This window comes from Ciconia boyciana, chromosome 4, assembly GCF_034638445.1.
Source record: "Ciconia boyciana chromosome 4, ASM3463844v1, whole genome shotgun sequence".
NCBI classification, from domain to species: Eukaryota; Metazoa; Chordata; class Aves; order Ciconiiformes; family Ciconiidae; genus Ciconia; species Ciconia boyciana.
In genome coordinates this window covers 95,318,276-95,606,633 of record NC_132937.1, presented here as the reverse complement: position 1 = coordinate 95,606,633, position 288,358 = coordinate 95,318,276, and the positions used below count along the sequence as shown (strand labels likewise).

At 40.6% G+C, this 288,358-nt stretch overlaps 3 protein-coding genes across 9 annotated transcripts; 1 reads left to right on the top strand and 2 right to left on the bottom strand.

Annotated features, from left to right (window-relative positions):
• Nucleotides 1-156,377: 156,377 nt before the first annotated feature.
• LOC140651343 (V-type proton ATPase subunit S1-like protein) lies at nucleotides 156,378-179,125 on the bottom strand. Of its 3 annotated transcripts, none has more exons than XM_072860682.1 (9): nucleotides 178,916-179,125; nucleotides 177,320-177,446; nucleotides 173,864-174,252; nucleotides 166,386-166,426; nucleotides 165,496-165,557; nucleotides 163,496-163,737; nucleotides 159,172-159,222; nucleotides 158,209-158,452; nucleotides 156,378-156,988 (listed from the first exon to the last, which is right to left on the bottom strand). In XM_072860682.1, the coding sequence occupies exons 3-9, from the start codon at nucleotides 173,956-173,958 to the stop codon at nucleotides 156,686-156,688; spliced, it is 1,038 nt and encodes a 345-aa protein (XP_072716783.1). In that variant the 5' UTR covers nucleotides 173,959-174,252; nucleotides 177,320-177,446; nucleotides 178,916-179,125; the 3' UTR covers nucleotides 156,378-156,685. The 3 variants fall into 3 exon arrangements, with proteins under 3 accessions (XP_072716783.1, XP_072716782.1, XP_072716784.1); XM_072860681.1 differs by having other exon boundaries at nucleotides 177,320-177,558; nucleotides 178,920-179,125; XM_072860683.1 differs by lacking the exon at nucleotides 177,320-177,446 and adding an exon at nucleotides 177,451-177,558 and having other exon boundaries at nucleotides 178,920-179,125.
• A 2,970-nt stretch (nucleotides 179,126-182,095) lies between these two features.
• RPS23 (ribosomal protein S23) lies at nucleotides 182,096-184,220 on the top strand. Its single transcript, XM_072860680.1, has 4 exons — nucleotides 182,096-182,255; nucleotides 182,553-182,712; nucleotides 183,491-183,611; nucleotides 184,025-184,220. The coding sequence occupies exons 1-4, from the start codon at nucleotides 182,252-182,254 to the stop codon at nucleotides 184,169-184,171; spliced, it is 432 nt and encodes a 143-aa protein (XP_072716781.1). The 5' UTR covers nucleotides 182,096-182,251; the 3' UTR covers nucleotides 184,172-184,220.
• A 3,611-nt stretch (nucleotides 184,221-187,831) lies between these two features.
• ATG10 (autophagy related 10) lies at nucleotides 187,832-276,959 on the bottom strand. Of its 5 annotated transcripts, none has more exons than XR_012042354.1 (9): nucleotides 276,916-276,959; nucleotides 274,806-274,931; nucleotides 269,654-269,773; nucleotides 224,068-224,194; nucleotides 215,628-215,725; nucleotides 195,549-195,646; nucleotides 195,148-195,267; nucleotides 194,659-194,753; nucleotides 187,832-191,415 (listed from the first exon to the last, which is right to left on the bottom strand). XR_012042354.1 is itself a non-coding variant. In XM_072860684.1 (8 exons), exons 2-8 carry the CDS (start codon nucleotides 274,929-274,931, stop codon nucleotides 194,741-194,743), a joined length of 702 nt encoding a protein of 233 aa, XP_072716785.1. In that variant the 5' UTR covers nucleotides 276,916-276,959; the 3' UTR covers nucleotides 187,832-194,740. The 5 variants fall into 5 exon arrangements, 3 of the variants coding, with proteins under 3 accessions (XP_072716785.1, XP_072716787.1, XP_072716786.1); XR_012042355.1 differs by having other exon boundaries at nucleotides 187,832-190,427; XM_072860684.1 differs by having other exon boundaries at nucleotides 187,832-194,753.
• Between the last annotated feature and the right edge of the window lie 11,399 nt (nucleotides 276,960-288,358).

Sequence of the window (288,358 nt, the reverse complement as noted above, 5' to 3'; positions counted from 1 at the left end):
GGGCTGTGGCACTGTAGACAGGTAGCGTTAAGACACAGAAAAAGTATGTTACAGTGCTTGCAGGCAGCGCAGGCTGGCAAAGTTACATCAAACAATGCTCTGGGCCCAAGTATGAATAACGCTAGGGTGAATTAAGATTGTTCAGCACTACCGAAATGCCCTTTGAGGCACAACACATGTGCTCCTTCCTCCCTCTGCTAACATTTTTATAGGCTTTGCTTTTTATTGGCTTGGTGAATTGTGTGTGCACCATTGGTAAACATTCTAAATCATAGGAAAAGCTGGTCAAAGTGCTTTTCCCCACAATTAATAATGCCTTTGGTAATTATATTTGTTCTTGAAGTTCTTTATAGAAGACTTTCCCACCATTATTTGTGACTCTTCTTTATCCTCTATCATGTGATTGTTTTATTGCAGGAACATGGGATTACCCCATTATGCATAGCACCTCCCACCAACACTTGGCTTAAGATGGTTATTTTGTTCATATTTTCCTTTTATGTTTCTCAGTCTTCTCTGGCTTTTTTCCCTTGAACTCTGGGAACAATGATGGAACTGAAATGTGGAGAAGCCTAATGAAATACGAAATCTGGTGACAGAATAAGATGTGATAAAAAACAGTTTTAAGACTTTCAATAATCCATTCTTCTAAAACTTCACAATCCCACAAATGGGATACAACATAGATCAGCCAAAATACATCAGTCAAAAGAGCAACTGGATTGCTTTTGGTACCCTGCAAATGGAAGTAGATTAGAGCCTTACCTGTTTACATTCCACGGTAGAACATGGATCAAACACCACGAAATGTTGAGTTTACCAGTTTTTCAGTGCCTCTCAAAGAAATTCATGAGAAAGACTATATACATGGACAGATAGAATACAGAAAAGATTCTTAAACTGGTAGGTGTGATGTTCTTAGGTTATAAATGAGACAACCTTTGTAGGGAAGAGAAGTATCATTTCTTAAATTAGCTAAGACAGCCAGTTAACTTACATATCTAAAAGCTTGGGCCTTTTTTTCTGACTGAAACGGTTAATATTACCTCTTCACACAGACCCACTGCAGATTTAAATTCATCTCAGTCAGCAAAAGAGCTTACCAGAAGAATAGAGGGGCAGGCTAGCTTAGCAACATGATTTACTTGTTTCTCACATCTAGACAACTTCATTCAGATGAAAACTGCCATACCATACCCATAAATGCAGCAGAGTCAGTCTGCTTCCACTGAAATATATCTGTTCAGGAGAAGCAAGAGACACTTTGAAGGGCAAATAGACAAATATTCTGTTTCTATGACCAAGCATTGAACCTTTTTTTCCTGCTTTTCTAGAAGCGCTGTATCCCCAATGTAAGAAAGAATGTGAAGGTGATGCAAGACATGCCCACCTGTGACTTTTCTCACTCAGTGGTATTATCCAGGCTTAAAACATAAGACATGCTGAAAACCTTACAATCTGAGAACACTGTAGAGATTATGAACCTGGGAGTCTCCTACCGTGAAGGTATTTCCAAAATAGGAGCTAAAAGATGCAGGGAGTTCTAGTCTGAGACTATTTAAAAAAAATAAAAAACAAAACCCACAACCAAACAAACAATAAACTCCAGGAAGAATAGATCTCCAACACTAAATGAAGTCTGTGTCTATCTGTCTGTGTGCTGCCGATACCAAGCACTGACATATAACAGTCTTTGCCTCTGCCTAGAAGCACAATGGAGAGACAATAATGAATTTGGCATTTCACAGATTTCAATTAAAAATTGAGGGGCCTGTGAAGAGTTCCAGAAAAGAGACAAAGGGACTTGTGCTGTTGCATGGGCCACATCCTTGGGTTTTGTTTGTTTGTGTTTGAGTCCTATTGATAGGAACCTCTTGGAGCACTTACCCTGCGTACGGGTGGCTGAAGTTTCCTGACTCAGTTGCCAAAGCACAAGAGTGGTGAGGTCTAGAGTTTCTAGACGAGCACCGTCTCTCACTGCAGCTGAAACCTGACTCTTGGCTCCATCGAAGGGAATGGGATTTCTGCCACTGGCTTTAACAGGCCAGGACTTAGCCCAAAGCGTTTTCACAGTTCCCAGCACAGTGGTGTTCCTGTCTCAGGTAAGTCCTTCACACAGTAATTCAATAAAAAGTAGTGCATTTCACCAGAAGTGTCTCCACTCCTGTGTTCAAAATTTAAGTGCTAAAATAAGAATTTGAATCACTTCAAAAACTGTAAAACATTAAAAAATTTGAGCAGGATTTCTTCTGAGAACTTTCTGGTAAAAAGTTTCTTTATATATCATTTTGAGAACCAAGGCTATTCCTAGAATACAGCAAAAATAACTAAGAGAATTAAAAGATGGTACAGTTTACTTATGATAATAATGATAACTGTATATTTTTCCACCCAGGGATACCAACACATCAAGGAGCTGAACCTTAGAAATACTAGCCCCCATAGCATGACCTGTGGAAAGGAAGTCTTGTAGTTGCTCTTTTCTTGGGAAAAAAATATTTCCATTCTTTCTGTTACGAAACAATATGAAAAAAATGTTGTCGCTTCCTGTAAAACTTAAATTATAAAACATGATTCAATATTAAAAATGACACACCATTCTGATTCTTTAAAATTTTTACAGATATTTTTGGTTTAAAATTATGGCAACAAAATGTTAACCCTTCCTTTCAGGAGAACATTATAAATGCAGCTTTACTTAATTTTAAAACTGTTGTTTACTGTGAAAACAATATTTTTCATGAAAGACCATTTTTGATGAAATGATGCAGGCAAGTCTCTTCAGCACTATAAGACTGTTTTATTACCATTAACCTCTTTTTAGGAGTGAAAGCAAGGCTCAGAAAGATTAAGACTGAATTATCTTCAAGATGGTTGCACTTCTGATCCTCTCCAATGTTATCTTGGAGAGGTCTGGGGCACTGCTATAGTCTTATATAGAAAGTATGCAAATTGCCTTGCCTAATCGGTGCTTGAAACTTGATATTGGCCAAGTTATGGATGGCAAGGGTTCCATTTAATTGCAGTTCTTAGTTAAATCACTCATCTCTTAGCTTTTTCAGGTGGCACCATAGAGCGTGTCCCTCCTGGGGTGCATTGCTGTCCCCAGGCAGGTCCCTGAGATGGTGGCTTTGGGGCAGGCTTTAACTCATTAACAACAGGCTTCATCTTTATCAGGAGGTCTCCATGGTCTTCCTGCCTGGCTGATGAGCTCCAACTCACTCAGAGGGTGAACAGCAAAAATCTATCATAAAACCATCAAACACGCTTTCCTCATCAGCGATCACTCATCTTCTTTGTGACATCTCTGTTGGGACTAGACCTTACTGTGGGGTTCCCTTTTCTGTGTATTTTACTGAGGGCGAGTAATTTCTTTTTTTTAACGTCAACACCATCAATTTCCAGGGTTGCTTCTGAATCAATCAACATTTCAGCAGTGTGGGGGAACATGAAAAGTCAGCTGCTCTGCTTTAGCTTTGAGTTAACTCCTACCCTGACTGTGTTTCCTCGAGGGAATCATCCTTATAAATACAGAAAACATTTTAAATATTTATACAAGATTATATTCCATTTACCCAACATGCTTCAAATTGTTCAGTTACATAGTTCCTACTTGTTTCTGAGAACAAGGATCAAACTTACAATTCAATAGCAAGAACATTATCTGGTTTTCCTATATGGAAATGTACACAAAACAGAGACCATATAATAGAAATAGACTATGTAATATAAATGTTATGTAAATAAATTTTTTAAGGAATGGGATTAAAAGGCCTCTAGTTTGACTTCAAGACTAGTTTTGACTTCAAAAATATATTTTTTACTCCATTAATAGAGAAATCAGGCTCTAGATAGCAAAATAAATTGCTATGCATATAATTCACATATAATTTGTGTACATTATTTTAAATTTCTTGGATGGGAGATGTTTCTTCATCCAGAACGTTTATATTCAGATTAAAAAGAAAAATCAGGAAATCGATTAACTACACAGTAACTAGAGCCCACCAGACCTATTCACCACAACCCCACTCACAATATTTTTCCCTTATTACTATGTTGCACCTTCTTCCTGAGAGAGGGAGAATATTGACTCAGTGTTCTAAATATGCAAAAGGTGTATTTTAGTGAACTCTTTATATGCACTTAACTAGAGAACAGTTGGAAAACTAATCTGAAGATATAATGTTCACAGTGTCAAATTCAGGGGGTGAAATGCAGATAACACATAATTTATACTGCATTGTAATAAATTATGTATATAGTATATTGTATATACTATACTGTATACTAATATTGTATGCTAAATGCTATAAACTATAGTATGTAATATTATACTTTATATATTACATGTAAAATAAATATTAATAAACTATTAAATATAGAAGTACAATGGCTTAGCTATAAATATTATGTATAATATATAACTGCATAATATTGTACTATAATATTAGTACTATAATAGTGCTAATTAATATATAATACCTAATATGTAACATGTAATATATAATTTATAATATGGTACTATATAGTACTAATTGTAGTACTATATGGTGCTATACTATATACTATATACTACTCTATATATTATATTATATATTATACATTATATAAGTAATGGGCTTGTTCAATACAACACGGAGGTTGTAAACTCTCTAACAATCTATGGAACCCATGCTGTAGGGAATATAATCGAGGTTTCAATTCAGCAATGCAAGGATGAGGTGAAATCTCATCAAACATGTCAAGTTAAGCATATGCTTAAATGTTGTGTTGAAATTTGACCTTTAAGAGGAATATTGCCTTTAAATTTGAATGTGGGGTTCTGCAGAGGAATGTCAGAATGACTGGACAATAACATAAGAAAGCATCACCATATACTAATCAAACAATCCAGCTCTAGGATTTTTTATTTTAAGAAGCAGCCTATAACTATGCTGGAGTATCTGTTCGTTTTGAGAAAGGCTACAATTCAAGGTAAGAGGAGAAAACTCAACTGAGGATAAAATACACACTGCCTTTTGAGTCCTTCAGCCTTTCAGCTGCAGGTGTGCCCATTGCTAGGACCCTCAAATGTCTTAACTAAGTCTTTCTTGAGTCCTGTTCAGTGCTAGGGAAACCCTCCAAATGGAAACCCCAGTGCCCTGCTCATAAATCCAGCCTGTTCTTTTGCAATTGTATACGACGACAGTGAGAGCTGCATCCCTGTCAACTGAAACGACAAAGTGCATACCGTTCTGGACACAAAGGAAATCATACAGATTAGCGGTGTTAGTACAAAATTTCAATACATTATCACAAGTCTACCGTAAGAGCCAGGAGGCAGCTGGCTTACAAAAGACCTCTCTTTCTGGTACTCCATGGAGCTGTGTAACACAGAAAATAAATGTATTCTGATCATGTTAGATTCTTTAATCCAAACCTTAGCTGTGTGGCTGAGTAGGTCTGGGCAGGTGTAGCTCATGAGTAAGCGAGTGATCCTGCTCTTGCACCTTTGAGGCTGGACTCAAAAGCAGTGGGGATCTGTCTACCATCTCCAATGGACTTCAGTATGTGCTCTCTGCTCTTCCTCTGCCTTTGCACCCTCACTTCTACAACCAATGCTTTGTGGATCATGCACAGCAGGTCAGTGCTGATAGTAGGTAAATTTTACATGGAAAAGGGAAACTTTCTGACACTTTCACCTCGACCTCTGCTTAACCAAGGAAAGCCATTTCCCTGTGTTCTAACTATCTCTCAGAGGGCACACCTCAGCTCAGGTTGTGAGCAACTTAACCACCAGCTCAGGGTGTCACATATAAACCCATGCTATGGTATACAGAGGAGTCGGCACTGGAGCAATTCAGCTCCCCCAAAATCAATATCAAACCTCCTTCAGTTCCCATGACACGAGGTCAGGCAAAAGCAGAAAGCTTCAGAAAACTCCCTCCAGGATGTTTGTTCAGACAGGGCACAATCCTAAGGTGTTAAGAGAGTTTTTATTTGGCTGGTGCTCAGCCAAATTTCTGTTTATACTCGGAACTCAGGATTTTTTCTACTCAGAAAGAAAAATCTTAAGAACTAAAACAGAAGCAGAGACTGATAATTCCTTTCATCTCCTTCAATCCATCACTACTGTGTCAGAAAAGACAATGTAGACCAATGCACTTCTCAGAATATGAGTCCTTAATAGCCTTTAAGCAAGTTTGTTAATTTTTTTTGTCATCCAGGTAAATTATTGCAGTTTGATATTAGAAAAGTGAAAGAGGAATTGAAAGCCTAGTTATGCTGAGTAGCACTAGGAAATTCTGTGAAGGAAACCATAAGAAATCAGGGAATATACCTTAAAGCTAATAATAATCTTAATGCAGAGCACTTCTACTCTGATCAAGGATCAGACAGTTTCAATAATTTGTGTTATACCAGGGATAAACTTGGTCTCAGAAATCCTGGAAGAAATTCGTAAATGAAATGCACTTTCAAACTGGACAAAGTGGTAAGAAACATGTTATAAAAAATAATCTATCTTGACTAAAGAATGGACAAAATTACCTAAGACATCTCCTTCGCAGTTAATGTACATTGTTTTTACAGTACACTTCAGGCGTATCATTAACAGGCTTACAGTTTCCTTGGCAATTTGGGGTGGATGGTTAATCTAAATGGAAGTGATAAGCGGTGAAGATGAAATGCAGGAGAGCTAACAAAAAATACATATAACTACTAAAACTCAAACTCTGTGCTTCTTGTGTGAACTGATTTATTCACACCAGTATTTTATCACAGTTAATGGCTCCGTGCCACCAAGCCAGGCCGCTTCACCCTGATCAGCTCAGAGCCCACCAATAACTGAATGCCATGGAAAGGAAAGGAATCAAATCACGACCTCAGGAGTGACATCAGGATGCGTCAGTGCAATTTGGGTTCTGCAGAACTGAGAAACTAGCAGCGGGTCCTTGCAGAGGAGGGATCAGAGGGATCAGGTCTGCATCCTGACAGGCTGAACCGTCACCTATCTTGTTCTGCTCCAGTGCACGGATGAGCAAATACAACTCTCCAATTAGGAAAGCTTGCAGAATTGGGCCATTAATAGCACAAAAGTCAGTTACTTGCTCTACAGGCCAACAAAGAGGCAAGACCATTCAGCCGACCACCACAGCAGGGCCAGGGTGCAGGGAGGATGCGGGGTGCTGCATCTTCTGAAGGAGCTGAGGATCACAGCTCTCAGCATCAGCGCTGGTGGGATGGGGAAAGCAGATCCCCCACAGGAACTGTGGGGTCTGGCTTTCCCCTCAGCAGCTCAGGGCTGCACCTAACTGTGATTCATGTCTGCTTCCTTGCCAAACTTCTTGTCGCTTGTGCTTGGAAATAAAGCCTCCCAATAAGAGCAAAAAATATTCCTTGTGAAGTGGCCCAATTCCTGTTAAAGGCTTTAGGTGTGATGCGTGGCTTTCTTTCTAGCTTTAAGTTGTATTTCTGAGTAGAGTTGTGAACTTACTTTCTCTTATTCCCCATTTGGGGGGGGAACTCTAGTCTAGCCTGCCCTCTAGTGCTTTGTGGAGCCAGGGCTCTGGCTCCTAGTGTGAACACTAGAAGAAATCTTGGCACGCCAATGGGTATGTGGTGCTATAGCCAGAATGTTTTGAATGTTGTACAAGCAGCAGTCTGTCACAGATGCCCTAACCAATGCTTTGCAATGTCAATTCATTATCTAAAGACAAGCAAAAGCAAGTTTTTTTCTACCTGGAATCGTAGAGACATTGCATGTAAATACAACAGGATCATGATTTAGAGGAACCAGGCTCTCCTTTTTTATTAAGGCATCATTTTGCAAGTCCCAGATGTGGCCCCTGTTGGCTTAATGCAAACACAAATACATAATTTTTCCCCTGCCCTTATGTCAATCATGCCTAAACATTTGTGAACATCTAACCCGAAAATGATAGTGCTAAAAATCTGACATATAATTGAGCTGGTATACGTATCAGTGAAAGGAGGATCTTGATTTACGATAACGTGAGGTTTCAGTGCCAAGACTGTGGGTGTTCGTAGCAGCACACAGATCTGCAGCTATGGTGATAAGAAGAGTGATAATGAAACTAGCTAATTGGGGGAGGAAATTTTTAAAACCTGGAGACACAAATGCACACATTAATACATTAATCTGTCAAATTTTCAGGTGGGAAGCTCGGGTGAAAAATACTTTCCCCAAAAAAGGCCCTCTATTTCTGTTTTGTGAAAGCATTTACACTGAGTTATGGACATTTTTCTTTTTCTCTTTCCTTATCAGTATTTTTAGAAATTATTTGAATCAAAAGATTGTTGCCAGTTTCTGATTGTTGATCTTTTTAGTATAATGAAAAATGTACTTTCAGTAAAATAATGAACTCTGTGATCAGGTCAGTGATGGTTTCACTAGTGTTTTTATGTAATATTTAATATAAAACCATATATATATGTATATAGGCATCAAATACTTTTGAAAATATAAACTGGATCCACTTCAAATAATTTGGACTAAAATCAGCTTCAATATTTGATTCTTTAAGCAGGTTTTTGGACCATCTAAAGAAGGACAGATTGTTTCCAGTTTTTGCCAGGGAAGCAAACTAGCACACGTAGTCGCTCATTCAGGGGACTCTGCCTGCTCCAGCTCTTCTGCTCCTGTTTCAAGATCTATAACAATTATTTATCCTTTTTACCAGTCAGACCAATGAAACCCACACTAAAAACCTCTATCTGACCTTCTTTTCATAGAAGAAAAGAAATCATTTAAAATACATAGAACTGATCATCCTCAGTCTTTCCCCTGTGTCTTTGGCAGATGGTGGTCTGTGGGCAGGACCTGAGCCGGGGCAGCCATGGGTCCCAGGCACAGGTCCTCTCCCAGCAGGACCCATTGCGACCTCAGACCACCCACAGCTTCCCAGCACCATCCACCTCGGTGAGTCCCAGCCTGCTTCCACACTGCATGTGCAAATCAGCTCATGCACCCCCTAAAAATGCCTTTCAGGCAAGCAAAGTTGAGTTAGAAATTTTTTTGCAAACTCATTTTGACTGCAATGGGTTTAGGGGGCAGTCATAGATGCAAATCTCAGGAGGAGAGCAGCCCCAGCAGCGGAGCAGCACAGCCTTCGCTCAACACAACCACAACAGGAGAAGGCAGCATGCCTGTAGCAGGGAGTGCAGTCAACAGGGGGGATCCAGCCCTCCAGGCATCACCAAAAAAAAAAATCTACATCTGACCACATCACCCGAACTCTCTTGCTCATCCATGGGGAGAAGTAAGTTCTTGTAACATGCCATTCATCATACCTGTTTTAGAGAAATGAATCTCACCTCACCGTGTCTGTACTTGCACAGGTCTACTGCTGGCCAGAGGAATCCCCTTCTTCTGCCACGGTGAGGCAGGGAGAAAAATATCAGGAGGTGGGAGCTGTGTGTAACCCTGTGTTTAAGAGTTTTCCTGTGGAAAAGGATTTGTCATATTTTTCATTAAGGACAGCAAGCCAGATAAATGAGCCTTCAGTAGATGAGATTTAGGTTTTCCGAGTACTTAAGTTGTTGCAGCTCTTCCATAGGAAACATTAATTTTCTCAGTCACTTTTCCATTTACAGCAGCCAAGATACAGTACTTGAGATATAACGTGTACTAGACATAATATGTAATTTGGTGTTCCCATTGTGTCTGAGCAGCACAAGAATAAGGTTTTTCATCCTTCGTGTAAAACATCTCCTTGAGTGTAAGTAAAAGTCAGAGCTCGGTGCCTCTTGAGGAAGGATTATACATATGTGGAAAATGTATGTAACAGCCCCTCGCCCCCTCTGCACGCACACGCAGGGCTTGTGCCGTTGGCCCTCCTGGAGAGGTACCAAGTCCCTCGTAGTCACTGACACGGCTGTGCAAAATACTACAGGGAGCTGGCAAACCTGAGGGTGGCCCAATCCATTACCTGCAAACTTCTTTCTCCCAGAACGGACACTGACAGCCCACTGATTCTTACGGTTTCTTTCCCTTAGATGTTTCTTTACTGCATGGTGGGGTTTTTTTGGCCCCATAGAAACTCCTACCCGCTTCCTTTTAAGGCCTGCACACACGTATCATTGAGTGCTTCTGAGCTCTGGGGATCTGAAGCCGCTTGCAGGAGGGAAGATGTTGAAAACCCCAGCTGGTTGAAAATCCAATCATCTAGTGATACAAGTTGATTCCGGCTAGCACTTATCACTAATTCTGACCAAAATAACACTAAAATAATCATTTGCTCAGTATCAATCCTAGGCATTTAAAAATCATGACTTTGGGACCTCAGTATATTGGCTGAAGCTCCATGAGACTTTTTAAAATAGCATTTTCTTTTTGTCATAGCCCTGAACATACATACTTTCACTGTTTTTTCTACAACCAAGAGGGTCAGGAACGTACCCTTGCTTTAACGCAAGCCGAGTTTCTCCCCTTAGCATATAATCTGGGAGCGGAGTCTTTAATCCTCAAACTGATAATAATTTTGGAAACACTGACAAAACTGCTGTATTTTTCTGCCTTTTTATGGTTCATACATCCTACAGAGAGTATTAAGGCCACTGTCTTGAGAGATACTTTGAAAAATTTTCGGAGCATGTTGTTGACTGCTTCTCTCTTCCTGAAAGTTTCTGTAAGACGCACCTCTGTGACTCCTTGTCACTATCCTTCTACTCCTCCTTTCCAGAAGACATTTTCAAAGCAGACTTTTCTACTTCTCTGCCTATTTGTTTTCTTGAATCTTAGATCATTATTTGCATTCTCCTACTTTTCTTGGACAATAGGCAGATCTGAAGTCAGATTTTAAATAGTGGAAGATAACACCAAGATAAAATTTCCACATCTATGTTGCATACTGTGTTGAAATAACTACAGGTTAATAGGAGCCTTATAAATGAACTAATGAAAATCAGCCAAAAGACAGAAGAGATAGAGGAAAAAAAGAGTCTATTAGCATTATCTTGAAATTTAATCTTGAATTTTGGCTGCCCTTTTGTCAGGTTAATATAATCAGATAAGGCTGTGAAAATACTGATAGTAATTAGCATCTTTAACTTGGAATAAATGAAGAAGTAATTCAATACTGGAAATGTATTCAGTTTTGTCTCTATTTGTGCAGAATATGACAAAAGATTAACTATCTCCTAGGTTTCACAGTTGTAACTGAGAACTATTTGTAATAATGGAAAGACTGCAGTATTTTATCTGACAGAAAATAATTATGTGATTTCTCCTGTGCCCCGGTACAGTGGTATTTCATGTATAAAGAGTCCCCATTTGATAAACCATGAAGTAAAACAGACACATGATATCATTTGCTCATTTATTCAAAAGCAGACATGCTCATTGAGGCAGTTTAGCATACCTGACTACAAAATTCCTTTACACCTTGAATAAATCTCCATCATGGCAACTACAGTGTCATAGCACTCATTTTTATGTGCTTTGGAAAAAGAGAGGAGCTTTGCAATGAGAACATTATACAATTTATATTATATATTTCCTGCATTAAAAATCCTCACTTGCAGCTCAGGAACCTCTGTGCCCCTCTTGAACATCCATCATTCACATGAATTCGACTGCTGTCTCCATGCAGGCTCCTTCTAGATCTTCTCTGCTCTGATCTGTCTCCTTTTGCCTAACTGGACAAATCTAAAATGTTTTGTCTCATCTCAGGCTACCTTTTTGATACGTCCTTGCGCAGCACCACTTCCCAGCTTCAACATAGCTACAACAAAGCTATATCTTCTCCCTCAGCCCTCCTCAACTCTCCAGCCTCCCCGTCATCCTGGCCTGTCTTTCAGGCTCATGGCTGGGATATTGAAGTCAGACATCCTTCTACATCCTCTGTTGCTGAGGTGCTTGTTATGTCTGGCAAAGCATTTCTCCATTTACCTAAACTTTTTTTTTCTCAGTCTTGGCTATTGCAACATGATGTTCTCCTAGCACGTGAGACTTCTGCATTCTTGCTTCCCCATCAGATATGTGCATACTGACCCATGGGAATCATTCCCGCACCCCATTGCTTTCACATCCTTTACAAGATGCTGTTGCTCTTCCTTCTCCTCCATTTGTGGTCTCTTGCAACAAAATTCATTCTTTTAAGCTGATTTCAGGGATGGACTGTCTTATCCTTCTGTGGCTGTACGGCACCTAGCACAGTGGGCTTCAGGTCCTTGGCCAAACCTGTCCAGCATCATGATGGCACCAAATAGAAATAGCAGCAGCAACAAACCCCTGGCAGGATGGCTTTCAAATTTCTCATCTGCCAGTACAACTGACATGGGAAGATCCCTAAAGGCATGCAGAGTTTCAGCTGGCACGGGCTGGCACAGCTGCAGCCCTGCCCTCCCCTCAGTCCCTCGCAGGTCCTTAGGTCCTTCCTGCCCCCACACCACACTGGGACGTGGGAAGCCAGTCTGGGCAGAGGAGCCAACATGAGAGCTGGAGACAACACAGTTATGGATCCTTTCAGCCTGGGTCTACTCCTGCTTCATGACTACCTGGACAAGTTTGCTGGTAAGGAGTGGGACGAAGCTGCCAGGAGTGGGGAGAGGACAGGACTGCTTCCTCCAGCATCAGTGCCAGGTTACACCAGCTGCTGTTCGTAGGGTTGCTGTCTAAGTGATGCTGGAAGCACATGCAACACTGGAGTCCCTTCCTGTTTCTGTCTCACTTACATCTAGTACCATCACATGATGCTAAAAGCTGTTAATGCCTTAGCTGAGGCTCCAATTAACATCCACATTTAACTAACTTGACTGTGCGCAGAGTATAGAAAAGGAGATCTTTTCGGCTGTCAGTGACAAATAGACTGACTTCTACATTTGTGAAACAGTTGTTCTGATCTCTTTGCTCTCGGATCCTCTTCCTGAATGTAAACGTTAAAGGAAAACATTTGTTAAAGCAATTCAAATGAAGGTTTCCTGGTTCTTCAGCAAACACAACTTCAAAGTCACAATTCATCATTGATGAACCCTGTATCAGGGCTGGCTCTGCTCCGCTGTGCTTTCCTGACAAGATAGTCAAAGATCTGGGGGGAAGGGAGAGGATTGTTTTTTATTTTAATTTTTGAAATGAATGTTTCTTTTTGGGTAAATCTTTTCAGTCACCAGAAAGCACAGGAGTAGAAAGCTCATATCAAAACATCTAAAGAACTGTACATCTTGTTCTGCTTAATTCTCCTCTGCCCTTAAAGTTACTAGCATCATTTGTACCTTATAGAAAAGCACTGCATGTGTGGAAATGCGATCCATGGTGATAAATCAAGGGGATATTATGATATGCTAAAATCAAACTGCAAACCTAGAAAGTCCAGGTCTGATAACCATGGCCTGGACTGTCAGGATCTTAAAACCGCAGCATGACCTCATTGACAAGCTTCTTTGCTCCGAAGTGCTCAGCAGCAGTCACACCTCATTTATCTATCCAGTTCCTGGCAAATCAAACAGATGTTAGGAAAAGAGAAGCTGCAGAATAGCAGATGGTGGACATGAAGTTGACAGATCTCTGAGGAGGCAAGCTGGTAGGCAAAAAGCACAATATGCAAGCAAGCAGTTCAAGCAGAAACTGCCCTGGCACCTGCAAGCAGCTTGTCCATCAGGCATCACAGGAGTGTGAGCATCCTCTCACACATGACGAAGTTCGAAGGTCCTGGTGTAACAGTGCCATACAGGCTACTGTGCTCCACCAGTCACCTGTCACCATCTGCCTTTGCACATGTGCAATCCCACTCTGCCAAAGCCTGCTCTGAACGGTCTATAACAATGTAAGCAAGTGCATATTTGCTCACTGGTATCACTTACCTGAGCTGTTCAGCCCGTGGGCATCTCTTTATGCCACTAAAGTGTATATTTGATGCAATGTCATGTATGCTAACTCCCAGCGTGTGCTGACACCCCTGGGAGCGGCTGCCTCTGGGTAGGGTTGGTGAAGAACCATGGAACTGATCAAGAGGGTTGCATGGAAAGAAATTGTTTTGCTGAAGGGAAGGATCCTGAAAACTGCAATGATAGCGCTATCAGGGAAGAAATACATATTTTCTTAGTTTTGTCACCCTGAATGGAGCTCATTTTCTTCAACAACTTCACTTTTCCATATTTTCAGTGGTTAATAACACCATCTCTCCCTTAAGCAACTAAATAATTTTTAAGCAGCATAAAAAGGTGAAAAGAAAACACACAGTGTACAGCCCTAAGGTTTCAAGACACCTACCTGCTGAATTTAAAATTTGAGTCCAAAACCTCAAGGGCAGCTCTTTACCTGGTGTAAGTAAATACTGGTATAAATAGCTGGTATAAATAGCTAGTATAAGTAGACCTTCATTGATTGTGTCATCTAAGGAGCTCAGTAACCAAGGATGGCAAGTGGGATGCAACTGAGTCTCAAGAACATGACTTTGTGTGAGTACGAGAAGAAATTTTGCTATTTCCTTAGCTCCAGTACCCAGAAGTCTCTTCTAGAAGACATCAGTCTACTTCAAAGCAAAACTTACAGTTGATGTTTTTGATCCTGCTTTCCCACAACTTTGCTGTCCGGAATAAAACTCAAGAAGTAATTCCTTGGAAGCTTCAGCAGTTTGCAAAAGAAAGCTCTTTGGATGTATTCACAAAGCCTACTTGTAACAAAAGGAAAAGAAAGTTGGTCAATGCAAAACACAGAGAACATTTTCTCATAGCCCTCTTTAAAACAGTAACACAGATGAAATACATAAGTAGATTAACACCTGTGCATCTCTTTCCAAAAGGGAGCAGTTATGCAAAGATGTCATTAAAACCAGTGAAGGGTTCAGCATTACATTCAAATTTCCAGAAGTGACCGCTAGAAGACAGGAAACAATAATGTTTTAAGAGGTCTATGAAAGGATCATTGTGCTAGTGTTTCTCCACATTAAATCACACATTTGTCAGTGCATTTGTAGACTACAAACCATCCCAAACTTCTAAGAGTTGCAGCCTAGAGTCTGTATGGTAAAATTTCAGTTCCCCAGGAGTCCAATTCACAGGGTACTTTTTGTTAAAACAAACATACAATTACATATTTTTCCTTCACAAAACAAAAGCAATTGTTGTCTCCACAAGACCCACACCGTTCATCTCGGGCACCAGAAGGTACATGACAGTAGACTGGTTGTAAGAGCCCTTCACTACACCAAAACATGCATCCATACAGCTACAGAGTTAAATTTTTTTTTCAGCCTGTGCCATTCAATGGTTTACAGTTAATTTTGCTATAAAATTCATGTGCAAACCTTAATGTATGGAAGTGTTTTTTCCAGGGTAAGCTGAGTGCTGAAAACCCAGCCTGCTTAAAATAACGAATTGGAAATACAAGTAATCATTGAAACACCAAGCTATTCAATGAATTAGTTTTCTGTACAGTGGACCAGTGTACAAGGTTTCATTATTTATTTACCTGAATGTTCAGAGGCAAGAAAAAGAAAAAGAATCATCTCTCCTCAGCTCCAGGGACTCGGCACTCAAATTACAAGAATAAAATAAAGTGCAAGTAGCTGCATTCCTCCCCAAAGGCATCACAATCACACACCCCCTATGTTTTAAATATAGATGGCAAGGAGCCCATGCAGATGTAACCCCCTTCTGTCTACTCCCCTTAAAACACCTTCTGGTTTACTGACCATATTTAGACCCTTTGGCAGTCTATAAAAAGTGCTACATAATCTTAGTTGCACTAAAACCCGTAAGAGTTATACTCTGTTTCACACTTACGGTGAAAAAAGCCTCATTTCCTATCGAGGGATTTTCAAAGGTGCCTGAGGGCTGGATCTACAAAGTGATTTTAAGATCCTAAGTTAAATTTCCAAGCACAGCTGGCATCCACAAAGGGACTGGATTCACAACAGGGACTTAGGCTCAGCTTTGCAGCAGCTCACTTCTACCAGGACCCATAGATCTGGACCTGGTGCCCTCATGTAACACAGGAGGAGAGCTGTCAAAGAGAGAATGGGACCTACCAAGGCCAACGTGTCGAAAGGAGTCTCCAGACTAGGAGGATGCTAGGGAGAGGAGAACAGTTTAAGCTCTGACACTCTCAGGACATAGAGCCAGACCTGCACAAGAACATGACTGGGATGGCTAACCTCTGCAATAGCTGTGAGTCCAAACGCCAAGTTCCCCAAACCTGCTGCCTGAAGCTGAAGGTGCCTATGGTTCTTATGGATGCAACAGTGCTGAGCAGGCAGGGACTCCTCTGATGCCTCAACATTTCTGACCGTGCTTTTCCTTCCTGCTCACACTTGAAGCTCAGCGCATCAAATGCGCTCTGAGGACGGAAACCTTCAGTCTGTTCTGCTGATGCTTCCACTTCACGTAAATACAAAATTTCAGTGGCCCAGACAAGACCCACAATTTCAGTGTCCTTTCTACTTTTTGTTATCTTCTAGGTCTAGCTGGTAAGCATCACAAACAATGAGCAGAAACTTTAGTATTAGCTTGAGAAGAGTGCAGAGCATTATCCTTTTGCAATGCTAGGGTGGGAACTTGGAAGAACAGTGAAAATACCCATGTTATTCTCTTAGTGCCTTGACCATTACATACCACTAAACCTGTGGCTGTTGACAAATGAGCAACAGGAACCAGTGTGGCATGGCTAGGGCTGAGTTGTTTTCTCTCACTGTTCATAAAAGCTACATAGACAATTCCCTCACTATAAAAATGGGAGGGGAAAGCACACATATATTTTAATCTGTGCTTTTCACTAGAGATGCCAAAAGCAGAATTCCACACTCTTTCAAATGTAAAATACTCTTCAGAGGTAGTGTCACTGGAAATAAGCTTTCAAATTTACAATTGATGCAGTCCTCACAGTGCAGATTACATTTATTAATGTCTCCAAATTCATCAGTTTCATAGTCAGCTGACAATCTTTCCAAACCTTATAAATTAGGTTTAAAAACCCCCAAGATAAAACTAACTGTGCTGTGCAGAAAGGAAGTATTTCTTTCTATGCACTAATGAAAAGGAAAAAAAAGATAAAATTTACTTAGCACAATAGGATTCAACAATTTAATGCAAATAACTTGCAACACTTACTCTCTTAACATCCCCCAAGAATTATCTGTTTTAAAGAGACTCAGCGTTGCTTAACGGAGTTAATTGTCCCACAGAGAAACCATTTTAAAAACCCAGGTTCTATTAGCCTAAATTCATCCTAAGAAACTATCAGAATTTTATTGGAGGCTCTTAAGTTTAAACCCCAGTCAGTCCAGGATGGGATTCCTCAACACAAAGGGGACCTAAAGCATGGCCAGATGCCACAGTTCACCTCATATCCATATCACTCTGCAGGTGTGCATCCCACTGTCCCCTGGGAACACAGAAGAGAGGGATTTATCTTGCTATCTTTGGTCGTGAGATGAATGACAACCTGAAAGCACCTTTGTTTCTCTCCCTTAACTCCGGAGGATGTCTAGGGTGACTAGTCCAGACACAGAAGTCCATACTACAGACATGAAAATTTATCTGAGTTATCTAAAGTTATCACTTTATGTAAGTTTCCTGTGTCCTGGAGTATTCCAGCATCATTAACTTTACATCTAAATGGTGACACAGATCTTAGACAGGCTGAATAATCCTCTCCATATAATTTATTCTATACATCGTCTGAAGGAGGAGACCAGGGCAAGATGTAATGCTCTAATGGAAGCCCTTGGTTGAGGTCATTGTAACTAAATTCTGGCCTAACTGTTGTGTAAGGACCTGTAGAGAGGAGCCAAAATAAATGGGAGCCTTGCTATGGTTTTCATGAGGCAAGGAGGACCCCAAAGGCAGGAGGAGAATACTCAGGGCTTTGCAGACCCTGGTTAGCCTGGGTGTGTCTGGCAGTTTGGGCAGGGGAAGATACAATAAATGCTTTTTTGAAACATGAACAGTATTCCAGTGCCCTATTCTGGCAGAACTGAGCCAGCTGGCAATCCACAACAGGCAACCAAAAAGCATCAGGTTTGATGTGAAACAGTGTTGTGGAGAGGCACAGATTTTAGTCAGAATGATTACATTTCATGTTTTAATCCGCAGACACTGTAAAAACAAGAGATTGAGTTTTATACAAATCTGCTGAATAAGTCCTATTCCAAGCCATTTCCAAGAGCCACTGAGCAATATCTTATGGAACAGTTATTACTTTCATGTGGCTTAAAGCCACGAAGATGTGGGGCAGTTTGGAAGTGTGAGAGCTTCTCAGATAGGCTTCCTTTCCCTCAGGGGATGAGTAATCAGGGTTCACATGACACCGAATTTAAAGGGTCATGAATTTAAGGTGCAAGATTACAATTGCACTGAAAACTCACAGCTGTTTTCACCCAAAAGCTAGCCTATGTTTTTTCCCTATTTTCCTGGACCTGCCATTGAATGGAAGTGAGTCTTAAATAATAGTGCTGCTCTGAGGCATACTGACTATGTCGCAGATACAGTTCTCCTGTCTGATCATCTGAAGGTTTTTATCAGTCAGCCAGAAAGATGTCAGCCCTGCAGGGGATAAAATGTGTGCATTAATTTCTTTCATGCTTTGTCCATCGCTATATAAGGAAATGGAAGCAGCAATCAGGTCTGCGTTGGTGGATGGGCAATTCAGCTCATGTAGCATCTTGCAGCTACCAAAAGTTTAATAGGTTGAACCCTGACCTGTCTTCTGACCGGGCAACTCCAGAGCTGTCAGACACACAAAGCTTTCCTGTACTGGTGAAGGGTTTAAAAATGTTTTCTAAAAAGTCGCTTCATATAGTAATCACATCAGCTATACAAAATTAATTCAAAGAAGGAAAATTCACATAACAGAATAATCCTTGTTGTTTCATCTTGTGCATCAGTCAACAATAAAGCCACAAAAAGCATGAAAGATTGCGTGCAATCACTGGAGTGCACCCCAAGCTCTAAAAATGCCCCCTAGTTCACCTTTAATGTATGAATTCCCGAGCGGCCCCAGTTTGATTCTCAGCTGCAGATTTCCTTGACCTCTCAGTCACTTTGTCTCAGGCACTTTGTTTCCATTTGATGATGATGGAATTAATTTGGCCTGTGTGCTGGGACCCTTACTTACTGGCTGGAACTCCAATGGCTTGAGAAAAATCCAACCACTGTACACAGCCTTGAACTTGAGGTCTATTTTCACAAGGCACACAACAGAAGAACTAACAAAAATATATGTAAAAGAGAGAAAATCAAAGGGCAGTGACAACTGCAAATCTATCCAAGAGAGGGAAGGTTTGAAGGCTCCTAAAGCTTGGCCCATCATTTGTTTATAATATGCATGTCACCATACCACGATCCCCAGTGAAGGGATTTATTAATTTTTATGAAAGGATGTGGATCAGCTTCAAAGTAATTTTCTACCATAGCCACTTCAGGACCACTTTTACATCAAGCTCTTTCCATTTAAATTTTGCGTTCCTTTGACAGGTTGTCCAGTCAAACTGTGCTGAAGACCTGTCATGTGTGGTCCTTTTAATTTGTAGAATAGTAATCACTGGAGGTTTAGGTCCTCATTTAACATATTCAAACCTCTTGTGCCCAGTTGAGTTTTCTCAGTTACCTTCTACAGTTCCCTTCAGATATTGAACCCCAATGTCTATAGACCACAGAAAACCACTGTTCAGAGTAGCAGTCATGAAGCATGAATACATTGCTTTACATTTAGAGGAATTCCTCTTCAGATGTCCCGGCAATAAGGGTTGCCCAGCACACTGAACGCAGGCTAGTGCTGAGATCTGAGAAGTAATTTGTCTTAGCTTTTGCTATAGCAAACAAAAATAGCAAGCGATATGTGACTGACAATGAAGTGCAAATTAGCGTTCAAAGTGCGTTCAGTGTAAGAGCAGCTCTTCAGGAGCATGGGAAAGGACACACAGTGCTAGAGTTAGGGCAGTGTTTTGGTGTAATTGTTGTTGTTGTTTGGACAACCTGCTGCTTTGCAGTAAGCAAGTGGCACTGAAGTAAAGTTAATGCTAAAGCAAGGCTAGATTTGTATTTAAGACCAGTCAGATGAGGTAAATTTCTTCTATCCCATTGAGCATACCAGAGTATCGCCAGCAGACAAAGCTGTATGAAGCTCTGCTGTTTCCCACCGCAACAAGGACTGTATGCAGACATTTTCTACTGTCTGTCTCAGGTTTTGGATTTGTATAAAGTTAAAAAAACAAACTGCAACTGAATCAAAAATGGTGCATTTCACAGGGCTTCTAAGAAAGCTCTGGGGGATTATGGCTTCCTTACTATTTTGATACAGTACCATACCTCAGAGCAGCTTCTTTAAAAAGTAGTCTAAAGTTTGCTCAAAAAGTAACAAATGTTTTGATTAAACCAGTCTGAGCTTGAAACCAAAGTATAAACTCAAGAAGTGTATGTAGTTTCAGATCTCATATAAACATTTCAAATGGATTTTTAATTGAGCTCTCTTTATTCCCTCTCACTTACTTGAAAAACAGATTATTTCATATTCTAGAAAGACAAGTTAAAAAAATTAGTCACTTGGGGTGTTCACAGCCGTGCTTTCAAAGCTTAATATGACAAATGCATGTTTGTGTTCACATGTATACACTTGGTTTACATGCCTACAGCAAGGATTTTCATGCACAAAAGTGCACATTATATGTATGCAGTGTGACTTTCCTCATCGTGAAAGTGGTGGTGCATTTTGCTTCTGATGTTTTCTTTTTTGTCTCTGGGACAAAGAATAACATAAAAATGATTGCTTCCCCACCATCACCTTCTGTAAAAAGAGGGATTTGATTTCAGTGCCTGGTACATGGGGGCCTTGGAGAGTTCTGCTGTGATAGTGTGTGAGTTGGGTTTATTTGGTCATATATTATTCCTGTTTGATGTTTACATGCTGCTGTACTGTGGGAGAAATTAATCACACTACGTTTACCAGAGATAAGCTAATCCAACCAAAGTCAATGGTTTAGTAGGCACAGAGTTTCAGAGGACAGCAGTAAATTATAACTGGATTTGATTAAGAGGTAATTAGCTGAACCTGTTTACCTTAACCTTTGCTGCAACTATTGTTTTTACTAGAAGAAGAGTGTCATTAGATTGTGTCTGGGATACAAGTTATGGAGAGTACACCACTTTTCGCTGTCCAATTTTCATCTGTTATTCAAGAAAGAGGTAGAAAGGTCAGGATCAGATTGCTATTGTACAATTCTCCTGAGATGAGAGCAGAAAGTTTCCTTGACAGAGACAAAATAAGCCATGAAGAACAGTAGTTTATTTTTCAGTAGGATGGAGGGGGAGTCAAAAGAACACATGTCTACAGCCCTAGACAGATTTTTGCAATAATTCAACTGTCTCAGTAGATTTGAGAGTCATTTGAACTCATTGAGCATTTTACAGAAACAGGGAAGAGTAATACCAAGTTGCTGCAGACTACAAAATAGTGCAGTAGAGAAAAGAACTGGGTGAATTTTTTTTCAACTGTACTGCATTTTCATAAATTATTTTAAAATGTATTCATTCAAGAGAATTAAAAGAACCATAGGAAGCCAACTCTTAAATTGCTTTATAGCCATTTAATTGACCAGTTTAGATAACTTAGTTAAAATAAGGTCTTAGATCAGTCTGCGCTGTTGGCTTATTGATAGCATTCAGCCAAATTGTAAGCACATTTGAGAACGGTGTAGATTTCTGTTTCTTGCTTGAGGGAACTTCAGCTTCATAACAGAAGACAGATAAGTAGATGCCCAAGTAAACATGGTTGCTGAAGGACAAGAGATAAGCTGGTTTTACAGTTCTGCGGCTAAATGCATATAGATTTAATTCCCTAGTTTTGATTCCTAGAACTGTTCGAAAAGAGTACCCACCCACACAGACACATAATAGCTTTTACCTAGCTTGAAATACAAGGATGGTGATTTTGGATAGCTCACTGCTCGTTCCTGCATCTTCAGCGACAGTTTTCTCCCGTGAGTTCCCATCACACCTCAGAAAAACAGAGGAGTTTTCAAGCAAGCCCACAAGGTCTCACTTCAGTCAAGCTGTTTCTGGGTGAGGAGAGACTGTTTCAAAGCTTTAAAGCATTACCTACCCAGCAACTCTTCTTTTGCTTACCCCAACAGGGCTCAAGCTCAAAGATTCGGAGCTTATATTGCAAGAAAGGCAATTTCTCACATAGTTCAGACATTTAAGGGGGAAAAAAAGATACAACAGTTATACATATGCCCATGTAGGCTCAATAATAAAGCTGATAATTTAACTGCATTTTTCTATCTGAGAACATAGGTTATTGCTTATCTTTGTTTTAGCCTGTCCAGCTAAGAAGAAAGACCTGTACAGTGTAGCCTGATTCTTACTCAAAAGAATATCACATGTTTTGTCAGCTGAAAAGTGATATGGGAATACCTTGTCCCATCTGGTTTTCTGAAATCTTATTGGTACCGAAGAGAACTACTTGAAATACAGTAGACTCTTGCAAAACAAACGTTTGACTTACTGCTAGAAGAGTTACCTGTGTTGTTCAGTCTTTGTGTGGGCTGGGGAAAGCACTCCAGACCTCATATCTGCCAGTTTGTGCAGTTACTGATTATCCCATTGCGCTGAATGAGCAAAGGTTTATATCCCTTGGCAGCATGGGCAGCCCAGTTTACGTCTCCACTGGGTAATCATTTCAGCGGCTAACATTGATGTTCCACATAGGTATTGGAATGTCAGTATTTCAGGCCACAGGAAGAGGTTTATAGGCTAAAAATGGTCTATTAATGTCATATTGTTAAAGTTTATTTGGAATAGTGAAATAAGTGCTCTGTCTTTTTTGATCTATAGGGGTTTTGCCATATCACTAGTCAGATTTGCTCTTCAGCAGAGCCTTTGGATAGACAGAGTGGAAACCACTAGCTTTCCACTGGTGATTATAGGTTTAATGCTTTTTTAAAGGGTAGTATGGTCCTGTAAATCAAAATAATAGGCTAAAAGTGAGAGAGAAATTGTGTGTGTGTGCACATGCACAAGCGTGTCTTCTATGTAGACAGTAGCTTGATTTCCTCTCCAGGTAGAACTGTCTAAAACTGACAGTGAAAAGTGGTTGGAGATCAGGTTTTAGCATTATAAAGGATCCCAGTTCAGCTCACAAAGTAATGTTTTTTTCTAGAGTTAGGAATGGCACGTAACCTAGGAATTGTTTTTAACTTCAAAATGTCTTATTCTGAGCTTTCAGAAAGAACTAGAATTGTGCATGACTCTCACAGGAGACAAATAAATTGCTAATACCTCACAGGCAGTCTGTCCTTCTAAGGAAGTGACATAAAAGTCACTTGATAGGAGTGCAGTTGCTGAAACGCTGTGATTACAGTGATTCCTGCCAAATAATACAGGCTTATTGTTTCCTTGCTGCAAGCTTTTGGAGGGAGGCATCATCTTTTCATTCTTGCGTTGGAAAGCACCCAACTCAAAAGTGTTCTTGCTTAGGAGGAGGACTTCTGGCCACAACAGTTGCACAAATAAAAACAATGAAATAGTTATAATTATATTGAAACTGACTATTAAAGCTACACAGTGACTATCTCTTTGGTGTTTCATTTTGCTATGACCAGACATAAATAAATAACAGAGATAGGTGCAAAGACAATACTACTCTCTTCCAACCCAAGAGATTAAATGAAATGCTAGCTCCAATACTTTTTTTTCTTCATGAAGAAAAGCAATTAATTATGACATCAGTTGTGTTTGGATAAAATCCTGTGGTTTTATAAAGGCTTTCCTAAGTCCTGGCTTGTTTAGAAGAACAGAACAGAAGATCATCTCAGTGTGACAGTGTCAATAAAATCCAGTAAAGACAGTCAAAACTTGATATTCCTCTTCCATCATAAACATAAATGTTTAGAGGCTGGACTGTAGAACTTCTCAATTAGAAAAAGTAAGGGTTTAAATGTTTTTAAATAAAATCTAATAATTTACATTAGGAATTTACCATTAGTGTATTCGCATCATGGTTTTCATTGGTGGCTCCTGATTTTTTAGGCTATGTGGCTCAATAAAGAAGCATAGCATTTTTCACTCATTCTGAGAGAAAAATTCCTACCAGTTTCAATAAGATAAATATAACAAAAATCCAGTAATAAATACAAAAGTAGAAATAGATGTTGTGGGTTCAAGTCTGTGTGTGTCTTTTCACCCCATATGCAGGCAACTGAGCATTCAGAGCACCAAAAATTTTCTATTATGTCAGCAAAGTATTATAAGATGACATATTTTGGCTGTTAATGAATGAGGTTTGGATTTGAAGCAGTAAGATATTTCATGCTGGTGCCCATTTTTTAAGTGTCTTCAGCTTCCATTTTTCATTTAAGATTGTTAATTATTCCTCACACTGGATGCGTAAAGTGCATTTGCTGTTGTTCAGGGCCTTTGAATGTATGTCTTTACAGACTCATGCTGAAATTATTTTACATTTTCCCTTGCATCAGCAATTTTGTGCTGGGTTTCAAAATCCTTGGATGCTTTTATTAGACTTCTTTTTTTCTTTGTAACTCAGTCTTAGATCCTTTAAACAAGATTAGTCAAGGTTGGGTCTGTGCCACTGGCTTTTATTACCAGTTCATGGGTCTGTCTGGTTGCAGATTTGGTTTTCATATACATTTGCACTGTTGTTTTCCACCCAGGATTAGGAATTCATGAGCCTTACATCTTCTCTCATGTCTCCAGTTTGTATGTACCTTGTTAATGACAAGCCTCACTTTACAATTGCCACTGAATTATGATTTTCAGCAGCATTATACCACAGTTGGCACTGTTTATGGGACACCATTAGAAAACTCCTTCCTATATCAAGATACTTCGCCAAGTGCATTCTTTCTCTCACTATTTCTAGATCAGTGACTCCCACATTTTAAAGAACTTGAGGGTCTTAAAAAAAACACAGGACAAACAGTACTCGGAATAAGGCAATTTAATTTTAAAGCATTTGCATTACATCTGGCCAAAAGGGTTGTGATATTTCACACACAAAAATTCAGGCATATAAAAGCATGAGAAAGTGTCACGTTACTCTGGCTAGGCAAAATCTATCTATCTCCTTCACATGTTCACCAGTTAAGGACCCTTAAATCAAGGAAAATCAGTACTCTCATTTCAGAAAAATAAGAGGGTGGTGTTGAGCAAAGAAAAGTGATACTGGGTTGTGGATTTCCACACAGACACACCTGAAGTTTTCACATGCTATGGGTATGGCAGACAAAGTAGATTATCAGTTACAGTACTTCTTCAGCCTAAGTCTCCAGTTTGGTGTACTCCCTACCTGAGGCCCTGGTGACACTGGGGACCTGCTGTTGCAACTGATTGTACTGGTGGTGACTCCAGGGGTGAGAGGAGGTTGGTCCTGAGACACTGTAGGAGCATGCCCATTGAATTTGGGCAGAGTCTGAAAACACTTTTCAAGTCTGTGATAGCTGTGCTCAGGTCTCAGAGAACCGGTTGCAGTGACTCACGTGAATGCTATGGGAGAACAAGACGAGCTGCAAGTGGAATTACTTCCCGAAACAATAACTACTTTAGGCATTACTAAGCATTAAGAGAAATTCTGATTACTCTTGTGGCTTCCTGCCTTCCAGTTCAGGATGACACTACTGTAAATTTCCTATTTGCTATGGCAACTGTCATGCTAAGCTGAGTGTCCCCATGCATTTACTCTCTGAGGGCAAGTGTCATCCCACCCAATTTAAGCCACTGAAAATTCACAGGCTTACGTAAACCAGCAGCCTCTGCTCCCTCTGCAGTCACAGGGAAAAGACACCCACTCCTCATGACTGATTCACCCCGTCCTAAGCCTGGGCTCTAGAATGGGTGTGATAAATCACCTCCTGGAGGTGCTTGTTTCTCTTCACAGGGCGTGAAAGAAGCTTAAAGGAGGAGCATGGAGACAAGACACCCAGCTCTCAGCCACTGCAGCTCAGCTATATGACCTCCCCTTGCACGCTAGCAATGCCATATGTGAAGCATGAGGAAAGGGGATGAACCAGTGCACATGCCTAAGAGCTCAGGGAGAAGTATTTTCTCTCATGACCCTCCTCATCCCCAGAAATGGTCTTGCAAATGTAGCAAGGGTGAAGATATCTGTCCTGGGTTCCAGCTGCATGCAAGCAAAGGACAAATTGAATTTCTATTGTGGGGTCCTAATTAGACACCCTCTCTTAGCGTGTCCCTGCCTATCCCCTCCGTATCATCCTCCCACTGCCAATGCCCACTGCATGGCATGTGTTAGCTGCTAACTGGCCTCACCCCACAGCAGAACTCACAGCTAGGATATTCACACCAGCAAACCAGGTACAGCTGATCCTGGCTGATGCCAATTATTCCTTCCTTCTGTGCAAACCTGGATAATCGCATACTATGTTTTGCAATGGTCTGCTCTTGAAAATCACAATATTCTGCAGCAATACACTATGCAAGCTTCAGAAAATCACTCAGCAAGCAGAAAAGGATGTTTAAAAACTTCTCATTTGCTATCAAGGGGAGAGTGCAATTAATTCAAAGACTTGTCAGACTGCAGACTAGTTTTAGGCTTGGTTTTAAGACAGCTTGTTCACTGACTGGATTTTCCGGACTACTTTAAACTAATATGTTTTGCAATATTTCCCACTGTCTTTCCTAGATGGAGAATTCAGAAATAATAACAATAATAAAAAGACACATTTTTAATTAGTTTGACACATAGTGATTGGATCCAGGCTAAAACTTTGCTCAGGATTTGTACTTGGACACATTGCATAAATGGAGTGAAGTTCAGACTAGGTATTTATGTCCCTGAGTTTCAGAGGTGTTAGTCAGACTCCTTCTCTGATTTCAATTAAATTGCCATGAGAAATTTCAGGGAGGGGGTTGGGAGCCACTATTTAAAGAGCTGTTTTAATCTGTGTTTCCAAGACATTCTCTATCCTAGCCTGGTCTCATGCAGAGATAAAACCACTGAACTGCTAAATACAAATATTTGTGGGCTTTCAAGATTCTTTTCTTTTTACCCCAAACATAACAGGAGAGAAAGCTAAGCAATGAGTTTGCAAGATTTTTTTCTTCCCTTTTTTTTTTCACCCCAGAAAATGTAAAGGCTCATCTGTAAGCATCTACCCACAGCTAATGTTTCTGAAAACCAGATCTGAGTGAGTCATGCAGAAAAATTACTCCTAATGCCAAAATTAGGTAGCTGAGTTCCACAACACCCAGGTCTCCTAACCCAAATTTATTTCCCTTCAGCCCATTTCCCACCACGTCCCTCCGCATTCCTCTGAGCCACCAAAGTGCTCACTGCAGCTGCATGAGAACATCCCTTCCTATGGGAACATTCATGTCTCTAGGAATCACCGTAGCAGATTTCACGTCTCCCTCACACTGTCCCAACATAATGAGAAGGAAGAAAAGCAGTTGTTCACAGATCATTGTTGCCCACTGTCATCCTTACTCATCATGAGAGCCCCAGTGGTCAGCAGACAGCTGGATGTAAGTGAGAGCAGCTCTGGGGAGATTTGACTTCCATCCAAGACTGGGTTTGTCCCTGCCTTGCCAAAGAGAAAACATAGGCGTGATTTAAAGCACAACTCAGCTGGGCTCAAGAGCTGGCCAAAGGCTCCATTGGGGTTATGTGTGGGGAGCAAAGTGTCTAAACCAGGGTGTCTGCAAGCTCCTCTGCTCCAAAGCTCTTCATGGTGTAAGCAGAGCAAGCGCAAGGAGCGGATCTCACTTCTATGCACCAGTTTGCAGTGACCTCCCTGCTGTAATGTACACAGCCCCCTCGCCGCATGGAAAGGCAGTTCCTTGCGGGGCCTGTTAAATTTATCCATTCTCATGACGTTTTTCTGCTTTTTACAGAAGTCAGCTTTCAGACACTAAAATAAAGGGCATTTAAATTCTTCCCTATACTACTTGTTGGCTGTGCTAGCAACATCAGCTGATCATACATTCACGCTCAGGTTTGGGCCACAGTCAGTTTTCTTGTGGTATTTGTCTGCTAACAACCATTTAGTGAGACCGTGTGGCACTGTGGGGGGCTGGCACCAGGAAAAGGGCACACTGGGAGGGTGCTGGCCCATTGAATTTCTGTACACACCCAGTGCACAGGGAATTATGTGTAAAATAATTTCATGATCATAAAATACATGGAAATCAAGCAGGTTTCTTCAGTGTCATCCTTCAGGTCTGGTTCCCACCTCCTCTATCTCAGAACAGCTCCTTGCTATTTGTTCAGAGGATGTTCACAAGTCCATCTTTGAAAACGCTACACCTACTTCATAAAATCCTGTTCCCCACTGCCGGTTACGGCTCTCTTACCTCCATGACAGCATGTCCCTGTGCAGATCTAGCTGCCAACTTAAACTCCATAAAAATGAGCTTTGATCTTTTCCTTTCCAACCTTCCCATCCGCTCAATTTCCTCCATCATCGTGGGTGATTCCTCCACCTTCCCATCAAATGCTCAAGCCCATAACCTCAGCACAATCTCCAGTCCACTCTGCAGGTCATGTCCTTCACCTGTCACCTCCAGTTTCAGAAAATTTGAAGATTTAATCCTTCCTGCCTAGGTCTTATTTAAGACTGTATCATCTTGGGGAATGTCTACACAGAGGGGTAGTGTTAGGCAAGCATTGACTCTCCAAGGCAGATGGGCACAAGCCAGCTGTAGCCTGAAAACCATGTAATGGCATTAAAGGGATGCTATGCCCAAGCTAACATGGCCTCCTGAGGGGCCTGGGAAACACATGTTCACTCCTACCGAGACCCCCATTACAGCTTTTCCTCTGGCCTTGACACCAGTTGTGTCGCTGTAACTCACACTACCCACCTCTACTCAAAATACTCCTGGTGCAGATCCTGGCGTGGTCCTCAAGCTGCAGCATCATCTTCTACATCTGCCTCCTCCTCCTCTTCATCAGGCACGAACGCCCTCTTGCAGCTAACATGCCTGCCGCCTTGTCGCACAGAACGCAGGAAGGAGTCGTTTAAATTATAAGTCAGTCCCACCGCCCTCAGAAGAAAATAAGGGACTGACTTGGAAAGCATGAAATTAATCATCAGTTTTACAGCCGCCTTCTCGCTGCTTTGGCCCTCACAACCATGGAGAATTCAGGCTCATTCACTAAAGTGTGCCAGACAGTGGAGTTTGCAGCAGACTGCTGGTTCAAAGTTTTGCTACTTAAAACTAAGGTTTTGATTAATTTAGGAAGCAAACTTTTTAATTTTTTTTAATATTTTTAACCATAACACCAAAGTGTGTATGTAACATACAAGCAGCCAGTTTGACCCACTAGAAACTTGTTAAACTGCAGTTTCTGAGTCTTCTTAGGTTAAACAGTTCACTAGACCATCTCAGTAACCAGTACGGAAATAAAAATCAATGGGAAGTTTCAGTAGCCCCTCCATTTTCTTTTCGAAGAATTAATGGCAACTGCTTTATTTGCTTATGAAGAGCTGCCACATCTCTCAAAATTGTTAAGAAGAGTAGAGTTTCTTTTTCTTACTCCCACCTCCCACCCTTTTCTAGCAAGCGCACGCACACACCGGGCTAAGCAAGGGGCTATTGCCGGGTCTCTGTTGCAGTATCAAGTTGCAGTGAGTTTGCAGCTTGGCTGCAAGTTCAAGCTGGAACCAGATGACTTACTTCACTACAGTTTCTCATGACATCTCGGTAATTAATGTCCCAGATCTCACTCCATCTCCTCTCTGAGGAGAGCAGCTCTTATTTAATTGCCTCATAATGTATACTCAAAATGAATACTTGCCTAATTGTCCCTAGACAGATGCTTGGATGAAAGCCTGTGAGAAAGCATATAGGCTGTAGCACTGAATAAAGGTCCACAAAACACAATAAAGCAAAAATTTATAACTCTTTGTTACTCTCTAATCCCATCAAAACAACAAATTTATTTTTAAGATACTCAAGTAACAAATTCAGAATAAAATTTTGCTATATGCTCTGTTTCCTCACCCCTTCAGCTATATAGAATAAGATCTTGAGACAGATTTCCTTAATGCAACAGCTTAAACAGGAAGGGATAAATTTCCAAAGCACACAATGATGCTTGAACTGCGCTACTGCAGTTTGTGGGACAGCATTGTCATTTAAAGGTTTGTAATAAGCCAGTTAGAGAGCAAAAGATCTAAGTGAGGTGAGTTAGTAGAGATTTGATATCTGTAGCAACAGTGGTATTTTATCAATAACCTGCAGCCATTGTGCCACCAGTGTGGCCACAGTGTGCAAATAAAGAATACATCTGTGGAAATCACACTATAAATGAAAACCTTGTGAACACAAAAGGTGACATTCAATTATTCAATATTCGGTAGGGTTCAAAATTATTCAAAAGTGTACTTGACATCACTGGTTCTAAGCATTACCCAGGCTCAAAGATTCAAGACCTTCCTCTTCATCCAATCAATAGGTGCATCAGGGTTATAGGATTAGTTATTTCTAGCTATCTTAATTTATTCAAATTCATAATGTTGTTTCCATCGTTTCTGTGCTACAAAGGGTCCTTCCAGACTGACTTCTCTCTCTGCTTTAAGATAGGACCTTCTGTAAATCATATGCAAAACATGGACCCAAGTCCATCCCTGCACCCTGCTGTGTTATTTTTGCAGTTGTGGGCAGAAACTTGTGTTAAAACTCCTAATCTAAAATGCAGTATCAGGCTAAAGACCATGATTAACTGTCTTTTTAGCTAAGTAATAAAAAGAAAAATTCACATTTTCATTTCAATTCTTTGAATACTTTTTTCCTAAGAGAACAACTGAATTTTTCACTTTTAAATACTTGCTTGCTTACTTACTATTCTGGGGGAGAGGGGGTTACATTAAATACCAATAAAACTGGTGTCTAAGCTAAAACAAAATTTGATTTTTTATTTCACTGGAAATATTCAAGTATCTCCAGGCCAACTCGGGCCCCTCCCCAAAAAACTGGGTTTGCAACGTCTCAGCCCAGCTGCAGAAACAAAAGTCAGCCATTCTCATGGTTCTTCACAGCAAAACCCAGCCTGAATTGTCATCCCATCTCACAGCCATGTATCATATTGAGACTTCAGGACACACACAGAATTACAAGATTGCCCTAGCTGATTCCTTCAAATCATTAGATGGGTGATGTAGTTCAGCACAGCAGATGCTGAATCATAGAAATGGACAGAGTTTGGTTGTATTCTTTCAAGTCTGCAACTACGGACAAGTGCAGACAACAGGAAAACCCAGATTCAGAGCAAAGCTTGATACATGGTCCAGATTCTGATTTTGACTGCGCACTTGTAGACTGCTGACGTCGAGACACAACATGCCCAAACTGCCACAGGGCAGCAGCTCTGGGTACTGCTGCAGTGCAGAAATCAGACACTCTTAAACTGAATTCATTACAAATGTCTCATAATACTCTATATTCTAACAGGTTTGTTGGTTTTTTTCTGTTTAAACTGCATGAAGATCTTATGAATTCCCATATCATACAGTTGAAATAAATCTGCTAAAAGGTAAGGTTTTTTTAACGTGCCCTTGGTAACTTTTCAAGGAATAAACTGTGCATAATATTTAACAAGAAAACAAAACTACTTGGCCAAGCACTCTTTTAAAAACGGAGTAAAACTCATAAATTAAAAGATTTGTTGGTAATTCAAATGGCAGAAATATTATCCTGTCTGCAGTCTGTTATGAGATATTACATGTGTTGTGCTGGGAGTCAAATGAATTTAAAGAACAGAATGTGTAACTTCATTTACTTCAAAATGCAGTTCATGTAGAGTACACATGTATTATGCACTTATTGTGATATTAAATGCTAGAAATGAGCTGTTGCTGTAACTTGGAAAGGTATGGGGGCGGTCCTCCCCCAAAAAATAATTAGGATTTTGGCAGACATTTCTATTGTAGTTGTTTCTACATATCCTAGGAGCTCACAAGAAGACCCCAACCATTCCTTCAACAAGGAATTCAAAACAATATGTGAATACCTAAACTTTACTTCCTAAATAGTAACATCCTGATGTGAACAAAAAGACGCTGAGCAACATGGACAGAAGAACATAGATGTTTTTATTTCTGAATATGGAAGATATATCTGACTGTGACTCCATAACACTAATCTGTCTCTATACTACCTTTATGCCAGCAGCAGATCACTACTTCATCAGAAAATTGTTATTGAAAGGGGTTTTTTAAAAGAAAATGGCATGACCATGGAAAAGGCCCTTCCAGATCAAACCAGTTTAGACATTCTCTCTTTTGTCTCTGGAACAGTTTCGTTTTAGAGCTTTCCCTGAAAAGTCAATTCCTTAAAGGAATTTTCTATAGGAAAAAATATTTTGTGTTGTAAAGCATTAGAACAATGTGGAGTGAGAAAACCTAGATCCTTATATTGATAGTTTGTCAATGAAGATATTGCTAGCAATCATTAGAGAAAGAAAAGAGAAATTAAAATTAAAAAGTAGTGATGAAATCTTGTCTCTGCTGAAACGCACAGAAGTTGTACATGGTGTGCCAAAATGCTACCTTAGATCACCACAAAGACACATTAAATTTTTATGTCACTTTCCTGAACAGTAATTATGATTTTGGTTTTGATTTTGTTAAAATTTAATATGAAAATTTCAATTCTTCAAGAAAAAAAAAGGATTTTATTTCAAGCTAGCTGTCAACTTTTTCAGAAACAAAGAAAATTGAATTTTTACTCTCTTATCATGTAGCAACAGTTGTCGTGTTGTGTACATCGAAAAATTACTGCTGCATAGTAAATACTGCTACAAGCCCACTAACCTTGCAAATTAGGAAACGAAAGTGTCTTCTAGGCTGTGCTGGTTTTGGCTGAGATAGAGTTAATTTTCTTTATAGTAGCTAGTATGGGGCTATGTTTTGGATCTGTGCTGAAAACAGTGTTGATAATACAGGCATGTTTTAGTTGTTGCTAAGTAGTGCTTATACTAACTCAAGGGCTTTTCAGCTCCCCATGCTCTGCCAGGTGCACAAGGAGCTGGGAGGGGGCACAGCCAGGACAGCTGACCCCAACTGGCCAAAGGGCTATTCCATACCCCATAAAGAAGAGAGATTTTGCAAAGCTGCTGGCTTTTGGTCTACATCAGAACTAAGTTTCTTGGTCTTCTATGATGTTATTCTTATCACAGAGGGAGAGGTGGTGGAGAGGTGTGTTATTTTTTTAATTAGTTGCCCGGAAGCAGATAATCTAAATTAACTAAACTCTGATTTAAACTTTAATTCAGATTTGTCCATTCTGAAGTTATCTAAAATAACTGAGACAATTAAATTAAAGGCTTTTAACTAAAAAGACAGCTTAGATATGCTGGCCATTTCTAACTCTCTGTCTGCTGAAGCATGTAGGTTCTGCCAGCTTTCTTCTCCACAGCAAGAGTTCCTTCTCCCTTTTATTTGGTATGGGCTGCTGAAATCGCTTAGTTGTTAGGGACACAGTTGAGGAGTTCTGTACTCAGACCCTCAAATAAATCAGGAGAAAGTCCACAGCCACTATTTGAGATGCACCTCCAGTATAAAACCAGCAAGACAGTCCAGGAGTTGGGGGACTTCTGTAATATATCACAAGGTAAAATAAATGCAACCGGATCCTGAAGCAGTTTCAGCTCTCTGAAGAGGGCGGAACCAGAGATGTTAAAGTTGCAGTTGTTCTCGCACCACTTCTCTGTTAAACTAAACTAGTTACAGTGCACAGTAGTAAGGTGCAGACATTACAGATCCCTAAAGATCTTTCTTAAAATAAAATTCCATAGCAAACACAAATCATTTGTTTCACAACACACATGTTCCAACACACTTTAATCTGGAACATTCTATAACTTTTGCTTTATTTTCCACTTTAAAACATTCAGTTTGGAAATTCTTGCAGTCTTTCCCTGATTCCTTCCTCATTCAGCTCCAATTTTTATGCACGGTTGAGGAACCCCATCTTTTACCAGGAATCCATACATTCTGCCAAAAGAAAATGATGCCCCTGATATGCAGAGAATTTGCAACCAGCCTTTCTATGGGCCACCACGAACAACCAGGCGTTCTATGAGCCATCAACATACTACAAAACCCACATGCTGATTCCCTTCCAGACACGATGGGTTTTCATCATTACAGAGCTTTGAGTTAATTCTACCTAAAATAACTCTACGTGTCTTCTCACTACATTGAAAGTTAATATTTCATTTGGAAAGCAATCTGTTCTCTTCTCTCTTTAAAAATGCTTATGATGTTGTATATACCACAGCTTTCTGATGAACCCCAATACTGATGGCATAAAACAAAGAAACAAATACTTTGAGCAAAATTATTATCCTAATTTTTCCATGCAATATATATTTAGTGTTTCAATAGATACTTTTTCACAGGAAATACCAGACAAGGTCCAGGAATTACTATGAGAGAAGTAGACACTATGCTGCTAATGCACTATATTTGGCAGTAAAGAGCTTTTCAAGAACATCTTTGAAGAAGGAACTCAAGAATGGCAGAAAGAGCCAGAAGAAGAGAAAAAAACAATAATAAAGAGAGGCAAAATTATTTCAATTTGTTGAGATGGGAGAACAGTATGAAGAATTTCAGAGGATTTGAAAAAGCTACAGCTATACATCAACCTGGCAGATGAAAGACTTGCAAAACAATATGTATTGCAAGAAACAGTGTCTTCTACAGTAAGAAAACTATTCACAAAAAATTCTGGTGACACTATGGAGAGATCTGGGCAAGTATCTTTTGAAATGTGCAGGGATAGATGTGGGTTTTTAAGGATATATAAAGCGTATGTGCATAAAATAATAACAAAGGGATTATGGAGTCACTCAGTAAATCAGTGGGGTACTAGTCTACAACTCTGGCTACTGTAAATGACATGCTGTAACAATAGAAGGATCTCAAAAGAATGGCATAACAACATGAAAAGGCTTCAATAAGAAAAGAAACTGGAAATATCTGGCATAGTTATTTCACAGGGGATACTCAGAAGAAGAGAAATGATAGACACATTTCAAGACTACAGTGACTGAGAAAGTCATTGCTTTGCCATTTCTCAAAATAATTATAAAAACAAGAGACTATTCAATGACCTGGAAGCATCTAATTAAAGGCTAAAATACATTATTTTATACAAGATAATAATAAAGCTGTGAAGTCCATTGTCACAGGGTAGTATTGCAGCCCAAAACATACCACAGGTCCAAAATGCATAGGACTTCCTATAAATAATATAATCATCTCAGCTGATAAGCAGTTAAGCCACTGGCTCCACAAAGTCCCTACACGATCATAAGCAGCTTGAGTTAACTGAAGAAAAAATGCCATTACTGAAATTTCTCGCTGTTCTTTTGAGTCACCTGATAGCAACCACTGTCAGCAGCAGCAGCAGCAGCGATGTACAAGCTGCCGCCACCCCGCTGATTTGTGCTCGATGACACAGGTGAACCCATGATGTTACTCCTACAAAGCTGCTAATTGACTTCTCAGAGCATTCCCCATGTCCTCGCTTTTACAAGAAAAATTGTCAGCTGGTACCACGTAAGACCATCCAGCAAAGGGTGGTACACAGCATGTTTCCTCAGCTCTGCCCAGCCGCAGCCATTAGCTCCCACCACAGCCCACTCCATACTATGGACACTGCTCAGGGCAACCACCGCCACTCTTTCCGACTCCTCCTTTCCAATAAGTGCTGCAAGTTTTGAATTAAAATTTAAATATTTTCACTGTCTACATCCTTACTCCTGAAGCTAAAAACCACTTTTGCAACATCTTTAATTGGGCACACAGCTAATTGTGTATCCTTATGTGAACAATATAAGCACTTAAGGTTAGATGGATGGTTAAGAACACAGCTGAACCCCGGTCTTCTTCATTATAATTTTCCAGGCAAAATATTATCTTTTTATTACACCTTAGAATTAATATGATAACGAAAACATGTCTTCTGAGTTAGAATAAAGGTAATAAGTATTGATGCTCTACATTCACCACAGCCAAGTGAATAGTTTATAATGAGTGCTGTAGGTGGAAAGGAATTTGAGTAATGAAATTGTTAGATTAAGCAATTTATCCTCATTTTGTGTATATGAATTTGAAACTTCCCAGATCTTAAGATCTACAATTATATAATAAATTATAATTAGTCTTTCTTCTTTTTTTTAATATTGAAGTGAAGATTGTTTGCAAGCATTCTGTTTGACTCTTCGGAAAATCAGTACCAAAATCTACGCCAAATTTATTTTACTGGTCATGCATATCTCACAATATTACATATGTTTACTAGTGAAAAATTATTGTAAAAGTATATTCCAGCAATTTGGCACTAGAAAACTCTTCTTTATACATTCAAATGTTACTTTGCACGAACCTTCTCATAAGCAGATTTCAAATTCACTAGTTTGGCAAGATTACTTGCCAATGTATTTATTCAGCAGAAAAGTTGAGCAAATAGGTGCAATATATTCTCAAACAAAATTCATTTTCCACTAAAGCAAACATGCCAGAGAAAATGTTGCAGTATTCACCCATGTGATATTGAGCTGTCACCAAAATTGTACAACTGTACTAAGTCTTGTCCAAGTGACCTCCCATTGGGAAATGCATCTTTCCATACTAATGAAGTTCAACACAAAGTGTAACTTAGGCATTTGCATGTTAATGGAGCTTTGTACATGAGACTGTTTATTCAGCATTCAAGAAATACTGAAAAGAAGGTGTTAATGGAAACCTTTAGCCAGAATATGACAGGGTTAATTCGGACATATGGAATGGGATCTGAGTAACAAGAGACATTAAAATTAACCCTGTTTATCCAGCTGTAGCAGGACAAGGGAGGGGGTGGGGGAAATGCCTTCTTTGACCTACACAAAGGCCTTTTCTGCTATAAGATTCTGGGGCAATATTTTCCCACTGGCACAGCTCCACTGGTGGCTGGGGCATTTGCATGGATAAGGCCATGTGTATCCATCAGTCCTTTCATCCCGTGTCTAACTCCTCCCAAAAACTAAGAGAGCGCCGAAACGCTGCTGCTGGGCAGAAACACTTCTGGCAAGGTGAAACACCTCTATCTATAAAAGTAACAGCAAGATATTTTTGGCAAAACAGTACGAGGTTCAAGCCAAATCTATCAGTATATGCCCTGATCTGCACAATGTACAGACATGTTTAATGTTGAAGCACTTGAGTAGATCTCATGAACATCCAGGGACCCGAGTCTGCATCCATGCATAGGCCTGCCAGGAGACTGGGGACAAGATAGCTGGAGGGCTATTATGATTAACCTAATGCCAAAGTGAGAGGAAAAGGCAAAATAAAATGAAGAATAATATGTCTGAGTCTTGCAGCAGAGTGTATCAGCATGTGATAACTCCATATATGTTTTTCAGACTCCATGGTATATCTTTGTTTCAGGACAGGATGTAAAAAGAGCTTTTTCTTTCCTTTTAAACAGGCCATGCTTGGTGACTTTTTTCTTATTTGACTTTTTTTCCTAAGTATTTTAAATATATTGCTCCTTGCTAATTTCTGTGGATAATGATTTCACCCCAGGATCACAGAAGGAATATTTGTATTCCTTCCCAGTATTTCTGCTAGCTCATTTCTCAGATGTTGCTGCCCTCTTTTCTCACAAATTGATAACTGATTACTATAATCAAGGCAAGAACAGAGGAGTTGGTTTCTCCTTAGTTTGGTATTTCATACTTGCATTTCAGACCTGGAAGATGTTTTTTTCATGGCCTAAAGTTGTTTCTTTTAATACTCTGGCAGTTGGTGTAACAAAGGCTATAGCTCCTCCCTATAAACTTTTTAGTTCTAATCCTAGACCTTCACACCCACAGCACTATTATTACCATATTTCAACGCAGATTTTTTAAATGCAGGTTAAGTTCCTGTTTCTAACAGAATATGGATGCTTTGCTTATCACTCTGTGCGTCTGGAAAGGCTCTCTTTTTCAAAAATTAGGTTTTACTTTCTCTTGCCTTTTTATTCTGGTATGTGCCAATAAATATGTAGTTTATTAGGTGTAAGCAGAACTGCATTTGACTGATTGATATGAAGCCTCTGCTTGCTCAGTGGCAATATATCTGTCATCCTGAAGGAAGCAAAAAGACAGAAGTGACAGCCAGCATGTAGGACAGGGATATCAAGAGAGCTGCTGTCTTCTCTGAGCACAATGCCACTGAAACGTAAAAGCAGGAAAAAAAAATGATTGAACTGAAACATCAGTCACAAGCATCTCTCTACTCAGCATAGAAGCAATTGCTGCATAGTTACACTTCAAAAATTAAATATTCTGCAATGCAACAACGAAATCCTGTTAGGAATGAACAAAGCAGTGAACACATCGCTCCCGACACTGCGTTGCACAAAGAGAGGCTGTAAGGCACTGTGCTGTGATGCAAGGACTGACTGTGGTGCTGTCCGTCAGGAAGACTGCTATTATCATGGCACAGAATATTCTCTGGGCTCAGGTCTATTGAAACTTAACCATGCTGGACCAATTGGGATCACATTTACACTGGAGAAATCTACGTGACAATGAATTATTACCATGTTATTATTATAACTATTATATCAGTGTAGAGAATCAGTGGCTAAAATGTGGAAGAGTCTCTCCATTACTGAAAATTGCCTGTGTTTCATGGTGGGTAGGATGAAAGAGACAGAAATGGGATAGAATAACTAAAAGGAATAGAGATTAGCCAAACTCCCACGTACGCACTGCCACTTATGCAAAACAGACCGAAAACTGTCTTCAGCACAGCACTACCTACCAGTCACTATTTACATGACAGCTACTTCAGAGGAACCAGAAGCCCCACTCTTTTTAGAAAACCTTCTGTTCTTCTAAGAACGAAAGACATCTGTCATATGCTTCTCATGATGGTGGGTGCCTCAGCTTATTACCGGCAGGAGAACAAAGGAGGCATTTTGCCCCAAGAATGAAGCAACAATAAACTTGCTCCCGTTTCTTCCTCTGTGAGGGGGCACATTTCTTTTTGATCTAAAGAGCATAACACCAACACGAGCGAACCTCATTCAAAACTTTTGCAACCCTAAGGCGTGTGACTACTTGAACATCAAGAATTATGGCAACATTTGTGGGGAGCTCATAACTTTAGGACTGTGGTGATTTATTGGCAGCACTGACAGTTGCCTGGGTTGCTTGCCATGATACAGGCCAGTTGCGTTCATGATAGATTGAGGTCATTGAGGGGGAGTGGAATAGGTCCTGTCATATATCCTTCATCAGGTTTTCATTTGTCTGTGAGTTAGGGTTGTGGTAGCAGTGGGAAAAGGGTCTCATCTGAATGTTTATTTTTCTAGCCTGAAGGGCTCTGTTCATTAAACATGCATGTGTTTGATACCTGAAAAGAAGACATCAGCGTGAGGGATTTGTGACTCAACTCACTGACCTGTACTGCCAGTCAAATTTCAAAAGTAAAACTTAGAGCTTGGAAGTTTTTTTTTTAAAAAAAGCACAAAGAAAGAAAAAAACAAATACTAGATAGAGCACTACAGGTCTTTGAACAGTCACACGGACAAGTCTTTGAAATCGGTGTGCCCACCAGATGTGTATGCTACCCCACGTAGCGTACTTCTCCCAGCCCACTGTTGAGTCTGTGTGCTTTGTTCAGCAGTGCAAAAACAGCTAGAAATTCTACAAAGAACCGTTCCAGATTACACCTCCACAGAAAATGTCAACAATACTACTCAGGATTTGCAAAGTCGGGTCCTTCACTTGCATACTTCTGGTGGAAGGATTAATTGATTTGCTCCTCTACCTCACACTCACACACAATAGGTGTGTGATAGGTACAAATAGGTACCAGGGTCCTCACGGTCAAACATCTTGAATGCTAGATCATGCCCAAAACTCAGGACTCTTAATTTCTAAAACATCATTCCCTCCAGTGCTAACTAAATAAATTTTATCATCTAAAGAGCATTTTCTAAAAACAGATAACCTCAAAAGCTGTAATCTTTTAACTCATTCTGTTCTTTTGTCTCATTCAGCCAATCTGCCATCCCAGAAATGCATAAAGCAAGTGTGAAGATGGTACTTTTAGCTCTATATTCTCTAAACCAGCCTGGGAAAACCAAATAAATTCAGGAATCATGGAAATGGTGTACAATCACCAGAGGCTCCAGCACTGCAGCCCAGGACTTGGAAATATGCAGTAGATGCAAAATGTTTCACCGCAGTAGGCAGCATCGATTTTGCATTTCACACATTTATTAGTGTGCGTGTACATATACATGTGTGTGATGAACTTTTTGCAGCTGGAGCCAGTGGAGAGGTGCTGTTATCTCCTGGTGAGTGGCACGCTGTTGTTTTTGCTAAGACAAACCTTCAGTCCACACACTGCAGCTGCAATAACTGAGTGAAACCCTTCTGACGGCACATACAGCTGGAAAATAATCATTAAAATATCAGCCCACGTCTAACATTTATCCATGTGGCTTTTTTCCTTCTCGGGCTTCTGTCAAGATAACAAGAACTCATTAAAATCAGTCCCTTTTCCACACATCTCTAATAGCAACCCAGTGCTCCTCACAGCCCAGGTGTGTTTCCCCCAATATTAATGACTCGGACTGAGACTGAGTAGAGGGGATGGTGATCTCCTGTGAGCAACGTCTGATGCAGACACGAGGTGGGGAAGCTACTCCACTCTTTGCACTGGTAGTATCCGAACTTCCCTGTGCTTTCTCCGATGTGATGGCTGTTTTCCTCAAAGGACCTCACAGACGGTTGCTATCGCTGTTGTGTTAGTGGTTAGCACTCCCCCAAGAGCCTACTGAGACACCGGAGCCGCTGAGGAGCAGGTGGGTCTCCTCCTGCTTACACGGAAAGCTAGAGCACCTCCGCTGAAATCGACCGAGCTTCACCTGTGCCAGTGGAGATATCACCTATTTACACCCTAACTCAGGGGTTTCTTTTTGCTACATAATTAGGCAACCGGGGAAATATGAAAACCAAAGCAGTCAGGTATAAGTAGGAATCCTTTAGGTACTGAAGAAGCTAATAAGGCCTGAACCTGCTCTCATTTTAATTTTACCACATAAACAAAAAGGGAAAAAAATGACACACAGCTTAAACATATGTTTTCAATTTTCTCAGAACTAGTAAATGGAAAATAGTGCTCTGTCGTTAACCATTTTCATACTTATTCTGCAGTATTTAAGGTTAGAGGTGGGTCACATTTCTGTAGTAACTATTGTGGAAACAAAAATTCATTGTGCCATAGTCTTATGTTAATTAAAATCCATAGTATTAAAAAAAACCCAAATGACTATTTAAATACATTTTTAGGTATTTACCTCAGATTCAGGATTGAGTCAGTCATCCAAGTCAACTTAATCTGCAAAGCAAGAGAAAGACAAATAAGAAGTCCCTCAAAGAAAGTTACCTTTCTTAGTTTCCGTATTACATGAGAAACATGAGTTACAATACTCTTTTGTATTTAAAACTTCGCTGCTTTTAACCACAATGGATATCCAAGACTTGCCATGCAAGGCTTCAAGTTTGTTCTTTGTTAGGTAAAGAAATTAACTTATAATTATGTATTCACAAATCTGTTCCCCTTTGTTTTAGAGAAATCAGAATTGCTGTTAAGGAGTCTATTTTCTTTTGGCTTGTTGGTTTAGGGTTTTTTTTTTCTTTCTTGAAACAAATGAAAATCACATGCTACAATGCAAAATCACTGTGCTTTATCCAACATCTCTAACATTTTATGCCTTTTAACTGGTGGCCCAATTTCCAGGAGATGTAAAACACCCACACCTCTCAGCTGGTTCCCCAGCTACTTCTATTGTCTACTCATCTGCTCACAAAGTCATACTGTCCCTATCTCCACTTTCAAAACAGTCGGTGCTGGATGATAGATTTAAGCCTGATGTAACCCTATGGACTGCACTCTAATGGATACCAGAGATATTGGTGACAACAGAGCAGGGAGAATCTGACTATAATTAAAGCTAGTTATTAAGAATCTTTCCTGTTTCATTTTTACGAACCTATCCATTAAAGCAGATGGATTTTGTGAAATTATGTTGAAAACTTTATGTTTGTGTATTTTTGAGAATTTAGTACTCAGCAACAGATCCATATGAGCCTCGTTGCTCTCTTACACAAATTCCTTACTTTTAATTTGCCGTGCTAAGGAATTCTGGAAGCTGTTGTAGTTGATAGTTACAGGGAGCTGTATGATTTAATGTCTGTAATTCAGGTTACTCTAATCCTCATGCAATGGTATCAGCAGTAATTACACCAGCTTTAATCATTTTCATACACAGGGGTTTAGGAAGCCTCTTCTTGTTTTAGTCTGTCAGAGCAAGGAAAACTTTGGCTTCAGACTTTCCTAAGAAAGAGCTACACCCTACTAAGGGGAAAGTTTAACATGTCCTTCAGATTTTCACACAGACCTCTGAAAGGCATAAGCTTTTGTGGTTAAAACAACAGCCTAATTTTTAATATCTGTCTAATTTTTAACTCTCAATGCCACTATCAAGAAAAAGGGAACAGAGAACATGTCCTAAGAGTGAATTTTGTCTTTGATCTACTCTTCCTGGGGATCTTTTCCCCCTCCTTTGTAAATCTCCTTTGAGACAAGGAGATCTATTATGTATCATTTACCAAACAGTAAATTCAGTAGTGATGTCACTCAGGAAAAATCCAAACAGCAACTGGCAGCTAGGTTCAAGGAGCTACCCACTTTGCAATGCCAGACAGTGAGATGTCCACGTGTGGTTGCTTTGCATTGGATATTTCATGCATTTCTTATTTCCTAAAGTAGGTGATCATCAGTTTTCAATGACTTGTTTTGACCTTATTCAATGGAAAATGAGGTGCTATTTCTGGCATACTTATGAACCTACTGTTTAGTCCTAAAAGTTTTGAAAGAAAAGGGATAATAAATAGTTATTCACTTCCACTGAATAGCTTTGTAGATTATGTGCTGAGGGCAGTAACAGCTGCTTCTCATTACCAAAAAGGCCTCCTACCATGTGTACTGCTAACACACCGAGCTAAGGTCAAGCCGAGTAGCAGGTTTTTTTTCCCCAACATTGTTTAAAAGCTTTTAAATAAAACCATATTAGAAATACAGTCACCTTTGGTAACTGATTTTCAAAACTGAAGTTAGAAGAGCTGTAAGGTTTTCAAAAATCTTCTTTGTTTCTGATTTGGAAGGCTTTTTCTTTTCTGTGTTACAACACTGGGCTGCCTTTATGCTGCTAAACTCTGGAGATTTTTCTGAGCAGTTCTTGAAGCCTTTATTCATCTCCTGTTATTTTTTTCACTCTACTCCACATTTTCTTCACAAAAGCAGTATCATAATCTGGGTTGCTAATTGTTCTGAAAACTTACAGGTTGCTATTTTTTCCTGCAACGTGTACAGGAGGGTTTGCCCATTCCCACCCTGGCAAAGTGCACACTGAGTTCCCAGGTGTGCTCCTGCTCAGTGGAGGCTGGGTCCAGAAAGGAGGATGTGGACATCGTCAGAAAGCAGAGCTGACCCAAAATCAACACAGAGGGGAACAGAGGAGCACAACAGCTTCCTTCTAAAACCATCTTGATGCCAGCACGTCTCTCTTGCTGGATGGTTTGAGGAGGGATTAACACCTACATGAGCTTGCCTCCAACTGCAGCTGCTCATTAAGGGGTCACTGTGATTCATCGGTAATATTGTGCAACCAGTTGGCACTAAGAACCAAACTCCTGACAGAGGGTTCATCCTAAAAGATATAAAATCACCTCTGTCCTGGGGATAGTCTTTTTTTTTCCCCCTTTAATTTGAAAGGAATGCATGAAAATAAAGCAATCCATTGCACTAGCTATAACAGAGAGAAAGGCAAAGCTCTTTGTATAGATAGGAGAGAGAAAATCTGAAGCCAAGACTGCTGTGGTTTCTAATTATGAAAGGTCTTTTAGACCTGGTAAAGTGCATGTAAGCAAGTAGAGATTCTTAACAAAACTGCCAATTAGTACTACTGTAACCCATTATATATTTCTTCCTAGGTCAAAATGCACTTAGTACAGATACAGTACACAAAGGTGCATGGTTTTTTTCCCACTTGTTCCCAGTTGGATTTCAAATGGGAGTAAGAAATAACATTTTATATTGATAAATCAGCAAACATTTAGATATAATCACTACCTGATCCCACAATGATGTTGCATTTTTTCTGTGGAAAAAATAACCAGATATCATCACAAACTTTTTCACTCCTTATTTTTCTGCATTTCAGTTTCCAAATTGCCAGGCCTTCCATGCTGCCCCAAATCTACATAATTAGTGGCATAAAGCTGTAAAAAGTAGATGAGTTTTATGAAGTATATGCCACACTATTCCCTTTTAGATCACCAGATCTTATATATTTTCAAAGCTGACTTGGTGTTTACTCACAGAATTGGCTTCTGCTGCAAGAGATGACTATGGTAAAGAGACATGGATGGATTTGCCTCTGCCCATGGAGGCGTTTGAAAGAGAATCACTTTCACCTCTGGGCAGCTCCGTTCCCGGCAATACCATACATTTTGTGTTCAGTCTTAAGCAGCTCAGTGCTTTTGCTAAATACATTTTTTGGTTAAAAAAAAAATAAATACCATGAGCAACTTTCACACAGTGTAAAGAACTTTAACTAAGTTACGATAATGCCACAGCAGCTGGTACAAAGTCTCACTCCCAGCTGCCCGGCATCTGTCATGTGCTGAACTGTCATAGCATCCCGACACAACAGAAATAGAAAAGCAGAGAAGGTTCCTACTACATTACAGGGTTCTCAAGTCATTTGCAGCTCCAATAACTTATATAGGACTTTCAGCAGTTATCACCATGTTTTTTATTTGAGTCCAAATTGTTCTAAATACAGTTCCAAATGTTTTTGTTCACCCAGCTGTGACCAGGCAGGAAGATGATCATAAAGGGTTGGACACCCAACAAAGGAAAGAAATAGAGTAATATGTTCTACTAAAACAAATGAAACTTAGAAAAAAACTAAAACCTGCCATGTTAGGGAAGACCTATCAGAAAGTCAAAGTTTGGAGCCAATGTAGACAACAGAAAGAAAAGGTGACTTAGAGCATCCATGCTTTTTTAACAGTATGAAATATTTTTTAACAAGAACTGAACAAAGAAAAGTATCTTCCATTCTGGTCGACAAATCTTGTTTGTGATAACCCTCACGCTAATGAAAAAAATATGTGGTGTACTGTTTTTAATTGCAGAAGTCAAGACTGACTTTAAAGTTTTCTCATATTGGTTTGGTATTCATCACTGTGAATCCCTGTCATTCATCTCTGCCATCAACTTTAACATGAAAAAGTACCACAGACGGAAAGAGGCACCAAAGCCTCTGTCCTTCAAAGTAGCATGTAGCAAAGAACAGCCTCTTGTAGGGCTCTGAAGTGATCTCATTATATTCTTTGGCCTCTCCTCAGCTTTTGACACCGTTCATCTGTCTGTGCACCTCCTTCCTCAGCTTCACCAGTAAGCACGGTCCCATGGTGTGACTGTCTTCAAAGCAGTCACTCGGACTGCCGTCAGCAGCATGGGAGAAAGATCAGGAAAATGCAAAGGGTAACTGGGAATTCCTCAAGAACTTCACATTCATGAGTGAAGGTTTCTCCCAGTGAGAACTACCCTGGTTGATGAAGAAGATGAAAGTAAAATAAGGAGTTATACCAAACAGCAATGGCTATAAAGAGATAGCCATGTAATAGAGGTTCGTGATGGGAAAAACTAACAAATTAATTAATGAAAAGCAGATAGCCAGGAGGATTAAGCAAGAGGTACTTTAAATAAAATCTTACCTTATGACTATATCCAATCCCAAATAAGGATGACACCTTGTCTATTACGATGCAGGGAAAATAGATTTCATTTCATCTAATTGCAGAATTAGATATTGCAGAATATCTAATAGATATTCTGCCATCAGTAATGGAGGATGTTAAGGAACAACTGTTACTTTTAAAACAAAACATTAATAACATCATTGAGAGAATAACTGAGTTCTTTATGTGTAGAGAAAATGACTTTTAACAAAGTTCTGAATGATGATGAAATTTCAAAGGTCTAGGAAAAAAAGAATATTGTGCTAGAATTTAATAAGTATACATGACATACCATGGGAAATCATAGCCCGGTTAGCATGATTTTGATCTAAACAAAACATTTGAAAGGCTGATATGGGAGGTATTCACTTAGAAAGCAGCAGTATAGTTAATGTCAATGTCAATCAGCTTGATTTTATGGGAAATGCGTCTTGCCAGAAAAAATCTGTCTTTTTTACAATGAGATTATAAATCTGACTGATAGAGGTAAATATATTCGCACTATATAAACAGACGCACTAGAGCAGTTGACTTACTGCCCCATACTCAGGGCATGAAAACCTGTTATGTAGAGTGGTTTGTTTTGTAGTAGCCACAATTTTGCAGCAGCCACACCAATAGTTTTCAAGTGGTTCTGCTGCTTTTCTCTCAGCAGCTAGGTATCTTCCTTCATACCACGATTTAGCATTTTTCTCCATTCTGCAAGAGCATGTTGCAGAATTCATCACTCGCTATTTCTGATGGCAAAGGCTGGTGATTAATAAAATGCTCAGACCCTTCTGAATTCCTCCGTGTAATTTACACCCATTCTAAAACCTACTGTGTTACCAAAGTAGTGTAAAGGGTTCTGCACATCAAAGAGAACCAAAAACTGGTTATGTTTCACTGTTATTGATTTTAACACTCTTTAGTTGGAAGTTAAGCCTAGTATTTCTTTCTCCTAGCACTACAAGAAAAATTCTCAAGTTCTTGAACATAATTTGCATCTCTTCTGTATCAGCTATTTTTAACTGGAGCACCATTATCTCTGAGAGAGGAAGAACAATAACTTTTGTATTTGAAGAATGCTTCAGTAAAATGACCCATATCTCAACAGAGGAGGTTTGGAAATCTACGAAGAGAAAACGCTAAAAGAAAATTCTCCTTAAAACATATATGCACACATGATGTATTTGGTGGAACTCTGTAATCAGAAGCAATCTCATGCATTTACCTTATGATTCAATGGACTTCCTCACCCCTGCCTACCCTTGTATCCTACCCCAAAATTAAAGACCCATATATAATTTTCTGGAATCATGAAAAGCCGCTAAGAAAGAAAATAATGAAGCATAAAAATGCATGGAAATCCAAGCCACAAACCACAGAACATCTCTCGGTAAGTAGTAAGCATGTCAAAATCATTTAAAAAGTGAGGGAAAGTTTTGCAACCTTGTTAAGAATTTTCATGGTCTAAATCTTATTTTCTTTTTCCGCTGCGAAACTTCACCAGTAGGAAGGATTCTTCCAAAATTGGTAAGTACAGGCTGGAAAAATCAACTGCACTATGACAAACCAAGATACCATAAATGATCTATGTGGTTTGGAAATGTAATTTAGAAAGAGATTACTAATTAATAATTCTTGCATGCCACAAAGCAAAATTTATTTTTTCTCTAAATATCCCTACAGCACTCTTAATTTCCAGACATACCACAGCATTCAGTTCATGCAGCACGAGCTATATGACTTTATTCCTCTTGTATGAACTATATTGCACTCATGTTTCATGGACTCTCACCAGTCACTGAATGCCTCTGAATTTCTGTGAATTTATCATGGGGAAGTTAAATACTGAACATGTAAATATTTATCCAATGCATACAAGCAATTTTAAATTTTTGAATTTTACAGAACTATTAGACTTTTGGACAAATACTTTTATCAAGTACAATTTTTAGATGGAACAGTTCTAAAATCAAGAATCTTGTTGAAAAATACAGGGAGTTGCCATAGTAATTGTTATGTTAATTACTGGCATATTGTTACGGTCTTTATTCATGGTCAAGATGAATCTGAATTACATATTTTCTTGAAGATCTGCTGATTCCTTGTTTGAACCTGGAAATTGTTTTCCTTGAATATGATGTGGCTCTATTCTGCACCTGTCTTCACCATTACAAAACATATTCATAAGAAAATATTCTTTGTTGCTCATCTGGTAATTTCATTTTATTTATTCAATACTTTAATTAACTATCTTTTGAGGTTGCAAATAGGATTCATAACTCTGGAGATATGTATCATGCTGATTTATCTTGCCAAATTGAATTCCAGTGAGAGTTCTGTAGCAGGAAAATGTAGTTAAAGCAAGAAGAGTATCAGGAATTCAACTGAAACCAGGCAGAGAAAATAAGGTAAAACCTTGGGAAATGTCTGTCTCCCTCTCTTTACTTCTGATCTGAATTCATCATCTGTTCTCCTAAAAAAAAAAAAAAAAAAAAAAAAAAATAGAAAACACAGAGGGATGGACAGAATCCACCTTTAGTTTTTAATCCCATATTAGAAGAAGCAAAAGTCTTTCCTGCTGGTATTCACTAGTTATTTACTAGTCCAGTAAAACTGGACTCTGCAATTCGGCTGCACTAGGTGCAAGTCACGAAACAGCACTCCAAGGAGCTGCCAGAAGGTCCTTGAGTTGGGTCACCTTGTGTTTTTGCCTACTACTGGTTGTGTGCCAAGTTTGTCTCCCATGAACAAAGACAACAAATAGTGGCAGAGGTGGGGGAGTTTTTAGTTTTTGGTTGTATGCCACCACAAAGAGTACCGAAAACAACGATTTGCCCATGAACTACCAATTTAAAATCCCATTGCTGTTTTCCATGGCTAAGAATCACTTGCAGCTAGGCATTTAGTTTTGGCAAAAGCTGTGTCGTAGCAGTAGCTCTTCTGGCCTGGCATTCAATACACCAAACGGACCATTTCAAATGCAATTAAGCAGTTCACTTCGAAAGGGAAACCACACAGTTGCTGAGCAGAGACAGATAGGACTGTGGGAGGAAAATTAGAAAGCACTGTTTCTCCAAAGTGCATTCCATGGCCAAAAATAAATGTATTTTAAATTCCAAAAAATATTATGTAGAAGTAAGGAGTGGGCCACTGAGCTCAATGTTTGGCAAAGCATTCCCAGATCTGTATGCAAAGTATGCAACCTATCCCCTGGAAAGAAAATATGACCTTTCCCTGTTGCAGTGACTTTCCAGCTGGCATTTTAAACCTAGCTAGCATAGGTGATACCCACCACACTCCACTCCCCCTGTTAACAAACATGTCAGGAAGCACTTCTGGCTATATTTTACAATGGAGACAGTGATCAGTACCCTAAAATTGAATGGTCATCATCCAGAAAGTGACAAGGGCTGCTAAATTAGCCATAACCTATTGTACAGAAATGTATTTTCTCAAAAAAATTTGTTTGTCATGTTGTTAAACTTGGAGGGAATTTAAATGTGGATAAGTGAAGTTTTTTATCAATCAGGCATGTTATAATGTTTTGGATCCCTCCTTTCATAGATAGCTTACAATTATAAGATACATCCAGACATCATTGCTCAGTTTAACTGGCTTTCTTTCTGGTACAACTACTACAGAAACCAAATTTACTCTGAAAAATTTAAGCTGAAGGTGTCTGAGGCCAGAATACAAGTTGAACATAGGATAGCTTCCAGCTCCTACCATCTTGATGAAAAAAAGACTTTCTTCTGGATCTTCTAGAAGAACTAATGCCTCCATATGTAAACAGTTCCAGACAGAATTTGAACATGGAATTAGACCCACACAAAATAAAACTACCCAACAGCACCATGGGCTCTTCCTCCGTTAGTTGATCAAGGCTACAGCTGCAGCCCTTCAGATCCATTCCCCATAGATGCAGACGATTTTCACAGGAGACATTGGTGTTGGCTAACTTGCCCTGCGCAGGCCCTCTCCCCACCTTAGGAGGTAGATTTATAGTAGGATATGCACAACCATCTGCCCTTTGGATGCACTCTTTCCTTCTAAGGAACGTAACAAAAGTCTTAAATCCTGTTTAGGGATGGGGAGGTTGAAGCTAGGCACAGTTCTTGTCCCAGTTATCTGCACTTGAAGAACACACTCCTGGAAGATAGAGGTGCTGACTGTGACATTTCTCCTCAGGGGAACAAGAGGGCTTGGAAGAGAAGACACTGCAGTCTCACAATGTGTAACACTGAGCATCCACCACCACAACGTAAGTACATTTATCCTTAAGATTCCCTGCTGAATATGCCTGTGGCAGACACAACACTTCCAGCAGAGTATGGAAATATCACTTGCACACCAAGTGATGAATCAACAGCTGAGGAAAAAAAAAGACCAAATACTTTTGGAATGAATAAACCACGTTCAAACCATACTACCATTGTCTGTTTTTTCTAGCAGCCATACAACTAAACCTCCAGTTTCTTGAGCATTTCTGATCATCCCTGAATTCCGCAGGGCTTAGGATAATCATTAACAGCCAGAATGGATGAATGCTGCAAAGTCCAGAGCTTGCAATCCTCTTAGACAATTGTTTGGGTTTTCAAACTAGCATGAGTCTATAAATTTCATTCCTTTAATTTAAACCATTTTTGTCTCCCAAGAGCGATTCGGTTTAAAAACAGAGATTTTTTCTATCTAAGAAAAAGCCTGTATGTGTAAATAATGTAGATAATCCTGTATGTACTCCTTCAAAATGGCTAAACTACCATAAAAGTGAATGCTACATATATCTAATTTAAGATGTTAATTTCTACCTGTTTTTATAGGAAAGGAGAGAATCATCCACCCTTTTCATTTTGGTGCTCCATCATCTTTCTAATCCACTTTTTTATTTGTGTATTGGATTGTCCATAAAGATTATTTTTCTCCTTTTTTTTACTTAATCACTCGTATGAAAAACATAAGGTCAAGAACTTTTGTGTTCTAACTGAACTTTTAAACTCCTTGTGTTCAGGTAGGTCAGAAATTAGGCAAACTAAATACACTCATTTCTAATTAAAAATTCCTAAGCATATGTAATTAAAAAAAAAAAAACCCACAAACCAAACTTAGTACAGATGTTAAAATCCCCATTACAACAAAAGCAAGCACCCTTGATGCAGAACACAGCACAAGCTTTTGCCATATACATACTGTGGCTCGCATTTCTCAGTATCTGACAACCCTGTGCTAACAACATGACCATTTACATGGAGAATATGCAACACATACTTGGACAAGAGTTTTACAAAGTGTAATTCAGTGGCTGACTGAGATGTAAGACATTTTAAATGTAACTGCCACACACAAAACTTTAATCTAATATAAGGAATACATACATTTTTCTTTAAAAGCTTTGATAACAAATTTCTGAATTCACAACACAGGACTGCTGATAGCTTCTGTGTTAGAAAGATAATATTCCCACTGTTAGAATAGGCTGTATTAAAATTGTTGAATACAGTGGAAGCTGCCTCCTTCTTCCATGTCACCTGCAGACGGGATGTACGGTGCCACTGCATCACAAAGAGCCACAACCGATTTCTGAGCCAACAAATAAACCTCTGTAAACCAAACGAAAACCTGAAGACAAAGATCCTGAAACAGCCAATATCTAGGCAGCACTATGTGTAAACACCACAGAGATTAAGTGAGTGTAGCTTGCTGAAAGAGAGCCCATTCCCAGAGTTCATCTCCTTGGCTACCTTTTCAACCACATCATCTATTTACCTTTCCTTTTATCATGGATGCACGTAAATAAACTTTCTGCAGATTATAGTTTCATTTAAAACATCTATCAAGACACACAGTTAGAAGAATTGTTTCTCTTGTTACAAAATGTAAAGGAATGATAGGATGTTCTTCATCCATGCAGGAGCTCTGAGCATCTTCCCTCATTCTCCCTCCAGCCAGATACAAAATTAATTTGGTCTCATATTTTTATAAAGAGGCACCTTATATTTTCAGAAGTAGCTTAGACAAAGTATATACCTGTGAAAGGAAATACATACCTCTATCTGCATTATGCAATCACGTTTCTTCCCAGATTGTGAAATATAAGTATTAAAAGGACCTAGGACAAGTTCATAAGTATCAGCTGTGGTCTTTCTTTGAATTAGTGATATCAATGGAGTGGCAGTATCCACAGAGGAAGAAGTCAACTTATTATTGTCTCCAAAAATCTAATTCACTAATTAGTTGTCGTGGTTTAGCCCCAGCCGGCAACTAAGCACCACGCAGCCACTTGCTTACTCCCCCCCGGTGGGATGGGGGAGAGAATCAGAAGAGTAAAAGTGAGAAAACTCGTGGGTTGAGATAAAGACAGTTTAATAGGTAAAGCAAAAGCCGCGCACACAAACAAAGCAAAGCAAGGAATTCATTCACTGCTTCCCATGGGCAGACAGGTGTTCAGCCATCTTCAGGAAAGCAGGGCTCCATCACGCATAATGGTTACTTGGGAAGACAAACACCATCACTCCAAATGTCCCCCCCTTCCTTCTTCTTCCCCAGCTTTATATACTGAGCATGATGTCATATGGTATGGAATAGCCCTTTGGTCAGTTTGGATCAACTATCCTGGCTGTGTCCCCTCCCAGCTTCTTCTGCACCTGGCAGAGCATGGGAAGCTGAAAAGCCCTTGACTAGTGCAGCAACAAGTAAAACATCTCTGTATTATCAACTCTGTTTTCAGCACAAATCCAAAACATAGCCCCATACCAGCCACTATAAAGAAAATTAACTCTATCTCAGCTGAAACCAGGACATTAGTACATATTTTGCACAACCAGCTGGAAGCATTACAGTTTTGGCTGTTAGTGAATTCCCCCCTGCCTCTAAAGTTAAGCAGTCTCAGCATCTCTTATTCAGGTATTGTATCCCCCCTTACTAACTGAACTACATATTAAAAGGGAAACAAATTTTAGCATCAAGATTTGCATCATGTGCATGGCTGTCCCTTTGCCACAATGAACCTTAACTCTGCCCTATAATGACACACTAAGCCTACAGAACGATTTGTACTGTTGTACAGACACTCGTGACCTGCGTGTCTTTAAAAAATAAGCCTAAATTATTGGGATCTTGGCACAGGATAACACTCATGTTACCCAAGTGTCTCATGCAATAATCTGTTGGAAACGTAACAGGAGTCTCTGTTTCAACGGTCCTCATGATAGCATTGTCATCTGGATCAAGTGAGATTCCCTGAACCTCCTCTTCTGCTGAATTCCTAAAAACTCACCTGCCAGTGATCCTACATGACCACTATAGCATGTGCATGATCCATCACCATTGAGTTTTCTTAAACAACCTTCAAAATAACCCTAAATACCTTGACTACATACCAAATACTGTCCTATGGGACCATTTCTGCAACCCCTGGAACAGTTTCTACCAACCCTTTAAAGAGTGCCTTATCACTGATAATTTACAGATATCATGGTGGGAGTCTGTTATAGACCACCCAACCAGGATGAAGAGGCAGACGAAATATTCTATAAGCAGCTGGGAGAAGTCTCACAAGTGCTAGCCTGTGTTCTTGTGGAGGACTTCAACCTACCAGATGTCTGCTGGAAATACAATACAGCGGAGCGGAAGCAGTCCAGGAAGTTCCAAGAGTGTGTGGCAGATAACTTCCTGACACAGCTGATGAGGGAGCCAACTAGGGAAGGTGCTCCGCTGGACGTGTTGTTTGTGAACAGAGAAGGACTTGTTATTTGGAACAGAGAAGCATGGTTGGAGGCCGTCTTGGGCATAGCAATCACAAAATGATAGAGTTTTTGATTCTTGGAGAAGTAAGGAGGTGGGTCAGCAGAACTGCCACCTTGGCCTTCCAGAGGGCAGACTTTGGCCTGTTGAGGAGCCTGGTTGACAGAGTCCCTTGGGAGGCAGTCCTGAAGGGCAACGGAGTGCAGGAAGGCCAGACATTCTTCAAGAAGGAAATCTTAAAGGCGCGGGAGCAGGCCCTCCCCATGTGCCGAAAGACAAAGCAGTGGGGAAGAAGACCAGCCTGGTTGAAGACAGAGCTTTGGGTGGAACTCAGGGAAAAAAGGAGAGTTGATGAGCTTTGGAAGAAGGGGCAGGCAACTCAGGAGGACTACAAGGATGCTATGAGGTTATGCAGGGAGAAAATTAGAAGGGCCAAAGCCCAACTCAGACTTAATCTGGCTACTGCCATAAAGGACAATAAAGAATGTTTCTATAAACACATTAGCCACAAAAGGAGGGCTAAGGGAAATCTCCATCCTTTATTGGACAGGAGGAGAAACATAGTGAGAAAGGATGAGGAAAAAGCTTTGGTATTTAATGCCTTCTTTGCCTCAGTCTTTAACAGTAAGACGAGTTGTTCTCCGGGTACCCAGCCCCTGAGCTGGAAGACAGGGACGGGGAGCAGAATGAAGTCCCCAGAATCCAAGGGGAAATGGTTAGCGACCTGCTACACCACTGAGACACACACAGGTCTATGGGGCCAGATGGGATCCACCCAAGGGTACTGAGGGAGCTGGCAGAAGTGCTCACCAAGCCACTTTCAATCCTTTATCAGCAGTCCTGGCTCACCAGGGAGGTCCCAATTGACTGGAGGTTAGCACATGTGACGCCCATCTACGAGAACGGCCGGAAGGAGGATCCGGGGAGCTACAGGCCTGTCAGCCTGACCTCGGTGCCAGGGAAGGTTATGAGCAGATCACCTTGCGTGCCATCACATGGCACAGGCAGGACAACCAGGTGATCAGGCCCAGTCAGCATGGGTTTATGAAAGGCAGGTCCTGCTTGACTAACCTGATCTACTCTATGACAAGGTGACCCACTTAGTGGATGAGGGGAAGGCTGTGGACATTGCCTACCTGGACTTTTGTACAGCTTTTGACACCGTTTCCCACAGCTTTCTCTTGGAGAAACTGGCTCCTCATGGCTTGGACGGGCGTACGCTTTGCTGGGTAAAAAACTGGCTGGATGGCTGGGCCCAAAGAGTGATGGTGGATGGAGTTTACTCCAGTTGGCAGCCAGTCAAAAGTGGTGTTCCCCAGGGCTCTGTGTTGGGGCATGGTACTGTTTAATATCTTTATTAAACTTTATTAGATCTGGATGAAGGGATCGAGTGCACCCTCAGTAAGTTTGCAGGCGACACCAAGTTGTGCGGGAGTGTTGATCTGCTTGAGGGGAGGAAGGCTCTACAGAGGGACCTGGACAGGCTGGATCAATGGGCCGAGGTCAGTTGTACGGGGTTCAACAAGGACAAGTGCAAGGTCCTGCACTTGGGTCACAGCAACCCCATGCAATGCTGCAGGCTTGGGGAAGAGTGGCTGGAAAGCTGCCTGGCAGAGAAGGACCTGGGCGTGTTGGTTGACAGCCAGCTGAATATGAGCCAGCAGTGTGCCCAGGTGGCCAAGAAAGCCAATGGCATCCTGGCTTGTATCAGAAATAGTGTGGCCAGCAGGACTAGGGGAGTGATCGTGCCCCTGTACTCAGCACTGGTGAGGCCGCACCTCGAATACTGTGTTCAGTTTTGGGCCCCTCACCACAAGAGAGACTTTGAGGGGCTGGAGCGTGTCCAGAGAAGGGCAACGAAGCTGGTGAAGGGTCTGGAGCACAAGTCTGATGAGGAGCGGCTGAGGGAACTGGGGTTGTTCAGCCTGGAGAAAAGGAGGCTCAGGGGAGACCTTATTGCTCTCTACAACTACCTGAAAGGAGGTTGTAAAGAGGTGGGGGTCGGTCTCTTCTCCCAGGTAACAAGTGATAGGATGAGAGGAAATGGCCTCAAGTTGCGTCATGAGAGGTTTAGATTGGATATCAGGAAAAATTTCTTCACCGAAAGGGTTGCCAAGCACTGGAACAGGCTGCCTAGGGAAGTGGTGGAGTCACCATCCCTGGAGGTATTTAGAAGCCGTGTAGATGTGCTGCTTAGGGACATGGCTTAGTGGTGGGCTTGGCAGTGCTAGGTTAATGGCTGGACTTGATGCTCTTAAAGGTCTTTTCCAACCTAAATGATTCTATGATTCTCTGGTTCTTACCACCTGGGGAGTCTCTAAAGTGGATTATCCACCTAGGATGCCAATAGACACATTTAGGTACACAAATCAGCCTGGACACTGAAGTATCTGCCAGACGACCTTTGGGACCATCCAACATCCAAACTTGGAAAGCTACTGCACCAATTGGCCATATACTGAATTTAGAAGATGGTGAGTGGCTCCGTCAGGCACCTTGGGTCAGGTTAGTCCATTGTTTCAAGCTGTCCATAATCTCATCTATGCAGATGATTAGCTGGGGTCCTGGACCACACAGAATATTAATGCCTCAAGTGCATCAGATGCGCATGCAGGCACAGTCCTGATACCCAGCTACACCACCATTAGGACAACTTAATTACAAAACTGTAGTTTCATAGCTCTTGCCACAGTACAAGTTTGTGGTACCAGATGAGATTAAATTTTATTAAAAGATCTGTTTTCACTTAACAGGAAAAGACATTTCCCCCTTTTATTTATCTCAAGGTCACTTAAACTTGTCTGTATAGAAGTTCATAAGCTTGCACTAAAAGATAACTTCAGTCCTGTTCAGGTCCATTTTGCCCAAACTGTAAATCTTGGATCAGGAGATGACTACAACATGCCTAAACTCCTTTTGACCTTTATCTCACTTCACATGAGATTTTAGTCATATTCCCCTATTTCAATATTCTTATCATTGTTCTTCTGGTTTGGTTTACATTTTTGTTTATTTACTTTGCCTGGGAATAAATCGAAAAATACCTAGAAATGGACATGGAGAGTCTGGAGCCCCAAATTCTTTTTCCCTGACTCTGCCACTGTCTCACTGTGTGCTCTTGGTCATGTCATCAGTGAAATGGGAATAATGACAATAATAGAGAGAAGTGGTAATTTTCTCATGGTTGAGTGCAGTCCTTGTGAGAAAACTTTTTGCAGAATCTTTAAAGCCTTAGTATTATATGAAACCACCATGTAGCCATTAAACAAATACACTGAACTAAGAAATCTTTGGTTTAAAAAGTACTGGTATGTGTAACCACTAGTATTTTTTTTGATTACTTATAGTTACTATTCTACAAAAGCAATAATTTTGTACAACAAATGAAAACCTACTTTAGCAATTCTCGGTAGGTAGCAGAGCAAAGCCTACATAAATTAAAATTATAAATTTATTTGAGCTAAATAATAATGCATAATAGTCTAAGTTATAAGCTTAGACCATTCACACATGGAAATTATTTTTACTGCAGACATCCTACAATCAAACAGGAATGAAGCTTTAACAGCACTTTGCATGATCAAGTCACAGATCTTGCAAAGATACTGTTGAAATCCTGAAGGAGGGGATTAAGCCTTCTCTTCCAAGACCATTGTTTTTCTTTGTTTCAGTTTGCTCTGAGAAAAAAAAGGGGGGAAGATGTACTTACGGAAAGACCTGGCATTGTCACAAAAAAGCTGTTATTCAGGATGTAGTCTCAGTGCTTCATTTTGTGTCTGAATACACATACAGGGTTCATAATGAAAAGTATGCCTGACATCGAATTATGGCAGTACACTTGGGATGTCTGCAAAATCAAGGACCAAAGAGCTCTGGCAATGAAGGGTCACTTGCATGTATTGCAACCTTATTCTTCACTGGACAACTGGGGGAAGAAAAATGTACAATCGCTAAGAGCTGAAGACAGGGTGAGAGTAACTGCAGAAAAGTGGACTCAATATCAAGTAACACTGTTAAATTCTTTTCTAGTTTAAGAAAATAATGAAGTGAGTCTAATAAGCTGAGTCTTTCCCTTTATTTTATTTTGGGACTATATCACATAACAGGAAAGGAAATCAGAAACATTTGTCTGCCTAACACGAGCACAAAACACATTTAATGGCTTCCGTTCCTCTGAAATGTATTTGGTGCAGTAATACTGGAGACAAGAAAATGCATTTAATTTTTTTGTGTGGGTGAATCAAAGCTTGGTGAATCAAGACTCAACAATATTATGGGAAAAGCAGGAAGGGAGTCACAACAGAAAAGTTTGTCTTAATGTTACGCACCTGCTATCAAAAAGATATGTCAGAAAGGTATGTAATTCTCACTTATGGCTACAACTCTGATTAATCTTACTAGAATAGTGGCCAATGAAATAATATCTTTCCCAAATTCAAAGCAATGCCTCTGAAAAAGCATTCACATCAGCTGGAAAACTCCCAGAAATTCAATATATGATGTTTGAAATATTTTTAAATTAAGTGTTGGCAGATATTGCACAAAAATGAGTTCCAAATCTGTAAAGCAAAACAATTTATTTTTCTCCTGGTGACTACTGTGGCTTGAGAATATAATCTCTAAAAGACCAAGAAGTTTTCAGTCTTGGGGTGGAAGGGGATGAACCATCATCCAAAGCAACCTCAGCTCCAAAAACAATAGTAAAAGAACGTCTGCGCAAGGCAGGTACAACAAGGTAAGTGGCCAAAAAATAAAGCAAAATCACAGTTGTAGAGAAAACGTGACATGCTACAAATGGCACCATTTGTGTTATCTTTGCGTGTCCAGAGAAGGGCAACGAAGCTGGTGAAGGGTCTGGAGCACAAGGCTGATGAGGAGCAGCTGGGGGAACTGGGGTTGTTCAGCCTGGAGAAAAGGAGGCTGAGGGGAGACCTTATCGCTCTCTACAACTGCCTGAAAGGAGGGTGTAGAGAGGTGGGGGTCGGTCTCTTCTCCCAGGTAACAAGTGATAGGACGAGAGGAAATGGCCTCAAGTTTTGCCAGGGGCGGTTTAGAATGGATATTAGGAAATATTACTTCACTGAAAGGGTTATCAAGCATTGGCACAGGCTGCCCAGGGAAGTGGTTGAGTCGCCATCCCTGGAGGTATTTAAAAGACGTTTGGATGAGGTGCTTAGGGACATGGTGTAGTGGTGGTCTTGGTAGTGTTAGGTTTATGGTTGGACTCGATGATCTTAAAGGTCTTTTCCAACCTATATGATTCTGTGATTCTGTGATCTTTACACCATGTGTACTTACAGTGTGCATGTACGGGTGTGTATAAATAAACATATATATGTTTATATGTATATCTGCATATTCACATACACTGACACAAATATGAGGGGCAGAGGGACGGAAGTGAAGGTCAGCTCCCTCAGAGCTGGAAATAGCATCAGAAAAGCAGCAAAAAAGGCACCTTTATCGCACCATATTGGAAATATTTATTTAAAAAATCCACTTACATTCCACCACTCTCTTTGCAGCACCTTGCTGCCTGTGTCTGAAGTGGAGACACAAGGAATTTGAGCTCACTGAGAATTTCAAAGAGGGAGAGAAGGTGAACTTAATTTTTCTTCTCAGAAAAACATCAAACCAAAAAAATCCCCAAGCTGGGAATAAAGACAGTTGATTCAAAAAATTCAGAGCAGAAAGAGAAATGTAAGTGATTGACAAAACCACCAGTTAAAAAATTGAAGAAACTGCAGAAATTGCATACTAAAATCTAAACCTTTGAACTCTATTACCTTTTCCTCATTTAAACACACCTATTTTAATGAAGTTCTTGCAAAATATTAAATATTTTACAAAGTATGTACCGTACAATTTTATTAAGGGAGCCATATTGGCCTCTAGTGGTCTTTTTACTACTCTTCTGTACTATGTCATTCCTATTATTTTCAGGAACCCCGTTACTATACTTATATTCAGGACATGCAAGCTGGACATCCTGCAATAATAAAACATCTGAAGCACCTCACTCGGTCAATAACTAGAGATCACCCTAGAGTCTGCAAACAAATCACTATAGAATTTCAGTGCAAAGATGTTGGTCAGCTGAAAAATACCAGATTACACAAGAACTGCTGGGTAAACAACAGCCTGGAAGGGTTATAAAATACACCTGAGACTTCTTAAATAGGAGGAGAGAGTGTAAAATCACTTTGGTCTTTAAAGCAGCTTATTCCTTTGGGAGTCATTACTTTAAAGAGTTTAATTACACTTGCGAGTAGTTTTCAGAAATGACTAGCTCTAGCTAACATTCATTCATGCTGCATATTACAGGTGGGTCTTTTATAGCAAGATTCATCTTTTGGTTTGTTATACATAACAAAATGTCTCATTAAAAGCAATGTGTTCATAGGAAATGAAGTGTGAGAAACGTGTATTTCTGAGCTATCGCATTAAACATTTATCATTCTCGTTCTAAGCGCATGAACAAGAGTAGTTGTCACTACACATTGTTATCACAGACCTTAAAATATCTAATGATCATTATGACCGACTAATTGCATGAACCTCTCTGCAATAGTGTGAAACAGAGGAAGGTCCAAGCCACATCCAGAAGAAGCAGAGACCACATCACTCAAGCAGATTTCTTTTCCCATTGGTGTCCACCCCCAGAAAGGGAAATAACCCATAAGTGACAATCAGCTTGGAAACTCTTACAAAACCCTTAGACTTTTGTGTCACCTCCTTGGCTTGCACAGCTCCTGCCACAAGCTTTGGTGAGTGGAGCGGCAGAGACCTACCTCAGCTGCCGATCGGATCCATCTGTGCTGCTGTGGCTGCATAAACCATCAGCCCCGGGGCCCCCCATCCTTCACTGCCAGACGGCAATGCCGAGATAAACTTTCTCTGCAAAAAGCACTACATGTTTTGGAGTTTCCTGTGTTATCCTCCAAAGCTGGATCCAAGCCCTGGCACTTAAATTTAGATTAACTGTCTCACGTTTTATTTATTTACTGTTTCCTGAGTTATTAATATAATAAGCCTTCCCCATTTAAAGTCACCCCACACACACTGAAAAAGTACAACAAAGACCTCTTAAAATGGCCCATTTCCTGTTGCTGTAACTGCACCTTCTCTGCGTGATTTCCTCAGTTTGCATAAAATGATTAATTATGTGTGTACGTATTAGAGAAGGTACACCCACATTGCTTTTCCTCTTTGCTAATTTTTCATTGGTACCAAGATATAAACTGCCATAAAGTAAACACATTAACGTTAAGCACCAGGAACAGGATCTCCCGGGTCCAACGCACACTTACAATGACCAACTCCAAAGACTCTTTTCATCTCCAGCTCTTTCTGAGCTGTCGGACTTGGACAGCATTGGCGTGACACTGACTTCGTTTTCACTCCTACAGCAACTCTTGTCCAAAAATTTTGAAACATTTTGGAAACATAATGGTTTAACTCTTGCCACATCCCTGTGAAGTTGTTATCCCTTGTGCAGCTGAGCAGAGGGAAGGCTCACCTTCCTCCTTTCCAAGGCATTCCAGTTTTAATGGGTTCGTGCAGCCAGAAAATGTGACCCCCAGCTGGGCTGGATCACTAAAGTTGGACTGGTATTCTGGCATACTCAACGTGTTCCTTCTGAAGGAACTGGCTTCACAAAAACAGCATTTATATGTACATTGCAACTGCAAATTATGTTACGGTCTAATTAATCTTAGATAGATTATATAGTCTAGTGAGGGTTTACTCCTAACATCCAGAGGAATCCCCAGCAATGACCAGCAACCAGCATTACTGGCCATTGTTCGGTTATAAATGCAGACAAGAATGGTCTTTCCAAACTCTTCCTCTGTTGTTCTTTAACTGGTCTTTTTCTCCTGCAGTGCCAGCAGAAGCTTTGCCCCTCAAGCAGCTCCCTCTCCCTTCTGCAAGAACCGGGCAGCTCCCAAGAATTAGAGACCATCAGCATCTCCCTGCTCAGTGAAAACACTTGCGATCAGTAGTTAAAGATTGCACTCGTCCTCCAGTGCTGGAAGATCTGGTCTTGTCACGTATGATCTTATTTCTGGATGAGCACCAGAGCAAGGCTGAGGTGGGAGAGGCACCCAGTTTAGGTACCTCTCTGCAAGGAGGCACTAAATGTTTGGAGACAAATGGTGCTGTGAGGCACTACGATCCACAGAGTGCAACTGGATTAACACCTGGAATTTTTGCAGGACTTCATACGTCCTAGAGGGAAATCTTGAACAAAGCAGGAACAATGCAGTAAAACCATTTTCTCTTCCAAAGTACTAGGCAAGTTAGTAAAGGTGAGCACAATGACTGCAGGAGAAAGGAAATTCATACCCACACTGATTTGTTTGCACTGCTGAGATATAAAACTTATACACTGAACAAAGCAAACTGCGTATCAGTTAATACAGAATGGATTATGTTTTGTTTTAAACCTGTTAATTTTTCAGTCCAGGTGCTGTCATTATTATTTCGATGGCCGTGTTGTAAACAAAATAAGCAGATAGATGGGAATGGCTGTCTATTCCCAACAGAAGAAAAATATCTGTTGTCCCACTCCTCTAGTTCTATCAGGAATAATCCTTTCCTAATAAATCAAAATAAGACATGCCTATTATCTGTCTCCTTCAGGTACATAAAGGAAAGTCCTTACAGAAAAGGTAGACTACTGCTGGCTTTGCTCAAAAAAATATCATGGACTTCTTGTCCATCTGTAGATAAAATGTGTGTGTGTGTGTGTGTGTGTGTTGTAAGTGTATTTACACATATGTAATATATACATATGGAACTATATAAAAAGAATGGAAAAGTCATTTCCCCCCAAATAACAACAGGAATTTTTACAATTACCTCCTGTAAAGAAAGCTGTCCAGAGGTATTGCTAGAGGGCCAACAGCTCAAATATCTTAGATTTAGATAATAGATCGTACTCTGCCCTTTCAAACCATACTTATTTGCAGCAAAGAGTGCTAAATGGTACTGATAATACGCAAATCCTGAGTCTTTTCTTATGTGGCCAATTTTATACCATTTTAATTCAAATAGCATCAATGTAACTGTTTCACATCACCAAAACTGATGAGAAGAAAACAGATCATGCCAATTTCATAGGACTGCAAAGCAAAGCACAGCCCACATGGTTGTACCAACTATTTTTAGAATGATTATATGAGATTCACCTGCAAGCTAGCATGACAATATAGAATGCCAGAAGCTCTTATTAGGGTGATACAGCAGTCTTTGAAGATCTTTGCCACACTTACATGCTACTAGATAGGAAACATGTCTTTCTACCTAAGATCTTAGATGAGAGTCCATTAAAACAATCCTATTGCTAATAGCAAACCAAGGTTTTATTTCTCTGCTAGACCCAAGATTATGGTCCCAGGATGATGCAGCCCAGAATAAAATCTTTGCCCTATAACTCATGAAGTATCACAGGTTCAAATTCTGCCCTCCAGATCATGATAAATGTCAGTTTCTATCTTCCCATAAACTGCAAATTGTTAGTAAAAATGAACTGCAATCATAATCAAGGAAACTGCAATTCACACATTCAAATTAGGACCTGTAAAAAATTAGTTCTCTTTTGCCACCTACATGGGCACTGAATTTTTAATGGAATTCCTTACACTATACTTGCACAGCTTAAGTTCATCGGGTGCTCAAAGGTGCATTGTTACTGAAATTTATGAATGTTCAAAAGCCATTAGATCTTGCTTTGAGACATGCCTCATTTTTATGAGCGTTAAAGTGCTTTTTAAAGTAGGAATTGCAGATGTTCTACACATTTAATAAATTAATCTCTCCCAAGTTTTAATTTATGCTTTGTTAAGTAGTGCTCCTGGCTTATGAAGTTCTCAGTCTAAATGCCTCTACAGATTTGACTGGTCCCAGGTCAGCAGATCTTTCGCACTCCCTGTAGCACATTTCTGCTTTTCATCCTCATAACAGATACATCATTGCAGAATTGGGATTGCAAGATGTCAAAGAGGTTGCACTGCAAAGCACAGACATGTCATTCCTGTTACTGATGCACTAGCTATACAAATGTATTAATTTTGAACTTTAAAACATGTAAGTCTGCCTGAGGAGAATAAAACACTTGTTGTTCTTCTTCTGAACCTTCAGAAAGAGACAAAAAATGCAAGCTGCAGATGAATAAACTGATGGCAAAACTTGTAACAGATGCTTTATGTATTTTAAGATAGGTTATCATTTTTTGCTCACTTTCCTGATCAACAACAATTAGATAATTATGATCAACGGATAACTTTTCAATGAAGAAAAACATTTTAATATAGCCTCAGTACAAAATTAGGGTAGTAGACTGCAGTCAGATTTTTTTTAAATGATCATCTAGAACAATGTATGTAGTAGAAAAAAAGGTAGAAAAAAAACATTTTCAGGTAAATGGAAGGCTGACAAGGCTGCAGGCATCTGGCAGAAAGAGTCCTTGACTTTTACACCTTTCATGCTTCGTGTGCTAATTCTCTCTATAAAACCTGTCAATCTGCAGAAAGCAGCTTCTCACAGGTGAGTTGGACAGCAACAGTCTTGTCCATCCCAAAAGAGGGAATAAACTTAAAAGACTTAATTTTATTTAAAAAAAATATACACTGGTTGGAAGTAGGGCAAAACCCTATTACTCCTAACTTCTGAAGGTTTATATTTCTTTATGTTTTTTCCCCAACAGAGTGCAATGAGGCAATGAGCCTTCCTCTGGACTACTGGGATATCAGCAGGAGGAGGAAAAAATGTTGCACAAGCATTAGGAGAGGGAGAGCAGCCCTCCCATTCACCTACTTGAGAAGCAGCAGTCAGAAGCCATTGCCTCTGCCCTGTCTAAGTGCTTGCCTTCCTCTAAACCTTTGCCAAACCATTGCCAGTGGGTCTGTCAGGTCAGCGAGTTCCAAGTAAGGTCCAGATCAAGCCCGACTTGTCCAACCTCGTCTTCTACATGATCAATCTATTTCTTTGATAACCTCCAGACCTTTAAGGCTTATCTCAGCAGAAAACTGGCAGCAATTTACGTTTCATATCTTCCACCAAGATCTTGACTTCATTATTTCTTTCTTAATCTGGTATAAATCAGCAGTAAAGGTCCTGGAATGGAATTATATAATAGTATTAAATCAGTAGAAAAGAGGAAGCAAGAAAGTTTGTAAAATAATAAATAGATGTTCTCAGGTTTTCTTAAGACTGTTATAGTTGCAGGCAGGAGGAAAGAAGTCTTAACCAACATTAATATAACTTGTTTTGCCACACACAAAACGTTACCAGTTTCCTTTTCTTTTTTTAGAGTACACTCACAGAACTATTACTGTAGTACACCATTTCTATTACCGTATTACTTTCTAGCCTCAGGCAATGTATTTTTTTCCCCCCTCAATACAGAAAACAAAATTATTTTCTGGAGTTTGCAGTAAAATGGGACATTCTGCAGTCTTTTGCTGAGCATTAAACTATCTCCCACCTGCACTGCCATGTAGCAAGGGTGTCCTTCATGCTGTCGTGTACACTGGCCTTTCAAACGTAAAAAAAGGAAAAAGTATTTGCAAGTCTCTAACAACATAACAAAACAATAATCCTAACAATGCTTAATAATCAGATACTGAGTCCAGCCTGCCTCAGGGGAAAGGATGGAGAACATGCCATAGTCACTGACTGTAGATGCCTTCTCCAAAACGATGACATTGGGTCCCAGGAGGAGCTTATTTAAAGATCCTGTTCAGCTGAGCAGAGTGAGTCCTGTTCCGCTCAGGTTTTCCTGACCTCGTTCCAGAATAAGGCACTCAAAAATGTACCAGGTCTCACACACAGTCACGAAGGCAAAACTACTAGTACTATCACATTCAAACCCAAAGGAGAGTATGCAGGGTCAGGTGACGCTGAGACCCTTCACAAGAGCCTGCCTCCAGATATGAGTGAGGTTCAGAAACCCACCAGCTGCCCTCGACTTTTTGAACGAGCCTAAAAACCTTTCAATGATGAAACTGGACCTATGACACACCTCACCTGGATCCCTGTAAACAGAGCAGGTGACATCCCATGAACATTGCTCTATCCCAGATGACCAACCCCCATAGTGCCCAGTCAGGTCAGGTTTATCCTCAGAATAGTTTCTCCAGAAATGGTCTAGCATTTCATTTGCAAAACTGATAGCATTGGGACAAGATAGGAGGATATGAAAATGAAAATTATGCAGACTTTCCTAGTCCTCAGATTTTCAGGAAGGAGTTTCAGCTGTCAACATTTTTTGGCCCACAACACACTGACAGCTGGTCAGGTCCTGCAGTCTCCACTTCTGTAAGGTCTGTCTCTTTTCATTTCAGTCTCCATTTCTTTTTCCCACATTGGAAGGCCAGTAAAAACTTTAAAGTATCCTGGCCACGATTATCTACTTTAGAGATAAATATCTCAGCCCAAGCAGTTTCCTAAACTGTAATTTATACTTTGATATACGCTTTGATAGTGAAAACTGAACCTTGGGATATCCTATCCCACCTTCCTATTCCAGAGACTGACTTGCTAAGTAATTAGAATAATTGATTCAATGTCAGTAAATACCACTCTGTTAAACAAAAAGACTCTTTTTTTAAGTCACCTCTGCAGTTCTTTTTCACCTTGGCATAGAAACCACACATTCTTTTTTTTTTTTCTGTATTTCTATCATTTCCTTTCCCAAGAATCTTAAAGTGCTGTGCAGACATGAAGGAATTAATCTTCACAAACCTGTCTGAAACATAAATACTATCTTTTTGAAGATAAGGATGGTTTTATTAAAGTAGCACATCCCGTTTTAATTCAAAATCTTTTTTCCCATCCATAAAAACAAAGGTAAAGAAACATGTCACTTTTATACTGGAGAGAGAACATGTGTAGGGAAAAGGATTATCTTTGTTTATGATGTGTTGTTGAATTCTCCACTTTTAGTTGAAAATTTTTCTAAGCACACTGCCAAAACTATATGGTGTTCTTTCTAACACAATGCAGATGGACACTGTGACAAGGAAAGGAAAGTGTAGGAAGTGGCATTCATCACTGAAAAGGTCATATTAGAAGTAAATTGGTCTCACTAAAATGAAACCAAATGAAAATATAAGTTGTCTTACAATCAGGTTTCTTTCGTTGTCTTTTCTTTTATTTCTGAATCCATTTACCCCATTAGGATTGAATTACTCTGCGGTTACCTACCACAGTCACTTTTATTCATAATCTGGCAAGATGTGTTATTTGCTGCATAAAAATTTTCATCACCAACCATTACTGTGGTGGTTTAAATCAATCATATTGACTAAAAGACCAGTTGTGACTTCCTGAGTTCATTGGGCTTTGTCATCATCGGGCTCTCTTCAAAAGGAATAAAAGTGCAAGCAACTAAAAGCCTCGGTTTACATGTAGAGGTGGACAAATTATTGGGGGTTTTTTGATGTAGAAGAGCAAAATTTCATTTTAAGGTCAACTTGATAATTTTAATTTGACTAGATATGAAGTGTTTTGTTTTCCAGGATGTTCAACCATTTCTACATTCTCTTCACTTCTGCTTTTAAATGCAATGCTGGCCAATAAAGATGCCAATTCCAAAAGTAAACAATAAGAGGTTTTATTTCAAAAAAAGGCAGAAGAAAGCCTCTTGGCACTTCTGAAAAAGGTGAAGACTATTCTGAAAATGTCATACTAAGTTCTTTAAGATTTTCAAATGTTTTCCCACGTTCTTTTGAGTTACAGTTATTTACCATTTTGCTTCCACAGCAAATTCTACCTTTTCTTTCCTTTCATTAGAGGAGAAAAAGCACTGCCCACCTGCCACTTCAGCAATACTGAAGGTTGGTTTAAAAGAGAATGCACCTGATCCTACCATTGTACTCAACAGACATATGGGATGGCTCAGGGTAAACCCAAAGAAAGTAAATAATTTATTTTTTCTTTTTTACCATCTATCTCAAGTCAAAGCCACTGGTCCCTACACATACCTTACGAGAACATTTTTCCATTATTGGAGGAATAAATAGCATTCAGTGTTGCATTTACTTCTCAGTTGATACTGTCATGAATTCAAGTCTACATATTGAATAACTCAAAGAAAATATTAATGTTCATATCAATTAACTTTTAATGACTATTTAACAAATTCCAAGTACTATTTATTCTTGTGACTCACTGCAGCTCCCCAGATTTTAAAAAACTTACAGCATTGGCTTTCAAATTACGCACGGAAGGGCCAAGTAGCCTGTTGATTTTGGACTGCAAGTGCTAGAGCATTCTGAGAAGTGAAAGGATTTATGTTCTGAAATGCAGGTGACAAATATTAGTCACAACTTCATATTTTGGACACTGCACATCCTATTCCAAACAGCCAGCAATTTTGGGGCACCCGAACAATAACAACCTATGTAAAACTTACAATAAAGAACACAGCAAGGCATTATCCAATGTAATTAAAAAAAAAATGTGGTTTCAGATTGATCATAAGAAATACATTTAAACAACATATTGTGAAAATCATCAATACAAGATATCCCTGCAATTAAAAATATTCAAAAGGGATGGGTGATAAAAATCATGCTCACTTACCTAAGATGGGACATTTTTTGTTTAATGATAAAGTGATATAAATCCTCAGGCACTAGGCATAAACTGCCCATTTAATGTTTGGAGTGAAGAGTGACTTTTTCTTCTGCACAAGTTATTACAAAATTACCTGCCAGTTTGTCTGAGGTGAGGGCAGGGGGGCTTTAACCTTTTTGTAGGAATAGGGAGTTGTTAACCTTCCTTTGAAACATATGCTATCCATCATTTTCTAAGCTCCCTTTTTAAGAAAGTACTTTACACAACATATGCTCAACTTCACCTGTGGCTTTAAGGGCATGAGTTTTGGGGTATTAGAATTGCTTATCTAAGCTGGGGCCAGAGACAAGAAACTGAGTCATAAGAACCGTTGAACTTAAGCTTAGATAGCAAATCCAGTGCTCTTCACTAACCTCCATTTCCAAATGCAATAATTTAGTCTTAAGTAAACACACTTCCTAGCAAAGAAGAAAGAAGCACTAATAGAAAAATAAAAAAGCTTTAGCTTTCATACAGAGAAACAGTATTTGACACACTACAAAGTGAACTATAAATGCAATGCAGACTTAGGAAATGCACAGTGTTGTGAATGATTTGGGTTACCAGGTAATGGAGGAAACAGAGCTATTAGACATGACAGTGCAATGGCAGAAAGATCATTGTGATGATGGAGAGGAAAGGTTGTTCTTCAACAAAGAATAAATGCATTGTTTCTTGTGTTCCATGCATTTTCTAAAGAAATTTTTGCATTCTAGTTGTTCATTAATAGAGGGATTGCAAAGTGTAAAAGACTCGCTATAAAAATATATACAATTATACTATTTGAAATCACCTAAACTTACGTTATAGCATAGAGAAAAAATAAAGTGCAAGTAACCTGCAAAGGCTTGTACAAAGCTGTCAGGGAAGGAAGAGACTGTTCTCAGTCAGCTGTTTGGGGTACTAGCTCATTACAAACAAGATTTGTGGAGAGAAGTAGAGGAAGAAAGAACACCTGCAAACAAATCGGTCTGAAACTTTTAAAGAAAAAGAGGCTTGTGAGGATAGGTATTGACCATATTCTGTCAAATTCAGGGACTCTTCTCAGTACTACTGAAGAAAGACACTCAGAGTGCAATGCCTGTAACCATATGTGTCAGAGTAACGCAGGTAAACACAACTTGCTTTTAAATACACAGGTCTATCTCAAGTAGCCTTGGTTATGTTATTTGATTTTAAGTACTCTTACAGATGAAGGGATTTATTAAGAATGATCTCTCCTCAATTCACTTTCCATACAGAGTAAAAATACTGATTAGCACCCCCAAAAACACATAATAACCTCAACTTGGCAGTATACAGGAAACATAATTAAGAATTAAAAATAATTTTAAAAGGTTCTTTATTTCTACAGTGAAGTGGAGTTATCTCTGTACCTTACAGCCTTCTACAATTCAGCACACAGAGCATCAGCCTAAATGTATTTTCTTTTCTCTCATTTTCCCCTCAACCTGCACGCTGACCCACTGCTCCAGATCCTGTCCAGCTCCTGATCATTCCTCAACTCTTAAATCACAGGATTTTAAGAATAAATGTTACTGCTTTGTTAGTATCTTTCTTCACCCTTTCTCTTTTTAATAGATCACTGTTCTGCCCAAGATGATGAAAACTGAATCCAGGTCAAGAAATTTTCACGTCTTTGTTCCTGGAGTGTTCTGTACCTCTAGTTTTTCCCCACATCACCTGCACTTATAAATTTTTTTTTGTCATCTCCAGGATGTTGTCGGAAGTTTCCACACCTTCACTAAAGCCCTTGCCACAGCTGCTCAGGTGCCCAGTTCTGTTTACAGTGACTCCAACGTGGTCTGCCTAAATTTTCAGCGACAGACTTAATAAAACTGATATGTCCTGGGCTGTTTCTTTTGTCTCCAGGAAAATTATTCCTGTTTTCAACCTGCTTCAGAACTGACAAGACATTGCTTTCGATGTCTTGTGCATAATGAAGATTGCACAGCAGTGAACAGCTAATCAGGGCCAAGTCCTCTATTTGACTTGTAAATGCCTCTGGCAGTCTTCCAAACTCAGTGCAATTACTACAGATTTACAACACTTTAAAGTGAGAGGTACAGTTGGTCTAGTAAATCCAGTAACACATAAATGCTGAAAAATCACAAAATTGTCACCATTTAAGTAAGTTATGCTAACTTCAGTGCTTCTAGCTGTGCTGAGAGAAATGTGGAGCTCTATATATAACATCTACTGATTTAGGGGGTTGTGTGTTAGCTCCTTTTAATATCGAGGACTTACCAATGGAAACACAAGAAAACGTTGTTGTACTCTGTACAACAGACAGAATAAGTTTTTGTGCCCTCCGGCTATGGTCTATATCACATCAAATTTCTTCCACACGGTCATATCAAGTGTGTTTGCTATGTGAGCTCCTTCTGCTTAGGAAGAAAATTCTGTCATCAGACTTCTACCTTGACTTCAGTAGACTTCAACAGGAACAGTGTGTTCCCATCCAAAGCAAAATTTGACCCTCACAATTTGCACTGTTTCTACATTTTGGAGACAGCACTGATGCTGTCAATAAAAGAAAAGAAAAAAAAAAAGGTAAAATGTAAGAACAGTGCCAAGCTTTGCCAGAAAATTTAGCAGATTATAGTATGCAACAGCTTGGATTGGGTATGTGTTAGAACTGCAAACAGGAATCACTACAAAATGCAAAGCTGAGAGAGAGTTATTTGAGGAGGTGGGGGAAGCTAGACTAATGGACTTACAGAACTTAATTAAAATATTTTGAAAAATGTGTATTGCACTGAGCTCCACACCACCACAGCAAGACTGCTTCTAGTAGGTGAGCTAGACTTCCTCATGAAAGCTTTCCTACATCAGGATTTCACAGGGTACTTAGTACCACACGCAGAGATAGTATTCCTTCTTCATCCTGGGAGCTCAGGTGTGAAATCTGATGGAAATTAATATCCCCAGAAAGGTCAAATAACCCTTTGGCTTTGTACATTAAATGTTATTCAGGGTGTGAAGTGCAGAGACTTAGATTCCCTACCTTTGCAGTAATCACCTTTAAAGAGAACGTCTTTAGTATCTTACTCAAATAAAACAACTCAGCTATAGCAGGTGAGACGTAAAGCACTATTATGGCTTTCATCTTAAAGATTCACTCAGTTCTTGCTCCTTTTCATTGCAGAGATAAATGAGTATGTTCAACGTCCTTTTATTAACTACTCAGTCTGGGAAAGAGTGAAAAGGTTTTTTGCAGCTGAAGGCTAAAGTCTTCATCAGTGTTGTTCTTGTTGGGAAAGAGCAGTAAAAAGAAAAGAAAGTGTCTGATGCTACTGCTGTCTTTTTTTCAAGCACACTTCTTGAAAACAACAGGCATAACTCATCCATCAGCCATTTCAAGAGCTGGCAAAATTATACGGCTGTTGTGCTCCTCAAAGCGCTGCTCTTAGAGTCTTCTGCTCAGGAAACCTCAGCAATGGTGCAAGTCTGGGCTGATTAAGGAAAACTCTTTCCATCAGAAGGCAAAAGCAGTGAAAGGAAAGAAGACAAGTATGGGCTTGGAAGAAAGAGAACAAAAAAAGGCAGGCTTTCAGGACTACATGGTCAGTACCCACCTGTTTTTTAGGATGCAGCCACTTAGGTAGCCTTCCTGAGCTGAGGATGATGAAGTCCCAGCAGTATCATACTACAACAGAGAATATCAAGATTTGATAGAAATAGCAGCAACAGTGGCAAAATTTACCTCTTCCCCAGCAAACTAGCCTTTGGCTACTGCCACAGCAGAGATGTCCACCACGTAGACACACATCGAGCCATGCAACTTGTCCTCAGAGCCAGAGAACAGGCTTTGGCCAACCTTATTTACTGGTAAAGGCACTACTGTCTTCTTTTTCATAATAGTTAGGGACATAGAATCATAGAATCATAGAATCATTAAGGTTAGAAAAGACCTCTAGGATCATCTAGTCCAACCATCAACCCAACACCTCCGTGCCTATGAAACCATGTCTTGAAGTGCCATGTCTACACGTTTTTTTAACTCCTCCAGGGATGATGACTCCATCACCCCTCTGGGTAGCCTGTTCCAATGCTTGACCACACTTTCAGTGAAGAAATTTTTCCTAATATCTAATCTAAACCTCCCCTGGCGCAACTTGAGGCCATTTCCTCTTGTCCTAACACTTGGCACTTGGGAGAAGAGACCAACCCCCACCTCTCCACAACCTCCTTTCAGGTAGTTGTAGAGAGCACTAAGGTCTCCCCTCAGCCTCCTTTTCTTCAGGCTGAACAACCCCAGTTCCCTCAGCCGCTCCTCATGGTTGATTCAATTGTGCTATAGTTGATTCAGTTGTGTCTCACCTCACACTGTTTTTGCATCAAATTCTATCTTAACATAATCCTTCAATAATGTCAGTTCATAATTTTGTTGAGATTTCATACTTTTTCTTTGTAAATTTTACAAACAATTCATTTTCAATAGTCCTAGTCAATGTTTTGTTACCCTTGACAACAGCTCAAAAATTCCTTTTCCAAATTTCCTGGCATTTTCCTTCCCTTTAGCTCAGAGAAGTCCAGGTGATGTTCTGTAAAGCAGAGGGACCATTTGGCAAGAGCAGTAAAAACAAGAGTTGGCAACCAACTGCCAGCAACAGAAGGGACCTTTTCAGTAAACATTTTCAATATATTCATAAATTGCCAAGCCAAAAAGAGAGAAAAAAGTGCAGTCAGAGTTGTAGTGCCCTGGAGAATAACAGTTCAGTTGTTATTTACAGGACAAGAAGGATGTGGCTGGAGCTTTGTTACAGAGCCTCTAAAGTTCATTGCTTTTCTCCCTCGGATCTCATTTACTTTTACATGTTGTCATTATACACATTCACATACCAACAATCTGATAGCAAGCATGTAGTTCTTTCAGGCAGCAACTGCTACAACATTTTGTTGATACTCCCTCATAGTGAAGAATTGGCTCATTTAAAAAAAAAAATCAACTTGGTTTCAAAACCTGCTGTACTAAACCTATCAGCTTGTATGCTCAGTAGATTATAGAGTACGCCAGATACAGAGTATTGCTACATTCAGATATCAAACCTCAGGCTACATTTTAATCAAAACCAAATACTGCAACACCAATTGCATGGGAGGAGAGAAAAATCGCAAATTTCAAGCTAAAATAGCTCATTCTTCTCATTGATGTCTTGTGCTTTAGGCTTATAAACCCACAGTGATGTCAGTGCAGTCACTAAATTACCAAGTGAGAGAAAACTTCAAAACTCAGCAAGAGGCCCTTAGGAAAGGGGTATAATTGCCAAATTAAAACCTCTACTCCCTCTCCCTCAGCCACAAAGAAAGCAGGATGCTTCAGCTCACTAGTCAAAACGCTTCCAAGGAAGAAGTACTCAAAAAGAAAAATCAAAATACAGTAACATTAGCTTCTGCTATCTATTCCCATCTCCACTCAAAGAAGGCACTTGTGATCTTATTTCCCTATGAAGGAGTTGGAACAATAATTTTAATTAGTCTGTCCTTCAACCACAACAGAATAACATTTTTCTAGCCTTTTAAAAAAAAACCACAACCCATCTAAAATTACAGTTTGTCCAGCAAGAAATAATCTGAGACTACTGAACCGCAGCAAAAAAAAGTCCAGAGCGGGTGTTAAAATTAATATGGGAGAGGTAATGCAGCTCCTAAAACATGAGAATGTACAGTCCAGAGATGATAGAGTTTGTCCTTTTGGGGGGAAAAATCATCAATAGTGTTCATAGTTATGATCCTATTTTATGTCATTTCTATTTCATTTTTTCTCCTGAGTAATTTAAGCTATAACAACGACTGGCTCTAAGGAGCTGCAATGCATGCCAGAAGGTTAACTCTTCAAAAAAGAAAAACTCCACTCCTCTGATAAAAGCAGAGGCCAAATAAATGAAAATTTTGGCAGATGTGTGAAGAATAGGCCAAATTCATCTTTGGTGTAACAATAGTCTCCTTCACTAACATAACCACAGGAAAGAATATGAATCATTATTTTAAACATAATGAGTAAAATGTGTTCTCATTTCACTGAATTACAATTGATTCCACAGGACTTGAGATATTGGGGGGGAGGGGAAAGTCCAGCACTCTTGATTTCATTATAATATACATCACTTTCACTAAAGACAAATGCAATCATGTTTTATGTTTCGAGATATACTTTTAATGAACATAGGAACTGGAACACAAGCCCAAGTGAGTATCCCCAAACTGTCACAATACATATTGGAAAAGCACTGATCTGGACCCAGACTGAAACTTCACAGCAGCTCACTTCCCCGGCAGAAGCCAATATTCCATCCCTGCGCAGCCCTCTCGCTAGCTCAGGCACAGAGATACTCTGAAGGCAAACAAAAGCCATAGCTGTAAATGCGGGGTAATTGCAAACATAGCAAGACATGTTCTTATTCAAAGAGAAGCTGGATCTAAAAAGCTTGGGTCCTGCGATTCGGCCAGAAACACTGCTGCTTACAGGAACGAACTTCAGTGCATTGTAATGCTGCTATAAAAACAGTTTAAAAAAAAAAAAAGGTAAGCCACAACTGTAGACCAGCATTTTATCTAATCAGCTGCTAATGCTTTTGCTGCTCGGACAGGGTTAATCAGACATACATAAAACTATTTCCTGGCACTTTTGGAAAGCTTCTCCAGTGATGATTCCAACAGTATGAAAGGTTTCAATTTTGCAGAGTTTATATTGGCTTAAAGTGTACTGAATTTTATTTTATCACACCCTGTGGGACACATTCACTCAAAGTCTTTTTTAAGACAGCTTAGAGCAAATCTAGCAATCCAGTCTGCCTCTCATCTATGAACATTGAAACAAAGATTAATAAAGAATTAAGCAATGAAGTAGAAAGAAAAACTTATAATAAGTACGTTTTGTAAAAACAGCACAGGTATTTACTTTATTTTGCACATGCTTTATAGGGAGTTTTCTGATCAGGACTGGACAGCTAGGAGAGTTGTTAATTCCAAGGAATACTGTACTAAAGCAGTCAAGCTGCCTTGGGAAAAAGCAATCAAAGCAGCGTTACCGAGGTCCAGTATCAAAATCATGAAGTACAACAGACAAAGAGCATGGCAGGTGGGAAAATTCTGCCCTTGGGAAGATGCAACGAGCCTGTGCCAAGGATCCCCACGCCCTGTCCCAGCCACTTTCTCAGACAAGTTTTGCACCAAGCTCCATGTCCCTGTGGTTAAACTGCTCATAGTGGCTTAACACTAGCCTTGGTTTCTCTGTATAACCTGGAAAAGGCAAGCAGATGCCAGTGGCACTAGAGCAACTGAAGCAAGAGGTCCATCAGACCAGCCCAAGGCTGCATGCTCGGCTACTCCAGCACCTCGTCCCTTGCCGCTTACATTGCCTGAACAGCGAAATAGCTCTCCTGTACTCAGAAATAAAGGGAACTACAAAAGGCATGATGTTGGGCCAGATGGCTGCTTCTGATGAGAGTATCACAACTGCTGTTACAATGTAGAGCAGCTTTGAAATAATACTTTTTAAAAATTACTGCTTTATTACACATACTTCTAATTTTAGATTAACCCCCATGAAATTAAGCAATAATACCCTTGGGAAGAAGGTGAACCATTGTCACAATTCCACATTTTCTACACACGGGTGTAAAGCCAACTGTATAAGAGCCCTATAGGGAAATACTGAATATATTTTTGCCCTATAGGCAAATCCCAAATACAGCTTCTCAGAAATCTGTTTAAAGCATTTTCTTCTGCATACAGTTGAAACACTTGAGGTGTATTTGTTTTAGTGAACTGCTTAATTGGGCAGTTACCCCAACACATTAATTAGATTAAGTCATTTACAGAGTGAATTTTATTCCTCGTTACTTAGTAAGTCATAAAAAGATTACAGAGTACTGCCCTGGTGTTGCTATATGAAAAGACTTAGATGCATTGCCTGCACAGCTAACATGATTGAAGCAGGTGAATTGTGGGGTGCTACGGAGGTAGCAGACTGACCGTTTCATCTGTGTCACTCCTTCCCCATGGCCAGCAGAAAACACGTGGCACAGAAGAGTGAAGACTTTTGTACATGCCTTGTTGCTGTAACCTCCATCGCCCTGAACTGCAGATATTCCCAATATATTGCGGGGAGGGTGGTCTAAGCAATGCCAGGAGCCCTTCCTCACTAAGCAGTAACGGTGGGATGACAGGAGAGCAAGGTCAGTTCTTCACCCTTAGTCCTGAGCTCATCCCAATCTCAGCCCCAACACCCAGTACTTCACACTAGCAAATTTGAAGAAAGAAGCATATACTGTAGTGTTTTATGAAATATACCCCCTGATGGACACTTAGACCTCACAATACCCTGGCTCAGCAACTTACCATGCAAGGTAACCACTAGCAGAGCTTGCACTGACTGCACAATAGACTTGACACAAAGTTGTAATCCATACAACATGCTTTAAGAACCAAATTCGGTCCAAAAGGGCATAGCATTTGCATAACTTTCTTAACTCTTGCTACTCTTTCTGGCAAAAAGTAAACCCTGCTATAGCTAAAGCACTTCCATTAAGCAATACAATACCATTGCATTGTCTCATAAATGTTTCTTCAGGGCTGCCCTGGGCACTTCATCTCTGAACAGTTTCCATTCTTGAATTGCAGTATAAAGCATGCTGGACCAGGTGCCTGCTTTGCGGATCATTCTTCAAAACTGCAGGGATCATGCTGTACAAGTGCAATGGGTGGTATTTGCTCATGAAGAGAGATTGCACAGTCAAGGTCAAGAATTTGAATTCAAATCTCCAAACAGGTTTGAGCTGCTGTTGACAACCAGGTGGAGAGAAATCAATGACAGAAAATCTGCAGCTGTGAAGAGAGTGATCTATACAGGCAGAGATGAAAGCTGTCTTTATCCCTCAGTTTTAGCAAACTGATGGAGTTGCTGGTCTTCGACCTGGCATAGATGTCCATATTCAACTCCTTGAAGTGTTATAAAGACACTTTCCCAATAAGAAGTAATAGATGAAATTAACCCCTTTGCCTTTCTAAAGCCTCTAGAAATAGTTATAAAAGAGAAAAGTGACCTTTTAAACTTCAAAAAGTCACACCAGAAGCCCAGACCAGCGCCAGACCTTCAGAAATGTTAATTGTTCCACAAGGAGAAAGAGGGTCTTTCAGGAATGCGTCCCATCTCCAGCTTTGCCCTGTTTCAGCTGCTAAGACACTGTGGCATTTTATTTATTTTTTTTAACACTCCTCCAAGTTTATACTCATGGCTCTCCTGCATCCCTGGAACATGTAGCAGTTATGGAACAGATTCCTCTTCTCAGATACCTGAGACTGAAATGTCTAATAATGGTTTTTACTGTTTTGTTTTCTTAAGCTCATGTTGGAACTCCACGGCCATCCTTTGGGCTCAGATAACATTTTCTACACTTGGAATTAGGGACTCTGGCTGCTGGACATGCATTCTGCCACCAAAACAATTTAAAATGCATAAGGCAATAGATGTAGACTGCTTCCCCTTGTCCTCAACAATATGATAGTCAGAGGAAATAAGACCCTCTGGGCTTAGGGAATAAGAACTGCCGCTATACAGAAAGCTGACAAGTGTAAGTGGTGTAAATAGGACTTGTGTTAAATAGGCATCCTGATACTCAACATTATGGGGTTGCATTTGGTTTTTTTCAATGTATAAAAATATGAATAAAGTTCTGTGTGAACACGTATGAGCTTCTATATATTATTACAATGGTCTTCATACCTGGTGTTTTTTCAAGAATACACCTCATTTTTATCCTTTTTGAAAATCATGAGTTACCACATGAAAAATATTTGTTCTTTCTATATCTAGCTGTATCCAAGAAAAGAAAAAAAAAAAAAAGAAAGAAAAAAGAACCTTCGGCTATTATTCTCAAAGAAAACATTTTTACTGAAGTCCTATTACTGCTTTGGAAAATGCATCTTTTTAACAACTTGTCCTGTGCAAATATCTCGCTGTGTAAACTAGGAATTGTCTAGATCCCCTGGATATTGCTAGTTAGCTCACAACTGCTACAAAAACATTTCAAGTAGTAGACTGGCTTCTGTGAAAGAAATTTTAGTCTTCCAGGTTGTAAGTATTAGTGGAGTGTTCCCAGGAACAATGATGGGGGAATATTATGGGTGTTCCTGCTCTTTGTCATGAAGGAATTTAAGTATTTGAGATGTCTCTTTCTCCAGTTACTCAAGAGGAAGGTAGCCAGGGGGAAAAAGCTCAGATACAGTGAAGGCAGGGACGCAAGAGGTTAAGTAAGCACAGACAGAAAATGTAATCCTGTTATTGCTGTGGTGTTTTCCGAAAGGACCCAGGGAACTTGTCTCCAGCTTAATTCACGGTTCCTGCCCTTGCACTGGGAACTCAGCACAGTACTCGTTTTTCTCACCTGGCATGCAGAATGAGAAAATTCAGGAAGGTCCCACAGCTAGGTGTTGTTTCCACAGCCCTTCAAGTCTACCTCACACGTGTCAAATCATGGGGCTGGGCTCATTTCCCCCGTTGCCTCTGGGCTCAATGCACCCTGGCTGAGATGACAACTTACGAGCATCCTCCATGCAAGTCTTCCTGCAACAGTCAGAGGAAACCTGAAACTATACCTAAAACAATTAAAAATATTAAGTACATAAAATACTTCTATATAAAGTTAATTTGTTGTATACCATCAAGATTAAAAGCTAGGGTAAAAATAAGCCTCAAAACTTGAGTCCCATTGTATTTATAATGTGAACTGTACAAGTTCCAGAGCTCAGAAGCATCCCTACTGCAGCTCCATTAAGAGGGAGAGATCAAATATCAGGAAAATATCCTCTCTAGTCAAGTCAAGGTTTAGATAATGTTACCAATAACAGTTCTACCACTCACTTCTTGCATGGGAAGGGAAAGATAATCATATATTACATTAATTATTTTTATCAATATTGTCCTCAATGCTTAGCTAAGCTCTCTCAGGCAGAAAGTGTTTTTTTGTTATGTACCTGTTCAGGAAAAGCAGGAAGCAATGAAAATAAGTAGTGGTCTAGAAAACATGACCTGCAAGGAAAGAATGAAAAAAACTGAAGTTGTTCAGTCTAGAGGATACTGGTGGGAGACATAGTAATAGTCTTGTCCTGGTTTCGGCCGGGATAGAGTTAATTTTCTTCCTAGTAGCTGGTATAGTGCTGTGTTTTGGATTTTAGCATGAGAATAATGTTGATAACACACTGATATTTTAGTTGTTGCTAAGCAGTGCTTACACTGGTCAAGGACTTTTCAGCTCCCCATGCTCTGCCAGGCGCACAAGAAGCTGGGAGGGGGCACAGCCAGGACAGCTGACCCCAACTGTCTAGAGGGCTATTCTATACCATATGGCGTCATGGGCAGTATAGAAACGGGGGAGTTGGCCAGGAAGCAGCGGTCGTTGCTCGGAGACTGGCTGGGCATCGGTCGGCGGGTGGTGAGCGGTGGTATCACTTGTTTTTTGCCTGGGTTTTCTTTCTCTCTCATTCTCTTGTTTTCTTTCTTACTACAATTTATTATTATTATTATTATTATTATTATTATTATTATTATTATTATTATTGTTGTTGTTGTTGTTGTTGTTGTTGTTGTTGTTGTTGTTGTTATTGTTATTGTTATTTTGTTCCAATTATTAAACTGTTCTTATCCCAGCCCACAAGTTTTCTTACTTTTGCTCTTCCAATTCTCTCCTCCATCCCACCAGGGGGGGAGGGTGAGCGAGCGGCTGGGTGGTACTTAATCGCCGACTGGGGCTAAACCACGACAAGTCTTCAAATATAAAGTAGATGAATGGGAAGATGAAAAGAATCAGATTTTCTCTATTTCCTGATGGACGTGACAAGAAGTAACGGATCTCAAGTAAAGCAAAGAATCACAGAATCATAGAATCAATTAAGGTTGGAAAAGACCTTTAAGACATTAAGTCCAGTTGTTAATGTAGCACTGCCAAGCCCACCACTAAGCCATGTCCCCAGCACCACATCTACATGGCTTTTAAATACCTCCAGGGATGGTGACTCCACCACTTCCCTGGGCAGCCTGTTCCAGTGCTTGGCAACCCTTCCGGTGAAGAAATTTTTCCTAATATCCAGTCTAAACCTCCCCTGGCGCAACTTGAGGCCATTTCCTCTTGTCCTATAGCTTGTTACCTGGGAGAAGAGACCGACCCCCACCTCGTTACAACCTCCTTTCAGTCCTGCTGGCCACACTATTTCTGATACAAGCCAGGATGCCATTGGCTTTCTTGGCCACCTGGGCACACTGCTGGCTCATATTCAGCTGGCTGTCAACCAACACGCCCAGGTCCTTCTCTGCCAGGCAGCTTTCCAGCCACTCTTCCCCAAGCCTGTAGCATTGCATGGGGTTGTTGTGACCCAAGTGCAGGACCCGGCACTTGGTCTTGTTGAACCCCGTACAACTGACCTCGGCCCATCGATCCAGCCTGTCCAGGTCCCTCTGTAGAGCCTTCCTCCCCTCAAGCAGATCAACACTCCCGCACAACTTGGTGTCGCCTGCAAACTTACTGAGGTTGCACTCGACCCCTTCATCCAGATCTAATAAAGTTTAATAAAGTTATTAAACAGTACCATGCCCCAACACAGAGCCCTGGGGAACACCACTTTTGACTGGCTGCCAACTGGAGTAAACTCCATCCACCATCACTCTTTGGGCCCAGCCATCCAGCCAGTTTTTTACCCAGCAAAGTGTACGCCCGTCCAAGCCATGAGGAGCCAGTTTCTCCAAGAGAAAGCTGTGGGAAACGGTGTCAAAAGCTGTACAAAAGTCCAGGTAGGCAACGTCCACAGCCTTCCCCTCATCCACTAAGTGGGTCACCTTGTCATAGAGTAGATCAGGTTAGTCAATCAGGATCTGCCTTTCATAAACCCATGCTGACTGGGCCTGATCACCTGGTTGTCCTGCCTGTGCCATGTGATGGCACGCAAGGTGATCTGCTCATAACCTTCCCTGGCACCGAGGTCAGGCTGACAGGCCTGTAGCTCCCCGGATCCTCCTTCCGGCCGTTCTCGTAGATGGGCGTCACGTGTGCTAACCTCCAGTCAATTGGGACCTCCCTGGTGAGCCAGGACTGCTGATAAAGGATTGAAAGTGGCTTGGTGAGCACTTCTGCCAGCTCCCTCAGTACCCTTGGGTGGATCCCATCTGGCCCCATAGACCTGTGTGTGTCTCAGTGGTGTAGCAGGTCGCTAACCATTTCCCCTTGGATTCTGGGGACTTCATTCTGCTCCCCATCCCTGTCTTCCATCTCAGGGGCTGGGTACCCGGAGAACAACTCGTCTTACTGTTAAAGACTGAGGCAAAGAAGGCATTAAGTACCAAAGCCTTTTCCTCATCCTTTCTCACTATGTTTCCCCTCATGTCCAATAAAGGATGGAGATTCCCCTTAGCCCTCCTTTTGTGGCTAATGTGTTTATAGAAACATTCTTTATTGTCCTTTATGGCAGTAGCCAGATTAAGTCTGAGTTGGGCTTTGGCCCTTCTAATTTTCTCCCTGCATAACCTCACAGCATCCTTGTAGTCCTCCTGAGTTGCCTGCCCCTTCTTCCAAAGCTCATCAACTCTCCTTTTTTCCCTGAGTTCCACCCAAAGCTCTGTCTTCAACCAGGCTGGTCTTCTTCCCCACTGCTTTGTCTTTCGGCACATGGGGAGGGCCTGCTCCCGCGCCTTTAAGATTTCCTTCTTGAAGAATGTCTGGCCTTCCTGCACTCCGTTGCCCTTCAGGACTGCCTCCCAAGGGACTCTGTCAACCAGGCTCCTCAACAGGCCAAAGTCTGCCCTCTGGAAGGCCAAGGTGGCAGTTCTGCTGACCCACCTCCTTACTTCTCCAAGAATCAAAAACTCTATCATTTTGTGATTGCTATGCCCAAGACGGCCTCCAACCATGCTTCTCTGTTCCAAATAACAAGTCCTTCTCTGTTCACAAACAACACGTCCAGCGGAGCACCTTCCCTAGTTGGCTCCCTCATCAGCTGTGTCAGGAAGTTATCTGCCACACACTCTTGGAACTTCCTGGACTGCTTCCGCTCCGCTGTATTGTATTTCCAGCAGACATCTGGTAGGTTGAAGTCCTCCACAAGAACACAGGCTAGCACTTGTGAGACTTCTCCCAGCTGCTTATAGAATATTTCGTCTGCCTCTTCATCCTGGTTGGGTGGTCTATAACAGACTGCCATCATGACATCTGCCTTGTTGGCCTTCCCCCTGCTTCTTACCCATAAACACTCAACCTTATTGTCACCATCTTTAAGCTCTAGAAGAAGGTTCAGCAGGATAAAGCTCTAGCATTATAATGATCCTTCCTCCACTTGGAGGGGCATACGGAAAAATCTGTAGAACTATGCCTACACTAGCAAATAAAATGTTGCTGAAGAATATTCCCAGACACTAGAACTTCATCATCAGCACTGTCAAACCATCAAACCAGGATGCCTGCCATGCTTCTGTCCCAGCCAAGATGATCACCAACCACTCTAGGAGGCAGCGCTCATGAGATGGCTCGTCCAGGGGACATTCCCATGCAGAGCCCCAGGGAGCAGTTTGCTCAGGGACCTTTTCATTGCATGTATTCTCAGAGCCCAGCAAAATTCCTGGGCTTAATTAATGCCCTCCTGTACTAACTAAGGAACAAGGATCACACACGTGTATGTGTACCTGTTGTATGCAAGGAGTGATCACATAGAGGATACAATTGAGGAAAAACAAGGACTGAATTATTGAAGTATATATTCCATATAAAGCTGTTACGTTTCAGCATCATCCATGTGTGAATTCTGCAATTCTTTAGTTATGTGTGGTACTGATTGCTTTTTAGAAAAAAGTGGGTCTAGATGGCCCATGGGTCTATTCAAATGGGCGGTTATAGCAAGTAGAAGTCACTTTTTTACATTATTTAGCTAAACCTCTGAGCATAGGAACTCTACAGAACTCATCTGAATTCTTTTGTGGATTGCGGTTTTGCAAGCTGCTTTTTCCTTTCCCCCTAACAGACTTCTTCGCCAGCCATCTGAGAGTCAATCACTGTCTTTGCAACATAACAGCCACAAACAATGAAAGATGGCCACAAGAGACCCGACTTCACTGCTCTCTCCGGATTCTGGTCCTCCCAGCAGCAGTGCTTGGGGTGCAGGTGCAAGGACGAGAGGCCATCCACAGCTTACCTTCAAGCCAGACGAAGGACTGCCAGACAAGAAGAAAAAGAAATCCCTCCCTCCCTTCAAACTTGAATGCCTTTTGCTTTCTGGAGCACACCTGCATTCTCTCAAACATAGGCTATGTGACTCCTAAACAAAAGCAGATTATACCGATGAACAGAAAACAGTTATTGCTTGCTAGTAGGTGAAAAAAATGTTGCTTGCTGCTGTTTATTCTTACTTACTATTTCTTTTTATTTTATCATATTTTTTTGTGTTTTTATTTCATTAGCAAAAGCACAAAAATAACATCTGCTTGGAGAAGGAGTTGCTCTGAAATGCATCTTTAAGTACTACTTCTTGTTCAGGATTTATGCTAAAGGTGCCCTACTCCAAAAGCTGTTTTAACAGGGAGCTACAATCCTAAATCATATGGCCCTTCCTGATACACTTCATTAGAAGAAGACATAATAATGTATAGCTGACCAGACACAGAAAAAAAACTTTTTCTCATCTAATAACATTAGCATTTTGGATGTTTTTATCTTCTTTATTCAGGGAGGAAAGGTAGCATTTCACGGTCAAAAAAAGCTGAAAAAAATACATTTTCCAGGTAAGTAGAAACATATGTATTGTTCACTACCCTTTTAACTTCAACCGTATTTTCCCTCCTATGTTACATTTTTAAACAAACACATTGACCTAGAAAGCCAGGTTTAAGTCTCAAAACAGAATGTCTCATCAATTTTAAATTTTCTCTCCCCAAAATATTTCATGCAGTGGGATTCATCTAAGCTGAACTACTCCCAACAGAAAATCTCGGTTTCCATATGTCAATGAAGTTTCCTAAATCTACCACTGCTTTATTGCAGGAGTAGACGACACTCCACCCTACTCATCAACTCAGACTAACGAACAGGTCAGGCTCTACCCCATCCTGATCCTGCTGCAGCATTTGTGAACCATCTGTATAGAGAGGAAGACGGACGAGTGAACACAGCTGTCAAGTGAATTTGTGTTTCCCTCTCCTTACTCACACCATATGCATCCCAAATCTCAAAATAGCCCATCAGATCCACAAGACACTTTGTTCCTTGCTTGTATCATCCTCTCTGGAGCAGGGATGCTGAGTGAAGAGGTAATGTTGCTGAGGGACATGAGTGAGACGTGGCTGTCAGGATTAGAATGACTATTGAATAATTAAAAATGCTTAAGTGGAGGGAGGAATGTATTTTACACTCATACAGACTCCAATAAAGTGTTAATTTCAGTAAATTCTAAGCAACTTGAATGGATAAGGATTATTCATCACACTCTAAGGACAGGGTTTGATAGGTAGCGTACAATACATATGCAAAGATTTTATCTCTTCTTATTTTAATAATACCCTCATTGTCAATGATGGAGCTTCCATAATTTCCCATAGGAAAAGTCAAAAGCCGTGGTCTGGAGAGAAACATTACAATTAGAGTAGGAGAGAAATTTTCCAACCTAGATTTTTTCCGTTAGAAAAATGCTGATTCCATGAAATCAGCATGTTCCCACAGTACTTTTCAATTTCGTCAAATCTTTAGAAGGAAACCAGCTGCCTGGTTCCCTACCCATTTGCCTGCTTGCCCAGCAGCCCACCTTGCAGGCAGCCACAGAGCCAGGACCCAAGAGGCTCAAGCCACTGTGTTCAGGACTGCTCACAAAGACACTCAGACTTGGGAGATTTACAGCCTATCTATCTCCCATTTGCATAGCAAAAAGCATCTAGATGCCTGGGGCCAGGGCTGAGGATCCTTGCGCTGACTGGAGGTCCGGCTTCAATTTTGTTTTGAAAACACATGGAAGGAAATGTTTCATCCATGAGACATTTTAAAGGTTTGTTCCAACATAGAGGATTTTTTTTTTTTTTTTAGAATTTCCCACAGAGCAGACACTTTAAATGCCATCTGACACTGTGTTATAGCAAGTCACTACCAGATACAGTCATCACTGATTTTGGGTTGAGGTAGATAGATACTTTAGATTTATAAGAGGCAAATGACATCACATTTACCAAAGTGCTCTATAAAACACAGAAGAGGGCTAGAGGGAAATACACAAGGATCTGTAAGCCAAAGACTAACTGAGCAGGATTCCTCCTGAATAAACACTGAGTGAACAAAGATGATGAAATAAGATGTCCTATATCCCACTGAGGACAGCAGCAAAAAAAAAAGAGAAAGAATTATTCAGAATCGTTCAATAAATAAACCTTAGAGAGAGCATCATCTTGATCAAAGAATAGGAGTGAATTATTAGCAAAAAAGTCAGCCAGGAAAACGTCTTGGCCAAGACTGTGATTTTTTGAGTTGTGCGTCAGGATCTTCAAAGAGCAATCCCACAACTCCTGAGCAAAGGCTCTAATGAAATCTGAGCAGGTGGAAACCTTTTAGCAGAGAGTCTATAGTCACTCAGAAGCACCAGGAGGCAGAAATCCATGCATGGTTCCCCTGTCTTCCAGCTGTAGTAGTCACTGGGCAGTAAATGATGGGGTAATTAACAAAAAGTAAATGGGGTTCACCACTGGAAAACAGTTGTTACATCACCTAAGGCAGATTTTAAATTATACACATGCTGCTAAATGAGAGCAGGAATCAGGGCTACTACATGACCTAAAGTGTATCAGGCAAGTCTTTTGCCCCCACAGCTCAGACTCAGGGATGCCTATCATCTTTAATATTCTTTTGCTTAAAAAAAAAAAAAAAAAACAAAAAAACAAATCTGCATCTCTCCTCCTACCAGGTTTTTAAATACTTGCAAGGTAAGAGAAAGCTTCATAATAGAAAGGACTCATCGCTCATCACCATGCAAAACCATAAACAAGCAACACTGCTGGGAAATTCAATATGTTTCTAACAGATCTTCCCAGCCTACACAATCTTCAGTGAGCCATCTCAGCTGCAAAGATCAGCATTACACAATAACGTGGCTAAAGGCTCCTCTTTTGAAAGGCCAAAGCCAAGGTAACTGAGTGCAACTCTTACTCGGTAACTATTAAAGATATAATCAAACATAGTTGTACTGAATAAACCATTGACAGACTTAGAGAACAAATTGCCTCAAATCTGAGGCCACAAGAAAGGCAGAGTCCAGAAATTACTGTGTTGAAAAGAAAGTCTGTGAATTAATCATGTAAGCATACTAAAACATTAATAGTTTTGAACACTGAAGGTGAAAGAACATTTGTTCACCAAAGGTCACTCTTCCAGCTCAGGGGGGAATTTTAAAGAACACATGTTGGAAAATTTGCCTCAGTATTTGTGTTATTTCACCCCTGGGCATCATTTGCAGTGTAAAGCAATTAGTCTGGTAGCCAATGAGCATCCTGGTGTTGAAACCCTCCAGGAAAAGTCAGCATCACTTAAAGTAACAATATCTCACTGCTGGACCCTGGTTCTCATGAATAAGTATTTACTCTTTATTAAAAAAAAAAATAAAAACAATTAAAAATTATTCCAGGCTAGAAACTGAACAAGCCAGACTGATATAAAAACTACAGATCCACTGCCAGCAGAAGAAAGGCAACAACAGCTGTGAACCTCGAAGTCATCACCTTTGGAAAGAGCAGAAAATTAATGACAACATTGTTTTAACAAGTGGAGATCAATGTGAGCGCATGTCCAGAAAAGAAGCCACTGACCAACTTTTCTGAAACAAATGCTTGGTGTGAACAGGGCATCCTATGCCCAGTTATGATTTTACAAGGATTTCTGTAAAGGAAGTATAATCGGAGTGGCTGTGACAAAGGATGTGGTGAAATAATTAAAGAGAAATTCTGATTGCCATCCAACCACATTTTACTATTTCCTTAACTGTCAATTTAAAAGAAAAGTTACTGTGAAATAGTTTTTTCTCGTTTAGTTTTATATAAGGGAGGCAACGGTAATCTCCTTGGAATCTGGTGCCTCTCCAATGTTTATCACACCATTTATCATCCAGATTTCCGGCTTGCAGAGATGTATAATATGAAGCACAACTGTTAAATCACGTTACTCTACTGGCAAGAAATACCATCTATCATATGTAAAAGGAGTTCAGTGGCTGATTTATTCAAATGGTTACATTAGTCACTTAATATGACCAAAAAGGCAAAAAAAAATTGAACTATGATAAGGTACACTGCATGAATGTTTCTAATGTGCATGCATAATAGGCCCATACTGAAAGTTATTTTTATAACCAATATGCTATGCTACTGTGGAGCATGTTTTTTCCAAATATACGCCACATATACTTGTTTTTTGCCACTATAGTGATACGAAGCATCCTTAAGCCATCATAAATGGACAGTTTCTGATTCTGCTTTTGCAGAAGCAGCTTTCTTAAGAAAAACTCTCCTAAGGATCCACTTAAATAATATACACTGAGAGCATGGCTGGCTCATGCTGAGTTTTGCACACTCCCAACTTCTGGAAGATCCCTTGATGATTTCCCTGAAGGATTTGGATGTACATACTGTATGTGCATTAATATTTGCAGATTACTTACATATGTAAACATAAGAAATAATATAATGACTATCAGAAATCTTCTACTGCTCTCATCATATATAGTATTGAGTACTTAGTGTTATACAGCAATTCATCTGTGTAAAAGAACGTCTTCCCCTGTTCCCCACCGGGAACAATCAGTGGCTGAAAGCACATCTTAGATATTTTGTGGGACTGACTCACTACTAGAAGATGAAGATACAAATTTCCTTCTTCATGTTACAGTGATCTGCCAGGTGCCCTATAGTTTTGCCTGATAACTAGTTATGGACTCTAAAGGTTACAGACCACATACTTACTTAGACTGCCTTAGAGCAGGATTTGCAACACTATACAGGAAAATAATACTCCAAATCTGAGTTATTTAAACTGCAGGTTGCCAAAACACATAATCCCAGGGAGAAGAAGAAGGAACAAAACCATGAAGAGTGACCTAAGCATTCATTGGTGGCATGGAGGTAGGTGAGGGAGAAACAAGGACCTGACGAAGTTCACTGGCTCCACTTTCCACCACCAGATAAGTGCTGCATCAGCTCCACAAACGCCTCCAGCCTTCATGTGTCCTTACGATCAAACTCCCCTTCTGCCTGCCTGCCACATGTGGTGTATGAAAGCAATGCAAGGCCAACACTAGAAGACATCAAACACTAGGAAATATAAAACTGAGATATAAAGTTTGTGGTGTGGAAGAGGGATTGCCTTGGAGCTGGGCCAAGGGAGCAGGGACAGCAGGGCTGGGGAGCATCAGCAGAGACTACCAGGGAAGTCAGCTGGACCCAGGACTCCATGTGGACCAAGGACTTATTTCAGTGTACAGCCCACATCATATAACCAAGGAAGCCTGCAGTCCTTCAGTAAGATGCTTCCTGCAACTCAGCAGCAGAAAAAAAACCAAAAGAGGGAGTAGCTTAGCTTGTGCTGCGTAAGACTTCTTCTTATAATAGCCCAATGGTCGAGAAAAAAGACGCAACAGCTCAGCTAAACCTGGAGCTGGAAGACCATGGCCTGCTCATAGCTGAGCCTGTGCAAAGACAGGCTGGGACAAATGATTAACAAACAGGGTCCTTCGAAGACTGAAGTTTGTTTGTGTGCTTGTTTCCAAAGCATCTTCCACCAAATGAAGAGCTCTAGAGCTAATAGGCTACTCGGTGTACTTGAGTTTTCATTGTTTCAAGGTGTTCACAAGGTGAAGTGATTATGCTGATATCAAAACCTGTCAGAGCCCATCCTCCCTAAGTTGAGGACCACCCAAGTTTCCACTCTCTAGCTATGTGACGAGGTACTGGTGTTGAAAACAGTATCCAAATTTCTACATAGTAGGTAACATTGGGTGCCACAGAGACACAAAGTAAGAGAGAGTGCGTTTTAACAATGACAAGAAAAAAGTAATCTATGGTAACCACTAAGTAATAAAACTGTCAAGATGTTGGAAAATAGACCATGTCTGCAATTTCTCTCACCATACCCATTAGCTACTAAACCTTCCAACATTTCACAGCACAACCACAATTCCCATCTTATTATAACAAAGAGTATAGTAGGGATTACAAAAATTTAGGAACCTCATGGCCCCCTTTACCTAACAGCAGATGCATTTGAACTCTGAATCTACCATTTTCACTGTTGCAGTTATCAAATAGTCACCTCTGTAATAAAACACTTCATGGTAACTGCAATAAGCAGCTAAGGGGAAAGAATTATACAATCAGGAGATGGGGAATAATCACTGAGGTGGCAGAGGAACCATAAGTTAATATGGGAGTATAAACCTGTTAAAAAAAAAACCAAACATACACAACTTTTTGATGCTAGGGCTCTCTATGCCAGAAGGCGCAGAACAGGATAACTGTATCGATTTGAGCAAAGAAAATGTGGTTGAAACATTAGGTACATTTTTCTCACAATATAGCTAGGGAAGCAATGCATGTATAGAGAGGTTATGCAAGCCTCATTACCAGGCTTGAGGAGACCAGTGCAGGCTGGTGTCTCTGTGCAGAGGAATAGCCTAAGGGGCACCTTCAGTTCTCTTCTAACCATGCAGTTCTCTGAACAAAGAGCAGTAAAGACAAGAATTTTAGTTTTACGTTCATGGGTCTTGTGCCATGAAACTCGTACCATTCAGTTCAGCTGGTGGCATTTTGCCCCTTCTTGTCAAGATTCAGCAGCTCCTGAGAAATCACAGGATGCAGTGCACCCCCCGTCAGCTAACTGCTCTGCTCAGCGGTATCCCCACGCCTCTGCAAGGTGTAGTCTCAACTGCCTTAACACCATACCACCCACAGGAAGACTACCATATAACCCTCGTCTTCCCTTCGGTCCTTCACACCTCCACACATGATGCTTTCAGCACAACTCATGCACAGCAGATAGCAGCCACCTCCTGTTTAACTGTAAGACCTTAGTGCCAGAGCAGGGGTAACTCCTGCGTAAGAGATCTCTCAGGTAACACACACACCTCTTTCCTTTGCACACATGCACACAAGTCAGGAACAATACAGCAGGCTTTATCACAGTAACAACTGTTAGTTTTCTCCCACCACTCAACCAGTCTTCTCTTTACAAAGCACTAAACTATCAGGCTTGGACACCATCCATAACCTACTGCCCTATCCCTGGAGGCAGGCGTGAGGTCTCCCAGGTATGTATCTTTACTCTTTGCTACAAATTAAAGGCTTGAAATGAGCTTTCTGAGATTTATGAAAACAGCAGACAACCCTAAGTCTGCAAGTACCAAGTTCTTTGGGTTGGGTTTTTCAAGGGAGGGGAGGTGCCATGAGGTTAAAGGGGAAGCTGTTCCCTAAAGTTATTCAGTGACAAACATGACACTTGAAGTCATTCTGAATTGCTTTTGCAGTGGTCATTTTGATATTTAATGTATAAATGGAAAAAAAAAGAAAAAAAAAAAACAGAACTGTAATCACACAACACCTCTTTTATACTTTTATAGTTATTCTCTTATATTTGTACACCTACACTAATTTTCTAAAACAAATCTAAACTAAACCTTTCAGAAGTACTTTTTATTAAAAGTCAACGTTGCAAGAGACAATGGGGAAAAAGAAAAGCAGGATACCTGGAAATTGTGTAAATTATGGTTTAGAAGTAGAAAGATGAACAACAAGAACAATACACTTTTAAAAAAGAAAGTGCAAAAACCGTGCAAGAAGCAGAGTCTATAAGTCCCCTTCTCTATCCTATGAATTGTTAGCCTTGGCAGTGAGCAACTAACTCGCTGCAAACTGGATTCCAACCAAGTGAAATAATAAGCAAGGTTTCAATCAAACCCTACATACTAATAATGCTGAACAAAATACTGAGAGAGATATACAAACATAATCTATCATCATGTAAGCTCCTTTTTTTTCCTTTTTTTTTTTCTTTTTTTAAAGGTGAATTTAATGCTTATGAATGCTTCCAGATTTATGACCCCAGACTGAAGTTTTCTGGCTTTTCCCCATATAGGGACAGACAAAGCATCCACCATTTACCTAATCAGCGTGTAACATCCACCTAGGTGGCTGGAAAACCCAGCACAAAGAGCTGGCCCAAAGGCAAGAAGTGAAAAGCCCTGTGTTCACTGAAATCATTCTGCTCCTTCTGCATTGCCAACTCAGAAACAGTTGAAAGAAGTTGTGGTTCATTATTGAAAAATAAAGTCTGTAGCTTAGAACACCTCAGAGCTGAAACAGGTATTGTAGTTGTACGCGTCGTCAAAAAGAAAATTAAAACTTTGGTTTTCAGCATATTAGCATGAAGAACAAAAAGCAGAATAAAGCACTGAGATTTTGCCTTCTGATTAATGACCAGAGGAAAGAAAATAGTTGAAATAACACATGTTCACAAGATGATCCTGTCTTCAGAATTAACATTACTTGACCTGTAAAAATTTAATGTGAAGTTTTGGTCCAGGCATGAAATGAGAAAGACTCTTGATCAATGATACTATCACTTAAAATAAAGTACATCTTCAATGGCTGTTCAGATCAGAAAGAAACCAGATGGAAGTTGTGAAAGAAAAACCAAGACAAGGCAAAAAGTGATGAAGAAAACAAAAGCACCATGAAGAATAATGTTCCTTGCTGACAAAAGAAATGCACAATCACCATCCTTCTGCAGACAGCATGCTGCTAGGAGCCATGGTCCTTCATCAAAACAAATGGGACAGAGCAGACAGAAATGAAAAGGGGGTGTTAATGTTTTGAGTTAAGAAAATAAAACAGTGAGTATGAACATAAACACAAATAATGCTTTTTACTGTGAGGAAAGCTAAATGAGCTCCAAATAATGCATCAGGAAAATATTAAATATCTTATGAGAAATAAAATCCACAGAACCACTGTAGATACAACCCTTTCAATAAACGTAAATGGGATTTTCCTAGAACGGGTCTTTATAGATAGGGTAATGGTAAACTTAACATAGGTACTGAAGGCTAAAGATTGATGTACTCATTTGGAAAGGTCACAAACAAGGAACAGAGGATACTTCAGATATTAAAAAATATGAATGCCACAACACAACTTCTCAAGCTATTAAAAGACAGAAGATGATACTTCATGAAAAGTGCATCTTATGAAAATTTGAAAAATTCAGTTTGTTTGTACAGTGTGGTAGAACTACATGACACCTTGAGTGATCTCTTTTTTAATATATTAGATAATTTCTGATATCCATTCAGTCAGTAGGAAACCACATCCTGCAAATGGCGTGGGCTAGAAATATTTCCCTGGTACACAACATTGTGCAACTCCTCAGCCAGACCTTGGTTTTGAACCACGGGTGATGCTGCCAAAAGCAATACACATGGCTCCACAGCCATGATTCTGTACATTATGGCAAATCCTACATCCCTGCTACACCCTTGCCTTTGTTTGACTCTCTGCTGTAAACAATCAGTGCATGTAAGCTCATCATTCACTTAGCTGTAGAGCCTGAAAATTGCAGCAATAGACCATTATTACAATAATTATGAAGAGCATTTTGGAAATTATCTTCCTTTTGATACAGACCCTCTCCCACTGTGCTTCAAAGAATACACAATTGCTGAACCTAGAAGGGTAAATCATCTTAAGGAAGAAATGACAGCTAGTTCTTTGAAAGAAGAGACAGCTAGTTTCAGCACACTGCTAATCTTTGTGATTTCACGTTACAGCTTTCATTTAAAGTGCACTATAAAATAGACACCTGAAGAATTATGAAATAAATTATTCTTTCTGTAGCTTTAGAATTTTAAAAAATTTGCAGTGATTCAGTAACACGTTTCTTCTACAGTATTTCAGAGAAAAGAAGCCAAACCAACCTCATTATGGACAAAATTATTTAAGTGAGGCACTTAAACCCATATTTAGGACTCCATATAAAAGTGTACGATAGTGACCTCCAAATAACCCCTGACTTAGATGCAAACCTTAGTCTCAGCTGCTTTAATAGCTCCATAACTCCAGCACAGCCAAGTTTTCCTCCTGGAGTTTCATGATGATGTTCATTTATTCTGGGGAAATAAGCAAGACATCTACAATGACATCATAATTTTCCCAGTGCAGCGCTCTTTGGAGAGTGTCCTAGCAGCTCTAGCTAGGTGTAACAAACCTAAATGAAACTCTGTCATTGCTCGTTAGAGAGAAACAGAATTTCAGTTTATATGTTGTTTGTTATGTTTCCCAAAGAATAATCACCAAATGTAAAACCAACATTAGCAAAGAATAATGGGAAGAGGAAAAGCACGTAAGTTCAGTGCTCCTTGGAGAAGTCACAAAACTCAGGCTGGCACTGGTGATACACTGTTGTGCATACAGCAGATAATTTGTCTTGTAGCACACTAATCAACATTTGCCAGAAAAACTGAAAACCATGCAGATTACTCTTTCTCTTGAATAAATCAGTGGCCTGAATGCTCTTTTACTGGTTCATTACATTCCTTTCGGTGTTTAATGCTGAGCTTGACTATAACAACTTCTCTCCTAATTCCTTATCAACTTATTTTAAAAATTGTCCGATTGACAAACCTGATTAGTCCCTTCCAATATCCAAACTCCAGATGTCCCCATACTCTCCACATCAAGGGAAGAAGAAAATAACACAGGTCAGCAAGCTGTTGCTGAAGAGATGCTGGAGGTGGCAGGGCGAGGAGATGAGAAGACTGAAAGCAGATTCCTGCAGCAGCAGCAGGGACACGGCTGTAGTTGTCATCGGGGAATGAGGCACAGGGCGTAGGAGCTGCTGTACAGAAGGGACCTTCTGGCCCAGTCTCCCATACTAACAGTGTCTATAGCAGATGCTTAGGAAAGCATGAACAGAATCTTCTTTCCATTAGTGAATCTTTCTTGTTTCCAGAAACTCATTCTCTGGGGACATCCAAAGCTGGAAACTGCATCCACTGCACCAAAGAGCATGTTTTCGCAGGATTTTGGTAGGTTTTGAGGTCACTTACACTTTTTTTCAGGCTCTGCACCTCCCAGCAGTGACTACCTTGGTGCATGGGCACAGTGTGACCTTCTCCACCTGAGATGTCCACCAAGTGGTCCACAGAAAAATAAGGAGAGATTCCCCCACCCCATGTTTTTCCTCCATGAAATCAATGATTTCATAGGTCTCTCTCATTTCTTACTTCAAACACGCGGCTAAAAAGTCCTCTTCAGATTGCAGCAGGATTATGTTACCACTGCCTCCTACACTGCATTGCCCCTAGAAATGAGGTCAAGAAGCCCAGGGTTCACCCTATACACATAATTTAGTTGTTATAGTAATTGGATATGATCTTCCTTTTAAGAAGGGGAAAACTATTTGAAAACTAATTATAATTGCAAAATTAGTTGCCCACTTCATAGTAATCCAGAGTACTGTTAGAAAATGCAGGGGCTTCTGTAGAGGCCAGCACCCTGCCTACATGAAGTTCTCCAAGTACGGCAGAGAAAGCAAGAAAATGGGGAGCCTAAGATCAAGGAAAGAGCCACCGGAGAGCAAAATAAATGGTTGTGTGTAGCCTTGATTGTGTTGTGTGGAGCCAAAATCCAGAGCTAAAGAACACAGGTTTGGATCTCTGAACAGAGAAATTATCTGTTTCTACTTGGTTAGGGAGTTAGGATTTGGAGATAAACAGGATTACCTGACTGCTGGCTTTCTTGGCTGAAGCAACCTGCAAGTTCCCAAATATCAGCTAACCATTTAATCTAAAAGGCACAAATATACTTGTACCTTACATCTGAAAAAGCAGGATCCAAGTATGACTCTTTTTCTGGGTGCTGTTGTCAATAAAAAAGAAGGCCAGTTTTGAGGATTATAATTTACGTCTTCGTAAGGAACAGGTAGGAAGTCAAAGTCTTTGCCTAGAAGTCTGCCAAACAAAACTAAACCCATTTCATAAACACCAGTATAAAGCCAACTGCCCCATTCCCAAAATCTGAATTTAAGAGAACTTCATTGAGTGAGAAAGGAAGGCAGAAGAATATGTTGTGAAAGCCAACAACAAATAAATCAGCAACATCTATTAAGCAAGACTACCATCCTCCAGAGCATACTTGTAATAGTCCTAGCCCTCATCCTCCTCCTGCCCCTGTGGAGACTAATGAGATAACGCCTTCTAGCTCTTGTTCAGTCCTCAGTTTCAAAGTTTCTCCAGACAGCTTTATTCTACTTGTTACCTCCAAACTGCCAGCACGTTACCCCATCCTCTGCACCAAAGGAGGGGATATGAGGACGGCAGCAGGCAGAACCCCAGAGGGGTCCCTTGTCCATGGAGGGACTCTTCTGGCAGGATCCATTCCCCTCTCATCTCAACTCACGCACCCAAATTCGGTTTGATCAGGGTGACCACTCACCTTAAAAGCATTGGTACGATATTCCTGCACCTCAAAAGAGTCCTGCATTTTAACTTATTTATTTCAAGGTGTTGTAAAGCTAAAATCAAACCTAAAGATACCAGACAAGAGTGCCCCCTCCAATCCATGAGGTTGCTCTTTGCCCTTATTCCACCAAAAGAAATATTGAGTTCCCTTTCCTCTAGGGCTTCAGGTTGCTTGAGCTACATAAAAACATAATGGTGACAACAAACATAATAGGAAGCAGATTTTGGAAATGTTTTTTATTGTGCATTGCGCAGAAACCGAAACTTTTAAAAACATCCATGAAAAGCAAAACATATGTGCCCTGGAAGAGGAAATGCTAAGCCTATGAGTGGACACTCATGCTAGCCTTTTCTTCTCTGTCCCTGCCTAAGGGCTTGTACGTGTAGAGACACCTATGGCACTCTGCGTTCATACAGCCTACAGCAGAGGTGGACAACCGTCCTGAGGCTAAAAGCCCCATTAAGAAAAAAGGAAACAGTGCAGCGCTAAGACCCAAACATCTCCCCTTCTTCCACAATAACTTCCTAAATCAGTGCCCCATAAGCACAGTCCTAGCTTCCCGCAACCCATCCTCATGGCCCCAGACCAGGAGCGCAGCCCCATCCTACTCGTCTCACCAGTCCCCCATCCCCCTTCAGCCAAGGGCGAGGAGCTGCCCTACACACCCATCTCCACAGCACCCTACGAGCTCACAAAGCTGCTGCTGCCCCCACCCAGGGTGGACCAGCCCACACAGGGCAGGGGCAGAGCCCCAGCCTGCAGGCAACAGTAGATCTGCTGGTAGCTTGGCCCCATAGCCCCTCACCATTATGAGACTGGATATGCACTTGCTGTTAGCATCACGTGTGTGCCGTGGTCTTGGCTGCCATGCAACCAAAAGCACATGACCTTGGATGGCAGGTCAAAATGACAGTGAGATATTTGCTTTATTCCCTGTGCTTTCACTCTCTCGGAGGAGCGGCAGGGCTCCGGTGAGCAATGCTGCAAGCCAGGCAAGAGCCAAGCAAGCCACCTTCCAACAGTCTGCAAGCTCCGTGGCCCGATGGACCGCTCTGAGCTGCCTCTGCCTTAACTGTCAAACTCACGGGAAACAGTGCAGGCAGCTGCGCATTCTTTCATTTCGCCATCTCCCTTTCTGTCTCGACCCCATATCCTGCCTGCTCACAGTGTCACTGGTGGTGACGAATGCCTTTTTGTACAACACGCAGCAGTGATGCTGTCCTGAGGAGCTGCCACTTCAGTCCATCTTGCCAGGAAACCCGTGTCCTGGTCTCAGCAGGCATTTCGCAGTCTGCGAGGATGCATTCGTTTGCATGCTCTCATTCCTTTATTTGCATGATCTCTCTCCATGGATGCCAAATTCTGTCTGCAACAGCACACAGCCCCACTGTATGAGCTGCAAGAAAGCTACCTGTGGTTAAGGTCAGAGACACAACGAGTCTTGAACAGAGCTGTGGTTTCTCATTGCTCTGTCAGTGATTGCTCTGCAGGGGCAGGGCCCAGCTCCTGATTTCGCCTTTTGGACCCCATCATTCTGCTTGGCAGATTCAGGCTTAATTGCAAAACCTCAGGGGCAGCAGCTGACTGCCTGTGACAGAGCTCTTGTTTGCATACGGATGTCCACACAGGTGCTCCACCATGGAGGAGATGACAGACTGCAGAGCCACATCCTCTGCTGCACTTGTCCTTGATGCACTTGCACCTTTGACCACCTCGCTGTCTTCTTCAACCTTCCGCTTCGCAGCCCAGGCTTCATCTCACAGTCTTGTTCTTCAGCAGCTCCTACAATTTCTTTAAAAATTATTCCGCATGAGATGCAGGGAGCAGTTTCAGTCCTGCTCCAGAGACAAGCTTAAGATGCAGAGATATCACCTTATTTGAACTCCTTTCTCTTAATAATGCTTAATCCCATAAAATTTTACTTCCATGTTTGGTCAAGCCAAGCTGAAATCTCTTGGTGGCACTACAAATCACTGCTTTCCTGCCCAGCTTTCTCCACCCTATTTTCTTTCTCTGTAACCTATTTTGAACATACTTGTTAACAGAATAGGTGTTTTGTCTCCTTCTTACACTTTGCTACTAATACACATAAGTTTTTTTCCTCAGATGTCAAATGGTTCTTTTCATTGCTTTTTGTAAATAGTTAATCTTAACTCCACAAGAGACTGTTCCCTTTAAGCAATATATGCTAAAATTTCCTGAAGTTCATCAATTTTTTACCATTTACATTTTATATTTGACATTTACATTTTAGCTTCTCTTTTTTCTCTTTTCTTTACCATTCTTCCCACTGCTATATGAAAAGAATCTCTCCTTATTTTCTAACTTTTTTTTACATTTAAAAGAAAAAAAAAGAGATTAAGCATTCATTCACAGGGAATAAAGCTAAGTTTCCAGCTACCTCGTGAAACAAAATTTTATTTAATGTCACTTGTGGAACTCGAAAGATCTGCAGATTAGACAGTACTTCAAGATTCAAATCAGGAGGTTTATAAACTGCTCCTCTTGACATCCAAATGAACCTGTTACTCAACTTTTCTTGTGACAAAACAGGATTTTATCCTATTTAAGCCAGGGCACAGAGCAATACGGCAGAGTAATTATGTTGACTATTCCTTCTAAGCAGTATTACAATGAAGTTATCTTCTGTTGTTCTTGTGACTCATTCTTGGGACATTTGAACCAAAAAGGTGCTGACCTGCATCAAGAGAATCAGCAATTACAAACAATAACAAACATATTGCAATTCCGGCAATTACTTGGGAAGGCATATTTTTACTTAGAAGCAAAAGTTCTGCCCATTTATAATCTCCTTTAACAAAAATAAAAGCAAACAAACACAGGAAGTAACAGTGCAAGTGACAGAAAACATGTTCAAATGCTAAGCTGAAATTTACCAAGCAGCCAAAATTAATTAGGTACACAAACATCGCTGAATTCATTTTTTGAAAATACCAAGCCAGAAAGACAACAACAATCCATGTACATTATTTGCAAAAAATTGTTACTAAAATATTCCTGGCACACTATTTCCTAGGCCAAGTAAGTACATATTGTCACATTTAAGATGGAGTTATGATATTACTAGAAAGCAAAGGTAACAAAAAAGTTTGGGAATGATGTCACTCATGATAGTTGAGGTAGTCGAGGCAAGGAGGTGTCTCAGAAGCAGGGTTTCAGGGTTTCCGGACCTTGAGTGTAGCCCTATCGCCAGCCTATCTGAATGGGGCTGCCATAACATAATAATGATCAAAACGTTTTTTGATATTAAAATGCAAATGGGAGAACAGCAAAAGTGGGAAAAAAGGAAAAAAACCCTTCTGGCATATGATAGGTATCAGAAAAGAATCAGCAGTTTTCTGCAGCCAGCAGGACTTGGCACATCAGTGTCAAATTCTACCTCATCCAGTTATTGAGGAAGTTTTAAAAGAACCTCCTACAGTGACAACCCATTAGTGATATATCCCACCAAAGTCATATACACAGAGGTTTTAAGTATCTGTTTTCGATTGACTCACCAATGTTCTGCCTGGAGGGTTATCATCTCTGTTTATCAATGATTTGGGATTGAGAGCATAGCCCTGCTTAGGATTTTATTTTTCACATGTCACTGTCATATGAGGGAAGTCAGTATTGCTTGTATTGCTGCTTAAGGGACAGTGCTTGGGTAAGAAGAAAAACTGAACAAGAATCAAAGTAATGGCATAGAATGCCCATGTTTCAGGGAATAAAGAGCTCACAAATTAAAGTTATAACACTCTGATATCCTTTTACAAACCTCTTTCTGACTTGGATCACTCGCGCACACTGCAAGCCTATCACTCCATCAGAGAACACCTTCCATTATAAATAACTTCCTACTTCAAAGACTAACAAATTACTTTGATGCACTTTTAAAGTCAGTGTTTTCAATTCTCCAGCATTTTTGCCTGATGGGAAATCATTAAATAGCTACGAACACCTTGTTTGCATTTACAACTCTTACCTCTGTGAGGAGGCATTAGCTCCTTTGCCCTCTAAGATACCAGTATCAGTAGCATCCACATCAAACAAGCTGAAAGTAAACCAGCAGTCCAAACTGCACCCATGCCTGTATTTTTCCAGGAGGAGCTCAGATTCAGAATGGTCCTTCCTTTCTTCTCATCTATCATATAGTTCACCAAATCAATGAAAAATCATGACTACGAGTCCTTTGTAATCAACAGAACAAAAGTGTCAAAAAAGCAAAGTAACCAACTATTAATCACATCTCTTTGATAACCCTGACCCTGCTAAAGCATAACATCTGTCTTGTGTTTTTTGTGGCTGAAAGCCAAAGCTGGGTTCAGGAAACAACTATTTCACTGGTCAGATGTTAACATAGCACAGCATGTTGACTTTATAACCACCCTATGAGCTCAGAGAATTTAATGGAACTGTCTTTTATTTGGCTTGGTCCCATTTATTAATATTACCGGAGTGAGTAACTCATATGATCAGACATGCACTTAACAGAGCCATGTCTAGACAGACCCAGAAGGGCCTACTCTCTTTTCCACAATTAGGCAAAATCTGAAGCTTAGGACTAGTAAAGCTGGAACAGTTGTTTGCATTCACACTAAAAACATTCCCATCCGTTACTGTCAAGGTAGACACATGAACCAGCAATTACTGAACAGTAGCAGACAAGGGCTTTCGACTGTGGACCAGATGGTAAAAATTGGTGGCACTTACGCCAACGTAATGATTAGGCAGAGAGAGAAGTGATTGTCAGAGAAGTGATAACACCAGAGCAAAACCAAATTAATTATTACAGTACTTGAAAGTGGAATTAGCTAGTAACTAGTAAATCCATCTAGGTTAGGAAAGTCAGCTACCACTTCTTGGCACCACTGTGGTTGGTCGTGGCTGTTTGGTCAGCCATGGTCTGCAACCTTTATCACGCAGTCAAGATTTAGTTGTCAGGGAGATTCAAAGGATAAACAACCCCCCAAAACCTTCTAGAAAATGTTGCTTTGTTGTTATAAAGATACAACCTTAAAATCCTAATCCTGGCACGTTCTTTGAACTACTAGTGGTCAGATCTCATCATGGACAAGTGCAGCATATTGCCACACATAGCATATAAACATACGCTATGCACTTAGCCTCAGCAATACCAATACTAGACTTAAACAGCAACATACATGAACCCTGCCTCGCCCTTCCAGTCCTTGTCCTCCTGAAATCCTCCACAAGAACTATGCCCAGGAATTAGCGTTTTGGCTGTGATTCTCTTTACACTTGCATGAAATTATATTTCTGATAACGCTTTCATTAGTGATTTTTATTTTTGCAAAAATCCAGAGAAAAAGTAATGGCAGAATGACATGGAATGATTCACCAGTATCTCTAGCACTTGGCTTGATAATTCTGCTGTCCATAATCTTCATGTGTTCAACTTGCAGCTCCTCCTCCTCCCACGTGGAATTAGTCCTTGCAGCACTCTTGTTATTACCGGCATTTTGCATTGCATGAACAAGCTATGCTTTGAGCAAACAACATGGACAAGACGGTAGCAGCTGTAATGGGCTTAATTTAAATGGTCAACAAAGACAAAGGCAAGTGAATAAAGGTGGGAAAGAAGCTGAATTAAAGCCAAAACTGATAGCCCAGGTAGTATTCACCTTATGCCATTAAAGTGGTATAGAAGCCAGTGCATCTGCTAAACTGAACCTCCCCGTTAGTCAATGGAAAAAGGTGGGCTGTTGCCCCAAAAGCAATTCCTCCTATCTATCTTCCAAGGGGTGAATTGGCCCTTTTCCACTGGCAATCAAGAGTCTAGATGAGTACATGAATCTAGATGAGGTTCTTACCTTGCTTTTAAGATGGTTAAACTTCAGACATTAGGCATCTGTGCTTAAACAGAAAAAAACCCTACTCTGTGTGAACCTTGGCTTTACTGCAAGCTTAAATAGGCAGAAACCAACTCTTCATATGCTCAAATGTATACAGGCTCACTGTACCATGTATTTCGAGCATTTTCATTCATTTCACATGGGATTTAGTTGTTCATGCTGAACATAATATGCCTATTAGAGTAAATTGGAGATTTGAGAAAACAAACACATCTTGCAAACACTTGAAACACTGCCAGTTCCTTCACCCATGCTGCCTAATACATGCTGCTTAAATTTCCCTGAGAATACCTTTCTTTGTTTGTCAGAGGTATCCGTCTGATTTTCTTGTCTTTGTTTTCCATTCAATAAACTTTACTACATCATTTAAATAACGCAAGTGTAACCCTGAAATATGTATTATTTTGAACAGAGACAGCAGTACACACCTGGGAAGCTTGTATTGTTATCCCTTCTCCATATAAACACAGTCACTCGCTTACAGTTGACAATGTACTTCCACATGGTGTTAATTCCCAGATCAGAATTACTCTCCTGAATCACAGTTATCCTCTTTTAAATACACAAAACATTTAAGCATGTGATTAATTTGAAGCATTTGTGGCTAGTGAATGTTAAGCATTCTCCTGGGCCTTTGCTGGATGACAACTTTACTTATTCAAGTGAGAAAAAAATTCTAGCAGTTCAGCAGCCTATTGCTTTGGGGTCTGATTCTTCCCTCTATCTACAGGACAAATCCACATGGAGAAGCAAAAGTTGGTTTGTAGGGGTTTTTTAAAAAGAAAAAAAAAAGAAAGGAAAAAAAACCCCAAACAGGCTACATATAACATTTGGGTCTACATTTCAACACAGAAGGGTCTCAGACTCCAGCAAAGTGAATGGCAAGCCAGGCACAAGCTGATATCCCATACACACTGCAGAAAAAAAGAAAAGTGGTTACCAAATAATTCAGCCCATCACCTCAAAAGACATTTGAGTATCTCATTTTGTATTACTGTATTGATTTCTGTAGAAGCTTACCAACTGATACCTTTTGATGGTGTTTTCCAAACATTTAACATCCTAAAGGACCTAACAGAAATTACAAGTCACAAGGTAACTATTATTTTTATTTAAAACAATAGGGTTAAGAGATTTTTTTCCTTCCTACTTCAGCTATATTCAGCTCACTGTACAGTACCCACAGTGTGACATCTTAGTGAAGAACAGCATGGAAAGCAAAAGCATGTCAGAAGAGTATTCAGATTAAATCTGAAGTATGTAAGACCACTGTTCATGCAGTCTGTCAACATCCAGTCTGACAACGCTCAGGCACAATACTCAGGTGTGCACCTTACCCGTCACCACTCCCACGGCTAACCAACCTGTCAGCAAAAGTTGTGTGGCATGAGAGTGGAAATAAGAAGGCAGCTGGGCTCTTTTATTTTTTTTTTCTTTTTTATTTTTTTCTTTTTTTTCAGTCAAGACAGGGGTATGATTATCCCGATGCACATCGCTGGAATTCATTGTGGGCTTTTGTTCTCCCTGAGCATGCAGCGTTGTCGAGGGAACCTCAGCAGAACCAGGCTCCAAATTCCTCATAAACCCAGGCTGAGACAGGAGGATGTGGGGTTAAACAACACACACCAAAAATCTGTGGCCACACTAAAGTATCGCACTTTAAAATTAGCAGAGTGCAATTATCTGAAAGAAAATCAGCTAGGAAAAATGAATTGCTAAACTAGTCCAAGATATTTTTTCTAGCATTAACCTGTACAGAAAATCTTCAGTGTTTCTCTGACTCACAATAAAAGGAAATATTGAAACACTGAAGTCTCTTGTGAGGTGGAACGACCATCCCCTGGATACCTGTAGTAGGGACAGAGATTTTAGGACAACAGGGAAACTGGCAGAGCTGCGAAGAACGTAAATCCCTGCTTCACGAGAAACAAAAAAAGGCAGGAGGGCACTTGTGAAATCATAATGCATAGCCTGTGCAATTAGTCTTTGCATAGTGCATGTCTTAACAGAATAAATCTTTAACCAAAACTGTCTTTACAATCAATCTGAGAATTTTGCTTTTCTTCTTCCCATGCCCTCCCTTTGAGCAAGCATAGGTAAGTCCATATGCACTAAAGCCAGGAATACCATGTTTCCATCCAGTACTTTAAGATAACACCTCCTAAATAACTGAGGATGGAGAAAAGTTGTTTCTACACACAATCCCGCAAGGCTGATCCACCCCTAAACTGACTGGTGCGTCACACCGAGCTGGAGCATGGGCAGGTGCAGGAACTGCTCGTGGGGGCTGCAGACCTTTCCCATTGCTTTCGGAAAAGCTGAGGAACAGGAACACCAGGAGCTTAGGTCCCCTTCCCATGCCATTTTTGTCTAGCATGGCTTCATTAATTTTAGGGTGCGTGCTCCTGATTTGTACCACTGTAAGCAAAGAGGCAATCCCTGGGCTAATCGTTGCGAAGAGAAGTATATTTCTGTGATACCCCATGTCCTTAAAGTATTGCAAGTGAGGACTTTCCTTACAAGAAAACCTGCTCAGAATCAGTCTCCCCTAAAGTAGATGGTTCCTCCTTTTTAAAAGGCTGCTTTAAAAATGAACTTGTGGCACTTGAAGTGGCTTTCTGCAGTACACAGCTTTGTATGTCTGATGGATCCTTTCAGTACACACTTTTAAATGCTAATGGACAAGCAAAATGAATAGAAAGGCTTCAAACTCCGCAATTCCTAGCTCACATCCATTTCCCCAAAGTCAACCCTCTTGACAGCTGCCTCAGCTGGCAACAAAACATATATAAATACAGACACAGTTGAGTTTGGGGTATCTTTGTTAATATTTATATAGCCTGCCACCGGGTGTTTCAGCAGCACAGCTGTTTCCAGCTGATAACTCTTGCCTCCAATCACAATTGTACACTTTTATTTCATGGGGGAATATGTATAATCATAAACACGATATGACTGTTCTGCCTGGTTTATTAGTCTGCATATCTCCAAGGACCATTCTGACATTCCAGATACACTGTGTGTTCAAGAAATGCTTCAGGGACTATGGGATTTCAGAGCTCTCCTATATTTTTTAATAAATTTGCCAGTACCCTTATTACTGGGATGCAACGGTCATAACGCCCGACCATTAGGCAGTGATGAGTAAGTGTCAGTCTCTAAGTGTACGTAGGTAGGCACACAGACAGATAGGTAAATGAATAGACAGACAGATAGATATGTACATACACATATATACATATATATATGCAAAAGGCATTTCAAGAAGGTATAATTTATAAGTGATCAGAAGCATCTAACAGCAATAGAGACTTAGAAAAGATATTCCTTTTTTTTCTTCCCTTCCTCCCCTGTAGGACTCAAGACCTGTTGAACAACTGTTCACCACCAGTGAAACAGAGGCTGAGTCCTCCTCTTGTCACGTTGGTGCACTTGCAGAAGTCGGGGAAAGCGCCATGGGTGTGAAAAACTGAGATTAAAATCTGGCCCCAGATCTGAATCTGCTTCAGAGGTTTCCATCCCCTGTTATCAACCTAGTAGTTTTACCTGCTGCATCCACTGCCACAGATGGCGTGAAGAGACTCTGCTTGAATGCTTCTGGAGGGCAAACAGAAGGAAACCTGATGTCACCCTGCAAGGCTGGTCCACAGCATACTATGACAAACCTTTACTTCTGTGCATAGACCCACCAATGCCACTTTGGATGCCAAAGGACTGGTTACATGAACAAAATTTTCCAGAAATGGCCACAGAATCTTTCTGTCTTATTCCTGTTTCTCAAAAGGGGGGGCAACTGCCCATCTGTGGAGCCCACTAAAATATTGCTTTGATGTGGAGCTCAGCTGAAGACATACCCTGGTGTTAATTCATTTATGCAGCAACAGACAGTGAGCCTGGTGTGTTACTTACACATATTGTCTTCTCAGACACTGACATTTCATCTTTTTTATGCAATAAATCTGAGTTGAACTGAGGATTTTCTACTAAATAACAGAACTGACAATGATACGTTTCAACACAACTGGATTATAAAACTGTCAGCCCCAGCTCTGTTCCCCAATCTCTATCCCTGTCAACAGTGGTTGGCTGTGGAAATTTCAGCCTGCAAACCAGTCTACTATTGAGCAGGTTTTTGCAAGTCTGCAAAGGGAAAGGGAAGGACGGAGAAGAGAGTGAACCTCTGTGTGGCTGCAGTCCCAATCCATTCATTTTCTTATACAGCCAATTGCCACTGCTAAAAACATCACCACTTCACTGTGGCCAAACTGGAATTACGGACCAGGGTAATCTGAGCTTGAAATTATTAATTACCTTCCATGACATAAACCACATTTTTGTGTGCCTTGGAGGGCTGAATGCTGATATATCATTAATCATCACTAGATAGGCTTTGACTTAATCACATATCACCACCCTGTCCAATGGGCAATGGGTTTGCACTGCCAAGGCAACTGTAGTACTGTCATATTTTCTTCTTTTAATTGCAGATGAAGCAAGGAAACCTGCTATATAAGAGAAAAGCATCCCTATAACTCACCCACAGCCAACCAACCCTTGTGCTATAATCAAACCATAGCTACCAACAGCTTACAGAACTCAACCCACACTTCAATAAGTGAATTACACAAGTTAAAACATAAAGGAGGGAGCAGTGTGGAACAGTGAAGCAGAGACATAAAGCCAACCCATCATCTGTAGCCATATGTAAACTCATCCCAGTACAAATCAGTAAATGGGTATGCACAACAGATAGAACTGTAGTATAAACACATCTGCTCAGTGAATATAATCCATAAAAGACTTCAAAACAAAGCAGGAGACAATATTCAAGCTGTTGCATTTAAAAATCATTATTAAATGAACTAGAATCCAATTAATCCATTTTTCCATTGAAGTAAAAATCCCAAAAGATTTCCCAGCTGATTTCCCAAAGAGTACAATGAAGCTAGAAGCACACAGTAATATATAAAGGCTCAGAAATTTTCTTGCTATAAGGGATTTGACAAGCACCAAATGCTTAAAAAGAAAATTCACAATCTGTTACACAGGGCCTGGACGGGTGATTTGCTGAGTAAAAGTCTCTTATTAATTACAAGACATTAGAGATTAATTTAAAACCTCAAGAGACTTTATTGTCTTGTCAGAAGCATCCGGCTCCAAATATTTTTACACAAGTGACTTTTGAATTTTTCTGGTTTCTAGACTTAGGAGCATCCAGTTGCAGTGAGTCCACAGGCAGGACATGCTACTGGACAAAGTATTTATTTTGTGTATGTGAAGTTAAAATCTGGCAGCTTCAAGATTTAATGCCTTCCCTTTTCTCTGTTATGAGAATGAGAGAACGGTGGCTCTCATCTCTTCTGAACACCCTTGTCCAAACTGCTGGTCCTATTATGACCTTTTACCATTTCCCTCTTTATTCATCTCCTTCTAACACAAACTATCTCAACCTCTTCAGTCTCCCACCAGAGAGACATTTTTCCAAGGCCCCAGACATTCTTGTCACTTTCTCCTCAACCACTGGTAATCCATAAAATGTAGTCACTCTTGTCCCAGAGCTGCGACCAGACCCTGAGACACAGGAAAAAAATGTTGACAGAATTTGTGAATCACTATTCTTCTCTAACTACTGCCCAGGCTTGCTTGCATCTCCTCCAGTAAATTTATTTGTACTCTTTAGAAAATTTCAGTTGTTGTCTTTGTCAGCGTAAGTTTTTCCACTGCAATGAACTGCAGGGATGTAGAGCTCCAGTATTTCTTACTGTTAAATTTGGGCATCTGATCCCATGTAAAGAGTTCTATTCATCTTTTTACATCAATACAATTGCATAATTATTTCATATTAATCTTTTGCTTGGGGAAAAAAATTGAGGCATTCATCTCAATTATTCATGTGGGGTTAAAAATACACCAGAGTGTAAAAAATAATTGGCCATTTTAACAGGTTGTTTAGTAGAAGTCCAGCGGGAAAAAACTAAGCACATGTTACATATCCATGTAAGAAGAGTGTCTCCTATATCCTCCCTTTCTTCATTGAATTAAGCTCATCCTCTGAGTTTCCCTCTGCAGATTGCCTGATAGCCTTTCTCCTGAGCCCAAAATGCATGACCGACAGGCAAAGCATCTCATCTCCAAACAGAAGAAAAAGTATTTGATTCACCCCTGCTGCGTAACACTGTTTTAAAGCCCTCCACACAATCATGGCACTACTGGCTGGAAGGCACCTCTGGAGTCTCCAGCCCAACCTCCTGCTCCAAGAGGGACTGTCACCACCACTAGACCAGGTCAAAAGTGGCTTTGACCACCTACTTCTTGACAGTCTCCATGGATGGAGATTTCACAGCTTCTCTGGGTAACCCAATACAATGCTGCAATACCCTCCTGGAGAAGAAAGCCTTCCTGAAGCCCAGCCCAAGCTGCAATGTGTGGTGCTTGCTCTCTGTTATCTTCTCTGCCAGGGCTACACCTTTGGGGACACCCTTAGAAAACAACTTCAAATCACCACACAGACTTTTCGGATGCCTCAGGAGTAACTGCCCTCTCGCATGCTCCCCAATTCCTCTCCTTACATCAACTTCTGGGCTGCATCAGGTAGTGACCAGCAAAAGAGGGAGCTACAGGTGTCTTGGGTCACTGCAGAAATACCATTTTCATGCCAGCTCTCCCAAGGGGATCTGGACACCTCTTGCCAGCTGATGGAGTGATCATCTCTTGGCTGGAGCTGACGTAAAGCCAGCAACAGGCTGGGGAGTCACAACTGCTGCCTTGATAACCCCAGTCTCTGCTGTGGCTGTTAGCAGTGAGAGAAGCTGGGCTCTTAATTGCAGTGTCTCCAAACGTTACATCACTGTAATTTCCAATACCATTTCTTTCTCCACCAACAAACAGCATAACAGTTTCTAAGCTAAAAGATTTGGAGCAGCTACAAAAACAAAATACTGACAAGTAAAAACACTAAAATAGATGTATAACCACATAGAGGGATTTTCCCATGAAAACTGAAGCAGAAAAATAAATCTGGAAAAGGGTTTGGAAGAAAACTCATGTGATTCTTTTTTTTTCTTCTCCCCCCACCCCCCACCCCTTTTTCTGATGACAATAAATTTTCCACAGGATTCAACCATGTGAAAAGTCTCTAGGCAAGCTCCTCAAATAGAATAGTCCCTGAAGCTTTAGAAAAAAGAAAAAAGAAAAAAAGAAGAAGAAAAAAAAGTAAAAAAGAGCAAGAAAACAAAAACTCTTAAAACTCAATGGGTAGCCATTATTAGGTTTTGCTTAGTGGCCAACTCAGCTCCTAACAGAAAAAAATTGCCTTTCATTCCTGGAGCCTAGAAGGAACAGTGTTCATACATCTCTTGCTCCCTGTAGTTAGATTAGCATGACAGATTTGTCCGTTTTGCCAGCCCTCTTGGCTTCACAGCAGATGCATAAAGGACTAATTTCTGCTCTGCCTTTTGCTGTTTCATGATCCTGCATCTCCTAAACCCACACCTTTTAATAACCTCCATCTTTCTAAAGGGAAACAAAATCACTGTTTCATCTGTTTGGCTAAGTAAAATGTGTCTAGTCCAATGAGATGCATAACTGTGCTGTGGCGCTGATCTCCAAAGCCACCAATGCCCACGGAACCATGTCAGCTGCCATCCGTGGCTTAGTGAGGCCATTGATCTTCTCAGGCACGTCATCCCATTTCAAGAGTTTCAGCGATGCTATGGAGCTGTGCATAGGGACAAATGTTTCCCTTACTTCCTGACAATTGTGGTATATTGTTCTTATAGTAATATGATGTAACATCCAGTTTTAAATGTCCCAAATGTCATGGATTTCAATACTTCCCTTACGGGTCCATTCCACCACTACAATGAACTCCACTTTGGTTTTTTCATCCTATTGCTCTTACTTACACCCCCATTTGCAATATGGAAAGCATGGAAGATTACTTCAATCTCCGTTATAGCAGTGGCTGAAGGAAAGGCACAGCCAGCCAGTATCAGCACGTAGTTGGCAGGCTTAAGCTATTCTTGATGTCAGTTAGGTTTACCTCATCAGCAAAATAACACTCCACTTAAGGAAAGATTGCTGTCCTCTTCTTTACTTAATCTCTTTTTTATTATTTTAGCATGAAAGTCAACTGCAGAAGAAAGCATTTAAATATGTTATTAAAGAAACTGCCTCCAACTTTCACTGCCACTCCTAGCCACCAAAGAAAAGCAAAATGCCTCCTTCTGGTTTCATGTATATTTTTCATCTGTGTGAGTCCATTGCAGCATTGTTTACAATTTTACTTAGAAGTGAAGACTTACATCCAGGAGCAAAAAAAAGATACTAGAAAAAGCTCAAAGGACTGGAAGGACAATATTTCTAATTGAAGAACTTATCGTCACAGTCCAACTATTCTTAAAGCAGAACTAAAGAGCAGATGAATAATACCAAGCTCACTCAGATAGATGAGATTTTTTCACTACAGCTATTCCACCACCTTCACCACAGCCACTTTTAGTCCATGGTCTGATAGTCCTCACACTGATGTCTCCTGTAGCCATTTAGCTTCTGTAGAACAGAAATGTTGTTACTTATTAATCATAAGGATAGAAATTCATTAACATTTCTAACACATTTTGAATAGAAACAGAATTTGAAAACAGATTTCACTGTCAGTTACAATTTTTGAGTTCAGAGTCAGTGAAACTACTGTCATCTATTTCAGTTTCAGCCCAAGCAGGAGCAGAAACTCCCCCAAAATAATGTGCTAAGTATTATTATCACAGTTCAATTATATCATTTCACTTCACTTCGAACCTCCAACTTCAATCTAATTAATTCAGATTGGCACAAAACAAAAGAATGGGACAACTACAGAGGTTGTGTCACAAGACAAAACCCACGATCCTCAACATTTGTTATTTCAGTAGCCATTTCTTTGGAACACATTCTTGTTATTTGTTATTATTGTTACCCATAAATGGGCTTTTGTTCACAAAAGTCGCTGATAAACACAGTGATATACATAATTACATGAAGTAAAGGAATTCATTAATTCATATGTCCACCATTTACTGTATGTTATCCTTCACTTGCTATCATTATTCTGTTATTTGAAGCAGGAATCAGTGCCCTGTGATCCAGGATCTATCTATACAGGGAAGCTGTAGAGATCTATGTACATCAGCTTGGAAACAATTGGCTAAATGTGGTCAAATAAACAATTTTAGGTTATAATTACTACTTAAACAGAGATAAGAGATCTGTTTTCTTAGGCACTGAAAAAGCACATAACAGTCATCTTCCTAAAAGCTATATTACTCAAGGAAGGTCTATTTATTGACTTAACATTTATTTCTGATTTAATGTGTGCCAAAAGACAGCAACTGTAAACCAATATGAGAGCCTACAAAAGGCAATTGAATTAAGATCAGTACATTCTGACTGAGTTAGTTGAATTAGTTCAGCTTGTACATCCAGGAGGCCTTAGAGCTTTACCTTAGAAGGTGTTACAGCAGCCAGTTCTTTAGCATGATAAAATTAACTGCAGACTCAATTAAGGTACCCAAGTTCTCCATTTATTTGCAGGAAAAGTTAAGAAAGCTCCAAGGAGTGAGTTTCCTGTCTCTCTGGATTCATTTTATCATAGAATCACAGAACAGTCCAAGTTGGAAGGGACCTAAAAAGATGATCTAATCCAATTTTTTGTGGGAAAGGGAGCCTTAATGAGATTATCTAGCACCCTGTTCAATCGCATCTTGAAAACCTCCAGTGATGAGGTGACCTCCATTTGATCCTCTCCAGAGATGACCATCTCCTGTCTAGAAATAATCTCCATTTTATGTACAGTCTACAGTAAGAAGATTCAATGAGAAAGTCCTGCAGTCTCTCTGGCCAGAAAGATGTTCCCTTCCTTTAGGATCATGAAGCCGGAGAACTCTTTTAGAGGTGATTTTTGACTGTGAAAAGCCCAGAAAATGAAGGCTCAAAGCATCTGGGGTTAGAGCAATCCAAAGGGATGGGAGAGATGCACATTGAGCCAGTGCTGGAAAGACGTATCTCGAATTCATATCCCAGGTGAGTACCCAGCTGTCTCTTGGTTTGTTTTTTTTTTTTTTGTTTTCTCTGTCTGTTGGAGCTGTTCAACTCTGCATAAAAAAACAATGTGTTGGGTTATAGCCATAAGCTTACATGCCTAGTCATGGGATTTAATTTTTTTTATGCAGAGCAGGCTGTCTCTGCCAGAAGACAATGAGAGAAACCCACTTTGAATAACAAATACTCCAGCCATTAAAGCCTTCACCGGGGATGCAGGAATGCATTCAAATGCTCCCTGCAAATGAAGAAAAGAAGGGACTAGGACCTGGTCACTCATATTGATGTCTAAGCACTGGGATTTTCCAGGAGCAGACACACAGTCCCACCTTGGTGGTTTAAACATGCTTTGAACACAGATAGAGAATTACACCTTATTTGTGAAAGAGTGAGGAAAACCTACTTAAAGCATCTTGTTTCAAAGTGATTGCTGCTTCCCCTTGAGTAAATCTGTAATAGAAACCAGGGTGTTTACGGGATCAAGTAGCATCCCATTAACATTTTTAAGGATGCCTGTGGTTCAACATGGTAGATTTGGATGCCTGAAAATGCAGAAAGGTACCATACAGGATGAGAATTTTCTGGTACTTCTAAAGGAAGACAACACGCAAGTTAAACCAGGGAGGAGAAAGGAGCAGGGGCTCAGCTCCATCCCAGGATATGGTAGGAAGGCTCCTGCCCTCTGCACAGCCCCAGCAGAGCTCTGGAGAGGCAGCATGAAGCCAGCTAGACACTTACTGAGGCAGGACTCACATCTGCGCATCAGAGAATATTCCTCCCATCGAGCTGAGACCAGTTTGAGTAGAAGTTCATGGGGACCAGCTTCACTCGCTGCCCTCTCCCAGAGACACCTGTGCCCCAGGCCCCTAAGCAGGGCTGGGGGGATCAGGCTGAGCCTGTGCACCAGCGCTTGCAGAAACCTGCTGCAGACCATGGGAAATCATGACCTAGTGATCCTCAACTCCATGAACCCAACCACACACACTGAACCTTTTCAGCAAATATTTCCAATAACTCTTGCACAGGCAGAAACAGGATCAGCTCTGAGCTGTTCACAAACCGAAAGAAGAGAAGCATTCATCTGAGAATTTCACTACAAAGGATAAATCTATCAACCAATACTTCAAGTCACCTTTTTTTTCAGTGACTTAAAATCACATGGCGAGATTCCCAGCAGAGATACAGATGCCTCCGGGAGTTTTTGGGCAACTATTGCCATTGTTGAAAGTCTGGAATTCATAAAGCTGCCATTTAACCCCAAGTCCTTAACCGTCTAACTTCTCTAAAGGTTTGCTTCCTAGGCATGTCTGAAAGCCTCAGCTTTCACAACACTCAAGTGTTTACACCTGTCTCCTGTAAGCCTGGAGCGGGTTCACAAAAGAGTTCTTTCCATGCCTTTGGGGCCCGTGGCTTTGCTCTCAGAACTACAAAAAAGCACAGTGGTCACCTCGCTCCACTGAGACGTGTCCTAAGCCACGGTGAGGACCACCTCTTCCATTGCCTGGGAAAGAGACCTGCTTCTCGGGGTGGGGGCTGACTGCTCCCCCACTGCCACAGTGACGAGGTCATGGGGTTTTAAGCAATGGCATCACATTGAAAAGTCCTTCTCACTCAGATTCAGTGACTGCCTTAATGCTGGAATTGGCCTCCTGAATCCCTTCCAGAACTGCTCCCTCAGATAATGGGGTCTCAAAAGAGGGGTTTTTTATATCAGCTTCCTTTCTTGCAAAAAGTGCTCAGGCTGACTTCTCACTACGCTGGCTCTTTTGAGCATGACCATGCCATTAATCTCACACCCTGAATAAATACCTACTGGTTATCTGGATGTTTTCCCACTCTCATATGGAAGGTCCTTTCCATCCAAGGAGATACAGTTTTTTATTGACCAGTAGGTTTACTTGAGATTTTAAAAATTCTTGCAACATACGCAATTAACTTTGAAACAGTCATGTTACATTTTTGTAACAATGACAAACTACTTCCTGAGCAAAACAATGAGATGTCAGCATATTCACAATATTTCAACATTATGTGCTAATCCATTTGTATCCACAATGTTGTTTCTAGAAAAAAAATAGTAGGGCAGCATAATGCAAAGGGTACTTTGATTTATTTCTCTTTCTATTTTCCTCTCTTTTTTTCTTTTTTTTTTTTTTTTGTTAAAAATATTCCAGGGCACACCCTGTGTCAGTCTTGATAATTCAGAAATGAGACCAATTTGCTTCTCAAGATGGGAGGTCAGAATAAACAAAGAGAATATCCATAGTTCAAAAAACAAGGCACTATCCTTCTTCTGGGAGGAGAGCAGCTTCAGCAGAGCTACGGATGTGAGCCTTGTTCAGCTTATCCTTTTCTACTGTATTTCAGACTGTTATCACCTTCCAGTTATTGTTCTGGAGCTTAAGTCCAGGAGACAGATTTATTTCCCCCAAAGTTTAGGAGGTATCCATATCCTCCAATTTTCTTCTGGCTGGCTTGTTACATTAAAACATGAAAGGGCATCATGCAAATATGCCCCTGCATGGACTTGCTGTGAGCCTTGTTAGCAGAGGGACCCACAAGTAAATGAGCTGTCAATGAAGATTTCTTTCCAAGCTGTGGGCTGCAGCACACTCAAGTCGAGTGTTGTTCCCCGTGCGCTGCTGGAGAAAGAGGAAACGTCAGTCTCCCAGACCTTGAGATGCAGCACCCTTCAGAAGCACTGCAATAAAAAATACCCCACCACCTGAATTCCTCTGCTAGACCCTGCGGTCAAATGCACCTGGATCATGTAGGATGTGATTTTGCTTCACTTCTGGTTTTATTACCATGGCCAAAAACTGTTGTCTTCTACTCAGTACCTTAACGTACACAGAAGGAACAAATCCAACTAACCAACCCACTATAAAAATGTACCCATGAGGTAGCAAGATTTATCTATGGGAAGTCTTTTTTTAATACCTTCATTTGGGAAAACCTTTTAAGAGAGTCTTCAAAGAGAACATCTCTGGGAGAAGATAATGGCGAAAGGAAGGAAGAAGACTCAGCTGGAGAATTCCTCCAAAAGTTATTACTGATCATTGCTTCCAGGAAAAAAAATCCCCTTAGGATAAATTCAGCTTTCTGGAAAAGTGTTTAAACTTAGCACATCCATTTTACTGGCGCTTTGCTTTCCAGCATAGATAAAAGGTAACAACTGACATGAACTGCATGAAATCTCCTTGCTTATCCACACCTCTGGAAAATATGCTGGGTCTACTTCCTTCCCGGCTTCGGAGAGGCCCACATTTTCACCCTGACATAATCTTTCCCATGTGTTCAAAAAACTGAAGGTCTCTTTGTATCTGGAGAGTAATCAAGTACGCACATGCCCTGAAGATGTAAAGTCAATTTGTGTCTAAGGAAGATCTACTGGAATTCAGGAGCAACTCTTGGCACACTTTGTTGTCGTTGATTATACGTCTGCCTTTATTTCTTCCTGACAAAACGTCCCAGAAATCATGCATGTTATCTGAGTGCCAGCGCGCCAGCCCTTGCACATGTGAAGCATCTCAGACCCTCTTCTCACGGCTGTAGCCTGGGGCTGAGTCAAGCAGCCAAAGAGCAAGTCGTGGCAGCCCAAAACTTGTGAGAGAAGCTCATTCAAGCAAAGGTGATGCTGATGGTCAACTAATGGCTTGGAAGAGAGCTGTTTCTGCTAGTCTGGTGGAAGCCTTGGTGCAAGATACCTGTAGAGAGCGTGAAATTAAGCTCCACTTGGCATAAGAGGTCTGTTGGGAATGAAACGGTATAGGCTAGACTGAAAGGCTTGCTTGGCATGATCCCAAGCTGTCACAGCTAGCCTCTGTACTAGCCCCATGATGGGGATGTTACTGGAGCTGTGGTTCTCTGTTTGCCAACAGACATAAGAAAGCAAGGCAGCAGATGTGCATGCAAGCAAGGTTAACTGAGCTTCCCACACTGCACTGCCTTCGCTCTCCTTCAGTTTTTAAGAAGCCAGCCCTCAGCCTCGGTGGAAACGAAGCTGGTGACAAATGAGATCCTGGGACAGGAAATGTAAGAGCAATGCATGTGCCTCTGCAAGCTCCTTTGAACTGTGAAGACATTTAGTTAGCGTTTCAGGCACCATTTATTTCACTTGCATCTGTGATTTTGTCTTCATTTGCTTTTCCTCACTGAGCATCACCCTTGCAGTTAAACTATCAGTTTCTGGGAGATTTACAATCACAGGAAATACAAGCACCCCTAAAGAAAAATGTTAAGACCTGTATCTTTTTACACTGGGGTCAATATTCTCTCAATTCCCCTCTTTCTCTGCTCACTGAAATGCAGGAAAAAGAAAGGCAAAGAAGCAACTGCCTCCCATCTGTAAGAGTACGATAAATCTATCACAACAAAGGGCCAAGGTCACCACTTTCAAGAAGAATTTCTTTGCCTTTTGCATGCAACCCGAGGTCCTTCATCTCTGTAATGATGACAAAACCTGCCCTCAGGCTGCAGGAGCACTGTGATTCGCACTGGGGAAACACAGGACTCTGAAACGGTCAGGCTTTATCCTAATTCAGAGGATATGAAATGCAAGAAAAAGCGTTTGTGGCACAGGAATGAACCAGTCCTCTTTGTTTCTGTTTTCCCCAGATTCCCTACTCAGAGCTAGACACCTGGGGCGGACTTCTAAATGTCTCGGGCTGCAGCCATTTTAGAGCCCTCCATTTCTGACAAAATCCTTTAAAGGAAACAGCGAAGGCCACAGTATGAGGGAAGATTGGCACCATCCAGTGTTGCTCCGTCCACTAGTCCAAGAAGCTTCCCAAAAATCTGAATTCAATTTCCAGGATGCTGAATGGTTGCTCGCCTGGTGACAATGTACCAGCAGCTTCATAAGCTTTTTGTTTTCCGTTAGGAAACCAATTGCCTTGGATTTTGGATGAGAATTAAAACAACCCAGCTCCCTCTCACTGTTTGTTCATTGTTCGTAAGCTGTTCTACATTTGTCCCGTTCAGTGAGCTATTGTTCCACAGGGGCACTGCAAACCTCTGCGAGCACAAACTCAAACCACATTGTAAATAGCACATGGCTTTGTTTAATCCAGAGCGAACCCCTCGGCTTCAGCTGCAGAGGCAGTCACAGCAAAGTGACCTGCCTCGTTTATCACCACCGTTAGATATTGCCCGCTGTATTACGGTGCCAGGCCATTGTTTGCCGTATTTATATTTTATTTTTGAAAATACAGCAACATAAAATGCTTCACCACACTGACTTGTCCCGGTTACAAGGATGCTTTAAGGGTTTCCATCTACTAGTTAAAACAGCATTGTCCTATTAAGCTCCGCTAGCAAATGCTCCCATCACTACGGCCTTTAAACGCAGGCTGCTGATGCCCTCTGCTGCTGCATTGCTGTCGGTTTGAGGGCTTTTTGTTGTTTCTGCAGAGAGCGAGATTAAGCTACTAGGTATCATTTTCGCTCCTAATAAACATGTGTGTCTTGTCAACAAGCTATTGCAGATAATTTCCAACTCAGAAATCTATTACCAGGCAACAGAACAAACTGTTCATCACTGTGCTCTCCCCTCCAGTTTAAATTGTAAGTTTTCTTTTTTCTTTTTTTTAAAGATAACAGGTTGTGTCAATATTTCAGCAATTCATACAGTATCATGGAAAACGAGAGGAGGGCATTATAATAAAAACACCAGTCATCAAATCCTCTAATTCCACTAGAGTTTACAGAAACCAGTCTGCGCCGTCATGCTGTCCAGAATACACATTGTACATTTGAATAAAGGCATTATTTGAAAGTTTGCTGTGACAGATAGGTATATCGTGACAATTCTTACCGGTGCTGTGCAGTGCACTGTTAGCAACCCGTTGCTCACCTACGCCTGCACTGGGAGGGAGCAGCTGCTGCTCACACGCTTGTATATGCAACGGGCACGTATATGCACGGCACAGAGCACAGGGATCCCTGCACACACGCAGGGAAGCTAAATCTGGTATTTTAAGAAGCAGGAGACAGCCATGTCATTGCTCTGATGGTGGGAAGGAAACCACAGCAGCCAGTGGTCCTTCACTCAGAGGAGTCAACTTGTCTGATCCCCAAAGAAGGACAGCAATGGGGGAAAGAGTTAAAAAAAATATTTATTTCTTCTCTGTGGATAAGCAAACCTCGCCAGCGCAGAACACGAAGTTAGCATCTCTCTGCAGCAGTGGGGGGAAGTTAGCTCTGTGGGATGATCCTGTAGCATTGTCACCCATTTCGATTTGAACAGTTAGCCAAAATTTGGGGACAGACATACTGTTTCCATTAGGAGAAGTAATTGATGAAGAAATCAGATATTTCTCTGATGCACTCCTATTTTTCTGCAGAGAATGTACAAAGCCCTATTTCCCTTCCCCCATTGTGTTCAACCAGCAGGAGACAAGACTTTTCCGTTCAAAACTCCAAAACGTTTTCCAGCTAAGACTGTTCCTGAAGACTGTTTCTTACCCTTTTCCTTATGGACGCATTGCAAATGTGGCTTTGGCTGTCTGCGGCCTTTCTCACTGGCTCTTCCACCCACATATCTGCATTGCTCCGAGTGCTTCTTGCTGGGCACAGAGGATGTACTCACTGCTCCCCCAGCAGCGGTCCGTTCCTGGCAGCTCAGCACAGCTCTTTTATTAGGCGTTGCCCCCCTCAAAATGTGCCGGCAGAGCTGCTCTCATCAGCCTCCCTCACTTCATGCCAGCAACGTGGGCTTAACCACTTTGAAAAATAGGTCTTTGCTACCTACTTGTTTTCAACCGGACTAAGTTAAGCAGCAGGCACACAAGCAACTTGGCCATCAGACCTTCAGGAGTGAAAACACGGGCAGTCAGCGATGAGGAGCCAGGGGTGGCAGAAGATGGTGCGCACATCCACTGGCAGGGCTGAGCCGAGGTAAGGATGTCTGTGCACAGCCTCCTCCTGCCGTCTGCCATGCACACATGCATACACAGTTTGGCAGGACAATGTCGGGGTCCATACATTTGCATTTTGCCCTCAGTGCAGGCAGCCTGGCTGCAGAGCGCAGGCTGCTAACCAGCCCCGCACCTGGCTTGCGTTTCTCGGAAGTGGCAGTGTCCTTGTTTCCATCAGCTGCGATGGAAAGGAGCTCCCCTCAAGGGCTTTTTTCTCTTTCCCCTGAACAAAGGATGGCTCTCCACCTCCTCGGTGTGAGACCTCACTCCAATCCTAGCACCGCGTTCTAGTAGAACTTCAAACAGGACACCTGAAGAAGTGTTTTCTGTCAGTGCTTGGTCCCTGAAATACAGATTTCCTCTTGTTAGCAGGTACTAAATTAAAAGGTGATAACCAGGTGGAGAAAGCAACCTAGAGAGATGATTCCTCCCTGCAGGCACAAATAAATCTGCCCCTGCAGAAGAAAACAAGATCTTAAAACAAAGCCGAATAAATAAACCTTCCCTCACTTCTGCACACTACACACAGCTGTAAATTCAGAGCTTTCTAGAGAAGGTCATGGAGTCCATCTGCTAATGGGTTTCCTGCCTGAGGGTATTTACAGGGAGAGTACGTTTGATGGATAAGGGCCATCATGGGTGAACACAATTTGACAGCACAGAAGATGAAAGCGGAGAGTGACCAGAGCAGCTCAGAGCAACGTCCTTTGAGGACATGTCATGGTAACAGCTCGGACACTGCACACTTCTGGCAACTACGTTTGAACAAAGAAAGATGCTTGAAGAAATGCAGCTGATGAGGGCTGACATGAAAACTGCATGACGCAGCTCGGAGCAGAAAACAGGGGAGGGAGGGAAGGAGGGAGGAGCAGGCACACATGGTGCCGTACTAGTGTAATAAGGAAGCCTGCAGTTAAGGAGATATGATTTTCAGGTAAATAAAAAGCAGATTTATAAGGAAAACAGCAAAATCTGCTAAGACTATGGAAAGCAATAAAGAATTGATCGAACCTGTCCCTTTTATTCCTTTTTGACCACTCACATCAGAAGATGGATGTATTAAGAGCTGGTGAAAGGGGCAATATGGAAAAAGTGCAGAAGGGGTTTTTTTTGTCCTTCAGAGCATAGGAATTGCATACTCTGACAGTCACACACTGGCTCTTAATCTTCACATTATCTACCTATTCATCTGTCTATCATTTGAAATGCTTTGATCATCCTCTACTTATCCTGTGTCCCTGCACTCCCTCTCCTGTCTGTGTCACGAGTGGCTCCATCAGCAGGACTACAAATTGCAGTAGCGTTGGGACTCTACCTGTAAATAACAAATCCTAACTAATCCTAACTGTTTGCTGAAGGTAGAGGCAATGGTTTCTTTTAAGAAGAGGTTTTGAAATCTAGTTGGTGAAGCCTGCTTTACTCGGCTATCCCGGCATGCACTATCCTTAACCACACATCCGTGTAAAGCACATACAGTGATGAATACAGGAGTTGCTATCCTGCAATGTGGACCACCTATCCAATATAATTCTGCAGTGATTTTTAAACCCCACTAAGCCAGCAGTCAAGCCATGGCCAGGTGTGAAGCTTGCATGATTGAGTCCATGCTTTGATGCAACCCAAAGTTTTAGCTGGACAAACAAGCTTGTTGCTTTGCTCCTCATGGTTCCAGCACAGTGGGAAGCAGTGAAAACAATATCATCCAAGGAGATGTCACTGTCACTCTCCACTTGGCAAGTACCTTCAGACTGTTTCTGTCACTGTTTGCAAAATGGTTGGGGTTTTTTTTGCTTGCAATAAACTCACGCAGCTGGCAACTTATTGCCTTTCTCATGTTTCCCCCCATAGTACAAGCATTGTTTTGCCCTTCCTCACAGGCCACTCTGTTTCTCATTAGCCTGTGTTTGTCTCTCATTTTATACATGGCAACTAAGCTCCATTACTATTACGCTTTCAGTTTTCATCATCGCCTCTTTTCTGCTTTGCTACTGCAGAAGACACCGTTAGGACAGTGTGATATAGCTTCATCACCAGCTCTATAGCACATGTGTTTTAGATGCATCACGTCTCAGTCTGCAATAGCAAGGAGGATCAGTTGACTGAATCCCAGTACTTAAATTTCTTCAGGAATTTGGGCCCTAGATGAAGGCATAGGTTCCCTTCCCACAGAAACGAAGGCAAGGAGGGATGCACCCGCATCACGCATGGAGCAGGAGCACAGCCAGGAGCAAGGCTCAGCTGTGGGAGCATGCAAGCTCTCTTCAGTCTTGCAGTTTAGACAGAGTGACGGTGTTGCATTTTCCAATGTGCAAAATAAAGCTCCCAAAACTCAGAGACGTGTGTCCTGATTTCGGCTGGGATAGAGTTAATTTTCTTCCTAGTAGCTGCTGTAGTGCTGTGCTTTGGATGTAGGATGAGAATAATACTGATAACACACTGATGTTTTGGCTGACTGGGGTTAAACCATGGCAGCATGTTAAGAGAACAAGTGGCAATTTGGCATGCTGAAATCATGTCTGTGGAGAAAAAGTAACTGGGACAACCTGAGTGAAAGTGAAGGACAAGGTAAAAAGCCCGACAGAAGATCTATAAAAATGCTGAGGAAGTCGGTTTCCTCTGTTCCTTTTCATGCCACCCTGAAATTGGGGTAACCAACAGCCCCCTTCCACGTGCCAGGTCCAGCTATGATTCTGATGCACTATGTGACTGGCAGGCTACCTCCTTCCCTGTGCTCATGGAGCTGTTTACCAGATTAAGTCTGACAGGTATTTCAGTCAAGCACCCTCTTCTCATCACTGAGAATAACTCTGAGGAATGAGGCTTCAAGCAGGTGTTGACACTTGCTCTGTCATACAAGTTTCTCAGGTTAAACAATATTGATGGTAAGTCTTTTGAGTGTTTGCCATTAGCATGAGTCGCTACTGGGAACACCACCATTTTTCATATGTAAGAGCTAAAAGCTTATGTGCAATTTATTAACTTTATGCATTTATTTGTATGCTTCTTTGGAAAAAAAAAAAAAAAAACAACAGGTAAGAAATGTTCATTTCTATCATGTCAGGAGCAGTCAGTTAAGATAGCACTTTTCATTTTACTCTGAGATTTAGGTTGTGATTTTCAAAATGACCCTTGGAAAACAGGTACCAAAGCTACTTTTTAAAGGTACTTGGACAATGGAATACTGGATACTAAAGCCCATTAATTTTGACACCACTGGCTGCATATCCCAGCCAATTTAGTTACCCCAATTAGTTACCCCAATTGGTTAGTTACCCCAACTTAGTTACCCCAGTTGGCTGCATATCCCAGCCCATTTAGTTACCTCAATTTAGTTACCCCAGCCAATTTAGTTATCATCACAGCCTAGTATTTGGTGGGGGGGACATCAAACATAGCCTCCTATATTGGGAGATGTGAACATGGCCCTTGTGTGCCTTTGCACCCCTTTTGGAGGGGACAGTCACAGCAAGCAGCTGGCTGCAATCTCCCACCAGCTGAACTTGGGACATCCTAACCCCAGACACAAATTAGACTCTGCTCCCTGACACGAAAGCTATCCCAAAGCACAGTGGCTCTGCAGGTGTTTTCTATGGAGAATCTCATTTGGGTAATGAACAATTAAATGCTCACTTTAGATTTCTTCCCTATCTTTTCTTCTTTCCAAAAGAAAGCAACTGCTGTCACGCTTGCTTGATTAGAAAATTTAAATCCTTCAAATTTGCTGATGTTTTTGAGATGTGGAAAAGCTGGGCAATGAATTAAGTAAAAAAAGACTTGTTTAATGGTTGTTCTCTCTGGGGTTTGGTTTACTTTGGTTTTTCTTTATAACTATGTACTCCCATATTCACCTGACTATAGGGGAATGGCCCCTGGAGAATGCTGTAGCCCTGGTCCCATGGGATGTCAGCTCCTGAGTAGGCGTACCAAGGACTCACAATCTACAAATCCAAAGGGGTACAATGAACTTCAGTTGAAGTCTCCTTGTAAACAATATCTAAAGGACGGGACAACCCTATCCATGGACTTCTAAATTAAGTCCAAGAAAAGATATCCCAGTCCTCCAGAACAAACTGGGATGTGAACCCACTAAAAACTCTGGCTCCAGCAAATGCTGGATGAATTTCAGCTTAGGTAATTAAGCTTTTTGGTAGAGCTGTATCTCAGGGCCACCCAGAAGCATATTTTTGGGGGAACGGAGAAGAGGAGGTGGCTGTAGCACAATCATAAACAGGCCTTCAGTGCGGTGGCCAAAGTGCATTTCCAAGGACGGCTGTGGGCACCATGGGCAGTAAGCAAACACCCAAAGTAGTGCTGGGCTTAACTGGCTGGAGATAAAAGCCTCATATGGCAAGTGCTAGGTGGCTGTAGTTATTTCTGTTTGAAGGTAGGCACTTATTAAATGCTCAATAAAGAAACAACTACATTTACCACGCTGCCCCCTGTATAGCTTGGTCTTGGAAAGCATTTACAGTTTGAAATCTAAAAATAGAGTTTCACATCAATGATTCCTTTGTAACTTGTGAAATTAATAACTGCAAGTTAATAAAGGCTAACTCAATTCTCCCTCAAACAAGAAGATCAGGTCTGGTTTTAATCATTAGTTAGGTATACACCAAGAATATTGTCTAATTGCAACCCAGATGCAGACAGCGCTGGGGTCACAGTCGGAGAGGAGTGCAGGTGAACTTGGTATTACAATTTCCACACCCTTCCCTCCCCCAGTTTTTAAGCAGTCTGAGATGGAAGTTTCATTGTAAAATTAAGAATTCTTGAGCCACCCTATGCCAAAATTAAGCCAGCAAGCATAGTTTACAGCTTTCTGATAATAATCTTTGTCATTTGCCTTTACAACCAGAGAGGGACTACACAAGTGAGTGAGTTACATTCACAATGTACTTGATTGTGAGCCAATGACCTAGACTTGTTTTCTCTGGATTTCACATCAAACACTCAAAGTGATTTTTAAGAAGGCCAAAATTACTCAGAATGGAAAGGCGGCTGTTATTAAGAGAACAGGTCTACATAATTGATTTATAACAATTAGTTGCTTTCACTTGGATGTAAACCCTAGTATAGTACAGCACTTAAAGCACACACATACCTTTAACTTCAGTGGGGCTTAACTATTTGCAAATTTAAACCCAAAAACCATTGCCTGATTTTTTTTTCCCCCATCATTTCTACTGTATATAATTCCCAGTGAAAGAAGGGGGAGTCTGCACCTGCCTGCTAGCTCCTGGATCAGGCCCTTTCACAAATGATAAATCATTTGCCCCCCCTTTTTTTTTTCATCTAAGCCAAACATTCAGATTAAAGGTCTGTAATTACATATGCCAAAAAGTGTGTGCATTTACTGTCATTATGGTCAAGTTAAGGGGACCTTTAGCCACCTTATGCCTTTTTTTTTGCAAAGTAAATGTCTGCTTTTCCACCATCAACAGACATTCCTAATCAAAAAATCAAGCACTGAGCTTTAAACAGAGCTAGTATTAAATTAAAAGCATGACTCAGAAGAAGTCTGAAGAGATAATGCATACTGCTTGACCTGGTTCACTTGGCAGACCTTATCCTTCATGAAAAGTGGTTTTCATAAAGACAGTCGGCAGGCTTTGCCTAGAATCCCTTTTTTTTAATAAATATGGTTCAGAGTTCTTAGTTTGAGAAAAATACTAATTTTAATAAAATCAAACTACTATTTCAAAGTTAGACAATGGGTATCAGAAAATAACAAGTATATCAAAATGTAAGCAGAATTACCATTGCATATCATCCTGGTATGTGGCTAATGGCACTGCATCTGGTCAGCAGTGTAATTGCAATTTCCAAGGCTCTAAAAGCAGTGAATTGCATACCTTCATTCAAAGATTTCAGCCTCTTAACTCCAGAGACATTCACCACTAGCAAGGTACTGAGTTGTTTTAACTCCCATGAATCTGCTGTATATGAAAAAACTCAGCAGGAGAGCAATATATGTACTTAAGTCTCTACAGGTCTTAAGTGTAATTGCAACAGTGGGATATAACAGTGTAATGTGTGTTCTTACCAGCAACTATTTTGGATTCTCTTTTAGACTGCCTGAAAAGAAAAAATGCATGTAAAGTATTTCAGTGAACTTTTGGATGGACTTCAGATCAGCCTTTTTAAAATCCTGTCATATTAAAAATATGACTGGACATTATCCAGTCTGTTGTGCAGAGCAACTCGTGCATTTGTTATACTGCAGACACAATTCCAATTGTCCAGTTTCACGAAAAACCACAAATCAGAATCTGAACAGTTTGATTGGCCTTTTGTCTTTTTCAGTAGCTGTCATCCCAAACAAAGCCTTAAATACAGATGTCTTTTCGTCATCACAAAATCTGCCCAGTGCCAGGACCCAAATCATCCATGATCATCCAGTTGTTTTTCCAGTGCTGCCTCCTAGCTCACAAAAAATTCAATCTTTTTCAAAAAATTGTGCATAGAGCACAGAGCTGATCTACACATTTCAATTTTCATTAGGCAATCATTTCATTTGCAGAGAAATCTTTCTGGTTTTTTGCTTGCTCAAACATGTCACTATAACCGCTTCTTCCCTAACAGAACTTACAAAAAAGCCAATACTTGTGTCAACACGGTAGCATTGGAACCTGGGGTTGAGAAATTTATGTTTTTATCAATGCAGTACCATCACTGAAAAAAAAAAAAGGTGATCTGCCCAGAGTTTTTTCCTTATCAGTTGCACAAATAATACAGACAAAAACAAACAAGCAAACCATGCCTATGATTGAAAGCAGCTAAAGTATTCAGGGTACTCAGGAGTAAACTGAAAAATCTGATACTAAGTTCACATGTTGAACCATGTATATTTCTGCCAAATACTCTCCTAACATAGAGCCCTCAGGCTTTGAAATTGGTGGTGCAATTGATTGGTGTAATGGTGCAACCAGCTTTTGAAATTGGTGGTGCAATTGGTGGTGATTTAGAAAGATTTAAGCTCTGACCTTACATTTGTATTAAATGACATCAGCCCCTTTGAAATATCTGACTTTGAGCATGTCAATAAGTTAACACTGAGAAAATTAGGACCGGAATTTACACCCTCTGCTATTCTATGTCATGTGATGTGCATCCATGCCCAGTCCTTTACACTGTGAAATAATCTCATTCTTTTTCAATTGCAAGGTGGATAATTAAAATAGATGGTGTTCAAGGTCAGTCACTAGGGGCAGCTCCACAGGAGTAGGATCACTAAAGTCTTTCTGAAGTCAATGGGTGTCATCTGGTTAAAAAACCCAATTCTTTGGAAATTCATGTTATGCCTTTTAATAACTACTTTTTGATGGTTAACACAGTGAAGTTGCTGTTTCTAAGCCATCAATACAAAGAAAGAATAGGAAGACAATCCCCAGGGTTATGAGTGGGATTGGACAAGGAGCAGCCCCTGCTCGTTGCCACTCGAATGCTGCAAATCTGCCAACCCACTTGGCACCCAGGTGGGATCAGTCTGGTGGGCTCCTTAGCAAAGTCAGTGCAGGAGGGTAAGAAGTCGAAAAAGATGAAAAAGAAAGAAAGAGGGAAAGGGAAAAAAAAACAACACAAGAACAACAAAAACAGAGGGCCTCCAGCAAAATGCACTGCAGTGGCAGCTTTGGGCAGACACCTCAGATGGCACCACTGCAGGTGCATTTTGTGTTGGAAGAGGTGGTGCGTGGTTACCCACCTGCTGGCCTAAAGGGAGGGAAGATGCAGGAACCTGCAGAGGACTCAGCCTCTAGCAAAGTACTTGGTCGAGGACCTTGACCAAAGAGGTCCTGATGAAGATATAGCAAAGCCAGCTGGCCCCATGTGTCTTGCTAAAAGTCTGGGAGTAGAATGGTCCCAGTTGGCATGGTCTAAGGTAGGTGTCCACTTAGCAGCATAGTGCCATGCAGAGATGCGTTACTCACGCTAAGCTACCTGACCTAGTATTTAACTGCCCTGAGTGGAGTGAACTGTGTGACGTGCGTAGCAGTGAACTGCCCTGGGCATGTTGGTACCCAGGCTTTCCGCGGTGTTTTGCTTTCCACTGCACTGCATCCTTAGGCTACTAACAACTAACTCAGATGTTGCTCACCTTATGATATCAATAGCAGGGCAAATAACCAGATGGTTGACCTTTCACCAGTAGACTATGGATGGAAAAATGGAGTCCACAAGCAGGAATCTGGTGCAAACCATGAAGTACTTTCATATTCTGAGATATTACTGGGAGGTGCTAGAATTGCCACTTCCTGCGATCATAACGCGTCATGAATTTTTGATGACCAAAATTATGACTAAAGAATTAGTCTTTAGGGGGAAAGCACGTTCTACAACAATGAAGTGATGGGATTTATTTAGTCTAGTTTCAGTTAGAATGAGTAAAACAAGGAACAATGTTTTGGAAATGTCTGAGTAAAGGCATGTACCACAGTATGAAGTCCTGTATTACCAACGTAATACATAATTCTCACTGACCACGCTGATTCTCTCACAAAGTCAGAGATCAATGCTGCAAACATAAACACAGTAGCAGAGTAACTGATGTGTATCCCACAGATTATGAAGTGAATAGATGCAGAAGCAATCTTTTCTACTATGGAACCTCCCTTCATGTTTAGCAAAGGACCTTTACCTGTATTACAATTAAATTATATCCTCATGCTCATTCACTTACAGGGTGGGAGGGACTGTCCAAACTGCTCAGCAGTGGTCTGATTTTGCTGCCTTTGAAATCTGCAGGCATTCCATCATAGATATCTGTGGGGGACAACTAGAATAGCTACAAGACCTTCTGAAAACCCCATCCCTACTGTACTGAATGATGAAGGCACGATTTTCTCTCTCATTACAGAAAGGAAAATTTAAGATTTGTATTTTGTTAATTAGAGACAAAAAGGAATGAGGGAAAATAAGTGTTTTAGAGAAAAATAAGATTAGAGTAACAGTCTTTCCAGGGTTAATATGAATCCTTCTTGGTTTTCAGATTTCAGCAGAAACTGTGTGTTATTCAGACGTAGTAATCTCCGCCCTCAGACCCTCATCGTTATCTGCCTCCTCCTGCCTTTTCCAGTGTGCTGTGCTTTTTCATCTTCTTTGTGCTCTGAGATAAAATGATTTCATCTGAGGCCGCATCTAGTTAATCCTTAAACTCGTCACATAAAATTCTACCCTTAGACTGGTCCCATTCTTTTTCTTCTCTCTTTTGGTTTCTGTAGTTAAAGTGCAGTTGCCTTATTACTGCCAAATCTAACACTGCTCTGTATTAATCAATACTGGCATGATCCCTTCATTTTTACTTCAAATTACTGCTGACCCCTTTCAATTCCTTATTAAGCTCTGCTTCCCCTTTATTTCTTTTTGAAGGGCTCATTCATCCAAGCACATCTCAACACTTTCCTTGCAAGCACTTACCCTTTGCTAGGAATGGGACCTCTGTACTGACCGGCACCTTTGGTTTAAAACTTGAGGGATTTTCTTCATTCAAGTTCTTCACCGCATCAGACCACTACCTATGAGTGACTTACAGCTCCCAGTGCTTGAAACTGCAAGCTCTTCTCAAACATCTGACCTTGTCAGACGGACAGTCACAGCCAGTCCGAGGCACATGAAAAATTTCTCCACCTCCCATAAGACCTTGATGTGAATGAGTGATTTAGATCGCTTAAAAAATCACCATCAAAGGTATTGGCAAAAGTGGTTTTAATATGATGTTGTAAAAGTGCAACTTAACAAAGTCCAATGGCAAGGTTCACTCTATTAATTACTGCATGGAAGAAACATACAAAGGAAAATTGGGTTACACTCGAGTTAGAATGATTCACAGAGAGACCGAGGATAGAAAAGGGTATGGAGGACCCTCCATTGAGTCACGAGGTTCAGAGGAGACCCCCCTGCTTTCTAAAGCCCTGATGGAGCTTAGGTGCGGCTAGCTCCAATCTTAGTCTCAGACTTGGACAACGATTTATGTCTAAGGGTTTATATATGCAAAATGTATCAATTCAGCATGCAATCAAAGCTACCAAGGCAAAATAAAAGTTACCATACTACAAGGTTATGCGTGGTATCGGTCGCTTACCGAAGATCTGCCGTTGGTAAAAGCTCTCCCTGCCTCAAGGAGCAACCTTGAGAGGTGTCCCAGCTCAGGGGGAGATCACCGCCATGCAGCCACGCTGCCGAGCAGGGAGAGCTCAAAGAAGGCTCACTTGGGCTGTCATGTCTATAGGATAAAGCGGATGGCTCGTAGTCAAGTTACATGTGATAGGAAAGGTATGCATGAGGCTCCTCGTACCCACAACTAACTTTGTTCCATGGTGAAAGAGTCTTGGAAAAGCCGCCCGCTATTCGTGTGTCAATCACACGATCGGTGTGCCAAGCTCATACGGATCGGTGCTCTCCGTGCCGCTCGGCTTCTTTGTGGTTCTCAGAGCACAGATCAGAACCAGAGGAGTTCTTGGCCTGGCCACGGCTCAGGCCTTTACCTCCTTTGTAGCCTGCACCAAACCACTGCTGCTTTGGTTAAGAGGCCGAGTGCATCCATTACAGATCTGAACTACGTTTCCCAGCAGTCACTTCCAGCTCATCGGTCTCTTTAGCGCTCATTTATCATCCCAGATGCTACCAGGTAGGCTGATGGCATGGCATCCACCATGCTCCTGCCATCAGCAACCAGCATAGACAATGGTCCATGTATATAATCTGTTACCTTTAGGAGAGACCAAATAACTCCATCCCAGAATACCAGAAGAATTGCCACATGAAATTGCACATTCCACACCAAGGATTTTAATAAAACAGTAAAATCTGAGTGCTGATGTCTGGCTGGAACAAAGCAAACATAGGATCGGAGTCACTTGCTCAAGTGTGTATGTCTGTTGCATTGATTAGTACATCAGACGCACGTTATCATCAAAGTCATGTGAAAAAGGCAAATGCAGTCCTCTGGCACATCAGACAAGGTATTCAGGAGACAGGTAAGCCATTAATGCTATTTTATTAAACAAGGATGAAGCTGCATCTGGAACAGCCTATACAGTTCTGCTGTCTTTGTTGACAGACGAGCTGAAACTGGAACAGATACAGGGCTGGACTGCTGGGACGATCAGGGGAGGAGGCAGCTGCCGTTACAGAGGATATGTGAAAGGCTTGCTTAGCATATCGAAGTCAGCTTCGAGGGGGAGTTTGATTGATCTCTAAAAATACACCAGTGGGTAAACCTCAGGGTGGAGAATGGCTATCAGGCTAAATGACAGTATTGGCACAGTAACAAATGTGTATAAACTCCCTGTGAATACTCTTGGACTTCAAATCTGACGGTTTACACATCAGAGCAGCAAGATTCCCTCCAACAGAGGCAATGAAGGGCAGAAATTGGGAAGTTTTAAATTGGCATTTGACAAATGAATCACAACGATTATATGGCAGAACAGACCATGACAGTGGTCTGAGCTTGGCGAGGTAGTCAGTCATATCCTGTCTTTTTTACCGTACTATTGACTCCTATTGACCATGTTATATTGTTTTGTTATATTTCATTTAGTCAGGACTCTTCAGCTTAAGCTCTGATGCTTTTGCCTGCCAGTTAATATGGGACAGTATTTTATTGTAGTTTTCTAAGTTCCTACAGTATCAGCCATATAAAACTGTGAACGCTGACAAAAAAATTCTGCTAGGCAAAAGTGTATGAGACAGTATTCTTTTTACCAGAGTAAAAAAATGAATGATTTTGCATCATATCTCATTGAATACAAAACAGCAAGTTCCTTTATGATTTAAGAAGTTCTTAACCTCTTTTAAATCTCATTTTGGTACCAGAGTGTTGTTTTGACACAAATTTTAAAAGTTCCAGTATAAAAAAATGTTAGTTATTCCTTTTGGCTTTTTAAAATTTGCCTGAACCTAAACTCTTTGTTGAATTAATCATAAATTCACAAAATCTTTAGGTCAGCAGAAAATTTTAATTTTCAAATATTTATACAAAATAATTCAGTCAGTCCAATAATGCAACTTATGTAATAATACTCTTTTACAAGACCTTTCACTTGATACCACACAACACTCTAATTAAAAAAAAAAACCTAGAATGAAAATAACCCACACATGGCATACATTAAATAGAAGATTTCTAAGGGTAATTGTAAACAGACAACCAAAACAAACAGATGCGCTTTTACTGCAGTTACAGAAATCAGTTATTGTCCCTATACTACATAACATTTTGTGATGACCCAGGGAAAATATATAAAACTGTTAGTGTTGAACTTGGCAAATGACAGCAAGACTGGAAGAATAGTAAACAATGAAGAGAGAATAGGACACTGAATGAGAACAACCTGGATTAGCCTTGGCACATACCAATGGTACACGTTAGTCTAAGCAGCCAGATATAAAACCATACATGTAAGATAAAGAATATACACTATATACACAGGATATAGTATTTCTGTCATGGGAAGCAATGATTTTAAAAGATTCAAGGATGGATAATCTCTGCATGATGATCTGCTAATGCTAAACATAGCCAGAGTACTAATGGGAATTTTGGGTGTGTACACAGAGAATATAGAACAGGGATAGGGATGTTAAATGCTTCTGTGTTCAGCACTGGGGCAACCACTACCACAATATTGTGTCTGTTTCCAGTATCAGCAGGTAAATAAGGATATTGATAGTGTAGAGAAGATTGGCATAACTGTAAAGAGCCTTAACACTGACTGAAGAATAGGGAAATTAAGAGAGAAAGGCTTGGCAATATTCGTCTCTAGCCTACTCATCTCCACAGAGAACAGACATTTACCATAGCGTTTTTCAGCTGAGCAGGCATAGCTGCAACAAGCAACCAGGAGCTGGATGTGGAAGCAAAACAGTTCAAAGCAGAAAAAGGTCAAAACAATTTACCATGTGCTACAATACATTTTCTATCACTGGTGATTTGCAAATCAAGAAATGGAGGTTGTTGTTAAAAACTTGCTCTATTTCAGGACAGAGTTGATTGAGCAAAGTCCTAGTGATCACGTCAAAAGTCCCATGAGCTGCTGATCCCAGTGGCCTCCCGTTGCACACAATAAACCACAGACATAAAGGGTGAGGGGAAGAGGAGGGTATAGCTCCATAAAGCTGTTCGCTGTATTTTCCAGTCCCTTTTGACACTCCTGCTGTGACTCAGTTGCGCATTGTTAGAGTGATCTTCCTGGTTTGGAAACCACCCTGCAATGCTCCTGCCCTGTCCCGGGAGGCCACCACAACCCCCATACAGCAGCAGGTCAGCTCATCTCTTCTCCCTCTCAAGGTCGGTCCTCTTATTCTGAGATACATTCACAGACTTCAAAGGGAACTTCAGATCTTCTTGACAGTAAGCCAGCACGTGGTGGCACCTTCAGCGCTTCCTTGCAGGAAGATCGGATGTCTGCTATCCCCAAGCTTTTCACTGGCACTGGTCTGCTACCAGTCTGACACATCTACTGTAAGACAGAATATATTAGACCTGAGGAGATAAGCTTGTCATAGTCATATTTTAAAAGATACTTATTTTTGAGCACTGTGTAGTCTACTCAGGCTGCACACTGTCCCAACTTTCCAGCTCACATGAGATTTTCCTTGATCTGGCAAACACACTGTTTTTTCCCTCACCCACTGGCACATTTCCTAAATATAGGCTTGTTTCTTAAGAACAGGGTTTCTGTTTACTATCCCCTCCTGTCCAGGTCATGCATAACACCACCACCTGAGGCCCATGTTCCACTGCTGGAGGGTCTCCACTCTCCCAGACATTCGGATGGCAATTTCCACTGCAGGGAGCCAAACCTTCTTCCCTACGCAGCCACACTGACCCCCATCTCAGCAGCCCCTGAGGTCTTCCTATGTTCTGGCATGGGCAAAGGAGACATTACAGAGTTATAATCATTTTGTTATCTTGTACCAAGCTAGCAGTCTGTTTCTGAAGGCAGTTGTTTATTTGCCTATTTCCAGAGCTGGCCCTAATGGCAAAAATATCTTCATGACAGTCCTTGAAAAACTTTGATTTATAGTTATGGTAAGGAACTCACAGAAGTAAATTTTGGTTCATAAGTTTCTTATTTACACTTTTCCAAACAAAGCAAACAACATTGTCTATAGACTACTCCCGTCTTGCATCCCCATCCTTTGTCTTCCCTTGCATAAGCATCCCTGTCTCGACTACCCCTTTTCCCACAGTACCTCCAGACATACGGCAATAATCTGTATGCAGAGGTGCTGTCACACTGAAAGACTAGTCTTTAGCATCAGAAAAAAACAAAATGATTTTTCACCACAAATTACGTCTTTTTGTAGATCAGAACATACAAGGTAATATTGGTTCCTTCTTTCCCCTAACAGCTACTTCCACCCTTCAAACTACTCTACAATGAAGACCAAGCCTCTGTGTAAGAGAGGGAAGACAGTACCAGGTGACTAACCAGCTCTCTATGGATCTCCAACAGATGATTCAAAGCCCAACATTAAACAACTGGCCATAGTAGAGGGACTACTGACCTGGCTTTTCAGCATGGGCCATGTGAAAAATCTGCATTCTGCAAAGAAAATCCTGTTTCAAAAAGGAGAAACTAACATATATATCCTGGGAGGGGCTCCTACTGCTTTTTTTTGCAGAAACATGGGGTATAAGAGGGGAATGACAGTCCTGGTTCTTGTATTGAGCACATCACATGTCTTGCTGGCACTCCAGTAATAATTGCATTTGCAAAAGTGGAAGCCAAGGGCAATCTTACAATCACAAGGGTTTAATCACACAACAGCTGGAACATATTTTAAACAAGCTCCTTAGTTTACTGAAGTCACATGTCCTACAGTTTCTAATTAAAAATTTCCTGAATCCAGGTGCTACACGTCCTTGCAGTAAAGCTTGATCAGACTGCACTGCGTGGGATACAAGGGAAGTCCTGTCATGCAGAAAAGAGCATCTGCTTCCCATCTATCAATATCCTATGGAAATAAGCTTGCAGCCCTCATTATTTCTAACTGATAAATGTCTTTTGTATGTAGTCTTCAAAAAAAATCAGTAATGTGCATTATCTGAGTATTTGTAGTTTAAGATGACCTGATTGTGCAGCTGTTGGGATTTTTCTCTAATTGAAGAACATTCAGCTTCTTCCACCTTGGAATTAGTTAAAAAAAAGAGGCTATGCCACTATTCTGTTTGACCTGGTCCACACACAGAAGGTGTCTCAAAGGGCAGAGATCTACCTGAATCTAGCTGGCCATTATGCTCCCATAGGAAAAATATAAAAGCCACTGCAGCTTGTGGCACAGGGGAAGTTAGATTAACTGGAAATGGCCTTGAGCACAAGGTTTGAACTCACATCACTACATCTGCAGCTGAGTCTATTCACCTCCCTGCTGTCACATTTAAACAAAGGCTGTTGCTCCACAGCCCCTGCATATTATTATTTAAACCAGATTTATTTAGATCAAGGTTAAGTTAGCTAGGTAAAAATTCAAATAATTGAAAATTAAATGTGTTCTTGAAGCAAAACAGCTTTAATTCAGAGGACTGCAGAAATGTAGTTACTTTGGTTTTACCAAGCCCATGCAAACAAGTGATACCGGAGACCTAACACTGGTTAATCTAGATTCAGGGAAAGTACATGAAGTAACCAGAAAATCTGCTAGGTCAGTTTTCTGATCTCTAAGTTTACCCTGGGATCAGCCAGCACCAAAGCCAGCTGAAACTATGTTAGGAGTAAAGGAGGAGTACGAGGTGATACAAGCTATCAGACCGCCTCTTCCCAGGAGCAGTAAGCTATTAATTAGCCACACCTTAAGAAACTGCTCATTGATTTGTAACTAAGAGGGAGGCAGAAAGAGAAGTAATAGCAAATGAAGCTGTTGCTCCTGCAAGAAAAGAAGCAAAGGGGAAACCACCGCCCCGGGTGCCTGTCCTGCGTGGTGGAGCGGCTGCGAGGCTCCCCACGCTGCTGCCGAGCGCAAGCCCTGCAGGAGGACACACGAGATGGCCAAAGCACAGCCCTGTGCTGGTGGAGCAATTCTCCTTGCAGGGCTCGCGCTCACCTCCAGGCACACACAGCACCGCACCATGTGGGCAAGCCAGAGCCCGGGCAAAAGGCTGGACACCACGTTTGGTCTTTATCCTCCTGACAAAAACTCTTCTCTTGATACCCTATCTGTCTGTAGGTTATAAATGGACACCAAAACCCAACAACCCATAGGGAGCGTGTCTTTCCCATCATCTGAAGTTTTTGCCCTGTACGCCTCTGGCAAAAATTATTTAGTTCATTGTAGTGGCTACACTGTGCTGTAAGTGGTAAACAGAAAAATGTACCCAGCCTGAACTTACTGTACCTCTATTCCAAATGCTCTCCTGTTTTATAAGAACACTGTGGCAAGCGGTAACTTACCCCAGATGATGATGTTTGAGGTGTGGGGAGGATGGGCTATTGCAATTGGGAATGAAATGAATGAAACGTTTCTTCTTTCCTCAAACATTATACTGGAGCCCTAATTTCAAAAGGAGACAGTCACATCCCTGCTCTGCAGCATTCAGCTATGGATATCAGACCTGATTTCAGCAGAGGTGAATTAAACAGTGTCAGAGCTTTCCCTGAACTGAGAGCTTCCCTTAAAATAAGGCAGATGGATAACACAGCGGATGGAAAAGGCTGTACAGCAATCACGTGATGAGATTTTACATTGCACAAACAAGTCTGACTAGAAGAAATAATCTGTAAGGGGAGCAGGACAGTGCTGAGTGATGTGTAGGAAAGAGCTGAAGAAGTTCCAGAAGATTAGGGGGGGGAAAAAAATCACTTTGTGGATTGGTTGGAGCTACAAGGTTGGAAGGGACCTCTGGAGATCATCTAGTCTGACCTCTTGCTGAAAACAGGGCTTCCTTCAAAGTGGGGTCAAGTTCCTCAGGGCCTTGTCCAGCTGAGTTTCAAGTATCTCCAGAGATGAAGAGTCCACAGACTTTCTGGGCAACCTGTTCCAAAGCTTAATGGTCTCCACTATGAAAAAACTCTTTTTTTATAGCCTGCTGGAATTTTTCTTGCTGCAACTTGTGTCCACCATCACTCATCCTTTCATCTTGCACCTCAGAAGAGTACCTAGAACCATCAAGTAGGTAGTCAAAGACAGCAAGTAGTATCCACACACACACTTGGCCTTCACTTCTGCAGGCTGAACAAAATGCATTCCCTTGGCCTCCTGTTGTACACCATAATGATCTCTGTGGCCCTGTGCGGTACTTGTTTGACATTATCACTGTCTTTCACATAGTGGGGTCACCAAAACTGGACATAGATGCAGCCACATGAATTCCAAGTACAGAGGAATAATTGCTTCCCTTGACTCACTGACCCCACACTTGATAATGCATCCCAGCAAGTGTTTGGCCTTCATGGACCAGAAGGGTGTCCTGCTGAATCATGTTCAACTTGCTGTCCACCATGACCCCCAGATTCATTTCTTTGCAAAGATGCCTCCTACTCTGTCAACACTGAGCCCTGCAGTGTTGCATGGGGCTGCTGCCTGTCAGGTGCAGGGCATCGCATGCTGCCAGCTAACTTTCACATCGCTATTACACTTTGAGCCCAGTCACTCAAACAGGTTTCACTAACTTTGTACTCCACCCACCCAACCCATATCTCCATCATTTGTCACATGGATCCACAGAAGATGAAGGTACGTGACATCCACTGCTCTCCCCTCATATGCAGTACTACTCATCACAGAAGAAAACTAGGCTGATCAGGCAGGATTTTTTCCTTGAGGAACACCTGCTGGCTTTTCCCAAGCACCTTATTTTCCTTCTTGTGCCTGGATATGGCTTCCAAGAGGATTTGCTCCACAATCTTACAAGGGACTGAGGGGAGACCAACCACCCTGCTGTTTTCTGCATCATTCCCTTCCTGAAGATGGGTGTGACAATTTCCTTTCTCCAGGCATCAGAAGCCTCCCATAATCACCAAGACCTTTCAAAAATGACAGAGCCTCTCAGTGGTGCCCACTGATGACCTCAGCACCCTTGGGTGCATCCTGTCTGGTCCCATGTCTTGTGTATTTATTCTGCTTAAGACTTCCATAATTCAGCCTTCCTTTGCTCCTTGGTAGTGCTTCTTCCCTAACAAAGACCAAGAATATTTTTGTAGCTCTAATTTCTCTAATTTTTAAAATAGTGATCATGAATACATCCAGCCATCACCCAATACCAATAAATACATTCTGGAATACTTGTCTGCGCCTCATCTATATACTGCCCAAAACCTTATTCAGCAGTGAAGTCTAACAGAGGAGATACACCTCACAGCCATTCATTTCCAGGGCCTGACTTGATTACATTGAAGCATTTTGATTAAGAAGATGAACAAGTGGATTCCCTGATTTTTTGCACTCCTGCTACCACTCAGGCAGAGGGGGATTTTGTTGGGAACCCTGTGTTAAACTCCTGGAGATGCACTCTGCTTTTTCTCCATTGAGTCTTGATGCTAAGCCCCTCAAAGTCAGTGGAAAGATTTCATTGCTTTTCAGTGTTTCCGTTCTTCTAGTACTGCAGCTGCAATGTTTTAATTACAAGTAGGCTGTTTCCAATAGGAACTCCAGTTTGTCAAAAGTATATATACTTTTTTAAGTTTAGTTGCTTTGATCTAGAAATGGCATGCGACTTCTCAGCTGTTTAAAGAGTTCAAAATAAAAATACTTAAATCATTTAGGTTTTATTACCTTTTGTTCCACTTTCTCTTTGGACCAAACAAAAGCTAAAAATGCCATAACTATGCCAAAGTGCACAGTTTCCTGACATTGTGGACAAAGTTAATGCCATAAAGGATTGTACAGCCATCTTCTCAAAACAGCTTCTGTGCACTTAATTTTCCTTAATCGTGTCTGGAATTGCTATGGACTACAGTGTTTCACTGATGTCTTGCTGAGATGCTGGAGTCACAACATCTGATGAACACTTACCTTTTACCAAAGCCCTAGATTTGATGCAGCACTGCCCAGCTCTCCTGGTCTACCAGTTGCTTCCTTGGCTCACACCTACTTGTCTTCATTCCACCATGGACATGAAGACTGCACAAATGTAAGAGTGCACCAACAGCGACAGCACCAGGGCTCTGTGCTGCCCCTGTGGTACAGATACTCTGTCAGCTAAATGAACGCTCTTGTAATTCCCTAAACGGGAGATTCGATCATTAAGAGACCTCAGCCATTCGTGACACACGACTGGAGAGGCATGGATTTAGACGTGCCTTCATCTTTAGGGTATGTGCCAATCCACAAAGCATGGGCGATGGAGCACAGCCTCTAAGAAGAGGAAAGTGTCTTGGGAAATTCATTCTAACGGGAAAAGAGTAATCATCCTCAAATTAAAAAAAAAAAAAAATTGTCACAAGGGATGCTGTGATTAACACTCACAAAGGCTACATGTGGCTGTGTAAATTCCCTGGGGGACATAGCTACTAAATTCAGGGATCAGCTTCACTCTGCAACGCTAGAAGAAAGAGTGGTGGGGCAGCAGGGGTAGGCAGTCAGTCAGGGAAACCTTAAGCAACTCTTTTCTCCTCAATACTCCATGGAGTCCCAGCAAAAGTCACAAGGGAATATACTAAAGACACAGGAGAGGGAAATTTATGCAAGGTATGGCAGATCATCCTGATGCAGTACATCTTAATTTTTACATCCCTGTGACAGCAAGAGCAAGGCTGGTCCACAGCTGTGAAAGAAAATGGTATTAATGAGGCCGGGGGTAGTCCATCTCCTGCTAAACATACTGCATGTCTCCCACTGACTTCAGTAGGAGTGAAATCAGACGCACAATTTACAGGTATATTCAGAAAATGCTACATACTGCAAGACAGGCTCAGTGGATAGTGTTAGGTACAGACATGAAGAAGGGGAGCCATCTTCAAGCTGCTCTAACATCTCCTGGGATCTTTCTAATCACTCTTTGGAAATATTATTTGGATTTACGTTTCTCAGGCTCTGTTCTCCTATAGCCTCACCTGCTTTCCATAACCGTGTAAGACAGCCGACTGCTTATGCCTTCCACCACACACCATTGTGTAATTGACACAATATAATCCAGCCCAGCTCCATATTTCAGAACTGAGGACTTCTGAACTATTTAGCAGCTCTGGAACTTAAAGATGGGTTTCATAAGCTGTAAGTCATTTTCTGGGTTTACAGATGCGTCCTTTGATATGTCGTAAAACTGCTGGTAATTGAATCCCGTAAGGGATTGTTTTCAGAGCAGCCTGTGAATAAAACTCTGTTAACATATAATGACTTTCTCATGTTTCCCCCTGTAGGAATGTGACTCTGCAAATCCTAAGGTTTCTCGGCTCTCACTGAAGCTGCAGATGTCAGGGGATGTGGCCCTTCAGACGGACTGAGCAGTCAGGTAGCATGTGTTTCCAAGTGGATGCACAGCAGTTAACAGAAGGAAAAAGGTGCAGGACTGCAGGTTTGCAAGCATAACGCGGAAATCTGTAAGACAAGTGCTCAAGGCATTTCTTTTTCCTGCCAAGCCTTGCAGACCTGGCTGGAAAGCAGGAATCAGCCCTATTCGGTTACCAGGTCTGCACTCCCTTTGCCTACTCATCAGCAAACTTTTTCTCTGCTATTTCTCTCTAGTCACCACTCACCTTTGCAGCCTGGCCTGGTCGGTCTCTGTGCTAACCTGATCCCACATCCCAGCTGTGCTCTGAAAGAAGACCAAGAGTGGGGAGAGTGCCCTGATGTGGGAACAGGACTTTGTGGTTCTCCAGGCAGTGCTGGCAAACCCTCCTTGCACTGAACATTTAGACCCCAGCCAGGGACCATGCCAAACTTTCCTGACCCTGGTCTTTGCTCCCAGGACCTCTGAAAGCCTCCCCAGGCAGCTGTAGCCCTCCAAGAGGAGACGGTGCCTGTCCACGCCTTGGCGAGTCCTGTTCCACAGCACAGGCACAGGACACAACTCAATATATCCAGGGACTAGGGCATGGAAGGAGCAGCACTGACTTTCCCTGGCAAGGTCAACATTTCACAATCTAGCCCCAAAGTCAGAGGCAATTTGGGGAACGGGAACCATGCTCTGGTGTCTGTTTTGTGCCAGGGGAGACAAAAATCCATGCCAAACACAGCCTGCACAGCTGCAGGGGACACTGCCATTGACACTTTGACTGATTTGAGTGCTTCTGGGTTTCCAGGCTGCTAATAGAAGTCAATGTGACCAGAGCTACCTGAAGGAATCTGTTAAAATGCAAAGAAAGCAAATGGGAAGTTTGTAACTGTGCTTGGTTTTGACAGCCCTGTCCTTATGCTGATGTTTTGGACAGTTTCAACCAAAGCTTCAAAATCTTTGTGGCCAGTTATTTCCCAGATATCAGTTTGTATGGCCCACAATTTGAGTAGCTGCCATCTGCCAGAGAGAGCTTCCACCATGGAGATCCTTGTTTTTCAGGCACTGGAAAGCCTCTTGGATTCTGACACAGGACCTAATTCAGATTTTTGTGGCTGTAGACAAAAAACTGGTAAGCAGAATGGGAGCTGCAGTGGCAGATGGAAGGAAATCAAATCCTGTGTCATCAGCCCTGTCCCTCTTCCATGACGCTTCTCCATGCAAAGACTTCCCCACACATGAGCGACACAGTGATGTGCACAGCTTTCATTGCAAGGCACATGCATTGGCTCATTACAGTGGAGAAAGCTACCAAAACATGTAAGAATTAACCTCTTGCAACTACAGTCACACTGTAAACATCACCAGTGAAGCAAAGATGTGCATCAGATACTGACCTGGGAAAATCTCCAGTTCTTACCTTTAAGCAAACTGTATCTGTCTCCAGATCTTTCAAATCACGTCTCTTCAAATAATAGCATCTGCCTTCTACAGAGCAATACCCCACACCTATCTACAGCCTTTGAAAGTCAAGCAGCTTCTTTCAGCCATTACATTTCTCTGCTTGACATTGCTGCTTTTAAACTCAATGGCGGCCTACAATTCAAGGGAGGTCCCGCACCTCCCATCATAAAGGAAATCATAAAACACTATGCTGTGTCTAAAAGAATTATTATAGATCTATACACACACAAGCATACGCACACACATGATGCTATGGAGTGTCAACAGGGAGGACTGTTGTCCTTTCTCCTCCAACCTACTATGGGTGGATGATATACTGCAGCTTCTCAAGCGCATACTCCCCCAGCATCGAGAGGAGGACGCTGCACAACAGAGGACAAGATGCTGGCGTAGGCAGGGGAGCAACAGGGCTCTTCCAGATGGTGCATTTCCATCTGCAGAGTAGCAGAGCCCCTCCCCTGCTCCATCATCCCATGTGCTGGACATAGCCAGCTCACATCTGGGGAAAGGGAGGAGAGGACTGTAGCCCTGTGCTGCACATGGGCTCAGCATGGATCCATCCATGAGGACGTGCAAAACCAGAGCCAGCTACGTGAATCTCACTTTCTGCACGCAAGGCCTGGCAGAGCAGTCATATTCCTTTACACTCCTGGATTTCCTTGCATTGTTGTGAACCACACATATGCATGACACAAATGAATTCAACTGACTTGTCTGAAAGATGTTGCCCTTATATGGTGCAAAGTGACCCCATGTCCTTAGATCAAGGGGTTTATTTGAGAAAATATCCCTTGTTTGGCTGTCTTTTTATCCTCCAATAAAATATGTTGCACTGTCGTATTTCCTCCTCCTGTTGCCTTTCCATACTAAATAGTTCTGGTCTTTTTAAAGTTCTCCTCATGTGGTTTCTCCTCCCCAGGCACTGGGTAATTTTCATTGCCGTACTGTGGACCTCTTCTCTCATACAATAGTCTCCTTTATCATAGAATAGAATCATAGAATCATTTAGGTTGGAAAAGACCTTTAAGATCATCAAGTCCAGCCATTAACCTAGCACTGCCAAGCCCACCACTAAGCCATGTCCCTAAGCACCACATCTACACCTCTTTTAAATATCTCCAGGGATGGTGACTCCACCACTTCCCTGGGCAGCCTGTTCCAATGCTCAACAACCCTTTCGGTGAAGAAATTTTTCCTAATATCCAATCTAAACCTCTCATGACGCAACTTGAGGCCATTTCCTCTCGTCCTATCACTTGTTACCCGGGAGAAGAGACCGACACCCATCTCTCTACAACCTCCTTTCAGGCAGTTGTGGAGAGCGATAAGGTCTCCCCTCAGCCTCCTTTTCTCCAGGCTGAACAACCCCAGTTCCCTCAGCCGCTCCTCACAGGACTTGTGCTCCAGACCCTTCACCAGCTTCATTGCCTTTCTTTGGACACGCAAGTCTTTAATCTCTTCTCCAGTGAGATGCAGTCATCTGCCACAAGGTTTTCAGGATATAAGCAGGAAAAAGACTTTCCACATCTTTAATTGTATCAAGTTGGGATTGTAGAAGAGCTGCCTTCTCCCCAAGCAACTGCATCCCCTTATTAAATGGATTGCCTTCATCACACCGGCAACGCTCACCACCGCCAGCCCTGACCTGACCCTCTTCTGAAAGAGGAAGAACCTCTGAGTCCTGTGATCACTCCTCTGCTTTGCATCATTTCTGTTAGGGACCATGAGAAATCACATCTGACAGCCACAAGGAACGAAGAGGGGAAGTGCAGACGTCAAGGAATGAATCTACAGGAGGGCAAACAGCAGCAGTTCTCAGGCTTGTTAAGTATAAAACCTCTCAGAGTTCAAAAAAGTCTGGAAGGAAAAGGAGGGGGAAGAGAGCAGCAGGCAGATGGGAGAAAATTCCTCGTTGTCCTGTAAGGTAGTCCGCCAAAGGGTGGGCTCTGGGTTACTCGAGTGTCACTGGTGAGCATCTACGGAAAAGGTCAGGTAGGAATCATATGACAAGGGCACAAGCAAAAATCAACAGAAGGTTCTCCCCAGCCACCTGCACGGCAGGAGACAGAAAAGGGAAAAAGACCACAAGCGGAATGCTCCTGGGGCTAATTAAGGAAGCCATTCTGCACAAGGCAGATGCCAGTCTTCTTGACTGACAGCCAGGAGGGGAAGATCGTATTGTGAGAAAGCAAGCTGAATAAGTAAAGAGAGGGAGTGAGATGGGCAGAGAGAAAAACGAAGCTCCCCAGCAAGAGGCTCCTCTTCCTGCCGGAGGGCACAGGCTGTGCCTCCACGGGAGGTCGGGCAGGACCCCCCTCGGATGTACCGCACCGCACAGCGTGCTGGCAGCCCCCCAGGCTTCATCTAATCCCAGACTCCCTCGTTATCCACTGCTGATGGAGGGGGGAAAACAGACCGCTGGTCTGACCTACTCATGACAACTCCAAAGGCCACTAAATCCCTGGAGAGATCCCCACTGGCTTTTCCGGTATTTCAGTTAGATTCCTGTATTTTAAATGAGTATGTGGCCAGAAGTGGTAAGAATAAATAAGGCAAAGCAGCACATACATCATCTAAAACTGATTACACGCCAGCTGAGAGTCTGACTCAACAGATGGAAGTGTTACGCACAGTCAAGTAAAGCCTCTTTGTAAGGCACTATATGCTTCATTTTGTTTTTTCCTCAAAGCAGATCCAACAAGGGCAGTCACACAGTTGCTGTGGCAGAGGAAAAGCCTAGGACTGATGAGGCAAGGCAGGAACTGGGTGGCAGTGGGTTTTGCCTGGCAGGGAATGAAGGGGTCTTCAGACTCACAATAATTTTTGCTTCTCTCCTGAGTTCATTTCTCCCCTGTCTCCCAGCTGGTGACTCAAGGGACCTAGAAAATGGTAGTAGGATGCCAGGTAGAGTCTCATCCCATTTGTACAGAGCAGAACCTTGCCACCTTTCTGTAAACCCAGGTTCCTATGCAGTTTTTTTCAGAATAAAAGTGACATTCCTATCTAGAGTGCCTTTGGGCTGGTTAAAAGCAACTGTGGCATTTGATAAACATGGACATCTATAAGATAAAAATTTACAAGGCTGATATGTGACAACAAACTTTTTTAAATAAAATCCTGTTGGCTGTGAGAAGCCACAATGAGGTGTATGAATGCTGCAGCTACAAGATAGGCTCAAAACATCTTACCGCTCAGATTTCTTCATGAATTTCTTTTTCAGTGTGCTGGACTGAAAAGCTTAGACTAGAAATAACTCCACCTCCTGCTGAAATAGTTAAAAGCTGCCTACTTTTTTTCCAGAGGTCTTGTTTCAGCACACAAGCAGAGGCTGACAGGGGATGTTCTCGAGCGTTTTGTTTACAACAGGCAGATGAAACTCCTCTGTGTTCACAAAGGGATGTATCTCAACACCCTTGGGCTCAGGGAGGTGTTCATCCCTTACTTGGTGGCTCTACCTGGGGAGGACAGCTCCCAGATCAGCTTCTGGAGGTCAACCATAAGACATCTTGAAGCTCTGCAGCTCCCAGTTGCCTTGTCCACTTCTCCTCCCTGGTCTGTCCCACAAGCCACAGCAGCTGGTTCCAATGCTGCCCCAAAGGAGGGTGGGTAGCAGGCAATTTTAGCACTCTGGGTAGGTTTCCTTCTCTGGAACAGGGGACAAAGCAAGACAATGAGTAAATCTTGCTTGAAGGCAGTCGTTTGGACACAGAGGGGGACAAATTAGTCAACATAAACACTTCTGGACAGGGACAAAAGACTCATAGACTAGAGAAAGTAACTCACCTTCTAACCAACAGGTACTGTCTTTTACTCGGTGTTGCTGCAATGTACAGCACAATGTGACCTGATTCTGCATGGCACGTCTGGAGGACTCCAGGAGAATACAAATAGATAAATATCCATAATTGATCTCACTTCTCACACAGATTAGAGCCAGGGTCAGTTCCTGCCCCATCTCTGATTTGATTAGTCAGAAGAGAGAAATTGTTTCGCTTCTGTGGCAAAGAGTCCTTTTTTGTCTCTTTAAAAGTTTCTACCTTCAGAGTTAAGAAAAAACAAAGTGAAAATGTCCTAAAAATAATAAATAAATGCCAGTCTTCAGAGAAAATGATGGTGTGTCTGAATTTCCAATGCTGATATGAGCAGCAGCTTCATTAGCTTTTAAAAAATCTTAGAGCAGTGTTACAGAGGAAATGCAATGGTGGGCAGAGAATGTACTATTTTACCAGACACATCTTCTACTCAAGGAATGGATATCTTCTGGAAACCCTGAAGAACACCCTAGCAAATCTACTCTTGTATACCGTCTTACAGCAAGTGTCTCTGCTTTTTTTCAGGCTCCATTTACTGTTAAGGCTTTTCTGATTGTTTGCATGGATGTGGGATCTTTGCACCATATGCTTGCTTTCCTATGTGTTGTCGTGCTCCTATAAAAGACAATAGGAAATTGTTCATGGCCACAAGGCTGAGTCCACAGCTTATGATGTTCAAGTGATTTCCTCATCAACAAATCTTCATGGAGTATGGAATCTGAAATACAGACCTGAAGACACAAAGACAATATGTTCACATTAAAGTCCTCAGTGACAAGGACCAAGGTGATACGGAGAAACAAAGACACTATGTTCACAATAAAGACCTTGGGGATACGGAGAGTCTGGCAGATTTTTTATTGTTGTTTTACAGAAATTTTCTGTAAGTTTTCAACCCCGTCTCAGCACCTCCTTATAGAGCAGTTTTCTCCAAGGAGAAGGCAGTTACCTCACCACACACCTCCAACCTAGACAGCAGAAAACCTGCATTTTGGGACATCCTGATGACTTCTTCTGAAACATGAATCTTGTATGCATTTTGTGCAGTAGAAAAACAGCACAGGGGCCTAGGATAGACAGTGTAAAAACAGTTAACCATAACAAATACAGACAGGTTTACCATTAGTTATTTATTTCCTAGTCAAAAGAAGAAAATAGGCTTTGCAGGGAAGTTATCTGGTTTTAAAGAAATCATTAAAAGCTTATTGCTACAGTTTGGTTCTAGGATCTTCTGAAGAGCAGTTCATATTAAAAAAACTACTGTATATATCTGAGCAAGACTTCACAGTCTCAGACTTGATCAGTCCTGTTATCCTGGGATGAAAGGAGAACTGCTGAGCAGGTTTTTACAAGACTGAAGACTCAACAAAAAACAACCTGACAAGGGACTCCAGTCTCCCTGTTACTGCTAAAAAGACGAAAAGAGATAAAAATCATAAAGCTTGTGGAAGAGCTTAGGAGATATTCAGCTAGGTCTTGCTCTTCCCTTGTTTCACATTAAAGACTGTAAGCATCTGAATGCGTGGGTGAAAACTACTCATACCATCTTTTTTCTTGATGGTATTACCTTCCCAGTATCATGTTGCAAGTAAGAGTGGCTTCAGGCAGAGATTGTGGAAAAGGTTTCAATATCAGGTACCTTTTGGAGGAAAGAAGTGTCTCCTGCCAGCTCGAGAGACAACAGGTCCACCAGTGAAAGTGCCGCAGGTATATTAACTCTCACATTTTCAGTCTTGACCTGGGCAAGCCTATGGGGATGATTATTGTATTTAAAACCACCTGTGAGGAGTTATCAGAGGTACATCTGTCCTCCACAGAAAGATGGCTGTCTACCTGCAACCACCACCTTCACTCAAGTGACATGATGAAGCCTCCAGTATTGCTGAGAAATACCCATTAGTATGAGGCAAACTGCCTGAAAGTAAAAAAACAAAAACTAACACATTATTTTGGAAAGTTTAGGATCCTTTTCATATTATACAATGTTTTACTGTATTTGGATATAGCAAATGTGTAAATAATGATCCGTCTCCAGATTAAGGAAGTGAAATCATTCGCGTTAATTTTAAATATAATTTGTCACAGTTTTGGCATGATTATACACTGGCCCCAGTCAAGCTAGCTTTCTGCTAAGGTCTATTTATTAACAGATATCAAACAGAAAATTTATCAGAATACATGACTTGGAAGACAAAATTAGCACCTAACAGAACTTTTTTATGGCTGCTGCTGTTCTGTGAAACATACAGAAAACTTTTACGTACCTACCCTTTGAGCAATCGGGATTTTAAGTACGTGATGGAAAATAAGCTTTCACTGGATTATGTTGAGACATTAAAAAATATATATATATTCAGCAAAGCAACGTGGGAAGAAGCCCCAGAAATTTTTGACTGGACAACATCTGTTTGAAGTGATAATTTGGCTCCCTCAGTGACCAAACTGATTACAAGAGAAGTGGAAGGAGACCTTGGCACTATGGAGTCTCAAGACTGCTACAATATGAAACTGGATGATTTTACAAATTTTTCCCAGATTTTATCGTGGAAGAACATAGCACTCTGTAAGGAGTATTTCCTATCTAGATTAATAGTCCTAGTGGAATTTCTTCTTGTCTAGTGCATCTATTTTTCTATGCTTCTGCATATAACCATAACCAGAGTGCATTAATACTACAGCTTCAGCAATATCATTCTTCATTGCTTTAGTACTTGAACCTCAGCTTTCCTGAAGACCAACCAAGCTGCGACGGGTGCTAAGAGTTTGCCCGTGATCAAGTATTTTTCTTGTTCTCCATGTGCCAGTCAAGGATACAACATAATTGTCTTTAACGAGCATTGTATGACATTCACCAACATCACACCCTCCCAGGTAGGCATCAGACAGCAGCTGGGGGTTCGCGTAGTTGTTGGCTCCACAGATCAGTCGTTGCACAAGGGGCATTTTCGCAGGTTATTGAGAAGAAATTTTAAATCTAGAAGGTCACTGTGGTTGTAGTGGTAATGGTGGTGCTATTGTTATTCTTCACAGTGCACTGTATAAATATTGCACTAGCAAGAACATGTCTCAGTCCCTTGCACAGCCACAGAGCACCAGGGTGGGCTTCGTGACTGAGGGTTTTGAAAGCATCAGAATATGCCATGGGCTGCTTGGAGTGGGGTGTTGCTGATTAGCAAAGGTTGTAGCCCTGAGTACATTAAATCTTTTGGAATTATCCTGTTAATTTGTAATCTGAGATGCTTTATAAGTCTCAATCCTAGGAGTTTATGTAAGCTCTTCTGGTAATACATGGTGTATGGCAAGTTGGTTAAGAAGAACAAATAATGCCTCTAGCTAAGAACAGAAAAATAAATCTAGATGAAGTTTAGACAAACTGATGTCAGAGAAGCAATCCATAAATTAACATGAATTTGGGATTGAATCCCTTGATTCCCTTGAATCCCTTGAATATGGGATTGATTTTTCAGCTGAATTTTTCCTCCCCCACAGTGAAGTCTTTTTGTTAACATATGTTTCCAAGCTAATTGACCTAATGAAGCTGGTTTGTTTGCAGAATTTTAATACAAGGGAGGGAGGCCACTTTTCCAGGTCATTGCATGCAGAGGGCCAATAGCAACAAAATTTATTGGAGCTTCACCTACTAGAATTAATTTCAGATTGTTCTATAATTGCCCTTACAAAGCAGCTCCTACAAAGCCAGGGCTAGTCTAGCAATTCAGTGATGTCTGACGAGTTTTTATTTAATTTATTGGAAATTCAAGGATGTCTGATAAAATGTATGACCTAAAGAAAACTTCTAAATCCCTAATACTTAACTGAAGCAGTGAATGTCACTCCTGCACCTGCCTTTATGTCTTTCTAAAAAGCTTGTTCAAACACAGTTCCTGTGTCTGGGTGGACGTCAGCAGTAGCTGGAAAACTAAGTCCTTCAGCGACCGGTCATATATTTTTCCATAATACGTTGACAAATAAAATGACCAATACCTTCTGACAGGGTGACTGTGGTCACATAGCGTGGCCTGATTATCCAGGAAGAAAAACATGAGGGCGAATGATCCTATTTCAATTTCTCCACCTGCGCTGAAACCCTCCTGGCCGGGGACCTGGGACGGCCGAGGAGCTGAGCAGGGAGCTGTCCCGCTCCGGAGGAACGCGCTCCCGGCTGCGCAGGCGGCTCAGCTCTGCTCCCAGCCACGGCCATCGCTCCCTGCTGAAACAAACAGCAAAACAGTGCACGATGGCATCGCCGAAAAATTTTGTTTTAGCCGTTAGCCGAAGAAACATAGCCAAATATGTATTCAGGCACTACTCGGGTATGATGCTCCGGCTAGTTCCACACAAATCCCTACCAGGGTTTTATGTAATTCACTAATCAGATTTTCAGGAGAACTGAACTTTTCCTGATCACTTTAATTACATGAAAAATCTGCCTTCGGAGAGGTTTACGCTATCACTCCCCCTATGGCAGTGGTCCATTAATCTTCCCAATGCCACAGCAAGATTATATGTGTAATTCTGTATCTTTTTAATTTTCACTGTGGAGTTCTTGCAAAATTTAAGAGGCTGCATGGCATATCCCAGGGATGAAGGTCTCAAGTGATTTTGGCAGAGCATTGGTTTTACTGTAAGTGTTTATATAAACCATTTCAACCCTTAAAAATTCCCAGCCAGCACTACAGGCAACAGCCATGGTAACAAAAGGGATCCATGAGATGAACAGCTGGATTTAAAATTCTTTCTTGTATTGTGCACAGAGCCAAGTCGCTTCCAGCCAAATGAAACAGAAGCACATTTGAAATGGAAGAACATTAATACTGAGGGTATGCTTCTTTGGGAATAGGTTTAAGGATTTCCACCAATACCCAAAAAGGAAAGAGTGACCTGAAAGGATTTCTCCAGCGACATACCATCTTCTACAGGACAAACCTAACCAGCACAAGGCATTTTTAGAGATAACTGCAGAGTAGCACGCGTCTAGGTTGGAAGACATTTGCACAGTGTTTTTGAATTCAGGTTCTCCTCCATTTCCACTTTTTCTTCTTTTCTGTCTGCTCTCCCTTGGGCCTGAACGTTTGTCTTCTTTAATATCATGGTTTCTTTGCTCTGAAAAGCAGCCATACTGTTGGAGGAATCTTTCTGTGTAAGGTAAAATACAACAAGGACAGCATATTGTTCCCATATTTCACAAAGACATCACTTTTCCATCAGGAATGTGGGTGCTGGACCACAGCTATTTTTGTTTAGTGCTCAGACTTAGAGCTACAAACCTCTGCTCCACGGCTTGCTGATTAGGGGCAGGATTTGTAATGACTCTGCACCTCATTTCACAGCCCAGGGTTTCAGACTGGTTGAATGTGGGGTTTTCAAAGAGTGAGGCTAAAACTGTCTCTTTCTCTTAGGCATCTCATTTTTGAAGTTACAGTTGTAACTGGGACAAAGCTTTTCAATTTCTTGAAGAGCCTTGATTAATATTTTGTGACAGAAAACTGCGGCCATGAGTGAAGACCTGCTTATTGCTGATAAGAAAAAATGCTGCAACTTCAAGGACAAGAGCTTGGCGAGTTTCAGACTGTGGAAAGCTGCTGTTCAGAGCAAGTAGAGAGCCTGCAAAACTGAGGGGTGAGCACTTGCAAAGCAGCAGAAATGGCTAATGCACTCGCTGATCCTCCCCACAGTCCCTCATCCTACCTCAGGTGCCCACCTCTCCTCCCCATCCCACTGTCCTCTCACTGCCCATCACACCCCACCACTTCTTGGGAACCAGGATCGCCTCCAAAACACATTACAGACACCCAGAGCATCCCTTCAGAGCACGACGAAAACCTAGCCGCGTGGTGCTGCTTGCATGTAAGACAGAGAAAGCTGCCCCAGCCTCATCTATTGGGGATTGAACATCTCTGAACAGTCGTGCTTCTGAAGATGCTTTTTAAATAAAAGCATTTGTGGTGGTGCTACTCCTGCTAAGGTGGAGCTGGGCGCTTCTCATTGTGGGCCCTTTTCTGTCCCCTTTTCACTGGGAAGACCAGCTTTAGCTAGAAGAAAGCAATGAGAAATCATGTCCAGGGCTAAAAATCATGCTCTTTTTTTTGTCAGAGAAGACAGATAATAAATGCCTTCCATCGCAGACATGTAGGAATGGCAGAAAGACTGTTTTTCTCAAGAGGATGCTTGATCATGTGATGGTACTGGCAGGGATGTGGAAGAGAGGAAAGCATCCAGCTGACACCGATGGCCACTTCAGACTGCCTCTGGAGACCTGCAGCTAAACCTGCTGCCCCTCCGGGCAGCTAGCTTGGCTCCTGGACATCTGAGAGGCAACTCAATAGCCTAAGAGCCAAAATAGCCAAACAAAACATGTTGCTGCTCTTTCTGTGGCTCGATCAATTCACTTAACCTCCAAGCTAAAGGCAGGAGACTGCCCTTCCTGGAGAGAGGAAGGTGAAAGGCTGCAATGATCAGATGGATAAATGGAATAATGCACTTTGATTATGAACAGTGATAAATTAGTTCAGAAAATGGATCATTCAATCATGGTATTAAGACGAAAAAAGCTCTGTCATACGTAAGCGGAGAGGGTTACAGAGCAGGTAAATGAGTAGAGAAAAGAGCTGTATGCAGAAATCAGTGTGAGTTTCCATCCTAAATTAATTTTCCTTTATGTTCCCAAGAAGCGGTACTTACCTATAAACAGGCTAAGAAATTATTTGTAATAACCAATTCAAACCTTTAGGTAGCTAGCATAGGGCATGCTGATGTACTTGAAATTATAAAACTTATCCAGAAAAAGCATTCAGAATTAGGCAGATGCAAAATGTTCAGGAAGGCTGTTCCAAAATTTGCAGGAATTTAATCTCTTTGTTAGGCTTCAAAAATAACACGAGTCACTAGCAAATTTACACCACTGACTTGGAAGAAACAAGTTACATTTTCTGATAAATGGTAAGCTATCAGCTTGAAGGAATAAAAGTGCAAAAAAGTACATACAAGGCTTAGCACTTTCTTCTGGTTTCTTATCTCGTGAATGGCTTTATATTAACAGAGTGTTCCTCTGATTAAGCCTGTATCTAAAACTCTACCACAGGAACATTATTTCTCAGCTTTTGTTGTAAGTTCCCATGGAGGCTAAGAACCAACTGCCATGAAAAATAGAGTTTTCAGCAGAGCCTGAACCTGTGTTGACAGCCGTCTCTCCGGAAAAGCTGATTACTGGCATAGCTGTTCTGTCTCTCTGCTGCTGCTTTCCTGTTCAGAAGCAGCTGCAAGTACATCAGTATTACCTATGCAAATGCTACACACACAGAAAATCACATTTACTAGAATTATTTGCAGCATATACTGTTACTGTAAAGTTCGAGATCCATTAGGCGGGTTGCTTTGTTCACTCTCCTTTAGGCGATGCAAATTCTTCCTTAACAAAATGCTTCGTGTTAATTTTAGAACTACTCCACCATGAGGCTTTAGCTGCACAGACAGACAGACAGAGAGTCGCACTGGTCCAGGGCAGGAACAGATTCCTCTCGGATGGTGTGCCTGCTGACGTGATGACGAATCCCAAATTGGCTGTTCAGTCTGTGTTCACTTCTCTTGACTCCATTACTACAAGCAAACCAAGCTTAGAAGACCACACAGTGTGGCATCCCAACCTGTGTGGCTACATGCAAGTCACAGCTCTTGATGTGCTCCTTCAGCTGGGGCAAATTTTGAATTTTAATGAAAAGTTTCGTACAATGAATATGATTCATATTAAATGACTGGCTGTTAACAGGGTTTGCGCAGCTCTGAAGGTAGTTTTGGATCTTTTGTTCTGTAACATCAAATATGGCCTGTAATGTTACAGCAAACAAGTTAAGGGGTGAGCTAGGAACCACTGAATCAGATTTAAGATCTATCATACATCAGTTAAATGCCATGTCACAAGGCTTACTGGAAATGGAGAAAACCTTAAGATGTATTCAGGTAATGGTGAAGAACAGATTCATTCTGAAAAATGCAAACATCAGGGGGTAAGCTGAGCTATGGAAGCCACGGAGAGAACTGAAGACTGATTTGCTACTACCTGAGTTACTAAGAGAAGATACAACGCAGACTGCCAGTAACGGTAACCTGAATGCAAACCCAAAGCCCCTTCCCAAAGGAAGATCTTCTTAGGATGACGCTGAGTAAAGAGTCTCCCATAGGAATTGCTCTTCCACTGACTCTATCTTCTATGCATATAAATATGAAGCAACAGCAGCTAAGGATATGGATCTTTGTTACTCATGGTTAGATACAGCTTTTCAGGATCGAAGTGGCAATTTTTCCCTTTGTACTAGGCTACCATTGTCCCAAACAGGCCTTCTTTCTGTGCTCCTGGGGACAGTTTCTGAAACTGAAGGTTGTATCCAGCTTTTTCAAAGTCCAGCTTTTTAAAATGAAAAACAATCTGCCAGAAATACCAGTGCTGCTACAGCAAGAATCAATGTTTAAAGAAGGGGAGGGAAATGCCACCATTTCAAAAACTTGAAGGAAAGAAATAAATCTATTTCTTCTGGCTTGCTGGAATTCAGTGTTACTTACCAGCTAGTGGACTCATGGTTTTTCTCCCTGTCTTCACAGTGAGCTTAGCTTTGATTATTCCTTATTGCATTCATAACTAATACTATGCCAACAGTCCACCACTTTAGTTCAAACAACAATACTTAACGTACTGCCTGAAAATCTAGTTTTCTGCAGATACAAAGTTGCCTAATATTGGGCTGAGGGGCAACTATGTAAAATTGTAACTACAGCAGCTGAAATGTATGAGAAAAAAATGTAGTTATTTGTTCAGTTCAGTGTTATCATTGCACAGTAAGAGCTGCATAGTCTGTGAAATTTATCCTGTCTCAGTTAAAGGAAACGAGACTCTTCCCTTTGAGTGAGAGTGGATGGGGCCCTGATTGAAACAGTGAATCAGTTTTGAAAAGATGCTATACGGCTTTTGTTTGAATGAACGTATGTATGTTGAAAAGGCTGCTGTGTTCTCATACAGCAAGAAAATTATGCAGAATGTGGACCATGTAAAACAGCTTATATTTTATTAATGAGCCTGTTAGTGCCAATGTAGTTTATTTTTGTAGCAAGCAAATAATTTTAACTTGAATTTTCTTGTTTCAGGACAAGAGCAACGGAATGCCTCTGTTGTTCCAAAATGTGCATTTGATAAGGATTGTTTGGCTCACAGAAAACACAGCTTACCAGGAATGCAAAAATCCACATTTTGTCTTTTTCAACCATGGGTGCTCGCTTTTATATGTGGCACAAGGAGACAGAAAGTGCAATGATGATGATTTTTTTCTTCTGGTGCTTTTTCCACTGAAGCATCATTAACTCTTTATAAATATATGGCTCATAATTCCAGTCCTATGACTGAATGTTGTGTTTCCTGTCTAACTCAATTAGTGTATTTATCCTTTCTAACTCTTTCTGGCACCTGAGTAGAAATGTGATGACACTGAGCATACCTGGGGGAGTAGAATCATTTGCCGCTGCCAGGCAGGACTGCAACATGAGAAGTCCCAGCAGAGAGAAGACAACTACTAACTGTACTCCACCCAAGAGATCCTGGGTGTAATACCAGCTGTGTCATGGTTTAGAAAAAGCTGAGAAAAGGAAAGGCATTTTCTTTTTCTTGACTTTTTTTTTATTTTTACCTGCATTCTGTTTTTCTTGTGAAGTTTGCCTTGTAAGTCGTGGGTATAAATTCATCTCTCTTGTTCAAGTGCACTCCTGCTGAAAGACCCCCACCCATCTTTTAATTCTGCACCAAAAATTCTGCACTGACACATGCTGGAGATTTGCAGAGCTGACTCTCTTGAGCATAAAGCCAGCAGATACCACCCGTTGTGGTTTAGCCCCAGTCGGCAATTAAGTACCACACAGGCACTCGCTCACCTGCCCCCCGGTGGGATAGGGGAGGGAATGGGAAGAGCAGAAGTAAGAAAACTCGTGGGTTGAGATAAGAACAGTTTAATAACTGGGGGGGGAGAAGTAAAAAAAACAAGAAGAGAGCAAGAGAGGAACAAAACCCAAGGGGGGGAAAAAAAACAGTGATACAACCGCTCACCACCCACTGACCAATGCCCACCCAGTCCCCAAGCAGCCATCGCTACCCCTCAGTGAACTCCCCCCAGTTTCTATGCTGCCCATGACACCATATGGTCTGGAATAGCCCTTTGGGCAGTTGGGGTCAGCTGTCCTGGCTGTGCCCCCTCCCAGCTTCTTGTGCGCCCGGCAGAGCATGGGGAGCTGAAAAGTCCTTGACTGGTGTAACCATTACTTAGCAACAGCCAAAACATCAGCGTGTTATCAACATTATTCTCATACTAAAATCCAAAACACAGCACTATACCAGCTACTAGCAAGAAAATTAACTCTATCCCGGCCGAAACTAGGACATATGCTGGAGATTTGCACAGCTGAGTCTCTCAAGCATAAAGCCAGTAGATACCATCTCACCCTCAAAACCAAGATAAGGCAAAAGGAACATGAGTGGGTCGGAAAATAGCTAGGGAAGAAGGTTTAGAAGGACATGAGGAGTGATGGAGATGATTAGAGGGAAGGTCCCTTATTCCCAATTTATCAGTCTCATAAGAACCTCTTACAGCAATGGTGCTAATATTGCCTATTTAAAACAAGCAAGAAAATGATAGGTAAGAATTATGCTGAAAGCATCATCAGATGCTAACCAGAAGGTTAAATGAGCTCTGTGGGAGGAACTAGCGCACTTGTGCCTCAGAGAACATGAGGTTTAGAGAGCGGTGCCATGCTCAAAGCCACCATGCACAGCTCTGCAGAGTGGGTATTTTACATCAGTGAATGACAGTAATTTTGACAGTCAGACTACCTGTGATTACTGTCGGGGTTTTATTGTCTGACAGGCAAGCAAACCCCAGGCACAACAGCACTGCTCTCCAGACTCTGAGGAACATCACCTATTTAGCGCTGGCATCCTGACCTCCTTCTAACGTTGTCATCAGCCTACATCTCTCATCACTGTGTGTAAGCAGAGGGGACCAAGCCGGACAGTGTTTTGCCACTCCACATAGAATACTGGGGGTTTTATTTGCGCCTTCTCATTTTAACCTCTTTCAGGTTCCCATTCATGTTTTTGCTTGCTTCCTTTATGAAACAGATAAAGTTTGACAGCAACTGGTCACAGCCAGCCTTGCCAAGTCCCCAGAAGCTTGTCTCTTACATCTGGTTACACTTCAAAGATGGTTTTTTTTTTCCTCTGAAGTGCCTTCCTAAATCAACTAACTGCTTTGGACTCCACATCTAGCCTGTGTGTCATCTGTGCTAACAAACAGGAGATCTTTGGACACCTCTCAAAGTGTTTAGAGAGCACTGCAGTACAGTTTACAAAGACCACAAGCAACTAATTATATCTATTATCTAAACTTTTTTAAAAAGCATTTTTTTACTAAATCTGGTTTTGCAGAAGGTTTTCTAACATGCGGGTTTTGTAATACCTGCGAGGTAAAAGCACTTCAGTTAGTACATTACTGCGTTCTTCCTTGCTAGAAGTCAGGGCCAAATCACAAGGCTAATTTGGAGTTCCCAAACTTTGACTCCAATAGAAGAAAGGATGAGTGGGAAGACAGTATCTTAAATGCTCAGAAGGAGGAGTGAAAATTACATCATAGTATCCTTGTCACTGCTAGGGAGATTTCACCACTTTGTTTATATATTCTTTCAATTATCACACTGGCTATCTCCATTCAGGTAAAATTCCCAAGGGAGACTGATGGGATTTGATAGAGAAGAAATTAACCTAGAATTACAAGGTATAATGCTCACAATCCGTCTTCTGGCGTGGAGTTGAGCTGGGAAGTTAAGGGTAAGCCTTTGACCAGATGTCTACTGTTCTCCCTCTATATCCTTACAGTAAGCTGCCAGCTTAGACAAAGTATCAAGATGCTGCTGTACCAGAGCCATCACTATTTCATCAGTGTAGTGCATAATACGCAGCTTATATGGCTCTGAAGACTCCAAAGGAGGAAAAGGAGTTTATGAGGACAAAGAGGAGGGGATGTAACTTGAAAAATAAAAGGAAAACATATACTGAAAAAGGAATGGATGCTATTTTGTCAGGACACAGAGCAGGGTGGATGAAGCAAATACAAAACCAGGAAAAATCTTGCCTTCTGAAAGAATAAGCAAAGAGATTTTTTTTATTTTGCAATTTTTTTTAACTTTATTTAATTTCAAAGTCTCCATTACTGATTCTCTCTTCAAGACTTGGTAAACTGGATTAAAAGATACACATTTTGGTTTTGTACTACAGGAATAAATTCCCACGACATGAAATCTCTTACTCACAATGCAATTTTTTTTGTCTCGTTTCCCAAGGCATTTGAGGTGATTATCAATAAATAACAGACAGTAACTGGCTAAACAGTCTGTTACCTACTTTTCCTTTCATCAGTTGGTGAAAAATCTGCACAAACTACATACAACAGTGCCAGCAGAAGAAAATACCATTGTTTCACTGAGATGCATACTGCTAAATATAGATTTTACAAAACTGTTGGTTTCTAAGTTCATAGGACTCACTTCCACTGCTTCTCAGTGGCTCTTTCTCATCCCCCATGTCATTGTCTTTCATCTGTGCAAAATAGGCAGGAGAAGCTTTGCATTCATAGTGCCTGTCAAGAGATTTCAGATGGATCAACATATGAAGAGCATAGGCAAGGACCAGCAGTAGAATCAGCGACATAACCAACCCCATAAGTATTGCTGGAGAGAAAAAGGATGCACAGTCTTTTGCATAGGCAAAATGTCCTTCTTGAATGTTAAAACCTTGAATCTACAAAGAGAACAAAAGGGCTCATATTAAATAAAGTACTTGCGTCTCAGTTACAAACAACTTTATGAATTTGCTCCTGATGCCAGTAAGAATTTTTAATTTAATATCTGCTTATTGCAAAATTGTATCTATCAGTGCTAGCTGGAGTTAATGCTCAGCCTTTATCCAGGTCAGTCTTCTCGAAACCGCCAGTTATTCTAATCCCCTTCATTCTGCTGCCCAAAGGATTTGCAGTTGTGTTTTAAACAAAATCTTCTATGGTCACTCTTGATAGCCCAGTAATATTTAATTGTAAGCGTGGTACCTTTCAAGTTAACAGTGCATTTCCAGCATAATTTGTTGAGGATCTCCAGAGTCTCTGTTTCAAACTGCATAAACTTCAAAATTACAAACAAGGAAATAGTCTCAATTGTCTAGCCTAATATTAGATTTTTCTCACCAGATCCAAGTGTGCGGTATATGGCAGCAAATCAGCTAAACTACATGAAGCTGCATTCAACTATGGCCAAGACCAGTAAGTCTTACTTGTGGCTTCAGTTCTAACATGAAGTTTACCACACTGGCATTCAGGGAACTGACTGACTGCTCCACTAAATCGGTCCATGGGCATTCATCACACGGTGACAAAGGGGGATTGGCTTTCCCCCTCAGCCCCCTTTTTCAGCTATTCATGCCCTATGACTTAGGTATCTAAAAGCAAGACAATCCTGGTCCAGTTATCTTAGGTTCCCTTATTGCCAAACACAGAAAAATAGGCACTTTCAGAAGATGATTAATCTCATCCTAAAATAAGGGCTTAAGATGAGTCAGAGGAATTATCCACTGGCTTTAGAGGCAGGCTGGGGTGACTATAATCAGGGCACAAGGTTAAAATTACAGGGCATCAAAAGTTAAGTGAGATGAATCCCATGCTTGGTGACCGATTCTGTTATCGACGCTGAGTTTAAGAGCCCAGCTCAGAGAAATGTAACACGGAAAGTTAAATTCACTCCCCACACTAAAGGGAAACCCAAGCAAGAGACTACAGAAAATCTATATAGCCCTTCATTTCCTCTGACAGGAAGATAAATATAATAATTTAAGTCTTCATTTCTATTTCAAGTTCCATGGAGATCCTGTAAACTGTACATGGAAGATCATTATACTCTCCTGGCAGTGAAGTGCAAAATTTCCCATCAGTCTACCTATGGGACCCACTTGGCTTAATTCCATGACATTACCTGGAAATCAATAAAAGTGACTTCCCAAAGCTTTGAAAGATCATTTGCAGAGCTGGGTATGAGGAGTGCATCATATCTCTGCAAGCTGCTCACATGCTCACAGTGGTAGGAGTAACTTGCTGGTGCATATATTCTGCTTGCATTAAAAGTCGCTTGTATGGAGTGGTTGTAAAGAAGTTGCAGTCTGTGTAAACTGAACCAGTTTTGAACAGACAGCTGGTAATAGCTGGTTGTTAATAAGAATCTGAAAATATTGCATGGGAAAAAAGATTAATAAGAAACAGAGTCTAACTAAGAGCTAGAACTATGAAATTCACATGTTGAACAACCTTATAAAGCACACTGGTATTACCAGAGTTTCATCCATTTATATCAGTGTGAGCTCTAGCTCCTTCTGTTGAGTCTGGAAAATGATTTGAGTTTCTTCATTGTTGCAGATAAAGGAGTTTGCTGCTCTCCCACACAGTGAGAGTAAAGGTGAGGGATTTTTCCTAAATGACTGAAAAAAATCTATATGCAACATTGGTATTGTACTTCCATCCAAGATACAGAAAATTATTTATCAAGAAATGCTGTTTTCTTCGATCACCAAGAAGCAAACATAAAGTAGGTCACAGTCTGATGCCTGAGCTATCAGTTCTTGCGGCAAAATTCCCAGACAAAAATGTAACTAATTAGCAAGGTTTAGCAAAAATCTCAGACATGGGAAGATTCTATGCAAAAGAGACGACCTGAACTTTTCTTGTGAATAGAAAAGTCAACATAGAAGAAGAAATGCCGTAATAAAACAAGGCAGGCAAATGACAGACCTATTAAACATAGGTGTCTTGATTATACAGTCAACAGTTCTATCACATTAGTTTTGCTTACACCAATTCTCCTAAAACACATTGCACAAGCAACTGCATAACAATAGATATTAACATGTGATTATCTAATATTTTCTTTATCATATAAACTTACCTAATTACAAGTCCCTTTAGATTGCCAATGTCACCAAACTTCAGAGAAAGCCTAGGTCAAAAAGCAAGTAACATCAGGCTAGATAAAAACTTCAGAAATCTTAGGAGAAAAAAGCAGCACAAAAGATTAAGCATAGTTATACATGGAGCCTTTTGCTCAGTATACCTTTGAAGTCAGTGGAAAAAAAACCTGAAAGGATTAAATCTTCCTCCGGTGAAATCCAGTAGTTCAACTATTAATTTGAAGGAGGCCTAGACTATCCAGAAAGGACAGAACTGCATGCTCAACTTTGAACACAATTCAATTCCACTTCTTCCAACATCAGCTGACAATTAGGTTCATTTGATCTGGGTTCTCCTTCTCAAGCCATGATATCTTAGTCATGAATCACCTCTGTATATCATTAGAAACTGTAAACAGCCACATCATTCTCATCTGCTTAGATACTAGAGCATAACAAATGCAGATGACATTTGAGTTCAAATTTCACACGTGCATCGTTAGAGCAATACAAATACAGTGACTGTGAGGTGGCTCGACAAAGCTGTGGTGAGCATGGGCACCTGAAGTTTACTAAAGTGAAAGGCCCTAGCAGGTTAATTGTAAACTAATGTATACTCTACCATCCTTCTACCATCTCTGGAATTAATGCATTGTAGCACTGCATGATTAAGTGGTACACATTTTTTTGGCTTAACAATAGTATTTTGCCTCTTAAAACTTGCATAATAGATTCTCACTGTTGATGTAACATTTTCAGACTAAGCTAGAAACAAAACATAGGGAAACCATGCAGCATCTGAAAGACTTCCGAACCTAAAGCTGAAGAAAATAAAATATAAAAAAAATCAGCTAGCCCTATGATTTCACACGAGACCAAGACAACTTCTTGTACCTTGACTAACATTGGTCCCATCAGCCAGGACACTGAATCTAGGCTATCCCTCACTTTATTACAAAGGGAAATCATAGACAGTTGAGGATTAGACACAGGCAAATACAGCATTAAACTCAGTGGCCTGATCCAGTAGTTGGTGCATAAAAAACCCCCCACAGTTTGGATTACTATATTCATATAGCAAATACATGTATGTTCAGTGCCAAATATTTTTTCCTGGCTCCAGCTACTTTGCATTGATCAGACAGTATAAAGCAGCTTGAAAGCTGACCTAAAGCCACAAGAGAGTACTGACTTAACAAAGAAGGCTGGAGAAGGGAGAAGTTTAAGGGACTTTTCTGAGGTGAGAGAAACTGGGCAATGCATCATGTGAGCACTCAGCCATCAACTGGCATAATTTAGGTCAGTCCTTATACCTGAGATTACAGAGCAACATTCAAGCCAGTTTTTCCCTTTCTTCTCTGCTACAGTCAAATGCAGGTTGATTGCAAATCTAACCCACAACTTGTATTTGGCAATTACAGTGAGTCTAATCCTGACTCAGGAGCCCAGATTATCCATTTTCCTATCTGTAGAGCATGATTTCTACATATAGGGACCTCGACCAGTACTCAGATGCTGTCAGTGGCAATGGATGAATGGATACTTGAAACATACAGTTTCTAATGACTTGATACATGGAATCTAGCAGGGGTGCCACAGATCTGTTCATGCAATCTGTCAAATGTCTTGACAAATCCCTCCAACCGAGAGCTCAGAATAAGACAAGGCTTTCTTGGTAAGGATTCTGGACCACATTCAAAGGGCAGGAGTCAGTGGGACTAGTATTTCTCAGTGTATCCCAAATAAACAAAGTATAGATCATGCCAGAAAACAAAACCATTGCGATGGGGTAGCATTTTCCTCTCTCTCGTCACAGAAAAGAGGAGAAAAGGCTCAGTAGTCACACTATGTCTCTTGACCCCAGCAAAAATATGCCAGCCTCAGCTTCAAACTAAGCATGAAAGTCCTGCTTGTCTTTAGCAGCTGTGTCCCTAGTTCAAGGCTACTGAGAAAACTACGGGAGAAGCAAAGAGAAAGATCAGAAGACATGGCAGAGGAGATGGCCCTGGACCCACAAATTTTGAGATCAAACCTCAGATATGGTGAAACACTGACAAAAGGCATGTCAAAGGTCTGCTGTAGAGTTGTTCTGCTTCCTGACTCTTCCCACAGCTTTTTTAATGAATAATGTGTTCTATAAATTCCCAAATACCTTCCAACATAACACATCAAGCAGAATATACAGCCCTGTGGTGGGTTGACCCCAGCCAGCAGCTAAGACCCATGCAGCAGCCCACTCACTCCCCCCCCACCCCACAGCAGGACAGGGGAGAGAACAGGAAGAGCAAAAGAGAGAGAACTCATGGGTCAAGATAGAGTTTAATAAGTGAAGGGAAGAGGGGAAGAAAACCACCAAAGTTTTGCAAGGACAATCACTGACCATCTCCCATGAACAGAATGATGCCCAGCAGAATCTCTGAGCAATGGCCACCCTGGAAGACACAACTCCTACCCAATTCTTCCTCTACACCAGTTTTTATTGCTGAGCATGGCATTATATGGCAAGGAATATAACTTTGGCCAATTCGGGTCAGCTGTCCAGGCATTGTCCACTCCCAGCCTCTTGCTAACCTCAACCTACTCGCTGGGGGGGGCAGAGCGACAAACAGAGAAAGCCTAGATGCTGTGCAAGCACTGCTGAGCAAAAGCCAAAACATTGGTATGTTATCAACACTGGTTTAGCCACAAATCCAAAACACAAGAGAATTATCTCCCTCCCAGCCAGAGCCAGGACAAGTCCTAATTTCTTAGAACTCTCTATTTACAGAATGAAGCATCCACTACTGTAACCAGACTACAGAGGTATCTGTGACAGATAAGTAGACAGAGTAGCCTGCTCAAATCTAACGGTCTCCAAACAGCAGCTCCAGTAAGAGTTTGCAGTCCACCACTACACTGTCTTTCTGATTTTTCAAGCCTTATGAACAACTATAAAACTACATTTCGTGTTCTGAAACACTTACTTTTGCATGAGCATATTTTCTACCAGGTTACAATCATTACTAATAAGACTAAGATTATCACTGAATTGCAGACAAGAACAGAAGGAATGTTTGTTAAGTTATTATTTTTTATTTTTAAAATAGTATTATTCCATTCTCTACCTCTGCCTTTCAAAACATAGTGCTGGATTAGTTCACATGCTGATGACGTAAAACTCAGACTGCCTTGCTGAATACTATGATACCACGGACAGAAAACCTGGATTCTTTTTCAACTATGCTTTTAGTTTTCTTGTAACCTCACTAAAATTTCTGTGCACCTTGGGTTATCCTTCACAGATGTATAATCAGAAAGAGATAACACTTACTTTCTGTGGAAACGTCTTTAGATGTACAGGTGAAATGTTGTATAGGAGCTAAATCAAACTGCTGGGTTTGGTCATGTTATTTTTATTCTTGTGTGTCATTGCAGATTTAAACTCCATTTATTGGGTAGACTCAATGCTCATGCTCAGCATGTGCCCAGTTAGGTATCCACCTCCTAATTTTCAGACTGTTGCCTACCAGAGTGGAATCAACAACCTGGTATTAGACATGAAGCTAGCCAGCATACTACATGGAGGGAGAGAAGTGGTCAGGTACACTATAAAGGAAATCAAAAAACCTTTCTAGTATGGGATTGGAGGATTCACGGGATTGAAGGATTTTGGATCCAGTTAGGTTAATATATAGCTCTCACTCAAGTTTAGCAGGAGCAAAGCACTGTGCTGTTCATGATTAAAAAATTCATGACAGACTGGGATGCAGAGTTCAGGTTTTTGGAGACCCTTCAGGTCACGTGCAAACCTGTAGTGAATTCACTCTTTGGCTTCAGCAACTGACGGATCACATCCTGGGACTTGGGGCTACCTAACTCTGCTTCTAAATACACATCTGCATCTTGTACCAATGGTTTACATTACTGCTGACACACATCCTATGAAAGGATAAGTAGTCATGCGTGGCCAGCCCCTAAGCCCCCATAATTCAGCATAGGATCCACTATTCAATCTCCCAGGCAGCTATGTAAAACAGCTACAGACTAAAGAGATCAACAGCTTCAGCTTCACAGGCACTAACAGCAAAACTGTCTTGCCACAAGGACTGACTACACCACTGCAAGAGATGAAGACAGCTACGTAGATCTATGTGTCCCATGAAAGACTGGTCTGAAAGTATATAACCCATGCTGCCCTGCTGCCTGCAGTGTCAGGACATTATAGGAAAGAGCTTGCCCCTGGGGCTCTACACCACATAATACAAGGTCTGTTTCCTTTAGTGTCTATGTACTAGGCTTGTTATCTGGTACTAGTTCCATTGGCAGACTACCATGCCACCTTACATTGCATTGTCTTCACTGCAGTTTGAATCTCCAACATCCACTGTTGCATGGACACCAAATGTCTTCTCTGTCAAATCCAGCTGCGTGTGGTTTTCAAACTTAATCATGATCCTCTTGGCCCAGAAGAGAATGCAGGGGATGCCATTAACCGTGACATTGAGAGGGCTGTAGTGGCTGTGGGTGAACGGCCTCCACGATGCTCTTTCCCACTGTCCTTTCCTGCTCAAGTTGTAGCTGACAACCTGATTGACCACATAAAAGACCAGTATCAGAAGATGCATATTTCAGGAGTTATTCTCCATCCTACCAGAATAAATGAGGCCAGTACTTGGAAAGCATCTATCGAGCCAGTTCTCAGCTGCAGCAGTACTGAACTGAGGAGGCAGAAAAATCTCTGGCTAATCCCTTCCCACCATGGGAATGGCACCACACAGACCTCTACCTCCAGCACAACTGGCCAGAGAGCCAATACAAGTTATATTTATTCTACTAAGGTAGTATCACTGGGGCAAACCACATTCTTAGCATGCTCCCATCTCACCGTAGAGCTGCCCAATATAAAAAATCGAATCAAAGCTAGAATCACAAGGTGCTCACCCTAACAGAAGACTCTCTAGGACTCCTGTAAGAATTACTTCAACACACTAAGAGGACTCATCTTGGGCCAAGGACACAGCCCACCATGCTGAAAGCACACTAGGCAACTGTCCAGGTGAAAGAAATGTCCAAGTCTACATCTACCTGCAGCCAGTTTGGCTCCTGATGGCTTTAAAATCAGGAAAATGCCTGCTGCAGAACAGGATAGCTCAAGTATGGACCTTTGCCTTTACAAAATCAGTCATCTGCAAGATTAAAACCTGGGGACTGCAGCTTCTATGTCATCTGTAGACATTAGAAAAATGCTATCTCTTCTAAGCCAAATTTCATCGCAAAAGGAGGACAGTTGGGCTGCTAGGCAATATAATTTGAGACAGTGAGTTAGCACTCAGAAAGGACTTCAGAATTTAACTGTCATTTCCATATTTCAAACTACAATTTCCAGACACCAACTCTTTTCCATCTACACATATGCCCTATCTGAATATGATAACATATACAATGCCTGCATGGCTGTTTTGCATGTCATATGATTAAGCAAGTTCAAATAATGTACAAACAGGAGAGGTATTCTGAGTCCCAGTCATAAAAAAGCATCTTACGAGGCTCCAGAAGGGATGCAGTTAAGCCCCAAAGCTTTGTCTTGGCTTAAAGAGAGATTTTTTTTTTCTGTTCAGATTAGCGAATCACGTCCCCCAGCTCAGACCCTGAAAGACCCCTTTTGATACCTGACCTTACATATGGCACAAGACTGCTTTAGGATTAAAATTAGTAAGTACTCACAGCAACTAGCTGAAAGCAAGGTAAGATCATGGTCAGAAAACGTGATGCATCAGCCAGCAAGAAACATTGACTATGACTGTCATTTGTACAAATGATAAGGCTGTCTTCTCAGAAGTACAGATGAGAGAGATTTAATCAACAGATTATTTACATTAGATTGCATCATTTGCAGGGGTTTTAATAAGGAAGCCTTTTATGCTCAGTTTTTGACAAGACCTATAAGCTGGACTTGGGAAAAATTCCCACTAAATTTAAACAGTCAGCAGTTTTGCTTCAGCTGTGCTTTTAGTACCAAGTGATATAAGCAAAATACTGGCTGCAGCAGTCAAATGGCATTGTACAGAATACGGATGATAGGATTTGGTTCTTTCAGTAAGACCCTGTGCTCAAACCCTCTGCCAATCAGCACCAGCGACGGCAACTGAAGTCTCACCTCAATTCTCAGAAACGCAGAAGGTATCTGGTACAGCAGGTGGTGAATCAGTACCACATCACAATGATTTAGACAGTTTTGTTGGCTATTTCTTGTAAACAATATATTATTTAATTCAATAATGCAAATTAAAAGATCTCAATGTGCTATGAAAAAACTTCACAGATCCAGTTCCTTCAAACATTACCTGTGCAATTGCTACTTGATTTACATTAAATTTTGGCTTCACACCACCGTCATAATGTCGACCTGCAGAAGAAAGTGTGTTATTAGCCTACAAAGAAAACATCCAATCATTTATAAAAGCATAATCTTGCACATTCTTATGCAAACAATAATTATCCCTGCATGAGATGTGTATTTCAGAATACCTGATTTTGTTTTGGAAAATATTTGGCTTGGTGCAAATACTGCCTCCAATACATCCATTTTCTAGATTACTTTACCTTACTCATACAACAAGGTTCCTCTTTTATTCATTTAACACCTTGCCACCCTTACTGGGAAGAACTCCAGTGCCCAAAAATGACAGGATTCAGCCTATACATGTATTTATTCATCCCAAACACACTTAACAAAACCTTATTCTGTCTTCATACAGCAAACTCTATTGTCAAAGGGTGTGTGTTGAATTGCATGGCAAAAGCATGTAACTTATGGGTGGGAATTTCTTTCCCTGCACTGGCCAGAGATGGGAAGCTGTGACAAATAACCTGATGGCCTGACTGCTTGCCAGAAGAGTGAAGTTTCACAGATGACAGATCATTTCATGGATGCTCTCACAGCTCCATCCTTCAAACATTTAACTCTGTTTTCATTTCGTTAAAAAAAAAAAAAAAAAGAGTGAATACTTCTTTCTTCCCGTATCTCAGAGTCAGTCAGTAAATGATTATTTTAACCAGGCAAACCCTTTAAAGGGTATTTTTTAAAGAGGGATATGCTTTAACAACACATTTGACAGGAGAGTCACTAATGCCAATAGAAGCAACATCTGGGAATGAAGATGTTTTACAGCCACACTAACAGAGCCAGTATCCAGGCATTCAGCCCACTGAAAAAAAAAAAAAAAAGCCTTACCATTTCTTTGCAGAGAATCTTGATCTGAAAACGCATGTGAACTAGAAGAGAGGAGAAAAATATTTACTGTACAGCATCTGGATTTAAAGTCTGCAGCAAGTGTACTGGGGAGAGCTCCTGTTCCTGCTTCGTTCAATAAAACATTCAAAACAAACTCAGATCCTTGGCTGGTTAATGTCACAGGAACAGGGCAAATTAATCCCAAAGCCAGTGTACCAAGGCTAAAAATGCCTCATTTTCAGACATCACTCAGGTGGATCAGCCCCGCCAGGCATTCCTGTATCCTTACCATATTGACTAAAGGCTTCGTTACTCCTCTTATCCCCTTCCATGGGACACCAATTTTGGGTTAGAGACTGAACCAGTGCCAGCCCACAAGCAAGGGAACACAAGGATAGCGCCGCACCATCCTCAGCCCCCAGTGAGGATCAGAAGCAGCATGTTGAATTCCACCAGGATAGATCAAATGCACTGGGCTAGTATGCCTTAAGCCTTGATTTACAGCCATCTAAAGAGAGCTCCTGAATGGTTCCAAGTAATCCCAAATCCCATGGAAGTCAGCTGCAAGGCTGGGAGCAAGTGAAGCGCATCTCAAGTGACAACTACCAGACTTGTGAAATTTTCTGCCTTTGACTTTCTTCTTTGGTATAATTTAGGGATAAGCCTTCAGCTGGTGCAAGTACAATCTGCTTTCCTGAACTAGAGAATCAAGCCCAGTAGATTCATGTACATCACCAAAAGACCTACAAGATCAAACAAAATCCAAGAAACCAGGCTCTCCCTTAGGACTAGACTCCACTCCTTGAGTCACAGGAACACCTTCCTGCCTCCTCCACACCACAGCAGCTTCCTTGGGACCTGCAGCCCCCTATGGTGGATTGATCTACTGGATCAGATGACCCGTGTCCACTTCTCACGTTTGCTCTCAGCATTCTCCAGCAGATGAAGACACCGGCCCTCCTGCACTCACAGCTGACTGTCATCCCACAAAGACCCTGTACATCCTGCCCTGCTTCTGCCACACAATGTCTTCCAGGCCATAAGCCATGGTGGGGCCAGAGCTGCCTCACAGCCACTTCACGTGGAAATACACTTCCACCTTCTTCTCTTGCCTTGTTTCTTACCGGCTTTCCAACCCACCACAAAAGCAAAATACTTGAAAAGATATACACAAACACCAGCACATAAGGACTAGGAATAAAAGCAGTTTTCAGTATTTATGTGTAAATTGCACCATAAGGTATTTGAATTGCAGGGTCAAGCCTTGGCCTCACTGGAGAGCCCTTGAACAGCTGGGTGAACCCACTCCCCGACGGACTCCCTGGGTAGGGGGTTCTGTGCTACCCACTAGCATCTACCACAGGGGTGATCCCAACCTAATTTCCATCGCGGTATCCTTAATGGCAGATAAATATGAATCCAAACAATGTTAACGCCAACAAAGGAGAAACATGGGATTACTTAGAGCCTGCCTTGCTTGCTACCATGCCCATGTGGCTCTGGCCATCAAGGAGTTTGATCACACTGAACCTGGCTCGCCTGAAACCAACAGCAATGTTACCAGCTTCAGCAAAGCCCAGATTTCACAGGCAATGTCTTGTTTACACTCAAGGTTCAGGAGGGCAGGAGGCTCTTTCTTCTGATCAGTGTCTCTCCAGCGAGAACATCCTTTTGCAGGCATACTTTCTGCTGCCTCAAATAGATCTCTTGTGTCCCCTTGCAAACTCCTCAAACCCAGAAGGCAAAACAGACAAAAGTGAAGCGGAGTCTGTATTCCAGCTTGTCACTTTGCTGCCAAACACCATGTATGATGAGCAGCTTTGCCCCAGAACATCAGAAAGGCTGCTCAGTCCGTTCAGCAACCAGGGCAATAAAGCAGAAGACAGTCTCCAGAGAAAATGTAACACGGCACAAAGAGATAGTTAGGCTCTGCAGCACTGCAGCAGTGACTGTGATCTGAGCTGAAAGAACCTGAAAAAGATCTTATGTTCAAAAAAGTTCAGTGTAGGTAACACTGTTTAACATCAGTCTGGGGTTTTTAATTACATATAGCGAGACCAACTCTCTCCTCAGTTGGAGCTGTTAAATCCCAGTGACTTGAAGGAGGCTGTGCACTTTCAGAGTGGGTCCCGCTCTCCCCCACCGCATTTTCTGAGCCAGGGTTAGTGCTGAGTTGAGGTCTCTAAGCTGCTCGAAGGTCTCATCCCAGTAGCGAGCAGCTTTCAGAGATGGGTGGAAACAACCCCCATTTTGAAAGACAGGTAACAAAAGACATGGCTAAAATGGACCAAACTTTGTTTTCTTGCTCAGGTAAAACTCTCTCTTAGGTTGGTTTAACCATTAGGAACATGGGTTTTGTGATTTGATGCAGCCTTATTTTTCTTTTCTAGTCTCTTCCTTCATGACAGATGGTGCCTTCAGGCTGGTAAAGGCAATTTTGGGGCATTTTTTCATGATAATAGCTACAAAAATAAGGCACACCAAAAGGAAATTAATGTAAATTATTTAGTTATACTAACTTTAGTTATATTTAGTTATGCTTAGTTATACTTTTAGCACACCTCCCTATATACATAATTAAAAGCTCATAGCCCATTACTCCAGATTGGAAATCACCATGCGGAAGTGCGCAGACTAAAACATTGGGATGAGAAGAGACTGGCATAAAATTGTGTAATTCATTTCATTCCCTCACTGGACTTGACTTGAGAGGTTTTTATGTTGTTCTGGGAAGAGGAAGGGTTATTTTTGTTTTCATGATGGTCAATTTAAAAAAAATAAATCATTACTTAGCTTCCTATCTGGGATAAGCCTAATACCATGGTCATGCCAACTAAATCACCTTGAGGAATGTTAACTGACAGGCAACACCAAGCCTTAAGGAGAGCATACAATGAATATGTGAGGCATACTCATTGTGAATGCCTCTGTGGGGTTACATCCTGAGCAGAACAGTTATAACCAGCCTCCACACAGCCCGTGGGCACAGCTTGGGAGCTCGTGACAATGCAGTTTCACTCCTGTACATCGCATGTAAAACCACAGCAATGCACAGCCGTGCTGCTCCAGAAGAAATGCCAAGTTTCTGCTCTCAGCATGAAGATACTCAAATATAGATGAATGTGCAGGGCTAATGAAATATTCATGCTTTCATGAGGAATGCAGTGGAGACAGTGACCTGGGAACCACCACTAAATACCACAGTATGACAAACAGGATCAGCCACATGGCAGGCACACTTGGGAGGCAGGCGGAGGCATGTGTGCCTGCCATGTGGAGGTGGAGGCAAGTGACTCCACCTAGGTACTCACAGAATCACAGAATCGTATAGGTTGGAAAAGACCTTTAAGATCATTGAGTCCAACCGTAAACCTAACACTACCAAGACCACCACTACACCATGTCTCTAAGCACCTCATCCAAACGTCTTTTAAATACCTCCAGGGATGGCAACTCAACCACTTCCCTGGGCAGCCTGTTCCAATGCTTGATAACCCTTTCAGTGAAGTAAAATTTCCTAATATCCAGTCTAAACCTCCCCTGGCACAACTTGAGGCCATTTCCTCTCATCCTATCACTTGTTACCTGGGAGAAGAGACCGACTCCCACCTCTCTACAACCTCCTTTCAGGCAGTTGTAGAGAGCGATAAGGTCTCCCCTCAGCCTCCTTTTCTCCAGGCTGAACAACCCCAGTTCCCTCAGCCGCTCCTCATCAGACTTGTGCTCCAGACCCTTCACCAGCTTCGTTGCCCTTCTCTGGACATGCTCCAGCACCTCAAGGTCTCTTGTAGTGAGGGGCCCAAAACTGAACACAGTATTCAAGGTGCAGCCTCACCAGTGCCGAGTACAGGGGCACGATCACTCCCCTAGTCCTGCTGGCCACACTATTTTTGATACAAGCCAGGATGCCGTTGGCTTTCTTGGCCACCTGGGCACACTGCTGGCTCATATTCAGCCGGCTGTCAACCAACACGCCCAGGTCCTTCTCTGCCAGGCAGCTTTCCAGCCACTCTTCCCCAAGCCTGTAGCGTTGCATGGGGTTGCTGTGACCCAAGTGCAGGACCCGGCACTTGGCCTTGTTAAACCTCATACAGTTGACCTCGGCCCATCGATCCAGCCTGTCCAGGTCCCTCTGTAGAGCCTTCCTCCCCTCAAGCAGATCAACACGCCCACACAACTCGGTGTCATCTGCAAAGTTACTGAGGGTGCACTCGATCCCTTCATCCAGACAATTGATAAAGATATTAAACAGAACTGGCCCCAGCACAGAGCCCTGGGGAACACCGCTTGTGACCGGCCGCCAACTGGAGTAAACTCCCTTCACCACCACTCTTTGGGCCCGGCCATCCAGCCAGTTCTTTACCCAGCGAAGAGTACACCCGTCCAAGCCATGAGCAGCCAGTTTCTCCAGGAGAATGCTGTGGGAAACTGTGTCAAAGGCTTTACTGAAGTCTAGATAGACAACATCCACAGCCTTTCCCTCATCCACTAGGTGGGTCACCTTGTCATAGAAGGACATCAGGTTGGTCAAGCAGGACCTGCCTTTCCTGAACCCATGCTGGCTGGGCTTGACCCCTTGGTTATCCTAAACAGGAACTCCTGTTCGTTACTCTGTTTATTAGCAATGATGGCTGCCTCCTTTCCTCCTGCACAATGCATGCAGCCCCATTAGAGGAAGGTGAGGGAAATCCATCAAAGGCTTACAGTCTTTGCTTTGCCTTACTAAAGCCAGATCACTATGGCACAAACAGTCTATTCAGTGGTGTAAGGGAGGGACTGCCTCCCAGTTTCTGAGCAAGCACAAGTTGATGTTGATGCTTTCAGGTCTGTCAGCTGCCTTTGACACTCATAACCCTGAGGTGTCACAGAAGTGTGTGATCTGTGACAGGAACTGTTGAAAGAACTATTGTGACTGGAACAGGGACTATTGAAGGAAGTGTCCTTCAATAGCCATCCTGCTGTCAAATCAGGAGCCTTTCCAATCAAAAAGCGTGCTGGGGAATTCACAGGTGATCTCTGGTAGCAAGGCCCTTCTGCCCTCAGCTGGAGCATGTTTCATAGAACAAAAGCATTGTAAGAAGAAATGGTAAAATAACAACACATTAAAAATATGTATTCCCTTTTTTATATAAAAATGTTAAGTACGTGTATAAGAGACGGGAAACTAGCTAGCACTACAGCCTTCTCCACTGCCTGCAAAACTGCCAGCAAACAGCGGCTAGACCTGAAATCAGTGAGAGCAAATCATTTTTAGCACACTGAATTAGAGACCAGACTTTTAAATTTATCATTTTTTTCAGCCACTCTGCCCTAAAACTTCAAATTCAGTTGCACACATGGTATATGTTTTGACAACTAATATTTTTCCTTACCAATTCATAAATAACTATCCCAGATACATGTCTGGGTGTATGTTGTATGGTGAATTTACCATACCAAGTACGCCAGGAACCCACATGAAACTGAAGTAGCCCTAATAAAAAGCACTGGGATGACTAATCACTATGTAAAACCCAATTAAATAAGATTATAAGTGTAAAGAAGTGTAAATTCCCTCTTATCAGATGACATTATCAATCTTCGTAAGACAACCAAGGCTAGCTTGTTTGTCTGAAAAAGTTCCTATAGGCTCCAGCCCTTGAAGACTTTCACGTGAGCAGTCTTTTGTCCACTCAGACAAGCCATGTGAATAAGCCTGGCACTCAACAGTCATCGAGCATGGAGGCCACAGACAGTTTTCACACCATCAAGTTAAAGGAAGCCATATTCACACTGTCTTTTACTCTACATATTGCTGCTCTGACAAACTGCATCAGATGCCCAAATGCATTCTACTGTAGTATTTTGATTACTCCAGAATTATCACTCTAATGCTAATATTGTGCAGCTGCAGACTACCTCACTGGCTGCTGAACTAGTTTCAATTAATTTATTAAGCATTTAATTGGAAAATAACATGTGAACCTTCAAACACACTAAAAACAAAGTTATGATGAAAGGTGATGAATGCTTGCTGAGCGCCTGGTAGCAATGAAGTGGCTGTAGTCCTAGGGACATTGGTCATAAGTAATTTCAATTAAGTTATTAAAATTATAAATGTGAAGCCTGGGAGCTCAGATTCAGGGCAAAAGCTAGTTCCTTCTAAGAGACATCCTAACAAAAAATATTATTAAGTTTTAAATGTATCTATTTAAGTTCTATCATTAAGAAATATCTACAAAGCCCATGACTCCTATAGTTCTTAAATTTTAAGTATTCTGTGTCATATTTTGGTAGCCTCTGTGCGATTTGATACAGGGAGACAGATTTACATAATTATTTTACAATGTACTGAGTACTGGGGTTTGATCTGCACTTTAATGGATGTCCTGTAAGAACTGGATCAGAACAACAAGATACTTAAGTTTTTATTTTTAATATAAAAAAGAAATTGAGCTCACAGAACTTCTAGCAGATTAACACTGTGTAGGCATGATCCCGCCTCCACTAAATGCAAAGGTAAAATCCCCATTCAATTCACTGGCATCAAGACCGCAACTTCAATTCTTAATATTTATAGAATAAAGTTCATGCAATGCTCCACCGCTTGGCTCTCTCTCAGATTTTGATCTGATTGCAGAAAAGTGCAATTATACTAAGAAGACACTAACAAATCTGAAAACCGGCAGAGGAGAACAGCAAGTAAGCTATTTAAATGAAAACATATTGTAGTATTTATTGGTAACTGACTACCAGATCTCTTAATACAAGCTTAAGCAAATCACCACATGTCCTTCTTGCCTTAAATGCACAGATTTTACTGCCAGCTGTGATCTTCATCAGCATATTTGATCTGTGTGTTATTAGTGACTTTGGGGCATGATTCAACTAATCCAGTTTAGGCTGTTTTCACTTTTTGCAATGCTTGGCTCTAGAAAGTCCTCTCCCCTGCTATGATCTGGGCTTCCTATTTATATTTCATTAGAGAACGAAATAGCACTATAAATAATGATAAATCCAAATCTCTAGTAATTTCCTAAGTTTAATACTTCTTTGCAATATTGAATTCATGCTTCAAATATTCATTCTACACAAGTAGAATATTTTAGCACCTATGTTTCTTGGAGTAGTTTTCACACCCTTGCTGTTATTCTATTTATAACTTCATTTTTACACAGACCAGGGAAAGACAGTGTGAGAGTCATTAAAATGTAATGAAATATAAGACAGATGCCCAGAAAACACTCATTTTAAAACCATTTCTAGTATTGTTTATGAAATTGTTTTAAAGTTACATTTTTAATGCAGTGTAGGCTTCAAAAGAATTCATTTCTGTATTAGCCCCAGGTGTTTTCAAACCTGAAAAGAAAATCACGTCCTGACATTCTAAACTGCGACTGAATCTGCTTCCACGCAGCACAAATGACCAAATCACAACATTTAAAACATGCACTCAACTCCACCAACAGAGTTTGTGCATACACAACTCAATTACTGACCTGCCATCCACTGTCGCAATCACTTGCTCCCCAGACACTGTGAATCCCACATACAAAAAAAGCAGCAGGAACCTAACGGCAGCGTTTCTTTCCATTGAGAAGAGAGACAGTCCCTCCACATCCAGCACATCTGCTCTTCTGGTCCAGCGGGCAGCCGGGCACCCGTGCTCTGCCTGGCAGCGTGATGGGCAGCAGATCCACCCAACAGCAGATCCACCCAATGGGGGGCGGGATTCGCCACTCCATCGCTGCACCGGTACCCACGGGAGAAATTCTTCGTGTGCTCAGACTTGTTCTGACAGCAGACACCTACTGCTGGCACCTCTCAGCCTCCTTGTGAATTAAAGATTACACGGTCTGGGAAATTGTACCAGGATGTGAGCTGTTTGCTAAGGAAAAAAGAAATAAAATCAGGTAGTCTCTCCAGGCTCTAAAATCACCCTGAAGAGCACTTCTTATCTGTACTCAAACCTAACCTTAAAGAAAGTTGAAGGTGCTGCTTCCGAACAGCTCTGAATTTCTCCTTCCATATGATAACCAGAGAAAAAAATTACATGTATTTTGAAGTCTCATAATACCTTCAGAGTAACAGTATTATCCCCATTTTACAGATGTGAGAGCAGGCATAGCAAGCTTAGAAGTCAAATATTTCGAAGTCATTTCCTTTCTTCAGCATTAACTCAGTTTGTGCACGTCCAGCTTTCTGGTTCAATTGTTTTTATACTTACAGGTAACTCCAAGCCAGACCACAGTTGTTAAATGCCCACAGAATTACAGTGCCTCTGTTTCTGCACTGTCAGATCGAGACACCAAGGTGCACGCACATCAGTGCAAACACGGCAGGTTGGTTCTGGGACAGGTCATTCTCAAAAGATACGTGGCTCGCAGGTAGGGGTACTTCTTCTGCAGACCCTCTGTCCCCGTCAGCCTTCTCAAAACATACATCAGCTGTGCTCGTGATGGCAAAGAAGAGGGCAAGGCACATGAGCTGACTCCTCAAACCATATGACCATATGAGTTCTCCACACGTTGCTCACTAACTGCAGCTTGCATTCATAGTGTCTACACAGGACTGGGAAAGCTGAAATCAGGATACTTACTGGTGGACCAGGTGCAACAACAGTGCTCTGCAGTGCGCTCATGTGCAGTTTGGCCACCCTCATGAACACAGCCAGGGATCTGTGACCAGTCTGGAGGGAACTCTGGGGCCCAGGAAGAAACGGGTTCTTGACACCTGCCTTCAGTGTGGACAGCTTGCTCTCGAAAGGAAGCTCAGACCAGCACTTAGCTGACATTTAGTCACGCTGCACCCTTCTCCACTGAAATATCAGTCACAACCTGCTCCTGCTAACAGCGATGTGTATAGACCCATCTACGTACACACATACCCCACACACACCCACTGCTTTCTTGCTCGGCAGCTAACATCAGTTACCTGCTGATGTGATCACACAGTAAGCCCTACTTCACTGATTAAAAGCTCCTGTCTGTTGCATTCCAGATATAAGATAAATATAGGGGGTTTAGCATCATAACTATTAAAAAGGATTTACCATCTTAATTCATTTCTCTTTCAGCAATACAGAGAGTACTCACTAATCTTAAAACTCAACAGCTTGTCCTCAGTAGTACTGCTTCTATCCAGTTTAAGGAGGAATCCAGATACTTATGTGAGAATCCCAGCTTGAAAAGTGAGATAAGGGAGCGTGGTGATAAAAAAGGATCAGTCAAAAATAATCTATAAATTTTCTGTGAAGCACCATAAACATATGATGCTAAACTTGGAATAACTACACCAGTAGAGAGACATGGCTCAGCTGAACATTTTAAACAGCCCTGGAAGGAGGCAGAAGTGCCACACACCTTGCTAAAAACTGTGAAGCCACTCATGTCACTGGCCTGTTAAACGTTTCAGTACTGCTGACCCACAGTCCCTCCTAAATAAGTGGGGAGAAAAAGGCACAGAGAGGCTTTCTGATGGTGCCTTGAGATTTCATACATGTGCTGCTGTCTTCTAAGTGTTCTTCATCAGCATGGGACCAAAAGCTAAGACATAAAAATGCTGAAATACAAACCGGTATGGCACAAATGAACAAATAATGTGTCCTTTGAGGGCAGAGAAAGTGAGAGAAAGTAGTCTAAACAACACGGGGCATGCCACAGCTAAAGCCAGCACAGGCTGAATCCAAGAGAATGTCCTATAGTCCATTCTGTGACAACAGAACGTATCTTTAATTGTACTTCCAGCCTGTGTGTTTCCACGGTGCTATCAATTTCTAGAGGGAACCTGCCTTCTTAGGCAGGGAACCACCATTTCATATAGTCAAAGAGGGGGAAAGTACCTGTCAATTTGCTCAGAAACAAAGGGGAGTTTGCAGACAACCAAGAAAACATGTAATGCCAAACTGCTAACATAGGTTAAACCAGTATAAATCAGTGAAAATATACTGACTTCCTCACTATACTCTAATACTATGGGTGCTGATAGTAATTCACTAATCAGCAGTCATCATCTGTGTTGTGGTTTAGCCTCAGTCGGCAATTAAGTACCACACAGCCACTCGCTCTCCGTCCCGCCCTCAGTGGGATGGGGGAGAGAATCAGAAGAGCAGAAGTAAGAAAACCTGCAGGTTGAGATACAAACAGTTCAATAATTGGAACAAAAAGTAATAATAATAATAATAATAATAATAATAATAATAATAATAATAAATTGCAATGACAAGGGAAACTAGGGGGGGGGGAGAGAGAGAGAGAGAGAGAGAGAGGGGAACAAAACCGGGGCTGGGGGGGACAAACAAGTGATATAACAGCTCACCACCCGCTGACTGACACCCAGCCAGACCTCGAGCAGCGATCACTGCCCCCGGCCAACTCCCCCCAGTTTCTATACTGAACATGATGCCATATGTATGGCATCATGGTATGGAATAGCCCTTTGGCCAGTTTGGATCAACTATCTTGGCTGTGCCCCCTCCCAGCTTCTTGTACACCCGGCAGAGCATGGGGAGCTGAAAAGTCCTTGACCAGTGTAAACACCACTTAGCGACAGCCAAAACATCAGCGTGTTATTAATATTATTCTCATTCTAAATCCAAAACACAGCACTATACCAGCTACTAGCAAGAAAATTAACTATCCCAGACAAAACCAGCACAATCTGACATAATGGTAGAAGCAAAGAGCATGAAGAAAAGTCTTTCCTTACCTCTTGACACTTGCTAAGAATAATAACAACAACGACAATAACATTAAACATTTGATACAGTTGTTAAAAATGTTGCTTTTTTATGAGGTTCAAGCATAAACAGACTCACATGATATCTAAAAAGAAATGAGGTCCACTGAAAGCAAAGAATTCACCCCAAGCATTTACTTCACTCTGGTGAAGCATGATGACAAAACCACCATCTCTGCATTACTGAGTTTAAAAAGAAAACTTTATTGGAGCCTTACATGCAGTAGTCCTGACAAGGGCAAGACTAGATGAGCTCTTCCAATTCAGTTGACGGATCGCTGTTGTACATTTGCCTGTTTTATGTTGAAATCAACCAAACAAAGCTTGTTCAGCCACATGCTTCACCTACCTACATACACAGTGGACAAAAGGTGAACAGAAGATCATGGGCAAAGCCCACACATTTATGGCACACACAAGGTCACATTCAACTCCACAAAGGCAACCGATGAACCTCCTGTGGGACAAGGTCAATGAGAAGTCAACAGTTTTGTTTACATCCTGTAAGATGGGCTGTGGTGGGCTAAAAGTGGCCAATATTCCCAGTAAGAGAATTAAACTGCTATTTATTATCTTTTTTTCCCCCCTCTGGTACTAAGTTTTTTGCTCCTGATTACTCTTCATGCAAAACTCGTCCTTTGATGATAAAGCAGCTACCACTTAGTTGTTTTTTACTTAGTATCATGGCAGTTCAGACATTTCCACTGCCAGGCAGGAGGCACAGCAGGAGATCTTACTGTACTTTAAACATTGTTCTTTTTTTGGATCTACCTCACAGAAAAGGTAGTTAAGAAAGCAGCTGGCAATTACATTCAGCGTAAGGGTTCACAATTTTGTGAGGTTTGTGAAGCAAACAATCAGAGACTGATAGGTTACACAGTTGATACTGCTGGCATGCCACACATCCCTGAATGTGTCACCACAGTCCAGCAAACCCCCTGTCAAACAGGATGATTACTTAAACATTGATGGAGACCCCGAGATGACAGCTGTTCTGCCTGATGCCGCAACGGTTATACACACACTGGGTTTGCATGCAATGAATAAGACTGCAGACATAATTTTAAACATGGGTAATTCATCTGTGTGGCTAGCATCTCCTCAGGCAGACAACGGCACAATCTGTTTTCAACACAGTTTATAGTTACCTTCAGATGACATATCAGGTCACCATGAACTGAGCAGCCTTCTAGAATAACATGTCTCAACCAAAGCATGAGGCATCAGCCACTGTACAAGGTACTAGCACTTCATGTATCATTACTATTTTCTTACTTTGAGACATGCATTGTTCCTCTGATTCAGATATACTCACAATGCACTGACAATGCAAGAGAAGCATACAAAAAATTGGCCTTAATATATAGAAAAAGCTTGTCTCAGTTCCAGCAAAATCCTCTCTCTGGCAACTAATTTGCCTGCAGGCCTTTCAGCCTTCACGTCCACCACACAGGCAGGGATGATGCAAAAATTCATCCTGTTACGCGTTGCTTTCCTGCCCCCTTTCTACTGTTTGCACCCTTCCTAACAACCCCAAAGGATGCCATCCTATCCCAAGAAATCTCCACACAGACTCCAGGCCCTAGCGCAGCTGGTCTGAACGGAGACTGGATCAAGAATTAAGCTTCTAATTCCTCGTCTACCTTCGGGGGGGTGAGGGAACACCACACAAAAAAAAACACACAAAAAAGCTCAGTCTGCATTACAAGGTAGGTCTACCACTGTGGAAGGAGGTCCCAACACTGAAAATATAACTGTGGTAGCCAGAGGGTCTGGTTTGTTTGTTTTACACCCATTAGTGTTTTGTAAAGTACTTGCCGTTCGAGAAAGCCACAGGCTCTGAGGTACCAGACAAGGTGGTCAAAGCCCTAATTCTCCCTCCGTTTTTTCTGCAACCTCCTTTCTGTTGTTCTTCCTGCTGGAAGAGGCGCATGAGGAAACACTGAACGCATTTTAGACGCTGGCGGACAGGGCTGCGCTAAGGAAGCTGCGGGGGGCGGGAGCGGCCGGCTGCGGAGGCGGCAGGCCCCACCTCGGCCGCGGCCAAACGGGACCAAAATGGCGGCGGCGCCAGGGGTGACGGGAGTTGTAGTTCCCCGCCCCATCGGCCCCTGCGGAGCGCGGCTGCCGCCGGGCCGGGCCTGGGCCTGGGCCCGGGCCGGGACCGGGGCAGCGGAGCCGCCGCCCGCGGGGGCGGGGGGGACGCGGGGCATGAAGGCCGGGGAGCGAGGGACCGTCTGCAGAGAGGTCGGCCCCTGGCCCCCTCCAGCTCAGGCTTTCATTTTACAGCTGTGCGGCACGTCAGAAATCAGATTTCACAGGGAACACTGGAGATCAGATTATACCGGGAGTTTTAAGATAAATTGTGGGATTTTGGGTGGATTTATCTGCTCGGCCAACCGAAACGTTTAATTTTAGAAGCGCTTATGTAACAGTGCTGGCAGTCTCCACAGAAAACAACCCGTTTCCACCCAGCTACCAACACCGGGCAGCTTTCCACCAGGGCCACTGTTTCCAACAGTTACTACTTTGGGATATTTCACTGCAAAATCACCTAGCCAGGGAGAGCAAGGACCCCATGAGAGCTGGGTCTTGTGGCCGCCTTTGCAAGCATGCCTCTGCAGAGCCCAGTGGGGCACCTACAGCCAGGAGCGTCGGGGACGGGGCCGCATCCATGCCTGGCACATTGAGTACCGGGGTGCCGGCAGGGACTGACCGTGGGGCTGCCCCACACGAAGAAACTGGTTCTCTGTCAAACGGACCCACAGAAGTGGAGCAGCCCAACTCTGCCAGCCGGCAACGTGTTAGCATCCAGCTGATCCAGAACGGCAGGAAAATAACGGCCCTTGTTCCCAACAGTGGTTGCCTGAACTTCATAGAGGTAAATAACCTGCATCCAAAACCAGTACAGTTAACTGACCCAGTATAACCACACAGAAATAGTAGCGTTACTCACCCTATGCTTTGGGAGGAGTGTAGAACTACTGTGTTCTGCTGGTTAGTAAACACAGACTGTGAAATCGTTGATCCCAGATTTTCCAACCTGAGGCTGTTTCAGCAGACTCAGGGTGCAGCTACTCCACTGTACAGGTGCATGTAAAGGTACCAAAGTGAGTCTTGGTTGTTAGCCTTGCTTGACTTTATTCTTATTTGTTGTTTCAATTAAATCATATCGTTAACAGGCTGGTTAGCGCTACATTCTAGGAAAATGACAAAGTTTTGTTGGAAGGGCCACCCTGTTGGCAACATTCGTGGAGTTCAAGGTTGTCAGAGTAGCCACTGTTTCTCTGTTGGCCTTGTACAAGGGCAAGAAGGAGAGACCGAGGACATAAGTTCCTTTTGTGCAAGCTTGAGTACTAATGAACATTTTAATTTGATAATTTTTGTGTGCTTTTCTGTGCCGTGATAAATGGTTTGTATATACAAACATATCCTCTGCGTGTCATTAAACACTGGGCGACATGTCTGAGTGAACATTTTTGCAATGGATGACACTAAGCCTCAGCGCTTATCCCTGGTTTTGGATCAAACAAACAATACTAATTTTGAAGAACATGGTGAAACGAAGACAAACCGTCATAACAGAATTGTCCCAAAGTCCTACTAAAGTTTAAAAAGAAACAGCAAAACCTACTGTAGCATCATCTCAAATAATCTCTTTCCTAGATCTTAACGTCTTAGTGAATATTTGTGCACCAAATGCTGTAGTTTCAGTATATTAATTTTATTTATTCATCAATTTCCTTCCTAGTCAGCTTTGAAGTATTCCCAATAGTTATAAGACTGTAAAGCAAAGCTGTAGCATTTTTGCAAGATGAACCTCCCTCTTCTTAAAATTACCAAATAGCGATTGCATTCTCCACATTGGACTTGCATATTCTAAAGAGTTGATTTTTATAATAGTAATCTGCTCCCGAAACTGTAGCTGGGTTTTCTGGTTTTTGTTTGGGTTTTTTTTGATGTTTTTATTATTTATTTAATGCTTTTGGTTATTTATTCTACCCAGATTGAATGTAAAAACAGTCCTGCATAAACAAAGTAGGTTATTTTCTATTTAAGCTGCAAACACAGGTTGTGTTAATAAAACTACATTTAGATATAGTTGCTGCCCCTTCACAGCAATCCCAAAAAGGGAAGTGCATGTTCATGACTTCTTCCTTTAGGGAGTGGGTTGCTTGCATGAGGCAGCTGTGCCTGTTCAGTTGGCGTCTGCAGATTGCTGGAGTCTGGCAGTATGGACGAACGGTAGCTTTCAAAATTAATAAATGCTTGTTTCTGTTACAGGTTTTTACTCTGGTGTAGATCCACTGGAAGACTTAGGGGCAACGGAGGTATTCAAGTCAAAAGTTAGAAGTAAGAAATCCCGTCTCAGCTACCATGAGAGCTCCTCGGTATCTTCCTCACTCACCCTAAATACACCATACACGTGAGATTCCTGCTGTTGCTCGCGTTGTGAGCAGCTCGGCAGGCGCCCACTGCATGCGTCCGATGAGGATGCAGAGGAACCGAGGGGCTTGGCGAGCCCCAAGAACGCTGCGGCAGAAGAAAGGGGCCCCAAGCTGCGGCCGAGGCCACCCCACGCAGAAGGAGCGCGATGCCGCCATGCCCTCCCCGCTCCTCCGACTGCTCCATGCCTGTGCCGAGGGCAGGAGGCATCCTCCGTTTCTCTTCACCACGGAAAGCACTGCAAGCATCCCTGATGCGACGGAGACGGGCCGCACCAGCGCCGTTCCGTGAAGACAACCTGAACCTCAGCGTCCTTCGCACCTCGCCGTTCCTTCCCTTTCCTCAGAGAAGCGGCAGCTTCCTTTCGCTGCCTCACCGCGGGGAGGCGGCCGACGCGCTGCGCTCCGTGCCCGCCCCCCTCCCTACCGAGGTCGGTAACTCCCAGAAAAGCCAGATTAAACAAGTTAAAACCGGGGACGAACCGCCGCCGATACCGAGCTGCCGCTACCCGCCGCGGGAACCGAACCCCCTCCCTCCGCTCCTCCCGCCCCGGCGGGGCCGGGCCGGGCCGCCCCACCCGGTGCCGGGCGGGAGTTTCAGTCAGGCGCGGCGCGGGCAGCCCGCGGCGGGGCCTCGCGTCCGCAGTTAGGCGGCGCGGCGCGGGCGGGCCTCGCTCTTTCGCGCTCGGCAGCCGCCGCAGGAGGATGGGTGAGCGCTGCGGCGGGGGCCGGGCCGGGCCGGGCGGGGTGCCGGCGGCGGGGGCAGCGCGGGGGGCTCCGTAGCGCTCTCCCCACCCTGCCCCGCCAGCCTGCCGCCGGCTCTGGGCTCTCCCGGCCGCACCGGGGCGGGCGGCAGCGGCGCCCCCGCCATTGCCCCGTCCCCACGCACGCAGCCGGGGGTGGCGGCACGCCGCTGGGTCGCCGCCCGGGCCCGGAAGGCGGGGGGGCGGGGGGTGCGGCGGCGGGAGCGGCCCCCTCATCCCCCTTATCCCCCTTATCCCGGCAGGGAAGTGCCGAGGGCTCCGCACGGCCCGGAAGCTCCGCAGCCACCGCCGCGACCAGAAGTGGCACGACAAGCAGTACAAGAAGGCTCACCTGGGCACGGCGCTGAAGGCCAACCCCTTCGGCGGCGCCTCCCACGCCAAGGGCATCGTCCTGGAGAAAGTGTGGGTAGAGCCCCGCGGAGTGCCGCCGCCGTGGGGTGCGGGGGGGGGCAGCGCGGGCGGGGCGAGCACACCCCCCCCCCCTCCCGTGCCGGACTCCCGGCGTGGGGCGTCTGGCTGCCCTGCAGGGTCCCGCGGAAAATGAGGCCTTGGGAAGGAGCTCAGGAAAGAAGCACCGCTAAGCTATTTGTTCGATAAGGACGTGAGAGGTTTTGCTGCCTGTAACATGGCCGCATTCCTGTTAGCTTCTGTATGCGGGATTGAAAACGTGGTTATTGTTCTCTGTGGCTGTGCTGAAAGGTCTTGTTTCCTCATGCACATGTCACTTCAAAAATTCTGCTTACTTAGAATAAAAAGAATAAAAATATCACTTAGCTCAGTTTAGGATTTGGAGGGGGGTGGATTTCGTGTACCTTTTGTCAAAGATCCCATCTACTTGTCTTATGGCCTTTCTTCTTCCTTTCATAATTTATAATCTTCATTGGGACGCTGGCAGGGCTCCAAGGTGTTCAAGGTGTTTCTCTTCTTCTCCCCCCCCCCCCCCGATTTTTATTTACTGAATTAGTATGTGTCTGTAGGTGATGAATTTTCAGTTTTTACTCAGCTTAGGAACTGAGCTTTTATATATTGAGTAGCTCTAAATAGATAAATAGTTTTTTGAAGTACAAATACAACTTGCACTTAGTACAAAGTAACAGAGTAATTTGTGGTGGTGTAAGGGATATCTGCTAGTTCATCAAATGGATTTTTGCTAATTGATTTCCATGTGCTTCCATTTTAGTGGAGTAGAAGCTAAACAGCCCAACTCTGCCATCAGGAAATGTGTTAGAGTCCAGCTGATTAAGAATGGCAAAAAAATAACAGCTTTTGTTCCTAACGATGGCTGCCTGAACTTCATTGAGGTAATTTTCAAGAAGCAATCTACAAAAAGTTGAATATCAAAGTAAAGGAACACATAACTGATGGGTTTAGGGGGTGGTTAGACAAGGGTTCGTGGCATTCTGCAGTATCTTAAAGCTGTAGTGGCAGAGGCAGACGAAAAATGTGAGAGATGTTTTTGTACTTTCCCCTCCCTTAGCAAAGCCAGTTCTCATCTGTGCTGCAAGCGAAATGACATCTCTGCTTTTGTTTCCTTTCTCCAAAACACTGAAGGGGATAATAGTCCTTTGTTAATGTATATCTCTCAGTAGCCTTCAGTATTTCTACCCTTTCTTTAAATTTGAGCTACACCCTAGACTTCCTAATGTTACCTATTTCAGAAGTATGTACAGGCTTAACACTTATGGCTTTGTAACTACGTGGTCTTTCGTTGCAGGAAAATGATGAAGTTCTGGTTGCTGGTTTCGGTCGGAAGGGTCACGCTGTTGGTGACATTCCTGGAGTTCGCTTCAAGGTTGTCAAAGTAGCCAATGTTTCTCTGTTGGCCTTATACAAGGGCAAGAAGGAGAGACCAAGATCATAAATTTAGGCTAATTTGCTAAGAATGTCAATAAAAGTTTTGATTGGAAAAATGTCTGTGGTTGTTATTTCGGCTTATGATTTTTTAATGTGCACCTGCAAGTGACATACCTCAGAAGCGCTGGGGCATGCTGTCTTTTTTGTTGTCGGCAGCTGGCTTTTCCTTCTGTAAGAAATGCTTTGCTGTTGAATGAGAGGAGGGAGCCAGAACACCTTTATAACCAGCAGGTGAGCCTGAAAAGCACTGTATTTCCAAATTTACCCTTGTGTTGTGTGGGGCAACACAGCTGTCTGCCGGGAATTTCAGAGGTTTACATCATAGAGTTGAAGGGTGTTCCAGTGCTTGTGGACCATCCCTGATGGCCAGTGCCTTCATGAAGGCTTCTTCAGCTTAATAGCTAGAGCAGAGGCTGTCCTGCTGTCAGGATGGACTGATAGATCCCTCTGAGGTCTTCATCCCCTCAAAAACCCTTCTGTCCCCTCTTCCTGAGGGACAGAAGGGATTTCAGGAAGAAGGGATAAGCCCTTCTTCCTGAAAGCTGTCATGAACAGGGCCCCGTGAAACAATTTCTGAAACAATTTCTGGACACGCTGCCAGTTGTGCAGAACCGTAAAGACTGAAGCTTAGGTCCAAGTATGACACTTAACAGCTCCTTGGGTCTCTGACCTAAAGAAGTAGGCTGCGTTGTAGAAGGGAAAGGTCTCCACGTTTGCTCCGTGACCCACACAGTTTAGGAGGGCTGGAGTGCTGTGTCACCCTGGCATGCGTGGTTCAGAACAGCTGACATGTGCTGTGCGCACCAAAAGTGAAAGCGGGCTAACTATTTGGTGTCACAGCCTTAATGATCCCCAGGGAGCTGCATCATCACGAATCGGTGTCTCATTATGGATGGTTTCTGCAGTGGAAAGGGCTGGGGGAGTAACAAGTTTACTGCCACATCTTGCAGTAAAGTTACGTTTCCTTGTTCTCGGTCAGTAAAGGTCTGGAGTGGCTATTTCTTTTCGGATGTTAGTCCAGCACTTGCAGATGGAATGTAACTGTTAGGATGAAAAGATTGTCAGGTGGCAAGATTAGATCTTTTGTCAGTTAGATCTACTGTGATCTTTCGCTAGTCATTCAATATTTTATTTTTTCTTAAAAGAGGTAATTCCAGTTTTACAAAATACCACCACTGTACAAAGAAAGATCAATTGCTTTACAGCTTTTTCAGCTTTTTTCAGTTTTTATGTAACTATGTAAAGGTGGTTGGTTGTGGGTTGTTTTTTTTTTTTCCCAAAGCCTGAGGTATTATATATTACTCCCTTGTTTTTGCTTATCTGTTCAGTGACTGAGCGTATATACTGTTTGAGAGATGTTTGTATTAACTGTAACAAATACTACACAATCCAGAACTTAATTACAGACTCAATCTTTTTTAGAAGAGAAACAGACTGCTGTCTACTGCAGCTGGAATCTTCTCTTCAGTCACTGTGTCAGTCATAAAACTCTTCCCATAGGAACTGAAATGAAATTTCTTACTGCTAGGTCTGGCCAAAAAAAACCCCTAATGTTTCTCTACAACTATTAAATTCATCAGGAATCAAAACATCCCCTCAAGCAAGTTGGGAGGAGAAATTGCATGAATTTTAATGCATATTTTGGAAAACATCCTTCCTCAAATCGAAACTGGTCACTGTAAATGTTGAAAATAGTATTTATTCATGGTATTCAAATGACGACAGCAGTTCTAGTTTCTAGTGTGAAGACGGGCAATGGCACCTGACACACAACTCACCAGATTTAGGTCCTGAAGGGATTGTTAAACCATTTATCTCATCTCGTCTCTGTCCTGCTCAGCCCATAGAACTTCACCCAGCTGCTCTCACATTAAGTGCAAATTAAGTCTAACTAGTTGGACTTGAGCAAGTCTGCCCGATCTGAAGACACCTGTTTCTTTTAGTGCATTCCAGCTGTTTTTATTTAACTCCTGTGTTACTGGCTGGAACGTGTCTTTGATTAGGGCTTTTTGGCTTTCTTTGCTAGATTAAAACCACTTCCAAATAGTTGGATTTTTTTTTACTTTTCAAAGATCTCTGCACCATAACCAGGCTATTTGAAAAACTGAAGTATTTCATCAGTTTGTATCTTCAATCATTTTTCTCTGTATTGTCCAGGTTTTCAACATCACTTGAAAATGTGGATGCCAGAACCAATACAGAATTACAGAACAGAACATCAACCAAGAAGCCAACATGTCCCTCTGTATCAGCCTTTAAATCATTGCCAGATCTGTTCTGTTGATACTTGCAGTCATGCATTTTATCTTGAATTTGGCCCCTTGAAAGTACATTTTGCACAAAGCTTGTAGCGGAGCACTGGGTTCTTTGTTTCATGTTAGAGCTATTTTATGCAATAAAACCTCAAAATATTTATTTGGCTGAAGTTAGAGTGTAAACCATTCCCTCATTATAATTCATCTGTGTGTTCACCCAAAAGGCTCTGCTTCAATTAGTATTCATTAACTTACACGAAAATGGAGTAAAATTTAAGAACAGATTGAGAATCCCTGCTACTGGGTATTTTGTAGCTTAGTCATCTGGGAATCCGTGAGATTTGGATTCAAATCCTTGTTCAGGCACAGAAGCAATGTTCAACTTGCACTTCCCTTATCCTTGTAAGTGCAGCAGCCCCAGTCGCAATGAAAATGGCTTTCGCTGCAGCCCCTTCCCAGCTTTATGGGGGAACTTTGGAAAAGCTGCTCTCTGCAGTTCCAGAATTAAGACTCCCTCTGTGGGAACCTGACTTAAATACCCCTTACGATTTTCAGAGCAAGGCCTTAACTCCTTGACTAATCTTGGGCACAGGGTAAATGCACAGTACCTGTAGCGCACGTCGGTCAATGAGCACGTCGGAGCATAAGTGAAGAGGCTGGGTGGACCATGCCATCAGCTATCCCTGCGGTACCCAATATCGCCATGTTTTTCACTGTGCTTTCTGGTTTCCTCGCCCTCCTGTTTTCTTGGGTAGCAGAGGGTTAACTGCTTGTAATTTTTTTCTTTCATGCAACCATATGCATGTTCTGGATGTGTTCTCTTTTCACACAAAATGTTATGTGGATAGATTTTGAGGGTCTTCTACATCTGCCCAGTAGTTCTTACAGCTTCACTGAATCAAAGCTACTGTTTATGCACAGTAACTTCAACCATGCTAGTGTATGCCCAGAAATCCCAGATACATCCTTATCATGTCTGCTGTGGCTCTGCCTAATGCTTCTGTGAATCTTGGAATACATATGCAGTGATCGGAGGTAGCACATAGTAGAGATACATATGTATTCTACTACAAAGTCTTGGACACCCAGCCTTCATCTAGGAGCAGAACAGTGTGAGTAGACAGCCATGTTTGAAAGCATTGGCTGCCATCAGTACAGCTGTATTTACTAATAATATGCATCGAACCAACTGCAGGTACACACATGAGAGATATCAGGTACACAATTACATGCAAAACAGATAGAATGTCACCAATTTTTTCCAGGTGATCCTTGTTTACAATAAGACTGGAAGCTAGTAGATGAGCAAACCCGAACACTGAACCAAGACTCAGAGCTTGCAGATCTGACAGCAGTTCTGGTGGAAGAGACAGATCCCAGTCAGCTCGTTTAATCTAAAAATCAAGGTCTTATGTATGCAAATGTTATCCTACACAACTGCTGGTGTTAGGATTCCAGCTCAGTTTCTCCAGGAGATAACATTACTTCAATGAAGAAAATCAGCAGCTTTGGTTTTGTTATTACAGCAAACTGAGTCTTTTCGGTTTTGTTATTTTGATCTGCTTTTCTGAGGTAGCAAAGATGATCACCAGGGCTGCCAGCGATACTCCTCTGAAGAAAAGGATTTTACTGCAGCCAGCAAAGAGGACTATCAAAGTCCTCGCCCTTCAAATTCTTTTCAAATTCTAAAGTCAATCTGGCAATAGAGATGAAGATTTACCCGGAGGTAAATGGAACTAGACGAGTTCCCGAAAGTAGGGCATTGTAATGAAGTAACCTTGCCACTAGATGTTGCTATCAGTACAACGAGGGAAAAGCGGAAACAAAAGGCTACTGTGGTTTAACCCCAGCCGGCAACCAAGCCCCACACAGCCGCTCGCTCACTCCCCCGCGGTGGGACAGGGAAGACAATCTGAAGGGTAGAAGTGAGAAAACCCGTGGGTTGAGATAAAGACAGTTTAATAGGACCGCAGAGGAAGAGAAAACAACAACAACAACAACAACAACAATAATTATAACAGAATGTACAAAACAAGTGATGCACAATGCAACCGCTCACCACCCGGAGACTGATGCCCACCCAGTCCCCGAGCAGCCATCGCTACCCCCTGACCAACTCCCCCAGTTTCTATACTGGGCATGACGCCGTATGGTATGGAATAGCCCTTTGGCCAGTTGGGGTCAGCTGTCCTGGCTGTGCCCCCTCCCAGCTTCTTGTGTGCCCGGCAGAGCATGGGGAGCTGAAAAGTCCTTGACCAGTGTAAACACCGCTTAGCGACAGCCAAAACATCAGCGTGTTATCGACATTATTCTCATACTAAATCCAAAACACAGCACTACAGCAGCTACGAGGAAGAAAATTAACTCTATCCCAGCCAAAACTAGGACAAAGGTGTAAGTTGTTTAGATAGACTTTAACAAAGGAAATCTTCAAAATGGGAAATTTAGCTTTTAACTAATTCAGTGAGTTCCTGGTAGGAAAATGGGACACTTACTGCCGTGTTGCCTTTGCGTACCTAAATGGTGCCTAGATGCCACACAGAAGCACAAGAGCTTATGGAGTAAATTCACCTGAAATCTTGTTTGATCAAAAACATGGAAGAGAAGAACACAGGTGCTTATTACTCCATCAAGCATGTATACATTCTACATGTTTGGTTGAATTAGGGGCTTGTTTGGGGTGTTTTTTTAAACTTCTTGCAATGTAGCAGAAGTGAGACTGCCATTGAGGTGAACAGATAATAATAGTTACCAGGAGTAGGAGAACGCACAGAACTGGGAGCAGAACAAGTAAAGCACGACGTTATTAAAGCTAGTTGCACATTTTGAGTTGCATTTTATTATTTGTTTTACCAGCATCTTTAGCACGTAACATCTAGTCAACACTTGGGCACCAGGATTCTTCCAGCAAATGTGTCTGTGGATTCTGTCACCACCCAGGAATAACTTGTGTGATCTGTACACTGTAGAAAGCAGTCAAAGGAAGATGAGCCAAGCCAAATCTCATCACCAGGTGATGAAAGGTTTTAAGGCTAATAAAGAAGCATTGAAACTATGTGTTACACAACCCAAATCCTCCGTAACGGAAGGGAATCCACAGAGATCAGAGAAGAGGTGAACTCATGTAATAGATACAGCAGTCCGTGTTTCTAATTCATTAGCAAAGCATGTGTAAATATTAAAAGACCTAGCTAATCATATGAAGCTAACAATACCTGACTGCTGGATGCAGGAGAATGAACTTTACAAACCCTGGAGAAGCAATCAATGCTTGGCAGAGTAAGGCCTGGCTGGAATCCACCAAAATTCAGTTTGGGATTTTGATTTGGATCAGGTGCAAAGGAAAGAAGGATTAGTTCATTTCCACAGTTTGCCAAATCTTTTTCCACCTATGCTCAGCCCATGTTCTCCCCTGCTGTGGGCTCTACCTGCCCCTGGAAGTGGAGTGGCATCAACTGCGGCGCTTGCTCAGCAGAAACAAAAATCATTAAGACTGGCTTCTGCGTTTTAAGGTGATGTATTTGAAAAGAGACATCAGGGATTGTTCCTGGTGATGACTGCTGGTGAAAATCTCCTTATTGGGATTCTTCTCTATCTAGAGGCTAATCCTGGGCAGCAACAAAGGTGGGGAAAGGAAGCACCTGCATAGTATCTGGCCTCTATCTGGCCTCTGCTGCTGAGGCTAACAGTGCACGGCTGCTGAACCCAGCAGTGCACAAAGCGCGCAGCCTAATCGCTTTAGACAGGGCTACCACTTCCAGTGTGCTGTACCAACAACATTACTGAAAAATAGTACTACAGGAAAACACGTTGTTTTCTAACAGGGTTGAGGAAAAAGGTATTCAAGGCAAGGCTCTGTAAAACCACTCTCTTTTCAAACACAGCAGTAAACTCCTCTCTCACCTTAAGTTGAAATTCATCGTCAGTAGGTGACAGTAACAACAAGCTCTCAAGTGGTGAAGTGAAAGCTTCCTTGTGGTGCAGCTTTTTTTAAGACTCTAATGAAATCTAGGACATAAAGATAACAGGTGTGACACCTTCCTAATTCTTCCCAAGCACTCAATACATGGTTACTCTCTTTGGGGCTACTCTCCTAGCATGCCTCTGTTTCAGCCTGGATTTTTAAATTTAGGAATTAAAGCTGCAGCTACTTGACATAGCAGTTTTGCAGCTATGAACTTCAGATACACTTTTTTTTATTCTAGATGGTAAGAACTTATTGCTAAGAAATGCTCTAAACTCTCTGAAACACTTTTAAAAGCCTACATGTTACTAAAAATATGCACAGATATTCGTACATACACTGTTCTCTAGAAGAGAGTATTTTGGAGGCAATAGTTGTAACTTTACCGTTCAGAGGAAAGAGCAATTGTTTTTTCTTTGTGCTGGAACTGAAACACTACGCAATATAAATATAGATGTCCAAACAAACTCATTAAACCATAGACATAGCAAATGGCAAAAAAAAAAAAAAGTTACTTTGCTGAAATTCATAGAGTTGCAACAAGAATTGATATTGATTACTTCACTATATTCAGCTCTAATTAACTAGCTCAACATTTATTGTTGTGAAAACAAGCATGCAATTTGACCAAAGGAATGTTTCTTTTAGCAACCAAAACCAACCAACTACAAACCTTCTGGCAGACCATATGGGGGTTAAATTCTAACCTGATCATGCTGACACAAATGAGGGATTATGCAGGTAGCAATTGCATTCCAAAGAAAAACATATTTTTGGCTTAGTTGAACACACAAAATTCATTCTTCTTGCTGATTCTTGTAACCAAGGGCAGGTATGAATCAGTTCTCTTAAAAAGAAGTCCACAGAAGCAATGGTCCTCGATATATCTTCCCAGATTAGCAAGGATGAACGACTGAGCAAATTTACAAAACTGTTCGGAACTGGATATTTTCTTTTTGGTAGACTGCAAGACTTCATATAATGTCTGTAGCCAAACCCCAAGTTCAGATCTAAGAATCTTCAATAGATTCGCTAAATAAAATTACAAAATAGTGCTGCAATTAACTTGATTTTGAAATAAAATAAGGTATTTGTACATAAACATTCTGTGCAAAATATCCTGTAAGTCATTAAGGCACAGATGTAAATGGGAAATTAGCCATTAGAAAGTAGATATCTAAACAGGATTATCTCTCTCCTTTATCCCAAATATTTATGTTATCCTGTATTTGTTTCTCAACCTAAGCTTAGTGTATTTGTATTAACTGAGCTGAATTTTTGTCTAGTGGTATTCTGGACAAATTTCAGGGAAACATTGACACTGACGATGACACTGCCCTGTTGCTTCGTTGTTTATGGTGTTAAGATGGTTAAGAATTGTAGCAGGGCAGGGGAACTGTCAGTTTGCTTATCCATTTCATGCTCCCCATTATTATCATCGCGTCTCAGTAGCTGTGGGACCAGGGTAAAGGCACTGAAGAGGAATTTGGAGGGGCGTTATCAGCCGGAAGGAAGCAAGACAGAGACAGCTTCAGAAACTGGGAACAACTTGAGTGTCCAGCCAAGTGAATGTATGGTTATAAGATATCTAGGAGGTAGACTGATTGCTGGGAGAGGACATCTAGGAGTTCAAATGTGACTGTCACGACATTGACAAAGCAGTATCCCACTGTGTGCAGCCATCCATTAGACGAGTGCCTAGGGTCGTCTCTGACAGAGGAAATCTTAAGTCTAGTACAATGTGCCATGCCCTGTCCAAACAATACTCGATTTTGTTTACAAATGATAAATTAAGGTAGAAAGTAATGGGCGTTGAGAATTCCTCCATGTAAAAGAAAAATATTTATTTCTTATTTACATACTAATTCCACTTTTCTTGTAATTCTTGAAAGAAGAGAAGATTAAGGTCAATGGAAGGCTGATGGAGAGGAGAAAGTGACTGGAGTATATTCCCCCAGGCTTACTTCATATTTGTTTTCATTTGCGTGTAATTACAACCTGTAAGTTACACTGTCTGATATACAGTGTCACACGGGTGAGACGCTGACGTTCTGCGTAGAGCAATGACACTTCACAGACTTGCAATAAGAAGTCTTGCCTATAGTGAAGAAACCCAACTGGCCAAATCCTATTATGAATAATACTGTTGTACCACAGTTTCTGCTTCCAAGACAGAAACAGGAAGAGCTGGTCTCCAAGAAATGCCTATGAAACTATGCTTATAAATTTTACACAGCAGCATCTTAGTAGTTGAATCTTCTCAAGGTCTAAAAACTAGTACTGAAAATAATCCTCCAAGTTGCTCCAGGCTCTTTCCTTCTCCTTTATGAAGGAACAGCTCTTGTCCAGTATATGAGAACACTAAAACCAGTATTTCAGCTATAAGTTATTCCAAAGCCACCGTGTATTGAAGATTGCATTTTATTATTTCTATTGTTTAAAAGAATATGGAAATGGAATTTATTCTGTATATTCAGCCCTCAGTGCAGTACCAGGTAACGTCTGTGATGCTCTGGTAAAATGAGCATAACTGATCCTCAGATACACTGATGCAGCATTCAGTGCTGATGGTTTATAGGGAACAACTCCATCAATCCTTTCCACTTCCCTGATCCTAAGGTCAGCAGGAGCTAATTCAGGCCTCGGTTTAAATAAAGCTACCTGAGGCCAGTTCTAAGTTATACTGGGAATAAAGGTCCCAAGGGCTAGCCAGCACAGTGTGAGTGTGCCAATATGCTAGACGGAGGCAGGAGAAGCTGACAGAGAGCTGCTTAGCAATGCAGGGCAGCTGAGGAGGGCCGATTGCTTTTACTCTGTTCCAGTGTATCACAAATGAAGGTCACAGAGCAGGGATGAACATTTAACAGCTCTTAAAACTGCTGTTATCTGCATTTTGGTTTTCCTCCTGTGTCTCCCTTAAGTCTCCCTTAAATGTGAAAATGGGCTATGGATGCAATTATCAAGCATATGTTACCAAAAGTGTTAAAAAAGACAATGTAGCTACTGTCATGGTACATAAACAGAAAGCCGTATTTTATAAATCTTACATGGAAAAATGGCTTTTCAGGTTGTTATTATCCAGAATGGGATAAATTATGTGCTTTGATTATTAATTCCAAATGGCTGTCAAAAGAATTCTGCACCAACTGAATTTTAAAGCCTGCACTGTATTTCAACCCACCAATAACATATGATGTAAGTTAAAAATATGCAACCAATCAAAATATCTGAAAACCCAGAATCTGAAACCTGATGCATTTCATATTTCCAGCTCTGATGTGGCATACATTGGACTCTGGATGCAAGTGACATATTGCTGAACATATAAAGTAAAATCTGTAATTCCATCTCAACAGCTCAGGACTTGTGGTCTGGTTTATGCCGCAAATAAAATGTGATTGGGAGGAATCCAAGACGACTTGTATGGAAGTTACTTCTAGTCTGTTTTTCACTGATTGCACTACTATGCAATTCCTACCCGCCCAAAATTCAACAGCTGTCAGGGGAGGCTTGCATAAAGACTGCAGGATAGGGACCAAACCTGTGAAAAACTACTAGTACAATGAGAAATACTAATTGACTACAACAGTAACTCCCACAGGGGATGGCAAAGCTTCCTTTGGAGGCAGTGAAGCACAGAAAAGCCAGGTGTTCTGATACGATAGCATGAGGCACCTTGAACTCTAGAACTGTACATGCTTAGTCAGATGTAGGCTCTAAGCATTCTGTTTGTCTACAATCCTGATCCTGTCTGTTCCCTGAAGTGTGATGTACACAAAATATTCTCAGCAAAGTATTATTCAGTCCTTAGATGAGGATATTCTGTGTGTGGTGTGGAACCCAAGGATGGTCTATGCATCAGGCTGTGGTGGAGAAGGTGGTCCCTAGGCGAAGTAGTCTCAGCCCACACACGGATTGCCACAAGCTTAAACCACATCCTACAAGTATTTTCTGTACACATCTTCACAGATGGTGCAGATTTTCTAGAGAAATGGTTTTTAGTAGATCCAAACCGAGCATCTCAACTCTGTATCAAGGAACCATAGGCTTGTGCATTTGTGTGCAGTGTTACTAAGGCCATAACCGCAGTAAAACAGAGGTAGGAAATGAGTGACTTCAAGGGGTCAATGCAATCGCAAGGGACTTCAGGTCTTGGTGGTGCTTGAGAGTTGTTGTCACAACTGCAGCCAGCTCCTAGGTCTTCCACTGTAACCAGGCAAGTACTTGCCAGAGAAAGAGCCATGAGCAGCCATCTCTCCACACTGCATTGCTTACCAGTCAGGAAGGATTCTTTTCTTTGAATTCATCCGTAGGAAAGTCTGCAGTAGGTTTATGACAACTAACCATCATCTGTCCTTCAGCTCAGAGGTCTGAAGTGGAGACATCAAACAGAAAAAAGAGAAGAGATGAAATTAAAATCATTGTAGCAGAGTTATGCTAGATCACACCACCAACCATGTGCTGGAGGAACCACCATAAAATGCTTTTACACAGCTGAGAAAGACCCCAGGACATCAGGGACCTTCTGACAGTCATGAAGGGTGTCAGCAACGTGCCAAGTACCTCTCTCTCAGTGCAAATTTTCATTGCAAAGTAAGTAAGGCAATAAGGCAGCCATGTAAGCAAAATATCAAAAGGTGAGTCATAAACAAACTGAACCAAGAGCTCCAAAGGAGAAGATTATGTTTTTGCCAGTTATCCATCTGATCTTTTTAATTTCATAGGCGGATGGGAGGGAAAAAAGGTGATTTCATTTTCTCTTACCTTTCAACCGAATCAGCAGTTGTATTCTGCTCAGGTGCTAGTTTTGCATAACTCAGGGGCAGATTTAGACCCACAACTGGGCCTACAGTACTGAGCCACGATATAATGTAATTTGTGTGTCTAGGTAAAAAAAAAAAACACACAACAAAAAAGCACCATAAACATATTATCCCAACCTCTTCTGAATTGCAGACACGCTTGACAGTCATAAAATAACTTCAGATGGGGCTATTCTTTCACTTTATCTATATCAAATGTATTTTAATTTCCAGCCCTTAGGTAACAATGCAGAATCTTATTCTATTTGGACCAAGGAAGTTCTTTTGACCATTTCCACTTCCTGGCTGATTTACTTTATCTGCATTGCGTAAAGCCTTGCAAGGCACAGCACTGTTTCTCACCTGTTCTGTTTCTGTGAACCAGTCAGTATAGAAGACATGAATTCATTAGTCCGGCAGGGATGCAGAACAAAAAATGGCTGCCCAAGTAAGGGGTGCTCCTAAGGGGGAATATCAGTTGCTTTATTATGCAAGAAGAAAACAGAAAAGACACCATTTGCATTTGGAAAAGACAAAGCAGGGGCCAATTAATCCTTGATGCAACTATTCTCATTTCAGATTCTAACCCACATTGCTCTTCTACTGATAGTCACTGACAAATTAATATCTGAGACCATATTCTCCTATATTAAAAGGGAAATAAAACCACCAGTCAGGCTATGCCACCATTTTAGTTAAAATGTAATGATTTTCAAAAGTAACAGCATCACCTGAATGCAAGTAGGTGAAGCTACTGTGTAAACAAGCATCTAATCAAATGTAATACATAAAACAAATCCACTCCATGGAAAAGCTCTTTAAGAACGTTGATCCCCTTATCCTTGTATCTTCTCAAACTGGTGCAGGGAAGTAAACACACTTTAATCTGGAGCCTGTGAGGGGGAGCAAGAAGGAAGAAGGAAGAGCCCTCAAGGTGGCTTTAACTTCCACTAGGTGGCATATCCTCATTTTAGGTTATTCTACAGAAAAATGTCCTAAAATGGTTGTTCTTCAGGAAGCCCAGTCAAAACTGTCCTGAGGAAAAAAAGAAAATAATTTAGTGACAGTTAAGTTTGCAGTCAGACACTCTCCCTACAACATGGTAAGACTCTGTCTGTTCCTCTACACCTTCACACTACACACGGTGCTGCCAAAAACTCAATCCAACGCTCCATAAAGCTTTCACTTTCGTCTCCAGCCGGCGCTCGAACAGAGTACATGTTCTGACTTAATCAAACTTGCACTCAGTGCAAACCCATAACAGTGATCTCATCAGCTCTTACATGGGTGATACCACGAGATCAGCATATCTGACTGTCTCACGCACCATGCCCTAGGGAAGTGATTTTCCTTTAATGCTGCTGAGGTCACTGCTACTGCTTCTGCACCAAAATAAACAAATCCTACCTCACCCCCACGTGCAATAAGGGGCATAACAGCACAACAGGGAACGGCTAGAAAGGGATCCCAGACAAGAAAGATGTCAAATATGAAACGCCATGATAGCCTGTTTACAGCCAAGCACAGACTGTGCTTAGATGCTGCTAAGCCCAGGACTCTGCTGGAGCGAAGAAGCACACCACACAAGGCAGCGGGGTGGGGAGAAGCAGGCATGGACCATGATGGAGAAAACAGCAGGATCACCACCTCTGCACGGCGTTCCCCGTTCAGCCGTGTGAGCCTGGTCCACTACTCACCAGAGCCACGGCAGAGACTGACTATGAGGATTAACGTGCTGGGTGTTTTATCCTGGGTAAAGACCCTTTTCCTCAGATGTGCTTCTTGTGGTGGCTCTGTTTCTCGATGGCAAAGAAGTAATACTAAATTTATACTCTGACACAGATTCCTCTTGTCCAAGCTGATACAGTTGTAGCCAGACTCGCCTAGTTCTGTGATGGTGTTTTATCTTAGCATGTCGTAAACTGCCTGCACTGAAGAGAAGATGCTCACAGAGTCAGTCTTCCTTCTACACAGTAAAAACTCCTTCTCCAACTCCTTGCCTAGAAACACAAAACAAATCCTGCCTGTCATGTTCAGCATATACGACATGTTCTGTATTATTAAATATTAAACACGGTCTGAAGCACACTTGGTTCTTATGCTGAAAATGTACTCATAAGGATCAATCATTGTATGTCTATGACAACTTTAAAAAACTTCCAGAAGCTTCAGAACATACAGAAAATAGTATTCAGAAAGCTTTGTTTTATACTGCAGTACAAACAGATAACTTGTGCAAGAATGCTACCATCTGCTGGTGGTAAAAGTGAACTGAAGCTGTGCTCCATTGAGAAAAAGTGGTAGTTCGAATTAAAAATCCTTTCTAATTATCTGCTAGCTTACAGCAGCTTAGGTCTCCAAATAATTCTAGCAAATACATAGATTGTGCCAATGGTATTCCTCAAAAACAGCAAAAAAAGATAGTTAACAATATTTACAAAGCTATAAAGCAAAGAAAGAAAAAGTAAATTACGCAGCAATTTCAGCCAACTCCTTTACACAAAGAAGGAGCCTAAAGAGGTAGCACACACTCCCAAAAAGAACAGAGACGATAATATGGGCTTTAAGTGACTTAGCACTCTGAGCAAAGCATAAAGATAATTCCTTAAGCTGAATATTCAGCCTGAAGTCATTCCTAACCATTCTGGCACTTGGTATTTGATTCTATCCTGCACTTCTTGCTTCAGCAAACCACCAGTGAGTGACAAATGGAGGGCAGACTTGATTTTTTAAACTAGCTTATTAACTTTATATTCTACATCTTTCTTCTTTTAGTCCTTCCTCTTCTTACAACATGACAGAGTGACACTGAAAAAATTCCCAAGCTCTGACAATTAGATGTCCGTCTGAAAAAGCAGAGTGCATTGCTACTCAGTTTTTCAAAAGGGTAACATCCTTGGTCCCACCATCTTTGGCATCAATCTGTGACTTTCGAGCATGTGATAAAGGTGAAATCTGTTCACACTCTGAATTCCCTGCAATCTCTCCTCCATTCTTCTTGAACAGGTGGAAAGGCTCTATCTTCCCCTCTGGATCCAGCAGATGTAAGGGAGAGGTTTTTGCTACAGGACCCACCCATCAGGTTCTGGGTTGATATGAAGGCTCTGAGGACACTTGGTCTTGGTTAGTCAAACCCTCTTCCTACCTTGTCTCCTTGTTCTTCGAATTATCAAGGGTTGCTTCATACACTTCCTGAAGTAACAGCTGTGCCAGGGTGGTGTAAATCTCACTATAATCCACAGAATTTTGAATGGCAACAATGAAATGACCCAGGGGTTTAGTTAAACTCATGCTGCTCCTTGGCCAGGCTCTGAGAATGGCATGTGCACTAAAGCTGCATGTCTGCACATTCAGTAAGAGTTGCTTTGGTTTCCATTTAGCAGGGTATTTTTTAAAACTGAGCACTGTCCCTTATTTGTTTACCTCTAATCCAGGAAACTGAAGTTCATTATTACACACATCCTTCAGCACTGAAAGTCCACAGGCATGAAGTAATGCAAAACAGCTGTGTCCAAAGTTGGAATTTTTCAATAAGCTTGCTGCATGTATCTTTCCTACCCTAAACAAAAGGCATGAAACTGCAAGAATGCCATGCTGTTTATTCAAAACCTGAAAGATAGGAATATGTCACACACTGACAGGAAAAACACAAAAGCACAAGAGATTAAAAGAAATCCTGAGCCAAGACCCATTAAGCAGGAGCCTCTAAAAAGGGAAAAGGCTGAGGCAGGGAAGAAGAGCGGTTGAGCATCAGGGAAAGCACTCCGAGAGCATCAGATCTGATTCAGTCAAATCCTAAATTCCAAATCCTGTATATAATGGCATCCCCACAAGGCTTTAATGTATACTCAAGGTTAAATCACTGAGACAGCAGCTCTGAGGAGGAAGTACTGAACAGCTGCCAATAAAAATGCAAGAGTTATCAAAGCCCTGAATGATTTCAGAATTGGTAACGGGCTACAGAGCCTTTTCATTGCCAGGTCACCAGTGCAGATTTGGCCCGGGCTGGCAGTAGGCTAGAACTCATTACTGTACAACGGCCGTATATGCAATTGCCAGGTTTCGCACAGTCAAAGTGCCATTAATTAGCGCCCTTGCTGGTAGTCACTGCGGATGAGTCCGGAACTGAAGATGGGGGTTTATCTTGTCACTGTAGGGCGCAGTCCCTGTAGGTCAGCTCTGAAGTCAGGAAGAGCAGGAAACTTGCACTTCTGCTGCTCATGGCATGCCCTGAGAGAGGCCTGTGCGTCTGCAGCACGGTGAATCCCAAGTCCTTCTCAAACACTATCAAAAGTGTGAGAATGAAAGAAAGTTTGTGCTGCATCAGCTTCATGAGCTTATTTACTACCTGCTGCAGTCATCTGGTGGAATGACAATATTCCACGTGCAGTGAAATGTATCCTGAGCAAAATATTAGGGCAGCAATACTAGCCTTCAGCTAGCCTGATCCATGAGCCAGTTACATGAAAAATATAAAGTCCTGCTGGGACTTCATGCAAAAAACCCCCACTTTAAAGAGTATAAAAGGGTCTTCCCACTTCTAGTTTACAATTAATGTTTTTCCAATCGGTCATGTAGCAATGCATTTTAGAGAGTCATGTGTGAGAGTTTCAAGTCAATTGTCACAATTACTCACAGGCGTTGTACAGCAAGAACCCATTTGCGGGTTGCACACAACTCTTCTGGACAGTAATACACTGACACACAGTTTATTAGAAATCAACAGCATTATTTTCTTGTATCTATCTATGATCTTGCATCTATCTATCTATCTATGAGGCTGATTCGTAACACTGTCTGTTCAGCACCGGAGTCCCTCATACGTCTGCATATCCCCCTGAGTCTGACCCAACTTTCATGGGAAATACAATTTTTACAGGACGCAACTAGCTCCAGTGAATTTGAAAGCTCAAAATGTTGCTTCATTTATTTTCTGTAGAAAGACTTCTTTACTAGGTGACTTCAAGAAAGGTATGTAAGGATGTTCTGTACCCATTTCTGTAGCTGTTACCTCAACTCCTCCCATGCAAAACCATGCAAGAGATAGAAGGATGAAAGATGTGCAATGTTTCATCAGGTAGTTTGAAAATAAATGTAGTTTTGTTTAGGAATGCTACACAAGATTGAATGTGACTGAGCACTGGCAGCACAACAGCCTACTATTTGTTAGCTGCACAACTATAACCATCCCTGCATAGGTGCTGAGCTGCCTTGGTTGTACAGTTACACTGGTGAGCTTAAACCTCTTTCACTGAGGTTTATGCTAGATAGTGTGCCTGAGCCCTTGGCAACAACAACAAAAAATGAATGCTATAGGCTCCCAGAGGACTGAAAAACATTTTAGTTGAGCAGCAGCTTTTTCTATGTGGTGTAAGAAGGCCTCTTCCCATAAAGTCCATCAGGGATGTGAAGGCTTGATCAACTGTCCTTCACCTGCCCTGTCATCATTTACTAATGAAACTGGACTGTCCCTCACAGGGTTATCAAGAATTAAGACATAAAAAGCTAACTTCATCCCCTCTCCTATGCAGTGCCTATAGCACAGTGAAATGTTAAGACATGAATCTGAACAGTGGCAGAGATTGGGTAGTTCCTAAGTACAAGTATAATTAAGTCTAAAACTTCCATCAGATCGGATCATGTCATTTTATCAAGCAGTGCATATAAGAAATACTACCCATGTCAGATTTAAATTAAAAATAAACATTACTTCAGGTAACGGGTAATTGCCTGTAGGTAGCTGCACTGTGCTCTGCTCTTCTCTTCCCCAGCCAGCAGGTATTTTGTTGTCAGTACATCTCTTGTAACAGCACCATTTATTTTCTCTGTCATAACTGGAGCTCTTCCAGTAGTAATGGCTTCTATTTTCTCCAGTGCTACATTAAACTGCCTTCGAGCATCCATCATAACATTTATGGTCTCTCCATTTATGACAGTGCAAGGGATTTGTGCCTGAAACTGCCTCCTCCCCAATCCGGTTTGCATGATGTTGCTTTGCAAAAATAAATTAATGGAGGGGTGTCAAAACTTTCATGCAGGATACTACCACCAAACACCACAGCCAGGACCTGTTCTTCTCAGACATTTTCCCAGCAGTGCTCACAATCCCAGTTATCAGGACAGAAAAAGAAGGCAGGATTAATAAAGCATGTCCCCCATAATGTCTTCCATTTAGGGGAATGGAAATAGTGATGCAATGAATAAAGAAGTTGCATGCTCTTCCCTTTTCACCAATTTTTGACCACACTTACTGAAACAAATGCCTCTTTTTAAGTAAAAATCCTTCACACAAGATTATGATACTGTAAGTATTTTATCTTCTTGAATTCACAGTCTATCTTATTTTTCATTCCTTATCTTTATATACACCAGTAACAACTTACTTGTTAATAAAATCTAACTCTACTCATTCAGGAAGAAAGCAATAAAATTTTGCTCTTCAGATTGACTGTGTGTCCCACAACCAGAACATTAACTGTGCACAATGTGGAATTTAAACTGTGTTGAACTTGAGGTTAAAGGGATTACTTTATGCTTAAATTACACATGTGCTCAGGTTTGGGTGTAAAAAGTCAGTAACATTTTTATGAATGAGGGCTAGGGAGACTTTAAGCCTGAGCACTGAAGCCAGATGAGTATATGCACTTTGTGTTTACAAGGACCAGTAATGGTGCTTGCACAGGCAACAGGACAGCAACAGCTGTCACAAGAAAAATGTTCCAAACTTCGCTCTCTCCCCTTCTCCTCACAGCAGATTTTCCTCTAATAATGGAATTGTACAACAGAAACTCTATTACTATGGAATCACTATGCTGCACATGCAACGTTAAGGAACTGTAATTATACAGGGAACTTTTATCATCCTGATATAAGGTATAGATCACAGTAATAAAGCTGTTGTTAGGATACTATATAGGGCTTCTCCATCCTACTGACATAGGTCGCAACATTTCTCTTAATGCAGATATTTCATAAAAATAATGTTTTAGTAACAGGATTGGTATTGGTTACAGAGAAATTATAATTTAAAAAATTTCAGAGAGGGCAAAATGGCTGTTGAAAGAAATGTGCTTGCAGTAATAGCCATCAATTCCAAAAAAGCCTAAAAAAAAGTCATCAACAGCAAAACAGCCATTTAGCCTAGTGGGCATGGGATACAGTTTATTACCTGGGACAGGTGACATATTTATAGTCATCTTGATTTCAATTTACAAGCAGAAGCCAAGTCATCCTACTGATAAAACTGAGGAAAGTTTCTGTAACTTTGCCGTAAAACCCAGAGAAGCACTCCCACTGCTAAGCCTGTTGAAGATGAAGCAACCTACTTCTGTCTGTAACGCATGCTGAAGAATGACTACGAAAGTGCAACTGCCACTGTTCTCCTGCATTTTCTTAGACAATCAAAATAAATCTGCAATGGTACTGAGCAAGGGAAAACTTGAAGGGACCCTGATGAGACAAAGAAGTGCAAACTAGACCAAAAAAGCAAATTTCTGTCATTACTGAGCCTCTTTTTGGAGGAGAAGGCTGCAGAGGGATTTTGATTTGTGCTCAAGTTCTTCTTTGCAGACGAACAGTTGCAACTGCCCTTATGATTTGATGTATCTGCTCCCTGCGTATTTCAAAAGACATACCAACTAACTCTAGTGACAAGTTTTTATTAATACTTTTACTACTACTAACCCCACACAGCCAAGTAAGCTGGATCCTGTCCTTCTTTCATCAAATATGAAGTCCAAGCTGAAGAGGCAATTAATCGAACGGCTAAGTTTTTCTGAGGAAAATGGAGTTGTTTTGGCAGATCCTACAACACAAACATATGAGGACACTTAACGCAGCCAGAACTTCTGTACGGTGAACCACACCCACCACTTTGTACCTGCTGTTTCAAATCCATCATGGCCACGAAGGTGGAAATGCAGGTTCTGAAGAAACAAACGCTTCATGGCACAAACTGCTCTTTTCGTAAAGGACATCTTAAAACCCTGCTAGTGTCATTAAGTGTGGTTGATCACAGCCTGAATGCTGCCTCTTCACTACAGCTTGCAATAAAACCGCCTTTTGCTTCGGACAGAGCTCTGACCACCATACTCCATGCACACATCACTTCTGTATTGCTAAAATTGCTACTTATGTTGACAGCTGCGGCTTCTGCTCAATGTGACAGCTGAATATGTCTACAGTTCGATGCCACAAAAACATCAATCTTGCTTTTCCATTTTTAAAGCTATCAGAACTATCAGGGTGCATCCAAAACAGGAACAATACCTCTATCCACGATCTCTGAAGACAGCTTGACTTCTCTTGTACAATGCACAGTGCAAGTTAGAAAGCCACAGACAAAGCCAGTTTGCCAAAAGTAAAGTGTTTTCAAGGGCGGCAGATGGAAATTGGTTTAAATCCGAAGTTTTACTTTAGTTTACTTTACATCTTTAGGCCCTTCCTATTTTAGGTGTATTCAAAAGATATATTCTCCATATAGTGATTTCTGTAACTAGGACAACGATAACAGGGAAGCCTGCCATAAGATCTGATGTGCATATGCGCTTTTTGTGCAGAGCTAACTTATTATTGTAATACTTGATACTACAGAATACAAAATATAATAACTAGATGACCGAGACCTATTTCATATTTCATCCCCAAGATCAGTTTATCTGCCTGGTTCTAGAATAATTACAGTTTTGAAGGGATGGTCATCCTTTTTTACAATTTATAATTTAATTATTTTTTGAAAAGTTATTGAATAACTAACACAATGTCCTTGAAAGGCGTACCTAAGAGGTAATGCAGGACAAGCACAACATTAACCAAGAATAGCCAACACTGCTGATATTTATATATTTATATATTTATATATTTATATATTTATATATTTATATATTTATATATTTATATATTTATATATTTATATATTTTTATTTATTTAATTTATATTATTTATATATTTGTGTATTTGTGTGTCTATATATTTGTTTATTTATATAAAAAAAATTTAATATTTTAATATTTTTATATATAGAATGTTTGAATTACTAATTTTAAGAACAAGAAGAAACAAAGCACTAGGTGACGCTCAGACAAAACTATGTTTTTAAAGCTTAAACTTCTCGCAGGCATGTAACTTGCATTTAGGATTCTTTAAGAAAACTCTGTAGTTAAAATTGGCAGGACCATAGTTATATTGTCAAGAAATGGCATCTCAGCCATTTTCCTAAGAAAATAAACAGATGATTCTTCTTCCATGCTTGCCAAAATAAGATTAATTCAGTTGTCACCATTTTAGTTATGTAGCATACAGTCTTAATTAATTACTATTTAAAATCTGTTCTTAAGTTAAGAGATTCATCTAAGGTGCAGAACTGAAAGATACAACAAGCTGTGGAAGTATGGAAAAGATATTGGAGACAGATTTCCTACTCTGATTAAAAAATGGTAAGTTAAGAAAAAAATCCATACTGGCATTTGACAAATGTGCCCTGAAAGGGTTCATTTTATAATTCCAGGAATTCCTGGACAAAAAGATATTGGGAAGAGAGATTTAATAAGACTTTTGAGTCTGAAGTATTGTAACCAGCAAATGGGATGGCATATATTCCTACCTTCTCTTTACAGTTTATCAAGAAGGTAGTATGACTGATAGCTATAACAGTCAGAAGACAGACAATTACCACGAGGTAATGAATGGAAAGCAAATTTGTGCTGCAGCAGAGCAGCAGAACACTAATTTAACTATATCAAATATAAGGAGGCAATGATGTGTCTGTCCATAGAAGTGTGACTCAACCCTCATTTTGAGGTCAGGCACAAGGGAAGACTTTCTTTGTTCCTCACCTCTCCCGATAGCAGCAGATGTCTGTGCTCCCCTCCTCCAGCCTTGTATTACCTATCATTTGAAATAACATTTGTTGGACCGAGTACTCTGAATCACTGTTGAAACTGAATATCCAATGTTCTTGCACAGACACAGTAGGACTGTCAATATTCATAGTAATTCTCCTAATGATAGACTCAATATAATCCTACAAACTTTGTACTACCTAAAAGCCAGTTCTGTACTTACGGATGTCTATACGCAGCATGGTGGAGTCAGAGGTTTGAACAGGGATTAGCAACCACCAGAACAGTGAATGCTGGCACGACAAAGATAGGCAACAGAAAACGCCAAAAAGACACTGAAACTGTCTCCTGCAAGGCTGAAGTGCCTGCCTCAGGACTGCAGCTAAATGCTTTGATGAAACTGGTATTTGGAGTTTAGAAAAGACTTTGATCACATCAGTCTCTCAGTCAACACAGGACTGAAACGCCGAGCTCTCTTCTGAGAGCACAAAAGAGCTACAGCTTATGGAAGCTTGAACCCACCATTTCTAAAGGAGCCACAGCTCCCAGTCTGCAGGGGGATTTTGGGTGGTCTGTCTCCTTATTCCTGAATCAGGCTGCTACGCAGTCAGAAATACAATATACAAAAAGAAGAGCCAAAAAGGGACTCTGGTTGACTTTCAACTTCAAGGGCTGTCAGCTGGTTTTGTGAGGCTTGGAGATTGTATACAGCTTCGTATACAAGTCTGGCTATATGGAGTAAATTCATGTCCTTGAATGAGTTCACTTTCTTTTTTGAACCTCAGACTGCCTTAAAAGATGTAAGAAGTGCCTGACTGGATTGGACCAATGGTCCATCTAGCAATGCATTCTGTCTCTAACAGTGGCAGCTGGAACAGCTATTTTGGGAGAACACGAGTCTGGCCTCTTTCTGTGGTTCACTCCCCTTCTACTGCTCCAGCATGTCTGCTGTATTAAGGATGATGGAGGACACATCCCTGCCTGGTAATTTTGCATCCATTTATGTACAAGTGGTCTCATGAATTTGTCTAAATGCTTTTGAACTGCTGATACCATCTGCTTCCACAACTTGAGAGCACAGGTGCTTAGGCATAAATTGCTTGCTGTTAACATGGATACCTAACTTCCATTTAAATGACACTTACAATGTTTTTTTTCTTAAAAAAAAAAATCTGCCAAAGGGCTTGACCAAAAGCCCTTGCTGCAGAAAACAAAAAAGGAAATTGTTATAAAGTTTTCAACACCTTGTGACCATACCTGTTGCCTCTCAAATGGAGCTGAATGCATCATATACGATATCCACTTCTTTCATATTCTGCAATCAATGTTGTTGCGTACTTTAGAATTTTTCATAAAGACGTTCAATAAGGGGGAATGTTCAGTAACCAGCTTCATTCCAGTAGTGAATTGTTAGAGGTCATGGCAGGGGGAAGACAGAAGAGCAACCCACCTCAGCCTACAAGTAGAAATGCCAGACCAGGGAGGGAACATGCTATTACAACTTCTTCCACAAAATCTCTGCTTGGGAAGGAAAGCCACTGCTAAATAAATTATCTGTAAATGCAATGTGTAGGACTGAAACAGTTTTTCTACAGAAGTAGAAAAGAATCAAGATAATCAATACTATTACATTGTAATTCATTCCATTAATTACATACCTGCATGGAAAATATTATTGAATCTTCATTGCAGAATAACTGATCAACTCAAGTAACAACAGTACCAGGACTTGAAAGTCTATCCTGAATTGCGCCCCAGAAATTGGCAAGGATCCTCCTACTGCTTTTTATGTCTACATGTAAATTATCCATTAAGCCTCTGTATTTATTCTACATCATTTAGTATTAGTCCACTATTTGATCTTTTCCTCCTATGAAATTAGTCAGACTAGGTTTATGTCCCTCAAGTCTTACTGGGAAAAGCATGATTAAACTGTAGGGCAGCTATACATTATTAATTAATGCTTAGTTTTAAAATAAAACCTACTTGCTACCTTGTACAATACTACCATTTGGTTTAAACCACAGAAGTTCAATACATCACAGAAAATTTTAGTTGGAAATAAGTATCTACTCAGCTTTCCCATTCTTAGATTTTTCCTGGTGAAACAGCTTTCCAACCTATACTGGTAAGGCTCCCTTTCCTCAGGAAGTTGTACTAATAATTTTCCAAAAATATTAGCAGGGGATCCATAGCAACTGTTGATATGACTCAAAATGATTTAAGAACGATCTTAGCAACCTTCTGTTAAGATACACTGTATACAGCCTCCCCCACTTAGCAAAATCCCACAATATGGCAAGAAAGATTTGTATGTCTAAGAATAGCTACCTACACACATTTTTCAAGATGACTGAACCATAATGATTTAAATCCTCCCTACCACAGTTTCAGCAAGATGTGCCTCTACAACACTATATCAATGCGTTCTGTTCAGAGTTTTGAATCTTTCTCCTTTTTTAAATCACACCATTAACATCCCTGACATTTTAGAAATAATGTTATTGATTTTTCTGCTAACACTGCTATAAATTAAGTGATGTAATGGACAGGATTATTGAAGTATGATAAAGAATATGACTTCCAGATTCTTAACTACATATTGAAAAAGAGCAGACTCTGGATTAATATAGAAATAGTGCAGTTCTGTGCTGTTATTTGGGTAGTTTAGGTTTGGTTGACTACTTTTTGTATGACAGAATGGACATATAACAGAGATGATATTACAACTACCTGCTAAGTATCAAATGACAGAAGAAAAACACCTCATTCAGATGAAATTGAGAAATAAATGTTGAGAAAAAAACAGACACAGGAGAATTCCTTATCACTTACTATTCTGAAACTTAAGATCAGTACTTTGTGGGACAGAGTTGCTAACTCATTCCTTTTTGCAGTAGAAGTGCTATCAGTAAATGGAAACAGCTTTATTCATTGTAGATGAGGACTCAAAAAAGGGCTGAATAGTCTGCACCTGAAGATGCATGAACAATGCAGAAGGAAACCAGCAGAATCACCTTCAGTCCTAACTTGACTAGCATTGGTAACAACAGTTCCCAGCTTTTTATTTTAAGGGTTATACAAGGTGAGCCTTTAAGCTAAGACTTGAAGCACTGTGCAGGATCTTTTAATAGACCACCACATAGATAACAATGATCTCCCATATTTAAGAATTTATTAAAGATTATAGAACAGCAGGCACACACCAAAGGAGAAATAAACTTTGAAGGAAAGTGTATTTGCAGAGATCGCTATTTGTAAGTTAGACCATTAGGTCTATCTTTTCCGCAGTGCCATGAAGGAGAGGCTCATGAAAAGGAAGTTTTATGAGAAGACAAGCATGGCAGAATAACACAATCAGTGCGACCACAGGAAACTTCTCATTCTTAAGAATCCAGAAGGTTTCTGCACCCTTCTGGAAGCAGAATTCCAGACTGGCAGAAGATCTGAGTTAATATAATCCTGAGGCTTAGACTTGGACTGTCCTCACAAACTGCTGCATTTACAGTCAGTATCAGAATGCTCTGAATGTCTTTTTCTGGAGCGACAGCAAAGCGCTAAACAAGCAAAATGCTGACTTACTGTTGGCAAATCCAGAACCAAGGTATCATACTTGAAACGTGTCCACTCCCCTGGCTGGGGGGAGTGCCCTGCGCACACACCTCCAAGTCACATTTTGGTAATAGAAGTAACTGCGTCTGAACAGTTTTGGTTAAAAAGGGCAGGAGGGGGAGGGATGTATGGACACATGTGCTCTGTAACTTCCATAATCCTTCAGAGTCCTGACTCACAGATTAGTTTTGTAGACTACATCTGCAGGACCTTCAAGTCACCAAGCTTTCATCCTTGTTTTATTGGGCAGTTTTTCAACTGTTGAGCTTCCTGTAATAACCCAATTCAATTTCTATCTTTGGATGTTTGATTTTACATTCCATCATCACTAAGCATTGAATAAGCCTTAGCACATATACATGATTGTGTTTATGAATTCGTTTTCTCAGGGGAAGGTCAGGCTTTATGACAACATCATACTGTTAAAAACAAAATTTTTGGCGATACTTGGTACCGACTGTGGTCAGGTTCATTCATCAGCTTTTAAAATTCTCTTGCTAGTTTGCTTCCACACAGGAAAAAAATAACTAAGAGATGGTCTTGCACAGGTGACAAGAATGAAAAATGGACGTGGACACATACGTTCAAGGGCTTGTATCTGAAATTTGTAAAATTGTTACTCAGCTTCATCGTAGCCTTAGAAATGCATGTTTCTCAGAGTGTTGTCTCTCCCCGCAGGAAGAAAAATGCCACATTCCTGTTGTTGAGCATGTGCATAAACAACTGCATCTTGAAAAGATGATCAGTTTATGGCCTATGCCCCGATATGAGTCCCAGAGTACGTCTGTGACAGCCATGCAGGTAGCTCATAGGCATTCAGGCAGCATGCCTATCAAAGCAGGTCTTGCACAAAACACACCAAAAAGAAAGCAGAGTAGGTGGTTATACCCCCCTTTATTCTACAGGCAAGTGGAGAACTCACCGGAGACACAAGAGACATAGATTCAAATTTCTTTTCTGCTTGATTTAGAGTAAATCTCTTAACTTCCTAGGAGAGCCGTTCACCATTGACCTACATGGTATTCTGAGGTGGGAATGCTTTACCTTCCCCCGCTGAAGTAGTTCTACTTTGTATACATTTTTATAAATATCCATCAGGGCAAAGAAAGGATGAAAAATGACTAGTGCCTTCACCCATTTTCCAATCCAGTAAATACTCTACTATTTTTAAACAACTTTCAGAAGGTGCCTGGGCAATAAACGGGTCTCAGTTTATCTTCTAATAGGTGACTGCATCGGTCGCCAATCCAGTACCAGTTCACACTCTCTGGAGAAACCAATGACTCAACTGGATGTGGAGACTACACTATTGTCTTGGTCCTTGATGCAGGTACTTCAAAATAGGTTTGGAGCACCTAGCCACACCAGGATCAAAATTCATACACTGCCAGCACCTATCCCATACCCATTCTAACAAAAAAGGGCTTCAGTGTTGAAGACTGTCACCTCAGCAACTTTTCATAGACAATCAGTTATCTTACAGCTGGAAAAATGTAAACATGGATCACTAACACAGCTGAGCATCTCTGTTCAGGTTTTTTGTTTATGTTTTTAAATAGTTCAATTATTATTTGAAATTTTGGCCATTAGACATACATTAAAACTTTCAAAGCAGCTTTACTGCTGTATGCAATAATGTGTGTAGCTTATATGGAAGTGTATATATAGCATCTGGTGAAGTTATTATGCTCTTAAATCTTCATGATTACCAGGCCATAATTTTGAAAAGCAGGTTTCTAAAAATTAGAGGACAAAATCTGATATTCTCAGGTACTTATGGCCTCTGTATTTACAACTTCTACAGCAAGGATGTAAAACCACGTAGTCTGAAAACAGAAGTTCTGGTTATAACCATGTAGTCACCTTCTGCTGCTTCTATCTTCCATTCATCTTGGGAGAGATTTCCAAAATGATAAAGGTAAAATGTAGCCTTTACAGACTAACTAAACGTTAGTTATCCTTGTTTTTTAAATTCCTGGTTGTTATATCATGCACTACTACGTGGTAAAATATGTTCAACTTTATAATCAGGAAGATTTCTCGTTCTTTTTGAACCTTCTTCCTATTCTTGTGGTTTTTTCCTTTTAAATTGTCTCATCATTTAGCATTTGACCATGGCACTTTTGGACTACTGCCAACTGAACTATGCCTCAGGTATATTATACCTGGATATTAATGTGGTGGAATCTGCTGTTCAATTACACAGAGAAGGACCATTATGTTGGAGCTGTTTTACACAATGCCACTGTGTATTTACCTAAAAGTGTACTGGACTTCTCTGCTGAATATCAGAGTTCATGTGAGAGAAACGTGTGTGTCTCTTGCTGCCATCCAGTACCATGATGACTGACTTCACCGTTCTTTTGTCTAGACTTTTCTTCCCATTTACTGTAACTTCCTTTTAGCTGGATACATTTGCCTGAGATTTTGGAGAATGTGTCTTTTTTTTTGTTTTCCATTATTAATTGAAATCTGTCCAGGAGCCTTAGCGTTATTTTTACATTCATGCTATTTGCAACTTCTCTCATTCTCACATACCTGTCTTTTTCTCCCCCTGCTCTCTTCCAAACATCTAGATCTCTTATTTGCTCTTACAGCTGATATATAACTGGCTTAATAAGTACTTTTAAAAAGCAATGCAGTCAGGAAACACACCAGGGCCAGCAGACGGAGGAGCCTGGAAGGTTACCCAGCACGGTGGTATGGGGGATGCAGGGCTGGGATTCCATCCTAAATCAAGCTGAATGGGAAAATCCAACTGAGGGACAACTGAGGAAAGCTCTGTTTGTCTGCAGTTCAGGAAAGGCTACAAAGACTTGGAAGGGAGCTTCTTGTAAAGAACACATTTCTAGCATCTATTAATTCAAAAAGGTAAAGAGACATTCTTTTGTGTAGAATGTGTAGAGAGAAATAATAATACAAGATATCCTCAAAAACACCCACCACGTTACATGTAAACTATGCAGGAGATGGGCATGCAATGTCTGCAATTCCATTTCTGACTCTTGTAAAAAGAAGCTAAAATCACAGTTGGCAACAGTTCTGAAATGCAACAGTAATCCATAAATACTCCTTAATTTTCCTGTCATTGCAGAATTAAGCCACTTCCAGCTCACACAGATCTTACCAGGTGTGTTAAATTGATATCATTATAAGCCATCAGGAAATACCCACAGAGACCTGTAGCAACATTTAGAAGTTTTGTTAAACAGCTGTGTGTTATAATTGATTTGTATTATTTAAAACAGCTAAAGCAAGTTATCGCCGGATGTAGAAAAGGGATGACTGAAGACTCCAGGGAGATTTAACTCAGAAGAAAGCCAATCACAGGAACTTCATTTGAGCATTTTAAGATTATTACTAAAGGAAGTGCAATTAAATCATCACCATTTATCAATTATCATTATAAAATACTATGCAACCTTATTATGTTAAATTATTTATGAGAAGGTAACTAGTTGACTTCTGCTTTTTGAAATAAAAATAACCTAGTCAGTAAAAATATTTGAAGACGCTTTCTCTGAAAATGAGCGTGACTTTCCACAATAATCAGAAGTAACTAAAAAAGTTCAAATTTGACCTAAAATTTGGTTTTGGCAATGTAATTGCCAAAAAGCTAAATTCTTTGGAGCTCAGGCAATGTCTCAGTTCCTGATCTCAGATGTATTTTACCATAGAGAGTATAAGCCAAAATATAGTTGTATCAAAAAATGTGCACAGGCATGGCACCCACATTTCATAAAATACATAGAATATAAGTCCCAAATGATTAGTGTAAGATCCTGCATCTGGGAGAAAAAAAGGCAGTAAGACTTTCTTTTCCTAATCTGCTAACTATTGAATCAAAGTGCAAAATCAGCCCTAGTTAAAAGTTAAGTAATATTATGCGTGGACAGTGGTAAGCTCAATTTTTCTTCCCAATGGCGGACTGCTTGTAGAATTTAAAATTTGTGTCTGTTTTAGAGAAAAATCCTAAACCTTTTCTCTCTGCTGTTCATGTGTACTGAGAGTTCAAGCCTGATTTGGTGAGTTTGCCCAGTGACTTGCATTACACAATCTGTGTCCCTGCAGGCAAAGCCTAACCCACATAACAAAATGGGTCAGCAGAAAAGCAGAAAGGGAAGAGAAAACTCTGTATTTCAATTCAGAACGCTGATTCATTTGAGGGGGAAAAATACTCTTTTTCATGTAGACCTAACTCTTGTTTTGATCTGAGGCTTGCAGGCTAGTGCTTACAGTATGTTTTATTATATTTCATAATTCCTTTGAGAATACTCTGATTTCTACTGCTGTTTTATATTTGAACTGGCATATGCATCTCTCAGTTTACAAAGGGAAGTGTTTCTTGCACCAGTGGTTGCTGGCACTGAAAATACGATAGTGTTCACACTGCTAATTGTCCTGGTGCTTTCCTCTGCTCTGATTCAGCTCCAGAGATGTACACTTCCACAAACCAGGCATTCCTTTGTCTTCTTATCATTTGACTGAATGACCATAAGCAAATGCACCCTCACTGCCTGGTGCCTTTCTGCTTTCATCTAAAATTAAAACTGTAGACCTCTTAAAGCTTCTTTCCTGGAGGCTCTCTCTCACAGCCACGTGGGGAAGTACATTTCCAACCCAGGAATGCAGCTGGGGCCTTTGGACCAAGTTCAATACTGATGTAAAGCAGGCTAACCTCACTGAAGTCAGTGGAATTCAACGGCCTTGAGCCACAGGTGCACGGTCTTCAGGGAGAAGGCATACATACAAACGGCATAGAAAAAAAGTAAAGTAATTCCAAATTATGTAGTGGGATTGCTGGAGGATCTTAGCTTCTCTGGCTTTTGCTACCTGCCAGCAGTTCCAGTACTGTGTTATCAGCCTGAGGTACAGTCTATATTACTCTAGGATAAACAGTTTAATTTAGTTTGTAATCTCCTTGTTTAACAAAAAGTCAACTTGATGTTATGTTCAATAGTCTTTTGCTGCTATAACTTTGCTAATTTCTCCAAAATGTTCTTCCTTACATCTTAGTTTGTGTTTGTCACTGGACTCACATTGGCTGAAGCGCCTCTGGAGACGTGTCACAGAGACAACAGGTTCAGCACTCCACACGTTTTACCACCCATAAAACCTGTTTCTGCAAGCCTTTGTGTGTATGTATCTCACACAAATCTCTAGTTATTAGATGCAGGACAGTTTTACTTTACTGTTCTTTAAGAGGCAAAAATAATCTCTGGGTGGGAGTGACCTGGTTTTCTTTTTGGCTTCCACCACTCTGATTTTATACATTCCTATCATATTGTTTATGCTTCATTCTTCGTAGTATTGCATTATGATTTATTACCTCTACAGAGCTGTAGGTTCTTGCAGTGCTTTGCAGATGAATAGAAGGAGACTGTGCTTTCTACAGACAAGCTTGAACATGGCTTCAGGCCACAGTATAATGTGAGCGTAGAGAAGGCACACCACCTCTGGAGTGAACAGAGCAGATTCTCCTGTACGTTTTTGCAGGTGGGAACATAAACTATCCACAAGCCAGAACAGCTCAGCCGGGAAATACCAGAGATGTCAGCCCTAAAGGATACCTAGCATCTGACCGCACGGTTACTGGTCTCTGTCTACTAGGAATGCAAGAAGGTGGATGCAGTGAGGGCAAAGTTAATTCAATCCTCTGCCTCTCTATGCAGAAACAGTCATGATTTAGCTACAAATCTGAAACTTCAGCTATAAATCATAAAACTTTACTGAAAAATCTGAACAACACTTTCTTGTGCAGAAAATCAGTTATCTGCTACCATATTACATTATTTCATTAAAACCTAATTTTCTCATCTTTCCTGCAGTAGACAAGTCAAGTAACTAATACTTTATGTAAAAGTGTGTATTATGAGAATCTGCAAACTCACAACTGGAATTCAGACATGCACAGCAAACATCAGAAAACCAATGCTTGTTAGGTTCTCAGAGAGCTATTATAATATAAATAATAGTCCGTGGCTGCAAAAACATGAATGCTTCTTGTGTTCCCATGACTGAGTACCTTCTACAAATAGGCATCCTGTAATTAAATTGTATTAATTGAATTAAGGAAACACCTGTAGAACTCCGTTGAGGTTACATCCCTGTTGTGCCAGCTGCTGTGGTAAAAGACCTGTCTACCTGGAAACAGCTAAAATCAAAAAGTCAAGGAATGAAAGGGGAGGAAGAAAGGACACATTACTATCTTTGTCTGATGATAAAAAATTCACACCCAGAGAGTCTCTATTCTTTGTCGAAACTTGCACTGGAGGCCTGGAGCCGAGGGAAGAAACCAGAGCAACCAACTCAGCTCTGAACCATATCTCACTCTTCCTTGAACAAGTATGGCTGTTTTCAAGAGAGCCATCATCACAAGCCTGGGAACAGTTGCTGAAATGATCTGGTGACTTTAAAACCACTTTAAATAAAAGTGATTTGAATAGCTCTAAAAGAAGGCAGTGATATCACAGTTTACTAATCTGCTTTCTCTTGTAAAACACGGCATTCATTAACTACTGATTCTTAAGGACTTTAGTTGGCAATAACTTATTATTTGATTGAGAAACCAATTTTCTCTCCTTCAATCCTAAGGATTGCAAGTCTATTTAAAATTGAAAATTACAGTCTTTTTTTGTAATTTGATTAATAGACAATCTGTGAAATGTTACACGAATATATTTTACTTACATAAATAAGTCTACTTTTGTATCTACCCAAATCCATGACTACTCAGAAATTGCCTGAAGTTTTCAGGATTGGCTTTGGAAAAGTATTTTAAATGAGAGATACTGTCACAGTAAGTCTTAAATGGTGAACACCTATATATCCTTCAAAATCCAGAACTAAAACTATTGTTGGTAACTGGCACAGCACAACCTCAGTCAGACTTTAATATATTTTACTTGTGTCCAGGAGGGGAATAAGGCCATTGAGGATTCAGGCATACATTGCATTCATCAATTTTGTAAAGGACCAGTGGTTTCTCACCTGCTGTGTAATAGTGTCCCAGGGCCCCTCCAGCAGACGAGCCTGGTAGCTTGCATGAACACTTTTCCATATTTCATCCAGAGTTAAAGGTCTTCCATCTGTGAGAGGGGGAACAACCACTCACAGTCAAAACTCTTAAGCATGCTATATCTTTAATACTGAATAGCAAAAGTAAATCTGAAAATACAGATTACCTGGAAGCAGATGGAAAAAATAACAGCAAAATGTGACTGAGCCCCTTCTGGCCCCATAACTCCAAAACAGCATTGCCCAAATCCTGACTGAAAGTGCATATAGAACTATCCTAAATTCCCTGTTCAGCTTTCTTCTCTGTCACCTGAGAGTAACAACATACTGTTCTGGTTGTAAGCTGTGAAGTTAAACTAATTTTGTACAACAATGCTTGTATAAGATAAATGTAAAACCACAAAATAATATCATGAACAGTTATCTCACGTAAATACATGCAATTCATAGTGAGAGAGTGGAAAAAATCCAAGGAACAAAATTCTGCAGACAAAAGTTTACTGCATTTTTGTAACCTACATGCTCATAATTTTTTATTGAGCTGCATTTATATAGCATTGTTGCATCAGGTTTTTAGTTGTGATGTTAGAATTATGCCAAGATACTAGTGTCAACCACTTAGAAAATAAGCATGTCAATTTTTCCTGAATATTTGTTTTTGGCAAACAGCAATAGAATATTTTTATATACTTTCAATAAGTAGCTTCATCTTGGCATTTATTAGGTGTCAGAAACCATTATCCTGTGATAAATAGTTTTATTCTACTGACATTTTCATGTCTGTAAAATGAACAAGATTTATTCACTCAATTAACATTTGAATGCCATGTTTAGATATAAGTTAAAACCAGCTGCCTACAGCCTCTGTTTTATCTTATTTTCTGCACATATTTATAAGAAAGCACCAAGTTCTGAACTTACATAAGCACCATATAGCAGAAGCATGTAGCAAATGAAGTATCTAGGGGGGTAACAGCATATTAACTAGCTATACTATGCCATTCTCATGAACATGAGACTTGTTAGACCGTCATGCCCTCTGTTTTATGATGGCAGATACCAGAGTTGTGCTGGACATGGTCTAACATTTACTAAGAAATTTGTTACAAGAGCGTAAGTTAACTTTAGAAGGATGTATTTATGCTCAGATCATCTGCGTGGAGGTAATACGAGATGCCACGCATACTTGCAATTTTCTGTTTTCTATTCAACCTGCAAAGACAATGCAGAGAAAGTCCAAATGTGAAATCTAGAACAACACATACTCTAATGCAAAATTTGATTTGACACTCTAGATTTTGTTTCGTGCACTTTTCTTTGTATCTGTGAATTTTCATAGTAACACTTGCACAAATTCAGATCATACACATGGAATGGATTACTCTGACTCTAACCATTAATCTCATTTACAGAAACTATCAAATATTGTTGAGGCATTAATGATATTATAGTTAAAATTGAGTTTTGTCTTGACCCGATGGATTTTATTACTTCGTGTATGAGAAGCAGTATATCTTCCATCATATTTCAGTATAGATTTATTTTCATGTCACAGAAAAATACAAACACATCCAAACTGAAAGTTTCACTTCACATCAGAGTGAGATCACACAGAGTAAAATACTTAAATAGTTAATACAGAGTAATTGCAAAAAAATGATCTGGGCATTCTGATTATGCACTTATATATTGAAATATGCTTGGATTTAAATTTCCCTAATTTTGAATTTTCTGCATGATTTTTATATAGTCCACTAAGCTTTAAATGAGTTTGAATTAAATGTGTTTTTTAAACTGAGTAAGCTTTCATACATGCTCCCAAGTATTGTGTTCCTGTAAATTCTTATTTAACTGACTAGCTCAGAAGATGGGAGGCCAGATGCAGCAGGAAAGAATAACTTGTCAATACTTATGATGGCTGTGAGGTACAGCTACATAGCTGGGAACTGCAAGACCCTTGCAAAAGGAGAGGGGGCGGATGGGCAGTTTCCCCATCCTCTTTTGTGGGATGAAGACCTGAAAGTCTACTGAAAGAGTTTTCTGTCTCAATAAAATAATAAAATATAATAAAATATAATAAAATAAAATAAAATAAAATAAAATAAAATAACTACACTAAGATCTTCAAATGACTGACAGAAGGACCCATTTCAGGTAATCTGGCTGGAGGTCTGTTTTATATGTTAAAACTCCTCGGTTTGTGCGGTCATCTACTTAGGATGATATAACTGAATCTATTTTATTCACAAGCTCTCAGATTTGCACAAAACACACATCTGTATTCTTCGGGCACTTTTAGACCCCTTTTTCCAGGGCTGCCAGTATTCACATGTTTAGCAGCCCTGTTACACATTCTTGCAACCCACTGAGACCTCAAATATCCAGCTGGGCTGACAGCGCAGTCTGCAATTGTTGCTGCTAGCAACAACGGGCTGCTGTGGCACCTGCTGGGCTAAGCAGCCTCTCTGCTTCTTGTCTCATACTTTCCTGTGATGGAGCTGAACTCAAAAAGTTGAGCCAGAAAAAGAAGGCAACAGCAGCATCAAGCCAAGAGAAGTGGCAGGAGAAGGAGGTAGAGGCTTCAGATTCACCCAGCTGTACATTTACTCATGATCCACCCACAATGACACAGATGCTGAGGTGCTTGCAGCTTGTCCCATGTCTTATCTCAAGTCTAGCTGGGAGCGGTGTGCAGACAGAAGTAGAAGTTTGTGGTTATATGTATGTTTTGTATAATACAGCTCATTAAATAATTACAGAGAGTGAAAGGAAATAGCTGCTTGTGGGTCATGCCAGATTTACCGTACCTTTGTCTGAAGCTCCATGCCTGTAATGCCACCAGTCTGGCACATGACACATCCTCAGCTCATCAGCACTAACCCAGGCTCTGCGAAATACAGACTCTTACACAATTAACCTTACATCTACCCAGCAAGAAAGGCCCCAAGAGCCTGGGAAGTAACCAACTAAGATTTTTCTTGAGAGAAAGGAGATAAAGGATGGGAGTCAAGAGCTCCTAAGTATGGGTTCTGTCTCTGCCTTTCATTAACTAGGGGTTCGAATCAATCAGTTCATCTGCCCTAATAGTCAGGCAGGAACAACTACAGCCTTTCTACCACAAACTCAGTTTTTTATTATTTAAACTGTCTAGACTATAACAAACTTTTCTGAGAAAAGCTTCTTGATGGTCCACTTGGGGTTAACTCATTTGTCATCACAAATAAGAAATAGTTAAAAAGCAGATGGCTGAGTGCCCCCCTCACAGCAGCAAGGTGTGGCATTAAGATGACATATAAGTTGCAGCTCCCAGCTGACTTCTGCAAAGAGCAGAAATTCTTTAGGCATATAAATTTCATGTACATTTTCAGGGAAAATTTTCAGGTTTCCCAAGTTGCTGTATTCTGTGTTCTTGACGTTTACTGAGGGCTTTTAATAATTTCTTAGATTTCTAATTAAAAAGTATGTGACACTTTTGGTGAAATGGTGCACAAATTGTTTTGAGGCTTCATTCTGGCATACGTTCCAAAGAAATATTAGGTTTTTGTACTCTTAAGAAACCGTTGCCACAAAAGAAGAAACACCCTTATAGCTTAGGAGGATATCTGATTATACAAATCATTCAATTTTATTTACGTCCAAAGCCATGATAAAACCAGTTCATATGGGACATGGGCTTAAGAGGAGCTATTTTTCTGAGAAAAGTCATAGTGGTTACATACTTCTGAGTTCAGGGAGTAAGTCTATATTCCGGAAAGTGCATCAATCAGGCCCAGTGTGGTTATGAATACAGAAAATCATGCCTTCAGGGTTGGAGGAAGTTACAGTATCTTGCAAGCTCCCTCTCTCTAACCACTGATTAGGATGTTTTCTATTGGCAGGGATCTATGTATATGTCAGAGAGCTAGACGTATTTTGAGCAGGTCAACTTGAAAATCCCATTCCTTCTCTCTTTTCTAGAGGAGTTAGGCTGCAGTTCCTTAGTGATTCCCTTTAGTCCTGCTCCTTCTTTTCAGTGCTTAGCCAGCATTCATGATTCTTCCTCTACCTTTGTAGGGAAATTAAGAGGAGAAGTGTGAGACAAGCCATTATTTTCTTGGCACGCAGGGCGATTCCTGAACGATGCCTGTGTCCACCTGTGATTGTGGTGCTGCTACCTCACTGTCAGTGCAAGAGGTTTTTGAATGTATGGCTTCACAGGATGACAGTTCAAGAAAAGCCCAAAGTTCCTTGACATCTTAAAGACTAAGGAAAAGGGAGAATACTCTGCTGATTAAAGAAAGCTTACTGGACCTAGCCCAGCCCATCTGGCTGATGCCAGCATTGAAGGGGAAGGCTAATTGCCTATACCATCTGTCTCTAAGAGGGCTAATTGCTGACATCAGATATCAGCAGGGGTTCCTGAATTTCTTCAACTACCTATCTGGTAATCTCAGAAGCCAGAGAAAGAAAGAAAGGCTCCCATTTCTGAAAGGTATGGCAAGCATAAGACTGGTTTTGGAGAAATGACACCTAGTTCTCCAAGACTCTGAGGTACTGAGGACCACTGCCTTGAGCTCCCAACACAGACTGGGACTTCAATAGGTCTGAATTTAGGAATATATGCCACGTGGGAAGTATCATGAGGTAGTGAAAAATGTTTATTACATATATATAGGTAGCCTAAAAATATCTTCTTGTATCCTAGAATATTCCCAAACATCTTTCCAGACAGAGTCAGCACACTTAATCGTTGTTTTCAGGTGAAGTATTCGTCCTTGCACAGAACAAGGTCTTCCCTGTAAATCTATCCCAGAGACTACCAAAAAGCTTAGATGTCTCTCAAAATGTTTTAGTTCAGTTGCAATCTGTCCTGGTTTCAGCTGAGATAGAGTTAATTTTCTTTATAGTGGCTGTTATGGGGCTATGTTTTGGATTTGTGCTGAAAACAGAGTTGATAATACAGAGATGTTTTAGTTGTTGCTGCACTAGTCAAGGAGTTTTCGGCTTCCCATGCTCTGCCAGATGCAGAAGACGCTGGGAGGGGACACAGCCAGGACAGCTGACCCCAACTGCCCAAAGGGCTATTCCATACCATGTGATGTCATGCTCAGTATATAAAGCTGGGGAAGAAGAAGGAAGGGAGGACGTTCGGAGTGATGGCGTTTGTCTTCCCAAGTAACCATTACAAATGATGGAGCCCTGCTTTCCTGGAGATGGCTGAACACCTGCCTGCCCATGGGAAGTAGTGAATGAATTCCTTACTTTGCTTTGCTTGCGTGCATGGCTTTTGCTTTCCCTATTAAACTGTCTTTATCTCAACTCATGAGTTTTCTCACTTTTCTGATTCTCTCTCCCATCCTATAGTGGGGGGAGTGAGCGAGCGGCTGTGTGGTGCTCAGTTGTTCACTGGGGTTAAACCACAACACAATCAAAATTTCAAACCCTTACCTTGCACTACCTTACATTTCAAACTTCTCACCAAAAAGAGGTCTAAAGATGAATTCCAGAAAATAAATTATTTCATCCAATTTAGACAGCAGCTAGGATAAGGATACAATGCAACTGTTGTCCTTCTGCAGGAAGAACTGATCTGTAATGTTTGAGCACAAACGCTAGCAGAGAGGAGTGAAAACTGGTTGTCCTCACTGACACAAGCTCTAGAAGATGCCAACTGCAGGAAAATTTCCCCAGCAACTCTTTTGGAAGCCTTTTTCCCGGGAGGGACTGCAAGAGACCAGGTGGTCAATGAAAACTGGACTCACATATGATGGGAGAAAGGCAGGATTTAATGGTTCTAGAAAAGTTTTTAAAGAATCTTTTTGGAAGAGTGCAGATTTGGACAGGCTGGCACCAGTTGCTATTATAACATACAAAGTGAGGAAGTGAATATTTCAAAACAAGCAAAACTACTTAGTCAGGTTGAACAGAAGAATTATTATTTCCTAGGCAGGCCTCGAGGTGTAATGGCCACTTAACATACTGCCAGAGAGGAAGCAGAGTTTTGAATTCAAACTCTGTGCCCTGCTGCTGGCGAAGGCAAGACAGGGCAGGGCTGTGGAAACACTGGAAGGATTACAGCTCACCTTCACCTCCTGCAACAAGCTCTAATTAACATGAGGATCAGTATGGACAGGATTCAAGGGAAACCATGAACAGCCCCCATGAGACTTGTGAGGAACCAATTCTGTTACTTAATCTACAAATAATGGTAGGAATTTAGACTGGGAAATTGATGTAGGTCTCAGAAGAAGATTCTTCCCCGATTATTTCAGATGAGGACTGCAGTGAATATTACTAGTTGCCTGAGAAACAAAGTAAGGAACCTATCACATGAAGACTATTACCTCAAAGGAAAAAAATCTCAGGGCATTACCTAGAGTTCTCCTCACACCAGGTTCAGGACAAGACAAAAGATACTTTGCTCAGGTATCTCAAATGACTGTGAGTGACTGTCATCTGCACGTTCCTGAAAACCCCATGTTGGGGCCTTCAGACAGCATGGCGCAGGCAGGCAAATAACTTGCAGGGATGACAGAATTTTTCATTTTCAAAAATAAGCTATCCATAATTAAAATCAGAGGATACAAGCTGAAAACATTATTGGAAAAGTACTTATTGCCAGCATTCTCTATCCTTCCTTCGTCAAGAGTCAGAGAATGTCAAATGTTAAAGGAGAATGTTAAATGCTGAAGAGAACCCAGGTGACTTTAGGAATTATCTAAAAGAAGTCCTTGTTTTCCATTGTGAAAGGTTCCCAAGAAGTGTTTTAAAATATAATTGTACTTGTAGGAACAATTACAGTTTTGTACTGCAAGGGGAGCTGTTGGCACATAATACTACGATTGTGCATTAGATCATCCACTAGCTTCTGTAATATCCACTTCCAGCTATAAGGAGTCATGTTTCAACACCTCCGATTCCCTGATGCTGACAAGCTAAACAACTTGTTTTGTCTCTGGGAGCTCTTCTCTGGTGATTAACTGCTTATGGTGAATACTAATTATATGAAAGTACAGTACAGTAGAAATAGTGTCCTATTTCCTCTACCTGCAGCGTCTCCATCCTCTTCTGTAGAGACAGTGCACTATTAATTCGGCTAAAACCAAGAAGATGACATTTTTCAGAACCACAAATAGGTTAATCTGTCTCTTACAGCAGAACTTTATCTTCCTGTCTGCACAATAAGTTTAAAGGCAAAACACCGCACATTTGTAAATGCCTGTAATAATTCTAGAAATAAATTTGCAGCAGGATGTGTGCAAATTAGTTCTGTTGGTGGTAAAAGCAGAGCAATGTCCCCAATTCCCCATGTCCCAGTTTGAAAATTTACCCCAAATTATCCATTCCTGAAACTGCACCTCAGACTAAAATCTTTCCACCAGGGAGTCTATGAGAATTTGTTCTTCAATTTTAAATCTAAAGTGCCTTTTAAAACGCTAACACTGCAAAATTAGAAACCATTAAACAATATAAGGCAGAGAGTGATTAAATCTACCAAACACATTCAAAGCAGCTTAAGCTACTTTTTAATTAAAAAGAAAAAGATATCACTGGCAACATTCAGACATCTTTATCTAGATAAAGTTAGGAGATTATTCAAAACACAAAAGATGCTGATGCTACCATGCAGGAGACTGAATGAAATGACTTGAAGATTTCAGTCCCTCTGCCCTAGGTACACAGTCTTTGGGCAGAGAGGAACAGAGCACAGCCAGTGCTGCAGTGTGATCACTCTATGTTTGCTGATTAAATAAGTGACACCAACAGAGGCCTTGGAGGGAGGCTGTGTGTTCCTCCTTCCTTCCTGACAGGATGGTGAGTGAAATCACAGTGGCTACAGCAATTGAGTAATGGGTAACAAGATGTACATATCAGGGAGGAAAGAAGATCAGTTGGTGTTTCAAGAGCCAGTTTTAATAGATAGAAAAAGGCAATTCCTTATTGGTTTGGTTCTTTTTTTTTTCCAGCAGCAAATTTAAATAGAAAACAGCATACATTTTTAAAGGTACATTTTGACCCCAGCCTTGTGGCTCCAATTCAGGCTCCAAAGAAACAGACACAGTTCTGCTGAAGCACTGTAATTATGTCCACTTATTTTATAGCCAAATTCAAACCTGCAGCTTTAAGTTTTTGTACTCATGTAACAAAAAAAACCCAAGAAAAATGACCAGCAGTTTTAGTCAACCACAGGCAAGATGCCAGGAGCCAAAGATCAGCCTCCTTCAGGCTGAGATGATATCATCTACTCCAAGGTCCTGAAGCTCTGTGTCGGGAGTATTACAAAATTTACTGGTGAACAGCCTCATCTCTTACTTTCTTATTACATATGATCATTACTCTGTTCCTCAATTTAATACAAAATCTGTGTTTTTAACATCTATTGCATGCAACATATTTTTATTCTTCCCTTTGTCTAATAGAAGATTGGTCTTACCTAAAAAGCATGCCCTAAAATAAAGCACAGGTACTTGGTAGCTGCTGGAGTACAAGACATGATATTCATAGCGAATCACTTCTTCTGTTGCACAAACTGCAGCTACTTGAGAATCATCCAAAGACTCCTAAAACAACAAACACGAACACAGTAATACATCAACTTTTGTGTTTGTATCAAGGGAAAAGTAATTACTACTATTGTAATAAATTCAATAAATATACAGAACAGAAATAATGGCACTCACCCCTTTCACAGCACTGCTCGTCTGAATTCCCGAAGGAATTTTTCAATACTAGCAAGAAAATCACAAAAGTCCAAAACCTACAAAGACATCTTACAGACTTACTTCCACAAACCGTCAACTATGTGTAAGCATTGCGGAATTGAGGTCTTTCTAAGTACAGGCTGCTTTTGTAAGCAAAAGACAAAAGCTCTCTCAAATCTTTACGGCACAATAACTAGTACAATAAGGTGACTATAGCTGCATATCTCCTCATTACCTTTAGTATAGATAATTTTAAAAGTCTATCCTTAAATAATCTGGTTTTGCTTGCCAAAAGACAAATCAAATGTATCCCTCAAAGATCCTCTGTTCTACTTTTTTTAAAGGCTTTTTGCCAGAGGTTGTTTTTGCTAATAATACTTCTAAAACTGAGACAATTTTTTCCTGTTAATGTATATTTCAGGTGTAAAGTAAGCAAAGTTTACTGTAGATTTGAAATAAATCTGAAGAGATGGAACTTATTACATTGAGATATACCCCAGTTGCAGCATAAATTTCCTAACACTTCAAATTAATATTCAAACAGTGCTAAGTACCCAGTTGTTTTTTGACTATTCTAAAAATTGTCGATACTCAACATCTCTGAAAATGGAACCATTAAATTAACAATGCCATTAAGATTAAATGTTAGAACAAACTTTCCAAGAAGACACTATGGGTGTGGACTTGTTCAGTTTTCAAACCCCCAAATTTACATGCATGAACTAAGCAACCATAATGCCCCACAGGTTGGGTGTGCATTTCACAACTTGACTATTGCCAAGCAACTGTGAATATTGGCTTACTGTCTCTGTCCAAGCAAAATAAGCAAGACTGAACCAAAAAGAAGAACCAGCATCCTTTGAACACTGTGCTGGTTTAACATACAAGAAATTAAAAGCTATTTTGGCATTTTCATTTCATATCCTTAACTCAACTCAGCCATGAATCAATCTATGAAGAGATATAAGAACTGATAAACTATAACAGTAATGACACACAAAATACTTTCAAATTTTTTCATAGCCGACATAAAAGTGATTTCCCCCCAAATTTAGTGTATTAGATAACCAGGTGCTGCTGAGGCACATGGACAGAAGATCATGAATGGGAGAGCCCAGACCTTGGGAAGCTACACTCCAAAGTACTGTAAATACATTTTTGGACATTAAATGAGAAAATCATAGATGCTCACAGAACAGGTGGTTTCTGGGAAATTCTGGACAGCTGTAGGAATGGTTGATTTTAGCTTATCAGGAAACAGATATCTAAAGCACTGAAAGGGAACATTAAAGGAAGTGCTCTCTGTGTTAACCTAGTTTTAAAACTGTATGTGAAGGGATACTAAAGACAACCTGCCAGAAGGGACAATGATGATTACCATATCTGACTTCATGAGCCAGGCAAAGTTAGGTATCCTATGCCCAGTTCCTATGTAAAAGTGTAACAGACTAGGAAGGCAAGTTCTTTTCCTCATCACACGTCATACCCTCTGATCAGATGTGAAATACAGATTAAAAAAAATCTCTCAAGGAAAATAGAAATTTCTTCTCTATAGTAAGCTGAACTTTCTTTAAATGGATCTATTTTCAATGCTTTAGTGAGAATAGTAAAAGAAAGAACAGCAGCAGCATGTGGTAAAAGAAGACAAAAAACAACTACAGATTGGCTTTCAAGTTTGTAGGGATGGGAACGAGAAAGAGTCCATATTCAGAACTGACCCTATGTTAAAATTTACAAAAGCCTTTCAGATCAACCTCCTGGAATCAAAATCACACTGCTTTACACACATTAATGTTTCATCAGATATTATGGTCTTGCCTATTGCTTAGTCACTAGCTTACCTTGCCCTAAAAAAATACTTCTCCTGCAAATGGCAAGACAACCTGTTCATGTATTAAATACTACTGTTGTAGAAGAAAGCTGTATGTATACACATACTTCCCTCTCCTGCTTTCTGTATATAAGGGTGAAATGACTGTGTACTCTCACATAAATACTGATATCTAATTTGTGACAGTTTTAGACTGAATGATAAAGAAGCCTTATTCTTTATTACCTCCAAATACTTGGGAAAAGAAGTAAGTTAATACACACTCAAAAATGAAATACTCAAACCTGTATATTACTAGGGAAAACATGCTTTATAAAAACCCTACTATCTCAGAAAGTCATAAATTAAGCTAGGAACAACCTAATCATCAAGAATTCAGCTTACTGGGTTAGCACGGATTTCAGCTGGTAAGCAACTTCTATCTTCATTTTCTGGATTAGGAAAAGGAAAGCAAAGGAGAGACTTTCTGATTTCACTGTTCCTTGAGGTGGCCACTGAGAAACCTTAAGAATTTCTGCCATTACCAGACAGATACTCGACGGTGAGGTACTTCCGAAAACATCCTACTACTTCCAGAGAAAGGTGATTTTATCCAGAAGTGGCCTTCCCAGAAGATGTACATAGTTTGATGGCAGGAGAGGCAGCAGAGAAGGGAAGAAGGCAGCTTTAGTGCTTTACTCTTTTGGAGAGCAGAATATTTTTTGATACATTTATTTTGCATTATCCTGGACTTTTTTGACTGATAGTTTAGGCAGTTTCTGAAATCAAGCATTCAGCTGAATGCAAAGCTCAAAGAAGCTTTGAAACTGACACTCTTCTGCTCTGTAACAAGATGGACTCCAGTCTACTACAAAGTTTCTACACTTATTCAAAATAAGTTTCTGATACTCAGATCTCTTTTTCTGCTCTTCCTAGTGACAAGTGGGCGCACTGTATTTGTGATCTGCATACAAAGGCAGATAGCCGAATCCTTCTTAGGGCTACCTCTAATCCCCTTTCCTTTCGGTAAACAGAATTTTCAAGACTTCTTACATAAAAAGATACAGAATAGACGTGTAATCCTGTACTTTACAGTCTCTGTAAGTACAACACACAGTATTTATGCAGGGAAAGTACATTTTGGAGCCTAAAAGTTTTGATGGTATCTCTCTAGCTGATGAGATGAACTTTGCTGATGACATGAATAAAATGAGCACAGTCATTTTAGGCGATCTTTGGAACATTTAAAAATCTATGCATGGCTGAATAAAGCCATAGAGCCTCAGAGAATTTTATATCAGCCCAAAAGAAGATACTTATTTTTTCAGTCTTTAACCAACTACTGATAAAGCCATAAATATAAAACGCAGACGTAACTTATAAAAAAAAACCACAGAACTTTATTTTATGTATGTCATACAATAACCTATTTAAATTTTTTCTTCAAGTAATTGTTCTACTTTCCTTTTATATGTATACTGTTGTTCTATCTCTTTGTGAGCTAATGCTAAATTTTAGTTGCTGTAATAGACAATACCAAAATAAATTTTAACTTCGGAAGATTTCATAAATGCTGCAAAACATTTGTACATGTACACACATCACAAAATAAATTCATTATTTTGCTTAGATCTTGTAATGATAAAATGAACATACCTGGGTTTAAAAAATAAAAATTAAAACATTAACAAAAAAGGGGTTTTGACCAAATTGCAATCATAAAAATGCTATGAAGTAATTTGATTTCTCAATTTTTTGTTTCTGCTTTGCAAATTTGCTTGCATGCTTGCCATGCTTCAAGTTAAAACTGTGAATCCAGGACTCACTGACTGTTTCCTAAACAAATTGGGAAGTTGTCATCAGGAAGCATCTGCTCCTCTACTGCTCTCACGTAAAATCATTCTCATGCTATCATAATGGACTCCTGAGCAGATGTTTAAAAGCAATGTATGTATTAGAAAAAAGATAAGCAGCAACTACCTAATTAATTACATTAGTTCCATCATAAATGAATTATCACTAAATTTAATTGATATAAAATTGTTCTCAACCTTTAAATATCCCCTAAACAAATTATGTTGATGTTCCTTTTAAAACGCTAAATTGTTTAAATCAATAGAAAAGAAATGTCATTCTGAAGGCAACGTAACGTATTTGTACTATTTTTATTCCTCCTGATGAAGAAGGCAAGCTAAAAACCCCCGGTAACAAGTTAATTTGACAGCAGGAGAGACTTAATAGCGTGTTTTGATACTCTCTAGCAGTCACTGTGCTCCGCAGACTGAAGAGCAGCAGGAAGGTATGGGTTAAGGCAGGTCACCTTTGGAGGGAGGGCTCCAAAGGAAGGGGAAGGCCAGGGAAGTGACAGACAGGGTAAACTGGGAAGGCGACAGAATTACCTGATAAAAAAGGGATTTTTCTCTTCTGACACCAAACATTTCCCTCCTTCCACCTCACTCGCAGAGGCTGGCTGAGCCAGCCTTCCTTGCTCAGCCCAAATTCCCTCTGAAATGCAGAAGCAGGTCCTAATGCCCTTTTTTGGGGAAAACCTGAGAAGTGGTTTAAAGAACAGCAGGCACATTTCTCCTGGACCTCAAGTCACTGTTGCCCTTCTCCCAGTTCCCATGTTCCTCATCTCTTTTCTCGCTGTCTTGACCTCTATTTCCTCCTGCTGCAGGCCAGCCTCCCGGGAATTCTCCTGCAGGAGCATGGCAGGATCGGGCTGCAAGCAGGAAAGGGAGGAAGAGGTGACGCAGGCACAGTTACTGGTACTGCTAGTTTCGTTGTGAGGGGGGGGAAGGAGATGCAATCCAGATTAGTAAACAAATCTGGTTTCATAGCTTGGAACACATTTACACTTAATTTCATTTCAGCCTCTAAAGTGGAAAACAAATGTATCGGTGTTTCTCCAGCGAGGCGTTTCTTTCTTCAGAGACAACTGTGAGCTACCGTGTGAAACACAAGAGCTTTCAGGGAGCAGCTCCCTTCCTCGTTCAACACTTTCCCTTTGGCAAATAGAGAGATCTGAACATGAAAACTGAATGGTAGGACAGTGTTCATCAGATAGAATTAAAACAGAGCTTAATGTGGAGGGTGCGGCAGCGTGGCGAGATCGTATCTGCGCTCTTTATTCTTCCTCCTGGGTGTTCTCCACCTTTATTTGGACTGTGTCTCGCTTTTTTGCCTGCAGCCCCCATGGGTCTAGTCTCTGCAGGTCATTTTGCTGCCGGTCTTTGTCCCTCCCGTGCAGAGTCTCAAGTCATCCCCCACCCTCACACAGACCTCCAGTCTCCGGATCCCATCCTCCCTTTCCCTCCCATACTGAAAATGCAGTGTTGGAGACGTGGTGGTCAGCGAGGCAGCGGTGGTGGGACAGGAGGGGAGCTGGACCCCCGGGCAGCAGCCCACCTCACGACCCCGCCACCAGCTCGGATCGTCCCCGTAAGCTGGAGGATGGCAGGAGACAGGAGCTTGGCTGACTGAGTGGAGGCGGAACTGACAGTATGCCCAGTGCCTGGATTCAAGTCTCAAAATGAAGTATTACTTGAAAATTGCAAGGAGGCCTAGAAAATTTTAAAAATCTCCTTGCAAAACTAAACATGCTGAGGAAAAAAAAAAACAACAAACCAAGACTTGCAAGAACCTCAAAACCACCCTGGCACGGTTTTTTTAATTTTAAAATAGTAGGAGAATTTCAGTTTGCATTAAGTGATTGTCAGTATTTTCTCTTCACTATTAAATATTCATACTATGCTAAAATTTATAGGCTCTAATCAAACTTACCCCACTGTATCATAGCCTGTAAAAATGCATAAAAATGCAGACAACTTCCTGAATAATTTAAGTGTAAGATGAATGGTGTACAAATGTCTTTGCCACCAGTTGCAGCATTTTTATATACATTAATAAATTGCTCTTTCATGTGAAGTATATATGGGGAAACCAACAATCTCCATGTGTTTTCCAGTGCTGCCATCATTAGTGACAGATGAGGCAATACGAAGATAACTAAAGACCTCTGAAGAATAACGAAGTTACCTTACAGATTTGTTTTCTGTATGCAGCTACAAAAGCCTCCCCACTAACTTGGATGTCTTCAAATTCAGTTAGCCAAGTGAAGAACCGGGTTAAATACTGCCCCTCAATAACAGAGAAAGAAAGCAGCCCTTAAATTAGTCGGTGATGTTACTAAATGCCATGTCCAAAGAGCCTTCTTTTGGAAGACATAGCTACCTCAATGCCACCAATGGAAAAACTCAGAGGTGAGTTAATGTAAACAGGCAATGGATTCCTACGGGCACACAGATCCCTGAAATACTTCATTTCCCAAAGGAAAATCTTCTGACTACAAGTCAGCACCCTGACTGTGACGCTGTTAAAGCATCCAGCCTTTATTAGAATTACTATTTTCCCAAAAAAAATACAGGTTACTACAAAAAAAACCCACAGCCTTTTGTCATTCTAGGCATACCAAAAGACCAAAACCAAGACTTCCATCCAAAAAGATGCAGCACATAAAACTGCAGTAGTCCCTCGTGCATTAGCAATCACTTCTAATGGTTGGAAATCAGATTTGTCTTTTGACTGCTTTAAAACCGCTATCACAAGTGAAAACAAAATCTATTCAAGCAAAAGAAGCAATGGACCACGAAAACAGAACAGTTGTGAATTTTTTCTTCACGTAAAGGTGAGGAATTCTTTCAAAATCTCTCTTCACTCTTCCCAGGTTGTCACATATAAAATGCAGAATTTGGTGGCTTCTCTTCTCCCACAGAAGAAACGTTTTCTCCTTTTTTATGTAGGAAGTACAAGACTCCATTCTGAACAGGGCTGAAGCACTAGACATAGTACATTAGGAAACCTCTTCTGGTGGAAACTACAGTTAACACCCAGCGAAGCTAGGAAATGAGGCAAGGGAATCAAAGGAGCGGGAGAGACAGGGCCCACCTGCTGAGGGATGATGGACTAACCTAAACTATTCAAAATTCTTAAAAGAAGGGTGCCCGCAAAGCTACAGACACACACCTTGTAGAAGAACCAAGCAACCTCATCTGTAAGCTGTAGGGATGCATTTACTTCCACTACCTCCAACCAATATTCTTTGTCAATATTATTCCTTGGAATTAGGCATTTACAGCAGTCATTCTTTCTACGTATGGTGAGGTAAGGAGCCATTAGAGATGGCGGTACCCATACCTCCTCTTTTTTGCCTGTAACCTTTCTGTAAGAAAAGTCATGCGGGACAGGTAAGGTAGACCACTCTGCATATGTCCCTCTGCAAGGACAGAAACTCCAGCCTCTTCTTCTGAGTACTGTAAACACCAGTTCAAAGTCCTTTCCTCTGTCTCATCCAACGTATACTTAATTGTTCCATATGAAGCAGAACAGCTTCCATAATACCTAACACCCAATGAGTCAGGAGCTTTTAAAGCAGCTTCCAGCTGCTCTGCCAAAGGAGAGAACCGAAATCAGGATCGCCCGCAACCTCCCTCAAACTACAGGGCAACACAGGACAACCAGCATCTCCCCTGGCCATCTTCTGCAGGGCACATTTTGGCACTTGTGTTGTCAGAAGCCTTGCTAGACCCGGTCCTGAGGGCAAGACAGGACGTGGAAGTTCATGGCATGACCAGTCTGGGATTGGACTCCCAGGGCCCCCAGGAACATCCCAGGTTAAGGGGCATGTGAGAAAGGTTTCTTACGGACCAAATCTTGGCCAGAGCTGCCAAGTGCATCCACATCCTTTGGTGGATACAACCTCTAGTGATTTAGATCTGTGAATTTTCCTACTCTAGGATTACAACAAGAAAACTATGCTTAATAGAAAGTTTTGTAATTTCATTCACAAGCCTTCATAAAAAATACTTGCAAAACACGCCAGTCCTCAACAGTACTACCGTATAAGAACAAGCTATGCATATACACAGGGGTGCACAGAGTTTTCAAGGCTCATGAAAAACAGATCAAGTAGGTATAAATACACATTGCTGCAGTTAGTTTGCAATAATTATTAGAGTAAAAAAATTAAAATTAACACACAAGCGAAGTTTTATATCACTGAATTTTATCCAAACATAAACCAAATGGCAGTATTTTCCAATTATTTTTGTCATTATCTTGCATTTGTACAAATTGGGAAAAGTTTCTACTACAAGGTTAAGTACTATTTCACAAGATTATTGCTTTTTTTGAACTGAAGTGCTTCCAGGATTGGGCTCTATGCTTCATAATAATAGGCTTTATAATAGAAAAAAGAAAAAAAATTGCTACACAGAAGACAGTTCAGCTGTATTTTAGGTCAGTTTTATTTTTTTAGAACAAGGATTATTATTTCTGCTTTGAGAATCTCAGCAGCAACCCAGTTTTGGCCACGTGTAATTCAATGGGGAGACTGACAGCAAATGCCTACAAACCTTTACTTTATAGAAGACAAACTCAAATCCTCATTAATTTCTCAGATAGGAAACTGTATGAAAATGGTGCCAAGACTGACAGACAGTGTTTAGCAGTAATTCAAGTGAAAAAGTTACAGACAGAAATGCTCAAATTGTCACAAAATCTGGCATTATAAAAACAAGAAATCTGAAGTTAAAGGTTACAATTAAAAGTATCTGAAGGGGAAGCAGGCATGGTGCAGTTCTGGTTTGCTGTGCTACGGGCTTGGCCACCACAGTGGGGCCAAGCAAGCGCTTCAGGGAGGCTTGCCTGCACTCATGCCCACCCAGGACACCGTAAGAGAAAGGCAGTGTCAATGGGACGTGACTTACTGCATTAAGTATAATAGTTGCATGCTGCCTACTTGAAAAAGGAAATTGTATCCGATTAAGTTAATACTTGTCAAAATGATGCAACTTAAAAGTTACCTGAGATGCTAATCTAAGCTTGGCCATAGCCTATATTATATAAGCACGACAATTAGAAACAATAATCATAAACAATGTAGCTTAATTACAACTAGTTTATTTGAATATGAGCGATCCAATTAAATTAACTATACGTTAAGGCTAAAGCATATATATTATTCTTTTATTAAGATAACAGGAAGATAAAATTAAAATATAATGATCTATTTCAAATTCAAAATAAACTTAATTCAAAAATTTTAACTATCACTCAAAATAATGATGAATTTCCTTGTAAATTCTCAAAAAAAATCTGTATTTGTTGCTACATTTACATAAAACTAGTAGCCTATTAGAATGCAGCAATGTTTTCTTTTTGGAAACATATAGATATAATAAATATATTTTTAATGGAACAGGGCCAGACCCTACCAAGTCAAATAAGTTCAATTTTTGCTTGCTCTGAAAAACTATTTTATTAATATATGATGTAATGCAGATGTACCTACTTTCTAGTCTCTAATCACTGTTACATAGGAAATGCAAAGCTCTGAACTCAGATTTGGGCAGGTCAAAAGCCCTTCAGTTCATTTTCAAACAAAATACTCTGTAAGAATATTCTAAGTATTAATAAATATAATGTTATCAAATGTCATTGATCACAACCAGCCCAAATGTATATTGGAACATTCATAGTGGCTGGAAAGAAAGAACTGAATGACTTCTTTTATTAATGTGATCTCAAATGAAAACTGCCATGCTGTATTACATGATACTATTAATTTCCAGGAATGCAGTACATAATAGATCTCAATGCAAATTTAACTGCTAGCAGGCTTTACAAAGAAGTAATTGTAGTTTGACAAAATGCAGCTAAAATTCACAAAATTCAGATGAGAAGACACAAAGCAATACATTCTTGCAATTAAAAATTGCTTGTTAAGGCATTATCTAACAATAAACATAGCTATTCTGTATTCCTATGGTTGAATAACAAGGTTAGGAGACCTCTATGGAAAAATAAAGAAAATACAGAAGTAGAAAAGGATCTCAGCTATAGTAATACACCACCAAGAGTTTTGTACAGCTCAATACAACTACACCTTGAAGCTAGCTATACTCCAAAACTAAGAATTTGGAATTTGCTTTACAATTCTTTAAAGCCAAGTAGAAAACTTGTATGAACTACTTACATTGTTTCTGTCTAGAATGAATATTCTAACAGTCCTCATCTTCAAGCAAACTGTTTTATTTGACAATAAAGCCCAGTACAGAATTAGGAATACCCAAATACTTCCACCGCAGTATGTGGTGGAAAACACCTGTAATGGTCAACAATACTACATAAATACAATGACCAGACAACACCACTGTAGCAGAAGGTTAACAAAAATCAAGAAATGGTACACACTGTACATAGCTATACTTGGCCAAGCTCATGTACGGTGTTACTATAGAAATTTTACACAGATGCGAAATCCACATAAAGGGTGAGCCGTTAAATACATTAATTTATCTCATTTTAGGGAATGCTTCTTGTAGTTGAATTGCTCAGTACTAGGTGGAGGGACCTGAAGAGAGTGTTCTGTATACAACTGTTCAACAAGCATATCTAAATTTTCTTTCAAACTTTATAAATAAGCTATGTAAAATACTTCAAGCAATTAGCAAATTGTTCCAAAAAAATGTTCAAATTTTTCTCTTTTGGGAGCAGCAGCAAACTTGAGAAGGTAAAGGAGACCCGGTATTTTTGCCTCCTCCCTCTCAATGCTGCATTCACCCATTTTGCACAGTTCCTCCTTCTGCATGGGGAAACCCAAAGGCACATTTCTCCTCCCTCAGAAGAGCACTTCAGACACCGAGCCACAAAGCACTTGAGGTGATGTCTCTCCTGTTCCACTTTGCATGAGTCACTGAACGTTCGCTGGAGCAGGGAACAGAGCCCGGGTACTCCAGGGCCTCAGTGAATGACACCATGCCGTACTACCCTCCGCAGGTGATATTTGTGTTCAGAGGGCACAAAGTGTGAGAGGCTCCACAGCCCCAACTTCTCCTTGACCGTATCAGAACGTGATTCGCTCAGTATCCCACAGGATCGGAAACACAGGATGCAAGAAGTAAGGAAAGAGCTAGTAATTGTATATATGTGCAGAGAAAGAGCCAGAACGTCGCTTGTTTGCTGTTTGCTACGTTTTATCTGCTCTCATTTCCCTCAAAAGCTACTCCACGGCTACTGGAGTTAATTTATTCCTTCAATTTGATTAAGGTATCTCAGGGACTATTTCATATATTCGTCCCTATTTACAACTAACTGAAATCATAGCTAAGACGATGAAGTATTTAATTGGTTAAATTGCTCTTGCTTTTCAAAACTGAGATATTCCAAGTGTCCCGAAGGCATTTAATTCCAAAACAGGAAGGCAAAGAGGAGAGCACTCAGTAATTCTAATCATGTGCAGATCTCTTGGAAAGTATTTTCCTAAACATTTGCTGAAAGAACCTTTTATTGTACTGCGTGCTGCTGCATGTACCCCAACTAGGGTCCCACAGATATGTCAAGATATTTACAACTTAAATTATTTCTGGTTATGTAAAGGAATCAGTCTAGAATCAACTAAGAGCATGCTTTCCTAAACATTAAAGTTCAGCCATGTGCAAAACAAAGGATGTAGGGGAAGAAAAAGCAACTAAAAATACATTAAATATATTTTTAACATCCTATATGATAACTTTATTAACAAGGCAGAGGCTATGAATGGTTGTGCTGCACCAAAATCAAAGACACAATTTAATCAATTTTTTCTTAACTTCTGTTTATAGGTTTCTGCAACTCAACTGCAATCCCTGAAGGAATAATTTTAGAATAAAGGCCTGGTGTCCATATGATATTTCAAACAGTACTGCTGAGGTCCCCATTCCATTATGTTTCAGGTAAAAGAGGACCTCTGCATTTTTGACTTTGCTGAGTCTGGAAGTAATATGTGAGCAGATCAAGAATTTACGGCTGTAGGAATCAGTTCCCAAGTACCAGGATCTTCCGTATGTTGAATTCTACAGAACTGTATGCAGTTTGTAGAAAAAAGGTACATGTTGGCATTTTATATCAATGCGTATGTTTTCACAAATGTTTGCACACCTCTGCACAGCATGAGTGTAGATACATAGATTTTTTTTCAACAGCAGACAGTAATTTTTTCCCAAAGGACTCTTCACCTCGTTCAGCACACAGGACAGAGAGTCAGCAGCAGTACCATACTTTTTATTCTTGTCACTCAATAAGTGACTTCCAAGCCCCGGATGGAGATGAAGCGTGGGAAACTCCACTGCATGTCCCTCATACTGAGGCAAACCATAAATCCGCATTTATACAGAAATGACTCACGGACAGCTGCACCAGGCAGAGGAAAATGCTCCAAGAAAGGAAGGTTTCATGGAACTTTCAGTGGACATGTTATGATTCTTCAGGATTTGGCTTTTCAACGGAAGAAAGGTGGAGGCATAATATCATAGTGTTGACTGGCAGATGACTTTCCAATTGACTTTGGAAGGTTTGAGGATGTTCCATTGTTGGTAGGCATTCACACAAAACTGACTTCTCTCAACGAAAAGACATCATTTGAGCATGGGTCGCTCATGTTTACAGTCACATCTAGTACAGTTAGTAAGTGTTTTAAAACCGGAAACTGGGGAGAAAAGTGTTGTGAAAGATTTGTCTGTTATCCAAACAGAGAATAAAACCAAACAGTGAAGAAATAGTAAAATCTAAATAAAAATTAAAAAAAAAAAAAAAGGAAAAGCACTGGAAACATCAGTGGCAGAGAGGAAGTATGATCCTTGAAACTAGTGTTCACAGTTAGTGAAAGGGCTGTATTTGAGTTATACAGGAGACAGGGGGAGGTCAACGGCAAGCATTCACAGTGTCGGCATACTGATTCAAGAACTCTGGCAACACAGGAAGAACCAGAGACTTCTGGTGGACGGCTGGTGCAAGACTTGGAGGAAAATATTACAGTAGTTGCGCTTTCAATGCCTACATTCCAGCTGGGAATGCTGCAGAAAAATACAAGTAACGCAGATGAAGATACTTCAGCTTGGGTCAAAAATCATCTGGGGGAAGAATCATGAAAATAGGGTCTATAAGAGTACAAATAGGACCAACAGGATTTTAATTTGGATAGAAATCTCTCAAATACTGTTAGAGAGATTAGTACTGCCAGGAACTGCAGGAGACGATGTTCCTAATATTGGCAAGACTCACTTTTCCTTAGATGCAATACTTGAACTATTTCTTCATCAAAAAGTCACTGAATTAACAAAAAAGTATTTTTACATGGACTAACAAAGTTTCAAGAAGATTATGGGATAGCTACTTATATAAAACAAACCTGACTTAAAGATTTCAATTACATACAAGTACGAACAAATACAGAAAGGTAGGTGCATACATGATACTAAGCTTATTTGACTGTTGTGTCTTGCTCAGACTCTCAAAGACAACCAATTGTAAGACTGCAAATCAGGTGGGAATCTCTCCACCATCAGACTGGCAGACATCACTGAAATTTTAATGCCTTGGACAGAAGGTCAGAGTGAGCTCTACTTTCTAGGATCAGCTAGGAATTTTACAAATTAAAGAAGTGGCGCTTGGTATTTTACAACAGATCTTCACTTTGTATGATGCACTGATAAATGTGTTTTGGCCTGCAATATGCAGATGATCACAGAACAGGTATTTTATGGATCCTCCTGTACTGGGTATCTGCTGAGAGAAACTGTCCATGATAAGCCTTTCTAAATCTATGTTAAGATACTTTAAAATATTTGAGAAATTAAGGGAGATAATGAGTTAAAGCAGCCAAATTGAAAAGGTGAAGGACTGGAATTTGGAAAAGGCTTAAATTTATTTAAATCAGAGATACAAAAACTGCCTAAAATTTACACGCTGAACCACTCAAAAAACCCACTCAAAAAACCATCACTATAGGACAAAGCCACAGACTTAACTGAGTGAATAACCACCAGAAATAACCACTTGATAACCACTTGGTATCAGAAAGGATACCAAGAATATGCAAAAAAAATCCTACAGAGAATAGAAAAGAGGAATGGCAAGCAATAAAAGCTACATCTTGAAGTCTAAGTTAGAAGGAGAAAGTGAGGACTGCCAAAATTCAAGCCAGATTTACACTTACAAATGGCAAAAGGCTCACTAGACACGAGTAGAAGAAGAACAAGGAAAAAAAGTGGTGCAAAAATGTAGTGAGACTGAGGTTCAAAAAATAACAAAGGAACAGCCCCAAGCCTCATTTCAGATTTTGTCTCAGTGCCCAGTATGTGCATTCAGAGCACTAAGGCAGAAGATGGGAGCACAATATAATGGTCAATGAGGATGAGGGTACATTCATCCCATGACAGATGACCAAGACATACCTTGGTCACTGGCAGGAGAGCCAAGGAGCGGGATGGGAACAAGCTCCAGTCTAAAAGTCTAAAAGAATGGACACATGAAGGTACAGATCCAGCAGCAAGTTTTTTTTATACCTGAATCATGCTGGAGTGATAATACCTGAATGAAAAATAACAAATGAAGTATCTGCGTTTGAGAAAGGGGAAAAAAAGCTACTTAGGTGACCGTTGTCTGACCTCAATGTATATAGGGTTTAGAACCATTTTTGAAGGAAAGAACAATTAAACTTACAGGGCTATATAGAAACTGGGATAAAACATAATATTGGTTTACCATGAGAGCATGCCAAACTAACCTGATATCGTCCTCTGATAAGATAACTAAATTAGTGGACAAGGAAATGCAGGAGATTCAATCTGTCTGGATTCAGTAAAACATCTGATACTGTGCCAAATGGGAAATTATTATTTAAACAGGAGAAGATGGGCATTATGTTAAAAATGTAATACATAAGGAACTGGAAAAAGGGGAGAAAATAATGGGATATGCTAAAAGGAGAACTATTGACCGAGAGACAGTCGACTAACTGAGCACCTCTAAACTGGTCTGTAAAGTAATCTTAGTTAAAAATATTCCTTAATAATTTGAGCACAAAAGCAAGAGATTGTTGATAAATTTTGCTGATGATACAAAGCTGGGAAGCACGGTCAATAGAGCAGGAGATAGAAACTGTTACAGGAAATGGAGTTTATAACACAAGTGTTGCCACATCAAGATTACCCATAAGCTGATCTCAGCTCTACTCTCCCTCTTTGTCACAAAAGTATTGACAGTATCAACAAATCAAAAGATGAATGCCCCTCATTCTCCTATTGCAACTAAGGATTCCCCCCACACTTCACAGATCTCATTTGCTCAACCATGTTTTACAAAAAGAAAAGAGAACTTGAAATGCTGAGATCTGACCAAATACTGCAATTTCCATTCCACAAGGAATTCCAGTATTTGAACATTTGTCTTGTTCTTTAATTAACATGAAAGTTAAATAGGAACATTTTTCACATGACAAAAACTTTCTGGTTAGCGATGGTAAATATTAAAAAAGAAAATGTCAGTATTTCCAAATTAAAGTATGCCATATAAACCTGCTGAACCGATACACTTAGAATCAGCTGGACATTTGGTTTGATAATCCTAGTAGTGTGCATAACCTTATGCACGTCTGATTCTCACCCATAAAGCAGGATTTTTAGCCAGCTTATCTCAACCTTGGGGCATTCAAAGGCACTTCACTACTCTAATGGCCATATAGCCAAAGGAAATACCATACTACCAAAAGTATCATTTTCCCCAAAAGCCATTTTCCTCAACAGAGCATTGGTGGGGAAAGATCTAAAAAATACAACTCTGCTGGGCAATGCAGCATATTGTTCAACTGTTGCTAAAAAAACTTTCAGAAAAGTTTAATACATTGTCACCTTTCAGTAGGATTAAACTGACCCTAGGTAAACCACTTGGTTTTCATTTGTCTAATTAGAAAAAAAAATTCCTGAAGAAAATCTGAATTTGTAGAAAATGAATTTTCCATTAAAAAATTCTCTAACACCTTCCCCTCTGCCACAGTATCCATACAGCACTAAGCGAAAGAGAACTGCATGTTTATAAACCTGACTGCAATTATAATTCTGAAAAAAGAGAAATAAAGCCACTTACTAGTCAAAGAAAATCCATTTATTTCATATTGATATCAAGGACTTTTCAGATCCTTTTATACGGCTTTTCCTACATGAACATACTGAGCATACCGAAAAAGTACTTCAAGAGCCAAACTATGCATTGACATGACAGAATGTAAAACCAAAATCAATTTATTGCAGCTCACCATGTTATATCAGTTTTGCTCTTTGCCTCTGAAAACAACTGACAATACACAAATCTGAATTAAAATAAAATCAAAGGTCTAACTTCAAAACAGCCCAGTCCCCAAGATCTAGAGTTAAAAGCATCTACCAGCTCTACAGATCTGCCTCATACATCACCTAAAACATCTAAGCTGCTCAATAACGTGAAGAAGTGAGATAGCAGCAGCCTCTAATACAGGTGCAGGAGGTGCAGTCATACAGACAAAACCGTGGTTTTATCAGCCAAGTTTGTCTCATCTGGGGCCAGGGATGGTTCTACCTACTACCGCAGCAGAAATCACTAACGGTGGCTCTTGAACTATGCCCACACCAGCAGCACTTTGCTGGTATTGCCTGCTGGTAGAGCATGCTTAGTGCAGAGTTGCCGTATTACTGAGACAATTCCAAAGTTTCTTACATTTCTCTAAAAGACCTTTTTAAAATGTCTGTATTTCAATGGATTTAGAAACCATGTTCCTGTTTTTCCCTTGAGTATAAACATTCACATGAACCCGTTCCACCCTTCCCAGCACTTAGAACACATCTAGTAAGAAAAAAAAATCGTATTTTCCTCCCACTCCCGCTAGAGATGCAGACCTCCAACAGGAAGTTGTATTTCAAACTAAATTTGAGGGTAGAGAGGGTTAAGCTAGCCCTCTAGTCCTTCTCTAATGGCACTTCTTTTTCTTCATTTTGAATTGTCCTCCAGTTGCTCGGAGATATGGGTCACCAGAGAAATGAGTAACTACTTACAATAGAGTATGTTAGTACTCAAATAGAAAACATGGTTGCTACTCAAGCCGAATAAACAACCTGCAGCAGGGGAATCCATAATGATAAACATGCTCTCATTACTCCAGAACATGCAGTAGGAACTCCTCACATCATACACTGTGTTTCATTTGGGCAAAGTAATGTTTCCCCCTCTCCTCTGCTAAGGGAAAACTGTAAAATTAAAATTGGATTACAATAAAAACAAGAAAAATGGGGTCAAATTTATTCCTTGCTTAATTCTACACGTTTTAATGTGTCACATGGAAGAAGAATGTAGAGACCACTGCACTAACACTGGTTATATACAGTTTTATTGTGAAATACGGTTCATTCTAACTTTAAAGTACAGGTTGATCATCTGTAACATAAATACCAAACAGCTCAGTCCTGAGATTTTTATCCTCACAAACAGACTTTACTCATATGAATTTTTTTTTTTAAGTTGCACCATGTTTGCTTATTCTACAGTTCCAGCTTTAAAAAAAAAAAAGGCAAAATTTTCAGTAATAATCCCAGGAGGACCAAGATATAACAGGGAAAGGAAAGGTCCTATTCCTTGTTTAAGATGGGAGTAGTTGAAAGGAAAGTAAACATTACAATGCAATGATGCATTAATTCAACGTAAAGTTCTTGCCTTAGTAGTTTTATTGAATATTATAAGGAGGTTTGGCAATACAAAGTGGCATTACAAAGGTCACTGCATATTCTGTATCAAGATTACTCTTTTACAAAGTTATTTTGTTTTGTTAACTTCTACCCTCTACAAACACAAGCTACTCTGTGAAAACTGAGACACAAAGGTGAACTGTTTTGACCAAGTTTACATGGTAAATTCACAACAGAACTGAGAGTATAATTATTGTGATTCCTAGTGCCAAAATGCCGTGTATTTCCAAGCACTCAAAACAATAATTAGCTACCTTACAACTCACTATTTTAGCAAAATAACTTCAAAACCAGTTCTGAAGCTTCAGTAGGTAAACCCGTTTATGAACATTAGCAACCTTTAAAACAAGGGATGGCAGTAAAATACACAAGGCATATTAAAGACGGTTTTGTTTTTCAAAACCAAACGTTCCAAAACGAAGATCAAATATTATCAACCTGTACTCAGTCAGTGGTAAAACATCAAAGTGATTAGAAAGTCCTTTTTGTAATTGTTTGATTTTAAATTTGAAATCAGTACAAACCATGCTTAATGGTTTATCAAAGGTCAGCGACACCTTTAATCACAGGACAGTATTAACGTGACCATGTCTCAGACGGCCTTATAATACATCCTGGAACCTTCACAGCTTTAGCCACTGTCAAAAGTTGTGCTTTGAAACAATCTAACAAATAACTTAAACAAGAATAATAACTCTCTGTACCAAATACCTAAGTTTAAGAACAAAAATACTGCCAAATAGTTCTGTGAACTATTAGACAACGTGCTTTCAAAAGCTGGATGCCCCTACATCAGCAAAAATAACATTCAGTTTTCAGCAACCTTGAAGAACAAAATGCAATAATACTTGAACCTGGTAACACCAATATTTGTGAATTTCTTCAGCTGGTGCAAATCCAGATACAACCAAGGAAAACCATATGACTGTGTCTGTAAAACTAAAATAATCATGCTAGTAAGTAACCTCCAGTGCAAACCCAGGCACAGAACTTGATACCAGAGAAGCAACAGTAGATGCAAGATGTGTTTGTATCTTTAACTTAGAAGTATAATTTAAACACTGAGATGGTTAACTTTTTCACAAATTTGTCTTCTATTCAAATAAGGATTAATCACAGAAGTAGGTGCTGAAAGCATACTTAAAACATAGTTTAACATATTCTGATTAAAAATGCTCTTCCCACGTTTTCCTCTGTTAGCATTCCTATTAGCTCTTCAATCATGCAGTTTTTCCTCATGGTAAAGAATCTTAATTTTTTTACATAAAACAGTAGTAGAAAATCTCAATATAATCTTTGGAGGAAAGATGAAAATGAGAAAGAAAAAAGCAGCATGAATTTTATAACAACAACTAAACATACACATATTTCCTTGAAATTATGAAGGATGATGTGTGTGTACAATAGGGCTGGTATTAGCTTTCCAAAACAGACTGACCGGCTACAGTGTGTTTGGTTTGTTTAATTTTGCCATGGTTCTGGTGGTTGTACAAGAGCAACATTCTAACACAGTTTTACACAATTCCATCTGATTTGGAATAAAAAGGAAAAAAACATACAAATAAACACAGAATACCTGAATCATGTTAGCCTGGCAGATCGCTTGTTGGGCTTTACTGAGGTCCAGGTTTTCCAAAATGCATAAATGTTAGATAAAACTCCTGCCCACACATTAACTGAAATACCTGAAATGTGAGTTAGATGGTAATGAACAAGGAACAGGATGCAGTATCAAGCCTAGCACCAGTCTTGCACAGCAATCATGTATCACCTATTCTCTTAGAGATGCTAGCTCCATCTCAAAACCATTAAGTCTCCTTGCCCCACTCCTCCTCCTGACAGTCTTGAAATTTCACAGTGAGAAACAATCTAACTTTCAACCGGATTTCTGTAGCTTTCATCCCTTTGATAGCAGGTGCTCTCAAAATAACTAACGTTTTCTGGCTTATCTCTTAATCACACTGGTATTGAAGGAACTGTTGATATTGCAGATATTAAGTAACACACATATAACTGAGCCAAAAGATATATACCATTTGGAATACACAAAAAAAAAATCAGATGATAGAGATATATAACTTTGCTAACTAAAAATAGAAGGAAAATAGTGATATTTACTTCTTTGTTACAGAGATGAGACTCAAGAAAAGAGGAAAAATCATATGCCATGTTGGGAAGTTTAAAAAATTACTAGAGATTTTATTTTTATTTTAAGGGTTAAGGTTAGACACTGTTGACAAATAGCACTTACATAAGTTATATTACCTGCATAAACTCCAAAATCCTTGTTTCTCTTCCTAAAAGACCATGTATGTACCTACCTAACACTGTTCTACTTTCACATTAACAAGCCTCTCCAAGATGCCATGCAGAAGCTCCACTCTGTTTCAAATTTCTAAAGGGTATTTATAAAACACCTGTCATTAGCTACTGCTGCAAATGCTTAGCATGACTTTTTAAATGTCCATTCTGTTTTATATTTACACTTCCCTATGCTTCCATAAGTCTTTGTCTCAGGTACTTTACACATTAATTTCTTCAGCCCCCATGAACTTGTTCTTCAGAAAAAAGCAGAGCAATCATGTCTCTATCTGTGCAGAAAAGCAAACAATTATACTGTCTGCTCTGAGGCTTGTCATTTTGATGAAGAAACATGACTTAGTGCTCATATTATTGCTATTGATTGCCAATCACAACTGGGAACTGTCTGAGTCACTCAGACAAAATTAACCTAAAAAGAGCACATTAATATTAGATTTTCTCATATAAAACCATAATTCTATAATCAAGGTTAGTGGGGATTTTTTGCAGTACAAACCTCTACTAAGACACTGACTATACAGATGGTCTATCCTCTTCCCCACTCGTGACTGCATGGACATGCTTTAACAGGCACACCTCACCAAAGGATAGGCTTCCACAAGCCTGCATGGAACATATACAAACATTGTATATGTTCCTACAGCTTTGTCTCCTGGGGATCCCCCTGAGGCTTCAAGGCACATTAGGGGGAGAATACCAATATGGGCCAAGAGATCAGTGCCTACACAAACCCAGAACTACTGGCCTTAGTCCTACTATGGAGATAAAGGCTGCTGAGCAGTTGGGTATAAAAAATGAAACAGAAGTGAAGATAGTATTTCTGAAAAAAAGCAGAATGGTCTTCTGGTTTAGGAAAAAGGAAATGAAAATTCAACACACTTGTAGATGACTTCTACACAGTCTTCATTTTATCGTCATCAAAAATGTATTCACTTCAAACTCTTTACTATGTATTGGCTCATTTTTCTAACATAAAAGTAAAACCATAAGCTTGAACCAAGTTCACGAAGATGCATGGGGTTGAGAACAAGGGCAAGGGAAGTTAAGAACAATGTTAATATTCAAAACTCATCTATTTCATTAGGGCAAGCTTTCAGCACAGATATGTAAAATGGCACTTTTAAAAACATTTGTTCTTTTTCCAAACGACTGCACTTTCAGCCACTAGAAGGTAAGTAATATGGACCATTTAATAGCACATATGCTTCGGCTCACAGCATGGTTCCTGAACACCAGTCATTTGTAAAGATTGGGTAAAAAGTGCTTTTCTGAAGCTGGTAGTGTGCAGAAGCGTGTAACGATCTGGGGGATTGCCCAGGGCTCTGCTTTACTCCACCTGTACCTTGCCTGCCAGGACATTTTCCTACCAGTCAGCAGCTGACACCAGGTGCACACAGACCCCTCCAGTTGGCAGGACTCATGCACAACTCCAGAAAATCCCCACCTTCTCTCAGGTTGTAGATCCCTGCTGCTTGGCAGCTTTACGTGCTGCTTTCCTAGGATACATCTTCTCTGGAGAAGCCTGTAAATTCTGTTCATTTTTAACACCAGATGACTTACAGATGAAAACAAATTTCACCTAGGAAAGCAAAAGATTATGTTCTTGGTAACGAAGCTGGAAACAAGATTACCAAGAAAAAGGTAAAAATCTAAAGCTATGGATAATCTAAAATTGTGTTGCATTAAAAATACCATTTTTAACCAGAGTGTTTCTCTGCTTCAAGGCAAACCTCAGCCACAAAGGTGAAATAAATGTCTAACCTTGCAGCATCTTCAATCCATCAGAGCTCAGTTCTAAAGCTAAGTTGCATGAGCAGGGACCAAGTTTTCACCCTCTGATGCTGCTCAGAGCAGTGCACTCTCCACTCTCTTTCTCCACTTTGTGGTCAGGATAGGACCTCTCATCCCCTCTGTTCCCCAGCTTAATAATCACTTTCTGGTTCTTTTTATCAGATAAGAATGTAGTTTTTAGACTGATATACTATAAATGGCTATGACAACTCACATTCCCAATCCCAGGGGAAAAAAAATACCAAAAGCAACCAAGGGGATTTAATAATTTGTTGGTCTCGTCCCAGAAATCTCACAGTTCCTAAATGTCTAACGTTCATCACAAAGTGGACACAAGCTACCTGAAGCCCATGGGCACTGCTTAGCATTACTAATAATAATACTTCTGAGTAGCGCTATCAGGTCTGAACCATGGAAGCACAAAAGTTCCCCATTCAGCCTCTGGGGAAAAAAAATGCAATGTGTACCAGCATTAAGCAATTTTTAGCAGGGAACAATCTTAGTCCATACCAATGACTGTCTGCTTATCCCAGACTTTCTCTACATGTTTCTCTTCACAGTCCAACCATAGCAAACACTCCTGCCCTCTTTCTCACATATATGAAGGGTGACCATGCACGCAATCTCACCCGCAAATTCTCAGCCCACTTCCTCTAACTAAATCAAATTATTTCCTCATTTTCTTTTAAAAGCTTATCCTAAGACAAGCATTCCCCGTGGTACACTGGAGTCTCAGTGATGAAGCAGGACCCCAAACAATAAGGGGAAAATGCTAGCTAGCACTGTGAATTGTTAATCTAATTCCTGATAAACTTCCTGTGTTTTCTTTCCTCTGTTTCCTCTGCTGTGAAGGTAAAGTATCTCTCTGATTTCTTTTGGGAAGGATATAAAAGAAGGAGAGATTCCTAGCTAAAGTTCACATGAAAACAGAATTTGGGAGCCAGATTTTGAAAGAACAAAATCTGAGGGATTTTGAGGATCGCATTTTCTCAAAATCAGATTTTAGGACCCTTTATCTCAGGCAAAAGTGAAAATTTCTCTCACAGATAATGTAGAGATGAGGGTCCTGTTTCACAAGGGAAAATATGCATTCTTGTGCAATCTCTGCTCTAATTTCCCGACCCTCCAAGCAGCCTTGCAAAATCTGAGAGAAAGAGAGAGAGAGAGATCAACAAAGGCATTAACTCTAAATACCCATCTTTCACCACAGTCATGGATAACACAAAATGAATAATAATGATCTATGAAATAGGAGGGCAAGGGACCTTCTAGGTCATTAAGTTCAGTATCTCATTATCACAGGTATCAAACACCATATAATGCCTTCTACTAAATTTACATAGTTTTATCTGAAAACTAACTGGCTTCAGGATACTATTGTTCCTTTTGGAAAGCCATTTCAGCATCTCGCTTCTCCTCTGGTTCTACTGCAAGTTTATCCAAGTCCAGTTTATAACTTTTAATTCCAGTGCCAACATTTTAGTTTAGTTTAAATAGCGCTCTCATTCCCTGGCATTTCAAACCTTTTTTCCCCAATGTATTAACAGAGATAAATCATATTTCCTTTCAGGCTTTGTTTTTTTTCTGGGCTAAACAAGACAAATTCTTCTGGTCTTTTCTCATAGGATAGGCTTTTCCCAATCTGATTTTTCCAACTGCCATAACAATTCTACTTTTTTTTTTAATCCCCCTTTTTGTTTTTGAGTGGGAGTAACTGAAATGAAACATACAGCACAACAGATGAGTCCGCAACATCCTTGTTGTATAACACCAATTTCAGCTGAGAGCAACACCCAGACAGAACCAAAAACTGCCTTTATTTCATTCATGCCCATTAGCAGCTCACAGTAATCCCACAATCAACTAAAACACCCATGTCTTTCTCCTCCTCAGTCATTTCCAACTAATGAGCCACGAGCTTCTGAAACAGAATTATTTTATCCTTACTCCCCAAGTACATTACCTTATACTTTGCACCACTAAATTTCATCCTATTTCTGTTATGCCAGTCCTCAAGGTCCTCTGGTTCTCTCTGTGGGAATTTCTTATCTTCTGCTGTATTGACAATGCCTCCAGATATTTTGCTATCAGCAAATTTAATTAACCCTCTCCTCCTTCCTGTACTACAATTACTAGTTAAAATATAAGATTTGTCTGAGGATGTATTTTTGTGGTATTATCACTAAGCTTTGTTTTCCTGTGTGATATTAATATAAAATGTTTTACTAAACTCTAAATGGATTAGAAGCACTGAATTTTCTTTCTCCAGCAAATCAGTTATTTTGCCAAATAACAGGTAATGGTTTGATACACCCACTATCTTCTGTAAAACCATTTTGCATTCCATTCTATTTCCATCCTATTTCCATTTTCAGCCTTTACTTATGTGTTTTTTAAGAATTTATTCAAAAACCTTGAATACCACTGATGTTAGGCTCATAAACTCATAGCTTTTTGCCTTTTTAAATAGAAAAAAACAGATTTCTTTTTTTGCATTCCAACACTACCACCCAAGACGACAGATACTTGACAGGAATTCTAGGGTAGAAGCTCTCTCTTACATTCTACTTCACAATCTCCTCTCAAATTTTGCTTTCCCGTTGATCAAAGTAATTTCTGTCTAAATACACTCCCATTCTCATTAGCCATCCTGCCTTCTCTGAAATCGTCTTTACTGAAAATGGGAATTCATTTCCACTTACCTGGTGGAGAGAGTAAAATACAATTTTGCCTGCAATCTTTTCCCTGGGCTTGCTTCTCTTGCTTTAATCTTTCTATATGCAAGGTTGAAGAACCTTTTGACATTTGTCTTAGCATCTTTTCAGACCTATTTTCAAGATATAATGCAGGTTCTCTTTTTGGGAATTCTTATTTTATATCTAAAACATCTAAGCTATACCTTTGCTCCATTCCTTAAGGTTGCTTTATTTTCCTAATGATCTTCCTACACTGGTTAGGTTTCAGACTATTCTGCACTTTGGACTGAAAGGAAGTCAAAGCATACTTCAGCCAAAATCATTAAATATCTTTAAGAAATTACAATTTGTCCTTTTCAAATTAAGAAACTTAAATACGTAAGTTGTCCATCTATTTATTTTAAATATAATAAATTCATAATACACCCATTCAAGTTTGTTTTCTAAGGCCAGCTATTCTGTAATTCTTACTACATGATAAAATGAAAATCTGAAAGAGTTTCAGGTTTTGCTCATTAAGAAACCCAACTGCTGAAAAAAATCCATCAGCTGTTACATACAGGAGACTCTTACCATTTTTAGAAATAATAGCAGAATAATAATTAAATTTAATAATGCCATAGTTATCAACAAACCACTTGCAATAGACTAATGGGGAAAAATAATTCTACAAGTTTGCCTTCAAATGCTATTATTGACATGGTAAAAACTTCTTGTTTCATCTGTTATTTTAACCTAGAAAGTTGTAAATCCTCCAGAACTGATGTCTAGTTCCATAACAAATATTTTTCCTAACCTATTTTTGGAGAGATGTGTAGCTTTCTGTATTCTTCCAAATACTACGGATATGATCGCTATTTATCTACCATTACTAAAAATACTCAAGAAAAACATTATAAAGTGCAGCAAATGGAAAGATGGAAAATAAGGAGAGAGAAAGGATTACATGTATTCCTGTTTATTTTACAGTAAGATCCAGGGAATAACACACCACCGAACACAAATATGGAAGGTACGGACAGATGGAAACTATTCAGTGTATGCAGTCATTTTACTGTATTGTTTGGTTTCCTGACATTATCAGAATGAATCATCTGTTTCAGCAAAGGCATGTTCACACCTTCTAGAGAGATGGCTCAGGTACCAGAAAGAACATAGCCAAATTAGTATGATACTCTGCCTGGGTTAACATAATATCCTACTTCTCTATGAGGTTAATTATGTCTAACAAAGCAATGCATAGCATCTATAACAAAGCAATAGCTACTCTGCCTCCAGAAGTAAGCACTTACAACTCCTTCAAAAACAGAATAAATAGAAAGTCCCTGAAAAACAGCTTACAACCTAAGTTATTTCCTTGTTATAGCCACATTTGAAACATCTGAAAAATGTTTTCTTTTTTTATCTCTTCTCTGTTATTTGCAACATACAATACCTAATTGCAAACTGTGTGAGTGTAGTGGGAGAATCCTTTTGCAAGGGTTCTCCCCACTCTAAGTGGCATCCACTATAGGCTAATTCAATATGTTTCATAAAATTTAATCAATGGTTTGAATTTCTACCATTTCACTAAATGATTGTTTAAGGACAAACATTTTATTTCAGAGCCAGCTGAATACAACTGTATTTACTCTGCAGTCAGAGATAAGGTATTTTTAAATACCTGTTCTTTGATACTGGTAGGCGAAAATTTAAGAGACAGATCAAAAGATGGGAAGAAAAAAGAAAGGGAGGGAAAACCCACCACTCTGCTCTCCTGATCCTGAAACTGGAACTATTTGTAATCTAACTTATGGCATCCTGAAACTGCTCTAAAAGTAGTCTCTAACTGACTAGAATGGGCTCATCCCCTTCCTTACCAAAGCACTGCATCAGCTCACTTCCCTCATACTCTTAACACTTGATCCATTCACTCCTTCTATGTCTACATATTATTAGTAAGTTCAGTTCAGTGCTAACTGTTCAGTTCTTAATAATTATTATTCAAAAATTTTCCAGGCACTTGATTTTTATTTGATTTGCTTAAGCACTTTGTTGTATTACTCATGTATGGTTATTAGATGTTCTTCAATCACTGAAGAAAACTGATTATGCTTTTTAATTACTACTATTTACATCATTGAAGAGTGCTGCCCTTTATGAAGGACTTCACACATATAAAGAAACAACTCATAACAGCAAGATTTCTAGACCTGACTGAAAAAAGAGATACCATTCACTGAAACACCTACAACATAACCAGCTGTCAGTACAGTACACTCTTACAAAAATTATGTTTACACATACTTAGGAGATCTATGACAAAGGGCTGCCTTTGAAAAACAACAGGTGGTAGTTAATTCTCCTATAGAGTTTAAAATACCAATGGACAAAATCTGAAAGTACCAGCTAAATAAAATACTGTGAGGACACCTTCCAGAATAAGTGTATCAGATTACAACAGGGATTTCAACTGAAGATAATGAAGTGCATTAACTGAAAGACATCAATAACAACGCCACTCATGTTCTTTTTCTATTTCTTCCTTTTTACCAATATTTCTGTCACAGTAGTATCTGGGCAGTGTTCAGAAAGAAGACTTAAAAAAAAAGGACATTAAAGTCTAGCTATTTTTAGAGGTATTTCTAGAGATAGGTTTGAAATAAAATAGTGTAATGAGACTCTACTGTGGCAGCAGAATGCTCTTTTCGTGCAGAGACAAAGGAAATAAGTAATATCCGTAGAAGAGGTGAAAAACCTGGGTAACTACATGGAGCAGTAAATTAAGTCTAATACAACAAATCTGATTAACAGTGGCAAAAAATACCTTTTCTGATGGCCAGATTATTCCGGGTGCCCAAGAAGCTCTATATAAAAGAAGTTTAGATGAGCTCCAGTGTTTGAAAACATGGTTTAGAAATACCTTTACTTCATCAGTAAGGTATGATTCACTTTGATTAAAAAACTTGGCTATTAAAGAGCTTTGCATGTCTAGCTACTAAGACCGTTACCTGTAAAGCAGAATCAGATACAGTTCACAGTACACTGAGTCCTTACATTAACTTCTGTTAAAGCTGGATAGAATTGTAACTGCTCTGAAATCTGCTACAGCAACCAATGCCCACGCAATACTATAGTTATAAAATTATGAAATCAACCAGAAAAAAAATCTTCAAATACACAAAAAGACTGGGAAAGTAAGTATTCCTCATACTGAATTAAAAAAGAGTTATTTCCATTACATCTTGCTTTCAAATATGGCCATCTACTGTAAGTATGAGAGATGCCTAGCACTGTACAGTGCCTGCACAGTAAGTCCAATATTTTCCCTGGAAGTGTTAAGAACTTTTGCATATATGAAGAACTGGGTAATAAAGCTTGGTGGAATCACTGGGCTTGCTGTATAGATTATGGATTTACTTTAGTACCACACACACACACAGCAGCTTTGGATAGGATTGCATATGTCCAGAAATGTAGGACAGACTTAGCAGGTCCTGAACCTCTATATATCGTAGGGTCAAAAATCCTCGTTTCAGAGCTCAGAACGCTGAAAGGTTCAGTTTAGCAGTTTTACTATTCACAGACATTCAAATCTTCCATTCACAGGGACAGACATTGTATCAACTAAAGGTATGCTGGGCTTCACCAAAGAAGGTAATGTTTTAATATCCACATACCCAGCATATTCTCACAGGGCTACAAGGCTGCCCATCAGGAGACTTTATTCACAATTAGTCAAACACACTCTCTGTCTTCCCAAAGCATAGGTACTTGAGGAAAGAGGGAAAAAAAATCCAACAGCAAAAAACCAATCTTTTATTTATGTAAGCATAGTTCTTTAATCAACTCATGTTTGTTTTTCCATAATGCATCAAATTCACATGACAAAACATTCTGAAATTGCTCATCAAGTTGCTTGTTAAATATTGTACACTCAGAATTACCTTGAATTATTTTGAAATGTTTTGTCTGACTGATTTTTCTTTCCTTCACATTTGCATCTTGTGGTCAACAGAGTTTTAGGTCGAAGAAAGGACATGTCGTTTCCTTCAGCTGGGACATTTGTAAGGCCTTTCTCATGTCGATTCTCTTGCACATAGTAAGTTATCAGGACATGCTGCAAGTTTTCCCTCAGGCAGAGAACTTTTATGGTCTCCGTCCTCCACTCAGCCATTTAATTCCATAAAACTTACAGCAGCTTAATTATCTTTAAAAACCTCAACCTTGCTCAAATGTGGTTAACATCATTCCACTGGTGGAAGAACTTCTGAGTAGAGGCAAGGGCAGAGACAGAAACACACACCACAGAAAATCAGACTGAAACAGTTTTTCTAATACAATCCGAAGCAGAGTATTACACCTCGCTAACTCGTGATATAGCAGACCTTTTGCATTCTCATCTTTCCAATGTTTAACATTTTTCTTAGAATTCAAATTTGTACAGTTATGGTTTACACAAAAAATTATGTCTTTGATGTTAAATGGCAAGTATGTTTGTACCCTTTCAAAATGTGGGGAAAAATGGGAAACATGAAAATAAGCACCTAACAACAGACAGCAAATAAATATATTTTTAAAATCAGAAACTCATGAGAATTTCTACCATTTACATTTGTATTTAAATGGCTGCAATTGTAATATTTATTTTGGAAAGCTAAATAATTCTAGCTAATACCAGACCATGGGATCAAAATTTTGACTGCATGCTCTCTTCAGTTGTTCTTTAACTGCATTTCTACATCTTAATCACTGGACTAGTTAAACATACATTAAAACACATGCTGTGACACTGCTGAAGCAGAAGGACCCTACAAAGGAGACACTTAAATGTATTCCAGGCATCCTACCTGGGATTCAGGATTTCATATAGGAAGCTTTTTCTTGCTCTTGTGTTCATTCTTGTGAACCCGTGTAACTCAAGACAATTAACCTTGCCTTAGCTTCTAAATTTTGGACAAAACCCTCAAAATCAGAAACTTCCATTTAGATTAGCAGGTTTCTATTTAAGTGCCTAAGTGGCCTGATTTTCCAAAGCATCATGTACTCAAAAGCTTCCACTAAAGATAACCAAAAGACTCACCACTGCTAAGTATCAGGTCAGTTCAGAAACCCACACTTAGCTTCTAGAGATTACTAAAAATCATATGGCCCAGATGCCAAAAATGGGATGATCTTTAGTCATGTTTAACTAATTCTGACACATCTCACTTCTAACATGACCACTATTATCTGCTAACATCACAAAAGTGTAGATTTGACTGGGCAGTGCATAAAGGAAGGAAAACAAAAATTTCACAAGCTGAAGAACTAAGGAAGATGGAAGATGGAATTCAGTTTGCTTAAGCTAGAACTTAATTCAGATTCATTAATTCAGATTCAGGGCTTAAATTTCAACTTAGTTGGTGAAGAAATAACTGGCTTGGAAGGTCTCCAAAAGCAGACCCTGTCTGCATAACAGCTGCCTAAACTCAAGCAGACAAGATCTTTATTTAGAGATACTCAAAAGCACATACTGCTCTCCACTGACTACACAGGTCCTTATTTTACGAGGACTACTTTACTAGGCACAAGTGCTGGTACACTAAAGTACTTAGGGCTATGCCTGCATCAGCAAGTAATACAGCACTACAGGAACAGATCAAGGGCATCAATAGTTGGTGCAGAGACCCCAAAACCTACAGTGTATGCAGCTCCAAGATGTTATTGCAGACTGGACTTAGTCTGATTCTCTGAACCAAAAGACCAACTACACGTGGTTCAAAGCTGTACATAAAAATCAGTCATTGGTTTGGACCCTTACACTTCCATTAGGAGTTGGTGCCCATGCAGTGCATACCTGGAACAGATCTCCTAGTTTAGTTTCCTCCAAAAGTAATCTAGCTGACGTGCACCAAACCAACCAACTCATGGTAAGGGAGACAGTTGGGGCCTTTGCTCCAAAACTACACTACTACTCTGAATCACAGTACTAATGTAGACACAGGCTAAATAAATCTCAGGATCTCACAATGGCTTCCATCCCTCCCTCCCCTCTTCTCCATCCCTGGGTGGAAATCAGTCCATTGAGTTACTACCAGCGCCTTTCTTCTCCATCCCACTGACTGGTATTGCAAAGCTTGTTAGGAACTTAGCATCTTCAGAATATGGATAACCTCTGCCAGATGTGACTGATTTTGGCAAGCAATTTCAAAAGTACATCATGCTGAAGTGGCAGACAGACAGTATGACCTCTTAAGATCACTTCCAAAGGAAATCAGTCAAAAAATGGTTACTCACAACCACTGGCTTTCCCATATTACTACCTACAGGAGCTATGCTTTCATCCTAAACATCCTTGATACTGAAACCCTTAAGAGAAGACCTTGGCATAAACCACACTTCATACAAAGTTTTATTTATTTTGAAATCTTGTAACACAGTAGCTGATTGCTTGAAATAGAAATGTGCATGTTATCATCCTATTATAATAACAAATTGTAAAAAGTGGCCAGAATGTGAACACTTTAAAACTGTGTAGGGAGAACACACAGTGCAATTTTAAAGAAACTTTTATGCAGAAACATTTACTGTATGGATTGTGATGCTATATATCTGTACACTGTTTATACCTTCCCAGATTTTTTCTGCAGTACTGCCATCCTACCAATTACAGCTTATTTCTTCAAAATTCTCTCATTAGCTATAAGACTAAACAGGTTTCACTTAATTGAGCCTTTTCCTTTCCATGAAATACTGATTTTTTTTCTCCCACAAGTAGCATATCAATAGCAGATGAACATGAATGATGTTCCAGCTGCTCTCAACTGCTCCTTCTTCACAAAGGTTCTCCAGTCCAGTAAGTGGCGGTTAGTATTTCAGTCACTGCACCTGTAGCACCTAGGTATACAACACAGTGACAAATTCCACAAACAACTATCATAGTTACATCAATAGAGAACACCAAATCCTTCAAGAAAAGAGTGAAAAAGACAAAAGTTGCATAGTAAAGCACCTAAAAGCTTCCATATGCCAAAATGAACGTTTCCCACGTAGTCTCAATTCACCCCCTTGTTGCTCACACTTTCTGAAAGCAAGACAAGATTTACATAAATGCATATTATTATATGACATTTAACTAAAATGGGCAGAATGCTAGGAATTCCTATAATACTTTCAGGAAAACGACTGCTAAGTTCATTTACCTGCTCATTATTGCAAGACTGAAGAGATTAATTTATATTCTGGGAGAACAGAGCGTAAGATAGGTGATGGCTAAGCCGGCAAGCCTGTCTTGCTATGAACACATCATCAAAGACTCTTGCCATATGAACACGGTTATTTCAGACGTTCAGGGAGGACCAACAGTTGGACATTTTTAACTGGTTTGTGCTCACAAATTACATAACAATTCCTTTATCTCCTGGCCTGGGAAGAAATAAGTGTCCCTTATCTGTTTTCACTTGCTATCCTCCTGCCAGAACTCTGAAGCTTTTCCTATGAAAGCTGTAAATACTAACCCTGCCAGCAGGCTGAGGCCCATGTTTCCTCGAAATATTCCTCATGAGGACCTAAGATGGACCTCATTCTGCAGTAAAGTGACAAAACTGGCAACCCCGGTATTGCCCCAACTGGCAACCAATATAAGGAAATGAGGAAGTACATTCCAAAATAAAGTTGTCTCCTTTTGCTACTGGGAGTGAAAAGCGTCAGGTCCAGCTCTTCCCAACCTTTAGTTCATGAAACCATTCTTCCCTCTCAGAGTGACACCTTCCTTCCAGTCAGTAGCTATCTCAGAGTCCTGAAAATTAACCAGTCCAGATGTAACCAAGAAAATAACTACAGAGATTCAAAGAAAAGAAGGAATTTTAAGGCTGGGATGTTAGCTAACATAAGCCAGGAAATTTAAAACGGAAATTGAAATTTCAGTCTCAGACAGACATTTTGGCACAGATATTGCATGATTTTCCTTTGAGTATTGTCAGTCAAGATCCTCACTCCTGGGACTACACCTTCACAGTACATTCTAAATATACACAACATGCGGAGATGCTTTGAAATTTGATGGTATTTGCATTTGGACTGACATCTTCTTGTAATATGTTTGACACTGAGCACTTTTGTAACAAAGAACTGAGCCGATTTCAACCCAAGTCTTTTCCAAAGAATAACGGGCAGCTACACATGAATGAATAAGTGAACAGTTTGCTACAGCAATGAATGCCTCTGAAAACAGCAAGTTTGCAGGCACCAGATGGAAGAAGAACATTATTGCAATTCCTGCATCCCATTGTGTAACAGCCAACAAAGCCGTTAACACTTTCTGGTGATTTCTAAGCTTTTTAATGTGCTTTCCTTTGAAGGTGTTTTTTTGTGCCCTGTCAGTCTGCAAGCTAGGTTCAGCTGTCTGGGAAAGAAATTTTATTGGCAAGCTATCAAATAAGGAAAAATACAAAATACAGATGGAAATAAATACTAATAATCACATTACAAAAATCACTAGATGGACACAAAGCTTACGTTATAAAGTATGACCGATTACCTACAGCACAAGTATTTCATCTCTTACAAGCCACAGCTTTCTCTCTTCTATACTAGAGCCATCTGCCTTTCTGCACCTTAGTGTATCACGTATCCCACAGAAATGTCTATCTCATGATCCCAAGGAGTTTTTACGCTTTATTTTCTTTTTCAGAAAGCAAACTTAAATCTTATTTAGCATATGACATTACGTCTTCTTCCAGAATTCAGAGCAAAATGGTAAAAGATGTTTGAGTCAATTCAAATTACTTCTTTTCATTGCTACCACCACAGACCATCATGAGAAAGCTACCCATTGAGCAAAATACTCTCGGTTACAGATATCCGTTTATACTAAGCCATGTATTTTCCTGTCCCCAAACATATATGAACATTTAAACAATGTTCCCTTTACTTGGAATGTGCTTTCAGTATCTTGTTTACAGCAGAAGTGAGAGTGTCTCATTTAAATTGTCAATAAGCATGTCTAAGCGATGCCTGAACTAGTCCCAGGCACAGCAGGGCAGAAAGATTACACAACATTAACAAGCTGAATTCAAGTAAAAACTACCTGCTATGTATTAAAGATATATTGTCTTGCACATTCAGGAAAACACCTGTATCTCATACAAATTCACAGAACAAAATTAATTTCTGGTGCAAACTAGAATAATAATTTTGAAATTGCAGCATTCATAATCACATTAGTACCAAATTTTAACACTCTGCTTTGGAAGTATCATGTTGAGTACCAGTCCAGCATGAAAAAAAGTCTTATTTTCATAGCTTCATTTTTAAAGGACATACACTAAGACTCTACTGTTAAAAGGTAAGAAAGCAGTGTCTCCTCACCGTGTGTTTGTCTGTATGAGGAAAGATAAGTTATTGTTATTGACCACAAAATATTTCATAACTCTAGAACATACTTTCCTGCAGTAGAAGTTCCTAAATCTCAATCAACTTCAATGCTACGTAGTTATACCTAGGAAGGACTATACCTCAAAATCACACACTGATTACACAGTATAACTCCACAACATCCTCAAGGAATACTGCCTTCTGACCTCAACAAGAAAGCTCAATTGCTATCTTTGCATTATTAACATAACCAGCAGTGATTGTTTTTAATTAATAAGGCTAACAAATAAGACTGGCAGTATAGAAAGATTTAGCATGCAAAAAAAAGTATGGGACTGCATCGTTTTCCAGAGTAGGAAATAATAACTGTTCTTTGTAACAAAGAAGAGAAAAGGATTCTTTCATGTATCTTGAGAGGGACCCATGTGAACAGTTCAGAGACAATGATGGTGAGATGGTGCTGGGGAGGAAACAAAACTCACAGTCAGACCTCACAGCTAAAAGGACAATAACAATGATTAGGGAATCTTAAGGTGGGTAAACAAACTGGAAGCTAGGATCACAATTGTGTGGCCTAACTTTGCAATAACAGCAATGACAAGCACATTTAAAGATGGCATACTCTTCTTAACTGTCAAGATAATTTTCTGCTTACATTTCTGATATATTTAAAGTTTCAGTGGTATAACTGAAGGTGGTCTAACCTCAACAGCCCCAGGGGATAGAGTGAGGCCTGGAATTCCCCTGCTCCCCATCTCCCACAGCATAGTCCTCTCGATTGTCTGCCAGAGTGCAGTCCACGCTATACAATTTAACACAGCAAAAGGGACCATTACTTAAGAATCTTTTTAAAAGAAGTAAAATAATTTTCAGAAACAAATAGAACAAGCAATCTATAAGCTTTTTAATGTTGGAATTTACAAAGCAGCAACATGTGGAAGTTTGACCCTTTTGCCACTGCTCACTCTAAGGCCCTAAATCTGCAATATTCACTCCAAGCCAACATGACCTGTATGTTGCAGGAGAATAATCCAAACACACTGAAAGATGAATCATATAACGCTGCTACAAAATACAGGCACTTGGCCAAAATAAGAGTATTGTTCCAATGCAGATGAGCATTGTCCCCAGAAAATTAGAGCATAATACTGTACCAGTACAATTTAATTTAAAGGAAACAAAGGAAAGCATATATGCAAGACTGGCAACATGAAGTATTCTGAGGTTCACCATAAAAAGTAAAATGCTAACAGTTGACTAGACTGTGATTTTGTTTCCTTTGTGGTAGAACAGTATTGACAAATACTATAGTGTCATGTTTCTTGTTTGCAAGCTAATGTCATAAACATTTGAAAAATACAGTCTGGACAAAAAGACAATGCTCTGCTCAGAGTTAGGGCGGCGCATCATCACACTGCCCCTGGAGCAGCCAAATGCTGAAATTATGATTAGGGTGTTGCAATCTCCCTCGGGACTCCCTCACCACTCTGGGAGGGAACAAACTGATCTACACCTGGCACAGCATATACCGCCCAACGTGCTGGTGCAGCAATGCCACCCAGAGTGCTGGGAGCAAGGCTCATTCTTCTTCACGCCATCCATCCCTAATTGCCACCATCCCTAACTTATGACATATGTATGGGCATAAAACAGAAGCACACTTTAAAACCCAGGCTTCCAAAACGCTACTCATGACGCGGGCAGCTCTCTTACATCTCCATACCCTACACTGGCCAAACCGAAACATAATTCTGTATCAATTAATTTCAAAAGTATTTCTACTGCTCCAAAATCCCTTTCCTTTGCCTTCTTAAGGCCCGATTATTCCAAACACATACAAAGAATTGTTTTTAGGAATACAATAATTTTAACATTAATAAATTATTTAACATTGATGTCAGTTTCAATGTACATGCCTGGAGCATACTCCTTTTGCATTGTGCACATCTCAATGATTAATCAATTCTGAACAACTACCACCAATATGTACCATGTGTTCTACTGAACCCTAAAGTGTATAGTCTTAATATGAAAACACACGCAATTTAGAGATAAAGCAAACTGTGAGAGTAAAATTCAGGATAACACATGTGGGTCTTTTATGCATTCTAGTGAGCTTTTAACCACATGTCTGTCCCCATTTATGAGTTGTACTGAGTAAAAACACTGTAGTGTACTGCCTCTTTCAACTCCTGAACAATCCAGTTTTGGAGGTTTAGCTGGGGAAGTGTTTGGTATCTACTTGTTCATATATGATGAAGAATCATTGTATCCTACTGATATGCTTCCCCCAAATTCTTCATTGCCACTATCCCCAAGTACAGCACTGCTGAGGAAATGCCACAGTGGTACTATGTTACAATACACATTAGTTTTAATATATTAAATAATATAATAGGATGCCACAGTGTGGCCATACGTGCCACCATAAGCACTGTTGATAAGCATCTGTTCAGTATCTCTTCCACTCACAGTAGCTCAATTTGAACTTTTTTTGGAGGGAAAAAAGGGGGGGGAGGGGAATACATTGTAACAACAAAACACTGTATTGAGAACAATTTTTTTTTTTTTAATAGGAACATGACAAAGAAGAAATGTCAGTTTTTCTTATTAAGACTACTACATTACTACTATATTTTTAAATTGAAAACAGAAAAACAGATTTTAATTTCTCACAAGCCCTCCCACTGATAAAACTGTAGAAGCTGGAATCTCTGCATGTTTTGCCCAGGTATCAAGGCATGTCAAGCATGCGGCTATCAAAACATCTGATGCAAAAGTCACCAAGCCTGTAAAAAAAGACATTACCCTAGCAAACTGAGAGGGGAAACATACAGCCCAGGTAGGTAACTATCTGAATGTGTAGCCTACATATCTCTGATATTTCTTTTCTATATGCAGTTACATGCAGTTTTAAGGTAAATTTGTCAACATAATTTACAGGGCAAAGCCAACTGCTGTTGAAGTCCACTCTGACACCACTTTTAAAAATTATTTTTTATAATCTCATAATAATGACTTAATTTATTAAAAAGGCACACATAAAAAAAAAGGCGGTACGTTTATGAAATTAAATCACACTTAAAAATTCTTTAATTTAATTTTGACTTGAAGAATTAAAATTTTAAAGACTTCAGTCTGGCTTTTTCTTTTCCTCTAGATGCACTAAAACCACCCATATAAATTTTTCAAAACAACTTTCTAGATGTCATGAAAAAATGCAGTAAATTGGAACAAAATAACATTACTTCTTTTAAATATCTACAATACAGGATTACTGGGCCAAATGAGGGCGCTTATAAATAATTTTGTCAGTGGTATTACAAGTCTCTCAAAGTTCAGATTCTGGGAAAACCATCTTCACTTACCCCAGTCTCAACGTGTGCTCCACAAGAAACTGAGGTTTATTGACTGCAGAAGGAAGACATTCTGCTGAGATTACACCATGCCTTCAACCATAGTAACTCTAACTGAACTGTCATATTCAGTTAACAAATCTGAATTACAGCATCTTTTTCTGTGTTTGATGTAGCATTTATTTGCTAATATTAAGCAACAACTCTGAATACTAAGATAGCAGATAAAAAGTTGAAATCAGTCTACGCTAACATCTAAACTAAAAAGAAATCACTTTTTGAGGTCATACAATGTGTCTTCAGTTCTCCCAAAAGCTTCATAATTAGTCTATACATTTGCTTTGATATAATTTCTAAGGTTTGTGAAAACTTATTAAGCCTATCCTACTCGGTAAAACAGAACAGCAATCAAAGAATGTATAAGATTGAGAATTAAGATCAGAGTCCCACCACCCACAATGATAGTCAAGCCAACAGCATGTCATCAAAGCTGTTGAAAACTAAATGTAACTACTGTTAACAAGATTTGCCAGGATACCAAAGTGACACACAGAAAATGATCTACAAAGGTCTGTGCGTGGGAGACAAAAACTTCCCCTGTCTCTGGAACTTTACAGGAGCAGAAGCATTTAGCCTCCTCCATGAAGACTGAGACATCCCATCAATGAAGGAGTCCAGAAGCAGGACATATCTGGGATTCAAATTACTTCTGTCACCACAGCATTCTTCCTTACTGAGGTTTCTCCAGCTCAAGGAAGGGGTGTAATGTCTACACCGAAGTTTCTTCCAGCCTTGATATTTCTAAACAATGGTATTCTTTTGCCAAGCCTTTTCATGTAGAACACACTTAATAAAATCCACACCAGAATATTTTCTTGTGGTTTAATAAAGGCTAGTTCATTTTCAGATTAATACATTTTTAAGCAAAATCACAAGCATCCTCACTGCATTTTGCAACACACTTTAGATCTCCTTAGAATAAGCGGTTTCCTGATTTATTCTTTACAGGTTTCCATCAATAATTTGGGTTTCCTTTCTGTGACCTGGCATTTGAAAAGGGTTTTGGTACATATGCTAGACAATGAAGCATTAAGGCAATTTGGAAGATGGAGCAAAACACTGACCTAGCTAACATAGAATTATGGGGCACAAACATGTACCGCGGCCCAATTAAGGCTGACTAGCAACATTTTGAGCTGCAGCACCAAAGAAAGAGCTGACTCCCGGGAGACCTAATGGAACTGGGATAGGAAGTCAGGAGTGATGAAAAGGGTCTGAGCAGATCCGAGACTAACTGAAATTAGAACACTTCCTTCCTACCAAAGCTTCCCACATCACTTTAAAGGGAACATATTTTGGGTTTAATACAGATACAGCATGATTTACTTCCCTTCTCAGAGCAACAGGGAAACTATGAAAAAGACTAGGGGTAAACTCAGCTGCTTCTGAGCAACTGCACTGCTCTTAAGCTCAGATCATTTCATTGCATACCGATGTTTTAGGTGAGTATCCAATACTTGATTTTCTCCCTCTTTACTAAGGTCCTTTCATTATTTTCTGCAGTGAGTGCTGGATTCCATTAAATGTATTTACATTTTTCTCCTTAAGTACTGTTTGCTGGGTTTTCAATTCACATTTTTTAACCATCCAACAAATACTGTGGTTATGCAAATGTTTACACTGAGTTCATCTTATTTACTTTTGCACAAAAAAATGGTTTGTTCTTAATTCTAAAAATACTGAATTTGTTTAGAGAAAAAATTATTAATAATTACTAAGAATTGTAATTTTCGAGTTGTTATAAACCAAACAGCACAGCTGAAGAGCAAATCACATGGTATTATGAAGTTTCAGAAAGATGTCAGACTCATTCCCACATCTTCCATCAGGCAGATCTTCACCAACACTAATGAACATCTGCCAGCAAAGGTGGAGTCCATGGAAAAGTAAATACGTAACTTAATCAACATGTTTGTGAGGCTCAGTGCTCATTTTCCAAAGGCAACATCAGCTATTAACAGACCTTCAACATTCCCAACCTGCCCACTCCTTCATAAAGTAGCAATGGCTGTAGCTTCAGAAATGGTTCCACGCTGACTCACTTCTTCTGCAATACCCAGAAGAGCTGAGACAAACCACACACAGAGAAGTATTACTCCAAGTTATTGCTTCCCTTGAGCTATTTGAATAACAAAGAAAAAGAATGCATAAAGTGAATCCAGATTTTCCTCCTTTACTCTTTTAGAATATAAACTCTTTGAGGCAAGAGGACTAATCTTCATTTTGAATTTTGTACAGTATTTTTCACCTTATCAACAATTCACGTAGTAATATATGTAATTGTTCTGTCCTTGCTTAAAATGTGTCTACACAGCACTTAACAAAAGCTGGAGTTGGATACAGATGATGGTAAATACTAAAGTCTAGAATGAAAGGCATCGTTTCAGTGCAGTTGGCTACCTGGGTTCATAATATAGTAAGTGAAATATGACTTTGTAGCATTTGAATAGTTTCAGTCATAGGGAGGAAAAACCATTCTGTTCACTGTGATTTACTTAGACTGGAAAAAAGAAGAGTGAGTGAAAAGGGAAAAAACCCCACAAATATAGAAGGGTAAGATTCCAGTTTCAGTGGAAGCAGAACCTACTGCCTCACACAGTCAAGATGTGCTACAGTATCCCTCAAAACCAAGCCCAGGTTAAGTTCATCTAACTTATTACATCCCACAGCTGGTCATCATTGCATCTACTCTCAGTGAAGAGCTTGCGATGAACAACTTACATAAATCTCATTTATAAATTTGGGTAATATGAGGTTGTCAATATAGAAATATTTGAAACATGTTTCCACATATAAATTAAGTTATACAAAAGAAGACACAATTCCATGTTCACCGATACAGACCCTGACAGATCTCTTGGCAGGACAGATTTTATTTGGATCAAGAAACAATATACACTGAAGATTGCTGTTGAATTAGTCAGAACACAGTATGGTGCTTACACTAGATTTATGCTGTCTGCAGAAAAGCATAGATGACACTCATCAGGCATAAAGTCAGGACAGCACAAAGACAACAACTGATTCAATAAAAATTGAAGCAGAACAAAATTGCAACTTAAAATTTTTCAATTGGCACTACGTGTTTATATCAGTTCCTTACTTTCTCATGCTATTTTTATTCTATTGGAAGATACTCTAAAAGATTTATGATCTCTTCAGCTCATATCCTAGGGACTGAGTCCGATCTTACTGGTTAGAAGGGTGTCCTCCACAAACTCGGTCAAAAGTTTGTTTACGGTTACTCACAGTGTCATTAGTAGTTTCTCTTTACCAATCTGGGCATTAAAACAAACATCTTCATTAAAATCAATCCACAGAAATCAAAGAATGGCATTCCAGAGGAACATTCTCAATCCTTTTCTAGTAAGATGGCAAATGGAAAGATAGGGTCTGCATAAAACAGGATCCCCAGGCACCTGGGTTAGATAAACAGCTTGACAACTCAGTTACTGCCAGGTACAAAGAGAGAAACTTGCTTAAACTGCTCCAAATGGATATTAGTATTTAAGCATACCTGTCTCCAGGTACCTTGCCTTTATAGTGCCAGTGCATCTACATGGGCATAAATACTTTCCTACGTTTACCTTTGTCTAAGCTTGTGTTGAGTATCATTTCAATATAAAGAATAAAATCCAACTCATTACACTTATACTGTACCCACTGAAAGCTGTGAGCCTTCTCACAGCTCCCAACACCCTGTACAGTCCTCACATGAGTTCATAAGGTAATTACTCTACTGCCTAGGACAGCTCAGGAATTAGCAAGAGTGTGTCTGGAAACTAGCAGATATCAAAGGTTCACTGACATGCAAAAGGATGACAAGGAGACAGTCTGAATTCTTCAGGCTTGCCAATGAGCTGATGAAACCATCAATTAACTATTATGTGCATGGCAGAAGCCTGCATGGCAGAAGCCTTCAAGTTCCAGAAAATGGAAAACCTGCTTCATACTAGATAACACGCCAACTGGCTGCAGCACAGCACAGTGGTTCCCCAACCTCTTAGCTTTTGCTGTATTCCTGCTGGTCCTATAGACCAGGCTGCCTCCTGTTACAGCAACTTACTGCCAATCAGCTGATCCTTAGTATCTCACAATACGTGCAATACAGGAACCTCTGTGCAAGTAAGAGCTGGAATACAGCAACTTGCACCACCATCCACAAAAAGGGTGGTACTTTTGGCATGTGGAGATCCATCACAAGTACTGACTGTTACTGCCAGGTCCAACTCCCAGTACTACAAAGGCCGCAGCATTCCACTGCACAAGCATGCCAGTCTCCATTTAAGGATTTCAATCAAACCTTAAGCCAATGCCAGTTGCTCCAATGGTTCATCCCTAAACCTTTTTTTTTTTTCTTTTGAGTTGCTACTTTACAAAATCTAGTCCTCAACTAAGTATAAGCTTTACTGTCAAAGTGAAATCTCGGCCTCAGTGAAGTCACCAGCAAAAACAGCTACTGCTTTTAATGAGCTCAGATCCATATTTCGTTGTATGAGATTCATATGACAAAATGCAGACTTCTACATCCAGGTTAACCATCTAGCTTCCCTTGATCATCAGTGAAGAAAAACAGACACTTTTAGACTCATCTTCTAGAGAAGACACCTAAAATAGGTTGACTGATTTACACCCAAAAACACTTTTTTACTTCCTCAGGCTGAAACAAAGATTTAAGTGACAAGCTCTATACTGCAGATATCTAAAATAAGTGGAAAGAAACCCACACAGAATTTTATTCTGGGTTTTCAGATGAAAACACAAAACTTGTGTAAATGGAACCAGGCATACCACATAATACAGACTGCTCTGTAGAAAAGACCACAGTACATAGTTACTCATTACTCCTTCACCAGGAAGGTTCCAAATATTTAGATACCAGACAATGAGCTGGAATGTTGGAAATGTTAACTGTCCAATGAGCTGAAATAAACTTTTCAAATAATTTGATCAGGTTCCCTGGAGATCTTGGTAAGATTAGCACATTTTTGATACTGTGATAATTGATCATTGATTTTCTATTTGAATAAAGTTACTTTAGCTATTCTGTGTATTTTCTGCCATGTATCATTACACTTCAGTATCTCTTCACAGATTGAAACTGAACATAACAGTAATAACTTTGCTTCTCTGCAATTTCAATGTCCTAACTGTACTCTTTGCTACAACAGGATATACTAACTGATTTAACTTCATCTCTTCCCTGATGCATCTTCTGTTCAACTACTTAAATAAGAGTTATATCCTCACTATGGATAACTTTCCTGTATTTCCCTCCAGCTTTAAAAATCTGTCTTCGAATCTTCCTCCTAATTTTCACCTTGCCTGCCAAAACTAGCATTCTATTTGTAATCTCTGAACTGGATTCGCAGGAACAGGAGAGGAAAATCTTGTGGCCTCTTATGCCCTGTCATATACCACAGCACATTTTTTTCCTTGTCTTTTTGTCAACACTGGTTGTTCCGAACAATGGATATTGATTACTCAGACCTTAATTTCCTAGTTCGTCCTTTCTTACTGTTCCTAGTTAATTATCTTATAAAACTGTATTGTATCTCCTACCACGCCTTGAAAGAGAAGATCAGACTACCAACAGATGGAAATATCTCAGTAAGACACAAATAGTAAACATACAGTATAGAAAAATCCAGATCACAACAGTAATGCTGAAACTGAAAATTGTGAAATATGGAACTATCAGACAATGGCCACAATTTTTCCAAAATAAATTAAAATTCTTATTTAGAGCTCCTTTAGACTTAAAATATATAAAAATAAAATTTATAAATTTTCTAAGGAAAAAAATGCTAAATATTGAACGCATATAACCAATGGAAACCTTTCCAAGTTCTACCAAGACCACAACTTTTGCTGAACTCTATTAATCAGAATGTCTTTCAATAACTTATTGAAAGAGATTGTAGTTACGTCACACCACCATGTGATTTGTGGGTGCAACACGTATTTTTAAAAAAACAAAACCTATTTAAATAACAGACTGTTAGTGCAACAGAACTCTCACATTCAACATCTGGAAAAGAACATGCATCTTATACATGCACTGCTGTGCTTGAGCAAATTTATCCCCTCTACAGTCACTGTTTCCTTCTTTCCCTTAGTGTTAAATATATACTTTTACTTTATGTATCCATAGCAAATTTCATTTTCCAACTTATTGGTGTGCTTCTCCCATTTTCTAGATTAAATAATTTTAACAGCCTGGTTACCCTTCAGTGCAATGAAGAATATAAACTTGACATAATCTCTATTGGGCAGTGAACATTTTGGAGAGGAAACTTAATTTTTTTCTTATGCATAACCTCAAGTCTTATAACCTACATAATTTTCTAAGACCTTTCTCTTGCTTCACTCTTCATCTTCACTGCCACTACACAACATGAACAAAGGGTCTTTCTCAAAGAGGACCAGCTAATGCTCAAGGTCCTTTTCAACCTAGATATTTCTATGATTCAAAACACAGAAATCTTGCACAATAGTTCAAGAGGTAATTATTAATATTAGTATTTTGATAAACCATAGAGTTTGGCCTGGAATCATATTTCAGTATATTAAAGACTGTTTATTATTATATTTCAGTACATTAAAAAGTCTGTTTCAGTATGTTACAGGCTCTGAAGCATTTTTTCTGTTGTGACACTTCTTCTATAGCTGATAGTTCTTTCCAGAAGAAGGATTCAACAGCTTTTTACAAGATGTTATTTTAAAATAAACTCTGTTATGAAGACTCGATTAATTATAAAAACAAAAAAAGTCACAATTGTCAAAAGTAATTCTGAATATAAACAGTAATCTGTTCTTACAAGTCAGGACTGAAGTATACAAACACTGCCATAGTAACAATTAAGTAACAACCTCTGAAGCATTGATACTAGCTTTCATTTTAAGAAATACTAGAATTTAAATTAAAGGAAAACTTAAAATGCTTCAGCTACCCTCAGATGACTTACATATTATGCTTATAATTGGTACTTACCAAACAAATGCAATGATTCTAAAGATTATATGGATTCCAACTCATATCAAAGCCGGTGTATCAGAAATGGGGTTGTAAAATTTTCCTTTTTTTTTTTTTTGTGGATTGAACGAGTTGTCTTATTGGTAACAGAACCATACCTTGTTTCCAGCTTACTTGTATCATTTGAACCCTAGCTGTTCCTCATGGCACTCTAAGGGAACAAGGTGCTGCTTTAGTCCAGTCCTGTACTTGCACTGACTAGCCAAACAGGACATAAAGATCAGACCTCTACCTGCCTGTAAAAGTCATCTTTCATCTAGCCAGCCATCTGCTTTCACAAAATTTTTAAGAACCAAATACTGTTTGATATCTACCCCTCTTTAAAATACAGTTAAACCTGTGAGTGAACTCAAAAATCAGTAGAAACAACTACATCACAGACTAACAGACTGCATGATTGGTTTAAGCACCATTTCCTTCAGAAACTAGGCCAAAGGAATACTCGTTTCAGACCCTGTACCAGTCTTGGGGGGGTGGGGGGGGAATCAGTGTGCTGATGAAAAAAGAAAAGGAACTGTTGCAGAAAAAGGTAACTGGAAAATATACCATGTCCATCTGTTCAAGAGTTTATAGTATATAGAATACATTGTTTTCAGTCAATTAAAATCCAATTTATTTTTTTTTTTCATATTTATGGTAACAACATAACAAGGGAGTGAATTTCTACTATTTCTATCTTGGTTAGTCAATAATCTGGAGGTCTAACGAAGAATCAAACAAGTAAATAATTATTCAGATCAGTTCACCCTGGGTTTAATGAACGGTTTTCATTTTCTGGAAGAAAGAACTTTATTCTCCTTCAAGAATATCAAATCTATTTTGTTTTCCACCACTAGTTTCAAAAATTGCTCAGTATTTTAAGTTAGTTCCACAGTAGAAAAAGTATACACTGAGTATAAAATTCTTATACACAACTTAATTATTCAGTAAATATCACTTCAAATTAATATTAACCTCAAAGCTTTCTTTATTTTTTTAATTAATATTTACCTCTAAGAGAACTAAATCTTGATGCTTAATCTTTTTCCACAAAAGAAAAGGTTTCCTTAATGTTAGTGAATCAATGTGCAAAGTAATACCATCCTTCCATGAGGAAAATATATACATAGAAGATGATGAAGCCCTTCCATTTCATCCCAATTTTCATCACCAATATAGCTGCACACCTGAATAAGAACAACCGTGGGAAGAATAATTAAAAGCCACTGGTAACTCAAGATCTGAAATTTTTCTGGAGGGACTTAATTTAACAGTATAGTATTTTTAAAAATCCAGTTCATTATTTATCTTATAAACACAAAAGTCTAAAATCTGTACTTACTTCAACATGTGTAAATAACATTTGTTCAATGTTATCATTGTTTTTTTCCTTGAGATCTGGTGGGATGTTTCTATTTCTTACTTGGAAGTGTGTTTTACTAAGATAACCATCACCAAGGTCCTGTGTTCAGAAAACAAGAGAGAAAAAAATTTCTGTAACCAAAATGCTAAATGCTATCACTGTTCTAGAAAATAAACAGGGCATAGTATTTAGGCATAAGCTCCGAGTCTTTTTATAGGCACTGACAACTGCACTGCTTTTCAGCATCTTCTCACAGGTAGTTTACACTACCTGTGTAACCTGTGTTCCCTTGGTGTTAACGGAAGTCAAAGACCTGAACAATAAAAATAAAAATTAATATAGCTATTAACTGAATAAGACAACTGCTACCTGGGGATCAGAATGAGTGCCAAAGAACTGGAAGACAGTGCACTAAGGTCAGGAAGAGATGAACAGCTATTAATGATTTTGACCTATTTCAAGCAATGCATTCATGACAGTATAAACTTCCCAGTTCTCGGTAGATTAGTTTATTTTTGCTCTGTTCACCCTCTAACTTTAAGGAAGTCCTGAAAAAAAAACCCAAAACACTTCAGAACTTATGTGTGCAGAGTCAATTCTTGATCTTCTCTTGATCACCTCTGAGGGTCAAATGTAAGAGAAAACAGACAAAGCTGTACCTTCTCCTAGTTCCCTTTTTATCATTCCGCTTCCCAGGCCACATGGTCTACTGTTGTAAAAGGCCCTTGTGCAATTTCAGAGTGGCAGGAGAAGGTTTTAGGAGCTTCCCCCCCTTGCTGACCTGATTATCTGCACACATATATAAACTTTTTTTTTTTTTTTTTTAATTAGAAGTAAGAGGAGAGAAAAAGTTTAACAACAGATCACTGGAAAAACGTACATTCTGAAAGGGAGGAAGAGTATGCAGAACACAAAGAACAGTAGTTGCATGTTAAGAATTTATTTCTCAAAGGAAACAAATAAATTGGGGATTTATTAGCTGTTTCATAATATTTTATTTTAGACAAACACAGAAAGCATATGCACAACATTAATGAAAAAGGTTTCTATTTGAAACAGTCTCTCTACAAAATTCATTAACGTAGCATTAAATTGCTTGACAAGGCTGCAAATTTAACTATAATTTAACTCTTTGGTTAATCTGTCATTGCTGACACAGTTTATTTCATGTATTCTGACCTTTAAATCAACACGGGTTTTATTCTGACACACCAGTTGTCTCTTCTCAAGGACACTGTATAATATATCTACCTCCAAAATCTGCTATGGGCTATTTGTTTACTTTGTTCTTATCAAGTTTCACACCTGATAAAAAATGGTAACGCTCTCTACATCTATTTTTGTCCATGAATTTTTAAGCATGAATCATACTATAAGCAATTACCTTGCCGTAACTTCTCCTACTGCATCCCTTATTTTCTCACTAAAGCTCATCAAGAGCGTGAATACGCCAAACTTTGCTGGATGTCCTGGCTGCAGAACCAACTGCATCCTGTGCAATGAAGAATCAAGCATGCAGAGAACAACAGTGACAGAAAAATTAAGCCTAATGTGGTAATACAAAAGCCACTTCCCTCACTCTCAACACTCAAGTCTCTCCTTGTGGAGCTTCTTGTGAGTGCCAGCAGGAGTAAAGCTACCTGCATTGGTATTTATCCCCCTAAGAGCAGCAAAGAAAGTACTACAGGTACTACAGCCACCCAGAGAGGTAAAATGCCCCAAGGCAGAGTGAACTTTGCCAGAGAAGGGTTGGATATAGCATTCACCTCCCTGAACCAGTTCTTCCTGTCAGCAGAAAGGAGCCAAGCTCCATTGCCTTTGGATTCTGTAGCATTTGAGTGCCATGAAAAAATATCTATGGATAGCTGGAAACGTGGAGTTAGCAGTCTCTGTATTTGATAGCTGTATGTCAGAGGCCAGAGGAGAGGTGGCAGGAAAGAGAAGCAAACATCCTGTTGCACTCTCTGTAGTGTTACGTATTTTGTACACTTCTACCCCTAGAAATAAATCAATACTTTAGCAAGGACTTTTATCCCATTAATGTGGAAAGGGAGTCCATTTCTACTCCACCTGTCTTGTGAGTATCATAAGCAAAAGTGAACTGATATAGCCTTTGATATGATTACCTAGATTAACCTAACTAAATATGAAACAAACATAAAGCAGAAAGCAAACAGGGGGTAGCCTTCATGGCCAAGATTTAACTATCCATCCCTAATAACAGCACCCAAGTTTAGCTCTATCAGGTCCTACAGCAGAGGTGCTCTTGGCTTTTTTACAGTTTTCTTCAGGGGAAAAAAAAAAAGCAGATTATAAATATAACATAGTTTAGAACATTTCACTTACAGCTATAAATACAGGGTTCTGCTTGGGCCATGTGAGCTTATGCCACAAGAGCCAGCTCCACAAAAGCAATGAGTATTTCATCATCTAAATTTAATCTCTACAGAAAAAATAGGAACACAAGAACACAGTTCTACAAGCCTGGTTTACTTGTGTGGTCGTATTGCTATCAATGGGTCTATTCACATTGAGTATGGAATGAGGAAAGGGATACAAATGCATTACATCAGCAAAATTAAGAATGCCACAAACTACCCACAACACATATATTGGTAAAAAAAGCAAAACGACAATGAGACACCTAATGAAAAGCTTCCTTCCCAGACTACATACTATAAATGGACAGTCTCAATGGATAGGTTTTTATCACACACTGAAATCACAGAGTCACCAACCTGGCCCAGTAAAAAAAAAAATCTCTTACAATTTTTTTATATGTGAGAACAAAAATCTATCTCATTCTGCTATTTCCAGCAAAGCTTCTTATTTCACAGAAAGTTCAAACTTTGACCCATGTATTAAATTCCCAACAGAGGCTCAGAGTGTCCTTCTTTGTTGAACAAATCCTCACAAATATAGCCTTGGACTGAAATCTAAAGTTTCAAATGGTTGCCTGTAAGAAAGGGTGCATTGTAACACTGGCTAATATTTGCACTCTTTTAAAGACTTCTAAACAGAATGCATCTAAGGCCAAGATCCTGCTTCTTACTGAAATTGTTTCATCTGTGATGAAAGGGTTACAAATGCTGAAGTATAACTACTTATGTAGAAATGATGGCATACATTTCTTCCAGGACTTCTTGCATTTCAAAATGGTGCAAGCATGATTTTTCTCCCCAAAATTCATGAAAGCATGGGAAACCACTAAAGCCATTAAAGTAAAAAAAAAAAAAAAAAAAAACACAAAAAACAAACAAAAAAAACCCAAACAAAACAAAAAAACCCAAAGCTAGAGAAGTAAATTTTCTACAACAGAAAGAAGAAATAAACAGATAATGAGTATCCCAAACCATCCATTATTGAAAGCTGGTCAGAGAAGCTAGAGAACATATGAAAACCTACATTGCTCACCCATCAAAAAAAGTGTGGCAAAAAGAAACCTTAGAACAGTGTGGATTTATTATTAGATGGAAAACAACAAGCATTCAAAGTAGAAAAATCAAGTATTCAAAATATTTCTGTTGTTATTATAGAACAAATACAAATTATGTACCCATAAGCCATAACTATTACAAAGTTTTCATTTCAGCAGTGGTTAAGCAGGGCATTAGCATGAAGTAGCTATCATTAGGTATTTTTAAATCAGTACATAAGAACTGCTGATTTTCTTTAAGTCTTCGAGCACTGTGGAAGTTTCAGAGAACTTTGTAGAAAGCCAGCATGTATCAATATATCTTTATATACTGGCTAATTTGTGTAACTAGACGCATATTAGCTTGAACATCACCCCAAGCAAAATAACAGAAGACATCATATAGAATTCAGTAAATAAAGAAATTATACAGTAAATGTAGTTATTGTTTAAGAAAAATAGATTTTGTCAGGGTAACTTAAAAAGACACATTTGGTTGATAAACATAAAAGTCATAACAATGCACGTTCAGACTTCCATAAGATAACTGTTGATTCCACAAATGGAAATTAAGAAATTAAAATAATCCCACACTAATCTGACACACACTAAAGGATGAAAAAATTATTAACTCACAGATCACAAACGTAACTTAAAAATGGGGAATGATCACAAAAGAAGTTATTCTAATGGGGTCCCGTGAGACTAGTGTTGGCCCTGCGCTACTTAAAATTTTGATTAATAACCTAGAAACAATATGTAGTTATTATTGGTGAGGTTTGAAAGTTATGGGGAAGCAGCAAACAATGAGGATTGATCATTAACACAGGCCGATTCTTCTGGTTGCTGTATGCAAGTAACCTGTATTTTAATACAAAATATCAAGTCACACATATAGAACAAAGACTATGTGCTATTTCAGCTTAAAGGCTTAAAGCGATCCTTAGATATATAACCACAAGCACTTGTCCAGAGTAGGAAGGTTTGAATTTCACAGTGATACAACATTCATTGTCTAGTTTTGCCCACAGTTGAATAAAGGATTTTTATATACTGGAAAGGATTCAGAAGAGATCCACAACAATGATTAAAATATTGGAAAACACATCAAACAGTCAGAGAGTTCAATATGTTTTGCTTTTACACTGACAAGGTTAAGGGATGAATTGATCTGAATCTAAAGTACCAAAACATGGAGAATTCTGAAAAAAGAACGGTCCTCAGCTTAGTCAACAAGGTACAGCTACCAATGGCTAGAAGATGAAGCTAGGCAGTTAAGATTAAAAGTAACAGTTTTTTGGTTTTTTTTCTAAATTCAATTTTAAGCATAGCCAACCATTCAAAAGGCTTGTTGAGAGCTGTGACTGTTTCCCCATCATTGGTAATTCTGAAAATGAAGACTGCATAATGCCTTAAAAAGCATTTTCTGATCAAAACACAAATCATCTCAGGTAATCCCACCCCTTTGTTATACAAGTTGCACTAGCAGTCCCAGCAGTTGTTTCTGGATTCATGAATCCTATTCAATAGATGTACTGGCCTAAATCAACATGTAAACCACCTATGCACTATTTTGTTCTTGGACCACCTGTGTAAAATGCCATATTATAGGGTGATGTAAACCCCCCTTAAAGGATGTTTCATCTTGCGGTGGTTGTCAACAGCTCAAAAAGGCCAGCAAGGGTATCTAAAAATTAACACTATGATTATTTTTACCTTGCTAGTTCTCCACTCCCAACCATCTCCTATCTGCTGTGAATGTTTAGTAAATTCTTCACAGTACTGCTTGAATCTTTTTTCTTCCAAAAAGAAGTCGTCTTCACCTGCCATGCTACAGGACATCTGCAGAGCAAACTAAATGTTAGTACTGACAAATAAAATGAACACTAAAACCTTTCACTGATTTATAGCAACTGAATAGTAAAATAACAAAGCACTGGAAAAAAAACTGTTTCTTTATGTAAAACAAAGACATGTTTCTTCAAACACATTAGAGAATCATAGATACACAGAACGGCTGAGGTTGGAAGAGACCTTGTGAGACTGTTTAGTTCAATCCCCCTGCTTACAGTAGGGTCAGCTAGAGAAGGCTGCTCAGGATCATTTCCAGTTAGGTTTTGATTATCTCCATAGATGGAGATGCCACAGCCTCTCTAGGGAACCTGTTCCAGTGTTCAATTCCCACAGCAGTAAATAATTTTTCATCTGTTTAAATGAAAAAATGTATGTACCGGTTTGTGCTAATTGCCTCCTGTGCTTTCACTGCATAGTACTGAAAAAAGCCTGGCTCCACCTTCTTTATTCCCTCCCATCAGGTATTTATACACATTCATAAGATCCCAATGACCTTTCTCTTCTCCAGGCTGAAGAGTTCCAGCTCTCTCAGACACCCTTAACCATCTTTGTGTCCCTTCACTGGACTTGCTCCAGTATGGCGTTGTCTTTCTTGCACTGGGGAGCCCAGAGCCGGACACAGCACTGCAGTTTTGACATACGTTTCCTTAGCAGTACAGTCCAACTGGCAACCAGAAACCTGAATCCACTTGTGGGCTACTTCCACGGGCATACTACCTCTGCCTTGGGGAAGTAAACGGCTCCACAAAAGCTTAACAACTCTAGTGTTTGTGGACACAGAGCCTACATGATGGGCACCAGAGTCCATCTGAAGCAACTGTTCCTGCTCATGCCAGCAGTACAGCTCTCAATGGCCCAACAACGTGGCTCTCAAGGGGTTACAGCATGCTTCAAATGAGCACCTTCCCTACCCTTCAAATGCTCCCCTCCCGGGGTCTTAAAGATAACAGAAAAACTCTCAGACAATCTGGCCAGTTTTACTTTTTCCACTCCTTTCAAAGAGGATGTATCATAAATACATCTGTGAACACACTGAAACAGCTATCAGGGATCACTGCGGGACCACATACAAAAATACTCAGTAACTATTAACTAGACCACACCTTTTCTTAACAAGAAATACAAAGGACACAGCACCTTATGCAACGTTCATTATTTTTCAGGATCTGGTCCTAAATCACAACATCATCCTGTCTGCCCATGACATAAATTACTTATCTAGCACTTGAAAATATATTACTTTCAATGGCAGTTAACCCAGGCTCCCGTTAATCTGTTCGAGCTACCTGGATGTCAAGAAAAAGGAAATGTGGAAAACAGATGCTGCGTGTGTTTCTGCGATTCCCAAATTTCCCAGTCCAGACGATGGACTGCAAAACCACGATAAGTGCACGTAATGAGAGCGCAGTCCTCACATACGATTTAAACAGAGGTATGCGCTTTAGGAAATCAGCAGCTGTAAAGAGATACCAGGCTGCTGGCACCTGTGCGGCACGCCTCCCTTTCTTTCTTAAACTACCCCGAGAAGAGTGACGAGCAGATCCGAACAAATCCGTCCCACTCGGCCGCGGGCCCCGCCGGCACCAGGAAGGCCAGGCAAGCCCCCGGCCAAGCCGACTCCTTCTCCTCCTTGCCCGCCCCGCGCTGCCGAGCCCCTCCCGCCCCGCCGGGACGGCTCTCCCGGCGAGGCCCTCGCCCCCTCAGGCCCCCCGCCCAGGGGGGGCTGCCGGCCGGGATAGCCAGGCGACGTCCACCGGGGCAGGCGGGCGCCGTGTGCTGGGGGTAAGGCAGTGGCAGGGCCCGGGGTGCGGCGCGGGCGCCCCGTCTCGCCTGAGGCGAGGCGAGGCCCGGCACAAGACGCGGCGGCCGCGCACGGAAGAAACGGGGGCGCACTCCCGAGGACGGCCCGAGAGAGCGGCGCAGGACGGGCAGAGCGGGAGGGAGCAGCCCCGCCGCACCGCCCTCCACATACCGTGCCCTCCTCCTCCTCCCGCCAGCTCCGGGTCGCGCAGCCGCCCCGCCCACCGCGCATGCGTGCCTCGCAGCGGACCGCAGCCGGAGGGAGGTGGCTGCGCATGCGCGGGGGGAGGTGCTCGCCCCAAGCGCGGGGCGGACGCCCGGGGGCTGCTGCGGCGTGACGGTGGCGGCGGCGCGGGCGGGAAGCCGGGGCTGACAGGGCTGTGTGTCGAGCGCCCGTCCCGGCCCTCCTCCGGCCCCTCATATTCGCAGTGTGAGGCCATGTAAGAGGCGATCAGACGTGAGCGTTCTCAGCCAGCCTCTGGAAAGGCCCTTCTCTCGCCCAGGTCTTCAGTCAGCCCCGTCCTCCCACCTCCAAAAAGCGTTAGCCCCATTTAAATTTAGTTCGGGCTGGTCTCCTTCCAGAAGCTCAACAATGCCACTTTTATCTGAATGTTTCTGATTGGTTTTGCAGACTTAATCGCCCTTCTCTCTCTACAATATAAATATATAATGTTACTACCTTTCCCTAATGAAGATGAGGAGGGGGGAACGTGACATGAAAATGGCCAGGTCACCTGAGCACTGTCTTGTAACGTAACATGGGGGTAAGTAGGAGAGTAGTCCAAAAGGGTTATACAGTTGTCTGGATGAAAATAAGAAGTGCAGGGTCTCAGCAAAACGGTAATCCTGAGCTATTTCCAGGAGATACCCAGTGTGGATTTCCGTGTTCGTTTTGTTATCCAGCTGTGTTGTCTTTATAATTGCTTTTAGATGGGATAATTTTGTAGGTGCACAGAAGCTGTTGTACTACACAAATGTTAGAAGAAATATTTTTAAATTTACGAGTTTATTAAACCATACATTTTTCAGTAGTAAGGCCTTGTCTGGCATGCCTAAACTATCGAAACTGCAGTATGTGCAGAATGCACTGTATTTGGATAGACTTAAGTGGAACGTAAAATCTTGGCTTTACCTATTTAGCTGTAAACTGCCATTTTAAAGACGTTTATGACTGTTGCATTAAGAGTAAACAAGAGTTGTCCTGTCCCGTCAGCCTTGGAGACCATGCTGCTCAGTGGAGAGCCTCCGTATGCAAATGGTGTTTCGCTCTAGCTGGTTGTAATGTGATGTTCTCCAACTTGTGCAGTTCCTAATTTGCTTGTAATTTGCTGGGTGTGGGGAGCTCACAAGTGCCAAAACTTTTTGCTGGAATATTCTTGAGGTAAACCATTTCTCTTTGTTCTCAAAATTCCATTTTCTAGATTTGGGGTGTTAGCAGCCTAGTTCTTCCAACATGTACCATGATTCATATTTAAAGATAATTTTCACTATTTGTGAACAATGAAATGTTCTATCTAAGTCTGTAGTTTTCACCATTAGGTATATAGAAGTAAAGTTTTGTTTCATGAAGGTGTTCTGGAGAATGATTAACTGTGTGATGTGCTCTGAACAGATTGTGGTACCTCCATAGATCACTATATTTACTGCATATATTATTTTTGAAAGCACTTGCGTAGCTTGGGTGCTGCCATTATAACTACAAGTTGTGATGCTATAGTCATTATTTAATCATCAAAATTACTTATTTATATTGTTCTTCACTGTTTCTTTTAAATGTTGGGGTTTTGAAATTTGGTAAGTAAACATCATGTTGTCATCCAACCCTAAGTTTTGAAGGTTTTTACGTTGTGGAATGTATTCTGTAAGCCATTTTTGCTAACAGCAAATGCCTGTGGTATTGAAAAAATGTCACGTAATGTGCATTGCCTTGGAAGCTACAGCTCCTGATTTCTAATTTTAGCTTTGTTACTGTCTCTCTGGATTTTCTTAGGGAAGAATCATTGGCTTTAAGACTTGGCTCATTTAAAAAGTGGCTGATAGGGCCCTGATTTTGCATTGAAGTTAGCAAAGGAGTCGGAATGGCTGGCAGTTTCCAGAAAACTAAGCCATAGTTTCCACATATTCCGATCCATTTACTTTATTTAAAACTGTGAATACACAGCCCCTGTAAAAATCAAGGACATCCAGTGACTAGCATCTCAACACTAGTGGTAATTTTTAAAGAGTATAGGCTTTAGCCATACTGTTGGAGTATCGCAAACAGGCAATATTATCTATGGACCTTAAACTGGACATATATGATCTTAAGTAATTATGTATTGTTAAAAATAATAAACAGTTGACCTGAATGTCCCCTTTCAGGACTTGCTGGCTTCCTCATGATGAGCATAACTAACTCTTAATGTTACAGAAGTTAAGGTCCAAAACACTTTGAAAAACTGTTAGTAACCATACATTATTGCTAACAAATACTGTATATCTCTATGTAGACAGGATACTGTACCTACTAGAGGTGGATTCTAATCCTGGGTCCGCTGTTGACAAATTTGGGCTAATAGTTTAAGTTTTCTATGTCCGTTTCCCTTTTTGTCTGTCTTCAGAGCAGATGAGACTTATGGTAAATTCTTGCAGCATCTGGTATCAGCTTGGTCATCTCCAGTATTGTTGCCAGGGCATTTCAGTAAGTCGCAGCAAGTGCCTCTTTATCAAGGGAAATGCATTTGCTGTAGTTCTAAAATTACTTGACAAGGAGTCCCAACATGGGGGTTTCTCTCCTTTCTGTTCCTTCTCTTGCCTGTACTCTGAAATGCCTCAGGTTTCCATCTCGTCTCTGCCATACAAAAGCATTAATAGTCCTGTTCCTTGTGTCACTCCTTAGATGTTTATATACTTAAAACAAATAGACATAATACGTCATCAGACCAGTTTGGTTTATTCTAAATATGTTAATACATGCATATTAATATATATTATCACATATTGATAATTTTTGAGAATAAAATACAGTTGTTGTAGGAACCTTGTTGATTGGAAATTTTAGAACTAAACTGAACAAAGATCATGGAGAATAATCCTTCATCAGTCAGGCAGTGAACTGAGTGATCTCTAAAAGGTCTTTTTCATCTCTTCATCCTGTTGTTTGGTCCCAAGAAACACAGCTTCATTCAAAACCCCTTGATCAGTCGAGCAGTTCAGGCAACACTCTACTCTCCAAAGAAAAAAGGTAACACTACAGCTCTCAGACTGATAGAATTAACACGATGTACATTTAGTTTTGCAAATCCTCCCTAGTATGGTTTGGATCCTGAGCAATTCACAGTCATTCTAATGCTGTTTCTTCCACTTTGGTTTTTGATTACTCTTAACTTCTGATGCTGAGCAATGTTGCCAAACAAAAAGACATAATAATCTATTATTGCCAGTGCCTGGCAGTACCTGGGTTGCAAAGTTTTATAATAAAGCAATATTGCCAGGTGAGCCAAATAAGAAATAATGGTACAGCCAAAGCAAAATGCTCATGAAAATGTCTCGTGAGGCTATCGGACAGCACATTCAAACCCAACGTACCACTTGTGATATAACAAATTGATTCTTCATTTGCCCTACTAATACGATCACAGGAGCAAATGTACCCTATCTACAGTTTAAGCAGGATTGCATATACAGGCAACATGTGCAAAAATGAAATGCTGGACTTCATTCCAGTTGAAGCTGGTATTAGCAAACATTCACCATGGCCAACTGCTTAACTTAAATCTCTTCATTGTCTGTCATTAAATTAATAATGCTTATGGAGATTCTGCACTAATAATACGTAATAAGAATTAAAAGTAAGATAGTCTGCATTCTTCTGCTTCGTTTGTTTAGGAGACTTAGTAGTTGAAATTCCCCTGATAGAACTGGGTAGGTGGGGAGTTACTGTTTCAAAATTGTTAACGGAGACACAAACCTTATTTTCCAATAATCTGTAATAATAAATTTCTGTAATAATCACTGTAATATTACAGTGCTCTTATGAATTAGAAGATAGTGTTATTTTCCTTCTGCTGGCAGAAAAAGAGGAATTAAGGAACTAGTTGAAGGCTATGGTGACTGTTAGGCTGGCAAATGGAGCTGAATTTTGTAGATGCATGGTCTGTGCCACCAACATACTTGCTCTTGGGCCCTGTGATTGTTCTGAGAGAAAGTTCAAAAGGAAACAAACTGAGAGGTATGCAAACAACATACATTTTTCATGAGTATTTGTATTCCACTCCAGCAGCTACCAACCAGCACTGAAGAAAGTACTAGGATAATGCAGCAATTGTTGCTACCTTCTGTTTTTGGCAATTTTTCCTACTTCTTTCTACTTATTTTATTTTATCTAAAAGCTTAGTAATTCTTCCAGGCTTCAGATTTTTTTTTTCATTTGTTTTGTATCCTCTTTCTGTTACTGCTATTCATGTTCCATTCTTGTTTTATTTATTTTTTTTCCTGTTAGACCAATACATATTGAAATCAACTTGAGACAGGCTACATATGAAATACTCAGGTCATTAATATAAAAGATAATAGCAGCTGCAGGCCTCAAAAATGTCGCTCCTAAGCAGGGAAATTGGATTTGGGGGATGTTGAGAATGAGGAGGACTAATTGATACAGAAAGATAAATTTTTGAATCGGCTTACAAGTTCATGGTCAAAACAGCATTAAAATATCTACAGACAGTGGAGCAAAGGTCATTATAACACAGGATTATATGGAAGTACAATAAAGGATAACTGTTAGAACCTATAGTAAATATATATAATTGTAAGAAAGGAGCAAGTTACTCTCTTGTTTTATTAAACCAGTAAACCTATGCTACCACTGTCCAGTTTGCTAAAATCAGCAAATCAGAAACCAGTTCAAAGTACAATCTGTGAAATATTTTTGTTCAGGATGCTAATTAGATCAGAACCAGGATTAATTTTACACATATAAGGTAAATAAAGCCTAGTGCTAAGCTCCAGAGTAAATTATTCAAATTACTCATCTGGAATAGGTCTACAGGCCCACATATAAAATTAGCAGCTCATAATTAACACTGAAGTGAGTCAAGATGGACAGATATTGATGCTAGGAAAACAGGATTTTATTCTTGATTTCTACAAAACATTATGAACCCAAAATGATGTAATGTAATATGCAAAGCTGTATTTTGGGAATATTTTCCTCAGATGATAGATAGAAAGGTCAAGAGGCAAGCTGCCTGGATGAGAAATGACAGGCAAGAGCAGACCAATTATCATCTGCCTTGTGTAGAGGAAAGACTCAGAGCTTAACTTGAAGGTTTACTGTAAAAGTTAAGAACTCTGTTATTTAAGGAGGCTGACTGAATCAAAGAACGAGAAGGAATTTCTTCATGAATTAAGATTGACAGATTGTACATTTTTTTGTAAAGTAATTCAACAGAAACTATCCAAAACTGAAAAAAAAAAAAAAAAGAAGCTTGCACCCTCCACTATAATTTTTTGCAGAGAAAAATACATGAAGAAATTGTCCATTTAGAAGCCAAGCAAGAAGTAATACAAGCAGTAGTGGACATCACATAACATTACTGATCATTGGTCAAAGATTGCAGATGAATTCCTATCATTACAAGGCAGATACTTCTGAAGTACAAAAGTACAAGAACAAATGAATAGTTACAAGAATTCAAATTCCACCAAAATGTGGAAAGTATTACTTTAAACAAATGTTGTTTTTTAATTAATCTGGTAGAAGTTGTAACACAAGTCGAACACCCAGTCATATTTACGAAGATACTCTGTTTGGGCTCCTCTTTCTGACCAATCTGACCAACGTGCAGCTACTAAAGAACTGTCGTATGCGAAAGGGCATCAGGAGGTGATCTTGTCTGTCATGGTGAAGTCCTGACTGCAGGTGTGCACCCTCATCCAGGGAGGTCTATAGCAGTAACTCTTTCGAGCTTCATTCTTAAGAAGTTCTGTTGAGGTGCAAGCCAAAACGTATTCCGAACCCTGCCTGCGACACAAATTGCACAATGAATCAGGACATTAGCCTCACCTGTACTGATGCTGCAGCTAAGTGAGAGAAAGCCGAGGAGGCACGAAGCCACCTTCTCTCATTTCAGGCTGTCTAGGAGACAAGCTTTCCCTTATGGTTGCTCTAAGTTATGCTGGCTGAAATAATCCCTTCAAGGCTGTTTTCCAATCCATACCAAACCCTTTTCTTGCCTTGGAACCCCCCTCTGAGCATTTAACACACAGCCAACGACACACGAGAGGTATGCGTGTTAAAAAGTATGTGTAGTTCAGTGCATGTTGTATCCCAGCAAGTTTGACTTAACATATGTTATTCATGTCACAGCATTGTATGCACACAACATCCTGCACACTAGGGATGTGTATGATCTGTATGTTTGATTTCAGGATTCCTGGGGATCATCATAGGTATCTTTCCAGGAATTAGATTGTTTCTTGGGTTTCATTTTGCTTTGCAAAGCCCTGTTTTTCCCCTTATGGTCCCAAAGAGGGAAATAAATGGCTTTCAGAGACCAATGCTTCTGTAGCTGAGTGAGGTCATGGATAGCTGAGGAGATACTAAGGGACTACAGATGCCCACAGTTTGTCCTTAAAGAGTTATGCCAGCCAAAAGAGCAATCCGCTCCAGCTCAGCAAAGGCTTGATGGATGATAAGGACAGTGTTTTGAACAGCAATGCAGGAAAAACAGCAAGGCCTGTGACATCAAAGTAATGAAGCCTAGTGCTTAAGCTCACAGACAAAATGAGGTCCTTCCCAGTGATGTTGTTACCCATAGAGTATTACTGCTCCCTGTTATTTCAGTAACAACTAATTTATCTTATTAAAGATCATGAAATCCATCTCTAACTACATAGGTCCCAAGAGAAAAATCAGTTACGTACCTAGCAGTGGAACAGTAGAACTGGAGTGTGCATTTGGCTGACTGAAGACACGCTGCTGCTGTGAAAATACCTTCTGATGTCAGCTAGGTAAAAGCTGTGGATATGACTCTGGACTTCTCAAAAACATCCATTGGGCTATGAACATGGATCTACAATACTGAAATTAAACTGATTTGTGCTGTCAGAAAGTATGCCTGTTAACACCAGTGCAAGTTTCTGAATGGCAGATTGCAAATACTTCTGTAAGAAATTTACAAGTTTACTTGAAAAAAATGTTATTAAATATCTCTCAAGTGCAGGTGCATAGCCTGGTGATGATCTTTCTGTTACCAGTGCAAAGCCACTTTTCAAAATGTAAGCTAAATGGGTGCAGAAATAAAGTAACCTAAAACAGGGAACTTCAAGTTAATATGCAACAGAGAAAGCAATACATAAAAGTGCAACCAGACTGAGTGAGAATTGTGTTTGCTGTCTGGTGTGCCCCTTGTCTGTCTTTCCTGATACCTCTTCTCACCTGTGTTGCACTGGTTCAAGCAGAGGGTCAAGCATATTGGCCTCTTTCCACATCAAGGCTGAAGGTGTCCGGTTCACAGGATTTCCAGACCCCATACAGTTGTGTACAGCAAGGAACGGGAGGGGTTTGCACTTGCACAGGCCTTGCACGACCAACCATAGATCTGGTACTCGGTGAGATCCACTGCGGATATACTCGATGACTACACAGTTCTCCTTCAGGCCTCTCCTCCCTGAAGTTAAGGCTTTTTAACGTTTTATTACTCAGTAGCGTCCGTAATATGACAATTGTTGCTACTGAGGAGTGGACCAAAGAAGGGGCTAAGCTTGCTTGTTTTCCTGAAACTGCCTCTTCTGCTGCTGTTATCAGGGGCGGGCTGGCCGGCTACGTGGGCCCTTGGTCTTGCCAACCGTGCCATCTCTTAGGTTTTTACTTTCTGTTGCCATTTCCCTTTCATAGCTGCTCAATCTACCTCCTGTATTCCTCACTTGGTATTGCTTCTCAAACAATATTGCTGTCTATCATTAGTTCTTATTTTCTGAACAGCTGGACTGTTCACTTGTTCAGCCTTCTGAACAGCATAGCTACCTATTCTTATTTGGAAGTGCCTGTCACAGAAATGGGAAAAAGAGTATTTATCCAGTTTGATGTAAAGCGCTGGAGAAAAGCCCCGTTCTTTATTGTCTTCATCAACATACGATCACAGCCTCTAACTTAACATTTTTAGTATACCTCTTTCTCCCATTTGTTAGAAATCTAGCAAGTGAATGGCCTCAGCATGATAAGAACGTTAAAATCCTTTCTAAAATTACATTTCTTTTATCATACAGCACGTATTACAAATTGAGAATAAGGTTGATTCCTAACACATCATCTTGTATTGCCATGAGTACTGTTCTCCAAACTTACTACCAAAGTTATAAATGTACTGAATGCTTCAGAATGCAAGACAAAAGTGTCATTTCAGCCAGTGATGGGGTTTTCATCAGGATATGCAATTGAGATTTTTAGAAGCCCAGTGGAAGAACATCATATCAATTAAGGGAGAGTTTAGAAGTCAGTCTGCTGAGTTTGTTTCTTCATCAGTTTGCACTGACAAAGAAAATTCTTGTTGCCTGAAAAATACACATAAGTGTCACCTGCAAAGATTGGAAAAAATCAGAAGCCATCCTGATCCAATGATGAAGTGAGCAGCAAGCAGTTGACCAGTCAATTGACATTGAACTATTAATGAAAAGGTTTTTCTTTACACCACAGAAAGTACCTGCCCTTTAAAATGGACAGGTTAGCACGTGCTGAAATATAGTCTCTGCACTAGGCTTCACAAAATCCTCTGTTGACTAACATAATATATGACACTCATGCTTTTGTTTATCCTCATCTGGACAAGGCCAAAGGTTTTTTTTCATTCTCTTGAATTATTATACTCCAGAAATTTACCAAACCATCAAAATTCAAATCAGCTGTTAAATTACTGAGATATTATTAAACCCAGTTTGTAATTTTTTTTCCTGGAAAAAATTGTACATTTATTCAGACAGGCAGCATGGATGCATAAAATCACTGCGTGTATCAAGTAAGATGATCCTTTGAACGATGCTGGAACACTTTCCTGACCCTGAAACTGCTGATGATTGGCACCAAAGAAATGAGTGCAAAAAAAGAATTTGTAGGGATCCAGTCCTCCAAACCGCTGTCAGTAGAATTTCAAAATAAGTTACCTTGCAGTCTCACTACTCTTTTTTTCCCCCTAATACTTACCTTGTAATTTCTAACTTCTTGTCTACGATTCCCAAAGGCACTGACCCAGCTGACCAAATTTACTCTGGCATAAGAGGCTGTAACTCCACTTTGTTCACTGAAGTTGTATTTGCTTATAACACAAGTACACTGCGCTGGAATATTTCTTGCAGGGAAGGTGTAGAGGTTATCCAAGCCACTTCCAGTCCTGAGCTTCAGTCATCGTACTTCAACATTTTTACAAGGTAAATAATACAGTAAGAGTCAAAGTCAGGAAGACAAGAGGATGAAGAGCAGACTGTCACTGAAATTGGAATGATTTGTTTAATAACACTGTGAAATAGCACGCTTCAGCTTCACCAGCTCATCAGCGTCAGCTCCCCTAATCTGTACATGGCACTGACAGCTTCTTAACATAACAATGAAACCCACGGGCCAAATTCACTGCCAGTGTAACTCTGCTGAAGTCGATGAAGGTACGTCAGAATTCATTTAGTCCAGCAATTATTCTCCATTATCTGGAGTAATGGTGGAGCTGCAACACCTGGGTAATGACAAACCCGGATAACACAGGTACTGTGGTGCATGGCTGAAAGCATCAACATGACTGTGCTTGGAAATAGCTGAGATCCAGTGTAGCCAGCACAGGCCTGGAACCGGAGGTGAAATGACTTCTGCTGAACTTCTCGGGTGTCTTTGTATGGCGCTCCAAAATGCTGCAGGCCGAGTACATGTTGCAGAGCTAGCATGTCCTCCCCACACACAGAGAAGCATAGTGCAAAGGTGCAGGAATCGGGTTTCCTCTGGCCAGATTTACTAGCTCCATTTCAGCGTCAGCCAGGTAGGTCCATGCAGAATCAGAAAAGGAACTGCACCCCCATGCTCCTTGTAGCTGGAGGACAATACTGAGGCATTGTCGCTGGATCTGCACAGGGCTGGTGTGGATTTATAGGGGGGTTTAGCTGATACATAGCTAAAATATAGCTTATAAGCGTTTAGCTTACATACAGCTTTATACCGAAATGGGCCACATCTGGCACATATTGTCCACAGATAATTGCGAGTTAACTGGATATGATTCAGACTAAATCATGTTTAAGAGACAGATTTCTTTTCCTACGAATTTTCACAAAAACAGCCAAATTCAAGAAGCAAAGCCAAAATAAGATGTAAATTTAAATTGTGGATCCCTAATGTACGATGTATACATATTGTATGTGATTTGTAATTGAGAGGCCAGAGAGGTAGTAATTTCGTATGTAACAATAGCGGAATGTACCCCCAAGCACCAATTCAAATGAGACCCACCCAGCAGAAGTGAACTGGAGTGCTGTGTTTTCCCAGCCCTGTTTCTTTTGTCTCCCATCCGGAAGGCTTACACAAATCCAGGTCACTTTCTGTTTAATCCCCTTTATCCCAACACTTCCTTCCTAACTTCTCCTGTCCCTTTACCTGCTCACAGTCAAACAACATGGCTTTATGGATGGATGTATTTTGTTTACATAAAGAACATTTTCATGTATGTTTTCAACAGCACTTACGACTGTTGTCTGTCTGGTAAATGTCTTCCCTGTTTTAGGAAAATGTTGAGACACAGAGGTGGCTAAAAGTGGTGGTTAGTACCCTGGAAGATGATGTAGGTATCCAGAAGTTGAGAAACAGCTGCTGTATCCTGTTTTATCAACTGGAGAATTACTGGGGGCTAGTGATGAGGGTGGTGTCATCCATTTTCAGCTCACATCTGCTTCCATCTATGCCTCTACCTCTCTCTGTTACCTTTGGCAGGTTACTTGCTTCTTGCTGTTATTTTCATCTAACTGCGGAGTGAGGATGAAGATGATAAAGTAATAGGTGTTTTGAAGATTCACTCAACAGTACTTAGGGCCCTTTCAGACACTCAAGTGAAAACATGGGTGTATAGAAAATCAAAGTATAATTATTATGAAAATGTACATTATTGTTTAGAGTAAAAGGGAATCGAAGGCAGGATGATGAGATAATCAGACCACTGGAACTGAAGGATTTTGAGACATGATATTAAATAAGTGAAAAGCAGAACACTTAATTGATCTTAGGGAGGGTTTTCCTAGCAAGCAGTGTTCATTTCCTTCATGATTATTTTTTTTTTCATACTGGTATCTGAAACAAGATGTAAGATGTTGCGGTATGATTGGAAATAGGAAGTTGTAAAATAGTATTTTAAGGGCCCAATCCTGTAACCATATCCACAGTCGCAGTGAATACAACATTAACAAGGTAAGTCCAGATTTAGGTCCCTACTGTTTTATTATTATTGGTTATAGCATCAGATAAAGGTCTACTGGAGACAATATGAGTTTATAATTGCAAGACTTCTTAGGAATTATGTAATCAAAAAGTACCTGAAGATTTACCATATTTGGATTTATTAGAGATGAAAGGTCCAAACTAACTCTCATTGCCCTCAAGTCCCCTG

What these genes read in the sequence shown, in the direction of transcription:
- RPS23 (XM_072860680.1), top strand. An exon ending in GGCATCGTCCTGGAGAAAGT is followed by an intron (nt 182,713 to 183,490) that starts GTGGGTAGAGCC and finishes CTTCCATTTTAG; the next exon opens with TGGAGTAGAAGCTAAACAGC. An exon ending in GCTGCCTGAACTTCATTGAG is followed by an intron (nt 183,612 to 184,024) that starts GTAATTTTCAAG and finishes CTTTCGTTGCAG; the next exon opens with GAAAATGATGAAGTTCTGGT.
- ATG10 (XM_072860684.1), bottom strand. Translation starts at nt 274,931, where the DNA reads ATGTCCTGTAGCATGGCAGGTGAAGACGACTTCTTTTTGGAAGAAAAA. An exon ending in TTTTAGGGCATGCTTTTTAG is followed by an intron (nt 215,726 to 224,067) that starts GTAAGACCAATC and finishes CCCCTCTCACAG; the next exon opens with ATGGAAGACCTTTAACTCTG. An exon ending in GGTTCACAGAAACAGAACAG is followed by an intron (nt 195,268 to 195,548) that starts GTGAGAAACAGT and finishes TTTTTTACCTAG; the next exon opens with ACACACAAATTACATTATAT.
- LOC140651343 (XM_072860682.1), bottom strand. Translation starts at nt 173,958, where the DNA reads ATGGAAAGAAACGCTGCCGTTAGGTTCCTGCTGCTTTTTTTGTATGTG. An exon ending in ATTGCGACAGTGGATGGCAG is followed by an intron (nt 166,427 to 173,863) that starts GTCAGTAATTGA and finishes CCTCTCTTCTAG; the next exon opens with TTCACATGCGTTTTCAGATC. An exon ending in AGATTCTCTGCAAAGAAATG is followed by an intron (nt 165,558 to 166,385) that starts GTAAGGCTTTTT and finishes TTTCTTCTGCAG; the next exon opens with GTCGACATTATGACGGTGGT.